Source organism: Lynx canadensis, chromosome X (assembly GCF_007474595.2).
Source record: "Lynx canadensis isolate LIC74 chromosome X, mLynCan4.pri.v2, whole genome shotgun sequence".
NCBI lineage: Eukaryota > Metazoa > Chordata > Mammalia > Carnivora > Felidae > Lynx > Lynx canadensis.
In genome coordinates, this window is record NC_044321.2 from 37,225,665 (window position 1) to 37,514,022 (window position 288,358).

Consider the following 288,358-nt stretch of genomic DNA (forward strand, 5'->3'; position numbering starts at 1 on the left):
ATGCATCTTGAGAAACTGGACCTAGTTGGACCCTGAGACCTTGTATATTTCCTTCCCAAGTCCACTTCTCTTGTAACTCTATTGGCGTCAATATAAACTAGAGGATAGGGAAGTCTGACAGGAAAAAAAAAATGGTAGCCTTAACTGTAATGCTGTATTACAACTTGATCCCTTTTGTAAAATGGACCTAAATCCCATATGGTCAGGCCTTTATGGCCCTACACCAATAAAACACTGATTTGTCCATACTCTTTTAGAGGGCCTGAAAACACCCCTCTCCTCCCCCTCTACTTTTCAATCCACCATCAGTTCAGCTGCTCCAGGCCCTTCTACTTCTGTTAATCTGCCACCTGACCTATGTTCTGTCCTGTTCTGTGTGTGCCACGCCCTTTATCTCTCTTGGAAACAGTCTCTGCCTAGATCACGTACATGCCTGCCTGTGTTTTTCCCGAGTCACTTGTCTCCTCTTTGTTTGCTTCTTCTTTTGTGTGTCAGATCTAGTGTAGATTTGGAGAGGACTGTATGCATGTTGCCTGACTCCTGTTGTATGGGGGGGTTTTCTCCCTCATTCCTTTCCCCAGGTTAATGGCTATGATAATTAGAGCGAATTGTCTGGTTAGTCTACCTCTGGATGGGGACTTTAAGGAATACAGTAAAACCTTGGATTGAGAGTAACTTGTTCTGCGAGTGTTCTGCAAGACGAGCAAACATTTCTAATAAATTTTAACTTGATAAACGAGTGATATCTCGCAATACAAGTAGTACATGATACCAAACGTCACATGATCACAACAGAGCCAATAGTTCTTCTCTCTCTCTCTCTTTCTCTCTCGCTATGGGACTGTGGGTGACCATCTCCCATGCTTGGATGCTCTGTCTCAGGCCGTGGTGTTTGGCAGAAATCAGTGATTTTTCAGAATGTTGGAAGGGGCCCACAATGGGGACTAGTGTAGTTTTTGTCACTTCAAAGCACCTATGGCCAGTCCTTTGCTTTACCATATGAGAGTAAGCTTAGGGATGCTTTCATTCTAGGTTAGGTGGCCTGCAGATATAGATCCTTTCCTCTGCTGCCTTATTGCCAGTTCCACTAAATGCAATCTATGACAAGAGTTTATTAATACTGTACTGTAGTCAACATCCGTGCGATTATATACAATGGCGCCCAGGCAGAAAAAGATTCTGTTGAGCCAATAGATAGCAGTGATTCTGTTAGTGATAGTGAAAGTCGTCCTACACAATAACCCTCCTCTCTCTTGCCACGAAAGGTTTTCACACCAGCCACGAAGGCTTTCAAAGTTTAGTGCAGGGTAATTTGTTTATTTTTCTTTATATTTTGTATTAAATTACAGGATTGTAATCATTTTTATATGAATAGTAGAAAGAATCATCTAAATTTCCATGTTTTTTTATGGGGAAATTCGCTTTGATATACAAGTGCTTTGGATTACAAGCATGTTTCCCGAAGGAATTATGCTCACAAACCAAGGTCTTACTGTATTCTCAAGCAGCTGCTGAAATTCCTTTTGTTTTGGGGATGTTCCCGGTCTTCTCTGGTTCAACAAGGACTGCCTATTTTCACCTTTTGTTTTTGGAAAGAAAACATGGGTCTGTTCATCTGTCCGAGCTGCCGAGCTTTGGGACTGGGAGTCTTCTTTGCCGTCTAGGCTTTCATCTGCCTCCAGCCTTGCGGGGGCACCTCGCCTATTCTGGATCCACCTCCCCATCCTGTTCCTGCACCACCATGGGCGGGGCTTGCATAACTGGCTCCTATACCATCCTCCATGCCTCCAGTGTCATTGCCTCCTGCTCCTCCTACCCTCACTACCAAGGGGGGAAACAAAGCACCCCAAGCGGCTGCGCTACCTCCTTACGAGGTTCAAACTAAAGCATCTCCCAAATCAGCGTGAAGGGGCCTCCGGGTTCCCCCGGACTCAAAACCATCCACTTCAGATTTCCCTGTGGGAGCCCCAAGAAAAAATGGACACTGGGAGCAAATTGACTTCTGGTAGACACAGGTGCAACATATTCTGCATGAAAGCTAATTTAAGTTTGTTGGCTTAATTAAGATAAACAGGTCTTCAGAGTTATTAGCATTAAATAGAAAACTTTTATTCTACCAAGGTTTACTAAATGTCAAATAAACTTGTATTATCTCTGCTGTAACTTGTCAGCAAAAAGATGACTTAATGTGATGGTTAATTTTGTCTGTCTCATAAAGTTTTCATGGGTAATTGTTAAGAACAAGTAGGCTGAATAAATAAAAAGGCTTATAGGTAAAACTTTTAAATAGCTTTCAAAATCTTCAGTAACCTGAAGCTTTGAAGTTGTGCTAAGATAAATGATAAACTGGATTGAATTCACTGGATACCTAAGTCTTTTCCAAATAAGATAAAATACTAAAACATTGATTACTGAATGTAGGTTGTCTGCTTTTGGCCTGTTACAGCAGGGCAACAGCATACTTGGGTCTGTCAGTAAAATGCTTTATGCTTGATTGAAAGATCGTACTATGGAAAAACATAGGTTTTTAGAAATTATGAAATGTGTTCATAGATTTCAGATCAAAAGAATTCTGGTATACCAGACAGTTCACAATTGGTTACTAATTAATTTTTATTGGAGATTAACATTTCTAAGAGTTAAAATCCCACTAAATGTAGTTAAGACTGATAGAGGGGCACCTGGGTGGCTCAGTTGGTTAAGCATCCAACTTCGGCTCAGGTCATGATCTCATGCTTCATGAGTTCGAGCCTCACATCAGGCTCCACACTGACAGCTCAGAGCCTGCTTGGAATTTCTCTCTCTCTCTCTCTCTCTCTCTCTCCCTCCCTCTCTTTGCCCGTCCCTGCCTGTGCTCTCTCTCTCAAGATAAATAAACTAAATTTAAAAAAGACTGATAGAGGGGTGCCTGGGTGGCTCAGTTGGTTGAGTGACCGACTTCGGCTCAGGTCATGATCTCGAGGTCCGTGAGTTTGAGCCCCGTGTCGGGCTCTGTGCTGACAGCTCAGAGCCTGGAGCCTGTTTCCGATTCTGTGTCTCCCTCTCTCTGACCCTCCCCCGTTCATGCTCTGTCTCTCTCTCTGTCTCAAACATAAATAAACGTTAAAAAAAATTAAAAAAAAAAAGACTGATAGAAATAAGGGATGCATTCTGTATGGAAGGAAATTTAGATGTATTAAAAAAAAAGTTATGAGGAATGGGAACACACTCGGAAAAAAAGTGTGTGTAGTCAGGGCTAAGATTGAAATGAATGGATTTTAAAAGTACGCTGGTATATGACTGAAATTCTGCTTTTCTCTCTGTTAAAGAGACAAAGTTTTCTTAGATTGTTCATCTGCTCTTGGTAAGAAATTATAAACAAAGTTGTTTTTTTTTTTCTCATTCTTTATCTGCCCAGAAAACTAAAGCTTCTATGTTTTGTCTTTATCAGGTCTTTGATTTCCTAAGAAAGTTAAAACTTTTCAGTATTATAGAAGTTAAGTTTTGCAAACAACTTATTGTCACTTTGGTTAAATATAAACATTAAAGTTATAATGATCTGTAATCCTATTTAGGCAGTGCTTTAAAACTTTCTGAGGTTTTTTTTTTTAATTTTTTTTAACGTTTATTTATTTTTGAGACAGAGAGAGACAGAGCATGAACGGGGGAGGGTCAGGGAGAGGGAGACACAGAATCTGAAACAGGCTCCAGGCTCCGAGCGGTCGGCACAGAGCCTGACGCGGGGCTTAAACTCATGAACCGCGAGATCATGACCTGAGCCGAAGTCAGATACTTAACTGACTGAGCCACCCAGGCACCCCTAAAACTTTCTGAGGTTTTTAACAAACTTCCTGCGGTTTGAATTATAAATGAAGTCTTTTTGACTAATTACCGCTTGTCTGTTTGGGACTTAAGTTACATGAGAAGCATTGTCAAGCAAATAATGATAAGCCTTCGGTTGTATTGTATGGGTAAATGCTATAACTGTTCCAGAAAATGTATGAAATTCCTAAAGTTTTAATAGGTTCTGGTGTAAGGTTATCACTTGACATTCTAATTATTAAAATGTTACATGTCACAGAAATAACTAGATTTCTTTGTCAACTGCATTATAATGAGTTCTCATCAGATCTTTAACCATGTCTGTTTCTGAGTTTTTTTTTCTCATTTATAGTTATTGTTCTGATGCTCTTGCAAAATGTGTTTCATCTTCAAGGAGATTCACAGAAAGGCCTTTTGACAAATACAGGTTTCTAATGTCTTTAAGATCATAAACAAAGCTGAGTAAGAATTTCCAGAACTAATGGGAAAGTTGCATTCAAATAGAACAAGAATTAATAACACAGGACTAAGTGAATTGAGGAAGATGATTATACTTTTTTGACTCTTGTTTGAAATACTGCTGGTTCTCTGATGTTTGCTCTTCTAGATTTAGAGAAGTCTTCTCTTAAGATATCTATGACTCACAGAAAGACGATAAAATATTCCTTTGTGAACCAACTAAAACATTTATCTTTTCTGCCTACCCGAACCCTCTGAAATTTAGAAATTCTCAGTGAGTGTTCTTTCTTTCATGGCAATATGATTATTTGCATAAGTTCAGTGAGAATCTGTTCTCCTTGTAATAGGACACCACTGGAAACATTGGTTATTTTACCGAGGCTTTGTCTGGAATGTCACATTTGAGCGAAATGCATAGACTTAGATACGACAAGACAGCTTTAGGGAATTAAGGTTGACATTATGGAGCCAATGGAACCTCCTGGAAATGTTGGCCTGGTACCTTTCTTGCAGAGCTCCCAGCTGCCTTACCAGGTGAGTACAGAATGTCACTTCATGGAGGGTGCAGGAACCTCAATATATTTTGGGGACCTCAAGGAGGGGAATTCACCCAAATCTATAGGTATTGCAAGCAAGTCTGATGAAAATTATTTAGCTTGCCTCTGGCCTTGAAAGGCTATTAAAAGTTCAATCTAGAGATCCCTTATGAAAAGTTCCAGTAAAGCAAATTTTAAAAAACTTATACAGCCAATCACTATTCTTGCTGAGCTTATGTAAATAATTCAGCCAAATTTGTTTAAGCTGGACTTGTTTTACAAATTCGTCTTGATTTGGCTATCTTCAATAAAAATGAGGGTGATTATAGAGAGAAAATGTTTCAATAACACATCTTTGTAGATATTAGGTTTTAATACTGCTTTTTATAAACTGAACTAGATGTTAAACTCTTCTTGTTTCCTCAAATATCTGGCTATGGCCCTCCAAATTACGGTTTCTGGTCGTCTTCCACTGTCTTGAATTAAAGTCATTAAAAACTAAAACTTTTTTTGGGTCCCTGGATGGCTCAGTCGGTTGAGCGGCCGACTTCGGCTCAGGTCATGATCTCACAGCTCGTGAGTTTGAGCCTGGCGTCGGGGTCTGTGCTGACAGCTCGGAGACTAGAGCCTGCTTCGGATTCTGTGTCTCCCTCTCTCTCTGCCCCTCCCCCGCTCATGCTCTGTCTTTCTTTCTCTCTCAAAAATAAATAAACATTAAAAAAAAAAAAAAACTAGAACTTTTTCTTGATGCCCTGTGAACTGAAGCTGGACAAATTTAAGGTCAACTTCAGAAAAATTGCCACAAAGCCCAGGTATAGACAATCTTTGTGCCTGTTGTTCTATGGGTCATTCAAAAGGATCACCAGAGACACTGGATTTACAAACCAGAAAAACCCATCTGATTGCCACTGCCTGCTCCCACTCCATCTGAGGATGCTGTGACTCTGACATTTAGAAATCTCAGTGACAGCATTGTGGAATCAGGTATTGGGTTTATAATTTGCTCTGACCATTAGCCTATGTTTTTCTTTTGTTTCCATAGAAGTGCCTCTTATTAATTACCTGATTGCTTACTAAAAAAACAGAGTCTATGTGATGGCTAGCTAACACCACCTGCTACTTATATTAACTCCTCATGGGAAATAAGAATCCATATAGATGAAATCGGGTGGCAAGTCACTTGGCTACAAGAGGCCCTTGACTATATTCTTACAAAAATCAGGGGAGTCTATACGGTGATTAACACATTGTGCTGTGTATGGATCAATTTATCTGGAGAGGTTAAAGAAAGCTTCTAGATCATTGGGCCAGTAACTAAATGCACAGTTCCCCATGAAGCCACCCCTACCTCCTCCTCCCCCAGTGGGACTCCTTGTTTTCCTGGTTTCCAGGCCTTTCATCATTATACCTTCTTGTTGGACCCTTAATAACCCTACTCCTTATTCTAATGTTTGGACCTTGTATCCTAAAGTTACTAACAAAATGTATTTTCTCTCACCTCAACCAGTTAAATCTTCAGATGGTGGTCCACAAACAGCCCTGAAACAAATGAGTATAAAGACCCACTAGGCCGAGTCACAACTTCCTTCTACTCCCCACTGTCCATCCAGGGTTCCTAAAATTTAGGTAATGAGGACTTCTGGAGCCCTCTGGAAGGGTGAACGTCCCACACCAGCATGAAGTAGTTACAGAAGATGGACCATCACCCATTTTCCCTTAAAAGATTTTAAGGGCCCAGAGTCCTTGAAGAAGAAATATAGGTAGTTAGGCTCCAACAGGATACCTGGAGCTCAACACCAAGGAGTCATGGTCAACTATGGAGAAGGTCAGAGGCCTATCCTGGTAGCACTCCACAGGAGCTGGATCAAACCAGACAGGCCCAAGATGGTAGATGCCATGACAGAAAACCTCTGACCAAATAAGGAAGAAAAAGTAATAAATATTCTGCGCCCTGGTTAACCACTGTCAATAAAAGATAGAAACCCAATCCCCAGGCTACACAGATGTCTTCCAAGCATGCTAGTGCTCACTTGCTCTCTCCCCTTTCCTCTCTCTTTCTCTCTGTCCCTCCCCAGCATTTGTATCTCAAGAGTGTACATTTTGCTTTAATAAACTTTCCTATTTGTGTTTCTCATCCACTGTGCTCTGTGTCCATCCTTGAATACGTGCTGTGACAAGACCAAGAACCTTCAAGGACTCCCCAGTTCACCCGGCAACGATTGAAAGAATGTAACATTAGGAAAGTTTGCATTCTGATAAAAACTAGGATTACTAAATTTAAACACACAATAGAGACAGTGAAGAACAGATTGAAAAATGAGAAAGAAAAAAAAATAAACAGTTCTTTTAACAGATGAAGGGGTAAGGAAATAAAGCTTATAAGTAAAATGAATAAAAATATAAAAGTATGTTTCTCTCTTATATTTTCCACAAAACTGCATGATGCAAATTAACTGTAATAGGAACTTCAGGCAAATATCCTGTTTGTCCCTCCAGATCCACTTGCTATCTTTTTGCCCAGCTCTTTCTCCTAGGAGGGGACCTGCAGAGATGGCTTCAAGGGTTCAGGCTATGAGAGGCACTGGCAAGAGATGGGAATGTGGGAGGAGAACAAGGCCCAGGTATCTCTTCTTCCAGCTGGCCACTGCTCAACAGTGGCTACGTTCCTTTACTGAAGGGCACGACCCCTGCATCTAGCCCTCTCCTAGAGATACTGACCCAGGTGCGGTCCACAGTTCTTTCTACATCTTGGAAACCACTCTTTCCCTCTACCCTTTCAGACTCAGGGGTGGTCACTGAACCTCAGCTCTTTTATCCCTCCTGCTTTGCCTTTTGCTTTCCTTTAACCCTTTCTATACCTTTGTAACTCATTAAACTCTACCCAATTACCTTATTTGAGAATTACATCAATATTATGCTAAGATCGTCCCTGATGTTCCAAAAAGCCCTCTTGCTCAACTTTAGACACCAACAGTTAAAGTCAGAAATCGACAAGACTGTCGTAGACTCTAAGTCTAAAGTTCTCTCTTGGCCAGCAAGAGAGTGGGACACAGGATTAAAAGTGAGAGATGGCTAATGTCCCGGAAAAGACAAGAGCCCCGAATAAGGGTCCTTGCCCCATATTTATTAAGATCAAAAGGCTTACAAATGTGATGGGCATGCACAAGGAGACAATGAATCTGCGAACATTAACTCACGGACATGAGGGAAAGGGGGTTTTGAAGATATATGGTGTTTGGGCTTTGGATCAATGTAAAACCAAATCCCGGCACTAGGCCGATGGGCAGATGGTTGTTAACGGCAGACAGGAGGCGCCGTGTCTGTTTATCTTAGCCAGCCTAGGGGATGAGACAGACAGGGGGAATAACCTCAGGGTTAACAAGGTACCTTTTCTTTTGCTAACCATCTCTGCTCTGGGCTGCTTCACCTGCAGCGCAGAGGTCTATAGCTTAACTTACCTGTTTACCTAACTTGGCCCTTTCCTCCTGTGAAAGCAGCTTTCTGCTATAGTACTAAGTTGGGGGGCAATTTTGCCCTGAATACCTAATCTTGCTTACCTCATTTATCTTTGCATTGGGGGCCTTTGCCCCCCACTCTATTCTGGGGACTTTGCCCAGAATTCTGGGGGTCTTATCTTGTTTGCCCAAGCTTGGGTGAGAGCATCCTATGGCTTTGTAATTCTTTATGCCTTGTTAACCCATTGATGTAAGCCCAGGGAATTTCTAAGCTTATTCCCCACACAAGCCTGCTTAACTCATGCTCTAACTAAAACCAATTATGCTTATTTCTGATCCCACTTTCTTGAGGCATTAATGAAGATGTTTTGCAATGATCAGAACTTTGTAACTGCCAGACCGGAAAAGTCCTGAGAACAACGGAATGCCTAGAAGGCCACACCCGACATGTCCCCTTCCCTGCCCATGATCCTGTGCTGAACAGACACCGACCCCCCACGCATGACCACATGCTCTCTGTCTCTTGCACGTTCCCCCTCATAGAACTCTAGGCGTCCATCTTGTGGGTGGAGAGGTCGCTTGTTAAGACTTTAGGCTGCCACCTCCCCGGATCACTAAACCCAAAATAAATGTCTCCCTTTCTCTTTTCCAAACCCCTTTCTCTTGTGTTATTGGCTTTTCTTGCAATGAGTTTATCTGAGGTGTTTTTTTTTTTTTTTTTTTTGCAACAGTGTTGGCAAACCCAGCCAGGAACTGTGTTTTCAATTTCTATAGCTCCCTCCTGCATCAGAATCCCCTGGGACAGAGCAGTTGTCCAGGAAAGCACCAGAGCTCACTGGTTCATTTCCTGAGTTAGCAGCTGTGATAGATCCATCAGTAACATAAGCACTAATCTAAAAAACATAATAATAGCAAGAATAGAGGAAAAACTTCAGGCTTTAGGTCAGAGTGGCCCTCTAGTCAGAGGACATAATGAAAGAGGTTCTTACTTTGAAAGGAAAAAGAAAAAAATCTCTAGGATAGTGCAAAGATTAGAAAGAAAATCATAAAATCATCCAGGCAGGGGGAATAACAAGTTACCTATGATAAAATAATTTTAAAAGATCAGGTTGGAATCAGATCTTTTTCTCTGTAATGCTAATTGTTAGAAGACACTGAAGCATCATCAACAACATTTTGAGAGCCTACTTGAGCTGGAACAGAAAGTCACTTATAGCCATTCAAGAACTTAGAGAGTGTACCATCCACAAATAGCTGTGAGTAATATTTTCTTTTTTTTCTTTTCTTTTCCTATCTTTCTTTCTTTCTTTCTTTCTTTCTTTCTTTCTTTCTTTCAGCACTTGTTAGCATTTAATGAACCGCCTTCCACATGGCTTCAGGCTACCAGGACACAGGACCCCCCCCTTCCCCCCGCAAATACATCTGTAATATTTCCTCAGCTCTTCTACTGAAGAATTTCACCTTCACAATGCCAGGCTGTTTGGGGGGGGGGGCTTTTCCTTTCCCAAAATGTAAAAGAAAATTTTTTTTAATGTTTATTTACTTTTGAGAGAGAGAGACAGAGAGACCATGAGCAGGGCAGGGGCAGAGAGAGAGAGGGAGACACAGAATCCGAAGCAAGCTGCAGGCTCTGAGCTGTCAGCACAGAGCCCAACATGGGGCTCAAACTCACAAACCTCGAGATCATGACCTGAGCTCAAGTGGGACGCTTAACCGACTGAGCCACCCAGGTGCCCCTCTCAAAACTTTGTAGTAGCCCAATCATGCCACATCAATGATAGGCGCAGCTCCAGTTGTGTTTCTGGCAGCCATCCCCCTTGTCAGCTCACTGACCATGGTCGACAGTTTATCAAGGCTGACAGTTGGACAGAAGCTCTGGTTCCTCTTTAAGTGGTAATGCATCACACCAACTTTTCCAAAGTAGCCTGGGTGACACTTGTCGAAGTTCATCCTGTGGTGATGCTGCCAGCATTTCCCTCACCTCCCCAGTTCTTCTGGTGTTTGCCAATGCGGCCATGGCCATGGCTCAAGCGAAGTTTCCAGGTCTTCCTCAGTCTGGATTGCATGTTGGCCGTCCAGACAAAAGAGAGTCTGAATTGTATTTTCAAGGAAAGGATAAGTTCCAACAAACCAAAACGTCATTGCAATAAATAATTTCAATAGAGAGAAAATAAGATTTAAAAACAATTGTACTGACTGCTTGAGATCACTAATATTTATGTTCAGTGTTGAAATAATTGTTAACATGGTTATAAAATGTGATAAACAACTTTTGAAAGAATAGACATACAATTATAAAATACACTAATCTAGGGGTGCCTCAGTCGGTTAAGTGTCCAACTCTTGATTTTGGCTCAGGGCATGATCTCATGGTTCCTGGATTCAAGCCCCACACTGGCCTCCGTGCTGACGGTGTGGAGCCTGCTTGGGATTCTGTTTCCCTCTCTCTCTCCCCTCCCCTGCTTTCTCTCTCTCTCTCTTTCTCTCTCTCTCTCTCAAAATAAATAAATAAACATTAAAAAAATTTAAAAATTAACATCCCAGGTTATTCTAACAAAAACTGCAAAGGAAGGGGGAAAGGATAAAAATAAAATATGCCAAAATTTCTTTATCCTTTCTGTTTCAATGGAAAAAAATGATTTTTCAGTCATTTCAAAGGAAAAAACAATTTTAATGTGTAGAGAATTACAAAATAACTTCAGTAATACTTCTAAATCACAAATGAAATGATCAAGTTAGAGTAAAAAGTCAGAAAGAATATGCAGTAAAATATTAATAACATGTTAGAAAACATAATTCAACCAACTAAGTTTGAAGATCTAATTGGCTTTATTAAGTGATTCAGGATTTGGACAGCATCCCACCTCGCAAATAAAGAGAGACGTGAAGAGTTGAACAAAATGGAAGTTTTTAGGGGCACCTGGGTGGCTCAGTCGGCTCAGGTCATGATCTCACAGTTCGTGAGTTCGAGCCCTGTGAGGGGCTCTGTGCTGACAGCTCAGAGCCTGGAGCCTGCTTCACATTGTGTCTTCCTCTCTCTCTGTCCCTCCCCCTCTCACACTCTGTCTCTCTCTGTCTCTCAAAAATAAATAAAACATTAAAAATAATTCAAAATGGAAGGTTTTATAGGCAGGAGGGTGGGGCAAGGAAGCTATTAGCAAAAGAAAAGATTGTTTCAGGCCAGGATGGGTGTTTTTGGGGGGGAAAGGGAACAGAGGGTTTTTTATCAAGCAGATTACCTCACTATAGAGCTAATAAGGAAAGTTCAGGTTGACTGTGATAGTCACAATTCTGTCAACAATAGTTTACTACATTTCATAACCATGTTAACAATTATTTCAGCACTGAACACTAAATATTACTGACCTCAAGTAGTCTGCACAATTGTTTTTAAATCATATTTCCTCTCTATTGAAATTATTGCGATAACACGTTTTGGTTTGTTGGAATTTATCTTTGAAAATACAACTCAGACTCTCTGAGAGGTTAAATCTAAGTTTGGTTTGCTGTCGTGGGGAGCAAGCAACTCCAGTTTGGGCTTGTTGTTTCTTTTCCAACAAATGCTCACTCCTGAATTGTGAAGTCCTGGAGATTCTTACTTTTCGTTTTTTGCTCATCTATATTTTGCATTTTTCCATAATGCATACATATTTACTAATGCAAAATCAAACACATACGAATTTCCATATCTTGCAAAATGAAATTAAGCTATCATGCTCTTAATTTCTTGAAATTTGCATATCTCCTGGGTTTTTTGTTTTGTTTTGTTTTTTTCAAAAATACTCGAGGCAGTTTAACAGACTTAAAGTGTAAGACACACACTGGGTCTGGATCAAGTTGAGCAAATTTTGTTGTTGGAGATTCCTGGGAACTTAAGAGGAAGGAGGAATCACAAGTAGGAGTAAACATACTGCCAACCTTAATAATAAAATAGCCAGTTATTTGACTAGCAAAATGAGGTTATCCAGGAAGAGCAGAGGAATTGCAATTCAGGTCAAGGAAACTATGGCAAGCCATAGGCAAGTCCAAAGAGACAAAGGCAAGGTCAGCTTTCATTAGGTAGTAGGAGGAAATTGGGGAGGGTTCTTTTGAACAAAAGTTCACTAGAGAAGAACAAGGGTTGGAGGTTGTCGTGGTTTCTCATTGGCTGTAAGCAGTGGTTAGTGCGATGTTGCTGGGGCAGGGAGGGATCTTCCTTTTTTTTTTTTTTTTTTTTTTTCTTAAAAGCAGGAGATGAAATATCTATGTGAAAAATGTCTCCCTGTTGTCGAGATAATTCTTATCTTCCTTCTTACCACAGGTGATGCTGGCTGCAAGGAGTGGTTCATGCATGAGAGTGCCCCCTTCAGGGCTTCCTGACTGTATCTTATTTTTATTTATTTATTTTTTTAAGTCTATTTATTTATTTTGAGAGAAGGAGAGAGAGAGAGAGAGGGAGAGAGAGAATCCCAAGAAGGCTCTGCACTGCTTGCACAGAGACCAATGTGGGTCTTGATTCCACAAACCGTGAGATCATGACCTAAGCTGAAATCAAGAGTTGGATACTCGACCAACTGAGCCACCCAAGCATGCTGCCCCACCCCCCGCTCCATTTCAAATGAGATTTCCTTTATTTGCTTTCATAATACTAATTAAGTAATATAATCATTTCAAAACTGTATGAGAACATGCTAGAAATAATTCAAATCAACAAAATGACTTCCAAAAATCAATAATCCTCAGGGTGCATGGGTGGCTGAGATGGTTAAGCCTCTGACTTCGACTCAGGTCATGATCTTGCAGTTTGTGGGTTCAAGCCCCACGCCAGGCTCTGTGCTGACAGCTCGGAGCCTGGAGCCTGCTTCATATTCTGTCTGTCTGTCTCTGTCTCTGCTCCTCCTGCGTTCTCTCTCTCTCTCTCTCAAAAATAAACATTAAAAAAATTTAAAAACCAATAATCCCCAATGCTATTAACTTCTGAGAGTCCCATAGTGTATATCTTTTGGGTTTTCCCTAACTCCCCCTTTTCTAAGAAATTCCCTCCCCTCACACACATGGTGGCAGTGGGAGTGGCTATATATCATGTTGGTACAGTGTGATTGTGCCTTATCACAGTTCACAGGACCACAGGGGACACCTGAACCAAGCGGGGATGCTAGACATGGGCTGAAGAGCGCCAGGCCATTCTCTCTCTAGATGCTTTACCTGTTACACACATCGTTGGGACTGTTGCTACCATATTCCTCCTCGTGGACTGGGGAGCTGAGAAGCCAAAAAAGGCTGCCTCAATTTTGACCTCAAACTTTTTAGTTGGGTTCTTCTTTCTAGCTTGTCTCTTGGATTCTGTGGATGACCTTGCGGGCAAAGCATCGCCTGATGGGAACCAAAACTACCCCTTCAAGCAACAAGGACTGCCCTGAGCCAGCAAGAGCCCATCCGTGATTGACCTCAAGACAGTGATCGATTTGATCACTGCCCTCACTGCCCACCTGCATGTACCCACCCGCCTTTGCCCCACATTTTCCTTATATAAACCTGCAAATATTTTTGGCATTTGCAGACACTAGTCCGCTGTCTGCCTGGTGTTGGCCTCCCTGAAATAAATTCCTTTCTTGTTTCACCTCCACTCATTTCCTTCTCTGCCTTTGGGTTTTGTCAGTGGTGAGTGGCAGAACCTGGTCTGTTTGGGACCCTGGGAGCCAGATGCTCTTTGCACCGCTGCAGGCAGCCTACAGAGCTGGTTTGCAGACACAGGGAAGAAGGAAGAGAGACACGGCAGGTGTGACAATGACTTGATCATATACTTGCTTCTTGTTCCAGTTTTTTCCTACACTCCAGCTCTGTTCCTGTCGGGATTCCAAAGCCACCTGAGGCAGTACCCTGCAGTAGTTCAGACCACAGGCTGTGACATTAGATTGCCTGGATTTGAATCTTCATTACTAGCTATGAGACCGTTTGCAAGTCCCATTATCATTTTAAGCCTTGGTTTCTTCATCTCTAAGATGGAAAGAATATTAGGCCCTATTTTATATCATTGGGGTGCATACGAAATGATTTGATACATTTTATTTATTTTATTCTTTAAACATTTTTTTAAAGGTTAATTTATTTTGAGAGAGAGAGAAAGAAAGAGCTCTAGCAGGGGAGGGGCAGAGAGACAGAGGGAGAGAGAGAATCCCAAGCAGGCTCCACACTGTCAGCACAGAGCCTGACGTGGGGCTCAAACTCATGACCCATGAGATCACAACCTGAGCCAAAATCGAGACTCGGATGCTTGACTGACTGAGCCACCCAGGCACTCTGAATTGATACATTTTAAATATTTGATATTAATTAAGTGCTAGATATTAACTATTAACTATATTAAAGACTGTATATTAACAAATTATGTTAATACTATATAATATTAAGTTATGATACCTATTAATTAACTACTAATACCCTTATAATACATTAAGATTTCTGCTTAAGTATGTACTTTCAAGAGGCCATGCAGATCTGTGATTCCTTTCTAGAAGTATACCAGGAATGATTCAAAGGCTGGTGTTGGGGGGGAAGGTGGGGTCACAATCAAGGAAGAAGAAAGGGACATAGGCAAATAGTTAAAAGTGTAAGCTTTTCAGTCACTATGCACATTATGTCCTGTTTTTGCCTTTTACTAGTCATGGGGTCTTAAGAAAACTACCAAGCATGAAATTTCTTATTTGTAAAATGTGTGTAATAATAGATCTGACTCATAGAGAAGTTGTAAAATTTCTTCAATGAGAACATATACCAGTTGTCTGTCACCTAGCAATGCTAAATAAATATTTTATTATTTTAATCATTATTACTAACTCCACATTTAGGTGACCAACACATCAAGTGGCCAAGGTGGAGGTAAGGGATCTAGACATAGTTTATACTTCTTTGTCAAGAGACATAAGACTCATCAGCATGCCTTTCTCCTAATTCATAATGTCCCAGCTACAGTTCGCTCTTCTTTCTTATTTTATTTAAAAAAATTTTGTTTAAATCTTTATTCACTTTTGAGAGACAGAGACAGAGCATGAGCAGGGGAGGGGCAGAGAGAGAGGGAGACACAAAATCTGAAGCAGGCTCCAGGCTCTGAGCTGTCAGCACAGAGCCTGACTCAGGGCTCAAACCCACAAACTGTGAGATCGTGACCTGAGCCGAAGTCAGACACTCACCCGACTGAGTCACCCAGGCGCCCCTGCAGTTTGCTCTTCTTATAGATGGATTACTTTAATTTCTTGAGATCTTAGATTGTTATTGTGTGTTAGTAATAAGATTTCTGCTTCAATGTCTTAAATCCAGCAGGGACTACTGAAGTTAATTTAGCCAATTGACAGGTGTTATGTATTTAAAGTAAGGACCTAAGATCCACAAGTAAATAAAAACCTAGAAATCTATCTTCTTGTTGAAAGTCCTTATAAGACAGGAGTTGAAGAGCTACTTGAATGTTTAAAAATAAAAGTTATAGAGGTGCCTGGGTGGCTCAGTCAGTTCAGCGTCCAACTCTTGGTTTCAGTTCAAGTCATGATCTCATGGCTTCTCGGGTTCGAGCCCCACATTGGCTCTGCGCTGGCAGCACAGAGCCTGCTTGGAATTCTCTCTCTCTCTCTCTCTCTCTCTCTCTCTCTCTCTCTCTCTCCCTTTCTCTCTGTCCCTCCCCTACTCACGCTGTCTCTCTCTCGAAATAAATAGACTTAAAATTTTTTTAATAAAAAAATAAAAGTTATGAAGCTTTATTTTGTTTTTCCACAAACAAACTTTTCCAGGCCCCTACTAAACCACTACTTTGCATGTTTGCAGAAATGAATGAATGAACATCTTATCAGAGCCAACCAAATCAATGAACGTGAGGTCAGTGAAGAAACCTCCCCAAGCACGGATTCTTAACTTGGGTGGACTACAGAATCACTCGGGAAGCCTTTTCGAAACATACATTTCCAGGCTCCATAGACAGCTCAACTGAACCAGCACTTCTGGGTAGTGCAACCAGGCAAACTGTATTTCCAAAAAGCCCTCCAAAGGATTCCAAGAAGCACCCAGGGCTGAAAGGCCTCAGAAATGCAAATTACTCCCCTGAGTTTAAGGTGCCCTGAATGGGACTGACTTGCAACTTTTGTTCTACTCTGAATTTATCTTTAAGGCTCTGTGCTCCTACTGGGGGCCTCTTGGAAGAAGGAATCAGAATGGCCCAAAGAAGCAGAGAAGTCTGTGGGAAGAGCTCCTGGTTGAATTCCCTTTCCGCATAAAATTGGAAAGCTGGCATTATTACAAGGTGTGATGTGGCCCCAATTCTATACCCTCTCTGTATATATGCCCCTTGCCCTGTATCTGTGAAATACCCTTCCACTCTGTGTAGGGTGTTTGCCCCTTCCTTGGCTCTGGGCATATGATTTGCTCAGGTTTGGGATTTTAGAAATGTGAACAGGCAGGGGCATGGAAAATGTCTTCATGTTCCTGCTAGCTCTCTCATGCTTAGGCCTTTGCCATGAGAATGCAGCCTTCTGGGGAATAAGGTATGTAGATCAAAGCTAGGTAGATAAATTGTCCTAACTGGGGCAACTGATCATCAGACAACCTCCGGAGCCTAGCCAAAAGATTTGAGCTCCGTAGCCAACATGCAGTTGACTATAGTTGCACAAGTGAGCCCAACTGAGACCAGAAAAACTGTCTCACCCACCCAAGGTTTCATGAGTTAATAAATCCTTATGGTTTTAAGCCTTTGAAGTGTGGTATGCTTTGCCACACACCATTATTAGAACAAGAGATAACTGATATACAAGGAAATCTAGGTATTCATGGTTCCAGGAATCATGATCATAAGAATTATCTGAATTTGAAAATATTCTCAAGTATTTTCTGGAATCCAACTTCTTCTCTGTATCTTAATAGGTATTACAAAAAATTGCCTATTAGTGGTAGGGGCCTGGGGCTCCTGGGTGGCTCATTCGGTTAGGCATCCCACTCTTAGTTTTGGCTCAGGTCATGATCTCATGGTATCGTGGGTCTGAGCCCCACATCAGGCTCTGCGCTGGCAGCAGGGAGACTGCTTGGGATTCTCTCTCTTTCCCACTCTCTCTGTCCCTCCCCTGATCATGCCATTTCTGTCTCTCTCAAAATAAATAAATAAATAAATAAATAAATAAATAAATAAATAAAAATTGGTAGAGGCCTATGAGGGATAGAAGTAGGGACAAGTAAATACAAGCAGTGTAGGGGAGAGAAACATGATTCTTTTTCACTCTGTTCATCTTAAGTTCATTGACTGGGGCCCACAGATCTAACTGATAAAAGACAAATTAACAAGAGAACAAAAAAAAGTCAGTGCCTTCTCCATTGCTAAGACTTGCTATTTATGGTAAGGAGAGGGAGAGATGTCTACAAATGGAAATTTCCTTTTTAAATGGAAATCTTTTTTATAAATGGAAATTTCATTTTCAAAAGGAAAACGTGTGCCCTGCTTTTAGTGCTTTTTCAGAGTCTGCTGGGTATAAATGGCCTCTAGCTCAAAATAATCTGTATGCCAAAGAGTCATGTTTTGGGGTGGCATATTCTTGTATCCTCCATTGGAAAAAAGCTCTAAAGAAAAGAGGAAATTTGTGGTTAGAGAAAGGTGTGGGCTCTAGGGCAAGAAGGAAAAAAGAATGTAGACAGCAGAACAGAGCACAAAAAAGTGGTCCTAAAAAAGCACAGTTAAAGAATCTACAATGGAAACTGATTTTTCACTTTGCTTTTTAATCCTGTACTGATTCTTACTAGAAATGGTGCACTCAATCACTGCTATGATTCCACAGATTCTACCATGATCCCAGACTGAGATCTTTAGCTGAACCTTTGGTTTGAGTCTGCCAAGAAAGACTATGCACTCTTGTTGGAAACAATAGTTGTGTGGGGATATAGATTGTTTCAGTCCATTTGAGCTAAGTCCCAGCACTTTCTTTTAAGGAATAACAGCAAGTTAAAATGAAGAAATGAAGGCATTTAAAAAAATTTTTTTTAATGTTTACTTATTTTTGAGAGAGAGAGAGACAGAATGCAAGTGGGTTGGGGCAGAGAGAGAGGGAGGCACAGAATCTGAAGCAGGCTCCAGGCTCCGAGCCGTCAGCACATAGCCTGACGTGGGGCTCGAACTCACAAGCTGTGAGATCATGACTTGAGCTAAAGTCATACGCTCAACTGACTGAGCCACCCAGGCACCCCAGTCATTTTTTTAAAAGTAGGCTTCATGGCAAGCCCAGAGCCCAACATGGGGCTTGAACTCATGACCAAGAGCTGAGCTGAGATCAAGAGTGAGATGCTCAACTGACTGAGCCACTCAAGTGTCCCAAAAGGCATTTGTTTATTTTATTTTTTTAAATATTTATTTATTCATTTTGAGAGAGAGAGAGAGAGAGAGAGAGAGAGAGAGAGAAGGGGAGGGGCACAGAGAGACAATCCCAAACAGGTTCTATGCTCAGCATGGAGCCCAAACTAGGGCTCCATTTGACTACTGTGAGATCACAACCTGAGCCAAAATTAAGAGTTGGATGCTTAATCAACTGAGTCACCCAGGCGCCCCAAAAGGCATTTGTTTTAAATGACATAAAAAGTGCACTGGGATATACAGCCTTTCCAGAAACCTGCATTCTGATTCCTTACTTCCTTAGGATTCCTTATGATTTTAGTAAATATCATAAAAATAATTAAAAGATAGTATGGGTACATGTAATATTGGTACATTATCCAATGGCAGAATCAATAAGGAAAAATATCAAGAGAGTAATAGATCTAATTAAATAAAAACCGAAAGTGATTGCATTAGAAAAATGAAATAAATCAAAATTAAAAGCAAATAACGAATTAAAAATTTATAATACATATGAGAGATAACGGTTTGATATCTGTAATATAGAAGAAACTCTCTTATAATAATGAGAAATGACAAATCGCTGTAGTAGAAAAATGGGCAAAACATATAAACTGTCATTTCACATAATAAGAAATATTATGGCCAACAAGCATATAAGATATTCAAACTCACTAGTAATAAAGAATGCAAATTAAGACTTTTGCTTCTGGCCAAGATGTGGTAACGGACTAGAATTACCTTTATACCTGAAACAACTAAATAAAAGAGAAACAAATATAAGAAATGACAGTTTTCAAGACACTGGATACCAAGCGATGAAGGACAATGGTACCTATGGGATGAGAAACAAATGAGGTGAATCCTGTCATTACTCAGGCTACTGACAGACTTTCCAGGCTGAGGCGCATGGAGGTGCAACCCAGGCAGAAAACAAAAAACTCCCTGAGTTGAAGAGACAGAGCTAAGAGTTCAGGGAGACCAGGATGTCTAGAGTTCAAAGGATAGGATACTGAAGAGGAGAGAAATTCAGAGAGAGAGAGAACTCCAGAGATCCAGAGATCTGTAGAGGGCCCTCCTTGAGTAGTTGGCGGAGTGCTAATCAGACCCTGGGTGTGATAGGAAACCATGCAAAGGCAGGGAAAGAACCATTTGGAAGGATTAAGGTACTACACACTACTCATGCATGGCTGGGAGCAGCGCCTACTTCTATTACCCAGATTGGAACACTCGGAATTCACGGGACATTGGGAAAACAAGTCAGAAAGATTTTGCCTTGGTACAAGGGAATAATTAAATTTGATGCGGTTCAGGACACATTACTCCAAAATATGGCACGTTGGCATATTGAAATTTCAATCTGAAGGAATTTGAGGAATGGCAAGTATAGGAAAGACTTTCTAATCTCCTGAAGCAGATCATAACACTCTTGTGTGAAAGGTTGTGAAAGCTCCTTTTCCAGAGAAAAGGAGCTTTCTTATCTCCCACTGAGGGACATTCAGAAGAATCTGAAGGAACTGGTCTTGCTGTTTCTCCCACTTTACTACACTTAGCTCATACCCTTGTTGTCCTATCACATTTTCCCATAACTTTTCACTCCTCATCAACCCTAGCATAAAAAATGCTCAGACTTGGGGCGCCTGGGTGGCTCAGTTGGTTAAGCATTGGCTTCAGCTCAGATCATGATCTCAGGGTTCATGAGTTTGAGCCCTGAGTCAGGCTCTGTGCTGACAGCTCAGAGCCTGGAGCCTGCTTTGGATTCTGTGTCTCCATCTCCCTCTGCCCCTCCCCTGCTCATGCTCTCTCTCTCTCTCTGTCTCTCAAAAGTAAATAAAAACATTAAAAAAATTTTTTTTAAATGCTCAGACTTAACTGTTTCTTCAGGCCTTCATTTCTTTAGAAAGCTCCTGTGTCACAGAAAACTTATACTAAATAAATAAGTTGTTTTACTTTTTTTTTTTTTATTCATCTGTCTTTTCTTACAGGGGCCCCGCCAGAACTTTGAAAGGTAGAGGGAAAATTATTTGTTCCTCCTCTGCAGCCCTATCACGCACATTGCTCCAGACCTAACAAATCATAAAATCAAGGAATGAGGGATTAAGTGTTTCCAAATGACATAACCATATAGCAGTAAAAGAAGCTCTAAAACATTTATATAAATGCAAAAAAATCCAGGAATCAAGTTAAAAGTCACAACGTTTGCATTTAAACAAACATTTCCAAGCATGCAAAGAAGCAGAAGAGTCCAATGAGAATTGACCCATATGAGAATAATCAATGGAAGATAACACAAAATTAACACAGCTGTTTAAAATTCACAGGTAAGAACATTAATGGTTATTACAAGTATATTCTGTATGCTCAAAAAGTCAAGGAGCGACATGGAAAATATTAAAAAGTCTCCAACTGAATTTATAGAAATGAAAACTATAATATATGAGATGAAAAATAGACTAACTGGGATTAAGGAAATATTAAGTCATTGCAGAGGAAAAGTGAACATGAAGACACAGCAGTAGAAACAATCCAAAATGAAATACAGAAAAAGAAACAATTTAAAAACCAAATCGTCTAGGGACACTTGGGTGGCACAGTTGGTTAAGCATCCAACTCTCAATCGGCTCAGGTCATGATCTCACAGTTTGTGAGTTCAAACCCTGCATCGGGCTCTGCTCTGATGGTGCAGAGCCTGCTTGGGATTCTGTCTCTCCTTCTCTCTGCCCCTCCCTTGCTTGTGCTGTCTCTCTCTTTCAAAATAAATAGACTTAGGAAAAAAATTTATGCAAAAAAATATATGCAAAAAAGAACATAGACATATACCTCACATTTCACTCAAAAATTAACTCAAAATGGATCGTAGACCTAAATGCAAAACATAAACCTTTAAAAATTCTAGAAGAAAATAAAGCAAGTCTGTGTGATGTTAGGTTTAGTTTTCAGGAGCTTTTAGATACAAGACCAAAAGCATGATCCATACAAAAATTGGTAAGTTAGACTTTAGCAACATTAAAAACTTCACTTTGCAAAAGGCATTGCTAAGAATGAAAAAAAGACAAGCCACAGATCAGAAGAACATATCTGCAAATCAAATATTTGATCTAAAGGACTTATATTCAGAATATCTAAAAAACTCAAGAATAAGAAAAAAAAACCCAATTAAAAATGGGCAAACGATCTGAACAAACACATCAACGAATAGAATAGACACATGACAAATGAGCATATGAAGTGATGCTCAACATCACTGCTATCAGGAAAATGCAAACTGAAACCACAATGATGGGGCGCCTGGGTAGCTCAGCGTCCAACTTCAGCTCAGGTCATGATCTCATGGTTCGTGAGTTTGAGCCCTGAACCAGGCTCTGCACTATCAGTGCAGAGCCTGCTTGGGATTCTCTCTCTCTCTCACTCGCTGCCTCTTCGCACCCTGCTCTCTCTTTCTCTCTCTCAAAGTAAATAAATAAACTTAAAAAAGATAAAAAATAAAACCGCAATGAGATACCACCATGCAAGTACTAGAAAGGCTAAAAGGAAAGTGGTACCTGACCATACCAAATTCTGATGAATATACAGAACAACTGGAGTTCTCATACATACCTGGTGGGAGAAGAAAATGGTACAGTCCCTCGGAAACATGGTTTGCTATTTTCTCATAACGTTAAATGTACACTTAGCATATGACCCAGCAGTCGTACTAACTAGGCAGTTACCTGAGGGAAATAAAATCTCCAAATCAAGTAGAAACCTGTTCGTGGATGTTCTAGCCATAATTTCTAAAAAGTGGAAATAACACAAATGTCCATCAGCAGTTTAAAAGATAACCCAGGGTATAGTCAATAGGACACCAATAGAATGCCACTCAGCTATAAAAAGGAACAAATTGTTGATATGTGCCATTATGTGGATGAATGTCAAGGGCATTATACTGTGTGAAAAAAAGCCAAGCTCAAAAGATTATAGACTGGATGATTCCATTTACATGGCACCTGGCAAAGGCAAAATTATAGGGATAGAGAAGAGATCAGTGGATACCAGGTTGTAACTACACGGGGGGAGGTTTTTTTTGCGGTGATGAAACAGATCTATACCCTGATTATGGCAGTTGTTATACAAATCTATACACGTGGTTAACTTAAACTCACAGAATTGTATACATACACACATACACAACCCAATGAAATACACTACGAATCACTACACATGGGGCGCCTTGGTGGCTCAGTCAGTTGAGCGTCACACTTCGGCTCAGGTCATGATCTCGCGGTTTGTGGGTTCAAGCCCCGTGTCGGGCTCTGTGCTGACAGCTCCGAGCCTGGAGCCTGCTTCCGATTCTGTGTCTCCTTCTCTCTCTGCCCCTCCCCCACTCGTGCTCTTTCTCTCTCAAAAATAAACAAACATAAAAAAAAATGGAAACTTCTCAAATGTCCAGCAACAAAAAAACGATAATAATCTATACTATATACATGTACTGAGATATCATATAGCAAAAAAATTCAGAAACTACCACTACAGGTAACACTATAGATGAAATCTCAGCAACATAATAATATTGAGCCAAACACAAAAAACCGAGACACACACGTATAAATGCCTACCATGTGATTTCTTTTTTAGAATGCTCAAAAAGAGACAGATCTAATGTATTATAGATCAGGATAGTGATTAACTGTGGGGAGGAAGCAGGATTTTTAGAGACTAAGGTGTGGGGACAATGACACAGGATCATCCCTGTGGTGTTGGTAATACTCTCTTTCTTTTTCCATCAGCTGGTGACTGTTAAAATAAAGAGTCACATAGTAGACTGTCAGATCTAAAGGTGCTAATGTTTATTTCTCCATGTTTTGGCCATTTGCTTTTATATTAAAGTCAATAAAATCCAACCATTTTAGTTTACAGGCACCAATAAAATTAAAACATAAATACTGCCTAGGAATAGGAATAATAAATATAGGACATAAGAACTGCTTTCTCCAGAGTAGTGGAACCTCCAGGTTTCAGGAGTCTTCACCCACTGCTGGGTTTCAGACATAGTGGTGGGTGGGCAGGGGGATCTCATGGAAAGAGCCTTCCAGGAATAACTTGCTTGCAGAAGAATTTCAAGCTTGAGCCAATGGGCACGAATAATTTGAAAACCAAGAATAAGGACCTGTGTTGAGAGTTTCTTTCCATTACTGATCCATTTGTGGACTGGTGTCAAGGGAAAAAGTTTCTAAGTAGAAGCCGAGGGAGATATTTTCTTGAGCATTCCCTACGTTTTCTCCACCCAAGTGTCCCGAAGCGTTTGGTTTAATCGTTTGAAGATCTCTATACCTTTGGGGCAGTATTTCAAGCCTTCGTGTGTACATAGTTGCTTCTCCGGTCCCAATGCCTGTCACTGTCCATAGCATGTAATACAAATCTAATCAATCCAAATTTATTCCATGGAAGAAGGAAACTAAGATGGACAGGAGAAAGAAAGGGAGAGACATGTTTCACGGGAAGCCTAGAAGAATGGACAGAATGGCGGCTACTCCGTACTTGAAATGATAACGATTAAGAGTTTACAAAATAGGGGCACCTGGGTGGCTCAGTCAGTTGAGCTTCCAACTCGTGATTTCAGCTCAGGTCATGATCCCAGGGTCATGGGATCGATCCCTGTGTCAGGCTCCACACTGAGCACAGAGCCTGCTTAAGATTCTCTCCCTCCCTCTGCCCCCTAGCCTGCTCTCTCTCTCAAATAAAAAATAAAGTAATTTAAAAAAAATTTTTAAAGTTTCCAAAATTGAAAACAGGCACACATATTCATATCATAAGGCATTCCAAATAGCACACAAGAGGAGTAAAAAGAAATTTCCTACAGGAGCCCCTGGGTGGCTCAGTCGGTGAAGTGTCCGACTCTTGGTTACAGCTTAGGTCATGATCTCATGTTTTGTGAGTTTGAGCCCCACATCAGGCTTTAGGCTGGCAGCATGGAGCCTGCTTGGGATTCTCTCTCTTCCTCTCTCTCTGCACCTACCTCACTCGCGCTGCCTCAGTCTCTCTCAAAATAAATAAATAAACTTAAAAAAAAAACAAATTTCCTAAAAATATCTTAGTGAAACTAGAGAAACCAAGGATAAAAATGAAAATCTTGAAAGCTACAATAGAGAAAAAGAGAAAGAGAAAGAGAAGACGAAAAGGGCACTTCTGGGGCGCCTGGGTGGCGCAGTCGGTTAAGCGTCCGACTTCAGCCAGGTCACGATCTCGCGGTCCGTGAGTTCGAGCCCCGCGTCAGGCTCTGGGCTCTGGGCTCAGAGCCTGGAGCCTGTTTCCGATTCTGTGTCTCCCTCTCTCTCTGCCCCTCCCCCGTTCATGCTCTGTCTCTCTCTGTCCCAAAAATAAATAAACGTTGAAAAAAAAATTAAAAAAAAAAAAAAAGAAAAGGGCACTTCTACTGTAAAAAAGGAATCCACTTGGGTCAAGATGGTATTGTAAGAACATGTTTTTGGTTTTTAATTTTTATTTAAACTCTAGTTAGTTAAAATACAGTGCAATATTGGTTTCAGGATGTGAGAACATGCTTTGACCTTCAAGCACATTGAAGTGATGGATAAAATATTTTTTTATTTTTTTTTAACATTTATTTATTATTGAGAGACAGAGAGACACAGAGCATGAGCAGGGGAGGGGCCGAGAGATGGAGAGACACAGAATCTGAAGCAGGCTCCAGGCTCTGAGTTGTCAGCACAGAGCCCTACGTGGGGCTTGAACTCACAAACCGCGAAATCATGACCTGAGCCAATGTCGGACGCTTAACCGACTGAGCCACTCAGGCGCCCCTGATGGATAAAATATTAAGAAGGGAAAGTAAAAAGATATAACCGGACTTAGAGGCAAGATAAGCATCTCAAAAACTAAACAATGAACGAAGAACTATGAGCAAAGCTAAAGCCACAAGCTAGCTGGAACTTAGGGTTGAAATCAGAGACGACCTGGTGTTTAGGGCAAAAAAAAAAAAAACCAAAAAAAAAAACAAAAAAAAGGAATTAAAGTTTTCATTCAAGTAGGTGGCCAAAATTGAGGCCTCTCCCTGAAACCATCCTTCCTGAAAGGAGGCTGAAAATCTCTCTTCCCCTGGTTTATAACTAGAGCTTCAGCTCATGAAACACAACAGGCCTGGGGCACTGGAAGACAAAGATACAGGTACCGAATCAGCCATATCCCCAACGCCATCACAGGATAAGTACTGCCGATTGTCAAATGTGGCCTAGTTCCAGATGGGGCAATGCGTAGCTTGAGTGGAGGGATAAGAGGAGAGAGACAGCGAGAGAAAAAGGAAAAAAAAAACACAAAAAAAACGAAACAAACAAACGAAAAAACACAGCTTAAATAGGCCCATCGTGCTTGGGTGAGCCATGGCCATCATTGCCATTGCTGCCAATGAGCCAAATTACGTGGCTGCTTCCCCGAACATCAGTCCTGGCCAACAGAGGATAGCCTAATGTTGGTATTCTTCCTAACAGAGCATACCTGATGGCTTTGGTGAAATACTGCATTCTCTGTAGTCCTTCCCATGGAAGGAGTGATTTCATTTTTTTTTTTTTAATATTTATTTAGTTTTGGTGCAAGCAGAGGAGGCGCAGAGAGTGGGCGGACAGAGGATCCGAAGTGGGGTCTGCGCTGATAGGCTGGCAACAGCAAGCCTGATGCGGGGCTCAAACTCACCAACCGCGAGATCATGACCTGAGCCGAAGTCGGATGCTCGACCGACTGGGCCACCCAGGTGCCCCAGGAGTGATTTCACTTTCAATCTTTCTGTAGGAAGCACTAGCGTCAAAAAGTGAGTGTTTTCCTATTTCTTGCATTGTTTGACTTCCTGAGCGAAGAAAATGGCCACGCTAGAGAATGTCTCCTTTACCCCAGACCCGCTGGCTCCTCACATTCCCAGGGTATTAAACTAGGAGCTCCCATTCAGAGTGTAATAAAATTTCTCTTCCTTAGAGTCCTGGAAACATCCCATGCTGAGAGTGAAAAGCCCCCGTGGAAGCTTCCGGATTCTCTTTCATGGACAGGAAGTATGGAGGGCATGTGTTGATAGGACACAATCCCAAGTCAAAGCAGGCTGAAATGCTGAGGTAGTGTGGGGGGCAAAATTTGCCTTGGACGGTCTTCTAACCTACAGTGGACTTTGTGTGAATGAGAGATAAAATTTATGTGCTAAGCCCCTGGGACTTAGGGGTTGTTTATAACCAAAGTCTAAGCCTAATACAACAATGTTATCCACTTTATTGACTTTTTCAAAGAATAAGCTGTTTGATTTATTTGTTAAATACAGAGGTTTTCTAGATCAACAATTTCTGCTTTTGCCTCATTTCCTTTCTGCTTCCCCTAGGTTTAATTTTGCGTTCGTTTCTAACCTACTGAGTTTGAGTAATTTATTTTTATTTCTTCTTGGTTATTCATGTAAGTATTTAGGGCTAAAATTTTTTTTTCTCTGCCTAATGCTTTAATTTTTATCTGATATACAGCATTTATGTAAGCGTACTTGTTTGTTTATTTATTTATTTTTTATGATTTTTTTTCCCTCCTAGCTCAGTTGTTCAGGAAAGAAGTTGCTTTTACTTTAGAGGTGGTAATTTTTTCTTTCTCCTTTTATTTTATTTTATTTTATTTATTTATTTATTTATTTATTATTATTTTTTTTTTAGCTGATGTGACTTTTTATTGATGAAGATACAGCAGAACGAGTGCATTACATTTTGCTTTCCAAAAAATGCCCCAGAATCCTTTTCTATTTGTCTCCTGGGACCAGCACACTGAGGGGACATCCTTGGACAGGGCCACCCTTCCAAGGATTAGGAGTTCTACAAGGAGGAGCGGGGTGGCAGAAGGGGGCCTGAGCAACCCAGCCTATCACAGGGTCCTCTACGCATCCTGGCAGCCGGACTTCACCAGGGATGTCTTGCCCATCCAGGGTACAGTGTATATCTGGAAAGAGCAGAGCGTTTTCCTCATCAGGTGTGGCTGGTCATGAAAGGGACAGGTGTCCAAGTTGGGATGGGGCTTGGTACTTCTGGTTCGTCCAATCTCCACGTCCAGGAAGTAGTTCAACGCAGCCACGGCCTGCTTTCGGGCACGCACCACCCGCATCGCGCGGCTGGGGTACACGTCGTTGCTCCCCTTGCTGTACCCGCTGAGTTCAGCGCCTGCCCTCCTCGTTGACGTCGGCGTCCAAAGGGGCGCCCACCAGTGCAGACTTGTTTCTCCTGCCGGTCCCGGGACTCACAGCCAGGGCCAGAGTCAGGGCCACAGCGGCTAGCAGCCGCAGCGGGGTGCGCAGGGGCCTGGCCACGGTGTGCTCGTGATAGACAGGGCACAGGCTATGGAGGGGAGTGATCCAGCGGAAACGAGCCTCTACTTTTATTGTTAATTTCAACTTTTGTGTTATTGTGATCAGGAATATTTTCTGTTTCTTCTGTACATGCCAAATTGGGACAACTTCATGTGTCCTATTATACAAATCTCCTAGAGCTTTATGGGTTTTTTTTTTCTTTCCTGCTTCTTCTAATTTGACACTTGTAGAATATTGACCCCAACAATTATAGACTGTGCATTCTTCACAAGGGGTCAGAAAACATTTACCAAAATTTAGCGTATGGTGAGCCATAGAACAAATTTCAAAGGAATGAAATCATTCAGAGTATGTGGAAGTAAGCCAGACATCATTAACAAAGAGATAACCAGAAAATCCCCTTTTGTTTGGAAATTTAACAGTGTGAATTTCAGTAGACAATGAGTCAAGGAAGCAATTACAATAGAAATTAGAGAACATCCCAAACTACATAATAATTAAAATACGAGCTAACTTTTGAAATGCATCTAAAGCTATGCATCTAAGGGAATTTATAATCTTAAATGCATATATTTCCTTTATTCCTAAGGATATGTGAGAAGGGGCTCAACCTTATTACTTTTCGAAAAATGCAAATTAAAACCACAATTAGTGGGGCGCCTGGGTGGCGCAGTCGGTTAAGCGTCCGACTTCAGCCAGGTCACGATCTCGCGGTCCGTGAGTTCGAGCCCCGCGTCAGGCTCTGGGCTGATGGCTCGGAGCCTGGAGCCTGCTTCCGATTCTGTGTCTCCTTCTCTCTCTGCCCCTCCCCCCTTCATGCTCTGTCTCTCTCTGTCTCAAAAATAAATAAACGTTAAAAAAAAAATTTTTAAACCACAATTAGATACCACTATATACCTACTGAATGGCTGAAATGAAGAATAAAAAATAGCAAGTATTGTAAGGATGTAGAGCAACTAGAATCCTTATGTATTGCTGGGACTACAATCAGTGTAAACTGATATCACCATTGTCGAAAACTGGAAGTTTTCACTATGTACCACATATCCCATAATCCAGTAAGTCAATTCCTAGATATATACCCAAAGAAATATATGTATCTGTGCATCAAAATTCATGTACAAGGATGTTCATTGCAGTATTATGGGAATAGCCAAATCTAGGAAACAGCTCAGATAGCCATCAGGAGAGTGGATAAATGAACTGAGCATATTTATACAAACCATAGCAATAAAAATTAATGAACTACTGCTATGTGCAATGATACTGATGAATCACTCACATAAATACAATGTTGGCAAAAAAAATCCAGACATGAAAGAGTACATAATGCCTCGTTCAATTTATATAAAATTCAAACACAGGCAAAATTAATCTTTGGGGCTGGATATTCAAACAGAGGTTACCTTTAGGGAGGAGAGTGGGGTTCACATCTGAGAGGGGATACAAAGATCACTTGGGGAGTCCTGAGAATGTTCTAGTTCTTGATCTGGATTGGTAGATATTATTGTGATTATTTCTTGAGCTAAAACCTGTGATTTGGGTTCTTTATTTTATGTATTTCTTATGTATTGTATTTCTTCAAAAGGTTAAACAGCGGAATTGGAAGTTACTGTTTTGTCGTTCACGTAACACAGGAACCGATAAGTACCGATCTGAACCAAATTTGAGCTGCACAGATAGACACAAGAGGACCATTCGGCAGAAAAACAGGAGTGGGTCACGTTTGCTAGCTCCTATTGCCTGTTGGAAACCTGAACCTACGCTCTGAACAAGGAATGACCAATTCCACTTTTCCTCCTGACACCAAATATTACGATGCCTCTTCCAACACCCCTTCTAGAACTCTCGAACACCAACTAGGTGTCCAACAATGGAATTCAATTCTGACACTAACTACCCACAGTTAGGGCAGACCCCCTGCCTTGAGGGCTCAGTCCTGTAAGACTGCCCCCACTTCAGACACCAGTTGCAATTACTGGATCGCCCAGTTACCCACACTTCTGTCTCACTTGGCTACAAAGTGGGAGTTCCCGGGATCCCCCACCTCTGGTTCAGTAATTTGCCAGAACAACTCACAGAACTCAAAGAAAGTGCTTTCTTTACTATTCCCGGTTTATTACAAAGGCTACAAGTGGGGAACAGCCAGACAGAAGAGACACATAGAGCAAGGGGTAGGGGAAGGGGTGCGGAAGGATGAGGAACCAGTCATCTCATTAACATACAAAAGACACTCTTAACGCTCAGGAAATACCAAGGGTTTTTAGGGAATCCTGTGCCAGGAAACAAGGACGAAAACCAAATAATATATTTTATTGTATTGCAGGCCTGTAAATAATAAGTGCCACCTGATTCTTCCCTGAAATAACTCAATGTTATTCACATTAAACATTTACTTTTTTTTAATTTAATGCCCTTCTGTAGTTTTACTTTTCATGATCCTGCTGATTTTTAGAAATGTCTAACTTCCTTAGCTTCTTTGCTTTCTTCTGCATCCCATAACTTGTTTGCTTTAGCCTCAAAGTGTATTTAGGATCAATCAACCATTTCTCATGCTTTGGTCAGTCTGCCTGGTCAAAGTCACCTCATCGTTCCCATGAAGAATTAAAATACATTCCTAACTGGTCTCTCTGCTTCTAACCCCTCTCCAGTGTCCACAAAGAAACGAGATGGATCCCATTAAAGGTAAGTTAGATAAAATTACTCCCTTATTCAAAATATTCAATGGCTTCCCATTCACCGAAAGTCAAATTTGAAACCTTTACCCTAACTTACAAGACCCACCCTGCAAGATCTGACCCTACTCTTACTCCTCTCCCCTACTAACTATTCCAGTCACACTGCTCTCCTATGTACTTCTGTCACATGATTAGCACTGTTCTACCTCAGGACCTTTGCACTTGATGTTACTTCAATCTGGAATTCTCTTTCCACAGATCTGAGACAGGAAAGTGCAAAGTGAGCATAAGAACATCTCACGGTACTAGAAAACTAGAAGATGCTCAAAGACTACTTGGCATCATGTCAAAAAGATGCAAGAGCTGGGGCAATTTTAACATCAAAAAAAATTTAAATAACAATGATTTATTTTAGCAAAATGAGTAACTAAAAATACAAGAGTGCATAATAATATGAAGAAAGAGAAAGAAAGGTGCTTCTTTGAAAAGTACGCCGGCTAGTAAATGGAAAAGGAATGAAAAAATTATAAGACCACCATTTTGCAATCTCCGATGTAATATATAATTCAGGAAGAATCATCAGTGGATATGAAGGCTATTAGATGAAAGTTATTAAGGAACAGAATATTTGCATGGTGCTAATCAATGTGTTAGCCCACAGATTACTTACACATTGCAAAGGGGAAAAATGTACTTTCACGATGGAGAAACTGATAATCCCCTACCATAACTAAGGGATCAAACCTGGCATCCACTAATAGTGGGACAACCCAGAATTAAGAGCTTCTCAATAGCACAAAATATGAAGTACACAGCATCATTAGCCAAGTCTCTAAGGGCACCTGGGTGGCTCGGTCGGTTGAGCAGCTGACTCTTAATTTCGGCTCAGGTCATGATCTCAGGGTCCTGAGATCAAGTCCCATGACAGATTCTCTCTCTCTCTCCCTTTCTAACCCTTTCCCTGTTTGAGTGCTATCTCTCTCTAAAAAAATGTTTAAGCAAGCCTCTAGATCAAATGTCTTATTTATATCACAGACTAGGAGAGGATGAGTTAAATTACACCATGAAGAAACAATCAGACAAGTGAAGCATGTGGGACATTCTGTAGGACAGCTGGCCTAGAATCTTTGTTAGAGGAGGTCATCAAGAGGACATGACTGCAGGTTGACTTGTGAGCTAGACCTGCACAATCAGGGGCTCTCATTCCCTCCCATGTCCTTGGAATATACGTTCTACCCACCATCCCCACACAAGGAGTTACTTCAAGAACAAAGCCTTGAGAGAGTAAGGTGTTACTGAGACCATCTGGAATGTATTTCCGACTAAACCCTGGTAAGGCTTCTATATAAAATTTTAAGATTCCGGCAGGCAGGTACGGGGACCCACTCTTCTTGTAGCTGCCCTGGTAAGTCTCATATGTAAGTTCCCCTGGTTATTAAATTTGCCACCTACCAATCTGGAGTGGGTCGCCTCTTTCTTTAGTCTCTCCCTGCCCTCTTGGTTTGGGGGCCAGTTTGCAAACCAACAATCTTCAATAACCAATGTCATAAAAACAAATGTGAGACGAGGCATAACAGTGAAATGCAATGCATGAATTGTGCTGGGACCCTGGTTTGAAAACAAACAAACAAAAATGACCATAGAAGACATTATTGGGATAGTCGGAACAATCTTTTTTAAGTTTATTTACTTATTTTGAGAGAGACAGAGACAGCACGAGTGGGAAAGGGGCAGAGAGAGTGAGAATCCCAAGCAGGTTCTGTGCAAGAGCTCTGATGTGGGGCTTGAACTCATGAAACCATGAGATCATGACCTGGGTAGAAACCAAGAGTCAGACGCTTAACCGACTGAGCCACCCAGCTGTCCCGGGATATTTGGAACTATCTTAATAGGACCTGGATATCAGATGAGATTATGAAATTATTGTTACTATCTGTGGGAAATTATTTAATCAACACTAATAATCAAAACTCCAAATTTTAAAACTTAGACACAATGTATTCCCTATTTAGTTGGCAGTGATTCAAAAGAATTCTATAAATTCTAAATTCTAAAAAGAAATTTTAATTCTAAATTAAAAAGAATTTTGGTGGTTGGGCAAAATGGAGAGTGCGATGCAATGCACCAGAGCGTGTGTGACTGATATCTGTCCTCTTACACCATTTCCAAGAAATTTATCTTTGAAAGATAGTCATGGACAGAAATACGGAAATAATCTTATGATAACCATTCCGTATTTACAGAATCATACTTAATGTCCACCAACAGGGTACTGGCTAAATAAGGGACTGTTGTGTCGCCACTAAAAATGATTAATAAAGGCATATATTTATTGACAAGGATAAAATTTCATGATCTATCAATGAGGTACGGCAATGAGTTACAAAATAGTGCATAGAGTTTGAGCCCATTTATAAGTCTATGCTCAAGAATGGAGTAATATACAGAGAGTATATATCTGTCCTTAGCAGAACTGCATTTGGCTTATTTTTGCTTATCTGTATCTTTGAAATTTTCTTTTTTTGTTAATTAATTAATTTATTTTGAGAGAGAGCGAGCACACGCAGGCGGGGGAGGGGCAGAGAGAGCGAGCGAGAGCGAGAGCGAGAGAGAGAGAGAGAGAGAGAGAGAGAGAGAAAGAGAATCCCAAGCAGACTCTGCACTGTCAGTATGGAGCCCAAGGAGGGGCTCAAACTCACAAACTGTGAGATCATGACCTGAGCAGAAAGCAAGAGTCAGACGCTCACCAAACCGAGCCACCCAGGCGCCCCTTGAAATTTTCAATGTAGCGAATGTTTTCACATAATGAAATTACTGAAGGCAATTTCTTTTTAAAAGCCATTATTTCGGTTTTTAAGCACATTACAATATTAATTACACTCGACTTCTTGTTCTCTACTAGACACCCATTTAGGTCGTTTTCAGAACTTTCTCCTCCAATATTAAGAATTCTACTGGATTATAAAGACAATGTAGCACTCAGGATATGCGGCAACAACTCTTGAATCCTAGATTCCTCAGAATAAGTTGATATGTGAGATTCCAGTTGCATACGGTGTTTGCCAGTTTTACCTGCTTTCACACTTACAGGCAGGGGCTCAGAACAAGAGATGGGGGGCTAGACTCCCAGAGACCAGCTTGGTCAGGGACGTGATTTGAGTTAAAAACATAGATGAGAATCAGATTCTGGACTCAGACATACTTAAACTGATGTTCTCTCAGGATTTAACATTTGTTTATTAGATGTGAGGGAGAAGTTGCTTTTCTATAGTCGAAATTGTATCCCTTTTTATACTAAAAATAAGGGATTTATTCAAGTTTGCCTTATCTTCAACTGTGTTATTCTATACTGTTCTCACCATAAATGAGTATCATAAGCCAATCTCACGAAGGATGTAACAGGTGCACTCAATAATTGGGGCCTTTGTACTGGTTAACCCCTCCATCTGGTACCCTCTTCTCCCAGATACCTGAATCTAAACTTTCCCACTGCCTTCAAGTCTATGCACAAGTGTCGCCTCCTCGTGATTTATTTTAAAATGTCTTGTTCGATACTTAAATGGTCTATTTGTCTGACTTCCATGTTGAAAAAAATCCCTCTATTTTTCTTTTAGGTTGTCCTCTCTGTTAGTTTTTCTTTTGTGACTTTTTTTTCCTCAACCAGACATCTTCTTGGGAGGATTTAAAATTTAGATAATAAAATAAGTAATTTGTCCCCAGTGAACAAACAAAAACTATTCCCACTGTTATGTGTGCAGAATTTCATTTGATTCTGTCCTAGCATCACCATATGACTCAGCTGACCAGGAACAACTTACAACTTTTTGTCTCAAAACTACTGGTAAAAAAAAAACCCTAAAGATACACTGGCTTTGGCTCTGATAAGTAGTATTTCTGCTTATATCACTTCTCTATTGCTGCACAATGTAGGGGAGGAAAAGCCTTTCATTCCACCCTCTTATGTTCATTACCTGAGACCTGTGAATTAAACTAGCAAAAGACATATTAATAAGAGGGAAGAAAAGTTCATTTACATTTGCAATGCTGCATACCTTCAGGAGTACTCAGTGACGAGTAACTCAGTGACAAGTAAAACTCAAAGGGGTGGTTAGAATTGGGGCTTACATGCCATCTTAATAGATGATGAGAGGGGTAGGAAAGGTACTTACGGTAAAAGGAACAACTTTTGGGGAAGACAAATGGGTCCTTAGGAGAATAGATGGGACACAGGTATGATAGTCTGTTTTTTGTTTTGTTTTGTTTTGTTTTTGCTGTTATTGTTTTGAGAAACAGAGAGTGCAAGTGGGGAAGGGGCAGAGGAAGAAGGAGAGAGAGAATCTTAAGCACACTCCATGACCTGTGTGGAGCCCAACGCGGGGCTCAATCTCACAACTGTGAGATCATGACCTGGGTCAAAATCAAGAGTAGGATGTTCAACCAATTGAGCCACTCAGGTGCCCCAAGATATGATAGTCTTGTGACAAGGTTTGTTTGGGTGTGGTGCTGACTTCTTGTCTCCAGCTCCTGAGGAGGGAATTGTGACAATCAAGTTCTTTGGGGGGGCTCTGCTTTTAGGTAGATAAGTTCTGAAAGGCTTCTTTCTGGATCCGTTGATTCCCAATCGCCTCCAGTTCAAAATAATCCTTATTCCAAAGTAGCATATTTTGGGGTGGCATATTCTCATCCCCTTCAATAGCAAACCACCCCCAAATGTAGCGATTCGAAATAACAACAAAATATTATTTCTCACCATTTTGTGAATTTGCAGAGGAGCCCCTCTGTTGGTTTCACCTGAGCTCACTCATACGCCTGCTGTCAGCTGGGGCACTGGCTGGACGACAAGGATCCCCACTCACATGGCTGGCAGTTGGTTCTGGTTATCGGCCAGGGCACCTTTGTTCTCATCCTCAGGCAGAGTAGATCAGCTTCCTTATGCGATAGCCTCACTGCAGCATTTTGACAGAGTCACCAGGGAAGCCGTAAGGTGCGACTGGCAAAGTGTCACTTCCATTGCATCCTGTTAGTCAAAGCAAGTCACAGGGTCAGTCCTGATTCAAGGGAAAGGGGAAAAGACTCCATCTTTTGATAGGAGAAGTGGAAAATTTACCTTGCAAAAGAGCATAAGAGGACATGTTGTGACCATCTTTGACAAGATATGTGACCACACTGTCTACTTTAGGGGAGACTGGACCATTTTTCATTTTCAGTTTACTGAATTAAATAAGAGTTCTTGGGTGCCTGGGTGGCTCAGTCGGTTAAGCATCTGACTCTTGGTTTCGGCTGAGGTCATGATCTCATGGTTCATGAGTTTGAGACCTGCATCAGGCTCTGTGTTGACAGTGCAAAGCCTATTTGGGATTCTCTCTCTCCATCTCTCTCTGCCCCTCCCCTGCTTACACACACACACACACACACACACACACACACACTCTCTCTCTCTCTCTCTCTCTCTCTCTCCAAATAAATAACTTTAAAAATAAATAAATACGAGTTCTTGAGGGAACCTGAATTCAATGACATTTTCATTCGATTTATTTCAGGTGTGTATTTGTACCCTTTAATACATGGTATAAACTACACCAACAGAGGTGCCTGGGTGGCTCAGCTGGTTGAGCATCTGACTCTTGATTTCAGCTCAGGTCATGATCCCAGCGGTCATGGGATCGAGCCACACGTTGGGCTTCGAACTGAGTGTGGAGTCTGCTTAAGACTTTCTCTCCCTCTGTCCCGCTGTCTCTCTCCCTCAAATTAAATAAATAATTAAATAAATAAGCAACCAAACAAACTGCACTAACAAAGTCTGGTTACATTAAGGAATTTAGGGAAAAGGATATTATAAGCTCTCAGGAACTCTTGCTGAGGCTTGGAAACCCCGGCGTCAAGGATGATGCCCCAAATCATGTTCTGTGGGGGCACAGCACTGGCCACAAGGCTAGATGCCGACAGTACAACCGCCTCTGTACAGAGGAAATGGAGGCCACTGCTACTGTCACCATTTTCTGGGAAGGAGTCACACGACCCATCATTCAGCAAATGGGGCCAAAGAGCTTCTCTGGGCCAGACGTGGAGTGATCTAGGTCCTGGGTCACAGATGGGACAAAAATAAAACTCCCAGTTCCCATGGACCTTGCACTCTAGTGGGAGGAAATAGATTATAAGCCACACACATAATAATACATGAGTAAATTATATGTTATGTTAGAAAAGGATGAATGGTATGGAGAAATATGAAAAATGTAGGTCAATGCAAGAGAGATTAGAAGTGGTGGGGATGGACCGTACACTGAATGACTTTTGAGCCAACACTTGGAGGGGATGAAGAGGTTCTCTATGCAAATATACACAGGAAGAACATGCCAGGAGTAGAGAACAGCCTAAGGTGTGCATGTACCTGACATAGCTGAGGATCACAGAGGAGGCCAGTGTGGCCGGAGCAGAATGAGTACGGGAGGGAAATAGGAGGGGCGCTCAGACAGGTAAGAGGGGAATAGCAATCACAAAGGACCATTGGTTTAATTTTTTTTTGGTAACGTTTATTTATTATTGAGAGACAGAGAGAGACAGAGCATGAACCTGGGAGGGGCAGAGAGAGGCGGAGACAGAATCGGAAGCAGGCTCCAGGCTCCGAGCTTTGAGCACAGAGCCTGACACGGGGCTCAAACCCACAAACCACAAGATCATGACCTGAACCGAAGTAGGTGCTTAACCAACTGTCCCACCCCAGGCGCCCCACAAAGGACCATTGGTTTTATTTTTATTTTTAAAACATTTATTTATTTTTGAGACAGAGAGAGACAGAGCATGAATGGGGGAGGGGCAGAGAGAGAGGGAGACACAGAATCGGAAGCAGGCTCCAGGTTCTGAGCCATCAGCCCAGAGCCTGACACGGGGCTCGAACTCACGGACCGCGAGATCGTGACCTGAGCTGAAGTCGGACGCTCAACCGTCTGAGCCACCCAGGCGCCCCAGGACCATTGGTTTTAAACCACTGATTGGACTTTGGCTCTTACTCTAAAGTGGGGAGCCATTACCAGGTTTTGAACACAGAAATGACATGATCTGACTTACTGTTTCAACAGAATATGCTCTCTTTCTTCAGCACATTAGTTTATGACCAATCTGTGGAGTGACAATGATGTAAGAGTCGAAATAAAACTATCAAGTTAATTAGAAGCAACATAGAAGAATATCTCTGTTGCTTGTGGGAGGGTAGATAGAATAAACAAAACCTCCAAAACACATACCATGAAAGAAAAAACTAATGAATCTGGGGCACCTGGGTGGCTCAGTTGGTTAAATGTCCGAGTCTGGCTCAGGTCGTGATCTCAGGTTCATGAGTTTGAGCCCCGCTCAGACCCTCTGTCCCCTTCTCTCTCTGCCCCTCCCCCACTTGTGCACCTGTGAGCGTTCTCTGTCTCTGTCTCTGTCTCTCTCTCTCTCTCTCTCTCTCTCAAAAATAAATATTTTAAAAAACTAATGAATCTGATTACCTCAAAATTAAGTATTTCTCTTCAGTAAGCCACATCATAGTCGAAACCTTCCAGATTGTTTGCACGTAGAGAAATATGGTGGCAATGTCTAAAACCGAGGAGTGCTTCAGAGTGTACAAGGATCTCCCGCTAAACAACCAGAAAATAAACCTCAGTTTTTTAAATGAACAAATGATATGAGCAGACAATATACAGAACAAAGAAGCCTAAAGCCTTACAAATTAATAGAGAAGTTCACAATCACAGGTAATCAGAGCAACGCCAATTATAACCACCAGGAGATACTACCTATGCCTTGGAAAGTTAAATGATATTGAATCCTGGCAGGGAGGTGGGAATATAGCACACTTCCTGCACCGCTGGTGGGGGTGTGCACTGCATCAGCAGTCTGGAGAGTGACCTGGCTATATGCAGTCAAATTACATACATACTGAACCTTATAACCCAGAAATTCTGTTCCAGGATATATATTCCAAAATTCTCATGTGGTATACAAGTGGGCATAGAAGAAAATGGAGCAGTTTCTTCAACTGAAAGTTAGCCCGAAATCCAAAATGTACTAGTAAACCCCCAGTGCTCTAGCTGAAGAGAAGAGGAGAGGGCTAGGGGCAAAGCCCCACTCGAGTGTCCTCTTGCCCCTCATCCGGCCCATGATAGATAATCATGAATGGGCTCCTTAGAAATACAACCAGAAAACTACGAGCAGCACATGGGCTTTGACAATCCTAAAGGAGGCTCCAAAACATAAGTAAGTAGATGTGACAAATTACATGTTATAAGACTGACATTTATACGAAGGAGGGGGTAAGTGGATGTTAAGATAAGAAGTGAGTCCTTAGAGTTGCGCCTCCACGGTAGCTGGGAGACGTTGCTCGATCCATCCACCTAACCTCTTGCCAAGAGGGAAATGCTCACGATTTGTCCTGCTTCAGTGATTCGCTCAGCCCTATTCTTCCCTCCTCCACTCCACAGCCTGTGCTTGTCAAGCAGTGCCATTTTCTCTTCCATGATGTAGTATCTCTTCCATGATAGAATTTCATTGTCTTCCTACCTCAAACGCTACTGGTCTACCTCTGAGGATTGGCAGAAGGAGACAGGGAGGGGAAATGTCATCAAGCCCCGCAACTCTTCCAAATTTGCAGGGCTTTGTTTTAGGCAACAATGCCAGGCAGAGGGATCTGAATTGCTCGTTTTCGTAGACAGCTTGTTTATTGCTGTGAGAGGCTTTCAAGAGGAAAGTGGACCTTGCTAGACTGTGTGAAAATCCAGTATGCTGAGCTAACCGTGGATGCCCTCACTGGAGTGAAGTGACCTGACATTTACGCTCAACACCATTCCATGTCCTGGTCAGATGTTCCGCCCCTGATGGCCAGGTGTTCTCACTGCTAGCTCTCTTTCATCCTTTCTCCCTCCCTAACCCTCCATTCCTACCTCCCTCCTTCTTTGTTCTTTTCCCTCATCTCACAATCAGTCAACATGGCTTCTCTCAGCGCTTCTACAAGCAAAGGCATTAAGAGCCACTGTTATTAGTATTCACTGCACAGCCTGTGGACTCTAACTGCCATCTAGCTGGGTCCCGGGTAGGAGAGGCACCGGTGAGAGAACTTTGACTCTAGTTTGCAATTTTGAATTACAGAAGTGGTCCAGAGAGAGCAGAAAATTGTTCCAACTCTTGAGATCTCATTTGCTTTTTCGCCTGCCTTTGCTACGAGTGGAGACGCCTCTGGTGTTTTGCCATCAAATAAGATACTGGTTTTAAAACAATTTTTTCAAATTTTTAAAATTTTATTTTGAGAGCGAGCACACAAGCAGCGGAAGGGTGGAGAAAGAGGGACAGAGAGAGAATCCCAAGTGGGCTCTGTGCCGCCAGCTCAGAGCCTGACTCCGGTCTCGATCCCACGAACCGGGAGATCATGACCTGAGCCGAGATCAAGAGCTGGACTCTCAACCGACTGAGCTACCCAAACATCCCATGGTTTTAGAACCAAAGGACGTATACCTTAGTTAAGAGACTAAGATTCTTTGGTTCTCAGATTCTTATTTTACTGAGAGGCTTTAGCATAAATGGTTGTTAGATTTTGTCAATGGCTTTTTCAGCATCTGTGGAGATGACTGGGTGGGGTTGTTTTTGTCAATATATTAATCTGGTGGAGAACACTAATTGGCTCCTTAATATTGACCCACATTCCTAGAATAAATCCCACTCAGTCACGGTATATTATTTTCTTACTGTAATGTTGGATTTTGTTTGCTAGTATTTTATCTATTTGTGTGGGGTTTTTTTTGTATTTGCATTCTTGACTGATATTGGCCTGTAATTTTCATTCTTTTAATGTCTTTATTAGGTTTTGCATCATGAATGGAGTTAGGACATTTCCTTTATTCTCCGTGTTCTGGAACAATACAGAGAGCACTAAAAGTATCATATCTTCAAGGGTTTTATAGAATCTCCCTAGGAAAAACATCTAGGCTTTGCTGTTTATTTGCGGGGTAGTGCCTTAATGATTTTCTCTATTTCTTTAATGGAAATTGGTCTTTCTAACTCAAATGGAGTAAATTTTGGTAATGTATATTTCTCTAGGAAATTATCCATTTGATCTTGATTTTCGAAGTCATTTCTATAGAGGTCTCTGAAGTAGTCTCAGGATTTAAAACTTTTTTTCTTCTGTTTCAATGGTTAGTTGCTACCTGTATCATTTCTTATTTTATATATTTGTGCCTTATCTCTTTGTTTCTTAACAAGTTAGCTAGTCATGTGTCTGTTTTGTTATTTTTCTTTAAACAATGGGATTTTGGTTTATTAATGACATCTATTGCTTTCTATTATGAATCTCTGCTTTTAAGGCCATGTTTCCTATTTGTAACCTCTACCTTCATCTTTACAGTTTCTTATGTTTTCTTTTGGTTTATTTTATTCCTTTGTTGCTTACTTTATTCTTTTCCTACTTTAAAAAAAAATCTATGAATTTTCCTGTGATCGATGCTTTAAATATATCCCATAGATTCTGATGTGTACTGTTTTCATTACCTCTTTTCTTTCTTTCTTTCTTTCTTTCTTTCTTTCTTTCTTTCTTTCTTTTTTAGTGTTTATTTACTTTTGAGAGAGAGACCGAGCATGACCGGAGGAGGGGCAGAGAGGGACGGAGACACAGGATCCGAAGCAGGCTCCAGGCTCCGAGCTGTCAGCACAGAGCCCCACACGGGGCTCGAACTCACGAACCACGAGATCATGACCTGAGCTGAAGTCGGATGCTTAACCGAGTGAGTCACCCAGGCGCCCCTCATTATCTCTTTTCTTCAAGATTCTGTAATTTCAGTCTGTTTCCCCTTCACCCAGGTGTTGTTTAATAGAAGGCCTTTTCGTTTCCAGGTGAAAGAGCCAATTTGTTTTGTTTAGTTGCTTGTTTTGTTATTAATTTCCAGTTTTATTGTATTGTAATCAGATATGCTGTTTGTAATATTTCTACTAAATGGAAATTACTAATGTTTTCTTTGTGACCTAAGACAGGATCAAATTTTATCAATGTCTCATGGATGCTTGAACACAATGTACATCAAGATATGCAGCTCTATATACATTCATAACATCTACCTTATTAATTATGTTGTTCAGTTATTCTGTCTCCTTATATTTTTTTTTCCGTGTGATCTGTCTTGTACTGAGAGTATCATAGTAGTGTCTTTTACTATCAGTGTGTGTCTACATATGTTTTCTTGCATATATGGTGGTTTTTGTTTCCTAAATGTGGTTTCTGTGTAATTTAGTGCACAAATGTTCATTTCTTTGTATCTTCATTTTGTATGATGGCTTTTAGCACACACAAAAAAATGTCCTCAGTCACATCTGATGTTTTGGGGCTTGAGTTAAACTTTGCCTGATATCAGAATCTCTATACTTGCTCTCTTTTTGTTTCCATTTCCTTAGTATACCTTTCTTGTTCCTTCAGTTTGGGGCTTTCTGAATCACGTAGTTATAGGTATGTCTCATGTCCATGGCATATAGTTGGGCTGTGTTTTGTGAGAAATTTTAAAATATTTTCCTTTTGAGGCACCTGGGTGGCTCAGTCGGTTACGCATCTGACTCTTGGTTTCGACTCAGGTCATGCATGATCTTGCTGTTCGTGAATTCAAGCCCCACATCAGGCTCTGCACTGACAGTGCAGAGCTTGCTTGGGATTCTCTTTCTCCCTCGCTCCGTGCCTCCCCGGCTCATACTTTCTCTCTCTCTCAAGAATAAATAAACAGGGGCACCTGGGTGGTTTAGCTGGTTGAGCGTCCAACTTCAGCTCAGGTCATGATCTCGCAGTTGACGAGTTCAAGCCCCGCGTTGGGCTCTGTGCTGACAGCTTGGAGCCTGCTTCTGATTCTGTGTCTCCCTCTCTCTCTCTGCCTCTCCCCTGCTCATGCTCTGTCTCTCTCTGTCTCAAATATAAAGATACACATTAAAAAAATTTTTTTTAAAGAATAAATAAACTTTAAAATATTTTTCTTTTAATACATGAGTGTGTTAGTTACCTGTTGCTCAACAAACAAATAACTTCACAACTCAGGAGCTTAAAACAACCAACACTTATTATGCACAGTTTCTAGAAGTCTGGAATCAGAGGGTTGCTTAGCTGGGATCCTGTGTCTCATGGTTTCTCCCAAGGCTGCAATCAAGTTGCTGGCCAGGACTACAGTCACCTCAAGGTTCCACTGTGGGAAAATTTACTTCCGAGTTCTGGTAGTTGTTGTCAGGCCTCAGCTCCTTGTTGGTTAGAGGTTCCAGTTCCTTACCATGGGAGCCTCATTATAAGGCAGTTCACAGCACAGCGGTTGTCTTCTCTCAGAACAAGGGATAGAGAGTGAGACAGAGGCCACGATCTTTTTGTAAGTCAATCTTGGAAGTGACATCCCTTTATTTTTGTCATATACTATTCATTAGAAGCTGGTTATAAGTTTAGCCTACACTCAAGGGGAGGGAATTACACAGGGGCTTGAATACCAGGAGGAAACAGGGACCTTTGGGAACATCTTAGAGGCTGCCTACCACGGTCTGCTCTCTGGCCCTCTATGATTCATTTCCCTTTCATAGGCAAAATACACTCACCCCCTCTCAAGGTCCTCAAAATTTATGAACCTTTACTGTGTCAGCTCAAGTTTGAGAAGCTCATCATCTAAATCCAGTGCAGATGTAGCTCCTTGGGTGCCGTTCCTCTTGTTCTATAGATTCGTAAATCTAAAAGAGACAGGTGCCTTCCCCCCAACACACCCAATGTATAATTGTGGGACAGGCATAGAATAAACACTGTTCATATTCCTATTTAAAAGGGAGGGATTGGAAACACAAAGGAGTCATATCGGTCTGTAGAATTCTGGAATCCAGCCAGCAAGTGTTTGATGTTTCTTGATTAGGCTTAGGCACTTGACTCCATTTGCCAGCTTTTGGGTTCACCCTCCGAGTCAGCATGTGCAGCTGAATGATTTTCTCAGCCTGCTAGCTTCAAGTAGAATTTTAGGAATCCAAGAGCCTCTTTTCATTTTCTTTTCTCTCTGTCCCTTATAGTCCAAACTGGCAATGTTTTTGCTGATATAGTTTTCTCATTAACTCTATGGGTCTTCTGTAAATTTCAGTGGAATTCACTCCATTAGAGAAAAGCCACACGTACAGATCTGTTTGAGATAAATCCTTTCCTACCTTGTGCTATGGCAGACTGGGCTGTGGGACAGCACCCTTAAGGCTTTGATTTAAAGGATCTGTGAGGTATACCCTTAATCTCTTTAAAGGGTCTTATGTATGATTGAAATAACTCTAAGGATCTAAATGGAACCTTTGATATTTCTTAAGTATTAACAAGGGATTTTACAGCCATACCCTTGGCTTCATTTTTAGACAATGTTTTCCTGTGCTCTGGATTTGATCTTTGCTCAGAAGCCATTTCCTAATTGTAGCATTATTTGCAATTGTAGGGGCTGAGGATTTTCCAAATCCTAAGTCCTGGCTGCTTTTCAAAAGCCGTCTTTCTCTCAATGTACTCCTCCTCTCACATTTTATTATAAACAGCAAGAAGCACCCAGTGGCACCTTCAATATTTTGCATAGGAACAGCCTTAGGTAGATGACCCTGATCATTAGGCACAATTTCTACTTTCCACGGAACTGCAAACAACAGCTACAATCTGACACCAAATCACAAGAATATCCTTTTTTCAAGTTGCCAGTAACATCTGCCTCACTTTCTCTTGAGCCCTCGCCAGCATCTTCCTCAAAGTCCAAAATTTTACAGCGTGTTCAAGGCATCTTAAACATTCACCAGCACCCTCCTTAAAATGTGCTGTCCAGTTTCAATGCCACGTGCATATTTTAGTTATTTGTTATGGCAGTACCAGACATCCAAGTACAAAAATCTGTACTCACTATCTACTGCTATATAGCAAATTACCCCCAAACTTAGTGCCACCTGGGTGCTTCTTGCTGTTTATAATAAAATGTGAGAGGAGGAGTACATTGAGAGAAAGATTTTTTTTAAGCCATAAAAAAATGGCTTAAAACCACAGACTTTTTTTTTTTTTTTTTAATCTGACAGTCTCTGTGAGACAGAAATCCTGGCGTGAACAAGCTAGGTGCCTCTAGCTCAAAATCTCTCACAAGGCTCTAATCTGGCTGTGGATGGGTTTAACTCACTCTGGTAGGTAGCTTCTGATAATATGAAATTATTCTCACTTTTTCTGTCATTCATTTTCCTCACTTTCTCTCTGATCAGTTTTACTTCTTTCTTTATCTCCTGTTCCTCATCTCAGTTGTTTTCTTGTCTTTCTTCACTGCCCCTTATTGTATTTCACTTGAATCTCTTCTTGCTTGGGTATTAATAATCAGCACCTGATTATTTCTGAGATAATTTTGTCTTTTCTTTAATTCTTTCCTGAATTAAGTCAACTCTACTCTCTTTTCTTATCTCCTGATTTTTTGACTATTTCCTTTCTTAGTTTTTAAATTTCTTTTTTTAATTTTTTATGTTTATTTTTTTATTTTTGAGAGAGAGAGAGAGAGAGAGAGACAGAGCATGAGCAGGGGAGGAGCAGAGAGAGAGAGAGAGAGAGAGAGCGAGAGAGAGAGACACAGAATCCAAAGCAGGCTCCAGGCTCTGAGCTGTCAGCAAACAGCCCAATGCGGGGCTTGAACCCACAAACCATGAGATCCTGACCTGAGCTGAAGTCCGACGTTTAACCAACTGAGCTGCCCAGGCACCCCTAGTTTTTACATTTCTTACAAGGTGGTTTTTCACATCCTTAATGTATGCTTGATTATATTTAATTCTTACTGTTCTCTTCTGCTGTATGGTTATTTTTCTTACGGGAACTTAACAAAATGTGTGTGAAATTTTGTTTTCTGATTTTTTAAAACAGCCCTTTGTGGATTTGTTGATTTTCTCTTTGTTCACTTTTTATGGTATTGGAGTATTTCACAAGACTGCCAGCTTAGTGAAATCTTTTCTTCCACCATAACAAAGTCCAGCACTTTAAGCAGATTTGTTTGTTTGTTTGTTTGTTTGTGTAGGGGTGAGACATGTCCTCTGGTTTTATGTTTCTCTTCTATTCTGTAAGACCCTACATATCCCCTTTTAGCTCTTTTCCTTTTCACCACCTAATTGCCAAGTGGAGTTTCTTTTTCCTTTATTGACTTTTTTTTCACTTCTAGAAGCTCTGTGTTTCAAAGACTGCCCCCCTTAAACCATAAGCACTTTTGGATCCCTTTCTTTGTAATCCATGCTCTGAACTATTGCTTTCTTAGAGCATTCTGACTAAAGTGGACTGAATCTTTCCAAGGCTGATGTTAAATCAGTGCCACTGCCTTAGCCTTTTTCTGTCTTTCCCACAGTTTTTCTCCTGCTTTAGTGGCTGCCACATGGGGATTCAGTGACTTATTTATTTAACCTACATTTACTTTGAAGTTTTGGCCTTCTATGTCTTCAAGTTACACTGAAGACTTGGTTTTTGTGTAAGTTTGTATTTCCCCTCTTGTTTAGGGAAGATATCGTGGGAGACTGATAGCTTTGTGGCCACCATTGCCTTCAGCTGCCTAAAAGTTCTTTTATTTTTTTTTTAACACTTCCAATTACTTTTTTGAAGTGTGCCTTCTTTGTTAAATTGGAAGCTTCAAGAAGGCAGGGACCATATCTATCTTGTTCTGTGTCTCCCTTGTGCCTAGTATGCGTACAATTGCTGTAGAGTCTAAAGAGCACTGGACTTGAGTCTAAAGTAATGAATGCTAGACTAAGAAGATTTGTGTTTGAAGACTTAGCCTATGTAGGCCTTGGATTTTTAATCCATAACCAACAATCTCACAGTGTTGTGGAACAAGTTCAAGTATGAAAGTGCCTGGCAATACTCATTATCTTGTCCATGCTTAGCTAACGTCTAACACACACACACACAAACACATGAAACTCTGCATTAATAACCTACCCAACTTTCTTTCTCATCTCATACAATCCTAAGCATTTGGTAATTACACTAAATGTTTTTATGTATAATTTTTTCTACTTAATCTATCATCCTTTCTTATAAATAGAAGTGTCTCGTGTCCATTTTCTAAGATCTAGCTTTAGAAAACTCCATTTGTGTCTTATTCCTTTTATAAAAAATGTAGAACACAAATTAAAGTGGTAGTACATATCTTATTTTTCATACAGGTAGGCAGCCTATGTTCATAGCTTTTGTTAATGTCAAAAAAGCTAGTATACTGAAGACCTACTTTTGTCTTGAACTTTAGAAATTATGATCCTATTAGTGGTAGTCATAATGACAGTAACAACACATACTGAGAGTTTACTATATACCCATGACCATTTTGTTTTTATTTTTATTTAAAAATTTTTTAAGTTTATTTATTTTTGAGAGGGAAAGTGACAGCATGAGCAGGGGAAGGGTAGAGATAGAGGGAGAGAGACAGAATCGCAAGAGGGCTCCACGCTGTCAGCACAGACCCTGACGCGGGGCCTGAACTCACCAAACTGTGAGGTCGTGACCTGAGCCGAAACCAAGAGTCCGACACTTAACCAAATTGAGGCACCCAGACGCCCTGCCCATTACCATTTTAAATACTTTTAAGCCTATCAACTCATTAAAACTCTATGCGGCAGGTATGATTATTATCCTCATGATATAAATAAGCACAGTAAGTTAAGTAACTTGCTGAAGGTCACCCAGCTGGCAAATAGTGTTACCAGCATTTGAACCCAATGAAAAAGATGCCATGAGTTAAGTAAGCAAATGGTAAAATACTACTTGTTTTCACGGGCTCTTCTTCTTGACTTTGGCTCTTCTTCTTCAGGCTAAAAATGTCTAAGAAAAAGTAAATCCCAAGCAGATAAGACTATTTTAAAGCACTCACAAGAGAGGGGCACCTGGGTGGCTCAGTCGGTTAAGTGTCCAACTCTGGATTTTGGCTCAGGTCATGATCTCACAGTTCGTGGGTTTGAGCCCTGCACTGGGTTCTGAGATGACTGCGCTGAGCCTGCTTGGGATTCTCTCTCTGTCCCTCTCTCTCTGTTCCTCCCTGCTTGTGCTCTTTCTTTCTCAGAATAAACAAATACACTTAAAAATAAAATAAAATAAAATACTCAGAAGAGAGGCCTGAAACCTTCAACTCCCAGGAAAAAGTAGGATTCTGAACTGCAAACATGCAATGCCCAAAGGCAGAAGACTGGAGGAGAGAAGAATAGGGTAGACCTGAGCACAGACTGGGGGAACACCAACCTTAGATAATAGTTGAAATTTCATATCCATCTATCCTCCAGAGAGAGCTCAGCCCCAGTCTGTGATGTCTGAAATGCATAGCTTCAAGGCAGTCAATTTCGATCTCGTATTTTTCACAGCCATTCTCTTTGGGATCCTTTGCCTTGGCAAACAAATGAAGCAAAATGAAGTTAATGACTCTTTCAAGTCCTACCATCAAAGACTCCCAAATTATATCCATTGTATCAGCGAAACATACCCCAGTAGAAAAATCCATTGCTCTGGGACACAGTGATGGAAGAAGGAAGGAATAAGAACCTCAGTCAAGTAGAATCCTAAAGATGGTACCAAGTTGCTGGCTGCGGCCACAGAGAATGAAGGGGCTGGTGCTGGGAGGTAATATAACCATTTAAATGCCAACCTCCATCTCACACTGCCCTCCTTAGAGGCCAGATGTGAGCGTGCACAGCAGCAAGCACAACACTGATATTAGGAAATCAGTGTTCCATCCTTATTATTGTATTAAGGAAAAAAAAAAAACTATGAGAGTGTTGGGCATCCATTAGAACCCCAGCCATACCCAACTTTTGTGTTATTGGGTACAGTTAGCAGTCAAATCCTTGGCTTTTCCTCTGTTCTTACCCCAAGAGGTTCGCCTGATGATTTTCTCAAAAATCATCACTTAGGTCCAACATCCCAGACTGAGCTGAGAACAAGGTTACGAAGGAAAAATAAAACTCAAGCAGATTAAGTCACTTCAAAATACACACGAGAGGCTTGAAACCTTTGATTCCGAGGAAGAAAGTAGGATATGCACTGCCTTGGTCAACTAAAGGTTAATCAAGACATGTAAAATGTATCCTTTGACCTCAGCGAAAGGTACTGTCCTGACTGTGAAATGCGTTGGCTATACTAGAATCATCTCAGCCATTGAAAAATCATAAAGATATGTTATTAAGAAGTTAAACTGAGTATCATCAAAATCTTAGAAAAATGAACAGAACATGAAACACGTTTTATGCATTAGAACAAGAACTTGGAAAATAGATGCCTTTTCCTAGGTATGCTGAACACATTTCAGAGGTGGTCAGGGAGAAAAGGGAGGGAAAGAGTTTGTGGAAATTATTCCAGAAGCGGCAAATAGGGGAGACGTGACCATCTTTTGACATGTCTCAGAATGGTGAAAGGGAAGGCAGTTTTTTTTTTCCTTTTGTCATTTCCATTCCATAACATTTTTTTAATGGTTATTTAGTTTTGAGACAGAGAGACTGCGGGGGGCAGAGAGAGAGGATGACACAGAATCTGAAGCAGGCTCCAGGCTCCATGTTGTCAGCATAGAGCCCAACGCGGGGCTTGAACTGATGAACGTGGAGATCACAAACTGAGCCGAAGTCAGATGCTCAACCAACTAAGCCACCCAGGTGCCCCTCCACCCCGTAACATTAATTGAATTCTGTAATTTTGGAGTTAAAGCCTTTCATTAACTACAGATCAGTCACATCTCACTTCCTATGCACGCTTAAAACTACCTGTAAATAACACACCTTCATGATGGCAACAGGGAGCCATAGTAAACACCTCCTACTCCCACTTTATCATCAAAAGTATGGTAATTTGTTAAAGTTTCAGTAGTCATCAGATTTATGAAGGTCTTGCTAACCCAGCATGCCCTCCAGGTGCCCCGAATCTGGAAAAGGCAAGAAGGAAGAAAAGGTTTGAATAGCTCGTAAGATACATCTTTAATCTGGTAAACAAGATTAATTTGATTTAGGGGGTTAAAATCCCCCAAAATGAACAAGAACAAGATTGGAAAACAGTGATCATTTTACAGATTCCATATTGCAGTACCGTTTGGAATGATTCTTTTTCAGGAGTTCTGGGACAACTGGATATCTGACTTACTACTTCTGTCCTTTTGTTCTGATTTTTAGGAGATTTGTTTATAGCCAAACTCAAAAGAACATAACACAGTACAGACACAAGACCCATTTCTGTGCAACATCTCTGCGTGGAAAACTTAAATCCCCCTGTCAGAAAATAAGCATACACCGAGGGATGGATATTGCAAAAAAGAAGTGATGAGAAAGTCCATCCATACTCAGAGTTCAGTGAAGGTCACTCTATGATGATGGGGGGGGGGGGGAAATGAAGCCATGTATTAGGGAACCAAGTTAAAAATTTGTTCATGTTTATTTATTTTTGAGAGACAGAGGAGCCAGAATGTGAGTGGTGGAGGAGCAGGGGGAGGAGACTGAATCCAAAGAAGGCTCCAGGCTCCAAGCTGTCAGCACAGAGCCCAATGTGGAGCACGAACCCACCAACTGCAAGATCATGAAGTCAGCTGCTCAACTGACTGAGCCACCCAGGTGGCCCTATAGGTACATTTTTAACAATTTTTTTAATGTTTATTTATTTTTGAGAGAGAGAGAGAATGAGCAGGGGAAGGGCAGAGATAGAGGGAGACACAGAATCCGAAGCAGGTTCCAGGCTCTGAGCTGTCAGCACAGAGCCTCATCCTGATGCAGGGCTCGAACTCATGAACTGCGAGATCATGACCTGAGCCGAAGTCGGATGCTTAACTGACTGAGCCACCCAGGCGCCCCTACAGGTACATCTTTTAATTCCCCTTAGGGAACCGAATATGTGAATCTGGAAAGCATGCAGGCTGACCACGAGAGGAAGGCATATCTTTCTTTCAACCAAATAATAGTTTATCACTCCCCTCGGAAGGACTGCATCTCCAAGTGCTGACTCCAAGGAAGCCCGCTCCCGGGTGGCTTGTCCCTGACAGGTATAAATGTTACCTTTTATCATCTATTGTCCACTGATGACAAAAGGAAACCAATTAAGCATAATTTCCAGGCTTTCAGAGTTAAGGTCCCCTCAGTGGCCTGAGAATTACTTGCAAGGTTTGGAACGGTGCCAGCTGTATGCCGGATCTGGGCAATGATCCTGCACTCGTATAAATTCTAGAGTTAATGGTGAAATAATAGAGTCACAATGTGTGGGAAGCATATTTTTCTGTCCAGAAGAATGAAGTCCCTGCAGATGCGTAGTGAATGCATCAGTGTTTACTGCTCTTGTAAATTCTCCTAAAGCCTCCTCCTAAATCCGCAAAGTCTCCCAAAGCGTTTCAAGTTGGTGGCATTTTCTATTATTCTTAAATGCGGTCTTTTCATGGCTTATTTACTGAAAGCCTCATTGTACATTTGTGAAGAAATTTCTTGGCATGGTGTTGCAATGATATCACAGCAGCCACATGCAAACATCCCCACTGTCCATCACCCTGAATGGAAAAGCGACTTTGTTTATTTTATTTACAGCATTTCTACGCTTACCATTCTGGAGAGGTCTTCCAGCTAAACAACTAGGATTGGACAATAACTTATTTACTCTCATTTGCTTACTGTATAAAGCACACATTGTTGTTTCGCGGCCTGCGCTGGTGGGGCCTTTACTCTTGATCCCATTGGGTGCCCATGAGCAGTACCTGCTACAGAGCAGATGCCCAGTTCAAATGTACTAGAAGAAATTCATGAATGGATTCATGTCATGTATACACAGCTTGTCTTATTGCTTGGATCTCAGTCTTGTGTCTACATGCAGCGGCAGGGCAATTTCCACAATTGTTCCAACGAATACCTTTGGGAAACTTGTCTTGTTCCAACTTTACCAGGGCATAGATGACTTGCCGATTTAGTCACTGGGCATGCAGACGGAGCTGTAGAAACTAAATCTGGGGGCACCTGGGTGGCTCAGTCGGTTGAGCGTCCGACTTCAGCTCAGGTCACGATCTCGCGGTCCGTGAGTTCGAGCCCCGTGTCAGGCTCTGGGCTGATGGCTCAGAACCTGGAGCCTGCTTCCGATTCTGTGTCTCCCTCTCTCTCTGCCCCTCCCCCATTCATGCTCTGTCTCTCTCTGTCTCAAAAATAAATAAATGTTAAAAAAAAAAAGAAAGAAACTAAATCTGATACTTGCTGTGTGAGCTCACAGCTGAGATGTGACCCCTGAAATTCCGTACTGTACTGATGAACGTAGGCAAGAGCTGTCATCATCGCTTCCCCCAGGACCCTGATACTTTGCCTCATTCCTATACGTAAGGAGACTGTTAAAAAGTGCATATTTGCCGTGCACATGCTAAAGAGCTCACTTTGGCAGTGCATATACTAAAGAGCGTGAATTTGTAGGACACTTTGCTGTAACTGTGTTCCTTTACAGACAGGTAGTTTCTCTAGAACTACTGCATGTGCATAATCCTCTTTATGAATTACAAACAATTACTGGTTTCCATGCTTGAACGGTTTTATCTGCTTTGGCCCAATTAACTTTGGCAGGATAAATATTTGAGAGGGAGAGGTGTGTGGTTTTATAGGTAAATCTGTGAACACTGCTTCTTACTGAGCTTCACTGTGTACAAACTGCTTTTCACATTAACAGCACTCAAAATGCTTCCTTGAACCTTCAGCAAATGGGTTCGATGACACTCCTTGTATCAAGACTTGTAGCATCTTTTTTTGGAAGTTTGCTGCCTGATTGTTTCTAAATAATACGTTTAACACAAGAAGATAACTGTGTTGACTTCCTCAAAGACTATCACATATTTAGATACAGTCAACCAAAAAGCCCCGTATTCAGAAGACTATACTTAGATACTAGATGTTTGTTTTGATTTCTAATTCAGAGTTATTCACTGAATAGCTTTTTGCAACAGGAGATGGAAGAGGATTTTGTTCACTTATATATGATCGGTATACTAGGCTTTCTCGTACTTTGCAATGAGAAAGTTAGATTAATTCCTTTTAATGATGATGAGATTTTTTTTTAACTACACTCAGCTGATTTTACCTTTTTTTCTGCTCATAAAATGAGCATTATTTATCAGGTATTACAAAGGCCTAATATTATATTTGAATATCATGAAATGGGATATTTTTGAAACATTTCCATGTGGTTGCACATTCTACAATGAGGCTCTTGAAATTCCCTGCCATTTGGAGCACTGGACATGCAGTGTTTCGGGGGAAGGGTAGATATACCCACCAGGAAAGGTATCATTTCTCAGGATGGTCAGTTAAAAAAATTTTTTTTTATTCTAGAGAGCACACACATGCAAGCAGGGGAGGGGGGCAAAGGGAAAGGGGGGGAGAGAGAGAGAGAGAGAGAGAGAGAGAGAGAGTCTTAAGCAGGCTCTGTGCTCAGCGTGGATCTGGATGTGGGGCAATTGACCCTGCAATCATGACCTGAACTGAAAGCAAGAGTCGAACACTTAAATGACTGAGCCACCCAGATGTCCCCAAATAAAATTTGTATTTGCATTCCTAGGAAAACAATAAGCTTGAAAATCAGGCTTTGGGGAGAGGAAGACATTTTCATAAATTTCCTTATGATCAAACATGAAAAACCCCTGGTCGATATTTCCAGTGTTCACCAATATCCTACTGAGCTCCTTGAAGTTAGTGAGGCCATGCATTTACAATTGGCAAATGGACCATGAGCAGAAGTAATAAGTTGTCTCATAAAACTCAACACCCAGGGGGAGGGGACAAGATGGAAGAAGATTTTTTTTGTGTCTCTCGTCCCTGAAATGCAGCCAGATCAACACTAAACCATCTTGCACAACTAGAAAACTGATTTGAGGATTAACACGACTATCTGCACAACCTGAACCATAGAACTCGGCAGGTATGTAGTGCGGAGAGGTGAACGGGGGGAGAGAGAAACCGTGGAAGGCAAGGAGCTGTCTTTGCTTATAGAGAGGGGATGGACATGGGGGAGAATACAGGAAAGCACCTGCCCTCCAAAAGCAGCTGGAGAGTAAAGGAAGAGTACACAAGGGACTGAACAAAAAAGAAAGGAAAGAAAAAAGAGAGGGTTTTAATTCCATTGAGACTCTATAAACAGGGGGAGCACAGGGTCTGAAACTCCGCAGATCAATAACTGGTGGTGCTCTGGTGGGAAGGGCAAATCCCTGGGAGCAGAGAGTGAGGTCCGTGGGGTCCTCGAGCCACATGGGGAGAGGCTGTTCCCCTGCCGGGAGGACACTTGGCAAAGGCTGTGCAACCTCCCCACAGGCAAAGGCCCCAGCGGAACCTGGAGAACAACCACATTCGTTGGTACTGGAACAAGGACATTAAGTGGGAAGTCTGGTGCCAGATGTGTATTGTGATTTTCCATAATCCCTAAAACACTGCTGCTACAAGATCGCGTGAACTTTTTCGAAGGCAGTCTGCTGCCTGGCCGCAGTCTCTGGGCATTGGCAGCAGGAAGTCCTGTGAACGTTCCTGGGGGTGGGCTGGCACCCAGCCATTGCTCGGTGAGATGCACCCCCAGAGGGTCAGAACAGGTCAAAGCCGCAGTCCCTCAGAAGTGAGGGGTTGGGGAAACAGCCGCATCTGAGATAAAACTCAGGAGGGAGGTGTTGCCTGGCAGTCTGATGGCTTGATCACGGACAGTGTAAAAGCCGGGAGTGGATGCAAGCTGAGACAAAGGAGGGGTGCTTGATTGCCTGTCGGGGAGAGCACAGAGTTCTGATACTAGAGACTGGGTAGCTGGGTGATGTCATTTTCATCCCTCTCACGCATGTGCATACACTCCTACAAGAGCCACAACAATCCACCCCAGTAAGCTAAGCAGCGCCATCTAATGGAGAACAGAGCCACTACACTAAACCCCGCCCAACTGGGTCAACTGTGCTCTTGACAAACATCAGAAGTCTCTCCACCTGCTTAGTTTATGTACTATAAGGTACTTCATAGTTTGACTTCTAGGGGAAACCAATGTAATTTCAATCGTATTTCAGTCTGTTAACTGGTCCATCTATTCAATTTTTTCTTTTTCTTTTCCTGAATATAGAAAGAAAAAAGTTTTAATTTTCTATTTTTTTTTTATTTTTTTTTCAACGTTTATTTATTTTTGGGACAGAGAGAGACAGAGCATGAACAGGGGAGGGGCAGAGAGAGAGGGAGACACAGAATCGGACGCAGGCTCCAGGCTCTGAGCCATCAGCCCAGAGCCCGATGCGGGGCTCGAACTCACGGACCGCGAGATCGTGACCTGGCTGAAGTCGGACGCCCAACCGACTGCGCCACCCAGGCGCCCCTTAATTTTCTATTTTTATTAAAAATATTTTTCTTTCATTTTTACTACTATATTTTTTAATTTTTTGTAAATTTTTTAAGTTCTATTTTACTTCCATCATTTCATTTTATTATGTTTTATTGTATTCATTTTTTTAAATGTTGAAACTTTTTCCTTTTTTTTTCTTTTCGTATCTTTCCCTTTTTTCTCTAATCTGTCAAGCTCCGTTCAACAATACTCCTAGAATCTAGCATCCTTTATTTGATTTTTTATGTTGTTTTAAATTTAAACATTTTTTTTCCCTATTAATTCCTTTTCTTCCTTCAAAATGATGAAATGAAGGAATTCACGCCAAAAGAAAGAACAGGAAGAAAAGAAAGCTGGGGACTTAATCTACACAGATACAAGTAAGATGTCTGAACCAGAATTTAGAATCATGGTAATAAGAATACAACCTGGGGTTGAAAATAGATTAGAATCCCTTTCTGCAGAGATAAATGAAGTAAAAACTAGTCAGGATGAAAAAAAATGCTATAGCTAAGCTGCAATCTTGAATGGATGGCACGGGGGAAAGGCTGCATAAAGCAGAGCAGCGAATCAACAATACAGAGGACAAACTTATGGGGAACAATGAAGCATAAAAAAAGGGAGACTAAAGCAAAAGAGCACGATTTAAGAATTAGAGAAATCAGTGACTCATTAAAAAGGAATAACATCAGAATCATAAGAGTCCCAGGAGATGAAGAGAGAGAAAAAAGGGGTAGAAGGTTTATGTGAGCAAATCATAGCAGAAAATTTTCCTAACTTGGGGAAAAACACAGACATCAAAATTGAGGAAGCACAGATGACTCCAATTAGATTCAATAAAAACCGACCATCAACAAGGCATATCATAGTCAAATTCACAAAACAGTCAAGCAAGGAAAGAATCATGAAAGAAGCAAGGAAAAAAAAAGTTCTTAACCTACAAGGGTTGACAGATCAGGTTAGCAACACACCTATCCACAGAAAGTTGCAGGCCAGAAAGCAGTGGCAGAATATATTCAAGATGCTGAATTGGAAAAATATGCAGCCAAGAATTCTTTATCTGGCAAGACTGACATTCAAAATAGAAGGAGAGATAAAAATTTTCTCAGACAAAGATTAAAGGAGTTTGAGATCACTAAACCAGGCCTGCAAGAAATTTTAAGGGGGACTCTCTGAGGGAAGAAAAGACAAAAAAAAAAAAAAAAAGACCAAAAGCAACAAAGACTAGAAAGCACCAGAGAGCACCACCAGAAACTCCGACTCTGCAGGCAACATAATGGCAATAAATTCATATCTCTCAGTCCTCACTCTAAACATCAATGGACTAAATGCTCCAATCAAAAGACATAGGGTAACAGAACGGATAAAAAAGATCCATCCATACGCTGTTTACAAGAGACCCATTTTAGACCTAAAGATACCTTCAGATTGAAAGTAAGGGGATGGAGAACCATCTATCATGCTAATGGTCACCAAAAGAAAGCCAGAGTAACCATACTTCTATCAGACAATCTAGACTTTAAAATAAAGACTGTAACAAGAGATGAAGAAGGGCATTATATCATAATTAAGGAGTCTATCCACCAAGAAGACCTAACAATTATAAACATTTATGCTCCAAACTTGAAAACACCCAAATACATAAATGAATTTAGCACAAACATAAAGAAACTCATTGATAATAAGACCATAATAGTAGGGGATTTCAACACCACACTCACAGCAATGGACAGATCATCTAATCAAGAAAATCAATAAGGAAACAATGGCTTTGAATGACGCACTGGACCAGATGGACTTAACAGTTATATTCAGAACATTTCATCCTAAAGCAGCAGAATACACATTCTTCTCCAGTGCACAAGGAACATTCCCCAGAATAGATCACATACTGGGACACAAATCAGCCCTCAACAAGTACAGAAAGATCAAAATCATAATGTGCAAATTGTTAGACCACAACACTATGAAACTCGAAATCAACCATAAGAAAAAACATGGAAAGATAACAAATACTTGGAGACTAAAGCACATCCTAGTAAAGAATGAATGGGCTAACCCAGAAGTTAAGAGGAAATTAAAAAGTCCATGGAAGCCAATGAAAATGATAACAACACAGCCCCAAACCTCTGGGATACAGCAAAGGTGGTCATAAGAGGAAAGTATATAGCAATCCAGGACTTCCAAAAGAAGGAAGAAAGGGCTCAGATATACAACCTAACCTTACACCCTAAAAAGCTGGGAAAAGAACAGCAAATAAAACCCCAAACCAGCAGAAGACAGGAAATAATAGAGATTAGAGCAGAAGTCAATGCTATCAAAACAAAACAAAAAACAGTAGAACAGATCAACGAAACCAGAAGCTGGTTGTTTGAAAGAATTAACAAAATTGATAACCCCCTAGCCAGTTTAATCAGAAAGAAAAAGGAAAGGACCCAAATAAATAAAATCAAAAATTAAAGAGGAGAGATCACCACCAACACAGCAGAAATACAAACAATAATAAGAGAATATTATGAGCAATTATATGTCAATAAAATGGGCAATCTGGAAGAAATGGACAAATTCCTAGAAACATATAAACTACCAAAACTGAAAAATGAAGACATAGGAAATTTGACCCATAACCAGTAAAGAAATCGAATTAGTAATCAAAAATCTCCCAAAAAACAAGAGACCAGGGCCGGACGGCTTTCCAGGGGAATTCTACCAAACATGTAAGGAAGAGTTAACACCTATTTTCTTGAAGCTGCTCCAAAAACTAGAAATGGAAGGAAAACTTCCAAACTCTTTCTATGAAGCCAGAATTACCTTGATTCCAAAACCAGACACAGACCCCACTAAAATGGGAATTATAGACCAATTTCCCTGATGAACATGGTTGCAAACATCCTCAACAAGATATTAGCCAACTGGATCCAACAATACATTAAAAATATTATTCACCATGACCAAGTGGGATTTATACTTGGGATGCAGGGCTGGTTCAATCTCTGGAAAACAATAAATGTGATTCATCACATAAATAAAAGAAAGTACAAGAACCATATGATCCTCTCAATAGATGCAGAGAAAGCCATTTGACAAAATACAGCTTCCTTTCTTGGTAAAACCCACAAGAAAGTAGGGAAAGAAAGCAGGGATAGAAGGATCATACCTCGAGATCATAAAAGCCTTATATGAAAGACCCAACACTAATACCATCCTCCATGGGGAAAAACTGAGAGCTTCCCCTAAGGTCAGGAACAAGACAGGGATGTCCACTCTCACCATTGTTATTCAACATAGCATTGGAAGTCTTAGCCTCAGCAATCAAACAACATAAAGGAATAAAAGACATCCAAATTGGCCAGAAGGAAGTCAAACTTTCACTCTTTGCAGATGACATGATACTCTGTGGAAAACCCAAAAGATTCCACCAAAAAACTGCCAGAACTGATCCATGAATTCAGCAAAGTCGCAGGATATAAAATCAATGCACAGAAATCGGTTGCATTCCTATACACCAACAATGAAGCAACAGAAAGAGAAATCAAGGAATTGATCCCATTTACAATTGCACCAAAAACCATAAAATACCTACGAATAAATCCAACCAAAGAGGTAAAAAATCTATACACTGAAAACTATAGACAGCTTATGAAAGAAATTAAAGACACACAAAAAGGAAAAATATTCCATGCTCTTGGATTAGAAGAACAAATATGGTTAAAATGTCAATACTACCCAAAGCATTTAGATATTCAATGCAATCCCTATCAAAATAACACCAGCATTCTTCACATAGCTAGAAAAAACAATCCTAAAATTTTTATGGAACCAGAAAAGGCCCCAAATAGCCAAAGCAATCCTGAAAAAGAAAGCCAAAGCTGGAGGCATCACAATCCCAGACTTCAAGATGTATTACAAAGCTGTAATCATCAAGACAGTATGGTACTGGCACAAAAACAGACACTCAGATCAATGGAATAGAATACAGAACCCAGAAATGGACAGACACACTTTATTCCAACGGAATAAAGACAGTCTCTTCAAACCCATAACCAGTAAATAAAGTGGTGCTGGGAAAACTGGACAGCAACATGCAGAAAAATGAACCTGGGCCACTTTCTTATACCATACCCAAAAATAAACTCAAAATGGATGAAAGACCTAAATGTAAGACAGGAAGCCATCAAAATCTTCGAGGAGAAAGCAGGCAAATACCTCTTTGACCTTGGCTGCAACAACTTCTTACTCAACACGTCTCTGGAGGCAAGGGAAACCAAAGCAAAAATAAACTATTGGGACCTCATCAAAATAAAAAGCTTCTTCACAGCAAAGGAAACAATCAGTAAAACTAAAAGGCACCCGACAGAATGAGAGAAGATATTGCAAAGGACATATCAGATAAAGAGTTAGTATCCAAAATCTATAAAGAACTTATCAAATGCAACACCCAAAAAACAAATAATCCAGTGAAGAAAAGGGGAAAAGACATGAATAGACACTTCTCCAAAGAAGACATTCAGATGGCCAACCAACATATGAAAAAATGCTCAACATCACTCATCATCAGGGAAATACAAATCAAGACCACGTCAAGATACCACCTCCCACCTGTCAGAATGGCTAACATGAACAACCCAGGCAACAACAGATGTTGGGGAGGATGCAGCGAAAGAGGATCTCTTTTGCACTGCTGGTGCATGTGCATTGGGAATGCAAACTGGTGCAGCCACTCTGGAAAACAGTATGGAGGTTCCCAAAAAAAATTAAAAATAGAACTACCTTATGACCCAGCAATTGCACTGCTAGGTATTTATCCAAGGGATACAGGTGTGCCGTTCCAAAGGGGCACATGCACCCCAATGTTTATAGCAGCGCTATTGACAAAAGCCAAATTATGGAAAGAGCTCACATATCCATCAATGGATGCATGGATAAAGAAGATGTGGTATATATATATATATATATATATATATATATATATATATATAATGGAGTATTACTTGGCAATCAAAAAGAATGAAATCTTGCATTTGCAACTATGTGGATGGAACTAGAGGGTATTATGCTAAGCGAAATTTGTGAGCTAGAGAAATACAAATACCATATGACTTCACTCATATGAGGAATTTAAGATACCAAACAGACAACATAGGGAAGGGAAGCAAAAATAATATAAAAACAGGGAAGGAGACAAAACATAAGAGACTCTTAAATATGGAGAACAAACAGGGTTACTAGAGGGGTTGTGGGAGGGGGGATGGGCTAAATGGGTAAGGGGCATTAAGGAATCTACTCCTGAAATCATTGTTGCCCGATATGCTAACTAACTCGGATGTCAAAAAAAAAAAAAAAAAGATTAGTATAGTAGGATCTGATGTATGATTGGAAAACAAAGGACAGTTAAGGGCAGGCATTGCAAGCTAAAAGACGAAACAAAGTAGAGTACTATTGTTACTTGATAGAACTCATAAATTCTTACAGGAGACATAGAGATGAAAGTCAGCCTGAAATTGTAATACTCCTCTATCAAATATGCATATACACTCCAGCATTTACCTTGGAATAGTCAGATGTAGGAAAAAGACTGAAAGGCCAAACCTAAAGAGAATGAAGCCACACATGTTAAAAAGAAAGAAAATAAATGCAGTTAACACTATGCTGATATCCAAACACTGGGTTGCAAGGAAGAGAAAAATAATTCCCTGTTACATTCAAAAGTAAACCTGGATAAAGCAAAAGATGCAGAGAAATATATACAAGTATGCTTTATCTCTCATCAAATCCTACAAAGGTCATTTTATCTAAACAGAAGGAACCCAAGATGAATAAAATCTTTGATATATTAAAACAAAATAAAACTCAACACCCAAAAAACAATCCAGTTAAAAAATGGGCAGAAGACATGAATAGACAATTTTCCAAAAAAGACATCCAGATGGCCAACAGACACATGAGAAGATGCTCAACATCACTCATCATCACGGACATATAAATCAAAACCATAATGAGAGATGACCTCGCACCTGTCAGAATGGCTAAAATTAACAACACGTGTTGGCAAGGATGCAGAGAAAGGGGAACCCTCTTACACTGCTGGTGGGAATGCAAACTGGTGCAGCCACACTGGAAAACAGTATGGAGATTCCTCAAAAAGTTAAAAATAGAACTATCCTACGACCTAGTAAATGCACTACTAGGTATTTATTCAAAAGATACAAAAGTATTGATTCGAAGAAGCACATGTACCCCAATGTTTGTGAAAGCACTATCAACAACAGCCAAATTATGGAAAGAGTCCAAATATCCATGGACACAAAAATATACACACATATACATACAATGGAATATATACATATGTATACATATATATACAATGGAATATTGGTATGGAGACAGTAAAAAGATCAGCGGGTTGCCTGGGGACAGGAGAGGTTGGGGCAGGCAGGGGGGAGGTGAGGTAGTGAGGTGGATAAATAGAACACAGAATTTTTTTAGGGCAGTGAAACTATTCTGTATGATACCACAATACATACAATGGAATATATACATATGTATACATATATATACAATGGAATATTAGCTATAAAAAAGAATGAAATCTTGCCATTTGCAACAACATGAATGGAGCTAAAGAGTATTATGCTACTGAAAGTAAGTCAGAGAAAGAAAAATACCATATGGTTTCACTCATGTGTGGAATTTAAGAAACAAAACAAACAAATATAGGGGGAAGAAAAAAAGAGGAAACCCAAGAAACAGACTCTTAACTACAGAGAACAAACTGATGGCTATCAGAGGGGAGGTGGGTGAGAAGAGGGGTTAAATAGGTGATGGGGATTAAGGAGTGCCCTTGCAGTGATGAGCACCAGATGTCATATATAAGTGTGGAATCACCATATTATACACCTGAAACTAACATTACACTGTATGTTAACTAACTGGAATTTATTACTTTAATCTTAAGTCTATTTACTTTCAGAGGGGGAGAAGGGGAGAGAGAGAAAGAGAGAGAGAGAAAGAGAGAGAGAGAGAGAGAGAGAGAGAGAATCCCAAGCAGAATCCACACTGTCAGCGCGCAGCCTTATGTGGGGCTTGAACTCACGAACCGTGAGATTACTACCTGAGCCAAAATCAAGAGTCAGACACTTAACTGACTGAGCCACCCAGGTGCCCCTTTAATTTTTATTATTTTAGAGATAGAGAAAGTGTGAGTGTAGAGGAAGAGAGAGATAATCTTGAGCAGGCTCCATGCCCAGTGCAGAGCCTGACTAGGGGCTTGATCCCATGACTGGGATATCATGACCTGAGCTGAAATCAAGAGTCGGATGCTTAAACTGACGGGGCCACTGAGACACCCCTTAACTAACTGGAATGTAAATGGAAACTTGGAGGAAAAAAGAAGTAATAAGTTGTCTCTTCTGGACTGCAGTGAAATACCTCTGTTCAACCTTCCCTTTCAATGATGAGCCTGGAGTGGTACATGGAAATGGCAGAGCTGGAAGATTGAAGCACCCTGCATTGCTGGGTCATCTCATGAAAGACAGTTGCACTGGTGGGTCACCTGACCTACAACAGACTTTATGTGTTGAAGAAATAAACTTCATGTGTTAATCTACTGAAACTCAAGGATTGCTTATTACTGCATCATAACTCAATCCTATTTTTTATTACAACAGGCTAGGATGATTGTATTTTCTTCCACGAGGTTGAGAAAATGCTTCTTGTGCCGCATGAAGGCCAGGCTAGGAGTTTCACTGCTCCAGAACAAAAGGAAGGAAAGGCACTGAGCCATCTCTTCTGAATGGACGGATTATAAGACAAAAAGGGGGACAAAGATCAAGAAATGCAGGCACGGATGAAGGCTTTTGCTTCATCATCTCTTAGTGTCAGTGGTTTCAGAGTAGGAGTATGAATGTTTAGATTCTTCCAAAGCCCTCGTTGTCAATTTCACTTCTTATTTCTCATCATATGTGTAAAATTTGATCATTCATTGATTTGAGTTTACTTCTCCCTGGCTCTGGAGTTTTAACTGTTGCCCTTACAGTCCTGTTTAATCCCCCTTGCAGTCTTTATGGTTGCAAACACTCATTGGTATTCATTTTAGACTCAGGATTCAGTGGCATAGAAACACTGCCTTCCCAAACGGGCTTCAAAAGATGATTTATTTGGATAAAGCACAGTCAGTGTATGTCCAAACTCTCTGATTACTGACATCAGTCATTCTACTTTCTTTGTGAGCTTCAGTGTCTCTGACCAAGAAAACAATTTCTAATTTTCTTGCATCTGAATGCATTTGCAAAATTTTCTACTAACCAGCACATCCCATTGCATTCTTTTTTTTTTCATTTTTATTTATTTCTGAGAGAGCATGAGTGGGGGAGGGGCAGAGAGACAGGGAGACACAGAACCTGAAACAGGCTCCAGGCTCTGAGCTGTCCGCACAGATCTCACCACGGGCTCAAACTCACAAACCATGAGATCATGACCTGAACTGAAGTCGGACACTCAACCGACTGAGCCACCCAGGCGCCCCTTGCATTCTTAATGTTCCCCATGTTTCTTGGACAAGATTTGTTCCTCTGTTATTATGATGCTCTCCCCAAATGTCTTCCATGTGTTATTTTCTAAAAAGCATTTGATTTGGCCTTGACTACTTGGCTAATGCATTTATAAGCACATGCTTACAGGTTGCTCGCTGTTGGTATCTAAGCTAAGTTCTGATTAAGCCTGCTGTTCCCATCTACATCTTACAGATGCCAAGCTTTCCTTCTTCCAATTATAGGTTCAGTTGTTTAACCATTTGTCATACATCTTCTTTACTTATCACCAACCAGGCTTGTACTAAATTTGTTGGTAATTACTGTAGCTTGCATTGCCATAACAAACCCTTTGATCTCATTTAATACCTTTTATTTTAGCTATAAATTACATATGGCTTTAATATAATCTTGTACAAATCAGTGCAGAGAAATATTGTTTTGGATTTGCTTCTCCCTGCTCTCATTCTCAGAAGGTAATTTTATTTCTAATAATTAATGAGATTAAATACCTGTTGACATTAATTAAGATATGGTTGATGTGGACGTGGCTGGGAAGATTTGGAAAAACACTCAAGTCCAGATGACCGGGGCATCTCTTCATGGGGGGCAAGACTGGAGTGTTTTTTGCAACTCAGAAAGTTGAATTCTAACCAACCACACTGTATCCTATCTGAATAGATGGGGGAAAGTGGACCTAGACAGGAGGCATTAAAGAGAGAGAGAGAGAGAAAGAGAAAGAGAGATGTCCAAAGGGAGAGACACTCTGGACTGGAGGGACATGTTTATATTACAGTCAACAAATTGGGGTGCCTGGGTGACTCAGTCCATTGAGCATTTGACTTCAGCTCAGGTCACAATCTCATGGTTCGTGGGTTCATGCCATGCTGACAAATAAGAGCCTCTTTGGATTCTGTCTCCCTCTCTCTCTGTCCCTCCCCTGCTTGCACTCTCCCTCTCTCTCTGTCTCTCTCTCAAAAATAAATAAACATGAAAAAAGTAAAATATATTTATATTATAACCAACAAATAGATTCTGATGCACTATGCATGTCTGCCTGCCTCACTACAATAGATTTATCCATGGCTGGAACTATCTAACCCCCTTGGCTCTAAGTTCATGCTGATCACACAACTTTTAAATTATTATTTTGGTTTCCCAGAGACCTTGACACAAAGTAGGAGATGCACTGGACCACGGAGATGAGTGTTTGAGTTATGGATAAAGTGACCATATGTCCTGTTTTGTCCTGAACAGCCACAGTTTGTCCCAGCCTAATTGTTGAATAGTTCTCCTTTTCGATCTTAAAAGTGTCACAGTTTAGACAATAAGTTATGTGGTCACTCTAGTTTATGGGTAATCCTTTAGCAATGAAGTTATTTGAATTCAATTTATACACCAGCTTCTTATAAGTCTGCTTAGTTGTATTGTAGTCTGTCCCTGAGACCCTGATCAGCACAGAGCAGACTGACAAATTAATTTGCTTAGATCTGTAAATACGAGGAGCAGACTCCAGACTTTGGGATTCTGCCAAGATGGTGCCTCCCTGTGAAATCTTGTACGATCTCTCCTTGGACATCTCTACGTCTCAGTTTCCTGTGTGTGAGATTATGGTGGCCTTGCTTATAGATTCTTCTGCTAGGTTACACTTGACTTTCTGGGCAATTACCAGCTTTTAAATAGTCATAAGAGATGTTAAGATGCAAAAAAGTTCTTAAAATTAATTGCAGCTCTTGTGAAGGGTCTCAAGGATGTTTGGAGTTGCTCGGCCCAGGAGGCCAAGTTAGTGTAGGATGCTTGGGGAATGAAGACCATTGGAATTTCAACTCACAGAAGTGTCACGTAGTGGATGGCAGCAATGAAAATAGAATGTGCAGGTGGCAAAAACTATGTCACAGCCGAGAAAGATGTCAATACCATAAAAATAGCTGTCCCATAATTGTCCCAACTTTGGTTGCCAAAGGTATAGACTGTTGTCCTGACGATACTTAGGAACTATCCTGGTAGAATTCATAATGATTCATGTATCCAGGAATTCCCAAGTGTAAGCAGGACCAAGACCCAAGTGGGAGCTGTGGCCTGATGATCCTGTGGTATATCTATTATCTGTTTCAGCCGATGGTTGTGATAGTCCTTGCCTCGTGGATAGATATGAAGGCCAAACTAATATTTCTGGTTATTAGTGTGTGGATGTCTTCTTGAGGGGCTTGTCACAATCAGTCATAATACTGAATAACATCAGACTACTATAAATCTACTGCTGAAGATCTGTAATATTCAAACCACAAACTCATTGTGGTAGAAGGCATTTTGAAAGTTGTGACTGTCTATTCTCAGGGAATTGAGTAGGGCAAAGGTAACGGAGATAGGATTCTGTATATTAGGAATTATTGTCTCAGATATCTTTCAGTTCACAAAAAGAGTAGGCACTGTCTTTTTCTGTGTGGTTGGAATCTAAAAAAACAAAACACATGAATAAACAAACAACAAAACAGACTCTCAACTACAGAGAACAAATTGGTGGTTAACAGAGGGGAGGCAAGTGGGGGGATGGGCAAAATGGATGAAGGGGATTAAGAGATGCAAATTTCAGTTATAAAATAAGTAAGTCATGGAGATGAAAAGCACAGCAAAGGAAATATAGTTAATAATATTGTAATAAAGTTACACTGGTAATAGATACTATACTTATTGTGATGAGCACTGAGTGATATACAGAAATGCCAAATCTCTATGTTGTACACCTGAAACTAATATAACATTGCATGTCAATTATACTTTAAAAATAAAAAAAAATAATAGCCAACATTTGCTTATAGGTGAGCTTGAGTTATTCTTTTGTTAGCATTTTTTGTTTTGTATGTCTGGTTTCCCCAGATTTACTTAAATAACATAAATATGTATATATTTTATTTTACAGAGAGAAAGCTAGAGAGCCCACGTGAGTGGGGAAGAAGGGCAGAGGGAGGGAGAGAGAGAGAATCTCAAGCAAGCTCCATGGTCAGTGCAGAGCCCAACTTGGGGCTCAATCCCACGACCCTGGGATCATGACCTGAGCCGAAAACAAGAGGTGGATGCCCAACCCACCGAGCCACCCAGGTGCCCCGAGACTATATATTTAAAGTAAACCCATTAAATTCAAAGCTACAAAGGCTTTTCTTCATAATATTCTCAAATATAAACTGAATACTTCTTTCCTTCTTTAATTACAGTGTGAGAAAGCATGATGATCATGATGGCGACCAGTGATTTTAGATAATGGGGGGTGGGGTGGGAAATGGCTTGTTTATGCCAACTGCTCAGTCATTTATGCAGAGATAAAATAAGTCTGAATCTCCTTTTCATTCCTCCAGTAAACCTGCTGACTTGACTCTACTTGATAGTAACAGACTGGACTTCTAACCCCATGCCTACTGTCATACTATTATGACACGCTATTAATCATGAAGAATCAGGCAACGAATGGCGATATAAACTTAGGGTGTTCTCCTGTAGGTGTGATCATTACATCTATTTCATATGACCTAGATTTCATGAATTTGTATCATCTGTTTCCCTTTGTTCTGTTCCTTTTATCTACTTCATTTTTATTTGACCAAAAGCACCATTCCTGAAATCCGGAACACTGACTCTACATAATATAAGCAGAATCAGTACGTTAACTCAATAATGGCACCTGTTGGTGCCAGAGATCCTATTTGGAAGTTCAACTCTTGTGTTAACCCTTGGAGTCATTTTTTTTTCTGAAAAAGCAAATGATTTTTATTTTAAGCATGAATCAACTTTAAAACTAGCTTTCTTGTGAAATACTTTTTATTTCCGACTAAAAAGTAATACAGTCCTATGGTAAAATATTAAAACATGAAAAAAATCTATGATTAAGAAAGTGAAACTACTTATGCAACAACCATATAGCATTGTAGTTGGTTAGTTCCTATACCCAGAAATCTCAAGAGACTAAAATTGCCAAAATGAGGGGCGCCTGGGTGGCACAGTCAGTTAAGCGTCCGACTTCAGTTCAAGTCATGATCTCGAGGTTTGTGAGTTTTAGCCCGGTGTCGGGCTCTGTGTTGACAGCTCAGAGCCTGGAGCCTGCTTCGGATTCTGTGTCTCCCCCTCTCTCTGTCCCTTCCCTGCTCATGTTCTGTCTCTCAATAATAAATAAACGTTAAAATAAATAAATGAAGGAATGAATGAATAAATAAATAAAATTGCCAAAATGAATTTAAAATAATTGGCAAAAGCCTAGATAAAAAATAATCAATACCTTTTACGTGTTGGCAGTAACCATTTTCATATGGAATTAGTTTAGTAATACATTTAATTAGAAAGATATAGAAACTACATGAAGAAATCTATAAAATCATACTAAAGAATGTAAAACAACATAGAGAGGGAAGACAAAATGTATTCATATGATATGAAAATGTAAATAATCTCTTAATGATGAGTATTATTGAAATTCTAATTAGCGTCCTTTTTATGTGAACAGGATAAAAAAATATTTTACGGGGCGCCTGGGTGGCTCAGTCGGTTAAAGTGTCGACTTCAGCTCAGGTCATGATCTCACAGTTCATGGGTTCGAGCCCCGCGTCAGGCTCTGTGCTGACAACTCAGAGCCTGGAGCCTGCTTCGGATTCTGTGTCTTCCTCTCTCTCTGCCCCTCCCCTGCTTGTGCTCTGCCTCTCTGTCTCTCAAAAATAAATAATAGTTTAAAAAAATATTTTACAAGTTATACGGAAGAATAATAGACAAAGATTGCTCAAGCAAATTATGAGAAGTACAAATAGGGGCTGGGGGGATGGTATATGGCTGGTTCAGCTGGTAGAGCATGCGACTCTTGATCTCAGGGTTGTGAGTTTGAACCCCATGTTGGGTGTAGAGACTGTTTAAAAATAAATCTTTAAAAAATAGTGGATAAGGAAGTCACCTTATCAGATATCTATAAAGCTACTATACTCAAAGTCATGTTGAAATGACACAGGAATAAATAAACAGATCAGTGAAATAGAAAAGTTTGGGGATGGAACCAAATGAATATTAAGGCTTTATATGTGTTCAAGGTTTTATTCCAACTTAGTAGAATACGGAGGATTTATTTTAGTGAAGGTGCTTGGACAACTGACTTTCCATCTGGAGTGAAAAGGCTAGATCTTTACCTCACACCATATATAGAAATTAATTCCAGATGAATTCAGAATTTAAATTTAAAGAATAAAAGTGTTAAAATGGGAAGAATATTTGTATAAACTTATAGTGGAAGAGAATTATCATCCTGAGGAAGACAGGACTTTAGAAATCATAATGGAAAAAAACCCCAGGAATTTAAAAACATAAAACAAAAAGCAAAAAGTATGGCAAAAGACACTATAAATGCAACCTAAAAAATGGAAATGAAACCCAAAATTAAATCTAATTTCACTCATCAGAATGCCAAACAACAACGATTTAGGTCTTTAAATATAAAATAGTGTCTTATGGATGTGTGAATTACTACAACAGTTTTGGAAACAATCTGTCAATATCTATTTCAGTTTTTTGTAATGTTCGTATCCCTGACTTAGCAATCCTAAAGTTTTAGAAATTTTTCTATGGAAGTAAAGCAAAAGTTTGCTTTACACACACACACACACACACACACACACACACATTAATACACACACACACATATGTTTATGGTTTCCTGCACTTAACTTGTGGTAGTGAAAAACCTAGGAAGAATTGGAACGTTCATAATATGTGAACAGTTAAATGAATTGTAGTCGTATATCCATGCTGTGATGGTTAATTTTCTGTCAACTTGATTGGGTCATACAGTCCTCAGATATTTGCTCAAATATTCTGGGTAGGTCTGTGAGGATGTTTCTGAATGAGATGAACATTAAAGTCAATAAACTGACTAAAGCAGACTGCCCTTCCTAATGTGGATGAACCTCATCCAATTGTTGAAGGCCTGAATAGAAGAAAAAGGCTGAGGAAGAGGGAACTCTTCCTGCCTGACTGGCTTTGAGCTCGGACATAGATTCTTTCCTGTCTTTGAGCCATCCTGAAACATTGGCTCTTCCTGTGTCTCAAGCCTGCCACCACTCACCACTCAGACTGGAACCTGGAGCTCTCCTGGTGCTCAGGCTTCAGGACATAGACCAGAACCACACTATTGGCTCTCCTGGGTCTCCAGCTTGCCAAACGCAGACCCTGGGACATGTCAGCATCCATAAGTGTTTGAGTCAATTCCTCATAATAAAATGTCTTGACACACACACACACACATACACACACACACACATCCTACTGGGTCTGTTTCTCTGGAGAACCCCGATTAACGCACACACTAGGGGATATCATGTATCTGTCAAAAAAGAATGAGATGGATCCATACTGATCGACTTGAAGGATGTCCATGAGCTAGAATATAATGCACATGGTATGATCCCACCAGTTTTACAACAAATAGTATGATTAAAACTATGTGTTTGTGCATATACATGTACACTTGTGCATGCTTATGTTTGCGCGAACAGGATGAAAAAGTGTGAGTGGACTCACAACAGGCTGTGTGCATTAGTTTCCAGGCTCAAGAATCCAGAGGATGAGGGGCGCCTGGGTGGCTCAGTCGGTTAGGCGTCTGACTTTGGCGCAGGTCACAACCTCACGGTTTGTGAGTTCGAGCCCCACATCAGGCTCTGTGCTGACAGCTCAGAGCCTGGACCCTGCCTTGGATTCTGTGTCTCCCTCTCTCTCTGTCCCTCCCCTGCTCATGCACTCTCGCTCTCTCACTCAAAAATAAACAAACATTAAAAAAATTAAAAAAAAAAAAGAATCTGGAGGATGAGGTGGAGTGGCCAGATTATTAAATTTTTACTTGAATATTTGTAGTATTTCACTGATGTGGTAAGTTATGCTAATTTTGCGATTTTTAAAAATTTTTTTGAGATAAAATTCACTTAACATAAAACTCACCATTTTAACTATTTAAAAATGTACAGTTCAGGGGCACCTGGGTGGCTCAGTTGGTTAAGCGTCTGACTTCAGCTCAGATCATGATGTCAGTTTGTGAGTTTGAGCCCCACATCGGGCTCACTGCTGTCAGCACGGAGCCCACTTCGGATCCTCTGTCCCCCTCTCTCCCTGCCCCTCCCAAGCTCACACTCTCTCTAAAAAAAACTAAACATTAAAAAAAATAATGTATAGGGGCACCTGGGTGGCTCAGTCAGTTGAGCATCCGACTTCAGCTCAGGTCATGATCTCACAGTCCGTGAGTTCGAGCCCCACGTCGGGCTCTGTGCTGACAGCTCAGAGCCTGGAGCCTGTTTCAGATTCTGTGTCTCCCTATCTCTGCCCCTTCCCCGCTCATGCTCTGTCTCTGTCTCTCAAAAATGCATAAACGTTTAAAAAAATGTATAAAAATGTACAATTCGGTGATTTTTAGCATATTCACAATTTTGTGCAACTATCACCAGTATCTAATTCCAAAACATTTATAGCACCACAAAATAAAATAGGATGCCTGCCAATTCCACACCCCCCCCCATCCCCTGGAAACCACTGATCTACTTTCTCTCTCAATGGATTTGCCTATTCCAGACATTTAATGTGAATGGACTACAATATTTGGCCTCTTGTGCCTGGCTTTTTTCACTTAGCCTAATGTTTCAAGGTCTATCCACATCGGAACATGTTTCAGTGCATCATTTTTACTTATGATCAAGTAATATTCCATTGTATGGAGTTATCAGATTTTGTTCATGTAGTCATCAGCTGATGGGCACTTTGGTTGTTTTCTCTTTTTGGCTTAAAACAATTTTCTTAATGTTTATTTTCTTGAGAGAAAGAGAGAGACAGAGTGTGAGTGGGGGAGGGACAAAGAGAGAGAGAGACACAGAATCCGAAGCAGGTTCCAGGCTCTGAGCTGTGAGCACAGAGCCCAACACGGGGCTTGAACCCACAAACCATGAGATTGTGACCTGAGCTGAAGTCGGATGCTTAACCGACTGAGCCATCCAGGCGCCCCTTCTTTTTGGCTTTTATGAATATTACTGCTATGAACATTCTTGTACATGTGTGTTTATATACCTATACACACATGTGTGTATACATATATGACTACATACTCACATATGTGTATATGCATGCACATATATTTTTTCAAGTGTGAAGATAAAGAATGCTTTAGACATTTAAGGAGTTAGAAAGTTTGCAGTTCACAGAAACTTTGTTAAAGAGATATACTCTATCTCTACCTTTTCTTGAGATCAATATGTTCCTTGGCTGAGATTTATTTTTCATTTTGCCAAGCACAGTAGCAAAACTTTTACTCCTGCTTAAATATTTGCTGATGCATTATGTCACAAAATTTAATATTAGTCTAGATTGAAAAGTCCAAAGAATCTCAAATGAATATGAGAAGTGTGTGTGTGTGTGTGTGTGTGTGTGTGTGTGTGTGTGTGTGTTGGAGGGGTATATGGAGTGGAAAAAGTGAAAGCATGCTAAGATTTTTCCATACATAGATAGATGTCATAGTTAATGATTAACTCTGAATTTTTACATTTAACTATACAGTAATATATGTAAAATTAAATTTATATATATTTATGTTCATTAACATTTCACTTGATCTATAGAAACTGGATGCATTGGTGGGGGAACAATGAACAGAGAAGTTAACAATTCAACAAAATGCAGGAAAGACAATCAATTAAAAGCCAAAATATGCTAAATACAAATTAACACAAAAATTGGGAAATGGAGAATATAAACAGATTGCAAAAACACGTGCAAACATATAAATCCTCATACCCAATGTGGACAGACTTATTTCCCCAATAAATGAACAGAGACTCTCTGACTGTGGAAAATGAAAAAGTTTTTTTTATTTTTATGTTTGGCAATTGAGTTCTTGTTTTCTGAATGCTTATTACTTTGTAACACAATTCTACAACTTTATTAACTAAACCACATAATCCTCCACATTTATATATGCCAAGAATAAATTCAATAAACATAGGGGTACATATATCTTTTTGAATTCCTGTTTTCATTTTTTTTTGGGGGGGGGTTAAAATACCCGGTAGCAGAATTACTGGGTCACAGGGTAATTCTATGTTTAACTTTCTGAGGAACCTGCATACTGTTTTCCACAGTGGCTGCGCCAGTTTGCATTACGACCAACAGTGTATGAAGGTTTCTTTTTTTCCACACTATCCTCACCAACACTTGATACTTGTGTTTTTGATTTTGGCCATTCTGACAGGTGTAAAGTGATATCTCATTGTGGTTTTAATTTGCATTTCCCTGATGATTCGTGATGTCGAGCATCATATCATGTGTCTATTGTCCATCTGCATGTCTTCTTTGGAAAAAAGTCTATTCACATTCTCTGCCCATTGTTAATTGGATTATTTGCGTTTTTTGGTGTTGTATAGGTTGTATAGTTGTATAGGTTCTTTCTGTGCCTTGGATATCAACCCCATATTGGATATAACAATTGCAGATATCTTCTGTCATTCAGTAGGTTGCCTTTTTGTTTTGTTGATGATTTCCTTTGCTGTGCAAACGCTTTTTATTTTGGTGTAGCCCTAATAGTTTAATTTAGCTTCTGTTTCCCTTGCCTGAGGAGACATATCTACAAAAATGTTTCTATGGCCAATGTCAGAGAAATTACTGCCTCTGATTTCTTCCAGGAATTTTATAGTTTCAGGTCTCATATTTAGGTCCTCTGTGTTTATTTATTTTTATTTTTATTTTAAAAATTTTTTTTTAGAACTAGAAATGTGTTTTATTTTGGAAATTTCAGATTGGACTGTCTGGGTATTTTTCTGATTTGAAACTTTTATTCTTTGTTTAATTATGTTCATTTAATTTTTTTTAACCTTAACATTTTATTTTTTTAATTAATTATTTTTAAATATGAAATTTATTGTCAAATTGGTTTCCATACAACTCGGTCCTCTGTGTTTAAACTGCAGCATAATTTACAATAGCCAGGATATGGAAGCAACCTCAGTGTCCATCAACTGATGAATGGACAAGGAAGAGGTGGTGTATATATACAATGGAATATTACTCAGCCATTAAAAAGAATGAAATCCTGCCATTTGCAACGACATGGATGGAGGTATAGGGTATTACGCGAAGGGAAGTCAGTCAGAGAAAGACAAATACCATATGAGTTCACTCATATGTGGACTTTAAGAAACAAAACAAATGAACAAAGATAAAAGAAACCAACAAGAAAGCGTGCTCTTAAACACAGAGAACAAACTGGTGGTTGCCAGAGGGGAGATGGGTGGGGGGATGGGTAAAAACATCACGATAGCACTAAGAAATGGACAGAATTGTCAGATCACTGTACGCCTGAAACTAACATAACACTGCATGTTAATTATCCTTAAATTTAAAAAGATTGGAAAACAATAAATTTGAGATGGATAAAGAAAGCTAAACCTAAGAAACCAAGGTCTAAAGGTAAATGTGTATTTCTACAATTTTTAAGTGGGAAAGGTATAGATGTAAAAAACCAAAAGAATACTGTTTTTATCTCAGGAAAATTAAAGTTCCATATTCCCCTCCAAAACAAATACTTGGAAGAAAATAGCTGTTACATATAATGGGTTAATATCAAGAAAAATAAAGATACTGTATAAAATAACATGAAAAGCACAATACGCAAAAGTAAAAGATAAAGAAATAGAAATATTGTACTAGCATACTAGGAATTCCACACACTCAAATGGATAGAAGCTAGAAATATGATTTAGCCATCAGGTAAAAGCTAAGGATGACTCATGTCAAGAGTTAGCACACATTTGGGAAGTCAGACTTTCTCATATACTACTGACAGTTGTGTGGATCGGCGAAACAATCTTGGGGGATAATTCAGCGGTCCATAAACACATTTAGATGCTTCAAAGAAGCATTTAGACAGAGATTAATCGTAGTAGTTTTGGTGAACAATAATTGTGAAAAATTAGAAACAACCTAAATGATCATCAATAAGGGAATGACCAAATAGATTTTGGAATAGTCATGCCATTGTCTACATGTAGCAGTTAAAAAGAATGAAATACATCTGTTTGTATTGGCACAGAGCTTTCACCATGACAGATTGCTTTGGCCAAAACAAGTAGAAATGATTCAGATAGCTAATGTCCCAAATTAAATATCGAAATCTCATGTGTGTGAATTAATGGACTACAAAAATGGAAAAACATCCACCCAACTGTTCTAAGTGGTTATTGTTGAGGAGTAGAGTAGGAATTCAGGAAGGCTTTGCTCTGTTTCCTTCTGCATTGTTTTAATTTTTTTGCAATGATACTTACTAAATACTCGTATATATTAAAAATACAAACTACAATTTAACCTTGAAAAACTATATTCTCAATATACTTTTTTTTTTAATTTTAACGTTTTTATTTTTTTTTTATTTTTGAGACAGAGAGAAATAGCATGAACGGGGGAGGGTCAGAGAGAGAGGGAGACACAGAATCCGAAACAGGCTCCAGGTTCTGAGCTGTCAGCACAGAGCCCGATGTGGGGCTCGAACTCACGGACCGTGATATTGTGACCTGAGCCGAAGTCGGACGCTTAACCGACTGAGCCACCCAGGCGCCCCTATTCTCAATATTCTTTATTGTCTCATTTGTTTGCATCGATAGTGACTTTGCAAGTTAAATCATGTCTATATCAAAGACATATGAGGGCACCCGGGTGGCTCAGTCGGTTGAGCTTCTGGCTTCAGCTCAGGCCATGATCTCACAGTTTGTGAGTTCGAGCCCCGTGGGCTCACTGCTACCAGCGTAGAGCCCACTTCAGATCCTCTGTCGCCCCCTCTCTCTCTGTCCCTCCCCCACTCATGCTCTCTTTCAAAAATAAATAAATGTTAAAGAAGACACATGAAAAGAAATAACAGAAAATAATTCAAAATCTAAATAATTTTTAAATGCAATAAAGTGCATAATTATTCTTAATTTTACTTAAGATTTATGTTTTTTATACATAGCTTGGCACAATTCACATGTTCTGTCCGTAATATTCATTCAAAGTACTAGACTGGCCTAGGAATCAAGAGGCCTGGATTCTAGTCTACATCCACCAGTGTGCTTAACTCTGGCAAGATGTCTACTCACCCGCTCAGATGTCATCATTCTATCATTTAAAGGGGATGGACTAGGTCATCTGAAGGCCTAACAACCTATCATTCTGTAACAATCTGGAAATTGAACAAATGTGGTTGGAGGCATCTGTTATGAGTTTCATGCCCAGAGATTCCACATTTTTAGGAACCTTACAAATTCAAGTGGTTTGCCCCATTTTTTCCCAAGAGAATATGGTCACACTATCCATATTTGGGGGGAAACTATTACCTTGATATGATCATCTTCAACAAAAACAGCTTGAGAAATGGCTTCCCCAGCATAAGATACTGGTAGATACTGCAGGCAGCAAAGTATAGTGGGAAATAGTATAATTTAGGAATCAAGGAGGTGTATATTGTCTGGAACACCTCGAAAAAGCTATACAAGGGGTCTGAGCCTCGTTATCCACATTTATAAAGTGAAGCTAATACTATCTACCATTATATGCCACTATTTATAGTAATAGCCACCATTTGCTAAGCCCACACTATATTTCTGGCAATGTATCAAGCATTTTCCACAATACCTAATTGAATTTTCCCAATAAATCTTAGCTGCTGAGCAAAGCTGAGTTACTCCGGGACTCACTGCTGGAGAATTGCTCATCAACTGCAAAGAAGAACATGTCTCTTATGGATAATGCAAGACTTCACTTTTGTTACCATGCACTTCCCTGTGATGTCTGAATACAGAGTTTATTGAAGCAGATCAGTGCTAGTAGCATAATAATGTTCCCGTAGTGCCAAATAATGTTCCTTCAGGGCTCTAGCTCATTACTCCCATTTTTATTTTGGAAACTCCCAATTAAGGAGTCACTACAAATAGTGGGAAATTTAATGCCACGTCATCTCCTGGCTCTATACTTTTGCTGATATATATGTATTATAATTCCATTCTTCTTGACATTCCCACTGATTTTGAACGCTACAACCACTTGATCCTTGTCATTCCCCCTCACCCCGCCCCCCCCCCCCACAGGTTCTTGCTTTACAGGTAGATTCATCAATCTGCAGGGGAAATGCTTTTACCTAGTACTTCCAAAACTATATGCAATTTCCAATTCTTCCAGCATTAATTTGTAAGTGCAATGCCATTCCTATCAAGATACTTACAGGAATTTAAGAAAACAGAATGAGGCAAGCTAATTCTCAAGTTATCCAGAAGACAAATGCATAAGTTCAGCCAAGCGGTTTTTGGAAAAAGATTGGCGAGGAGAAAAAACAAACAGGAAGTAGCATATGAGTTGTGATTTGGACTGAAATTTCATGAGGGAGCCTTCATGGGTTAGAAGCATACCGGCAACTATGCTCGCTGTAATTATAATTATAGCAGTGTTCACTGGATTAGCTACAATGAGGTCATGGTTGACAACATTTTCCTTTTGCATATGGTAGACGGGGATGGCTTATATTTTCTTCAAATACGGCATTACAATTAAGGCATATGCCAATGGCTGCTCACCCACAAAGCGATTTCACCTTTCTCGCTAAGGAAGCCCTGCTTCAGGTAGCAATATGGCCCACTGCAGAAGAAACAGCAAGCTTGAGGATGAAAGCCACCATCCTGTTAACAACAGAAAGGTGGAAAGAACTTGGGTCCCCAGAACATCCTCCGAATCTACTCACCTCAAGACTTTTAATTAAATAAACAAAACTTTGTAAGTGTTTGAAGCCGTTTTAGTCAAGTTATCTATTATCTGCAGCTAAAAACATTTGGGGGTGGGGATAAAAATAAGCATTCTAAAATACTCTTTACTTATGAGTGAATAAGCAAATATACAACAATCTGTTGGTCCACATGAAGTGAACAATGTCTTTATTGAAAAACCACTGAAATTCCAAATGCACATGTGGAGATAAAATGGAGAGAGCCAAGAGGTTGAGAACAGGAATTAGAAGCAGAAAATTACTCAATGAGGGGCACCTGGGTGGCTCAGTTGTTTAAGTGTCTGACTTGGGCTCAGGTCATGATCTCACGGTTCATGGTTTGAGCCTCGCACCCGGCTCTGTGCTGACAGCTCAGAGCCTGGAGCCTGCTTTGGATTCTGTGTCTCCCTCTCTCTCTCTCTCTGTCCCTCCCCAACTCATGCTCTGCCTCTTTCTGTCTTTCAAAAAAAAATAAATGTCAAAAAAAATTTTTTTAATTATTCAATGATACATTGATTTTCCTGTTTTTTTTCATCAAGGTGGATTTAATGCTGTGAAATGACTGAAAGCTTCTTCTGAATATTTGCATGGTTCTATTCAATCGTTTGTAATATATATATTTAACACACACATTTGCACACACTGCACAGATCTCTGGTGTTTAATGAGTTTTGACGATTGTATATATCCGTATAATTAAAACTCCAAACTAGATACAGAACATTTTTATCACCTGTGAAAGTTCTCCCAATAGACAACCATTAATCTGGTTTATATCACCATAGATTAGTTTTAACTGTTCTAGAACTTCACAGAAGAGGAATAATATAATGTGTACTCTTTGTGGTCTAGATTCTTTTGCTCGCCATATACATAAGATCCATTCATGTTGTTGTGTTTATTAGCAGTTTCTTCATTTTCACTGCTGAGTAGTATTTCATCAGATGAATACACCAGTGTGCTTGTCCATTCTTCTGTTGATGGATTTTGGGTTGCTTCCAATTGCTAGCTACTAATAATATTTTTTCTCAGCTAGTGGTGTAAAACCTGAATCTTGAGGACTAAAAATAAATGTCCCTTTTGTCTTGCTAATAGCATGAGGGCAGCAATAAAGTAAAAACTTTTCCAGTCTTTCCAAACTTTTCTGAAACAGTAATTTTTGAGGTAGGGAACAGTAATGAGTTCCAAGACACACAAGGATTGCCATGAGTTGCTGGAAGTGAAATATATTTAGAAAAGTAATTCAACTTCTCTAAGCCTCAGTTTCTCATCTGTAAAACATCTTTAAGGATCTTTTTAATTTTAACATCCTATTCCATTACTTTTATTTCAAAGAGTAACTGGGATGTTTTGGGACAGGGGTTCGTTACATTGGTATTGGCTTTGGATGTCATAGACCACAGGTGGGTATGGTATGATGTTTCCATTCAAGTTTACTACCTAAGAATAATTACTTATTTTGTTTGTTGTTGTTGTTTGCTCGTTTTACCAGAGGCTCTTTATTTAATTTTTGCAAAGGTGACTGGGATATTATGATTTATAAGGAATATATATTTGGTTATTTCATGACCAAACTATGTCTCTCAGATGTATTTGGTCTTCTTCCATGGTTCTTGGCTTACAGTTCAAGAATATTTACTTTTACTTTAGTTTTATATATTCGAGATGAGGATTCCTTATACAATTTTACTTTTCTGAGCATGTCCATCGAGAATTCTTTGTTAAAAGAACTCTGGAAACTGTTAAACCTAACCATTGTCAAATATTCTAACTTAGCCTTTGATTTTGCCCTGGGGGAGAGCAGTTATATGGAGTTAATGGAGGTTTTCACCTCCACTGGGTCCAGACGCTACTTGTCCCTGGGACTATAAAGGTTGACCCTCAGTCACTAAGGACTTCCCAAGGGAACCCAGTCACTGAAAGTTCCCAATAGCATGTACTTCTGCCTCTACTTCAGTAAGGACAGAAAGTATGACTCCGCTACCACTCCTGAATTGCTTTCTGTGCTTGACATTGGCCCTCAAGGGAAATGTTTGTGACAGAGTACCTATCCAGAAAGAAAGAATGTGGGGGTGGGGGGGGCGCCTGGAGGTTCAGCCGGTTAAGCATCTGACTTCAGCTCAAGTCATGATCTCACTGTTCGTGAGTTCGAGCCCCGCATCGGGCTCTGTGCTGACATCTCAGACCCTGGAGCCTGCTTTGGATTCTGTGTCTCCCTCTCTCTCTGCCCCTCCCCTCCTTGTGCTCTGCCTCTCTCTCAAAAATAAATAAACATTAAAAAATTTTTTTAAAAAGAGACAGAAACAAAGAATGTAATTAGAGTTCTGGAGAAGAAGGTGTAGGATCTGAGGTCCACTTTTTCTTTCTTTTTTACTACATGTAGTAACTCAGCTAAAGATGTTGGGATTCACTGTTACAGTCAGAGGCAGAAAATAAGCAGATTTCAGAAGATGGTACAGAGAACTGAAAATTACTAAAAACTAGTGTGGCAGGACGGTCTATGAGATTTCAATGTCTGCCTTGCTCTTGCTGCAGTGGGAGACAGGAATGATAGTAAAGTACGTTTTAGCTCTATGTCCCCTTATGGGAACAACAGCCAAAACTGTTTGAAGACCCAGGATCTTCCAAGCCCCACCTCTGGGGCAGGAAACAGATAGCCTGTGCTTTAGATGGCCCTGAGAGACACTTTTGGCCAGGCCCGTGTAGGGAATGTTAATTCCTGTGGAGGAATTCAACTTGAGCTTTGCTATAGGGGAGGAGATGTAGAGAGGCTGAAGCTCAGACAGGAAGTGGTAAGTAGTCCCTTACCCACATCTTCTGAAGTTCATAACTAAATCTCTTATCCAAGGTCATACCTGTCAGTGTATGCTAGAGCCTGCACATACTGTTAGGGACCATCGTATACATCTACTCCCCATGCCATGTACAGTGACATCAGGTTGAGAGCTTGAAATAGGCATGGATGGGAACATTTACATTATGTAAATCAGCCAACACTACAGATCAGTCATTTGTTCCCCTGAGAGAGCTAGCTATTAAATATTTACCCACTTCCTAAGACTATGTGGAAAGGCCTGATATTTGACCCAACTTGAGTCAACTCTGTGGGACCATCCTACTGCTAGAGCCCCTCAAGAGAATGGTGGAACCTGCTGTTGGGTTTGCATTGCAAGTAGACCTCTTTTTGCTCATTCCTGCTTCTGTTGCGTTCCTTCTACAGATGTTGATCTCAAGCTCCTCCTAAATAAACATCCTATACCCTAAATTCCATCTCTTTCCAGGGAATCTAATCTTCCAGAGAGGTCAAATAACTTAATCAAGGTCACTTATGTAGTAAGGGACAGAACCAGAACTCAATCATCTGCCTAATCCTAAAGTTCCTGTTCTTAATGATCAGGCAGCCTGTTTCTAGATGTCAATAAGAAATTCCTGGATAGCAATCATTTTCTACTTTCCAACTACTTCTGGTTCTACACAGCAATTTTAAGAACAGGAACCATTCAGGGTGGCTAACTCCAAAAGACTAATCTACTGTGCCCTGCACCCAACAAATTATTAACATTGAGGCAGTAATAAGATATCTGTACAAAGACAGAAAAAGACAAAATACAATTTCCTACCAGGAGTCACTCACATAGGATCAACATGGGAAGTGGGCCTGGAAAAATTAGGGAGGTAAGCAAAATATGCCTTGGTTTTCTCCTCTTTTCTATGCAATGCAATCGACCCAATTTAACACATTTATCATTACCTACAGCGTATAAAACGCTATGATGGGTACTGTGGGGAATACAAGATAAGAAGTGTTTTCTACACGCTCTGTCTTTCTCTCTCTCTCACAAATAAACATTAAAAAAAGTGTTTTCTAAACATTTTCCACATAATAGGCAGGCGAATTACGAAAGGCAGAAATGTAAAACAAAGCAGAGTGGCACATCGGTGCCAATGAAATGCCAAGGGACTGTTAAGACTGACAATACTAATTTTGCTGATGATCTTGGAATAGGTGGAATTGGAACTTGGTCTTGAAGAATGAGACTTTGACAGAAAGTTATTAAGTGTGGGGAGGAAAACTTGGCGGGAGAGAACAGCTGGAGCAATTCTTTTGAGGCAAGCAAGTTCAGAGTGTGAAAGGGAAAAAAAAACCTGGTGTACCTTGAATGCTTATGCCATTTACCTGGAATAACCTGATGTCCTTATTTTATTAAAGTTCTTTATAAATCTTAGTCTTCTAGAAGGATCCAGAAAGAACGAGGTTTGGGATATTCTTTTGACCTTAACTCCGCTCAGGAGGTTGAAGCTTTTTATTTTTCTTTTTTTTAAGTGTTTATTTATTTTTGAGAGAGAGAGAGAGAGCGAGCAAGCAGGGGAGGGGCATAGAGAGAGGGAGACACAGAATCCGAAGCAGGCTCCAGGCTCTGAGCTGACAGAACAGAGCCTGACACAGGACTTGCACTCACAAACAGTGAGATCATGATCTGAGCTGAAGTTGGATGCTCAACCGACTGAGCCACCCAGGCGCCCCTCTAAGAGACTGAAGTTTTAATTTTGCCCTGAGGGTGCACAGTTAGAGTGAAATGTGAAATGCTCTGGTGTTTTCTTATACTTATTTAGGCAGTAATAGTCATCAGTGGTAAGAAATATTTCCGGGGAAATCCTGGTTGGAGATGAAAGACGGGGTGTGGGGTTGGGAGGGGGAGGGTATGGCAGGAAATAGAGCTGGGAAAGTTAGGAATTTAAATTGTGGGGAGGCATTTTAATCCTAGATTTCAGCATTTGAACCATACTAATTTGGCATTGGAGTAAGAGAAAGACATGAGCAGATTTGTTTTTCAAGAAGACAAAGGGAAGACTGTGGAGAGGGGTTAAAATGGAAGGAATGTAAGAGGCTGGGATCCGGAAGCTATAGGAAAAAGCCTGGTGAATGATAAGGATTTTCTGGAGAGTAGGATCAGCAATGGGGAAAATGATACAGTAGAAATACTTATAAGGTAGAATTAATAGAAGGTTGATTATATGGGGAGTAAAATATAGGGTAAAGTTTAAAGTAATCAAAGATTTATTAGGATGGGGGGAACATTGCCAGTTTATAGTTCTACCAAAGAAAGAGGTTTATTCCCAGTTTAGTTTAGTTCTCTCCACACCCCTCAGCAGGGTATTTTCTGTGTTCCCTAGTAGAAAGCATTTTGTTATCACAAAAACCTCTTCTGCTTATTCATTCTCATGTCCAGAGAATGTGTCCCACTCCCAGTGCAGAAAACACCAGCTGGCAAGAATGGATAAGGGCTTCAGATAACCTTACCCATTTTTTCTGTATCTGTCTGCTGACTGGAGTGGCCTAGGAGAAATTCAGGATTAATCCCTATGTTTTTTGTTTCACTTGGTTGTCAGATCACAAAGGCTAGGAATCTAGTACGGTAGCAACATCCACACACGTTTCTAATATTTGTATCTGTATTTTCAATTGAAGCCAGACTTACCAGAGGCAAACAATTATTCAGTTCCCTTTGAAGGACTTGATAGTATCTTAGAAGGATCTGTTAAATTCCTCTTACAGTAATTACTAGAATCACAAATAGCTTCCTGGTGTCCTGAGGCATTTGGCAGTCATTTGTGATAATGATCCGCATCCAGTTTTATTTTAGTTTTTCCCCAAACTAAAGGACCTTTGTCTCTTTATATGGATAACTCCAAAGTTAAACACATCCATAGTCATATAGACATGTTCCTACTTTGAAAAGAAAGGTAAATTACAACCTTCTCTAACCCATTGACCTTCTCTGGAGCGAAGTGTTCAATGTTCTGAAAGAAAGTTCATCAATGAAATGTCATTCACCAATCCTCTAGAGAAAGGTAAGCTCTCCTAGAAAATGAGAAAGAGAAAATCACCAACAAAGGCTATTATTGATTAGCTAGGTCAAGTCAAATGCCCCAACTGCCATAGTCCTAAGAATGTGAAGAAGAAACGCTCTTGACTTCATGTGCGTGCAAGAGTCATCAAAATATGCAAAAATAATCGTGACTCCTTTAACCTAATAGCCTTGGTCAACATCCTTGCTTTATGGTATGGCAAGATATTTCAAGCTTAATCTCACATTTTTTTTGCCCCAGAGCTAAAATTAGACATTTTCCTAAAGAACCCTTATTCCTTTGACTGAGAAATGATATTTAGAGGCCACAATTCCAGTAGCAGAAACACTCACTGCTATTATATTGGACATTCTTTCTGTCCTTTTTGGACAAAGGAGGGGAACCATATGAACCATGTGGTTTTGAACCCTAAGAAAGTGCATTTTCTATAAATCCAAAATGATAGAATATCAGCAGTCTCATGTAGGTCGACCTAACATTTTAAAGATAAAATGGATTTTAAGTTCATCACATTCAAATTGGATTTTATGGGGCTTTTATTTCAGGGAAGGGAAACGGATAGAAATATAGATGAAATAAGGTTGTCCATATATTGATAATTGTTGGAGCCAGGCAATAGGTACATGAAAGGTTACAAGCTTCTTTTTTGAATATGTTGGAAAACTTCCATAATGTGGTTTCTGTGTGTGTGTGTGTGTGTGTGTGTGTGTGTATTTTCTTTCTGTTTTTATTTTATTTTTTTATAATATAATTTATGGTAAGTAGGTTTCCATACAATACCCAGTGCTCCATAATGCAGTTTCAAAGAAGATTTAATGATAAGAAGAGTAATGTTAGTGATGTCGAAGATGCATAGAAAGGGTTTGAATAAAAGTGTCTCATGAAATGGGAGGACAAAATTGTAAAGAAAGCATTATATTTATATATAATGTTAGTTAATATGTGCATATGTGTCAAAATTAATACATTCAGCATTATAGAATTTTGAAAATTACCTCTACATGATAGATGATAGATACAAAGATAGATAGATAGATAGATAGATAGATAGATACATATAATGACCACAAATCTTTTAAGCAGAACCTTTTACTTAAGGCTCCTAAAGTCTTCTATTAGGTAGTCACTGCTTACGGCATTCAGAAGACTATTTGTGACTTTAAGTGAAACAAGATTCAACAGGTATTTATGGAGCAGTTTTGAGGCCCATTGGATGCGATATTAATTCATTGATTTATATTTATTTAAAAGGTTTATAAAATCAAGTAAGATTACATAAGATGGACAGAGGTGAGAAGGAGAAGGGAGAAAAATTGGCAAAAATAATTTTGGAAAATGGATCCAGGACGAGCCTAATGGAAAATTACATATTACAAATTCCTAAGCTGCTGCTCTATGTGGCTTTCAATTAAAAAACAATGACATATCGGACAAAGGGCTAGTATCCAAAATCTATAAAGAGCTCACCAAACTCCACACCCGAGAAACAAATAATCCAGTGAAGAAATGGGCAGAAAACATGAATAGACACTTCTCTAAAGAAGACATTCGGATGGCCAACAGGCACATGAAAAGATGCTCAACGTTGCTCCTCATCAGGGAAATACAAATCAAAACCACACTCAGGTATCACCTCACGCCAGTCAGAGTGGCCAAAATGAACAAATCAGGAGACTATAGATGCTGGAGATGATGTGGAGAAACGGGAACCCTCTTGCACTGTTGGTGGGAATGCAAATTGGTGCAGCCACTCTGGAAAACAGTGTGGAGGTTCCTCAGAAAATTAAAAACAGACCTACCCTATGACCCAGCAATAACACTGCTAGGAATTTACCCAAGGGATACAGGAGAGCTGATGCATAGGGGCACTTGTACCCCAATGTTTATAGCAGCACTCTCAACAATAGCCAAATTATGGAAAGAGCCTAAATGTCCATCAACTGATGAATGGATCAAGAAATTGTGGTTTATATACACAATGGAATACTATGTGGCAATGAGAAAGAATGAAATCTGGCCTTTTGTAGCAACGTGGATGGAACTGGAGAGTGTGATGCTAAGTGAAGTAAGTCATACAAAGAAAGACAGATACCATATGTTTTCATTCTTATGTGGATCCTGAGAAACTTAATAGAAGACCATGGGTGAGGGGGAGAAAAAAAAAGTTAGAAAGGGAGGGAGCCAAACCATAAGAGACTGTTAAAAACTGAGAACAAACTGAGGGTTGATGGGGGGTGGGAGGGAGGGGAAAGTGGCTGATGGGCATTGAGGAGGGCACCTGTTGGGATGAGCACTTGGTGTTGTATGGAAACCAATTTGACAATAAATTTCATATTAAAAAAAACAACTTTTTATTTGAATACAGTCGACCCATAATGTTACATTTGTTTCAGGTGTACAACATAATGACTCAACTTCTCTATGTGGGTTTCAAATTTATTTTTAAGCTTTCTAGTCATGAAAATGAAAAAGTCAAGCTTGATCAGTTTCACAGCTCAAGGTCGACCACAAAATAAAGCTAAGCCAAATTCCATAAAGAAGTACAGCAATTTCTGGCATTAAAAAAAGATTCTGGGGTGCCTCGGTGGCTCAGTTGGCTGAGTGTCTGACTCTTGATTTTGGCTCAGGTCATGATCTCATGGTTCATAGGTTCGAGCTCCACCTCAGGCTCCAAGCTATCAGCACAGAGCCTACTTGGGATTCTCTCTTTCCCCACCCACCCCTACCCTGCCTCTGCCACTCCCCTGCTTGTGCTCTCTCTCTCTCTCTCTCTCAAAATAAACAAATAAACTTAAAAAAAAGATTCTGAAGATACAATTCTTCTTATGCAAAGCTAAAAATTTTCAGGCTTATCAAAGGAGGTCTGCAAAGAGTAAGAAGGTGGTATTTTCATTTGTCGTCATATTCTAGATTAGAAAACCAAGAGGCGAAGGGCACCTTGGTGGCTCAGTCTGCTGAGTGTTGAACTCCCAGTTTCGGTTCTAGTCATGATCCCAGAGTCATGGGATTGAGCCCTCATCGGGCTCTATGCTGAGTGTCGAGCCTGCTTAAGATTCTCTCTTTCTCCCTCTGCCAGTCCCCCACTCACACTCTCTCTAAAATGAAAACAAACAAAAATAAATAAATGAATAAATAAATAAATAAATAAATAAATAAAAAGAAAACCAAGAGGTGATATCTACCTATACTACGTTGCAAGCCTCTTTGGTTGGAAGCAAAAGAAAACAATTTGCTGTTGGTAAAGTTAAACCTGAGGGGATGGAACATTATAACTATATAGAAATACTAAGGAGGGAAAAGACTGCCACATCTCAGGGGAACCGCTGCAAGGAACTGAGAATCTGAGAGAATGACTCTTTTCCCTGTCATTGGGAAACAAGATTGTTTTGTCCCTGAAAAACTGAATTGGTTCTGTCTCTTAGGCCCCCTTGGTGAATCTGCAGTTCTCTCCTTTCTGAAACCAGAAGTTTCTGCTTCAGGTTTCTCCTTCCTGCAGGGCTTTGGCTTTACCTGGGGTTCTAGCAAGCTGGTTCACTCTAGGTGGATCAAATAAGTGGGGGAGGGAGAGGGGCGTGGGAGTGGAGGTGTGGCTTCTAGAGACGCTGGCACGTGCTCCAGAACTTTCCAATGATGCCTCACCATCCCAAAATTATATATGTTTAAAATTCTGACTCCCAGGGATGCGTGGGTGGCTCAGTCGGTTGAGCATCCAACTCTTGATTTCAGCTCAGGTCACAATCTCATGGTTCGTCAGTGCAAACCTACCTGGGATTCTCTCTCTCTCTCTCTCTCTCTCTCTCTCTCTCCCCCCACCTCCTCTGCTTGCACACACTCTCTCTCTTTCTCTAAATAAAATTAAAAAAAAAATCTGACCTCCAACTGAAATCCAACTCCAGAGTTTGTGTGTAATCCAGGGACACCAGAAACTAATTTAGAGGGCCAGAATAAACTGGGGAGTATGAGCAGAGGGAAGAACAATATTTCTTCTGACTTTTGGCTTGCTGGCATAGCAAACACATTTGTTGGTAAAAGACATTTTTCAATAAAATGCCAAAAGTAATAAATGGAAAACTCTTCCCAGTGAATCTATTAAGTAACTTTAGCAGTCAAGGGCAGGCAATTTAAGGAATATTTCTCATGAGACCTAAACCTCAAAAAAACAAAACCCCCTGCTTTATATAAGGTCAGTATATAAAAGCAGACTGAGGCAGCTGGTGGGGGCAGGGGGAAGCCATGTCCTTTAATGAATATGCTGATCGAGTTATAGAAGGAATTTCCTTCTATGAAAGCTTCACCTTTAATTATTCCCCCAACAATTACATTTTATTTGAATTGAGAAATGCTTCCTTGTATAAGACCATGTGAAAGGTGGTGTATGAAATGCTTCCTTGTATAAGACCATGTGAAAGCATTTGTTCCAAAACGGAGGCCAATATGTAGCACTATGGTTATATGATATGGTTAATATCCAGTAACTGGTTAGTTCAGTTAATGACAAGAACAATTTGAGCCCAATCAAAACAATGATCTATTTCACCGATGGCCATTTTCTTCAGCCTGGGACCAAAGCACATGAAATGAATATCTCAACAACCAACAATTGACTTTGGGAAAACAGGAAACATAAAGGTTAGAAGCAGACCTATGCACCTCCTGATGTTATACAATAAAAAGTTTATAGCACACATATGGTGAATTCTTGCAACAAAATATTCAACTTGAAAATAATCAGACCTATAGATCTTATTTCCAGTTTGCATGAAATATAGAGGATAGGAAAACAAATTAATCAAATCACCATGACAAAACAGATACTTCCAGAAGGTGGGACATTCTAACGATAAGTGGCTTGGTATTTTTTTTTTACATTGTCACGGAAAAAAAAGAGTGTGACAGCTGTTGTAGATTAAAAGACTTCAGCGATCTCACAAATAAATAGAATGTGTAATCCTTGTTGAAACAAACCAGCTGTAGGAGACATTTTGGGGACAACTGGAAAAAAAATGTGACCAGAGACCAGGTATTAGTTGATATTAGGAAATAATAGTTAATTTGGTTAAGTGTGATAATGATATTGTGGTTATGGAGGAGTATGTCATCTTTAGAGATGTAAACAAGACTTTTGGAATGAAATATCATGAAGTCTCTAATTTGTTTTTAAATGTTTCAGTCAAAAGGAGGTGAAGAAATATGGCAAAGTATTCATTATTAACTAGATTTTGGATATATGTGTTCATTATACCATTTTCTCGAAGTTGGAAAGTTTTTATAATAAACGACTTTTTAAAAAAACATCCAGAATTTCATCAGCTATTAAATCCTACTGAGAAAATCAGGATCAGATAAACAAGAAAAAATGGAGACTCTCAGGCTGCATTTTGACTCTCTCTGACAACGAACCCATAAGCTTCCACATTGTTGAGCAAGCTCAAAAGAACATAACGTGTAGCTCTGGGATTGTATTCTTTCTTCATCAACTTTTGTTACCTTCTTACTCAAGAGGGAAAACATTCTGTTGGCTTCCATTTCCATTACCTTCAACCTCACAAAAATGGAAGGTGAAACATGACAGATAGCCTAAAATTCTTTGCAAAAGTTAATGTGCTGTAAACATAAAAATGTTATTCTTCTGTTTACCGAAACATCTGAGCATGCCATGGGTGGTTTTACAATCTGGAAACAAGTGAGCATTTTTGAGAGAAGTTCTGGCTGAATTAATGAGGCAAGAAGTTTCCTGACACTTGAGTTCAAGGTTTTTATATCCTGTTATGGTCCTGGATTTCAGGTCAGGGGCTTTGTTCACCTGATGGCAGTTTGACTGAATTGCTCACTTTGTGACATTGGTACCATTTGGTCCATGTAATTTAAAAGGAGGTCATTTGGATACTGTCTTGTGGGATATGACCTTGATTCAACAGCATCCTCCATGTAGGCTCTCCCAGAGGCCACAGAACAGAAGGGCTCATGGACCAAAATCTGAAAGAGCACAATGAGAAGCAAGGGGAAAGAGGTGGGGTAGGGTCACATACTTAGAACAGGGGATCTGTGGCAAAAGGATCACACTGCCTGAATCTTGGGGTAGGCAATGGTCCTGTGCTCTGTCTCTGTCTCTCTCTCTCTACTGTACCTGTGTTCCCCACCGATAGTGTGGTTATGAGCCCAGAGTCGAAGTCCAAGCAAGGAAGACCATAGACAGAAGGGGACAGCCCAGGTTAAAGGCATATACTTATTCTGTCAGAGAGACATGGGGTAAAGTCTGCCTGGCCGCAGCTGTATTTATCCAGTAAGTCTGCTGAAGAGTCATGAGTTTTACCTGCATTTGCTGGATTATCTCCATTTTCTGGCAGGGCCAGAATGGAACTATACTCACTAATGGATGGTTGACTGAGGAAAATGACATAGCTGTCAGCTATTTGTAATGATTATGACTTGGTCTTTCCATCCCTTTCTATCTCACAGTAGACTTTTGTTTTTTTAAGAGAGAGAGCACACCAGCGAGGGAGAAGGGGAGAAGGAGAGAGTGAGAGAATCTTAAGCAGGCTCCATGGTCAGTGCGGAGCCTGACACGGGGCTCAGTCCCACAACCCTGGGATCAGGAGCTGAGCCAAAATCAAGAGGTGGACGCTCAACCGACCGAGCCACCAGGCACCCCATCTCTCAGTAGACTCTTAATGTTTTCCATCATACACTGCATTTATTCTATCTTTAACATATATTACTGGTTACTAAATTACTATATATTTAACACATCTTCAGAATTCTTTCAAGCTATTTACTTTTTCATTATCTGTACGTAACCATAAGCATAGCCATGAGTTTTGCTGCCATCTTGAAGCTGCTAGCTTTATTTGAACAAAGTAATCGTGAGGAAAATGCAAATTAAAACCACAATGAGATATCACTTGACACATGTCAGAATGGCTAAAATCAGAACCACAAGAAACAAGTGTTGGCGAGGACGTGGAGAAAAAGAAACCCTTGTGCACTGTTGGTGGAAATGCACATTGGTGCAGCTACTGCGGAAAATAGTATGGAGGTTCCTCAAAACACTTTTAAAAGAATTACCGTACGACGCAGTAATTCCACTACAGGGTATTTACCAAAGAATACAGAACCACAAACTTGAAAAGACATATGCATCCCTATGTGTATTGCATCATTGTTTAAACAGGCAAGATATGGAAGCAACCCCCGTGTCCATCGATAGATGAGTGGAAAAAGAAGATGTGGTGTATATATACAATGGAATATTACTCAGCCATAAAAAATGAAATCTTGCCATTGCAACAGCACAGATCTATCTAGAGAGTATAAGGCTAAGTGACATAAGTCACTCAGAGAAAGACAAATACCATATTTCACTCATATGCGAAATTTAAGAAACAAAACAAATGAACAAAGAAAAAGGAGACCAAAAATCTGGAGTCTTAAATACAGGGAACAAACTGGTGTTGCCAGAAGGGAGGTGGGTTGGGGGAGGGGTAAGATAGAGAAAGGCTATTAAGAGTACACTTATCTTGATGAGCAGTGAGAAACATGTAGAGTTGTTGAATCATTATATTGTGTGCCTGAAATTAATATAATAATGTATGTTAATTATACTTGAATAACAATAGTTAAAAAAATTCATGCTTGACACTTCTAATCAATTTCAGCTCTCTTATATGTTGTACTGTGGACGCCTAGTGGACGACTGAACCCATCTAGACTTAATTTGACACATCTATAAAACGAAATGGAAGAAGGAGATCCCGGAGACTCAAACTTTTGTCAACTATCCACCTTGTGTGATTCTCAGGAGGTTTAATAGTCTAGAGTGTATAAAAACGAAACAACTTAAAAAGTAAGCGGCTGGAGGCACCTGGCGGCGCAGTCGGTTAACTGTCCAACTCTTCACCTAAGCTCAGGTCATGATCTCACAGTATGAGTTCAAGCCCCGCATCGGGCTCTGCGCGGACAGCGCAGAGCCTGCTTGGGACTGTCTCTCCTTCTCTCTGCTCCTCCCCTGCTTGCTCTCTGTCTCTCTCTCTCTCTCAAAATAAATCAACAAACTTAAAAAAAAGTAAGCTTCTGTTTACCATATTGGTGAACAGGTTGTGTGTGTTGAGGGTGTTACATTTATCGTTTTGTTGGGTAATATTTGTTATCTTACACTGATGACAATGACGGCAATGATATCCTACATTGAACCGAACTGTACTGTTAAGGTGCTTTGAGTTAATTACATCTGCTGATGCTCAAAGTAATCACATAAGGTAAACTGCATAAGTTACTGATGCCATTTTACACAAGGACATAATCAGGGGAAGCGAAATAATATGTGCTCATTTCAGGACCCTGAATGGACCACATCCTTACAAATAATTTTCTTTATTACAAAGGGAGCTAACTCACAGCTGTCTCTGTTTTCCTTTAACACATTCATTTTCTGGCTCCGATTCCACATTTACCAAACAAAGGTCCAATCTAGAACATTATTTTCCGTTCGAGTGCTCAGTGTAGGCAGATCATTACTGCACAGATGCCTGATAAACTATAAGTTCAATGGATACAGGAATCATATCTGTTGGATTGATATTTTATTCTCAGTGCCTCACACATGCTTGGTACATAGTATTAAAAGGGCACTTTGGGGGCGCCTGGGTGGCAAAGTCGGTTAAGCGTCCGACTTCAGCCAGGTCACGATCTCGCGCTCCGCGAGTTCGAGCCCCGCATCAGGCTCTGGGCTGATGGCTCAGAGCCTGGAGCCTGCTTCCGATTCTGTGTTTCCCTCTCTCTCTGCCCCTCCCCCGTTCATGCTCTGTCTCTCTCTGTCCCAAAAATAAATAAACATTGAAAAAAAAAATTTAAAAAAAAAAAATAAAAGGGCACTTTGTTGAATGAATGAATGAATGAATGAATAGATGATCTAATGAGCAAAAAAGATGAAACCTGAGGTGGACGGTTGGATTTCCTACTTTTAAATGTTATCTAGCAAACCAACATAGAAACTAACTTAGAAATTAAGCTATTCCATAGTGAGATGTCTAATATTTTTTTTCTCCTTGTGCTCTGGCTCCCTTTTCACTACCTGCTGGATTGGGGAGCGTCACTTGTAGCTGTCCTGGTACCCAGAGGTGGCTATTTCTGTCCAGGACTGACATGTCCCGCCATGACCCGGTGGGCCAAGGGATGAAGTGATACCTGGTGTCATAAATATAAAGAGGGTCCTGAGACTAAGTGCACCAAAGACCCAAAGTGCTCCATGCCAAAGGAAAGAAAACATCTTGGTCTCTCTTTGGAATCCTAACCTTTCTGCGTAGCTACCAAAGCCATCTGAATATACCCCAATGACATAAAAAATTCAGAGATGATGCTTATTCGCTTTTCCACATTCCCCAGGACACACGCCATGGCTGGATCAGGATACAAACTTGCTTTTTAAAAAATGCCATGCTGTCCTCCAAATCCCTGCACAGACAAAGCTTGTCAGAGATCTGACTCTTCTCTGGAAAAAAATTCTCTCCCAGGAGTCTCCAAATTTTCTCATATAAATGGATTTCAGGCACCTGTTCCTTCAGTTCTTAAGACTACATCTTTTGCAGTGAAGATAGCAAAGGCCTTCGCCTTTTACTCCTTCCTCTCCTCTCTCCCACCCCAAACACCTCACTCAGAACAATGATTTGGCAACTTCGTTCATGCTTTTGATTAGTGATCGATAGCAAAAGACTGCAGGCCCTCCCCTCCACCCCCGCCAAAATGTTGGCAGGACTGTAAATTATTACAACTGCTTTGGAAAACTGTCTGGCAGGTGTCTCTTAAAGAGCAACATTGGTAGGGCACGTGGGTGGCTCAGTCGGTTAAGGGTCCGACTTCAGCTCAGGTCACGATCTCACGGTCCAGTGAGTTCGAGCCCCGCGTCGGGCTCTGGGCTGACAGCTCGGGGCCTGGAGCCTGCTTCCGGTTCTGTGTCTCCCTCTCTCTCTGCCCCTCCCCCGTTCATGCTCTGTCTCTCTCTGTCTCAAAAATAAATAAACGTTAAAAAAAATTAAGAAAAAAAAAAGAGCAACATTGGCATGCTCTATGACCCAGCAACTCCACTCAGAGGTATATGCAGAAAAGAAATGCATATACATTTTTATTAGAAGACATATGTGCGAATATTATAGTGCTGTTTGTAATCTCTCCAAAGAGGAAACTACCCAAATGTCCTTCAACCGTAAAATAGAAAACTAAACTGTGGTATGTTCAAATGACAGAATACCATGTAGCAATGAGAAGGAATAATTTACAACGAGGCACAAAAATAGGGATGATTCTCACAAAATGTTGAGCGACAAAAGCCAGACACAAAAAGGGTACACAGTGTATTATTCCATTTATACAAAAATCAAAAAGAGACAAAACTAATCAATGCGGTTAGAAGTTAGGATAGTGGGTACCCTCGTGGGGGGGGTAGTGACTGATGGCAATACTTGCAGTCCCTTGGAGGCTTTTGGAATTCTGGTAATATTCTATGTCTTCATCTAGGCACTTTTATGCAGGTGTGTTCAGTTTGCACAAATATTCGGATGTACATTACAACTTATGTACTTCTTGTGTATATATAATGTACTTCAAAAAGTTTGAAAAGTTAGAAGGAAGCCAAAACAAAAAGAAAATTTATTCTTAAAAAAAATTTTTTTTGTTTATTTTTTAGACAGAGAGAGACAGAGCGCGAGTGGGGGAGAAACAGAGAGAGACGGAGACACAGAATCGGAAGCAAGCTCCAGGCTCTGAGCTTGTCTCCATGGCACAGAACCTGATGCGGGGCTCGAACTCAAGAAATGCGAGATCATGACCTGAGCCGAAGTCGGACGCTTAACCGACTGAGCCACCCAGGCGCCATAACTTTTTATATTTAAATATGAGGTGCAATATCTTCTACATTGATAAACGACAAAAGACCTCACCCACCCCTCCTTATTCTTTCCCTCCTCTCGATTTATATTGGGTGGGCATTTTGTATCAATCATATGAGAATTTATGTATTTTCATCAACATTGCTCTGAACAAGAGATGCTAATGGTTGGTTTTCAAATACTCACTTATACACATAAAGCACAAAGCAAAGGAAAATAGACAAAATCAAGGTTCTACTGTAACTGCCTGTGTGTTAATTACTAGATTTTTTTTTTTCCGATAGAAAAAGAAATGGCAACTGTCAAGCCTCCTTGAGCATCTATCTGTCCCCTTTCTAGAAGGGAAGAATTGAAATGCTAAATCACTCTATGGATAAGACATCAGTGTTCTCATAAGGGGAGGAAATCCTACATGAAGTGGGATGACATTTTCTTTCTTGCTGTTTACTTTGCTGCTTTGCCTGATTAATTTCCTAATAAGAAGAGGAAGGGGAAGCAAGGGGCACGGCTAACGTAGAAAGGATTAATGAGCCCCAGAATGCTCAAGATTCCAGTGTGTTCAAGCTTAGTATACCATCTTACGAAGGATAAGTCAATTCTGCCAAGATCCCTGCATGGAAGATTAGAATACCCAAGTGTAACCCAAAGAAGTCAAAGATATGGCTGATGCAGCTGAAAGGATTTTCCTAGAGTCTCCCAGTATTGACAAAACTGCAAACACTTAATCTTGAAAGGACCTTAGAAGAAACTGTCCAGTGGCCACATTATACTGTACAAGAAACCGAAGTTTTCTTCAGTGCTGAAATCTGCTTTCAGGAGAAGGGGCCACCTATAAAATACCATGTCAAAATCTTTGTGCAAACTTTACCTATGTGGCATATAGATCCCTGCAAACTTTCCAAAATCAATGATATATTATTACTCTATTTGTCTTAAGCAAATATCAGCACTTACAGCCCACAGACTAAAATAGACTACTTTATTAGCCTGACCCAAACCAAAAATAAAGTCAGCTGCCTAGAGATAAAATGTAGACACAACGAAGCATGGTACAGCGTCCTAACCCCTATCTTGTGGAGGTTTCCAGATGACTGAAGGAAGAAAGATGGTAAATGTACGTTTGCTTCCAGGGAACATGGCCAGCTGCCAGGATTTCGTTGGTCTTATTGAATGGGTTAGCTGAATGACACAGTATTTCTCCTCAAAAGACTTTCCCCCCAAAAAGCATTTCTTTCCTTTTAGAAAAGTTGGGAGATTTCAGTATGCCTCACTGGACAAACCACTCTGGTGGATCTATCGAACACAATTCTTTCCAGCTGGAGCTGTGCCTTTGGCAGTTGACTCTTCCGATGGGCCTCATTTTTAGTCTCAACCTTAAATGTGGGCCACTGTTCTCTGCCTTTGTTGACAGAGGCAGAAGCCACCATCAAAATCAATTACGGGTTTGGCACATCACATACTGACTATTGTTTATTTAGAAGCCAGCCAACTTATCTTTTGTGAGGTGAAACAACATGGGGCAGAATGTGTGGCACTTGAAGTCAGAGGATGGAGTTTGAAGAATGTTAGAACTACCAACAGCAGAAAGAGTGTAAGAATTCAGTTACAACCGTACAGAGAACTTGGTAAATATGAAATAGAAGATACAGATAGAGTGGGGCACCTGGGTGGCTCAGTCAGTTGAGCGTTGGACTTTGGCTTAGGTCATGATCTCGGGGATCGTGAGTTCGAGCCCAGCATCGGGACCACTGCTGTCAGTGCAGAGCCCACTTTGGATCCTCCGTACCCCCTCCCACCTCTCTGCCCCTCCCCCACTCGTGCTGTCTGTCTCTCTCTCTCTCTCAAAAATAAACATTCTTTTTAAAGATATAGATAAAGTGGTTGAGTAGATGCTTTCGTTTCCCTGCCCTATAGATCCCTTCAACTCACACCTCACAGTGCTCCTGAGCACTCAAAAGTCCATCTCAAGCACCTGAGGCTCCCTGCTTCTGTGCCTCAGAGCACCATGGGAGTCTGTGCAGGTAGATATGGATACAACTGGGAGTTGCAGGAAATTAACGATGCTCAGGGCAACCCTCAACCAACCTACTGGTAGTAGGAGTCAGTAGAGAAATGCCCCAGCCTCTGCCTCCCTCTGTGGGAACATTCTAGAGTGTGTTTTGTATGGTTTCCCAGAGGGTTCCAAATAGGATTGAGCCCCAGTTGCCCACTGCGGTAACCTGCTCTTGAACAACCCCTTCTACTGGCCTTTCTCCTGCCTTGTCTCAAGTTTTCCACTTTCTCACTTATGTGACCTTGGATCACCTCCCAGTTAAATACACAAACCAGGCCTTTAGCTCAGGATCTGTTTTTGGTGTGGGATAAGGCAAATTAAGAGAGTGGTGGTGGTTCTTGAGTGTGCCTGAGTGAATTAACTCCTCCATACCCTCGCTCACAACCTCTCCCAGACAAAAGGAATATCGTTTCCAGAGAGCCTCAGGTGCTTGCGATGGACCCATGCTTTTCTCTTATGGGGGTGAAGGGTACGCTGCTGCTCGGGATACTTTGAAGGCTCAAAGGGTATAGTTTGAGGGATCAAGGCCCTGCTTCGGCACAGGAGGTGATGACAGTATCCATCTTTTGGCCACAGCAAGTCTTTTTTTTAATTAATTTAATTTATTTTTTATAAAGTAGTTTTTTTAAGTTCATTTATTTTGAGAGAGAGAGCGAGTGAGCACACAAGCAGGGGAGGGGCAGAGAGAGAAAGGGAGAGGGAGAATCCCAAACTGGCTCCACACAGTCTGCCCAGAGCCTGATGTGGGGCTTCAACTCACAAACGGTGAGATCACGACCCAAGGCTGAAATCAAGAGTCAGATGCTCAACCGACTGAGCCACCCAGGTGTCCCCTGAAACAAGTCTTGAGACCAACTGCAAAAATTCACAACTGAAGAATGAGATTTACTGGTGATCCTTATTCCACGTGTTTTAAATGTGCTTTTTTTTGGGCAGATTATTCATAAATTGTCCTAATTTTATATTTGTGCTAATTAATGACTCATGCATTCAATTCTTATAGAAGGTTGCCTAAGCATCAGACACAACGTCAGGCACTGATGATACACTGATACGCACAGCACACATGGACCACGCTCTCATACTCTCATGGAACGTAGATTCTCTTAGGGCAGATGGACAATAAGCTACCAATCAGATAATCTACTTTGTAACTGTAATCGCGATAAGTGCCATGAAAGAGAATATATACATTTGATTGGGCTTCTGAACTTCTAGACACCAAACACTAAGCAAACCAACAAAATACAGAATTACTGCTACATTCATAGCCTTCTTGAAGTGGTTACCGTGCCCTTTTCCTATATAGTTTTATTTCCCACTTTGTGTCACAGCGGAAGAATACAGCACTGCGTGTTTCTGGTTTGTTACTCTCAACAGCACAATGACTGTCAATGCTATTAACTGGCTCCACAGAAGCTTTTACTGCTGCCTATGGTGGCAGAATGAATTATTGACAGGGTTAATCTTCCCCCAAATAATTTAGCCCTTTTGCAATTTACAGCAGTAAGTTTCACCAGTGTGTATTTACTACAAAAACCTCCCCTTTCAGCTTTCATAAAAGCTGTAGGAGACATCCGTTACCTTGCCCTGTCACCCTATGTAGTGTTAAATATAATAGCAGTGGTTTAATGTCATAAAACACAGTGAGGAAGACTGCTGAGACTTGAATATAATCAATTTACTGCAATTCTAGTTTAGGTGAAAATTTATTGCTAAATCGCCTTTTTAAGAGCGGCTTTGGTTATTTAATATTGATCTCAAAATGATTAAGAAGTGGAACGCTATTGATCTTTAAAAGAAAAAAAAAGTCCTCATAATGAGAGTAAGAACCGGACTGCAAAAATTTTAGGTTATAGAAGTAGATTTTAATGGTCTCCATTAGCTCCCGGAGTTGAATTTGCAAGCTCTATCGTTCTTTTGCTTAGGTTGGAAATTCTAACAAGGTGAAAAGTCCAGTGTGCTAACTGTGCAATGAAAGACATGCATACAGATGGTGATATCTTTAAAAAAGCATGTAATAGGACCACCAACAACCGAGATCGAAAATTACTAACTCATCACTAAATCTTAGAAAACTACTTGGGTGGGGGGAGGGTAGGGGAGGTATAACATACAATGACTCTTCTTAGTTCATGCTTCCTGAATTATTTTCTGGTCCTGTCTGTGCCCTGTTATTCCTTGAGCTAGAGTCATCCATGACTAGTCCTTCTTGATGCTTTAAAGCCATTTCATATTACTTGGGGGGAAATATCAAAGAAGAAGAACTCATGGTGTTTTGTTGATTCATGTCAAAAAAAATAAATTTTCTAGGGGCGCCTGGATGGCTCAGTCAGTTAAGCGTCCTACTCTTGGTTGTGGCTCAAGTCACGATCTCGCAGCTTCTTGGGATAGAGCCCCACGGCAGTGCGGAGCCTGCTTGGGATTGTCTTTTGCCCTCTCTCTCTCTGCCCCCTCCCACATGAGCTCGCTCTCTCTCTCCCTCTCCCTCTCTCAGAAATAAATAAATAAACATTAAAAAAATAAAATTGTTAGATAACTGAAATGTATTCCATTAATAAAGCAGTTAATCTGTTTTAGATGAAAACCTTTCGAAAAATGATTTTGCCTTTCTCTCCCCAAAGTCGTAGGTCTTTCAGGACCATTTCTGGCTCTTCCACTGTTTTTCAAATAAAGGTCCTGTTTATAAAGAGCATGTTAGTACAACATGTACAAACACCTATACTTGTCCATTTCCCCTATAAAAGCCTCTTCATTCCATGACTAAGGATTTTTGAATGGGCTATTGTGTTTTATTTTTATTTTTACCTTGTATAAATGTTGGGTTCACTCTTTGGGAACTAGCATGTGAATTTTCTTTCTTCTTCATTCTTACCCACAATCATCCATTCTTCTAGCTGTCGTTCAGGGTCTTTTTTTTTTTTTTTTTTTTTTTAATATCCCAGTGCTAGCCAAGTACACAAATTCTGATCCTTGACTGGACCTTTAACTCATAACAAATTCCACACTGCCCTGGCAGTGAAAATAAAGAAACTTAACACAAAAACCAGTTGCATCATTTTATAATTCAATTCCCATTCCTTTGTATGATCTCTGTACCACCTGCTGAATTCCAGAAATAATGTTTTGCAAAACAGCCATTGATTTATTTATATTTTAAATGTTTATTTATTTGGGGGGCGGGGAGAAGAGTGCACGCAGGGGAAGGGCAGAGAGAGAAAGAGAGAGGGAGACAGAGAGTTCCAAGCAGGGTCACGCTTTCAGTGCGGAGCCCATGGCGGGGCTCAAATCCATGAACCGTGAGATCATGACCTGTGCGGAAATCAAGAGTCGGATGTTTAACCAACTGAGCCACCCAGGTGCCGCAAAGCAGCCACTGACTTAAAACAATCTGTAATTACAGTTGTTCTATGCCTAGTTTAACAGAAACCCCTGGAAGAAATACTTGCTTATAGGAAAAGTGGGTATAAAAACATTTTCTAAATATTATATAATACCTTTCCATTGGCTATGCATACATTATATTTTTTTATTTTTTTTTAATTTTTTTAATGTTTATTTATTTTTGAGACAGAGAGAGAGAGCATGAACGGGGGAGGGTCAGAGAGAGGGAGATACAGAATCTGAAACAGGCTCCAAGCTCTGAGCTGTCAGCACAGAGCCCGACGCGGGGCTCGAACTCACGGACTGTGAGATCATGACCTCAGCCGAAGTCGGCCGCCCAACCGACTGAGCCACCCAGGCACCCCTACATTATATTTTTTAAAAAGTATCATCTTATGTTGGGGCCCCTGGGTGGCTCAGTCAGTTAAACGTCCGACTTAGCTCAGGTTATGATCTTACAGTTTGTGGGTTTGAGCTCCGTGTTGGGCTCTGTGCTGACAGCTCAGAGCCTGGAGCCTGCTTCGGAGTCTGTGTCTCCCTCTCTTTCTGCCCCTCCCCTGCTCACGCTCTATCTTTCTCTCTCTCAAAAATAAATAAACACTAAAATTTAAAAAAAAAAAAAGTTTAGAGCAGGCAGGGAAGGTTAGTGTACAAGAGACTTTGTTTCCTCTCTGCAGAGGACTTGGTAATAAAATTGGCCATACTCAGTGTTCTAGTTTCAAAGGACATCTGCACTTGCTAATTAACATTTCATCACTAGGTGCTAACATCCTGGCCATCCATCCGTTACCAATTCAAAAGGTGTGTTTTCTAAAGGACTGGATTCTTCAATTAGAAAGCAAAGTACATTTGGCTTTATTCAAAAATATTTGAAGCGTACTTTATTATTTGAGGATGCATACCTTATTGTTATCTCTCTTTCTGTTATTTATACTTATTAGCAAATTCCTGCCACTCTAAATCCCAACCGTATTTATATGCTTAATATAATTTCGTTCACATTATGCTCAAAAAATATCAGTTTAAAATGACAACAACAATAACGATGAAGACAACTGACTGCCAATCTGATGGTAAGCATGTGACGTCTTTAATATTCCCTTCTTCAGATCTCTTTTTTCAGTACCATATGCTACAGTATGGACTCTCTCAAACCTTTCCAAGTTAGCATGGTATTACACATTTTATTAAGTGGATTCTGATTTAAAGGACATCCTGATAAAGATTGCAGATGAGAGGAATCATTCACAAAAACAGGAGATTATTTAAATGAATGTTATGATTAGAAAGTACATTGATAAGGACATCAGAATTTGGGAGAGAAGAGAATTAACAAAATGTACTGAATAAATGTCACCCATTTACAGAGCAGGAAGTTTTGTTTTGATTTTAGTGATTCCTATAGGGTAAGAATCTAAAAGAGTTGGAAGAGAATAAACCTAAGAAATCTTCATCCTACTGCTTCTCAGGGGCAGGAGAAATCAGTGGTAGCTGAGGCCTGGGGCGGGAGGAGGCAACGTTCATCATTCTTGAACCTGCCGTTCCCAAGACCAGTTAACCAGCAGGCCTGCGGGTCAGCCAACCTCTCTGAGGTGGGCATCACTAAAACCCTCACCAGAAGGTTTTGCTCCAGATCACTCTCACTCCTGCTGACGGTGCCCACCTCTTTCCTGTGGAACCATTCTCTTTTGCTTAAATAAAATGGTTTCCTCCACAGGAAGACATACGGCCCAGGACTCATCATCCATGGGAATGGCAGTGATGTCCTTGCCTTGGAAACTCAGGTAGATGGTCTGAATTCCTGAGAATAATATCCCCCCTCTTCGTGTGTGTGTGTGTGTGTGTGTGTGTGTGTGTGCGTGCACGTGTGTGAAACCACAAAGACCTCAGGACAGATGGGAGGTGGGCTGCTAGAATGTGGGAGAGGAGAGGAGAGGAGAGTAGAAGAGTGAGGCAACAAAGCTCCTCAAGTAGATGCTGCTGATGCCCCCACTTATATTTAGTGCTGAATTTCCAACCGTCAGCCCCTGAATTCCTTTGCCTGAGAAAGTTCTCGGGTCTTCATGGCCTGCCTTGTCCACCTTTGGGACAAGCTTGAAGTGCCCTGGAGTACCCCGCCCATCATCATCACATGCTACATGGGATACCTCTGGGCTATCTAGTTTACACTGTCTCCTGGAGTTTCCTAGTGGGCTTATGCTCCAGTTTTATGAAAGTGTTGGTCAATAAGCACAATAAGTTATACCACCAAAATGGGGTGCCTGGGTGGTTCATTCAGTCAAGCACCTGACTTCAGCTAAGGTCATGATCTCACAGTTCGAGACTTCGAGCCCCGCGTTGGGCTCTGTGCTCTCAGCACAGAGCCTTCTTTGGATACCCTGGCCCCCTCTCTGTCTGCTCCTCTCCTGTACTCTCTCTCTCTCTTATGATAAAATAAAAACTTAAAAATAAAAGATATACCACCAAAATAACAGGCAAAACTTTCAGAAAGGAAGGGAAAAACTATTATCTGCAGATACAGGCCTTAGCTAAGAAAGTCAACTGAAAACCTTTTGAATTAAAGAGTTCCAGAAAATGTCAGGATAAAGATAAATACACAGAAATAAATCGCTTGCATATATGCCAAAAAATACTTTTGAAGTTAAAAAATTAAATCAATAACAGTATCAAATATCATAAAATCCAAAAGGCACAGCTCTAAAATGAAAATGCAGAATCTCTATGAATAAGACTGAACAAGAGAAAATATTTGAATAAAAAAGAGCAACACACCATACTGCTGAATGAGAAAACAAAATGCTTTAGAGATTGCGTTTCTTACCAAATTCACTTAAAGGTTTAACTTAGTCTCAATCAAATTTCACATATTTGTAAACTGATACAGTTGTTTTAAATGTTTATTTTTATTTTCATTTTCGACAGAGAGAGAATCCCAAGCAGGCTCTTGGCTGACAACACAAACACGGGGCTCGATCTCACGAACTATGAGATCATGACCCAAGCCAAAATCAAGAGTAGGACGCTTAACTGACTGAGCCACCCAGGCGCCCTGACACAGTTGTTTTTTTTTTTTTTTTTATTTTTTATTTTTTTTTTCAACGTTTATTTATTTTTGGGACAGAGAGAGACAGAGCATGAACGGGGGAGGGGCAGAGAGAGAGGGAGACACAGAATCGGAAACAGGCTCCAGGCTCTGAGCCATCAGCCCAGAGCCCGACGCGGGGCTCGAACTCACGGACCGCGAGATCGTGACCTGGCTGAAGTCGGACGCTTAACCGACTGCGCCACCCAGGCGCCCCTGACACAGTTGTTTTAAAATGTGACCGGAAGAATAAATAGGCAGGAAGAAATGAAAAATATAAGAAAATCTAAAAATTTCAAAACTTACCCTAAAGCTGCCATAATGGAGACGATATGATATTGGCAAAAGGTTAGACACATAGATCAGTGGAATAGAATGGGAAGCCCAGAAGAAGACCACAGAGATATAGTCAACTGATTGTTCGACTGAAAGTTTTATGGAAGTAATTGTAGATCCACGTGCCGTTATAGAAAATAATACAAAGAGATCCCAGTTTCTCCCAATGGGAACATTTTACAAAATTATAACAAAATATCACAAGACTGTTGATATTAATATGATCTATCAATCTTATTCAGATTTCCCCAGTTTTACTTGTATTCATGTGTGTGTGTGTGTGTGTGTGTGTGATGTGTATTTAGTTCTACACAATTTAATCACTTCTGTACGTTCATATATCCTCTATCAGTCAAGATATACAATAGTTCAGGGATGCCTGGCTGGCTCAGTTGGTACAGCATGTGATTCTTGGTCATGAGTTCATGCCCCCATCAGGTGTACAGATACTTAAAAAAAATATATAGTTCAATCACCAAAGAATCCACAAAAGTTGCCCTTCTATAACCACAGCAGCCTCTCTGTTGTTGCCACTCTTTACCTTATTCCTAAATCCTGGCAGCCATCTGTCACCATACAACGTTATTACAGTATTGTTGACTGTATCCCTATGTTGTACTTTTCATCTCTGTGACTTACTTATTTTATAACTGGAAGCTTGTACCTCTTAATCCTCTTCATCTATTTCCCCTATGCCCCATCTGCCTACTGGCAATCAGGAAGCTGGTGCCCTAGCCTGGGTGTGACCATTAGTTATGACTCTTCAGTTGATATACCAGATTGGGTGCATAGAAAAAGTGGCCATTCTAGTGCATGGGAGGGAATGGGAGGGAAGACATATTGCCAAGGATGCCAGATTGCCCTTGAAATACAGTGACTTAGTGAATGCAGTAACAGCATGCTCTGTGTTCTAAACAATGCCCAACGCAACTGCCAAAGTGGTCTGGGGCCATCCACTGGAATTTCCAACCAGTCAGGGATTGGCAAATTATTTATACTTGCCCTCTCCTTCTGCGTGAGGGTTCCCAACATGTCTTGGTTTGTGTGGACACTGCGTGTCTGGCCTAACCCAATTATTTCCCCTATTGCTGCACAAACCAGGCCACCACCATCAGGGGATTAGAGAAGCTGAGTACCATGTACAGATACTCCCACCAAATAGACAGTGACCAAGGGTCATATTTTAAAGGTCATAATATGCAAGACTGGGCAAAAGAACGTGACAATGAGCGGAGATTCCATCTCCCTTATAAGCAGCAAGGTTAATAGAAAGCAGCAGCAGATTAAACTACTAATAAGTAAAATCACTTTGGCCTGGTGGACTAAAGTACTGTCCCAGGCTTTAATAATAACTTTGAATGATCAATAAGTAAAGCCTATTTGTCACATGTGCCAGACTGGGGACCCTGCCAAGATATCCAGTGCTGTAAAGGTATGACAGTCTCAGAAATAGCCATTGCCCAGTCAACATGGATCAATATGCTATGTTGCTAAAAACAGCAAGCCCCACCATGCCTAGGAAAGGCGTTATCTACTGGAATTTGCAATGGATGTCCTGCTGGGATGGCCAGATAGCTGCCAAACAAGCCACTTTTATGCTGGTGAAAGTCCTTGCTGACCACTCAGAACACATGTAGAAGAGGGGAAAATATAAGATTTAAGAGCTGGTCATGAGGGATGGAGTGTTGGAGGTAATTGAGAAGACTTGACTGCCAGTTGACTCTCAAGTTGGACCTGGACAATCAAAGGCTCCTTACCTCCTCCCCTGTCTTTGGAATATATAGTTTGTCTACCATTCCCACCACGGGAGTTATTCCAAGGACACAGCCTTGAGAGAATCAGGTGTTGGGCCGATCACCTGGATGGTGTACATGACCAAGCTCAGTTAAGGCCTCTATAAACTTTAAGATTCTGGACAACAGGTGCAGAGATCCACTTGCTCCCTAAGACAAGCCACATAAGTAAGTTCCCCTGCTCAATAAAATTTCCACCTACCAATCTGAACTGGCTTGCTGCTTCCTTCAGTCTCTTCCTGCCCTAAGTGTACAGGGGGCAGTTTGTGAACCAAAAACAACACAGAGAATGAGCTTCAATGTTGGAAGGCAGGCGGTGATAAATTAATATAACAATACTACAAACATACGGCATAATCTCACTAAAGGGGCTAGGAAAAAAGGAACCGACCTAAATAACTTTGGAAAACAATATTCTGGCTGAAAACTGTAAGGTTAAAGACAAAAGGAACTTTATGGAACCACTGTACTGTCGTTGGTTAATTTGTTTCTCACAAGGGTATGGGTTTACAATTCTCAAAGCACTTCACATGCATATTGGAGTTGAACAAGTAAAGAAATGGACAGTGGATGGTGGGAGTCAAGTTCTTCACTGCTGGTAGGAGAAGTGACTGATAGGCAACAGCAGAAAGCCAGAATAATTCCTAGAGTAGTGGAATAAAGTTGGAGACAGATATGCATTCTTGTTTAGCTTAATACAGATACAGGTGGGTAGAGACAAACATTTATAGTTGTGTGTGTACACATAGGTGAGCACGTATGCATATCTTTTCTAGCTCTGTCTGCTGAGAGGGCCTAGAAGCAATGGTTACCCAGTAGCAACAAGCAAATCAAGAGCCCCTATTTTTGTTTCTAAAGACCATTTTCCAATAAAAGGAACCAGGACTACTTGTAAAAATAGCTGATACTACCAGAGCTATGGAAGGGAAGTACAAAATCAACTTCGAGCATTTTACAGTACCAGAAAGTAAGGAAGCATTCAAAAAGCAGAAGAATGAAAGCATGCCAACGGGATACAGGAATCAATCTGAAAGAGCTTCCAATGGCCACAGCTGGAACAATTAAGCAACAATATCAATAACCTAGTATAACTACAAAATAAATATATGGGTCTGTGCTGATATAAATAAGCAATTGAATAAACACATAAGTGGCAAAACCAAAACAAAACAAAACAACGAATCTTCCTTACAGAAGAACTCCAGATATTATTATGTAGATACTCTCCACTCTCGGAGGTGATTAATGCTTACTACCTCCCTCTCCCCTCACCACTGAGTGTAGCCTGGTCTTACTGACTCGCTTCCAAAAAACAGAGCATGGAAAAGGGAAAAACAGTAATTCTATAGCAACACTACCTTAAACAAGTGAACTAAAGTAACATGATTGGTTATTAGTCATATTGTCATATCAGAGAGCACATAATATTAACATGATGGGAACAGCACTTCATGTCTGAGATTTTTTTTTTCTCCAAACCTAGAACCCCAGTCTAATCAAGGGGCAGCACATGGGGAAAACCCAAATTCAGAGACGGTCTGCAAAATAGCTGACCACTACTCCTTAAAACTCTCAAGGTCATAGGGGCGCCTGGGTGGCTCAGTCGGTTAAGCGTCCGACTTCAGCTCAGGTCATGATCTTACAGCTTGTGAGTTCGAGCCCCGTGTCGGGCTCTTTGCTGATAGCTCAGAGCCCGGAGCCTGCTTCTGACACTGTCTCCCTCTCTCTCTGCTCCTCCCCTGTTCACTCTCTCTCTCTCAAAAATGAATAAACATTAAAAAAAAAATTTTTTTAACTCTCAAGGTCATAACAAATGAGAAAAGACTAAAACCATCATAGATGAGAGGAAACTAAGGAGACATGACAATTATATAAAACATAGTATCCTGGATTGGATTCCATGACAGAGATAGAACATTCATGAAAAAACTGATGAGATCTGAGTAAAATCTAGAAAAAAATCATGAAAGTACTAAGTCATAAAATATGCCCTTTATCAGCAATAAGAACTACCAGTAACTTAGCCTCAGTGGATTTTAATTTAATGTTATGAGCTCTATTATCGAATATTTACCAATGAAAACTTCGTAATTAGTGTTCTTAAAGGACTTCATATATCAAAATTATTAACCCAAAATACTACAATTTATATTGCTTGCACTAAATGGAATATTTCCACTGATTCCAAAGGAAAATATTCACCTTGCTCTCAAATTGGTATCTCAGCTCTATTTCTCATTTTCTCTCTCTCTGGGGGTGTTTCTTATTTTCTTTTCATATACCTCTTGTTTTCTCCTTTTCCTGTTGTGTTTGCTCCCTTGGACACTCTCTTCTGCCTTGTAACCTCATTTTATTTATTATATGGGTGACTGCCTCTAGAATTATATAAACAGCATAATCACCAAAGATTTTTCAGCCTCTCGTTTGTTGCTGTGAATCCAGAATCACATTATTGAGGACTGCTGAGCACAACGGATGTTATTATCTGCAGGGAAAGCAAAGAGAACCTTTGAAATCACACAGTCGTATATATATATATATTTGTTGGTTTTTTTTTTTTTTGCATTCCAGGCACTTACAAGGAATGCAAATGGCTGTCTGAAAAATGGAAAAATAGATTCGCCATATGTTTAAATTTATTTGTTAGCCGCCTGGTCAAGGGAGTAGATGAAACCTTTTCCTACTTGCTTATTGTCTGCTGTGATCATCTCTGTTCTATTTTTTTTTCTTCTGTGAAATAAGCAGTGAGGTGATTTTGACAAAGCACCTCTGTTTCTCATCGACACCTGGTAAGCATGTTTCATACAGTGGTTTCCAGACTCCTGTCTATTGTTCCTTAGACATATTCTTAGGGGGACAGAGAGTAAGAATTGTTTTTCAACCAATTGAAAATTTCAATCCAATTGCAGTCAAAAAATATATAAAGAAAGTTAATCTTGATCATCTGGATGACTACTTCATCACCCAGTATAGCCAAAGAGTTCCAGGAACCAAAATTGTTTATCATTATGTTCACAGGGACAACTATATTAGTACCTGCTGCATGGAGGGCTTTTTACAGGGGTTCAATGGAGAACGGAGTCGTCAAATAGCTCTCAGGGTAGAAGTCGCATCAAACAAAAGAAATAAGAGCCATTGCAGGCAGGATTATTTCACCATGTCAGTGAATTCATTGTGCAATCCTTTCTTTCTTTCTTTCTTTCTTTCTTTCTTTCTTTCTTTCTTTCTTTCTTCTTTCTTTCTTTCTTTCTTTCTTCTTCTTTTTTTAATAGAAGAAAAAGACAAAAATAGTAAGTAGTAAACCTGCAGTAACTGGTTTTAATTTTTCAGTTTTGGATTTTGGAGTGCAGTATTAAATTGATTATACCCTCAAAGTAAAGGATGGGTGATTTAAAATTAGATCAGCGTTAAAACTGAAAAATTGCATTAGTAAAAATAGCAATGAGACACACGATGGTCCATCATTCTCCATATAGAAAGAATCAATTAAACAAAAATAATGAAACATGCAAATATATCTGCCTACTTTTATCAAAACCAACACGATCAATTTAGTTTTAGGGAAACGTCCTTGATCATCCTAAGTTAATATTTTGAGTTTTATTTATTTTACTTTGTGGTTTTGTTTGCGTTGGTAATTCATTATCAATTAACAAGCCAAAGGGTTTCTATGTAGCTTTATGGCTACACAAATTGTAGAAGCATTTCCAGTAATGTGAGGATGAGTATATTTTAGGACCCCAGGGAAATTAAGGAGCAAGATTGGCATGAGCAGTGATTTCAGGTGAGAGAGAGCATTCAAGACTAGATAGAGGAGACTGAATTTTACAGAGTAAGAAATAAGAAACCAGTGACAGAAAATTAATCCATCGTCATTATACAGAGAGGGGTGATTGGAGAGAGCACAGAACCAGGGAAGAACGATGTTACAGAAATTTGGACACAAGGTGATAAACATCTGACCTAGGATAATGACAAAAATAATAGAGAGAAAGACATTTTGAAATAAAACAGAATATAACAGAGTGATTGCACCATGATGCTACCTGGAATATAAACAGAATTACGCTGGATCTTTGGGTTTTTTCTTTTCCGAAGGGTAATGGGTAGTCATCCTGGAGCCAAAGCAAGACCGTAGTAGTAAAAGCCCAGGGATTTGGTGGTGGGTCTGATACCTATTTACAGGCATTCATATACTCTTTGTGATCTCAATTATCTTTTCTTTTAATGTTTACTTATTTTTGAGAGAGAGAAAGAGCGTGAGCAGGGGAGGGGCAGAGAGAGAGACACACACAGAATTGGAAGCAGGCTCCAGGCTCTGAGCTGTCAGCACAGAGCCCGACCCAGGGCTCAAACTCATGAACCGTGAGATCATGACCTGAGCCAAAGTCAGAAACTTAACCGACTGAGCCACCCAGGAGCCCCTCAATTATCTTATCTATAAACAAAATGGATTAGCTGGAAGGGTGGATTTCAAATACCATCCCACTTACCACCCTTCCCCCACCCCCGCTGAAAACTTTTATTCTAAGATACCTGGCATCTTACATAAAACTCAAAAACTTAAGAAAGATAAAAGCAGCCCAGAAGTTCGTAAAAACATCCACATACATCTACCATATGATCCAGCCATTTCACTGTTAGGTATTTGTCCAAGAAAAATGAAAGCAGATGTTAGTACAAAGACTTGTATAAGAATTTTACAGCAGTTTCATTTGTAAGATCCAAAAACTAGAGACAATGAAAATGTCCACCAACAAATGAATAGATTAATAAATTGTGATCTGCCCATACAATGGGATACTACTCAGCAATAAAAAGGAATTTTCTGGGGCACCTGAGTGGCTCAGTCGGTTGAGCGTCTGACTTTGGCTCAGGTCATGATCTCACAGTTCATGAGTTCAAGCCCCACATCAGGCTCACTGTCAGCGTGTCAGTGCAGAGCCCACTTTGGATCCTGTCCCTCTCTCTCTGCCCCTCCCCCGATTATGCTCTCCCCAAAATAAATAAATATTAAAAAGTAAATAAATAAATAAATAGGAATTTTCTATCGATGCACATAACAACATGAGTGAATCACAAAATAACTATTCTTAGTGAACACAAGAGAGTACATATTATATAATTTGGGAAACTGCAGAAAATGCAAAATCTTCCACAGTGACAAAAATTAGAACAGTGGTTGCTTTAGGATGGATGGAGAGATAAGGGAGGGAGAATTATGAAGGGGCACCAAGAAACTTTTGGGGATAATAGATGCACTCAACCTCTTGATTGTGGTGATGGTTTCAAGGATGTATCTATGTCAAAATATATCAAATTTTACACTTTCAATATATGTAGTTTGTCTGTTAATTACATCTCAATAAAGCTGTTCTTTTTTTATGAAAACAATTTTTTTAATGTTTATTTATTTTTGAAAGAGAGAGATAGAGCATGAGCGGGGGTGGGGCAGAGGGAGAGGGAGACACAGAATCCGAAGCAGGCTCCAGGGTCTGAACTGTCAGCACAGAGCCCAACTTGGGGCTCAAACTCATGAACAGTGAGATCATGACCTGAGCCAAACTCGGACGCTTAACCAACTGAGCCACCCAGGTGTCCCTCAATAAAGCTGCTCTAAAAAAATATAGGGAAATCCTGACCGTCGACATCTGGTAGCTGGTTTCATTACTTCCAGTTAAGGCAAGGTATTCTTTTGCTGGAAAAAAACAATATCACAGGATATCGACCTCAGACAAGGACTCCCCACAACTGTGATGGGACAAAATAATTGAAACACCACTTCATACTTCATAATGATGCCTGAACGGACATATTAACAGAGACATTAGGCAATCACAGAATGACCAAACACTACCACACCACCTTCTCGGTCACCATGAGTGACAGCTGCTTCTTTAGTGAATATTCTAGCCCCATTCCTTTCCTCCCACCTCTTAGACAAAAAAGAAGATACCCAATCATCTAATTGCCCCAGATTCTGGACAGCAGTCAATTCAAAAACAGACCCTTGCTTCCTGAACCTTCCCACCAAACCCCCCCCAAACAAAAACAAATAAACAAACAAACAACGTAACACAAACCTCAATGCTGTGGTAAGCAACCCCCTTCCCCTTGCCCATTTCTTCTTTCAGAGAATCTCCAATGTTTCTCCACAGTGTGCAGCACCTCTCCCACCCCAACCTTGCTGCAATGATAACAAACCCACGTTTATTAACTAAATAATAATGGCTGGTGAGCATAACAAAGAAACACTTGACAGTCGAATTCTCTCAACCGTGGGATATGGGAAACCTCTCTCTTATGTCTACCATTCTCCCTGCCTGTAAGGAGCACTTTGGAAGCCCCTGAGGCAGAAAATCCTAAAGGCTACTAAAATCCCTATTTTTGTGGTGTTGATGATGATAATCTCAGTCCCTAGAGATAACGACGGTCTTCACTCAACTTTTTAATTGAGACAGTCTCTTGAGAAGACCTGGAATGTCCGTTTTGGCATCAGTATTGTGTCTGAGGATGGTGACCAGCACAGTTAACACAGAGGCTGTTATTTATATAGAGAAATCATTCTGACGTCTCTTTAAAAGTTTAAACTATGCTTGGTCTGTGGCAGTGGGGAGAGAAATTCCATTTCTGCTGACTTAAAAGAGATTGATCCATGAATGTACTTTCCTTCGTTTCCTGCTGATAAATGCTTTTCCTCTGCTATTTTCCTGAGTTATTTCTGTCCCTGGATTCTCATCTTGAATAAGCAGACAGGGAATTGAGATGAAGAACAGACTTGAATATTTGGGATGTTTTCCAGAATGCACTGGCCAATGATGGAAAACTGTGATAGGGCAAAGAAAATTTGCTTCATGCGAGGTATTTTTAGACCTTTAAATATACCCAAATGCCAAACTTACTTTTTTTCAAAGGCGAGAGTATGTATGTAGAAACTTCTCTTTCTGTTCTACTAAAATCCTAAAAGAAATTTACTATCTGCCGTCTAACCTATGCGGTCACTTTAAAGAGTTCTAGAAGGGGGTGCCTGGGGTGGATCAGTCAGTTAAACATCCGACTTCAACTCAGGTCATGATCTTGTGGTTTGTGAGTTCGAGAGTCGGGTCAGGCTCTGTCCTGACAGCTTGAAGCCTGGAGCCTGCTTCAGATTCTGTGTCTCCCACTTCCTCTGCCCCTCCCCAGCTTGCACTTGCATTCTCTCTCTCTCTCTCTCAAATAAATAAATGTTAAAAAAAATGTTTAACAATAAAAAAAATAAAAAGGTCTAGCAGGGAAATTTTACATCGCTTTTTGTTGTTCAAATATGTATAACAGGTAGCACAGTGATAGATGCCAAAACTGACAGAATATTAAAGCTGAGAAAGTAGCTTTTGATTTGTGGTTACAATTCTTTGCTTTTAGGATAAAGGGGGAGGGAAACACAGAAATGCTGAGAACAAAATAGAAAACCCATCTTCTCACATTATATTCATAGGTCCAAGCATGGCAACTTGATGCCATTTTGGGACTGAGGCTCAGTTGGGGACAGACGCTACATAAGGCTGGAAAAACCATAAAATGCCAATGGAGTTAGAAACCAAGGCCCTGGAGACAGGAAGCTAAGATTCTCATCTTAGCAAAGGCACTTGCCAACTACACCAACTTTGGATAATTTACAAAACCTCTCTAACCCTTAATGTCATTTTCTGAAAAGTGGTACCTGCTTCAAATGGGGCCTATCAGGAGTACACAAAATAATGGATAAAAAGCTCTTAGCATAGACCCTGCCACACTGTAGGCCCTATATAAAGATTAGCTACTACAATTACTACCACTACTATTTGCTAGAAAGAACTGTAATTATATTCTAGCACTTTTTTTTTTAATTTATATCACGGTAATGTGCATATCTGCAAACATAAAATATTACCAAGAGTTTATAATTAAACAGCCCGACCGTTTCTTTCCACATGTGATTCTCCCTCCCTAGATGGAACAACTCAATTCTTCTAGCTGTGATTTTTTTAGATATATTTTCATATTTCAAAACAACATACAACATTGCTATTTGTTAATTTTTCCATTTCAAACACTGTGTATTAATTCTGGTGATAAAACCTTAGAACTTTGTATTCTTACATAACCCCACACCAACTTTCCCTTCTGTGCCTCTTCCTATTCTAACAGAGCAATATCCCATTTTTGACAAATTGAATAATCAGAGTTTATATTATCACAAGTAAATATGTGTGATTCAAAGTTAAACCACTTGTATATGAAAATTACATTTCCTTTCTTTTACACCTTTGTGTTTTCTTGGAAATTAGTGTAATTGCCACATTACTTTGTTTAGCTTCTTTTTTAAAAATTTTTTAGGGGCGCCTGGGTGGCGCAGTCGGTTGGGCGTCCGACTTCAGCCAGGTCACGATCTCGCGGTCCGGGAGTTCGAGCCCCACGTCAGGCTCTGGGCTGATGGCTCAGAGCCTGGAGCCTGTTTCCGATTCTGTGTCTCCCTCTCTCTCTGCCCCTCCCCCGTTCATGCTCTGTCTCTCTCTGTCCCAAAAATAAATAAACGTTAAAAATTTTTTAGTGTTTATTTATTTTTGAGAGAGAGAGGGAGCAGGGGAAGGGCAGAGAGAGAGGAGACACAGAATGCAAAGCAGGCTCCAGGCTGTCAGCACAAAGCCCGACACAGGGCTAGAACCCACGAACTGTGGGATCATGACCTGCGCCGAAGTAGGACACTTAACCAACTGAGCCACCCAGGTGCCCCTGTTTAGCTTTTTTTTTTTCCTCCTCTTACCTTTCTACTTACTCCTCAATAATTCTTGGCACACTCACCAATGAAAACAAAATTCCTCCCAATTCAATGAAGTGAATCAGTTCATTTCTCAGACAAGGTAGTGGAAGGGGCATTACTTGAAGACCTTGACCTTTTCATTTGTGGGGAATAAGCTTAGGAATTCCTCAGGCTTATACCAATGGGTTAACAAGGCATAAAGAAGTACAAAGCCATAGGATGCTCATAGCTGAGTTTGGGTAAACAAGATTTGCACCCCAAGAATAAGGAGGTGCAAAGACACCCAGAATAGAGAGGGAGGGGCAAAGGTCCCAGAATATAGAGGGGAGCAAAGGCACCCAATACAAAAGTATATGAGGTAAGCAAGAGTAGGCGTTCAGGGCAGAAGCACCCCTCAATTTAGTACTATAGCAGACACCTGCTTTCATAGGAGGGAAGGACCAAGTTAGGTAAACAGGTAAATTGAGCTATAGACTGCTGCACTGCAGGTGAAGCAGCCCAGAGTGGAGATGGTTAACAAAAGAAAAGGTGCCTTGTTAACCCTGAGGTTATTCCCCCTATCTGTCTCATCCCCTAGGCTGGCTAAAATAAACAGGCACGGTGCCACCTGTCTGCTGTTAGCAACCATCTGCCCATCTGCTCAGTGCCAGGATTTTGTTTTATATTGACCCAAAGCCCAAACACTGTATATCTTCAAAACCCCCTTTTCCCTACTGTTCCCAAGTTAATGTTACCAGTTTCTTTGTCTCCTTGTGCACACCCATCATGTTTGTAAGCCTTCTGATCTTAATAAATATGGGGCAAGGACCCTTATTCGGGGCTCTTGTCTTTTCCCGGACATTAGCCATCTCTCACTTTTCATCATGCATCCCACTCTTTTGCTGGCCAAGAGCGAACTTCAGACTTAGAGTCTACAACATTCATTAAATCCTCTGTTGTGTGCTGCATTGCTGACATCATTAATACGCCCTCTTTCCATATTCCTGAGAAGTTCTTTTGTCTCTGCTATGCTAACTCCTCTGCTACAGAGACCCCAATTTTTTTCTCTTCTTGCCTTATTTCTTCATTTGGTTTAGGCATACTTTCTAAGAGCTTTCTTAGAAAGAGGCACAGGAACAATCCTGGAGACCTTCGGTGTCCAAAATAGTATGCATTTTATCATTCATTTTGATTGATAATTTGGCTGAAACTCCAAGAACCAAGGACCCAACCTGGAAATCATTGTTTCTCAGAATTTCGAGCAAATTGCTTAATGGCTTTGAGTTTCCATTTTTACCCTCCAGAAATCTAATGCTGTTTGCATCCCAGTCCTTTATGTTAGCATACAACCTATTTTTTCCCCCTCTGGAAGTTTTAAAGGTAGTCTTTGTGTCCATAATGTTGTGATAATTTTATGACAGGTATGACAGGTATTTTTCTACTATAAGCATTTTTTGAGAGAGAGACAGAGAGAGAGAGAGCACAAGCAGAGAAGGGGCAGAAGTAGAGGGAGAAAGAGAATCTTAAGCAGGCTCCAGCCCAGCGTGGAGCCTGACACACAGCTAGATCTCATGACCATGAGATCATGATCTGAGCCTAAATCTACAGTCAGAAGCACTACCGACTGAGCCACCCAGGTGCTCCTCTAATATAAGCATTTAATGGCAAAAATTTCCCTGTAAGCACAGCTTTAGCCATGTCCCATAAATTCTGATACATTGTATTTTCATATTCATTCAAGTCAAAATATTTTTGAATTTCCCTGAGACTTACTCTTGGATTCCTGGATTATTTAGAAGTGTGTTGTTGAATTTCTGTTAACTTTCTATTATTAATTTTTAATTTAATTCCATTGTGGACAAAGATCATACCTGGAAGGATTTCCATTCTTTGATATTTGTTAAGGTTGGTTTTATGCCCAGGACATGATCTAACTTCATGAATATTCCATGGGCAAATGTGTATTATGTTGTCGTCAAGTGGCGGGTTCTCCAAATGCCAGTTAGATCCAGTTTGTGGACTGTATTGTCCAATATCTTTGCTGATTTTCTGTTGACTACCTCCATAGAATACTGAGGAATGTTGACTTTTTCTCTCAGTTCTATAGATTTTCACTTCATGTATTTTTCAGTTTTGTTTTTTAAATAAATACGTGATTAGAATGGTGTCTTCTTTGCAAATCTATGCTTTCATCAATATATAATCTTTATTTATTTCTGGAATCTTCTTTGTGCTAAACTCTGCTTTATTTGATATTCATATAGTCACTCCAGGGTTTTCTTTCGACTAATGTCTGCATGATATATTTTTGTCCAGCCCTTAACTTTTAATCTATTATATTATTATATTTGAACTGACTTTCTTCTGGACAGCATATGGGTCATTTCTTTAAAAATCCATTTCTAAAACCTCTTTTAATGAACATGTTTAGATCTTTTACATTTTACCTCATTATCAATGTTTGGATTTAATGCTACCATTTTATAATATTTTTTTTCTGTTTGTTCCCTCTGTTTCCTCTTTATCTGCTTGCCTTTTTAATGGTTTTAGTTATTTAACCAATTTTTAGTATTCCGTTGCAGTGTATTAATTGTGATTTTGACTACATCTCTCTGTATAGTTTGTTTAGTCACTGCTCTAGGGACTACTATATATATACTTAACTTTTCACAATCTACTTAGAATCAATGTTTTACAACTTTATTTTTTTAATGTTTATTTTTGTTTTTGAGAGAGAGAGAGAGCGCATAAGGGGAGGAGGGCCAGGGAGAGGGGGACAGAGGATCCGAGTGGGCTCTGAGCTGACAGCAGCGAGCCCACTGTGGGGCTCGAGCTCATAAGCCATGAGATCATGACCTGAGCCGAAATTGGATACTCAACAGATTGAGCTACCCAGATGCCTCAATGTTTTACAACTTTAACAGAAATGATAGAGACCTTACTTCCATGTAGGTCTCTTTATCCTTCTCCCCGCATACTACAGTATATATATTACACCTACATACATTGACAACTACATCAGACAATGTTATAGTTTTTGCTTACAACCATTAAACAAGTAAAGACAGTTTACTATATTCACCCAAATATTTACCATTTATGTTGCCCTTCCATCATTCTTGATGTTCCAAGTTTCCTTCAATTCTGTCTGTAGAATTTCCTTTAGAAATGATTTCTGGGTAGATCTGTACACATTCTCTTAATTTTCCTTCATTTGAGAATATTTTCCTTTCACTGTCATTCCTATAGAGTATTGTTACTGGATGTAGAATTTTAGGTTGGCAGAGTGCTTGAAAACGACATTGTACCACTTCTTCCTTCTGTGGTTTCAGATGAGAAATCCACAGATTTTTTTTTTTATTATTACTATTTTTTTTCTCCTATAAGTAACATGTCTTTTACTTCTGGCTGCTTTTTTTTTTTTTTTTTGAAGATTTTCTTAAAGACTTGTCTTTAGCTGTCATCACTTTTATTACACTAATTTTGGACATGGATTTCATTGGGCTTATTCTATTTTAGGTTCTCTCAGCTTCTCGAATGTTCCATCTTTGGAAATTTTCAGTCATCATGTATTTCAAGAATTTTATTTCAGTACCTCATTCTTTTTCTTACGGCAGTGACATAAAGGTTAGATCTTTTGTTATTGTCCCCACGGTCTCTGTGGCTCTGTTAGTTATTTTCTATCTTCTTTGTCTCTACTGTCTAAATTAGGTAATTTCTACTGATCTACCTTCAAGTTCATGAGTCTTCCCTCTGTCATTTCCATTCTACTATTGAGTCTGCCCAGTGAGGTTTTTTTGCTTCAGTTCTATTTTTCCATCTGAAATTTCCATTTTGTTATTTATATCTTCTTTTTCTTGGCTGATACTTCACTTTTTAATTTTTGTTTCAAGAGGATCCATGATTACTCATTCAAACATTTTTAGAATAGATTCTTTCAAGTCTTTGTCAGATCATACCAATGTCTATGTCACCTTGGTATTGGCATCTGTTGACCATATTTTCTCATGTGAGTTGAGATTTTAGTGATTCTTTTTATGTCACATAAGTTTGGAATGTACCCTGGCCATTTTGAATATTAGGTCATGAGCCTCTGGTTTTGTTTATAGTCTATGGAGAATATATATATTTGTTTTAGGAGGCACTTGTCCTGCTTAGATTTAAGCTGCAATTTCTAATCCATCTTCCATCGATTCTGGTTTCAGATCAGTTCAGTTTTCAAAGACTTTGTAGTGCTATTTAGAAGTGTCCTGTATGTGCACCACTCGGTGGTCGGTCTGGGACCCAGGCAGAAGTCTGTCTGTTAGCTCACTTCTCATGTTTTTGGTGTATGAAATGTAATGAGATCTATTCATGCACAGGTGAGTGGTGGATAAGCAAGAAGTTTAGAAACAGTTTTATGGGGTTGATTCAATATCGTGGGAGACAGAAGCTTGATCTGGAAGTTGAGTGACAGAGGGGCTGAGGAAGACACGTTTTACATTTATTAACAAACACATCAATAGAGAAAACAATAATGGGCGAATTACATGAACAGAAAACTTACTGAAGAGTAAAAAAGATGACAAAAATTAAGAGATGCTCAACTTCACGTCATAGAATGTGCATATTAACATCATAATGAGATACCATTCACTCCAGTACGATTGAAAAGAAATTAAAAGTCCGATAATATCAAAGGTTAATATTAATGGAAAACAACAGAGACTGGTGAAAGTGTCATGATACCACCACCTGTGGAAAATAACTTGGTAATAACCAGTAAGGTTGAAAACAAATACACACGATGATGCAACATATACACCCTTAGTTATTTGCCCTGGGAGAGCCTAGTTCATTTATAAAAGGAGAAGTGTACAAAATGTTCTTAGCAGAAATATTTATAATTACTAAAAAGTGGGAAACAACCTAAATGCTGACTGAATAAACAAAATATGTTCTATTTATATAATAGAATATTATACAACAATGGGAATAATGAATTGGATCTACAAATATGAACATGGAAGAATAAAACAAATAAAATACAAATGAGAAAAGGAAATTTCAGAATTATAAATACAACATATAGCCATCCCATGAAATCATTTTCATCAAGTTTAAAAATATGTAAGTAATATCATATATTACTTATATATGTATAAACAATTAATATAGAGCTATAATTACTTATATATGTATATAAAGAAGAAAGAGTTTATATATGTGTACGTGTGTGTGTGTATACACTTCAGTTGTATTAATAATGTATAATTTTTTTTTGAGAGAGAGAGAGAGAGAGAGACTGAGCATGAGCTGGGGAGGGGCAGAGGGAAAGGGAGAGAGAGAAACTTAATCAAGCTCCATGCCCAGCCCCAAGCCTGATGCAGGGTTAGATCTCATGACCATGAGATATGACCTGAGGTGAAACCAAGACTTAGATGCTTAGCCGACTGAGCCACCCAGGCACCCCAATGATGTTTAATTTCTTAGGTTGAATGGTGGGTACACTGTTATTGGTTTCATTACCCTTTATACATTAAAAAAAATGTGGCAAAGGCATAGAGCTTGAAATTTACATGTGTCTTGTCATTTCATTGAATCTGTCTATGATGTAAGGACCAACCAAAGCAGCCCCCAGCCGTCGTTTACTGTGGCCCCCTCCAACCCTTTCTTTCCACCATGTATACTACAGCCATCCACACTGTCATTCTAGGTATTATTCAAATATATCTTAGATTTTACCACATTTCTACCTTTTCTAGGATTTTCCTTCTGTCTAGAATGCCTCTCTCTATACATATACCAGAATATTATCTTTTCTTCAAGATATACCTCAATCCAACTACAAAGCTGTCCCCAACACAGTGGTGTTCTGGAGTTACCTTGTACCAGCTTGCAAAAGCCACCTGTTGTATTTTCAGAAATTTTTGAGCCAACTGACATAATGTTGGTGGCTTGAAATTGGCCATGGTGAAAATACTTATACCACGAAAAGTGGCTAATGGTACAAATCAGGGCTTTTATCCCCAGAAGGTCAGTTGTTAAACATTTACCAGTATACCACTGCCAATGCTTCCTGATAGAATTTATTCTTCCTTCCCTTACACTCTCGTGGCATTCTGGGGGCACTCATTACTGTTTATCTTGCATTTTTGTGTTTAATGAATGCATCTATCTTCCCATGTCATTGTTAGCTACTCTAGGGCAGAGAAGAAACCTCACTCATCCTTCCATCTCCCACAACACCTAGCAGAGTCTCTTCAATATGACAGGTACTCAATAATTTGATGAGTTGAATGTTCAAAAACACCAAGAAATGTACAGTGTTCCCACAGGAGATTTAGCAAGTCATATGGCAATGAGTAGAGTTAGATAATACACTTAACAGGGAAGGGGGAAAAACAATTTTTAAAAATAATACAGCATATAATACTCCCACTACTTACACTTTTTCTTAATCTTAATCATTGAATTTCAATTATCAGGGGAACATTTCTTTATTCTTACAAAATGTACTTTTCTACTTGTACAGATCAAATATAAGACTTAGATACTTTTTAAGGCTTTACAGTTTGAAACAACGGAAATTGCTAACCATTTTTACAAAGTTGCTTGAAAGAAATAAAGCTTTAAAAAAAACTAAAAACAAAATAGTTATAATTGAGGTAGTTTGAGGATGAAAACATGTGAAAATCACTTTCCAACACAGCAGTATAGCAGGTTACATACCTTAAAAAAAAAAAAAAAAAACTATCTCACTAAATATAACTAAAAACCCTGTTTCAAGAAAGATCTAATTATTTTTCATGTATCAACGAGCCTTCAAATTAGTAACCATTGCTCAGAGCTGAAAATTAAATTAAAGCAGAAACTCAGAGAGGTGAAGGAAGCATTAATCTAGCTTTGATCTTGAGAATGTTGGCCAAACCAAGTGAACTTGAGCTTCAGATATCCTGGCCTCATGGGCATGGGGGATAGGATACAAAGCTCTGAGCCTACCCAGAGGGGAAGAGTCTGACAGAAGATCACTCTTTTTTTATTTTAAGTTTTTATTTATGAATTTGAAAGAGACAGAGACAGCGTGAGTGGGGAGGGGAAGACGGAGAATCCCAAGCAGATTCTGCACTGCCAACAAAAAGCCTGATGTGGGGCTTGAACTCACAAACCATGAGATCAGGACCGAGCCGAAATCGAGAGTTGGACCCTTAACCGACTGCACCACCCAGGTGCCCCTGACAGAAGATCACTCTTATGCCTGTATACGTGCATAATGCTGGAACTCAGTAGGCTAACCTTCAAAATAAAAGTGAATTGAATACTTCTTCCTACAAAGACACTAAAAGAATGTGCTTATATTAAAATTTGGTAATGAATGGGGGGGGGGAGGATGAATCTCCCTTGAGAATATATGTAGTAACAGGTTATTTCTCATGTAGATTGCAGCTGCAATTCGCACACTTGGGGTGATCCACTAAAACCTAAGGAGACTTAGTTAAAGCGGTCCTGGGCTAAACATGCCCCATGTACTTGAGAGAATGCAAAATCTCCTTTGAACAAACTTGAGTTTCGACCCTTAGATCAAAGAATTCTCTTAGATCAAGTTCTTAAAAATAAGAATCATGGTCAAAAGGAGTACAACAGCAAACATGGTGAGTACAAAGCAGCAAAAACAATACAGCACAGAATCAGACCCAGAATGATGCAGATATTGAATTATTAGAAACACCACCGGTTTTCTAAATCAGCTCAATATGTTTAAAGATACAAAAGAAGGTGATAAAATATGAATAAAGAACAACACACTCGGCAAACACACAAGCAGATTTTTTAAAAAATTAAAGCATTTCTAAGTGTCAGAAGTCGAAGTGAAAATTTACAACTCAATGAATGGGCCTAACAGCAGATGAGAAATAACTGAGAAGAAAAATATGAACCAGAATATAGATGTGATGAAATTATTAATATCTCATTAACACTAACCCAGGGAGAAATTGAAAAACTAAACAGTCCTATACTCATTTAACACTTTAAAAAATTTTCTTCAATGTTTATTTTTGAGAGAGAGAGTGACAGAGTGCAAGCAGGAGAGAGGCAGAGAGAGAGGGAGACACAGAATCCGAAGCAGGCTCCAGGCTCTGAGCTGTCAGCACAGAGCCCGACGTGGGGCTCGAACTCACGAGCCGTGAGATCATGACCTGAGCTGAAGCTGGACGCTCAACTGACTGAGCCACCCAGGCGCCCCATTAAATACTTTAATTAAGTAGCAAAAAGTTTTATCACAACTTTATGGTCAGGGTTAAATTCTTTACAAGGTCAATTTCAAACATATATGTGATATACCCTTTTTTTTTTAACCATGTACTGATATATAAAGCAAGTCTCAATAAATTCCCAAAGATTTCATAGACTATCTTCTCTGACCACAAAACAATTAAGTTAGAAATCAATGTCATAAAGATAATTTTAAAAATCCAAGTGTTACAGACTTAGGAAATACTAAATATCACACAGGTCAAAGAAGAAATATTAATAGAAATGAGAAAATATTTACCTCGGAATTATAATGACAGACCTTTACATAAAATTATGTGGAATGCAACTACTGCAGAACATACAGGGAGATTTTAAGCTTTAGAAACTGAAATTGATCTACAGACACAATTAAATTGCAATCAAATGCCAAAATGATTTCTTTATAAACTTGACAAACTTATCCTAAAATATACATGGAATTTTATATTGCCAAGAATACCCAAGACTTAAGAAGCTGAAAGCCTTGCCTGACCTGAAATCAAGAGTTATTGTAAGGCTATATTAATAAGACAACAAAGTATTAGCCTAGAGATAGACAAATTGACCACTGGACTAAAATAGAGGTCCCAGAAAGCATTATATATATATATATACACACACACATATATATGTGTGTGTGTGTGTGTGTGTGTGTGTGTGTGTATGTATATCTATATATGTATATATATACACAGACATATATACATGTCTGTGTATATATATACATATATATATACATATATGTATGACAGGTTTTACGGAAAATCTGTGCAGAAGAGAGGAATAGTTCAATAAATGGTGATGTGGCATTTGCCTATCAAAATGGGAAAAAAATTATATAGGGTCTCTGTCTCCTAGAAAGCACAACAATCAATTAAGTGAGACTGAAGACTTTACTTTTGTTTTTTTAATGTTTATTTGTTTTTGAGAGAGAGAGAGAAAGAGAGGGAGGGAGGGAGAGAGAACACAGCAGAGGAGGGACAGAGAGAGAGGGAGACACAGAATCTGAAGCAGGCTTCAGGCTCCGAGCTGTCAGCACAGAGCCCAATGGGGGGCTAGAGCTCACGAACTGTGAGATCATGACCCAATCTGAAGTCGGACACTTAACTGACTGAGCCACTCAAGTGCCCCTACTTTTTTTGTTTTTAAATTTATTTATTGTTTTGAGAGAAAGCCCCAGTGAGGGAAGAGCAGAGACAGAGGGAGAGAATCCCAAGCAGGCTCCCACACTGTCCGCCTTGGGGCTCAAACTCACAAACTATGAGATCATGACCTGAGCTGAAATCAAGAGTCAGATGCTTAACCTGAGCCACCCAGGTGCCCCATAGGACTTAATTTGGAATAATGGCTAATAATACTTTTAGAAGGAAATATAAGAGACTGTATATTTTAGCACTGTTAAGGAATTTCTTAATATAATATATAAATATAAATATAAATATATAAATAATATAAATAATAAAGGTAAATATTGATAAATTTGACTATGTTATGTTTGAGACCTTTTAGAGATAGTTCAAAATAATTAAAGTCACAAATGGGGAGACGAGGCTTGAGACAAATATGAGTGACCTAGAATTCATATCCAGACCATATAAAGAACTCTTACAAATCAATAATGAAAAAACAAATCTCCCAATTTTATTTTATTTTTTTTTAATTTTTTTTAATGTTTTATTTATTTTTGAGACAAGGAGAGACAGAGCATGAACAGGGGAAGGTCAGAGAGAGGGAGACACAGAATCCGAAACAGGGTCCAGGCTCTGAGCTGTCAGCACAGAGCCCGACGCGGGGCTCAAACTCACGGACCGCGAGATCATGACCTGAGCCGAAGTCGGCTGCCTAACCGACTGAGCCACCCAGGCGCCCCCAAATCTCCCAATTTTAAAAAGAGAGACGAGAGAGAAATCCTAAAGACACACTTCATAGAAGAGGACATATAAGGGACAATTAATTACATGAAACAGCAATTAATCTTATTAGTAACCAGGGAAAAACTAATTCAAACTACAAAGAGATGGGTACTATTATATACTGACCACCTGGCAAAAATCAAAAATGTGGACAATATCATGCACTGGCTGGTGCAAAGGCGTGGGGAGGGGAAATGTAATACATTTTTACAATTACTTTAGAAAGAAATTTATCAGTAATTGAAGAAGTAAAATGAGCATACCCCGTGGGCCAGAAATTGATTGCTTTAAGTGTACGTCCTAGAGAAATCAGGCACATACATCTTAGGATGCATTTACAAAAATGCTCATGTTTGTACTGAGCGTGGTTTCTAACATGATAAAACTGGAACCCTCCCACACACGTAGAGATCAGCAGCAGGGTGGAAAAATAACATCGAGGCATACCCGTGCTGCGAAGTAGGGCTCAGCAGAATAAAGGGATGCAATGCAGTTGCACGGAACAGTGTGTGTGAATCTCTGGAACATCATGCTCCTCCCCCACCCCCCAAAAAGCGGAAAAGGACGTGTCCACTTCGTTCAAAGCATAACGTTAAAAAAGGTACGGAAAATGTTACGGTTGTATTTTCAGGACTATAAATATATGTGATGAAAGATTTAAAAAAGAAAAATCAAGGAGATGGGCAAAACGGGTTGAAGGGGAGAGGGAGGTACAGGCTTCCAGTTATGGAATGAATAACTCAAGGGGATGGAAGGGTGCGGCAGAGGGAATACAGTCAATGATACTGTAATAGTGATGTATGGTGACAGATGGTGGCTACACTTGTGGTCAGCATAACGTCATGTATAGACTTGTGAATCGCTACGCTGTACACCTGAAACTAATGTAACGTGTGTGTCAACTATATTTCAGTTAAAAAGAGGGGCGCCTGGGTGGCTCAGTCGGTTAAGCGTCCCACTTCGGCTCAGGTCATGATCTCGCAGTCCTTAAGTTGTAAGCACACAGAAGCACTACCATCCAGATAATGGAATTCCAAGAAAGTAGGAAAAAAAAGAGGGGAGGAGATATTTGAAGAAATAAGAATAAAAGATGAGGGGCGCCTGGGTGGGGTTCTGTGCGGACAGCTCGGAGCCCGGAGCCTGCTTCGGATTCTGTGTCTCCCTCTCTCTCTGCCCCTGCACTGCTCGTGCTCTGTCTCTCTCTCTTTCTACGATAAATAAACATTAAAATTTTAAAAAACTAAAGAAAAATGAAGAAGTTGCCTTCGAAGAGGGAGGCAATGGAGTTGAGATCACGACGTTTGTCACAGAGGGTCTCATAGATATCAATCACCCTTGTTCTGAAACTGGTTGAAGGGGGTACATGGGTATTCCTTGTATTACTGTTCGACCTTATACATATTTTATAAACATTCTTCTACATCCGCTCAATATTTAATAAGAGCGATTTTGCAACACAGAGGGCATGAGCAGGGGTGTGCATTTCTGTTGTTTACCTGAGAAAATGGCTACAGTCAACCTTATAGGTAGAGTGTGGAGTATGATTTGGGTAAATTACAGCAAGTTCTTCTCAGTGGGCTGTGCCAAGATTTGAAACTTAAGAATAATATCTTTACTCAAGCATTACTTTCTCTGTGTTTACTTTAGAAAATGCAAAAGGCCACACTCTTATTCACAAAGTCAAAACGACTCAAAGAAATCAGCATGCATTCAACCCTAATTTTTGTTTCTTGAATCATAGATCAGTGGCCAGTAACTAGAAATTGGTATGTTACTAAGGTTCTACAGCCTTGGAAAAGAAAGTGCTGAAGGTCTAAAAATGGAACAGCATGGTTTGTTTTTGCTTTTTTTTTGGTTGAAAATGTATGAACTATTGAAATGGTTCTCCTCCTCAAACAGCTACTTTTGTCTCATTTCCGTAGTTTATTCTTATTGTTACTGGATTTCTCATTTTTCTTGTAATCTAACACAATATGCTCCTGAAAAAAAATGTTGAGAAAGGAACCAATTTGCCTGAATGTTGACAGTATTAAGCTCAGTAAGAAAAATAGGAATGTATGGATTTGGATTTGAATAATTAGTATTTACAAATCCCCTTCTCTATTTTTGTACTATGTCTTGATATGAAATTCAATTCTTTGCTGCCAAAACTGGATGTAGAGAGGGAAAAAAAATGTTATGTTAAATTCATTCCAAATATTGAGACAGAATAGTACTACTTCTGCCAAATTGAGGTATAATCTGAAGGTTTGGGTTCTTAAATATTAACACATTCTTAAAGTACATATTGAAATATAACATATACTCTATTCAGATTCTGAATCAATATTGACAATTTCAAGTATTTATCAGGTTTATGAATACTCAGGAAAATAAAGAAGAGTTAACGTAAATAAAAACAAAGCTTAGTTGTTATTCTTTTACATGCCAGTTCCACAAGGGATGGAGAGGGGGGTGGGGGGGTGGTGTTTACTGGTAGCAGATAGGGGGAAATGCTCCATCAGAAGAAGAATCCGCTGGAAATTGAGACTCTACAAATTCAATTCTAGATTTAGTTGGGTTGTGCAGCTACGGCGACAGCCCCTTGTCAGAAACAGTCAATGAGTGGCTCTATAGTCACCCACTTTTGCCCGACAGGAAAAGGGAGGAGAGGAAAATAATTAGTTTTTAAGACTCAGGGCAGAATTCAAGACCCCTGAATGAGCCTCAGGGAAATGATAACTAGACTTACCCGTGACTCCAGTGCTGATAGCCCTCCGCGGAGGCTCAATCCCAGGCTGTAGGTGGCTCCAGCTCTGGGGCCTTGCCATTTCCATGTGGCGACTCTGCCCCATGCTGGCTCTGAACTTGACGGCACATGGCTCTGTGCCACTGCGATGAGCCTGCGTGCGTCGTGTCCCATCCACACCACTGGTAAGGACTGGAAGCAAAATAAAAGACACTCGTCACACTTAAAGAAAAAGACTGACTGGGAATTTTGTTCTCCTAATAGCTGTGCTTCCTAGGACTTCCTTAGAAGGTACAAACTAAGAAAATGCAAATGACACTGTTGGGAAAAGACACAGCTGTCGCTCTTCCTGACGTTGGGGTGGCCTTGGTCCCATAGAGCCCCATTAAACATTTGCAGTCATCCTGGGCAGTGGCTGTTATCACCCCCATTTTACAGATGGGGAAACACAGCAGGTTGAGGGACTTGTTCAAGTGTACCCAGCTAGCGCTTAGCTGAGCTGTAACCAGGTGTCGCAAACACTGCTGGGTCATCACCGGATGGGGGCCTGTTAGACTTGGATTATTAACTAACAGTGAAACAGTACTATTTCCTCACAGTAAGATGCTGCTCTTAAGCGGGGACACCTCGTGTAATATAATTAATTGCCCAGTACTTACTATATATTTACTGGGTTTTGTCAAGCCTTGGGCTCAGTGGATTACATACACTATCTCAACCGATCCTTAAAAGAATCCAACAAGGTAGGTGAGCTGTCAATATCATGCAGACGATGAGAAAACAATCGGAGGGTATAAGGCAGCCATTTACTTTGGGACGGAAGTGGGAGTGGTGACAACCTATGTCATGAACCTGCATTTGCTCTGTTAGCACATGTTGTTACTTAGACTGTTGATCACAGATGAATGAAAATATCAAAGTTCCCCAAAGATGCTTCTGTTCATTCATATTTTACAAAAGACCCAGGGAACATACATTTTGCAGTTCCAATATTATTTGCTTTGTGGTGTTACTTTCCGGGATTGCAGGAAAAAAGCTTTCCCTCACTCCTTGGCACTGCTATTGGCTTCAGAACTGGGCTTCAAGGACCAGGCAGTCTGCATGGCTATGCCTTCTGTCCCCCGGCCTGCAAATATCTAGTCTTTCAAATACTATAGCTTAGGGGCACCTGGGTGGCTCAGTGGGTTGAGCAATCCGACTCTTGATTTCGGCTCAGGTCATGATCTCAGGGTCATGGGATCGAGCCCCACATGGGACTGCTTGAGACTCTCTCTCTCTCTCTCTCTCTCTCTCCCTCCCTTTGCCTCTCTCCCCAGCTGGCATGCTCTCTCTCCAAACTAAAAAAAATAAAGACAACAACAACAACAAATCCCAAATACTGTAAGCTTAAAGGACCTGCGATGCACAGAGGAAGTCGAGGAAAACGAGAACTGATTTTCCACAGCATTGCCTTATGTTTCAGTTATCTATAGCTGCAAAATAAGTCACCTATACTTAGTTGCATTCAAAACCAACAGCACTTAGGGGTGCCTGGGTGGCTCAGTCGGTTAAGTGTCCGCCTTCAGCTCAGGTCATGATCTCACCGTTCATGAGTTTGAGCCCCGCATCAGGCTCTGTGCTGACAGCTCAGAGCCTGGAGCCTGCTTCGGATTCTGTGTCTCCCTCTCTCTCTGCCCCTCTCCTGCTCATGCTCTGTCTCTCTGTCTCTAAAAAATAAATAAACACTGAAAAAAAATTTTTAAACCAGTGTTTATTATTATTATCATTCTTATCTTTCCCAGCCCTGGGGATTGACTGGGCTCAACTAGGTGGCTCTCACTTGGGGTATTTCTTGTGGTTACAATCAGATGGCGGCTGGAGCTGGTGTTATCTGTTATAATATATAATATATAATATATATAATATATAATAATATATCTGTTATAATAAGAATAAAATATATATAATAAAATATTATTATATTATATTATTATTATATTATTATTACTCAGCTTTCTGCTTGTTGATTTTTACTGTCAGTCAAGACCTTCAGTTGGGGCTGTCGGCCACATGTGTACATGGCTCAACTCTGTGTGGCCTGAGCTTTCTCAAAGCGAGGCGCTTGGGTTCCAGGAGCAAAGCTCTCAAGAGAAGCAGACAGCCAAGTGAAAGACTTTTATGATTTAGTCTGGGAAGTCCCATACAGCGACACTTTTGTCACATTCTACCCCTTAGCAGCAAGTCACTTCTTAATGGAAACAGTATCAAAAAATTGGCAAGTAAGATTCCAAACCACTACTCTGCTCTCACCCATGAAGACAGGAAATCGTGTGGTGATCTGACCAACAGGGTTCTAAGGGATTAAAGAAAATATATACCAACAAAGAAAATGTAAGTCTGTTGTGCAATGATTGTTTCATTCAACTATGCAAAGGTAGTTCACTGGATAATCAAGATGGTTCTCCTACCCTTTGCGTGAGAACAACTGTTTCTCCTCTGTCCATGACCCCAGCTACCAAAACCATCAGCTGGCCAATGTTGCCATCTTTCCTGGGGGGCACCCTTTATTCAACCCCTGCCTTTCTCCCATTGCCATAAAAGTCCCTTGCTGGTAGACATGTCACACGCAGCTGTGGTCTCTGGCTATCCACTGGAGATGGCGCAAGGCACACTCTCCTACCTTCTCCCTGAGATCTTAGAACTCAACAGGACACAAGGTTTGCATGATTCAAAGTTTAGCCCTTTGATGCATACGCTCATCTAATGGGGCTCAGGGTATCTGATGTTCAGGATATTGTGTTTCCTCTGTGCCTTAACTGCCTCTTGATGCTATTCATAATTGTTACACTTTATTTTATTTTATTTATTTGTTTTAGACATGGACAGACAGAGAGCGAGAGCTGGAGAGTGGGGTGGAGGGAGAGAGTGAGAGAGAGAGAGAGAGAGAAAAAATCCTAAGCAGGCTCTATGCTCCGCGTGGGGCTCAACAGGAAGCTCGATCCCACCACCCTGGGATCATGACCTGAGCCAAAATCAAGAGTCAGATGCTTACCCGACTGAGCCCTCCAGGTGCCCCTAACACACTTATTTTTTTTTTAAATTAATGTTTTATTTTTATTTTTGAGAGAGAGAGAGAGGGAGAACACGAGACAGAGAGACAGAGAGACAGAGAGAGAGACAGAGGATCTGAAGCAGGCTCTGCATAGACAATACAGAGACCGATGCAGAGTTCAAACTCAGAACCATGAGATCACGACCTGAGCTGAAGACAGCCGCTTCACCGACTGAGCCACCCAGGCGCCCCTACACATTTATTTTTAAATGTTGAGCAATGTACTATAAAAGCAGATCGTAAAAATATTCAACAAAATTACCATAAAAATGTCAGTATAGGTCCTCACTTTTCCTGGGGTTTCATGAGCTCCAGAGCAGCCAAATTCTCAAATGTTATAGTGGAAACTACAATTGTTCAGAGTTAGGGTGACTTTCGTGTCATGTGAACCTTACACTATATTGTTCCCAAGGACAGGAACTAGAACAAATCACTGTGACAGAGCCACTGGCCCATGTTCATGTCCTCCTACACACATTAAAACACATTTTACAGCCCCTTGAGAGGTTAGGTAGAGTCCACAGGACTGAGTTCTGAGACCAATGGAACATGTACAGAATGGAGCAGGCTACTTCTGGGCTTGGCCATGAAACTCGCTTTCTATCCCACTCTCCTTCCCTTCGCAGGAAGTCTTGGAGGCCAAATACTGAATATGATGGAAACACAAGGAAGCATTAAAAGATGGAGGAAACCTACATTCATGAATTGTCATGTCAAGAAAACTTGTCCCCTTACTGACTGTATTAGACTATGACACAGAGAGATACGATTTAATTAAGCCTTTGAGATTTTAAAGATTATCTGTGATCGCATCACATTTACTGACTACCATCTCTCCTAGTTATTTTGGTACAATAGAAGTCCAGTAGAATCTGGTGCATGTGGAGTTGAGGTACAGGTATTCTCCCAAAACCCAGGAATAGCCAGCTGGATGAAGTAAAGAGGAGAGAAATAAACACTAACACTTCTAGTGATGATCTTTAAGTAAGAAATATAAAACTGTTTAGGAAAGTGTATTACCATTCTGAAGGTGAAGAAAAGCAAGAGAGGGGCGCCTGGGTGACTGAGTCGGTTAAGCATCCGACTTCGGCTCAGGTCATGATCTTGTGGTTCGGGAGTTCGAGCCCTGAGTCAGACTCTGTGCTGATGCCTCGGAGCCTGGAGCCTGCTTCAGATTCTGTGTCTCCCTACCCCTCCGCCCCCTTCTCTCTCTTGCACTCAAAAATAAACATTTAAAAAAATTTTAAAAAAAGAAAAAAAAAGCAAGAGAGAGAAAAGAAACGCTGTAAGTGTCCTGTTAAGACCCAGAGCAGAGTTTCTATAACTACTCCCCTGCCAGTTTGCTGGGAATAGAGGAGGAAGATGCTCTGTGGATCTGTTGCCAGACCACCACATGTCCAAAGTGGAAGGAGAAAGAGACAGTCCCCTGCAGCCTCCACCTCAGGAAATGTCCTTGACTTCCTTGTCGGTATAGTGAAATGCATGTATATTTCAAAGGTGAAAAATGGAGGAGAAAACTGAGCTCCACGAGAGATCAAAAATTGAAGAAAACTCAGTTTCCTTTGTCCCTTCCCAAATTATACCATGTCAGGGGGCCCCTACTCTGTCATTTTATCATCCTGTGGAAGAGAATACCAAGAGATACCAAGAAACCAAACACAGACCAAGTAGTTCTGTCCATTTGAGTTGTAAACTCCAATCAAATTCTTCATAAAGATTCTGCTCTTCTGAGAACACGCATTTCTTATGTGTTGAACATTTACAGCATTATAATATACATCTTTATAACATACATTATAAAGAGAAATAGAGATAGAGATAGAAAGGAAGAAAGAAAAAGAAAGAAAGAAAGAAAGAAAGAAAGAAAGAAAGAAAAGAAAGAAAGGAGGGGAGGGAAGGGAAGGGAAGGGAAGGGAAGGGAAGGGAAGGGAAAGGAAGGGAAAGGAAGGGAAAGGAAGGGAAAGGAAGGGAAGGAAAGGGAAAGGAAGGGAAGGGAAAGAGGAAGGAAAAAAGGAAGGAAGGAAGGAAGGAAGGAAGGAAGGAAGGAAGGAAGGAAGGAAATAGATACAGATCTTGAACACCTAATCAAAAGCAAGAATGGCTACTCTGTTCAACCTTGGAAAGTGCTAGTGCATCCCTTGCAGAATGTTTCTGCCAGTTTCTAGTAGCAGCACTTTCCCAACAGGATAAAGGGCCTAGTAAGATGGATAAATTCTAAATTAAGTTGCTTTGCAGTTCTTCTCTGGTTTTCAAGTGAAAGAGTACTTCCTACTACTTTCTGATGATCAGGATAGAATTCCAGTACTCAACAAGCACTTAGCTGACAATTTACTCTTAGAGTAATGTAATATGTGATTAATGGACCAGAGTCCATAGTTCAGTCATCTAATTTATTTCCTTATTTCCAATGTTTATTTTATAAATATCTTTTTTTAATATTTTTTTCATGATTCTGAGAGAGAACAGGCACAAGCGGGGTAGGGGCAGAGAGAGAGGGAGACAGAGGATCTGAAGCAGGCTCTGCACTGCCAGCAGTGAGCCTGGTGCGGGTGGGGTTCAAACTCACAAACCATGAGATCATGACCTGAGCCAAAGTCAGATGCTCAACTGACTGAGCCACCCAGTTGCCCCTTCCAATGTTTAATTTAATTTAATTTAAAAATTTTGGGGGTGCCTGGGTGGCTCCGTCAGTTAAGTGTCTGACTTTGGCTCAGGTCATGATCTCGCAGTTCGTGGGTTCGAGCCCTGCATCGGGCTCTGTGCTGACGGCTCAGAGCCTGGAGCCTGCTTGGGATTCTGTGTCTCCCTCTCTCTCTGCCCCTCCCCCACTCACACACACTCTCTCTCTCTCTGTCTCAAAAATAAATAAACATTAAAAAAAATTTTTTTTTAATTTTTAATGTTTATTTATTTTTGAGAGAGAGACAGAGCACGAGCAGGGGAGGGGCAGAGAGAGAGGGAGACACAGAATCGGAAGCAGGCTCCAGGCTCCGAGCTGTCAGCACAGAGCCTGACGCGGGGCTTGAACCCATGAATCATGAGATCATGACCTGAGCCGAAGTCAGATGCTCAACCATCTGAGCCACCCAGGTGCCCCTCCAATGTTTATTTTAATCTTTGGAGAAGAAAAAAATACAAACATTCACAACAAAAGACTGCAATCAGAAAGCACTTAGTATTTATATTTGATGAGGCACAAAATCATACGGGAAGTTTGGCCTGGCAGCAATGTAGTTGCTTATGTCAACTACAAATCACAGACCATCCACTGGCTTATCCTATATAGTCTACCGGTCCCCTTCCCATTACCTGACTCCTGTAACTCAGTAAGCTTAAATTCCATCATTCCTATAAAATTTTTGAACGGTTTGTTCAAATTCTAGACTTGGGGTCATGTGAGACCTGTGCTATATGGTTCCAAGAAGAGGAACTAGAAAGGATCATTGTGACAGAGCTACCCGTCTATGTACATGTCCTTCTACACACAGATAAACTACATTTCCCAGGTCCTTTTGAGGTTAGGTAGAACCCACATGACCAAGTTCTGCGACTGATGAAAAATGTGAAGAGGGCAGCAGGCTCTTTCCAGGCTTTCCAGAGAGAAGCAGTCTTCCCTATCTATTCCACCTGAAGGTTCACAACTCTAGCTGAGATCTGGAGACTGTGTAGTAAAAAATTAAGCTTACTCAAAGGGAGGTCTGGCCTTTGCCTCCAGCTCTTGGGAAGGGATCTCTGAGCTCTTGCAATGTCTTGCCTGATAAAGGCGTCTTCGTTTCCCTGGTGGGCCTTATCATCTAACAATATGACTGGCATCTAACAATTACCGGCAAATTCAGCGTGATCACAGCCTCACAGAAACATCATGAAACTACCTTTCAGAAGAAATAATGGCTCAACGTTTTGTTTCTCAATGGTCTTCACCTTGTAATTCGAGCCGGATTCCTACAAAGAACAATGGCCACGGGATAGAATTAAATTGCCCTTAATGGTGCAGCCAGGGAAAAATGCAGTATGACAGCTATTAGCTAATGGCATAGTATTTGTCCTCCTATGCTTTTTGTCCATTGAAATACTCATAAAGAAACACTATGGAGAGGTATGTAAGGTTGCAACAGCACTGGACATTCAGAACTCCCAGACTCTAGAAGTGATTTTCAGGAAATGAAAGTAGCAGTTTGGGAAATTGAATGCGTTCACCAGGGGTAAGTCAAGAAAAGAGAAACCTCTCAAGGTTTTCCAAAACGAGAGATTTAATCAAGGGAATTGGTCACGGAGTTGATGGAAAGACAGCAAAACAAAATACAAGAGTGAGGCAACTTAGAAGCTGGCAAGAGCAAGAAGCTGCTTCCATTCTTTGGAAAGGACCATCGGGGGAGGGCTAGAATCGGAAAGGGATCCGCCAGGTGAAAACGGACGCAGCCGTCTGTTGAAAGCTGGGACTTTGAAGGGGCTGCGGTGCTGAAGGAGCCACAGACCCTGCCAGAGGCAAGGCCTGAGGCAGAGAGACAGACAGACAGACAGAAAAAGAAATGTGTGGTTTCTCATTTCCTCCCATAATTTCAATCTGCCATTAGTGCGTCTCTTTGGCAAAACCCAGCCAGAAGCCAGCTGACATGTGGGAAACAACCTGTAAGGGTCTGTCCCCTGTAATAAAGAGCAGGACAAGGGAAAATGAGGAACCAGAGCTTAAAGAGAAGGGTCAAATGATGAACATACTACTGGAGGCCCAGGAACACACTGACTTGTGGATCTAAACGCTAAAAATGTAAAGCAGAAAGAAAAAATGTCTGCCAACTGCGACTAAGTATTCCCCATCGTATCTCAGAGACATGGGACCGACCCCAACCAGGAAACAAGGTAGCAGGCAATATGGATATGGATACAGGGTGCCTACTGCTGTATTTCTACCCCTATGTAGTGCCTGTTTAAAAAAAAAATCTTTCTGGGGTACCTGGGTGACTCGGTCAACTAAGCGGCTGACTTCGGCTCAGGTCATGATCTCGCGGTTCATGGGTTCGAGCCCTGCGTCGGGCTCTGTGCAGACAGCTCAGAGCCTGGAGCCTGCTTCGGGTTCTGTGTCTCCTCTCTCTGCCCCTCCCCTGCTTGCGTTCTGTCTCTCTCTCTCTGTCTCAAGAATAAATAAACGTTAAAAAATTTTAAAACAAAAAAAATCTTGCAAAGAGTTTAAGTCTCTAGAAAGGCAACAGAACCATCGCTCAAATCCCAAGATGGTAAATTGTCTTCTGAACTCTTAAGCTGGAAGAGATGCAACATGGTCATGGATGCTAGAATCTATGGGGTTTTACATGATATTTTAGTGAAATAAATAAATAAAGTAAATAAATACGCGCATTTAAAAAAGAACCACAAAATCCTAGAATGCTTCTACTTATCCAGGAATCAATTCGTCTTTATAACGTAAATTCAAAGGAGCAGGAGAAAATCCCTTCTTGGTTAGGAGCTGTGTATATCAATTGTCATTCAGCCAGATATCACGAAGGGGGATGCTTGTAGCACTCCGCTGGACAGGAGAGCAAATAAGAGGAACCTACATCGAGCCTGGATTGAACCTTACCATTTAGTGATGAGTAGAAATTGACCAAACTAAAAAGTAGGTCCTGGGGAGCCTGGATGGTTCAGTGGATCCGATGTCTGACTCCTGACTGCAGCTCAAGTCATGACCTCAAAGCCGTGAGATTGAGCTCCGAGCTGGGTTCCAAACTGAGCATGGAATCTGCTTAAGATTCTCTCTCCCTCTCCCTCTGCTCCTCCCTCACGTGCCCTTGAGTGTGTGTGTGTGTGTGTGTGTGTGTGTGTGTGTGTGTGTGCGGTCTCTCTCAAAAAAATCAAATGTTTAAAAAGTGGGTCTTAACAAAAAATTTTGATTATATCAGGTAAAGGAAATACTAGCTTGAAGGTGCAGGAGATAATCATACCACCTTGGATCTGTGCTTGAACATATTATAAAGACAACTTTTATAAAGAAAGCATTGTTGTTCTCAAGGAAAGTAAAGATTGTAACTACAAGGAAAACGGCGAAACGGAAGCACAATCAGCGGAGATGACAAAAAACTGCAAGAGATACAGGCTCCGATGAAGAGGGACATAGCTGAGCAAGACAAAGACATCAGGAGATATAGAAATGTAATAATAAAATTTAAATTCACAGCCCAATGAGGAAAGAACAGATTTAACACTGCAGGAAAGTAAATCAGCGATGAGGAGAACAGATTTGTGAAGCATTCACTGAAGACAGAAAAAATAGACAAAAGACGGTATCAAAGAAAAGAAGGTAGCTATGAGGACAAGAGTACGGAAACTTACTTTCACAGAGAAAATCGGTGTTCCTGAAGAAGAAACAAAAGACATAGTGCAGTAATTGGTCGTACAACAGAAGAAAACGGTTTTCAATTGCTGACTACAAAGCATGATTAATGAATAGACACACTCAGGTCTGACATATTCCGGCGCACGTTTTGAATGTTGAGGAAAAAGGAAAAGTATGGGTGGATGGACAAAACAAGTTATCTAGAAAAGAATGAGAATCTGACCAGCCTCGTATTTCTTCCTGCACCATGAAATTCCAGAAAGCAAATAATACCATCCATGCAATTTGAGGGGAAAAAAGTTAGGGAATTAAAAATTCTATTTCAAGGGGGGTGAGGATGGGCAAAATGGGTGAAGGGAGTGGGAGGTACAGGCTTCCAGTCATGGAATGAATAAATCGTGGGAATAAAAGGCACAGCAGAGGGAACATAGCCAATGATAATGTAAAAGCATTGTACGGTGACAGATGGTAGCTACACTGGTGGCAAGTATGACATAATGTATAAAGAAGTTGAATCGTTATGTGGTACACCTGCACCTAACGTAACATTGTGTGTCAACTGCACCGAAATAAAAGTTAAAAAAAAAATAGACAGTCTTTGGGGTGCCTGGGTGGCTCAGTCGGGTAAGCATCTGACTCTTGATTTTGGCTCTGGTCATGATCTCATGGTTCGTGGGATTGAGCCCGCAATGGAGTCCACCCTGACGGCATTGAGCCTGCTTGGGATTCTTTCTCTCTCTGCCCCTCCCCAGCTTGTGTATGTGTTCTCTCTCTCTCTCGCTCTCTCTCTCTCTCTCTCAAAAATAAATAAACCTAAAAAAATTGACAGTTTTTGGACTCAGAAATTTTTAAAAATTGTATTTCAGGTGAAGCTGCTATTCGTAGTAGAGGCTGTAAATCCCCTACTCTGGGAAAGAGATACTCATTCTCCGAACTTCTAGAAGTGCTGGCTGCTGAGGGCTCATAGCTGAGTCCCTCTCTACAAACTGTCTTCAGTAGATGGGAACCCAAGATTACACCTGTCCATCAGGAAGACCACATACAATCACTGCTCCATTTGAAGTACAAAGGTCCAGCCCCTTTGTTCCAAAATTTGGGGGCAGCTGTGAAGGAGCATCCCGTCTCCACAGCTTTCCGTGGATTTGGCTGAAACCTTACGTTGCAACTACCTGATAGTTCTTCCCCTGCCCATCCTGCTTCCTTCATTCCCCTACAACTGTTATTCCCAAGATCACACTCCCCAGTCAATTTCCAGCATGTATTTCTCTGTCTCAGGCTCTATTTCTAGGGAACCTGCCCTAAGCCAATATTCATTTAGCAAAATGGAAAGACCTATTAGAGTACCAATTGAAGGATGAAAATAAATAGCTTGGGTTAGAAAAATAGTGATATAATACTCTGAATTTCAGCACTAGTTAATCATACAGTTATTGCTGGAAGTAGGCTTACAAAAGAGAATGAAAATATAAAAGATAATTTTTGAAAGAGAGGAGATATAAGTTAAATATATATTTAGTAACAATCATCTGGCTCTAACATTCCAGATTACATGTTCTAAGATTAGGAAGTACAGAAGGAAAGGCTAGGGAAACAAAAGAGTTCTACATTTCTTTTTTTTTTTTTTTTTTTTTTTTTTTTAGAGAGAGAGACTGTGAGTGGGGGAAAAGAGCAGAAGGAGAGAAAATCCTAAGCAGGCTCCACACTAAGCATAAAGTCTGACATAAGGCTCAATCCCATGACCCTGGGATTACAACCTGATTCAAAATCAAGAGTCAGATGCTCAACCGACTGAGCCACCCAGGCGCCCATACATTTATTATTTCACATAAACACATAAGGTTGAAGGAGTCAGAAGATACTATATATTCAGAAGATACAATATATACTATATATTGCCTGAACTGAATTAGTAGACAACTACAAGACCACTACAAAGTCACATATGATTCAGACATACTTAGAAGCACAAAAGTTACACAAATTAAAATATCTAGCTTTGTTGAAGATGACGAAACATATTTATTATCGTGCACATATTATCAAGAGAAATACATATTGATAGAGACTATTTGGAGATATATACATTTCACTTCCAGTTACGTGGAAATCTGTCTATGTAAATACTTACTCTGGAGTATAAAGACGCATGTAAAATTATTTTATCCAAGTGAAAAATTGGAAATAACATAAAACCTATTAGTATGAAAGTTGTGAACTGAATTATTATTTCTACAATGAGATACTATGAAGCTATTAAAAAAGAATCAGCTCTATTTAAATGCACTATTAAGGGGCACCTAGGCGGCTCAGTCAGTTAAGCGTCCCACTCTGGATTTTGGCTCAGGTCACAATCTCACAGTTCATGGGTTCGAGCCCCGTGTTGGGCGATGTGCTGACAACGTGAAGCCTGCTTGAGATTCTTTACCCCCCCCCCACCCGCTCATGCAAGCTCTCTCTCTCTCTTTCTCTCTCTCAAAATAAATAACCATAAAAATAAATAAATAAAGGCACTACTATAGATGGGTCACCATAAGCAGTGAATAAAAAAAAGTTACGGTACAATATATACTGTATGAATGCATTTATGTATAAACCCCTCATATAACAAAACTATATATTTGACATGTTCATATATGCACCTAAATGCATAGAAACAAATTGGAAGGATAAGCAGTGAACTGATAAAATTTCCTCTGAGGGAAAAAATTGAAATTGACAAGTCATGTGAAACTAAATGGGGCAATCTGTTTTATTTACAGCCTTGGAATTTTTCACAATTCACAATTCATGTATTACTTATATATTTCAAAATGTATAAAATGAACAAAATTCTCCTCATAATCAGAAAAAGCTTGATTATTCAATAAGTAATGTTAATAATATTGGCTAAATACTGTGGAATAATGTACAGAAAATGTAAAATACATTCTTGATGGATTAAAGAGTTAACTCCAAATGTAATCCAACCATGAAAAAATACAAGTTTATTTTACTATTTAAAAAATTTTTTTTAATGTTTTTATTTATTTTTGAGACAGAGAGAGACAGAGCATGAGCAGGGGAGGGGTAGAGAGAGAGGGAGACACAGAATCTGAAGCAGGCTCCAGGCTCCGAGCTGTCAGCACAGAGTCCGAGGCGGGGCTCGAACTCACAGACTGAGATCATGACCTGAGCTGAAGTCGGACGCCCAACCGACTGAGCCATCCAGGCGCCCCCAAAAAATACAATTTTAAAACAAATTACAAAAATATGTGTAACTGTAAAAAAAAAAGAGAGAGAGTAGAATTTAGCAAGAAAAAAATCAGGGAAAAAAAACCCCAGCCTTCAAAATAAATGCCTATCTTAAGAGAAACAAACCTATCTGTCCACTTACAATTACTAAGAACAAGACAACTTTTGTAATTGCATCACAACTTTGGCTTTGGGCACCCTAGCGGCCAAAACAAGCAATGGAAAACAGAGTAACAGCAGCAACAAAAACAACAAAACAATGGAATTGGTTTTAGAGTTCCCATTCCTGATGAGTAAAAAAAAAAAAAAAAAAAGCCAACAGTACCTCAGGAGAAGTGAAACATTTACTCGAAAATATATTTCTGAGATAGGGGTGCCTGGGTGGCAGAGTTGGTTAAGCGACCAACTCTTGATTTTGGCTCAGGTCATGATCTCAGGGTCCTGGGATTGAGCCCTGGCGCTGAGCTTGGAGCCCTCTCAAAATTTCACTTTCTCCCTCTGCCCCTCTCCCCTGCTCATACTCTCTCTCGAAAAAAAAAATTACATTTATATTTATATTTTTATTTATAATTTATATTTATATTTCTGAGACAGGAGACACTGGGAGATCTTTTTTTTTTTTTTAATTTTTTTTTTTTCAACATTTATTTATTTTTGGGACAGAGAGAGACAGAGCATGAACGGGGGAGGGGCAGAGAGAGAGGGAGACACAGAATCGGAAACAGGCGAGACACTGGGAGATCTTGACAGGAAGACGTCTCTCTCAATGAGGAATAGACTCTTATCACATCACTCATTGAAATCTGAGGATGTAACACCAAGACACAACTCAGTGTAGGCAGCTTCACAGCGGAAGGCAAGAAAGTTCGGTACAACTGTGTAGCCCTAATGGTGTAACTTGAGCCAGACAGAAGTTTTAGGCTATTTTAGCAGAAGAGATGGCCTGATTGTCCTCCACAAAGATCAATTCTCTCAACTGGGCTTTTGATAAAATTTGTGAAGTGGCTCTTTATATCATACTCTATTTGGGAACATAAACCATACAGGTAAGTATGGTGTGAGTAGAGCTAATAATCAGAAAAAGTAGTTCAAAGGAGGGAGAAGTCACTTTCCATTGCAGTAACAGGAGTAAACTATATGCAGGAGCTTATGCTTTGAGTTAGACTTTAAATAATTAGGAAGGTTTCCAGGGTTTGAGTTTGGGAAATGGGAGTGATTGATGCATGTCTAAAAGTGGAACAGCTGCATTGAAAAGTACACTACACTTGAAGTTAAGAGATCTGAGTGCTAAACTGACCTTCTATGATAGGCATGAATGGAAATAACTGAGCTGAGAAAGTAGAAGGAAAGTTTGGTGGAACACCAAAGGTGGTTCCCTAAACGGAAACAGAGAATTTGTAAAAGGAGACGACAACACGAGTTGAGAACGGGTTGGTTTAGACCAACAGGTGATAATAATCAATACACTATTTTTCCAGATGCCACTCAAGGTTCCTGAGAAATGGGCGATAATAGCAGATTCTTTGTAAATAAGCTTGAAAGAAGCTTCAAGATCATTTAGTCAACTCCTGGTTTTCATGGAAGAAGAATCTGAGGTCCACAGAAGTAAAGCACATCACTCAAGTTGACGACATTGAAGGCAAAGCCAGAATTAGAATCCAGCAGTCCTAATTATTTCTTAATCGTATGTTCTTGATAAGTCTTGTATATTGAGGATTTTCCTCTTGGAATGTTTCCTTTTTTGAAGCCAGAACTATGCTGCAGAGATGCTAGACTACTGGCTGATGAGAGACATCCTGGATGTTCCGGATCCAGCTAAGCTCTTGAGCAGAAATCATCATAACTTTTGGTCATTAAGTTTGGAGGTTGTTTATTAAATGGAGTGAAGTGCCTAGCACTTTCTCTAGGCTTCTTTTCTAGCAAGAACCTGTTTCCATCCCATCCCTCTCTCTCCGCTTGTCCCAGTAAGATTCCCCCCCCCCCCGAAGAGACTGAGTGTCCCATTTCTGCTTGCTCTCGCAGAGCATTTTCTACATCTCTACCCCACTATCTCCTCTGCACATAACTACCCCCTCCTCACCTAGGCAACACGTTGTGCAAAAATGGAAACATGACAAGTAGATGCTATCTCTCACTAATAAGAGCACAGCAGGAAGAAGATTGGCCCTGCTCCATCTCATTACCACAATCATTAGCTAGCACACAGGTGAGTAATTACAATTTGCTGGATATTCTTCAGGTTTCTCTTCCCAGAACGTAAGGAGAGGATGCTCAGCCATGGGTCACTGGCGGTCTTTGGCAAGTGATCCTTCTGATCTTTCCTCTTCTGCCTCCCTTCTTATCTCTCTCCTCCCATCCGTGGTGGGCTGTGAGGCTAGAGCCTTGATGACACCAAATGCTTCAGGCAGAACTACTGCTCACACTGCCATTCATCACTTCATTAGATCATCACTTCACCCTAGAAGAATCTGTCAAAGGTTCCCTCAGGGTCACATCCCGGGTGGATTTGGAGGAAAGAGGATGGGAAGGCAGAAGAGTTCACACGTCCTTCTACTTCATGAGTGCGAATTCCTCTACAAATAAAATGTCTGAAGACGGCAATCCCACAGTTTGGTTCCCCAAAGCCCCCAAAGAACTGAACAAAGAAAGGCAAATTTTGGAGGGAAATCAGTCTTTCCCAGAGCGCTGCCCACAGTGCCATGCGTCCTGGGGCGACCCACCTTGAACAAGGGTTCAACCTCAACAGAGGGATATCGTCTCGCAGAGATCAGTTTATGACTTACTCTCCTTGACCTGAGATGGCTTTGGATCATAATTTTTCTTTTCTGAAAAGCTGGTTCTATAAGATAGCAACAGGTTAAAATACTATTATCTCACAGACAATATCAACTCAACAAGAGCAGCAGCGTCTCTGGTTATATTCTCGCAAGAATCTGCAAGAAGTTTAGATGTCTACAGCGAAACTTTACTGAGCACTGTTAGGTGGTATTTGACTATCGTTGTTTATTCCTAGGGAACTTAAATCATTCAAAGGTAGAACTTAATGCGAAGAGCATCTGAGATCCTGAGTTAACTTTATAGACAAATCGAAATAACAGACTTAGGAACAAATTGGTTACATCCCATCAGCAACAAAATCCCATTTGTTGTCAATAGAGTGTGTTTAATGTTGACGATCCACAATACCCTGTAACAAGCATTAGCTACCTTCGTTACCACCTTTGTGCTTCATATATGAACGCTGACTTGAGGAAATAGGATTTTGCCTTGGATGGTTTTGGTAAGGTGTTCATATAATTTATCATACAAACTGGGGTAATTTGGGGAGTGAAAGTAGTTTCCTCTAATAATTACTCCAGGATCACAGCATAAAATGAGATCATCCTGGGCAAACCTGGATCCCAGTCTCCTGGAATTTGGGGAATATAAGAAAGGTATCTGTACTAAAAAAACATCCCCACAATCTACTGTCACACAGTTCACGGGAACCCCTTTTAATGTGCAGCATCTTCAAGGAGAACAGCACTTGTTTTTATCAGTCACTCCTTAATGTAAATAAGAATATGAATCTCTTCCTTTGTGACAAGTGAGAAAAATCAAAGCACTGAACAGAGAAGAATTTTTAAAAGGGAAGGAAAAGACGTGGAACAACATCACTGGATCCTACTTTAAGGGGACTTGACCAGTGGGGTACCCTTTTTGGGAAATCACAAGAGGGCTAGGTTTCTGACTCCAATCAGAGAATCTAAAAAGGGATCTGAGAGGTATAGAAAGAAAACTCCATTTAGGGTGCGAACTTTTCTCAAGCTATCCCAGATCATCTTTCCTACATTAAGGCCTATCTGCCCTGTGTCCAGTGCTGACAGACAAAAGAGTCTTGAAATGAAAGACCTAGGGTAAAAGCAACGGAAGTTTATTGGATTTGACAGTTTACTTGCACTGGATAGAACAGACCGAGAAAAGGTGAAACATTAAAAAAAAATGATACAAATGAAAACAATTAAATTCATACGGTCAGAGGTGAAAATCTAGTAAATTAACCTGCAGTGATACCAACTTCTTAAAGGGGTCCTCTCAAGTGGTATTTCTTTGAGTTAATATGGCTGCTCAGTTCTGAAGGCGTCAGGGGAGAAGGTGGGGGGAAAGAGGGGGAAGGAGAAGAGTGTCCTGGAACTTAACTGTAGAAGCTACGTTAACCAGTTCCATTACCACACATATGCCAACCTCAGTTATGGAAAAATGATGCAGATTGGTTTATAATTCAACAAATTGGATTCAGATGGGGTAATTCAATAGATATTTACATATAGGCAAAGATCTGGTGTCCATATTGTGTTTCTACCCTCTTCCTCCAGGGAACTGGGAACTGGTACAGCGTGGTTTGAATTGGCTTTATTCCATTAAATAAACAATTTATTTTGAAATACTTTTAAATGTATAGAAAATTGCAAAAAACAGTGCAGAGGCTTCCTATGTACCCCACATCCTGTTTCCCTTATTATTAACATCTCATATTACTATGGTACATTTGTCACAATTAAAGAACCAATATTTGCACAGTATTTACTAAAGTCCATACTGTATTCAAATTTCCTTTTTTTTTTTTTTTTAACCTAATATCCCTTTTCTGTTCCAAGATCCCATCCAGGGCACCCTGTGACTCCTCTTGGCTGTAACAATCCCTCAGACTTTCCTTATTTCTGATGACCTTGACAGTTTTGAGGGGTACTGGTCAGGTATTTTGTAGAATGTCTCTCAATTGGGATTTGTCTGATGTTTTTCTCCTGATTGGACTGCGGTTATGAGTCTTGGAGAGGAAGACCACAGAGGTGAAGTGCCATTCTTGTCACATTATATGACATCAAGGGCTTATACTACCAACATGACGGATCACTGTTGATGTTGACCTTGATCATCTGGCTGATGTCTGTTTGTCAGGTTTCTCCACTGTAAAGCTACTGTTTTTCCTCCTCCCTTTCCACACTATGGTCTTTGGAAGCAAGGCACTAGATGTATCCTGTACTTAAAAAGTTCAGAGTTATATTCCATCTCCTTCAGGTGAAAGAGCTACATAAATTATTTGGAATTCTTCTGCAGAGGAGATTTGTCTCATTTCCCTCGTTTATTTATTTTTGTGTTCCTTCAGTCATCTATATCAGTATGGACTCATGGATATTTACTTTATATGCTGGGCTATAATGTAACACTTCTTTATTTTGTTGCCTCAATTGTTTCAGCTTTGGCCATTGGGAACTGTTTCAGCTCATTCCTGTGCTCCTCTGACAAACCCCATCACTGTGATTAGTTCTGTTTGTTTGGGTGCTTCCTTATTCTCTGGCACTACAAGATGCTCCCGGTTCATCTTGTATATTTCCGGCCCCAGTCCTAGAAAATATCTTTTCCCTAAGAAGCCCTAGTTCCTTTTATTGGGAAACAGTACTGGAAACCAAGATCTGAATTCCCAAGTTTGTTTTGAACAAAATTTTAAATCATCTTTTCAAGTTGACATGTTACTAGCAGCATCTACATTGCCTGGATGCTTTTATATTTATTAAAGAAATACATTTTTTAGGATGAGTGGGGAAGTTGGAAAATAATTCTCTGGATGCTAAGAAGTAAACTGTTGTTGAACATTTTTAAGTAAAGTCTTAATTTCATTTTAATATATCCAAATAAGAATTTGAGAAGTGGAATAAGTATTGGGGAGAAGAAAGGGGGGGAATGATATTTGAGAAACAGCATGCAGGTGTATTATTGATCGACTGATTGATTTTACTAATGCTTTGTTGGTCTGTGAAGTATTTGAAAGATTGAAACACATTTCTTTTTTATTTTTAAGTAGGCTCCATACCCAGCATGGAGCCCAAGGCGGGGCCCAAACTCACAACGCGGAGATCAAGACCAGAGCTGAGATCAAGAATTGAACAGTTAACTGAATGAACCACCCAAGCGCCCCTGAAATACATTTCTTTAAGATTTTTTTCTCTAGACCCAACGTGGGGCTTGAACTCACAACCCCGAGATGAAGAGTTGCACTTTCCACCTACTAAGCCAGCCAGGTGCCCGGAAACACATTTCTTCAGTTAAAGGTAATCCTGAACCTCCCGTAGGGTAAGGAAGTGATGTTTCAATTCCTAAATTCACATGTTTCAATGGCAGGACAGCATTTTTATAGGTTAGACAGAACAGTCCGAAACTGGATGCAAAAGGGCTAGGAGACATTTCTTTGATTGATAAGACATTCACTTATGTTTATCATATATGTGACCGGGGGACTTATGAGTCAGCTTAGCCCTTTTACTGGTTATATGACCATAGACAGTTACTTGGTCACTCTAGACTCATGTCCTCATCTGCCGAAATGTAGGAACAATAGTATCTACCTCTGTGAGGATTACAAGACAAAATAAAATGCATCAAAATCTTACCAAAACCCATAGCATAAAATAAATGCCAACAGGAGCATTTTGTTATCTTTCAATGAAAGAAGAAAGGCCTTTGGGCCCACTGGCCTCCAAGTATACCAGAGCATCATAGTAACTACTATTGTCCTTGAGCATCATTGGTACATTTCAGCATAGGTGAGATGAACCCCCCCCCCCCGATTTTTATCCATTAATGCAGTTCCTTTTAGATGGCAGGAGAGGGGGGCTAAGGGAAATGCATCTTAGAAAAATCACATTCCATAGTGTGGTCAAAGCATTTATAAAATCAGGAGTCTGACTTAAAGGTTTGAGTATTAACTTAGTGCCCTTTTTTCTTCCCCTTCAGAGGTAGAACAGATTCCCAAGATAAGTTTATTGCTTTCACTTGCCTAATACAATATCCCTAGAGACACATTTTCACAGTCTGGAAGCAGACCCATTTACTGCACTGCAGTGGGGGTGGGGAGGGGTGGAAGGAAGGAAGGAGGTTCTTTGTCACTAACTGCCTGATTGATTCCAAATGACCGTGGTGCACTGCTGTTAGGGTCCGAGGGTGTGTTCATTTAGAAGACGATTATGTTCTTTATGACAAAGGTAATTTTAGTTTGAATTTTACAATAAAGCATTTACACAATCCCATCCCTCCTCAAAACCACCTTAGCTGAGAAGTCTTACTGAGTTAAGAACCACAAGACTGGCAAAGAAACAAGGTCTTTAATATTTAATAATAGGCAGACTGTAGCTTTTAAGCACACGCTGTCATCCTCTCCACACGCAGGCACTATAACCCAGGAGACCAAATAACACATGGCTGTCAGTTTCTCTCCTTTTATTTGTAAAGTATTTCTGTAAAAGTGTCCCCATCATAAGCCTCTTAAGACACTGCCCAGAAACAAGGTGAAGCAGAGGGAACATGGTCTGGGAGTAATAGAGCTAATCTATATTCTGCTGATACCCTAACTTTGCAGTTTGGGTGAATTTACTTCTCTTGAGATGGTTTTCTAATTTCAAAAGGCTATCCTCAGGACTAGAACCCCCGAACGAGTAACCGCTAACTCCCAAGCCACACCTGTGTTCAACATACAACCCTGCCACTATTTTGGAACTATTTAAATTTCTTGCTTCTTCCCCCCAAACGCTGCATTTTCCCCCCTCCGTTAGAGTTCTCGTCATGCACACAAAACAGTAGAGTTATTCACGTGTGACAAGGACCTTCTTTACTTGCCCTGATATTTCTACCATCTTGCACAGTACATTGTAAGTGGGCAATTTTTGCTTCTTGGATTGATGGCCTTTATGCTTTTAACTTGGTTCTCAATTTTTTTCACATTTGTGTTTCCTCTCAGCAAGAATGTAGTAGGCATCGTAGTTCTCTGTACACACTTTCCACGCTTGACTCTCAATCGCTAATCCTCAACCATTTGGGCAACGTAATACTTGAGTAACCTTTGTTTCTCCAGGTCACGGCCTGGGAATTCGGGGAGGACATGTAGTCATGTGCATTAGAATAGCAATTATAATGACAGTACTCACTGGGTTACAGTACTTCCCTAGAAGGGCTGCTTGGATCTCAAGCCATCCTCTCTCCAAACCCCCTCTATTCCCCTGACTGAATCAGGCTAGGCTCATGACTTCTTGTTGGCCTTTATAATTTCCCAGACGTATCTGTTGGTATCATATCTTTCTGGCTTCATTGGGCTTTAACGATCAGATACTGCCCTAGGGTTTCTCATCATCTTCTCTGCTAGTATGGACCCAGTGTTACTGGGCCCTTTGCTGCTCTGTGCCCTCCATCTTAACACACCGAGATACACACACACACACACACACACACACACACACACACACACACCCTGACGGTGTACTCAACTGGGAAGACACTCTACCACCAATATTATGGCTCTTTTCATTAAAAGCTTACTTTCCCAGGGGCGCCTGGGTGGCTCAGTTGGTTAAGCATCTGACTTCGGCTCAGGTCATGATCTCGCAGTTTGTGAGTTTGAGCCCCACGATGGGCTCTGTGCTGACAGCTCGGAGCCTGGAGCCTGTTTCAGATTCTGTGTCTCCCTCTCTCTCTGTCCCTCCCCTGCTGCGTTCTCTCTCTCTCAAAAGTAAATAAACATTAAAAATTAAAAAAAAAAAGAACTTACTTTCCCAACTTTATGCACACTTCAACTTCCTATAAACACATAGGTCAGCTCTCTTAGGACAAGTCAGCAGCTCTGTGGATGCCATCTGAGACTTCACCCAAAACTGGCATCCCTTGCTGGTAACCAAGCATGGAACCTGGGTACATCCGTTTTTCCCTACTTCAAAGTGTGTTAACTGCCTTCCTCAGCACCATCACGTATCCAGAGGATGGAAGCAGTGTTTGCTCCATTCGTGTTTGAGGCTTAAATCCAAGGTCTGAGGATGAGGCCGTCAGTGTTGCAGTTTTTTCCCTGCAGCTCGTCAGGGTCTTACCCAAAAGGACTCCTGTTGCTCTGCCTAAGCACTAGCAAATTCTAAAAATGGTTTTAATGTTGATTTATTTATTTTGAAAGAGAGAAAACGAGAGCGCAAGTGGTGGAGAGGCAGAGGGAGAGGGAGAGAGAGATTCCCAAGCAGGCTCCGGACTGTCAGCACAGAGCCCCATGTGGGGCTTGAACCCACGAACCGTGAGATCATGACGTGAGCCAAAATCAAGACTCGGACACTTAACTGACTGAGCCACCCAGGTGCCCTTAAGCATGAGCAAATTCTAGAGCTAGGGGTACATATTTGTTCCTGAACCCCACACTCTCCAAGACCTTCTCCACGAGTTTTTCACCTTCCCTAAATCACCTAACAAAAGAACCGCACAATATACATTTTCAAAACTCAAGCTCAGATTTGCACAGTTACGTTTTCTTCAGAGAATATTTTAAAAGGTTTAAGCTATTTAGATGCAACCTGAATTGCCAACATTTCTTCCATGCTTTTAAAAAATACTTACAATTTTCATCTCAATTCTAAAATCAGAATCTTTGTGCTGGGTAACGTTAAAGATATACAGGCTATTTCTGCCATTTTCCCTGAAGCAAATCCCTCTCCTCTTTCTATCCTCTAACCGTCAGTCCTTGACCTCAGTCCCTTCATTTTTTTTTTTAATTTATTTGAGAGAGAGAGAGAGAGAGAGAGAGAGAGAAAGGAAGAAGGAAGGAAGGAAGGAAGGAAGGAAGGAAGGAAGGAAGGAAGGAAAGATGGGGCAGGGGCAGAAGGAGATGTAGAGAGAGAATCATAAGGAGGCTCCACACTGAGTGTGGAACCCAACATGGGGATCAATACCATGACCCTGGGGATCATGACTGGAGCCGAAATCAAGATGTCCAACCGACTGAGCCACCCAGGCACCCCTAGTCCCTTCATGTTTCAGCTGGAGATTCAATGACCTTCTTCCAAGTGTCAGAGAAACCACTGAGAAGTCAAAGAAATCTGAATGGGGAACATGTAACATGTCACCACGATTAAGGCTTCCTGCTAATGCTGGAGGAAAACCTCAGTAAGCCCGATATGAAAAACTAGTCAGTTAAGTAGAGGTCCCATTACTGGCCTCACTATGGTCTTACAAGCACACTTTGGGAATGTCTTCTAACTGCATTCTATTCCTCTCCCTCTATTTTCAGTGACACATAAATGCATAGGTCTTGACCCTGACCAATAGCTCTGTACACCAAATACAGCAGTCTCTATTTCTGCCTCACTAGGCATGAAGAAGGGAAGAGACGGCTGATAAAGCAAATGGCTTGTCAAATGGCATGCTGAACCACTTCCCTAGAGGAGGAGGGTGGGAAATTAATATGGGGACTAGACCTTTAACTATACGCAAGTATTTATGACCGTGACAGACATCTCTGGCACCACAGTGCTCCTGGAAAGCAAACCCACTCCTTCCCAAGATGCTGAGTGTAATATTTTCTTTTTTTTCTTTAATTTTCTTTAATGTTTATTTACTTAAAAAAATTTTTTTTAATGTTTACTTATTTTTGAGGGAGAAAGAAAGAATGTGAGCAGTGGAAAGGCAGAGAGAGAGGGAGACACAGAATCTGAAGTAGGCTCCAGGCTCTGAGCCATCAGCACAGAGCCCAATGTGGGGCTCAAACTCGCGAACCATGAGATACGACTGGTGCCGAAGTCGGACACTTAACCGACTGAGCCACTCAAGTGCCCCTAATGTTTATTTATTTTCGAGAGAGAGAGAGAGACAGACAGGCAGAGAGAGGGAGACACAGAATCCAAACCAGGCTCTGAGCTGTCAGCACAGAGCCCTACTTGGCCCTCGAACTCATGAACCATGAGATCATGACCTGAGTCGAAGTCAGATACTTAACTGACTGAGCCAGCCAGGCGCCCCTGGTCACAACATTTTTGTCAACTGATGAATACATAACCCTGTTTTCTGTGTGATTAGTTTAAAGACACCTAATTTCATATATATTGTGGATCCATTAGCATTGAGCTTATGGCCAGCAGCACTATAACTTACAACTCATGTCTAAGCAAAGCTTATCTAACATGCATATCTTCTCTGTAAGATACATCACAGCTTTCTTACACTTAGGAACATGAAACAGCACTGAAGCACTATGCTTGGGGGCCATTTTAAAAAGCAAAACCACCGAGACACTTGGCTGGCTCAGTCAGTAGAGGGTGCAACTCTTGATCTCAGGGTCGTGAGTTTGAGCCCTACTTCACTGAGTGGGTGTAGAGTTTCCAAAAAAAAAAAAAAAAAAAAATATATATATATATATATATATATATATATGAAGAATATGACCCTCAACAAACTGTGAAAAGAAGACTTGTTTACAGTCTGAGAGCTGAAACGAGAAGGCGGAGAGTCACTTTGTTTGGCCTCAGCTGAGAACTTGAGTTTCAGGCAGCTCAGATTGTTCACTGCCATGTACATGTCCACGAATGACCATGAAAGTGTTGCAAGTATCAGTTTGGGGGTTACAAATAAATTTTAGTGAGTAGGCAAATTTGCAAATATGGAATCTGTGAATCAGGAGGATTAACTCTATATGAATTTCATTAAGTGTGAGCTTACAATTTTCCAACCGAGTACATCCAAGGATGCAATATCTTTTGCAATGCTCTTTGAAGCAGAGCGAATGTGAGCAAACAAAAGCCAGCTAGTTCACGAGAACACACTGAGAGTTTTCTTGCTATCAACAGTGAAGGAAGAAAAATCCAGACCTACAGTGGTTAATAATAAAGGTTTGTATTTAAATTCAAGCCTCACACACTGAAAACCTAGCTTATTCATTAATTTTCTCCACTCTGCAAAATATGGGTGAACTAAAGCGACCATTGAAAGACGAGTGGTCTGTAATATATCATAATAATGATAATATTTATCATTTAATGGTTGCTTATTATATGCCAAGAATTATTATGTTAATCACTGTAATCATTTAATTTGTACAATGGCCCTGTGAAGCAAGTATTACCATCCCTATTTTACATTAAAAGGATCTGCTCCTTAGAGACCTACAAAAATTTTATGAGCCCATATCGTTAGTAAAAACTGTCCAGGATTCAAACCGAGGTGTCTCTGGTTCCAAAAACCGTGTTCTCAAAGTCAGCATCATCTGGGAACATGTTAGAAATGCAAATTATAAGGTACAACTCTGAACCTACTGAATTAGAAACTTTGGGGGTGAGGCCCAGAAATCTGTGTTTTTAAAAGCCCACAAGGAGATTCCAATTGGTTTGAGAACCAATATTTTTAACCACTATTTAATTATATATTTAATTATGCTAATTACCTAAATTAACATATGTCGTTAAAATTAAGTTTAGACTATAAAATAAGAATAGGTATAATACATTTTAACAGATCTATTGAAATGTTATTAGCGTATGAGCATATTAGCATGTTTAACGTGCATAATTTGAAAAGTTTTGACATGCATGTAATAGCCATGAAAATACCACCACAGTTGGAGCACCTGGGTGGCTCAGTTGGTTAAGTGTCCAACTCTTGATTTTGGCTCAGGTCATGATCTCAGGGCTCATGAGTTCAAGCCCCACATCCGGCTCCGCACTTACAGTGTGGAGTCCGCTTGGGATTCTCCTCTCTTCCTCCCTCTCTGCCCTTCCCCGGCTCATGCCCTCTTTCAAAATAAATAAATAAACTGGAAAAAATACTACCACAATCCGGACTGAATTTATCTATCATTCACAAAGTTTCCTCATGCTTCTTGGTATTCTCACCTTCCAGGATACTCCACCTCCCTCTTCCCAAGCAACCAATAACCTGCTTTCTGTCCTCAAAGGTTAGTTTGCATTAGTACGCAAATGCAAATGTTTTATTCCTTTTATTGGAAGGTAGTATTTTATTCCACAATTTGTTTCTCTATTCACCTATTGATGAACATCTTGGTCGTCTCCACTTTTTGGCTACTACCAGTAACGCTGCTATAAATATCTGTGTACAAGTCTATGTATGAATGTGTGCTTTCCTTTCCTCTTGGCTGGATCGCATGGTAGGTGTATGGTTAACTTTTCAAGAAACTGCCTAACTGCTTTCAGGAACGGTAGTACTATATCGCATTCTTACCAGCAATTATGAGAATTCCTGTTGCTCTACATTCTTACCAACACTCAATATGGTTCATTTTTGTTTTTTAATTTTAGCCATTCTAGGGGCACCTGGGTGGCTCAGTTGGTTAACCTTCTGACTTGGACTCAATCAGGTCATGGTCTCAAGGTTTGTGAGTTTGAGCCCCACATCGAGCTCTGTGCTGACAGCTCAGAGCCTGCTTCAGATTTTGTGTTTCCCTCTCTCTCTGCCCCTCCCCGGCTCATGCTGTGTCTCTCTCTCTCTCTCTCTCAAATATAAACATTAAAAAAAATTTAGCCATTCTAATATGTTTGTCCCAGTATCTCGTTGTAGTATTATATCACACTTGCGTAATGAATAATGATAATGATCCTTGGATTATTTGCCACTGGTATATTTTCTTTGGTGAAATGTCAGTTCAAAATTGTGCTCATTTTTAGAAAGCTTTTTGTCTTGAAATAAGTTTAGGCAGCGGGGGAGAGGGAAAAATGGGTGCTGGGCCTTGAGGAGGGCACTTGTTGGGGTGAGTACTGAGTGTCATATATAAGTGATGAATCATGGGAATCTACTCCAGAATCCAAGAGCACACTGTATAGGTAAAAATTTTTTTAAAAAAAAGAAAGAAAAAGAAAGAAGTTTAGATTTACAGAAGAGTTGTAAAGATAGTACAGAGAGTCCTTATATAGCTTTCACTCAGCTTTCCCTAATGTTAGCCTCTTATATAACCATAACACATTTATCAAAACTTACATATTTAATATACTATTAACCAAATGGTTGACTTTATTCAGGTTTCACTAGTCCTTCCACTAACGCCCTGTTGCTTTTCCAGAATCCAATCCAAGATACCTCACTGCAGTTAGTTGGCATATATCCTTAGTCTCCTCCAACCAGTGGCTGTTTTCAATCTTACCTGGATTTTCATGACCATGGCACTTTTGAAGAAGATGGGTCAGGTATTTTGTAGAATGTTCCTTGCTTGGGGGTTTTCTGATATTTTTCCTTTTTTTCCGAATTTTTTAAGTGTTTATTTATTTTTGAGAGAAGGAGAGCACAAGTAGGGAAGGGGCAGAGAGAGAGGGAGACACAGATACGGGGCTCGAACCCACGAGCCGTGAGATCATGACCTGAGCTGAAGTCGGAGGCTCAACCGACTGAGCCCCCCAGGTGCCCCTGATATTTTTTCATTATTAGATGAGGGTTACAGGTTTGGTGAAAGAATACTAGAGATATCGAGCATCCTTCTATCATATCACATCAATACACATCACTGGCGTTGGTAACCTAGACCATTTGACTAAGGTGTTGTCTTCAGGCTTCCTCCTCTGTCAAATCACTACTCTTTTTCTTTCCTCTTTCATGCTCTGTTAGAAGCAAGTTACAAGGTCCAGCCCACACTCAAGCTGAGGGGACTTGAGCTCCATCTCATGAAGAGAGGCATACCCAAGAATATGCGCGGCCATATGTTAAAACCACCACAATAATTAACAAATATAATTAATTTTATATAATATATATATGATTAATAAATAATATTTTGGGGGAGATATATGAAGCTACTTGAATATCTTATTTCTCTTCAAAGACTCACCCACTAACTTTAACCTTCATTACGGGTTCTTCTTGCAGCAATTTTTACCAATGGGGATTTTCTATTTGCCTCATTCCTTCTACATTTATTATCTGGAATTCTTCAGTAATGGAGATTTGTCTCATCTCCATTTATTTACTTATTCTATCATTAATTTATATCCATGAAGTAATGTACATTTATTTCATTCTTTGGGTTATAATCCAATACTAAGTTATTTATTTGAGTGATCAAATTGTTTCAGACTTGGCCATTAGAGGATCTCTCAGGTTGGCTCGTGTGTCTCTTTGATATGCTTTTATTTGTTTGTTTGTTTTGTGAGTACTCCCTTACATTCTGACACAAGATTAGCTGCAAACTTATCTCGCATTTTTCCTGCCCCAACCTTGGTGTCATCAATTTCTCCAAGGTGCCCTGGTTTCTTTTAATGAGAGAATGTTACTTAGAAACTAAGATCTGGGCACTGGGTATGCTCATTTTATTACTGAAATGTCATTGCGATTGGGTCTTTTTAGTACACAGAGCTAGAAAATGTACGTACGTATGCCAGCCCATGTATATCTACAGATATAGATGACATAGAAATAGATAGATACACAGATACAGATATAGATATAGATATATAGATACATATATAGACATACACAGTAAAACCTTGAATTGCAAGTAACTTGTTCTGCGAGTGTTCTGCAAGACGAACAAACTTTTCTAAAAAATTTCAACATGATAAACAAGCGATGTCTTGAAATACAAGTAGTACCTGATGCCAAGTGATCACAAGTGAGCCAATGGTTCTTTTCTCTCTCTCTCTCTCTCTCTCTCTCTCTCTCTCTCTCTGGCTATGGGATTGTGGGTGATCGTCCCCCATGCTCGGATGCTCGGTCTCAGACCGTGGTGTTTGGCAGAAATCAGTGATTTTTCAGAACGCTGAAAGGGGCCCACAACGGGCACTAATGTATTTTTTGTCACTTCAGATCACCCATAGACAGTCCTTTGCTTTTCCATAGAAGAGTAAGCTTAGGAATGCTTTGTTTCATTCTACATCAGGCTGCCTGCAGATATAGACCCTTTCCTCTGCTGCCTTATTGCCAGTCCATTAAATGCAGTCTATGACAAGAGTTTATAAATACTGTACTATAGTCAACATCCGTGCAAGTATATACAATGGCCCCCATGCAGAAAAAGATTCCATTGAGCCAACAGATAGCAGTGATTCTGTTAGTGATAGTGAAGGTCGTCCTAGACAATAACCTTCCTCTCTCTTGTCTCCCTCACACCAGCCACAAAGATTTTCAAAGGTAAGCACAGGTTAACTTATTTTTCTTTATATTTTGCATTTTATTTATGATTTTGTATTATATTACAGTATTGTAATCATTTTTACATGAATATTATTGGATTGTGGAAAGAATCATCTAAGTTTCCATTATTTCTAATGGGGAAATCTGGTTTGATGTACAAGTGCTTTGGATTACAAGCATGTTTCCGGAACGAATTATGTTCGCAAACCAATGTTTTATTTTATATATATATATATGTATATATATATATATATATGTACATTTTATATATATGTACATTTTATATGTATATACAGAGAAAGATTATAGAGAGAGACATATATACACACACACATATCTTGATTTCTGTAATATTATGAGTTCATACTATTATCTCCAACTCTAATCTAGAACCACAAGGTTCATTTTTGCTTTCTACTTTTGCCTATTTGAAGTTTCTCTGAAAGTGAGAAATTTAGCTCCCGTCATCTACAATTTATTTACCTATTTGTTTAATCCGACTATAGCTTCAAAGTAGCATACTCCTGTGTGAAGCACATTTACCACTAGAGTACAGTATTCATATATAGTTCTTTTGGTTTTTAGCCTGACAATAACCAATCAGAACAATCCCAGCTGAGATTTTAATCTTCGTGTGCACATTTCTTTGGGACCTGACAAATACAGAGTCACATCAACTACCACAGTACCACAGAGAGCAGTTACATCACCCTAAAAATTCCCTTGCACTTGCTGGTTTTTAATTGCTTTTTGTTTTGTTTTGTTTTCTTATTACCGTGCTTGGAGAATGTATTTTGGATTCAAGTCCCTTAATGATATATGCCTTGAATACATTTTCTCCCAATCTGTCATCTGCCTTTTCATTCGCTTAACAGTGTTTTCTAAAAGTAGAAGATTTTAATTTGGATGAAGTTCAACTTAACAATTATTTCTTTTATAGGTCATGCTTTTGATATCGTATTTAAGAGTTCTTGGCCCAAACCAAGGTCACAAAGATTTTTCTCCCACATTTCTTCTAGAAGTTTTACAGCTTTAGGTTTTATATTTGGGTACACAGTCCATTTGAAACTAATTTTTGAATATGGCATATACTATGAGTGTACACTATGAGCATATCACATTCCTTCAGCACCATTTGTTCAAAGACTACCTTTTCCCCACTGAATTACCTCTGTAGTTTTTTCAAAACTTCATGGTCCAAACAGGTGCGGGTCTATTTATGGATTCAATGCTCTCTTCTACCGATCCAATTGTGTCTCTCAACACCAGTACCACACCATCGTGACTACTGTAGCTTTATAATAAACCTTGAAACGAAGTAGTATTAGTTCTCCCATGTTTTCTCCATTTTAAAAGTGTTTTTGTCTCTTTTAAACCCTTTTGCATTTCCATATAAATTTTAGGATGAGCTTGTAAATGTCTACAAAACAGCCCACGAGGATTTTGACAGGGATCACGCTGAGCCTAAAGATTAATTGGGAGAGGGTTGAAATATTACTATCAAACCTTTCAATAATATATAAACATGCTAGATCTCTTCATTTATTTAGGCTTTAATTTCAGCAACTTTTTGTAGTTTTAGTGTATGCGTCTTGCACAAAGTTGGCAGGTTTATTCCTATGTATTTAAATTTTTCTGCTATTAGAAATGACATTATTTTTGAAATTCCAAATTCCGGTTATGCATCGCTAGTATAGAAATACAATGGATTTGTATATATTGATCTTATAGTCTGCAAACTTGCTAAAATTCACTTATTAGTTCTAGTAGCTCTTTTGTAGATTCCACTGGATTTTCTACATAGATGACTGTCTTCTGTGAATATAGCTCAGCTCTTTTTTTTTTTTCGATATTTTATTTCTGTTTCTTGTCTAATTGAACAGCCTAGGTACTCCAATGTAGTTTAGAGGTGCCTGGGTGGCTCGGTCAGTTAAGTGTCTGACTCTTGATTTCGGCTCAGGTCATGATCTCACAGTGCATGAGGATGAGCCCCACATCAGGCTCTGCATTGACAGCATGGAGGCTGCTTGGGATTTTCTCTCCCTCTCTGCCCCTACCCCCACTCAAAATAAATAAATAAACATTTAAAAAATCAAATAAAATGATGAAAACACTCTGTCTTTGGCCTGATGGTAAGAGAAAAGAATTCAGTACTTCACCAGAGGTATGATGTTAGCCATAGGTATTTCATAGATGTCCTTTATCAGGTCAAAGTCCTTTCTATTCTTAATTTTCTGAGATTTTAACAGGAAGGGACATTAGATTTTGTTAAATGCTTTTACTGTGACTATCTACATGCCTTTTAATTTTTCAGCTCATTAATATATGGACTCTATAGATTAAATATTAAACCACCTTGCATTTTGAGGATACAGCTAACATGGTCAAAATGTCTATCATTTTTATATATTGTTGAACTCTGTTTGCTAATTTTTTTTTTTAAGTAAGCTTCATACCCAGCACGGAGTCCAATGTGAAGCTTGAACTCATGACCCTGAGATCAAGACCTGAGCTGAGATCAAGAGTCCGATGCTTAACCGACCAAGGCACCCAGGTGCCCCTGTTTGTTAAATTTTATTTAGAATTTTACATCTACATTAATGAAGAGTATTGGCCTGTTGTTTTTTGTTGATTTGCTTTTGTTTTTCCTGCAATGTCTGATTGGTTTGGGTATCACAGTAACACCGAAAACATACAATGAATTTGGAAGCATGCTCTCTTCTTAAATATTCTGAAGGAGTTTGTATATGATTGGCTTTATTTCTTCATTATATATTTGATAGATTAAACAGTGAAGCCATCTGGCCCTTAAGTTTTCTTTGTGGTAAGGTTCTGAACCACACATTCAATTTCTTTAATAGATACAGAGCTATTCTGGTCATATTTTTCTTCTTGAATGAGCTTTAGTAATTTGTGTCTTTCAAAGAATTTTTCCACTTCACATCTAAATTATCAAAATTATAGGCACAAAATTGTTCACAATATTCCCTTCTCATTCTTTTCAAATCTGTAGATTATGCAGTGATCTAACCTTTCTCATTTCTGATATCTGTAATTTGTGTTTTCATATTTTTTTTCCTGAATAGGCTGGCTAGAAGTTTACCAATTTTTTTGACCTCAAAAAAATACCTTTTGGTTACATTGATTTTCTCTATTATTTCTCTGCTTTCTAGTTTATTGATTTCTGTTGTAATGTTTCTTTTCTTCCATTTATGTTGAGTTTTCTGCTCTTCTCTAGCATTTTAACGTGAAGAGTGAAGTCAGAGATTTGAAATTATTCTGTTCTTTTCATATGAGCATATAGTACTATAAATTTCAACAAATTCAACAAATTTGTATATGTTTTGTTTTTATTTTAATTCAATTCAATATATTTTTAAATTTATCTTTTGATGTCTTCTTTGAACCATGGGTTCTTTAGAAGTGTGTTATTTTGTTTCCACATACTTAGGGTTATTTCAGAGATCTTTCTGATATGGACTTCTAATTTAATTCCCTTGTGGTCAGAAAGTATGCTTTATATGAATTAAAACTTTTAAAATTCATGGAGACTTGTTTTATGGCCCAGAAAATGGTTTATCTTGATAAATGTTCTTGATGCACTTGAAAAGAATATTGCTTGGAAACAATTTGATCTTTTGGGTCTTGTTTTTGTGATTTATAATGCAACTCCAGAGCAGTAATCAGTCTAAGGCTAATTATTCCCCACTACTGTGTCAAGATCTTCCTGAATACTTTACTTAATGTTCCATGAATTATAAGCTTTCCAGGCTGACTGATGCTAACAGGTACTATTCTTGGCCCCGTGTGAAAACCAGCACCGTTTTCTCTAATTCCTTCAAGGGGTCCTTCCCCAGTCTTGGGTAGTTTCCTCACACACAGTGCTCTTAAAAAAAAAATTTTTTTTCGGGGCGCCTGGGTGGCTCAGTCGGTTGAGCGTCCGACTTCAGCTCAGGTCACGATCTCGCGGTCCATGAGTTCGAGCCCCGCGTCGGGCTGTGGGCTGATGGCTCAGAGCCTGGAGCCTGCTTCTGATTCTGTGTCTCCCTCTCTCTCTGCCCCTCCCCCATTCATGCTCTGTCTCTCTCTGTCTCAAAAATAAATAAACGTTAAAAAAATTAAAAAAAAATTTTTTTTCAATGTCTATTTATTTTTGAAAGAGAGGGGCAGAAACAGAGGGAGACACAGAATCCGAAGCAGGCTTCAGGCTCTGAGCTGTCAGCACAGAGCCCAATGCGGGGCTCAAACTCATGAACCACAAGATCATGACCTGAGCTGAAGCTGGACGGTTAACCAGCTGAGCCACCCAGGCACCTCATGCACATGTGCTCTTAAGTACTCTGCTGAGTGACTGAGGTTGGCCCTCTACAGATCTCTGAAGTTCTCTTTCTGCCAATTTATCTCTCCCTTGGTATTTTGTCTTGTGAGCTTTCTCTGTCTCCATGTCCCTAGAAAGTTGGGTTCATCTCTAAAACTCAGTCCGCCAGGCTCTATCTCAGTTTCCCCTCTCTTTACCATGGCCTGGAAACTGTCTCAAGGCAGTAAACTGAAGGAATCTTAGAGCTTACTTTCCTTGTTTCCCATCTCTCAAGATCACTATGCTTCACTACCTATTGTCTAGTGTCTTCAAAAGCGTTACTTCCTTGGGGCACCTGGGTGGCTCAGTTGGTTAAGCATCAAACTCATGATTTCACCTCAGGTCATGATCTCATGGTCTCAAGACTGAGCCCCAAGCTGGGCTCCATGCTGGGCATGGAGCCTGCCTGAGATTCTCTCTCTCCTTCTACTCCTCTCCTGCTGTGCTCTCTCTCCCTCTCAAAACAAACAAACAAAAAAACCATTGCTTCCTTTATTTTTTTCTGGCTTTTGGGTTGTTTCAGGAAATAGAATAAATATAGTCCTTGTAAGTGCATCTTGACTGAAAGCGCAAGTTCCTCCTTCTCCAGTATAAAACTTTGGTTTTAGGGGAGCCTGGCTGGCTCAGTCAGAAAAGCAGGCGACTCCTGATCTTGGGGTTGTGAGTTCGAGCCCCACACTGGGTGGAGAGATTACTTTAAAAAAAATCCTTAAAAAAGTAAAACCTTGGTTTTGAATCTACCGTTCAGTTTTCTGCACGTCCTACATCAAGAAGGAAATCTAAACAAAATCAAATGATTTAACATACTGCTAATCACCTCTTCTATCATATTGAGAACTTCTTTTATAGTACTTTCCAAGATTCCGTCATCTTCTGTAGATTCAGATTAATAGAATAAGATGACTCATTCAGATGGACCATTTGCCTGAGTTGGATGAGATCATATGTCTATATTTAGCTGAGATTTAGTCTCTGCTGGCAAGCAAGGATAAATCTTCCTGACTAGAGATACTGGCATCTGTCTGCTCTATTCAGCTCCCTGTCGTGGTGTAATTTATAGCCCATACCTTCATAGAAAAAAAAAAAAAAAGATAAAGAGCTCCTTCCCTAGCTCTTTTTTTTTTTTTCCAGAAACATAACCACCGTTCTACAGCCTCTGCTCCCTTCATGGAAACCCAAGAGCTATAGAAAATGTTTTGCTCAAAACCAGCATCTCTATCCATTGTTAGGGGCTGATTGTCAAACCCCAAAATTTACACGTTGAAGCCCGAGCCCCCAGGGTGATGGTATTTGTAGGTAGGGATTTTAGGAGGCAATTAGGTTTAGATTAATTAGGTCATGAGAGTGGTATCCCCGTGATAGGCTTAGTGCCCTTAGAAGAGGAAGAAAAAGACAGCCCTCTCCCTCCACAAGCACATGTTCAGAAAAAGCTAGTTGAGGACACCGCAGCTTGTCTGCAGCACAGGAAGTGGGCTTTCACCAGATACTGACTCAGCCAGCACCTTGATCTTGGACTTCCCGGCCTCCAGAACCGTGAGAAATAAATGGCTACTGTTTAAGCCACCCTACCTATGATATTTTGTTATAACAGCCCAAGCACACTAAGACAGGCACATAATACAAATGCAAGGAATTTTAATTTCAGAGCTGTACAGAATTTTGATGGGCTAATTAAATACTAAGCCTATAACTCAAGTTTTGATCAGCAGTATTAGGACAGCAATATTGGACTCACAGATGTTATACAGAGTAATCTATAAACCACTTGCATAAAGCAGGCTGAAGCAAGAAATTTTGGGTTACTGATATTTTCTAAAAGGTTTTACATAAAACCATGACCCAAGACCCGGGACTTCTTAAGCAATTATTAGTAATTTTGCATTTCTCTTTATTCCTCCACAAGAATGAGCAGAACATTCTATTCACAGAGAGGTCCCTGTCGCCATGTTGACTAAGAGCCAGATAATCTATTATATCCGTGTCAGTGTCCACGTTGAACAAAAATACCACAATTCTTATTTCCCCCCTCAGGAATTTTGGCCAAGTGATCAAGGAAGAAATCCTTAGCAAAAATACTTGGGTTCTACCTTATCAAAATGAAAGACAGAAGAGTCTAGAAGGGAACATCCTACCTCGTTGCTATCAGGGATTCATAGGCCTGGAGCTGGAAATGATAACACATGGATTTTGAAACAGCTATCTTTTTCACAGTCTCTTTTATTTTGCATTTGAGGTTTGAAATGTTCACTGGCCATGCCAAGTGGAGATTTGAGGCAATTGTCAAAATGATTTGAGGGCAAATGCATGCAACCAAAACATATCACAGAAATGCAGCCAAACATTTCATTAAAAATGATGAGCTATGGATTTGCTTTTGCCTGAATTAGATAATTTCCTCATTTTTTTCCTCTTTGATTTTCTAGTAGAGGCACAGCGAGAGAATATCCATATCAACAATGACTCCTGTGTCACACAGAAATATAATTAGTGTGAAAACAATTATCTCCAAAAAGTAAAGACAATAATTCATTTAGGAAGAATTTCTTTTTGACCAAGAGCGTTGGTCAACTTATTTTATGTCATCTCTAAAGTGTAGTCCTAGTTATTTTAGGATTTAAATTCTAAAATTAGGTAAATATAACCTGGCTTCACCTCTTTTCAGTAACTCGTGGCTGTCAGAGATTAAATTTGTTTACATAGCCTTAAAATCATTGATTGGAGAACCATAAAGTATAGAAATATATCAGCTTTCTTTGACTCATGACAATGGAAACAATAGAATAAACGCAACGAGCAGAAGAAATCAAATAATAGACCTAAGAGTAACAATTAGTGAAATGAAAAAAAGAAACAGATAGAATAATCAAAGTAAGCTGTTTTTGGAAAAGATTAGTGAAATAGATATCCTTCTGACTAGGCTGATCTGGGAAAAAAACAGAAAAAAAAAAAAAACCCCATATTACAATATGGGGTCACTATGAAAAATATGAATATAAATGTAAACACTAAAGAAAAAGTGCAAATTTCCTAAATACAGAGAAGTATTCTAAAGCCAAAAAGACAAAAAAGAGAGTAAAACAAATATGCCAAACTAAAAGCAAAAGTTATAGCATAAATTAATAGAGCTCAAAGATGTTGGTCACATCAGTAAATGCACTGAATTTATCTGGTAAAATAACAGATCTTCAAATTGACACACTAAAGCAAACCTAACTCTGTTTTGTATACAAATATCAAAAATGCAGGAATTCCAGAAGCCTAAATACAAAAGGATGAAAAAGAATTTGCCATTGAAATTTATTGCAGAAATGAAAAAAAAAAAAAAAAAAAGGAAAACCGAAAGTTACAATTCTTTTACCAAATTAGAATTCAGGTCCAAAAACAATAAATGAAATTAGTAGGAGATTAAAACACCACTCTCGGTACAAAACAGGTAAAATGGACCATAAATGAATGAATGAATCAATGAATAATCTAAAAGATCTAAACAGAAAACACAATAAGATATACTAAGCATCACACCCTACTAATAGAAAAATATAATTTCTTCTTGAGTAGACATGGAAGTTCTTTTTTTTTAATTTTTTAAAATATTTATTTATTTTTGAGAGACAGAGAGAGAGCGTGAGCAGGGGAGAGGCACAGAGAGAGAGACACACAGAATCCGTAGCAGGCTCCAGGCTCTGAGCTGTCAGCACAGGGCCCAATTCAGGCTCAAACTCACGAACCGCGCGAGATCATGACCTGAGCCGAGGTTGGTCGCTTAACCAACTGAGCCACCCAGGCGCCCCGACACGGAAGTTTATAAAGAATTGATGATATATTAGGACATCTTTCCAAAAGATCAGTTTGTTTCATAAAGTAAAAATATCATCAACAACACTATACGGTCACAGTACAGTAAAACTAGAAATTAAAACACAAGCCACAAACAAACCAAAACAAAATGACCCTTTCACCTGGAAATTTATAGGATTTCTATTAAATCTTGGTGAAAAAGTAAATACATACCAAAAAACCACAGAATCTTTGAAAGCTGATGGTAATTAAAGCAGTACCTATCAGAATCTATGAGGTACATTTAAAGCAATGATCAGAAGAAAATTTATAATACTAAACATTCACATCGATAAAAATTAAAAAATGAAAATACAAGAATTACATCCTCAATTCAAAAAGGTAAGAAAAGAAAACCAAAGTAAAGCAAAAGAAAGCAGAATAAGGAAATATTAAAGGTTAGACTAGAGATTACTGAGGCAGAGAATAAGAAAATAGTAAGTTAAATTAATAAATCTAAATTCTATTTTTTTTGAAAAAAATCTAAAAATCAAATAAATAGCTGGCTAATTTAATCAAAAGGGCAAAAAGCATACAACTAAGAATTAAGAAGGAAATGACTACTGACACAAGAAATATAGCATAAGAATCTATTTTGTACTCATCTTTGCAAATAAATTTGGGGAACAGAGATTAAATTGGTAATTTCATAGGAATATACAGTTTACAAAAACCACTGACCCACTGGAGACAGAGCTTAAACAAACCAATTTCCATAATTGAAATAGAAAAAGTTACCAGGAAACTGCTCCTCATAAAAGCACCTCGCTCAGATGAGTTCATAGAGCAATTTTACCGAACTTTTAGAGACCAGAGAGTCCTAATGAGACACGCATTTAAAGTGAAGGAAAATTTCCAAATTATTTTTATGAAGCAAGTATAACACTGGCCCCATAAAAAATTATTGGGCCAATATCACTTATGAATATTGATGCAAAAAAAAAAACCTCTAAATGAAACATTAGCAAACAGAGTCCAAAATCACACTATATTAAAAAAAAAAATGATACACCATGGCCAACTGGTGTTTATGCCAGGAATGCACTGTACTTTCTCATATTCATTCTGTATTGTGCAATGTGTTCACAAACGCCGTGTCATGGAAGAGAACTAGGGAGCTTGGCTAGCTCTCGGGTGGTCTGCCTGGAGTTATTCTTTTCTTGAAGTTTAGTTACTGGAGCCTACTCAAAGCTTCGAAGTTTCTTGCAAATCTCAGCATGGCTCACAATTAAAATGAAATCATTCCCTGACTATGGCCCTGAGATGCGAGTCTTTAAAATCAGGCAACGGTGATATTTCTCAAAAGGCATCACTTTCAGTAACTCTCAGAAAATTGAGTCCATTCATTTCAGAGCAATTTTCTAAAGAGACCCATGCAGAAGAAAGATTGAGAATAATTGAGTCGCTATGTGGTTATGAGTTTTACCTTATATCATAAATATTGGGCTATTATGGAAAATCTTAGAAGAAAAATATACCTTGATTCAGTATAGTCCTTGGACTGCTTATTTGAAAGAATCATCTAAGTCTTAGGATCTAAAAGAATCAGTCAACCAACAATGTTCTGAATAAACATCAAGTGAATTACCTACCTGAGCGACTGATGATAACTTAGAGACTTTATTGTCCTTCCTTTAGGAGATGTAATAGAAATCGGTATATTGGGGTTTTGTTTTGTTTTGTTTTGTTTTGTTTTGTTTTTTAGAGAGAGAGGGAGAGAGATACAGAGTACAAACAGGGGATGGGCGGAAGGAGAGGGAGACACAGAATCTGAAGCAGGCTCCAAGCTCCTAGATGTCAGCAGAGCCCAACATGGGGCTGGACCTCATGAACCATGATCGTGACCTGAGCCCAAGTTGGATGCATAACCCACTAAGCCACCCAGGTGCCCCTGCCTATTGGTTTTTGAGAGCTGTATCTAAGATATGGCAAATCAGAGCAAATGTGTCCAAATTTCACAATTTGGGGCCCCTCCTGTTGCTGTTTGTTGAGCAATAACTTAGCGAAAAGAGTTAGTGGGAGAGAAGATGATTCCTTCTGGTGGCGTTTAAAAAGATGTAAGATTTGTACACGTAATTAGTTATCACACCTGTCACCAAGCTTTCTACAAATCAAAGCATGCTTCAGAGGACTTTTTCCATCTCTACAGGAACCCATTATGATGCTTGTTGATGACCTGACACTGACACTCCTCCCAGATTCCTGTGATCCTTTTTATCATCCTGGGCAATGTTCCCCGAGCTCAGAGATCCTTTTGCTTTGTCCCACATCGTTTATTGCCTGGGTCGTTACCGCCCTACCCACCTCCCCAGGTGGGGTCCTTGGCCAATAAGTGGCTTGTGAAAAAGTATGAAAGCCCAGACCCCTTGTGCCCGTAGGGACAACCTCTGAGGACAATCTCTCAGAGTTCCCCTTTGTGATACACTACTTACTCTCCCTGGGACTTTGCCTGAAGTCTGCAATTGCGCCCTTACTGCCCTAATCATGTCCCCTGCCCGGCTTCCCCGGTTCCTAACCAGTTCCTTCTGGTAGCGCATCCTTAATCACTTGCAGGTAAATCTTTACCTCCTAATCTGCACGCACCAACCCCTCCACCCCCCACCCCCAGCCACCAAGGAACTCAACCTGAAATACCACCTCCATCCCAAATTTAAGAACTGAAAAATGTACAAAGCCCCGTTAATTTTCTAGAAATGGGCAAAGTTCCTTTAAAATTAATATATATATATATATATATATATATATTGATGTTTTATTTTATTTTTGAGAGAGAAAGACAGAGCATGAGCGGGGGAGCGGCAGAGAGAGGGAGACACAGAATCCGGAGCAGGTTCTAGGCTCTGAGCTGTCAGCACAGAGCCTGACATGGGGCTTGAACTCACGAACCACGTGAAGTTGGAAGCTTAACCGACTAAGTCACCCAGGCGCCCTGTGTTCCTTCAGAGTTTTATCACCTACACATTGTTTTTTTTTCTTAAAAAAGTAGATTTATCCTTCAGTTTTGCCTGTGTTTTGAATTTTATATTAGTAGAATTATATGTATTTTTTTCTTTCTTGATTTTTATGTTCAACGTGAAAATCTGACGATGTCAGGGGCATCTGGGTGGCTCAGGTCACGATCTCACTGTTTGTGAGTTCGAGCCCCGTGTCGAGCTCTGTGCTGACAGCTCAGAGCCTGGAGCCTGCTTCGGATTCTGTGTCTCCCTCTCTGCTCCTCCCCAGCTCGTGCTCTGTCTCTCTCACTCTCAAAAATAAATAAACATTAAAAAAATTTTTTTGACGATGTCCCCCATATTCTTGCAGTTATAGCCAGTCGTGTGTTGGAGCTGGTACCAGCTCATGAGAGCTGATTGTGCATAGATATTATTAGCTATAATAGTTAATTTTTAAGTTTTTATTTATTTTTGAGAGGGACAGAGACAGAGTCCAAGCGGGGGAGGGGCACAAAGAGAGGGAGACACAGAATCTGAAGCAGGCTCCAGATTCCGACCTGTCAGCACAGAGCCAACGCGGTGCTCAAACCCGGGAACCATCAAATCATGACTGGAGCTGAAGTCAGATGCTTAACCAACTAAGCCACTCAGGCACCCCACGGGCAAAGTTTCTTTAAAAACTCATGCAAAAGCAAGCAATTATGATTTCCTCGAATAGCTAATTGTGGGAGATGAAAGGAATCTTTGGGTTGTGATGTCCATCGAGGAAGGATTTGTCTTGATATAGTATCACTCTTTCTGCACATAAATATATGCGGGCGTCAGACAATGGAAAAATATACCAGGTTTTGTTACGGGCAGAAGGAGGAGTGAGAAGAAAGTGAGTATCTACAGAAAGGCCTTTTTAATAGCTCTTTTAAAAAATGCAACAAGAGAAAAATACGAGAAGGAAGCTAAGGATCATAAAATTGTTTTCATTCCCTCCAGACTTTCCATCATTTTTCCCCACTCCATTTTCGGAGAGGCATCTTTTTTTTTTTTTAATTTTTTAAAACATTTTTAGATTTTATTTTGAGGTTCAGAGAGAGACAGAGCATGAGCAGGGGAGGGGCAGAGACAGAGGGAGACACCGAATCCGAAGCAGGCTCCAGACTCCGAGCTGTCAGCACAGAGCCCGATGCGTGGCTTGAACCCAAGAACCGTTGAGATCATGACCTGAGCTGAAGTCGGGCGCTCAACTGACTGAGCCACCCAGGCATCCCAAAGCAGCTTTATTTTTTTCCCCACAGGGTTTATATGGTGTAAATCTGGAGACCAAGGAAGGGAAGTAAACTGGCATTTTATAAAAACTTACAAATGGGGACTTGAGCTCTAACCCTTGGAAATAGTGGACCCAGGCAGCAAAGCCTAACTGCACAAAAGGAAAACAGCCATGGAAAAAGCCAAACACGGACAGTCATTATTCAGAAACACAGAACGTCAGTGGGGTGGATGGGGAGGGCATACTGGCCCGCTTGAATGAAAGCTTTATCAGGGGAAACATGGGTCTGTTCTGCTTACCACGGGAACGCTGCAAACTAGCCACACCTATTTGTTCAGTGGGTGCTCCTTAGGAATTAAATAGATTAAAACCATGATTCTGGTTTTGATTTAGGTTATACACCCTGTGATATGGCACGGAGCAGGTACTCAAAACTATGGGTCGAATCAGTAAACTCCAAATATCAGAAATGGAGCACATGGCCTGCCAAGGATGATTTTCCTCATTGGAATAATGGGAACAAATGTTTTAGGTCATGACTGGTCTGAAAAATTGGAGATGTATGGGTCTGATTGGCCAAATCAAGCAAACACAGAAAACCTCACTTCTCCCAAGCCTTACAGAAAAGAAGTATTCTGGAGGTGACTGACTGGCTGGATCAGTGGGTAGGGCACGCCACTCTTGATCTCAGGGTTGTGAGTTCAAGCCCCACATTGGGCATAGAGCTTGCTTAAAAAAAAAAAAAAAAAAAGAGGTACCGTGTGTTCAATCTTAGGCCTGAAAAATACCTAATACTGACTTTCTAACTTCCTGTTTAGCCTACACAGCAAGGGCAGTTATTGTAACCTAAGTTACATAGACATTGGGAAATTTTAAGGGATTTTTAAAAGATGATAAAGTTGAGGGGCGCCTGGGTGGCTCAGTCAGTTGAGCGTTCAACTTTGGCTCAGGTCATGATCTCACGGCTCAGGAGTTCGAGCCCTGCGTCAGGCTCTGTGCTGACAGCTCAGAGCCTGGAGCCTGCTTCCAATTCTGTGTCTCCCTCTCTCTCTGCCCCTAACCCACTTGCATTCTGTCTCTGTCTCTCTCAAAAATAAATAAACAATAAAAAAAAAGATGATAAAGTTGATACAATTTCGTTGATATCTTTGAGACTACATGGTAAGAAAGAGCCTTTTTATGTATGATATCTAATCTTGTCGATACATAATATCTAACATGAAGAAGAGGCATCCTAAGCAGTAAATAACATTAAGTAACAGCCTTAAGAGTGAAGGTACCTTCTTAAATATTTTAAAGGAACCCTATGCACTAAATGGGTCTATAAGATTTACAGTGTATTTCTTTCTTCTCCTTCCAGGTCCCTATATTCTGTCACCCACTTCCTAATTTCCACGGGCAGGTTCCAGATCCAAGCTCCGGTTCATAATTTTGATGCTTTTTACTAGCTATGTGTACTCCCAATAGCAGGGCACATGTCATCCAAATCCAAAGAGGCTTTGACAGTCAGTGTACTAACTCACTTACGGCATGGTAACATTTTCTTTATTTGCATGATGTGGTATAAGTCTATTGAATAAAATGAAATCTCAATGGATACCTATTCAATCCCAGTAAGAAATATTGTAAAGATAGACTATCTATCTACCTATCCATCTATTATCTAGTTATCTATGTATCTATCCATCTACCTACCCATCCATCCATCCATCCATCCATCCCCATTTTTAAATAAGGAAATTGGGGCAGTTGGGTGGCTCAGTCAGTTAAATGTCCAACTCATGGTTTTGGCTCAGGCCATGATCTCACGGTTTGTGAGTTCGAGCCCCACATCAGGCTCCACACTGACAATGTGGAACCTGCTTTGGATTCTCTCTCCCTGTCTGCCCCTCCGATGCTCGCTCTGTCTCTTTCTCAAAATAAATAAACTTTAAAAAACTTAAAAGAAATAAAATAAGGAAATTGGACCATAATTATATTAAGTAATTTGCTCACAAAGACTGCTTCATACCAATCCTGAAAGGAAGCTCCTGTCTTCACAGTTTAGATGCTAAAGTTGACTCTCAAAGAGGATTGATGACATTTTTGTATTTTCCCAGGGTTTATGATTTGTGCTTCAGCTTCAATATCTTGGCCATGTCAGATGGCATTTTTTAAAGGCTGTAGTGTAAAAAGCATTATTGAAAAACAAAAAACTCTCTTATTAAATTTTTCTTCTCCTGAAATAAGCAACATCGTCCCTACTCGTTTAATAAAAATTGTTACTAGAACTAATGAATTCCTTCTTGAAGAGTTCAGTTAATATGCTTGACTTGTTTTAGAGAATTAGAATTCTCAATGCTGCCTTTCTGCCAGCAAGAGGAAAACAGAAAGGGGAAAAAAATGAGTACAAAGGAAAGAAACAAAAAGAAACAAATGATATACCCAGGGCATACCTAAAGGTGAGCTACACCTTTAAACCAAATTGCCTGTAAGATCAGGTTGGACTTTTTCTCCATAGAAGCAGAACCCATTGGTCCTCTCTAGAGAGGTGGTATTTGCAAGGAGCAAGGAAATTAAGTTAGACACATTTCAGCATCCAGGTATTTTACTTCTTCTCCAACAGGACAAAAACACCCTTGCTCCTAAGAAATGGTCACAGACTGGGGCGCCTGGGTGGCGCAGTCGGTTAAGCGTCCGACTTCAGCCAGGTCACGATCTCGCGGTCCAGGAGTTCGAGCCCCGCGTCAGGCTCTGGGCTGATGGCTCAGAGCCTGGAGCCTGTTTCCGATTCTGTGTCTCCCTCTCTCTCTGCCCCTCCCCCGTTCATGCTCTGTCTCTCTCTGTCCCAAAAATAAATAAACGTTGAAAAAAAAAATTAAAAAAAATAATAATAAAAAGAAATGGTCACAGACTAAAAACAGCTATCATATGTCAATCGGCACAGTATCCCTAAAACCTTGAATGTATTTCCGGAATATAATTAATACTCAACATGTATGTCACTTTTGGCAAAATTTGAGAATCAATTATGCCAAATTTAATTTAAAAATGTATTTAGGGGGTGCCTGGGTGGCTCAGTTGGTTGAGCGTCTGACTTCAGCCCGGGTCATGATCTCACGGTTCATGGGTTCTGGCCTGCATCAGGGTCTGTGCTGACAGTGTGGAGCCTCCTTGGGATTCTCTCTCTCTCTCTCTCTCTCTCTCTCTCTCTCTGCCCATCCCCTGCTTGTGTGTGTTCTCTCTCTCTCTTAAAAATAAACTTTAAAAAATAAATAAAAATCTATTTAGGAAAAGATAAAAAATAAAAACAATAGAAATAAATAACAAAATAAAAACGCATTTAGGAAAGAAAATATTCTAGCTTGTGAGTCAGACTTCGTCAGCTCAACTTAAATTACTTCCTCTTACTCTCAGATTATCTTGTGCCAGTGAGAGAGACAGGAAGGGTATGTGTTATTGTCTTGTTACTGTTGCAAAACAAAACTTTTCTTTTTTTTAAAGTTTATTTATTTTTGAGAAAGAGAGAAAGAGAGGGAGACCGAGGATCTGAAGCAGGCTCTGTGCTGACAACAGAGAGCCCAACATGGGGCTCAAACTCACGAACCCTGAGATCATGACCTGATTTCTTGTTGCTTAACCAACTGAGCCACCCAGGTGCCCCAAGAAAATGTTTCTTTAAAAGAGAAAGGGTCGGAGTGCCTGAGTAGTTCAGTCCGACTCTCGGTTTCGCCTCAGGTCATGATCTCATGGCTTATGAGACTGAGCCCTGCATAGGGCTCTGGGTTGGGCTCTGTGCTGACAGTGTGGAGCCTGCTTGGGATTCTGTCTCTCTCACTCTCGGTCTGCCCCTTCCCCACTCATGCACTCACTTGCTCTCTCTCTCTCAAAATAAATAAATAAACTTTAAAAAAAAAAGATAAAGAATCAAAACGAGAATCTTCCCTCTCCCTGCAAACAAATAAACACAACAAAAAACCAAAAACCCACCCGTGAGAGTAATCATAAAATACTCAATTGGTACAAAATGGTGATCCTTTAACAAGTGCATATACTAAGTCCTGGCATGGCAGCCAGTAACAGTCCTTTTAGATTTCACAGGAGGAGGAAGGAGAGGTTTAGCATAATTAGAGGTTTACACATGGTGCCATCATGTCAGGAACATCAGAGGCAATTCTCAAACTAGCCGATCAATGAATTTCTAACCATGACATCACATTAGCCATTATAGATAAGACTGCTCCTACCACTGAAATGAATTATGCATTGGGACCAATACAGGCCTAAGTCCAAGCATTTGGTCCACAGATTCTTTTTTAATTGTGTAATGTTTACTAATTTTTGAGAGGGAGAGACAGAGCACGAGCAGGGGAGGAGCAGAGAGAGAGGGAGACACAGAATCTGAAGCAGGCTCCGGGCTCTTGAGCTCTCAGCATAGAGCCCGACGAGGGGATTGAACCCACAAACTTCGAGATCATGACCTGAGCTGAAGTCGGACACTTAACCCACTGAGCCAACCAGGCATCCCTGGTCCGTGGATTCTAATGCCCACCTCTCACATTGCTGAGATCATCAATAAGATTTAAGAGAAAACAGGTAAAATAGTCATTAAAGCATAAAGGCACCGGAAACCATTTCATTCCTTTGATATTCAACTTGGTTTTTTTTTTTCTTGCCACTCCCACACACATAGTTGAGTCTGGTAATTCACTTTTGAAAATGTGGTTAATAACCCAAAGCCAGTACACTGTATCAGTGACAGAACACTAACCGATGACCGGAAGGACAGTTCAGTCTTGATAAACCAGGAGCCAACGCTAAGATTTTTTTACATTTTAATGTGACTCTAAGATCCCTTAAAAGCTCCCAGTACATTAGTTTCTGTCTAAGAACATGAAAGTCCAGCATATATCATTTACCTAATGAGCCAGTGATTTTTCATAACATTTGTATTTTAACTGAAAGGCATTTGGGAGAAAAGTAAAGTTGATGATTTCAGTGTGCTCGTTAAGAGGAAAACTAAGTTCTTTTTACAGGATTCACTATTATTTTTTATATTCTCTTTTGCCACTTATTTTGTAATTGTAACAAAGAAGACAGGGAAGAGATTGTTAATGATTATGCCCCCCGCCCCCCGCCAAATGCTAATCTTTCACCTTCTAAATGGTAAATTGCCCCATTTTTAAAGTCCATTATCTCCTTCACTCCATCATAGGCTCTTTTTCTTCCTCCTACTCATATCTTTTCCCCATGAAATAATCAAAGACCTCATTAGATAGGTCCCGAGCCCAGCCATTTGAAGTGCTTTTATACACACAGCCCCCTTGTCAATGGCCATAAGAGACGAGTTTGTTAATTGTCATTAAGAGATTTAGGCAGCAAGGCAGACCTCTTCTTTGTCATCTCCTTTGCATCCTTCAGGCTCCTGCTTTTTTTCAGACATACAGAGCCCAACATCGGTTTCTGCACACCTCATTCTGTATTCCAGCCTAGTCTGGGCTTGGGTGACAGCTGAGAGTGGCTATTACATGACAAAGCACTGGCATATAGAAATATTTCTATTCAGGGGTGCCTGGGTGGCTCAGTCGGTTGAGCATCCGACTTCAGCCGGGGCCATGATCTCACGGTTCATGAGTTCCAGCCCTGGATGGGGGGGGCTCTGTGCTGCCAGCTCAGAGCCTGGAGCCCGCTTCGGATTCTGCGTCTCCCTCTCTCTCTGCCCCTGCCTTGCCCGCGCTTTCTCTCTCAAAAAGCAATAAACGTTAAAAAAAAATTAAAAAGAAAAAGAAATACCTCTATCTGTGTGGACACCTTCTCTGAGTTGAGCTCACTATTGTGCAATCTGAAGGACAAGAACCTAACAAGACAGGCACGATGGCCGTGGAAATTCCGTCATCCTCAACAGGCCAATTTCCGCCTCATTCTCCTCATCCACTTGGGCATCCAGCCAAGTCCACCCCTTGCTGACTTAGTGACTTGGGGCAAGTGCCTGCGCCACTCTACACCTTCTTTTTCTCCCCTGTAAACAAGCCCGGCAACAGAGCTTGCTTCCTCAGATGTCTTTACTTTTATTTATTTTTAGTTTCAGGTTTTTTTAAAAAAAATATATGCTCTAAGTATATCTTTCTCTTAATTTTTAAAAATTTGAATATGGTTGACCCACAATGTTACGTTCTTTCAGGTGCACAACACAGTGATTGGACAAGTTTATATGTTATGCTGTGGTCCCCCCAAGGGTAGCTACCGTGTCTCATCCCACAGCGCCATTATGATATCACTATGTTCCTCATGCTGTACCTTTCACCCCGTGACTTATTCATTTCATGACTGGAAGCCTGTATCTCCCACTCCCCTTTAGCTTTATTAATTAAAAAGGTTTTTTTTTTACGTTTTTATTTAAATTCTAGCTAGTTAGCATACAACATAACATTAGTTTCAGGCAGACAATATAGTGATTCAACACTTCGATACAATACCTGGTGTTCATCACAAGTTCACTCCGTAATCCCCATCACCTATTTAACCCATCTTCCCCACCCACATCCTCTCTGGTAACCATCAGTTTGTTCTGTGTAGTTAATAAGACTGTTCCTTTTTCCTCTTTTCTTTTCTGTAATCTACACCAACTGTGGGGCTTGAAGTCACAACCCCAAGATCAAGAGTCGCATGCTCTTCTGACTGAGCCAGCCAGATGCCCCAAGAGTCTGTTTCTTAGTTTACCTCTCTCTCTCTCTCTCTCTCTCTCTCTCTCTCTCTTCTTTTTCCCCCTCTGCTGGTTTGTTTCTTAAATTCCACACAGGAATGAAATCATAAGGTCTTTGTTTTTGACTGACTTCTTTTGCTTAGCATAATTCTATTTCCATCCATGTTGTTGCTAATGGCAAGATTTCATTCTTTTTTTTTTTGTAATGTTTGTTTATCTTTGAGAGAGAGAAGGTGAGAGAGAGAGAGAGAGCACAAGTAGGGGAGGGGCAGAGAGAGAGGGAGACACGGAATCTGAAGCAGGCTCCTGGTTCCGAGCTGTTGGCACAGAGCCCAACACGGGACTCGAACTCATGAGCCATGAGATCATGACCTGAGCCGAAGTCGGACACTTAACCAGCTGAGCCACCCAGGCGCCCCAAGACTTCATTCTTTTTATGGCTGAGTAGTATTCCACTGTATATGTACACTTCTTCATCCATTCATCTGTTGATGGATACTTGGACTCTTTGCATAATTTGGCTATTGTAGATAATGCTGCCATAAACATCAGGGTGCATGTATCCCTTTGAATTATTTTTAAAATCTATTTTGAAATGGATTTAAAATTAATGAAAAGTCATCAGAACAGTTCAAACAACTCCTGTATCTGCTTTACCGAGGTTTCAAATTAATATGTTACTCCATTTGCTTTTACACTCTCTTTCTCTCCCTCTCTCTTTCTCTCTCTTTCATCGTTAGTCTTGCCTAAACTCTTGGACAGCCAGGAGCATCTGAGTGGCTCAGTGAGTTAAGCATCCAACTCTCGATCTCACCTCAGGTCTTGATCTCAGGGTCGTGAGTTCAAGCCCTGCACTGGGCTCCACGCTAGGCGTGGAGCCTACTAATACAAAAACAAAATCAAAAACTTCTTGGAGAGCCATCTGCCAATGTAGTGTCCCATCACTTCAAAACACTTTGGTTATATTTTCCCCAAACAATGACATTCTCCTACATTACCAGTCTCAATCCCTCAAAATAGGAACTTAACACTGATACGATGCTAACATCCAACCCAGTGACTCCAACTGAAATTAAAGGCTGGGAGCCAATCTCTAATGACTTGATTCCCTGCCCATCACACTGCAACCCACTCCACATTCCCTGAGGTTACAGAGTTAACTGATAAACTACTTGCAGGCTGAGCCCTCCTTCAGGCAGCAGGGTCAGTCCCACACCTAAACAGGTAGATTATGAGAGGCCTGAAAACAGTAACTTGAGAATTTGTCTTGAGTCCAGCTTTCAGCCCAATCCCATTTAAAGTTCTTACACTGTGACCAAGTCCAACCATCTCCCACCCCCCACTTTTAAGACTTATAGCTTTACCATTTTTCCCTTTGCTTAAGGCTCCATCCATCCCCAGGGCTGGAGTCAGGGAGAGTTTTCAATAATCGTGTTTAGTAGTAAAACCTTTCAAATGAAATTACATTGAACCACTACATATACAGAGAGAGAGACTTGGGTTGAAATCTGATTCTTCCATTTTCTAGCTTTCTAAACTGATTTAACCTAGTTGGGTCGCCATTTCTTCATCTGTAAAATGAAACACCAAGTGAGGCAGAGCACTGAGGTCATATGGGAGGAAAGATGAAGAGTAATATTTTGTTAGTGCCTTGATAATCGAACCATTTCAAGAAAACTAACTCTCAGTATGCAATAGAATAAAATCCAATGTATAAGTGAGGATGCAAATTCACTGCATATGATGCAACAGTCAAGAAGACCACATCTAGCTTGGCCAATACATCATATTCTTCATAGGGAACATACGTGGAAAGACAAACGATAATGGTGGATTTCTTAGTTGGCGTGGGGCCAGCCTCATCGCACTAGCCACTTTGATCTCCTTACCATAATGACTGAGATCATTTATCTCCTCTGTAAGACCAGCTTCCAAGTTGCCAGACGCCTGTTGGGGGTGTTCAAGGAAACCTCTTCTCCTGGCTTGACAACATTTTTATCTTATGCGTCTCAGTTTCGAGAATTTATTAAGTTTTTCTTTTCCTTGACAGATTATCATACTGATTTCTTTAACATAAATTATCTTATGGTGTACCTCCCTAGTAACCTTGATGGTGTTAGGAGTCCCTACATCTCTTTCAACATTTTAGGGAAGCCTTGCTGGCAACAGAGAAGTCAAGACACTTGGAAGGATCATCAGATATTTGTTATCATAGTCAAGGTCATGCAACATAATGCAAAACAATTTCTCAGAGCTGAATAAAAACCATGCATACCCAACTGTGGTAAACAGAGTCAAGGGTAATCCCCATGATCCCTGCCTCCTGGTGTGTATGCCTTTGTGTCATCCCATTCTCTTACGTGTTGACCAGGACCTGTGATCTGTTTGTAACCAAGAAGCACGGTAAATGCGATGGGATGTGTGTGATTATGTGCACACAATTATGGTACATAGACTGTAACTCCCACTTGCTGAGACACTCTTTCCTGTGCTGACTTTGAAGCTGCCAGCTGACTTGGTATGAGCTGGCCTAAGGAGAGGGCCACGTGGTAAGCAATTGAGAGTACCCTTTGGCCAATAGCATCAAGAAACGTAAGCCCCCAGTCCAACAAGAAACTGAGTGCTGCCATCAGCCATCAGAGCTTAGAAGTAGATCCTTCCCCACCTGAACCTCAGGTGAAACTGCAACCCTACACGACATCTTCACTGTAGCCTTATGAGACCTCGGAGCAGAGAATAGAGCTAAGCCGTTCCTGGACTCGTCAGCAACAAAAAATGTGAAAAGAATCAATGTGTGCGGTTTTAAGCCACTGAGTTTATGGTAATTTGTTTCACAGCCTTAGAAAACTAATACACCAATAGATGTTTTCCTTTTTAATGTGGTACGAGTTTCCTCAAGTCATGACACGCCCATTAGACCTTATAGATGTTTCCACAGAAAACCTCTTCTACATATGATCAACTGTCCCATATTTCAGTTTATGTAATGGTCCCAACGAGTGCTAGAGAGTGAATTCATGTATGTAAGATTCTAAGAACTAATTCCATGACATACTTCTCTCCCATGCCCCTCTGACCACTATCATTAACTTGTAGACAACGTCATCTCTTGTCATCTTTACTTCTTCCTTCAGTTGGCCATTTTCTCATCTTTCCAGGAATTTACACCTTTGCCCCAACCAGAAGACAAAACAAAGCAAAGAGAATTATATCTATAGCTGATTAACTGTCCCTTCTGAGTTGAGTCTTGATCGTTTCTCTTCCAAAGAGCGATCTTTTTCAAGGGTCTGCCCTCAAAGTGGATGAATAAAAATTCAACCAAGTGGAGGAGGGGAAGGAAAATGTTCAAGGAACAGGTTCAGAGTGCACAATTCCCCATGGTGGGAGAGCACATAATGTGAAATAAGGCAGAAGAGGTACATGATAAAGCTGGGTAGGTAAGATGGAGTCATATCATGCAAAACCTTCACAGCATGTTAAAGATTTAACTTTCCAACCTGAGAACAATGTAAAGCTGCTGAAAGGTTTAAGGAGTGCAGGAGAGGTGGCATTATCAAAGTACCCTTTGGAAGGAGCGCCTGACTGGCTTTGTCAGTAAAGCATGTGACTCTTGATCCTGGGGTCATGAGTTCAATGTCGGGCATACAGCTTACATTAAAAACAAACAAACAAACAAACAAACCCAAAGTACTCTTTGGAAAAGATGAGTCTGGTCAAAGTGAAAGAGAATATAGTGAAAACATGGAGAGCCGTTAGAAGGTGACCAAAGAAACAACCAATGAGAGATTATAATAGCTTGGATCAGTGGGAAAACAATGAAAATGAAGAGCTGGAGGTAACTGGACAGAGGAGCCTAGAATTATCATACACTATTGTGAGAAATTTCATTAGAAATTTCATTTCCCTCATCTTGAAAAGTCTTCTGATTTAATTTCCATTTGCCTGGAGAATTTCCTCAGTCTCTCCAGAAAGGATGCATAGTTAGCATACTTTCTGGGCCCTTGCATGTGTGAAACTGTGTCAATGCTGCCTTCATGAGTAAATGAGGGCATTGGCTGCTATATTTTTCTCTCAAAATTTTATAAATGAGCTACTGTATCCTCTAGATTTATATAGCAGAAAAGAAATCTGTTTCCCTTTGATTATCTTCTTTTTTGCTCATACTTTGTTTTTTGGTTTTTTTTTTTTTTTCTGTCTAAAAGTTTCCAAGATACTTTATCCTAGAATTTCACCAGATATGGCTAGGAGTGTGTATTTAATCCTGTTGGGTGCCCAATGAACACTTTCGATCTGAAAACTTGATTATGTTGGAAGCTCAGATAAGCATTCTTTCTATCATTTCTTGAATTATTGCTTTCTTTCTATCATTTGCCTTATCTCCTGGAAATTCTATTCTTGGCTTGCTCTATAACACGTTTTCTTTTTTCACTCATGATTTCTATTTCTTCATGTTTTGTTTTGCCTTTTGAGATCGTTTCTGTATTTGAACTTCCAAGTCGCTTATTCAGTTTTCAGTAGCATTGATTCCATTTTTTCACTTTTTTGGAACCTTTAAATTTACAAATCCCACTTTTTTTCTTTTTCTTTTTTAAGATTTTTGTTTTGTTTTTAAGTAAGCTCTACACCCAACGTGAGGCTTAAACTCACGACTCTAAGATCAAGAGTCTCATGCTTCACCAACTGAGCCAGCCAGGCTCCCACAGAAATCTGACTTTTTTTTTAAATTTTTTTTACATTACTTATTTTTGAGAGACAGCAAGACAGAGCACAAGTGGGGAGGGGCAGAGAGAGAAGGAGACAGAATCCGAAGCAGGCTCCAGGCTTTGAGCTGTCACCACACAGCCTGACATGGGGCTCGAACTCACAAACTGTGAGATCATGACCTGAGCCAAAGTCGGACGCTTAACCAACTGAGCCACCCAAGCACCCCCAGAAATCCCACTTTTAAAATTTTCCAGGGGTGCCTGGGTGGCTCAGTCAGTTAAGTGTCCGACTCTTGATCTCAGCTCAGTTCTTGATCTCAGGGTTGTGAGTTCAAGCCTGATATTGGGCTCTATGCTGGGCATGAAAACCTACTTAAAAAAATAAATAAATAAAATTTCTAAAACCTTTTGCTTTCTCACAATTTCTTTTCTTTTTTTTTTTTCATTTCCTTTTTTTAATAGGGATTATCATCATAGATTTTTGTAGTTTTCTTCTAATACTATAACTCTTGTCCTTGAAACTATGTCACCTTAATTGATCCGTGAATCACATGTCCAGTCACTGCAGTAAGAACTCCAAGAACATTTGTGTAGGGTTGGTGAAGACGGTCAGGCCATGGTGGCCTTGCAGAACAATGAAGTCAGAAATTTTTCATGTTAAACCACAGGTGAAACAACAGAACTGATTGATGCTGAGGATTCTATTATCTTGGTCTTCTCCAGGTTTGAGCTTTGAGTGGCTGCTGTTTTTGGCCCATTGGAAGGGAAGCAGTTCATAGCACCGGATCCCCCCAGCAATGGCAACATTCATGGAATCAGCAACGTGTCTCAGAAATTCATCGGTGAGCAGGAAAGAAAGGTTTATCTCCACAGGTTTAGTCAATTCCTGCACTGCAAGGCCTTGGAATCAGAGCTCCCGACTCCAGGACAGATCAGAGAGAATGGTCTCCCACCTCCTGGGCAATTGAAATCATGCCACAGAGAAGGTGCCTTCTCCTAACCTGGTTTCTGGGAGGTCATGTGGGAAGACTGAAGATCCTAGAAGTGTAGGATCCCCTCCAGGTTCCTAGAGTGAAACATGGGCATCTCTATACCATATACCCAACCCATGCACCCACACACACACACACACACACACACACAAGCCTTTAACTTATGAGTTGATTCACCACAGCAGAAAGTTGAGGGAAATAGGAGTAAAAATCATGTGCTCAGGTTTGCCCTCTTCCCAGAATCCTTCTGGGTTGTTGGTTTTATGTATCTATATCTATATCTATATATCTACATATATAATTTTTATTTAAATTTGTATATATTTATGGGGCATCTGGGTGGCTCAGTCAGTTGAGTGTCTGACTCTTGATTCCAGCTCAGGTCATGATCTCACAGTTCGTGAGATAGAGCCCTGTGTCAGGCCCCACACTGAGTGTGGAGCCTGCTTGGGATTTTCTCCCTCCCCCTCCTCAAAATAAATAAATAAACTTAAAAAAAGTTGTACATATTTGTATATTATTTATACATTTTTATTTCCTTCCGTGTATACTAAAATCCCCTTGAAGACAGGAATGTCAAGTAGTTTGTGGGTTTTTTCCTTTTTAAAACAAATTGTATAAGGAAAATTGTGTAACCCAGCTTCAGTAGATATTCCTTAAAAGCACTGATGGCATTCTAAACATGATTCATAATTGGTAAGTGTAAGTGAGTGAACCAAGCAAAAACTTGGAACTAGCAACTAAGAAGTACGGTTACATTAGCCACCAGAAATTGATTTTTTTCTCATGCTGGTTGCCAATTTTGTATCGATTAGTTGTTGTCCTTGAAATTCAAAACACTATTGATCTGCATCAAGTACTTAAAGGGTTCTCAAGAAATATTTGTGGATTTTGATGAATGACAAAATCAAATAAGACCATGGTACACTAGTCTATGCAATTGTCATTGTTTACATTTCTTAAGTAACTCTATGCATCTTTCCTTCCTTAGTCACTGATATCAACTAGTTAAGGAAACCTTTCCGATTCCCAAGTCACTTCTAAGGCTTTGCGAAGTGGTTTTTGAACAGCGTCATGATAAACTGTCTTAAGAGATGCTTGACTTGCCTTAAGGTCTTGAGTGTCCTAGTTCCTCAGTTGATCAACAGAAACACTCTTGAAGACGTACTGTTGAAAATATAAAGTACGTAAGCCCGTAATTTTCTTCTGCTGTGAATGTAATTTGCTCCCATTTTAAGCAAAACCACTTGGGAGAATGTAAGAAAATTGAACCCTTCCTCTGTTTGGATACAGAAATAAGGAGTGAGGACACTCGAAATGAAGTCAAAAAGAAGGGGTGGTCAAAATAATGATGAAATTAGGACAAGATGTGTTTTCAAGATTAACTGGTTCACTACTCCTATTGCTAAAAGCATATAGAATATCACCGAATGTTAAGTAAGGACGATTACCAAACCACCTAAAGAAGCAGTCTGTGGAAGTCAATGGCCTATGAAAATGAACAGAAAGAATCTATGTTCCCCTCTTCTGGTTCAAATAAAATGAACATTTTTCTTTTTCTGAGTTTGAATGAGACCAAAGAGGCTCAGGTGGCCCTGAGAGCCTTAGAATAGAGATTATTATGTAGAGATGACAACTAGGGAAGTCTCGACCTGGGGTTCGACTTAATTGGTTTCTGTCTACAGGACCCCATATTATTTATCCCAATATGGTTCCAAAATTCTCTGCTTCCCTGCAAAGTAGATGTTCCCGAAGATTACCTCCTGCCTACCAGACTGAACTTCTATTAGTTGAAATGTTTTGTAATGGTTGTTGCTTCCATTTTAGCACAGCTGGACTCAGGAAAGGAAAGGGGGCGGGCAGCTAGGGTGTATTTAGGGGACACAGGGCCATAGCTCATTGGCATGTGCTTTAAGAAATGTTTTTTGGGTTTTTTGTTTGTTTTTTTGTGGTTTCTCCTTGTCCTGATTATAAATTTCTGCCACCACATTGGACACCAGTACTGTGCTTACAACACAGCAAGAGAGACCCTGACCTGGAACTCTAATTTTAACCATTCTGGCCCTCGTCAGATGGTACCCTACTACACAAGGTGAGGAGTCCATGGGGCCTCGGCGTCTGAGATTTCTCACTTGAACCAGGATTTGCAGATTTTTACGGAAGTATATTTGTCAAGATAGGAGGATGAAACATTTTATTGCACTGTTTGCTAGCTTGATTTATAACGTATTTTTAGATAAATAGTGCACGGACCTCCATTTGTACTCTTGACCTGGTCTCCAGCAAATGGCAGAAATGGGCCTGTTTGGCACTACTCTTTCTGGGCTGCAGAAGACTCTACCTGACCAATTCCTGGGCCACCTTCAGGCCTGTTCCTTCCCCACCTCAGATGAGATTGCAACTAGTGTGTGGTCCGGGCTCTCCCATTAATGAAATATATGTGATTTCCTCTGAGTTTTCCTGTCTGTAAAACAAAGAGGTTGGACAAGATGAGCTAAAGTTTCCTTCTAGCTCTTTGACCTGTAAGAGTGGCAAAGAGGAGATAGCTATTTTTGGCTTTTTGGCATTTATCAGGGTCTTTAAATCACTTTGAACCAAGGCTTCTGTGGGTCCAAGCAGAATGGGTCCTCAGTCATGTTTCTGTCCTAAGCATGCAATGGAGTCTCACTAGGTCTCACCAACTCGTGCATATGAAAATGAACTTGACAGCATTGATAATGTCAGTTCCATGAGTTTCTACCCACATGTTTAGGGCAAGGGCCTCTGCCCTCCTCAAAATTTCACCCAGCTATTTATGGGCAGTTTTAAGGTTTCTTAATCCATTGTAGGGCGCCATGCTAGTGTCTGTTGGAGAAAGCCTTTCTTCTTAACCTTCCACACTGCACGCATATCCCATGCGAGTGACAGACAGCAGCAAGAGTGGTCCTAGGGCACCATCTCCCGATGACTCCAAGACTATAGTCCAGCAAAACAAGCTGTGGCCATGGTGTGCACCACACTGATGGAGAGGGAATGCCCTTCTGCCCTTCTCTCCATTTTATTTCCCACTTTGCCCATGGGACACAAAGCATAGGTGAACAATGAGATACCACCTCACACCTGTCAAATTGGCTAACATTAACAACTCAGGCAACAACAGATGTTGGCGAGGATGCGGAGAAAGGGGAACCCTCTTGCACTGCTGGGGGGAATGCAGACTGGGGCAGCCAGTCTGGGAAACAGCATGGAGGCTCTTCAAAAAGTTAAAAAGAGGGGTGCCTGGGTGGCGCAGTCGGTTAAGTGTCCGACTTCAGCCAGGTCACGATCTCGCGGTCCGTGAGTTCGAGCCCCGCGTCAGGCTCTGGGCTGATGGCTCAGAGCCTGGAGCCTGTTTCCGATTCTGTGTCTCCCTCTCTCTCTGCCCCTCCCCCGTTCATGCTCTGTCTCTCTCTGTCCCAAAAATAAATAAAAACGTTGAAATAAAAAATTTTAAAAAAAAGTTAAAAAGAGAACTACCCTATGACCCAGCAATGGTACTACTAGGTATTTATCCAAAGGATATAGGAGTGCTGATTCAAAGGGCTACATGCACCCCAATGTTTATAGCAGCATTATCAACAATAGCCAAAGCATGGCAAGAGCCCAAATGTCCATCGATGGATGAATGGATAAAGAAGATGTGGTATATAAATACAATGGAGTATTACTTGGTGATCAAAAAGAATGAAATATTGCCATTTGCAATAACGTGGATGAAACTACAGTGTATTATGCTAAGTGAAATAAGTCAGAGAAAGACAAGTATCATGTGATTTCACTCATGTGGAATTTAAGATACGAAACAGCAGAACATAAGGGAAGGGAAGCAAAAATAATATAAAAACAGAGAGGGAGACAAACCATAAGAGACTCTTAAATACAGAGAACAAACTGAGGGTTGCTGGTGGGGTGCTCGGTGGGGAGGTGGGCTGAAGGGGTGATGGGCATTAAGGAGGAAACTTGTGACGAGCACTGGGTGTTGTACGTAAGGGATGAATCACTAAATTCTAGTCCTGAAACCATTATTACACTATATGTTAACTAACTTGAATTTAAAATAAACAAACAAAGCAGAGGTGAGCATGCTCCCCTCTCTCATGCTGTCACGTAAAGCAGAGTTTCCCTTGCAAGGACTCAGACACAGACCCAAGGATCACAGGACAAACCCCCACACTGGCTTTAATATCTCTGTCTCCCCCCAGTGCCAAATGTTTTCTGGCCCCCTCTCCACATGAATATTCATCAGGCATAGATTCGTGCCCATGGATGACTGGCCCACTAACCTTGTAGATATACCAGATATGTGAAAACAACTGGAATCCAATAAATCCGCGAATGAATGAATGAATGAATGACATAACTAAATACCAAAAGAACAATGCAGTACAGCGATGTTGGGCTGACTTCCCAAACATTTCAGAAATCCATTCAGATTCACAGTGTTTATGATTATTAGCTGAATATTTTAGGCCTTAGTGAATGGTTCTTGCATTTTTGGCAATAGAGAAAGCTAATCATTATTATTCAAAGGGTTCTTGTGGTGTGCCAGGAACCGGGATACACATTTATATGCATTGTCTTATTTACTCCTTTAGGTCAGGCGCTGGCAAACTTTTTCTGTAAATGGCCAGATGGTAAATTATTCCCAACTTTGTGACCCGTAATATCTCTGTCATAGTATTCAGCTCTGAAAGCCAAAGTGTAAACAAATGGATTTGGCCACGTTCCAGTAAAACTTTACAAAAATAAGTTGCAGGTTGAATTTGGCCCACAAGCCATAATTTGCTGACCCCTGCTCTATGGAATTCATGAGGTTGGCACTCTTTGCATCTTCACTGAACAGACAAGGAGACTGAAGCATAAAGAGGCTAAGCGAATGGCCCAAGATCTCAGATACTAAGGAAATGGATTTGAACCTAATGGATTTGATTCCAGAGATCACACTCTTTTGCACAACAGGGCCATTTAGGCACTTGGAAGTAAGTTACAGACGACCCTTGGTGGGAGACCGAAGGGCAGGACCTGCCTTTGAACCTGCATTGCGTGTGGGCTCAAGGTCTCCCTCCTCAGCCACCATCCCCAACACAGATCTTGATATAAAGGTTTCCCCGCTGAGAATTGAGCGTTCCTATGAAAACTTTGATAAGCCGAAATGTTGTAAAGTGAAGAAACAATTACTAGTGGCTTATATGAAAAATCTGAGTATCCCCAAACCCCCAAAATCAACTCTCTTAGGCTCTTCTGATACCTTAGGACACATCTTGTTCACACATGCACAAAATAAATCAAGGTAAAGCACAGATGCTCACAGACCCAGTCCAAAGCTCTGGCGGCTTGTTGCTGAGGTGTTGAGCGTAGTTTCCGGGGAAGGAGCTCGATGGGGTCACTCTCACCGTTCGGGGTAAGTGCTGCCTCTATAACGGCTCGCTGCAAAACAAACACTGAACGTTATTTTCGCTTTTTGCCTTTTTTCATAGAAGTGAAAATCCTCTTGGGATTTCTCCCTGTTAGCGAAAACAGGTGTAGGTCCTTCCTAAAAATGAAGTGGACCAACGTGAACTTTTGAAAAGCAGGGTATACTGGCACACTGGTCATCCATTAAAGGGAAAAAAGCCAGTAATAAATGAAAGGTCCCTTTCTCGCTCTGAAATATCAGGAAAGGGTAGTGTAAGCCCCATCTAACAACCCTTAATTAGAGAATTGCAGTATTCATGACTTCTTAATTGCTCTAATGATATGATCTCACTTACTACTCATTAATTTCCTCTCCAACATGGCCCCTCAAGCCAGCAGTACCTTTCATAAGGAAGCATGAGTCAGTTATAATGATAACGATAATGATGATAATTCTATTAACAACACATTTATATAGTACTACTCTAAGCTACTCACTCTTCTTTTAATTGATTGATTTTTTTAGGGTCCCTCAAAGGAATGTCCCCAGATGGCTTCCAAACTCATGGCTTCAACCCTTGCCACTGCTCAGGTCTCAACCCAGGATTCTGTCCCAGCCCAGGATCACCTGGGTTTGCTGCTTCTTTGCACTGGGATCCCTGCCTCCAGCCTCTTGATCATACAACCCTGGAGGTAAGTGGATGGCCTAGATTCAGACGCCAGACCTGCCCCCTTGCCCTGGGGTCATGCTACCTGACCTTGTCTTGGCAGGTTCCTCCTGGACAACATGAGCATGAAAATAACCATTGAAGGGCTTTTGAGAGGATTTAAATGATCTTATATTTAAGGAGCTGAGAACACTGGGTGGCACATAGTCAATTCTCCGTGTGTCATCCGGGATCATTTGCTGCTTAGCCATCACTGTAGGACGCTGTATCATTTATTCGGGAACATGGTTGTCTCGCTCCTGCTAAAGTAAAAGCTTTATGAAGCCACAGGCTTTGTTCTGGTCTCAGCTTATAACTCTGGTGCCTAGAACAGTGCTTGATGAAGTAGGGGGGAAAATGGTCGGCTGCATAAAGAGGAAAGATAGGGGAGCATCTAAGATTTGTTTTACGTTTTTATTATCGTTCCGGTTACTAAACCTACAGTGTTATCAAATTGTCACTCACTTGTCTAAGTCCTTCAAATATATTAATTCATTTAATCTTCACAGCAAAGACCATTTTACAGATGAAGAAACTGAGACCTAAGTGTTAAGCGGCTTGGCCAAAAATGCCAGGAAAGTGACTCAAGCTGCACTTTGAATCCAGGCACCCTGGCTCCAGCATCCACGATCTTACATACTATGCCTGGCAGCCTTTCAAGGAGGATTTTTAAATACAGTAAAAACTAAAATTTGTCATTTTGATAGGTTACCTCTATGTAGACAGAATGTAAATTGCGTTTTGTGATTTATTATGGAATAGTCTGCTACAGTCTTCCCTTTTTAAATTTTGTTAAAGTTTATTTATTTTGAAGGGTGCCTGGGTGGCGCAGTCGGTTGAGAGTCCGACTTCGGCTCAGGTCACGATCTTACAGTTCGTGAGTTTGAGCCCCACATCGGGCTCTGTGCTGACAGCTCAGGGCCTGGAGCCTGCTTCGGACTCTGTATTTCCCTCTCTCTGCCCCTCCCATGCTCACCCTGTCTTTCTCTCTCTTTCTCTCTCAAAAATAAAGAAATATTAAAAACAAATTAAGGTTTATTTTTCAGAGAGTGTGAGCAGGAGAGGGGCACAGAGAGAGAAAGAGAGAGTAAGAGAATCCCAAACAGGTTCCACACTGGCAGCGAAGAGCCCTACACGGGGTTCGAACTCATGAACGGTGAGATCATGACTTGAGCCCAAACCAAGAGTTGTATGCTTAACCGACTGAGCCACCCAGATGCCCCTAGTCTTTCTTATGAAGAAGGTTGTGGGGAGCCTGGGTGGTTCAGTCGGTTAAACATCTGACTTTGGCTCAGATCATGACCTCATGGCTTGTGAGTTTGAGCTCCTCTTCGGGCTCTGTGCCAACAGCTCGGAGCCTGGGCCCTGCTTCAGATTCTGTGTCCCCCTCTCTCTCAGCCCTTCACCAGCTCGTGCTCTATCTCTTTCAGCAATAAATAAAACATTAAAAAATTAAAAAAAAAGAAGGTTGTAACATTCCTTGCATGTAAAGGCATGAGGGAGCCCCCAACAACAGTCTCTTTCCCACTCTTGACCTTGGTAATCTGTGCAGATGCCAGTGGCATCCCCTGAGACAATATAGAGAAGTAATCATTTGAGTGTGGGTGGGTGAGGGTGAGGGTAGGGCACCTCAGGAACCCCCAGGAACATGGATGGGGGCAGATGGACACTTTGAAGCATTTCCTTTCTCACCTTTGTACTTTTCTATCTTGTATTTTGTCTCTTGAAACTTCACTCCGTTCAGAGATGCAGCAGATAGTGTCACTGGGCCACCCACATCTCCTTGGAACTGACCATTATTTTCCTTCTATGCCATCCATTTCCTTACTGCCAGCACCAGTGCAAACTCTCTTTGGCCTCCAAAGCCCTCTCTGTCTACATGCGCAGTAGGGTGAAAGTGTCAGGGAACGAATCCGTGATTGATAAGAATTGGTGTATAAATACCCCGGCACCGTCACCCCTCAGCACATGGGCTACACTAGCTCTTAGAGGTCCCCAGAGGATTAAGATCAGTTGTCCGTGGTGGAAACGGGCTTGGGCTGCCTGAGTGGCTCAGTTGGTTAAGCGTCCCATTTTGGCTCAGGTCGTAATCTCCCCGTTTGTGAGTTTGAGACCCACACTGGGCTCTCTGCTGTCAGCACAGAGCACAGAGCCCGCTTCGGATCCTCTGTCTCCCTCTCCCTCTGCTCCTCCCCTGCTCCCACTCTCTCCCTCTCAAAAATCGATAATCATTAAAATAAAAAAAATGAAGAAATGGGCTTGATAATGGTATCAGTCAGGATTCCACCAAAGAAGAAAAAAACCTATATGAGATATATATGATAGACAGATTGATTGATTGCAAGGAATTGGCCTATGAAATTGTGGGGCCCCACAGTCCAAAATCTATAGGGTAGGCCTTCGGGAAGGGCAGGCTGGAGCTCTCGGGCAGGGGCTGGTGCTATGTGCACTTTAAGAATCTTGTGTTGGGGCATTTGGGTGGCTAGGTCGGTCATGATCCTGTGGTTTGAGGGTTCGAGCACCGAGTCAGGCTCTGCGCTGTCAGTACAGAGCCGGCTTGGGATTCTCTCTCTGCCCCTCCCCTGCTCTGTCTCTCTCAAAATAAATAAATAAACTAAAAAAAAAAAGAAGAGTCCCGGTGTCACACCATCTAAGAAGCCTCTCCTTTAAATGCCGGAATTTTCACAGAGTGTCTAGGATCCCCCGTACAGGGCTTTTGGGTCAACCTTTCCTTCTGGGTATACATTGTTTGGAACAATTTTATAAATGGAAGGAACTTTTCCACACATTGCCAGATTCCCTATCACCCTTCTGGCTGCACTCCCAAGCATACCCAACAAGTTAATTATATTTGTAGACTTGCAAAGTAGCTTTCATGAGTAAGAGTGCCATTCATCTATGAGAGAACCCGGCAGAGTCTGCTGGCGGCAACTTGCCAGGGAAGCAGAGATGCTAAGTGGTTGCTAGTTCATCGAACCGTCCTCTGGAGTTCTCCATTTTAAATAGAAATAATGGGGGCGCCTGGGCGGCTCAGCCAGTTGAGCGTCCGACTTCGGCTCGGGTCATGATCTCAAGGTTCATGGGTTCAAGCTCTGCGCTGACAGCTCGGAGCCTGGAGCCTGCTTCGGATCCTGTGTCTCCCTCTCTCTCTGCCTCCCCCCCCACCCCCCCCCCCCGCTCGTTCTCTCTCTCTCTCTCTCAAAAATAAAATAAACATTAAAAAAAAAGAAATAATAGCTAAAACTGATTTTTTTTTAATTTGTAGACTTTCAGTTGCAACCAGAAACCTTTCAAGGCACTGCCTGCACATGTGTGACCCACCTGTCTCTTTCCTGCTCCCACAAGCGTCCTTTTCCCAGGAGAGAGATCCATTTCAGCCCTCCCTGTAAGCTCACCTGATTCCAGGCTTTGGGACCTAACCCCATGCGTGTTGTTCAAATGGAAGCAGGGGAGATGGGACGGAGATCCACCCTGCCACAAAGTCCAATGAGAGGGGAAACTTGGGCTGTTCTCATTGTGAATGGTGGTTCAGTGTTTATTGTTCCAGCGGAGCTACTAACACGAATAGCCTCAGCTACTCTTCATCAAGCACGATTTGCCAGATACGGCACTGAGATATTTACATACGTGACAGCATCTGACCTTGACAACCAGCCTATGTGGTAGATTCTATGAGGCCCATTTCACAGCTGAGGGAACTGTGGTCACAAACATAAATTTTTACCATAGAAACTTTTGGAAATTCGAGTTCAATTCTTAGAAATGATGATTTAAGTAAGACTTACCATGAGTCTGGTTTTGATCTTTTGCTTTATTTAAAAATTTTTTTTTAATTTTTTAAACTTTATTTATTTTGAGAGAGAGAGAGAGAGACGGAGAGGCCGAGAGAGGGTAAGAGACAGAACCCCAAGCAGGCTCCGTGCTGTCAGTGCAGAGCCCGACTCGGAGCTCGAACTCACAAACTGTGAGATCATGACCTGAGCTGAAACCAAGAGTCGGATGTTTAACTGACTGAGCCACCCAGGTGCCCCTGATCTTTTGCTTTAATTCTAAACTCTGTCTTGATAAAAATTCCCATGAAGATGATGTCTCTAATTTTACTTTACTGAGGCCCTACTACATGCCTTATGCTATGTGTTTAACTAAGTGACTGGGCCAGGATTCAAGCTCAAGGCAATCTGTATCAGAGCCTGGGATCTTCCCACTGCAGAGTGGACCCCTGTCCCTTCAGGGATGAGGCTTAGTCTTGCTTTCTCCAGTCATCCTAGTAATTGTAGCCTTGCCTTGGGACTCGAGCCATGTGGCTGTGGGCTGGCTTCCTTCCCAGCTCCCGCTGCCTCTGTTCCAACCCGTGGTAAGCCAGAGAGATGGGATCAGGCCCTGCTGATGCTCCCCGTCTAGAGGCGGTTAACTAACAGGAAACCAAGAAGAACATAATCACAAACTCGGGGAAATGCAGTGGAAGAAAATACAGATTATGAAGTATGTGCATACTAGGGAGCCTGACCTAGTTTGGGAAGGGTGCTCAGAAAAGAATTTTCTGAGGAAATGATTTTTTCACAATCAACTTTGAGGTATAACTTATATACAGTAAAATGAATCCATATCAAGTATACATTTGATGAGATTGGCAGATGTATGTGCCCCGGAAACCACCACCACAATCAAAGTAGAACATCGACATCACCCCAAAAGCTCCCTCATGCCCCTTTGCGATCAGTAAGCCACCCCACCTGCAGCCCTAGGCAACCACTGACCTGCCATCTGTCACGATAGGTCACACTGGCCTTTCTTAGAGTTTGATATAATTCCATATTATACATGTGCATTTGTGTCTGGCTTTGCTCCAAATAAAGTTTTTGAGATTCATGAAAAAGACTGAATTGCAGGCCACCTTTTTTTTAAATGTTTATTTATTTGGGAGAGAGACAGAGAGAGAGAGAGAGGGACAGCACGGGGGGGTGGGGGGGCAAAAAGAGAGGGGGACAGAGGATCTGAAGTGAGCTCTGTGCTGAAAACAGAGCGCCTGATGTGGGGCTTGAACTCACGAACCACTAGATCGTCACCTGAGCGGAAGTTGGACACTCAACCACCTGAGCCACCCAGGCGCCCCCTGAATCTCAGGCCACCTTTTGTCCCAAATCTTCTGATGCCACTGGCTGTCTGTAGGCTGAGCATCCTGTTCTACCTCCCTGCCCCAACCAACTGGCTTCACTACCTCCTACCACCCAACCTCAGGCTCCCCTGTGTGATGGGTTTCCCTTCTCATGTATACCTGGACTTGTCTATGAGCACCTGACCCACTTCCTATTGGGGGGGCATCTCATTTTTCAAGGCAAAGCCCCAGCTTCTCCAGCCTGGCCCCAGCTTTTGAGGTCTGAGAACGTTTTCTAAAGAACAAGGAGCAGCCTGAATCTCTGAGATCCATGCATTAATGATTGACAAGTCAAGAAATGAAGATTTTCTTCAAGATGTGACCAAAGTATCACATTGGAAGTGGTTGGACTCTCAAAGCGCTTCATGTGTACCTCTCTTGAGACACACAACAGTGTCTGCCATATTTAAACGTGTGTGTGTGTGTGTGTGTGTGTATACATACAGAATCTCTCCATTCAGAGTATATGCTCCATTAGGGCAAGAGTGAGGTTAATTCATATTTGTGACACTCAAGGAAAGAGCAAAGTGGGGGAAAATTAGGTGTCTTGAAACATAATCCCCACAATGACTCAAATCATCTTCCTTCAAGTTACTGAATTCACAGGTTTAGAACGTGTCAAGGAAAAGCACTTTTCTCATACATAAAATATTATTAATAATGAAAATTTTAAAGACACTAAAATTTTAAAGGCACTAAAATTAACTCGTGGAGAAGAAGTGAACTTATGCCCAAGAATGACATGAAGTGGTACATATGTTTTGCTAAGATTTATAAAACCTTTGACTTTATAAACTGAAACCCAGTCAAAACACGAAGTCCAGTCTATTAAAAGCATGTACTCTATATTGAAAAGGTTCACAATTCAGTACCAGCAGTGAATGAATATTGAGATTGGGGTAAAATACGAGTCAAATTCTACTCAGTGTAATTGAGTACACAATAGTCAAGGAGACATTTCACCGTTACGTATTGATCTGTTTTACCTGAGTCACTTATTGGGGATAAAAAGAAATTCTGCTGTTATATCCATGAAGTTAATCAAACACAGTCGCCTGCCACACACTGACAATAATGTCAGTCTGTATTCGATTATGATTAAAAAAAAAAAAACCATCTCCATAAGTGGGCTTATTTTCTCAGCATAATCACCTGAAGTCTTTGTAATTTAAAGGCCTAATTTTCTGCCCTCGTTTCCATAAAGGCTTTTATAGCAGGGACAATACACTCCAGTGGGTTAAGTAATGTATCATACCCTTGGTACATGCAAAGATTACTTCATTAATTACAAAGAAAAACTATAAAAGAGGCCATCTATTTTTCTACAACCTGTTCACAGAAAATGCCATAGGTGGGCATTTCAAAGTATTTGGGTGTACATAAAATTATCTTACACATCTGTATCCAATCTTACACATGCCATGTTTTCAAGATTATCTGTTGGCTTCCTACTATGGAAGAGGAGTACTCAGCCCTCTTAGGTGCTCCTCGACCACATTTTTCAAACACACACCTCCCAATTAATACCTTCCCCTTCCCCTTATCTTTTGGGAAGACCAACATTCTGTTTTGCATTATTATTACAAGCTCAACATAATTCCAGATTGAGTCTCGTAGTCTCCATGCTTGTGTTTCACTTCCCGTAAAACTTTTTTTATCTTCCTGCAATTAAATGTTTTTTGGTTTTTTTTTTAAAGTTTATGTCTTTATTTTCAAAGAGACAGAGGGAGCACGGGAGGGGCAGAGGGAGAGAGGGAGACAGAGAATCCTAAGCAGGCTCCACTCTGTCAGCGCAGAGCCCGGTGCAGGGCTCGAACTCATGAACCTTGAGATCATGACCTGAGCAGAAATCAAAAGTCAGCCACTTAACCGACTGAGCCACCCAGGCGCCCCTATTTTCCTGCAATTTATATTCCCCACTTAGTTTCTCGGTGCCTGTGTTCTCAGAGTTGAACTGAAAGAGGATTAAGGAGAGTTTCTCGTAGTTCAGATGTTCAGATTTTTCTTTTGCCCCCTATCTGCGCTTGTGACCAGTCCTCTACAATGCCTGGGGTCCCTGAGGTCAGAGTTTCTCTGGTTTAAATTCTCTGTAGGGTAAAACCTCTGTTCCTCCACACACACCAGGGAGCGGATGTGAGATTCATTTTAGTGCTGCTTTTATACAAGTCTATCAACCAAGTATGTTCCCATCAGAGACCACTCCTGCTTCCTGAATCTTTCTGGGGTTCTCTGGTTGCACTCATCTGCTTCTGTGCTTCTGGAAGCTTCCACTTGCCCATTTTGCTCTCCAGCTTGCACTTTGTTTGTACTTCTACTTCCTCTCCTATTGTCTTCATCTTTTTTTTTTTTAAAGTTTATTTATTTATTTGGAGAGAGAGACAGCGTGAGAGAGAATCCCAAGGAAGCTCCGAGCTGTCAGCACAGAGCCAATGCGGGGCTCAAACTCATGAACCACATGATCGTGACCTGAACAGAAATCAACGGTCAGACACTTGGGACGCTTGGGTGGCTGAGTTGGTTAAGTGTCTGACTTCAGCTCAGGTCATGATCTCAAGGTTTGTGAGTTCGAGCCCCACATCGGGCTCTGTGCTGAAAGCAGAGCCTGGAGCCTGCTTCAGATTCTGTCTCTGCCTCTCCCGTACTCGCACTCTGTCTCTCTCTCAAAAAAAATGAATAAGACATTTTTTAAAAATTAAAAAATGGGAATGCAAGCTGGTGCAGCCACTCTGGAAAACAGTAGGGAGGTTCCTCAAAAAACTAAAAATAGAACTACCCTACAACCCAGCAATTGCACTACTAGGCATTTATCCAAGGAATACAGGTGTGCTGTTTCGAAGGGACACGTGCACCCCCATGTTTATAGCAGCACCAGCAACAATAGCCAAAATATGGAAAGAGCCCAAATGTCCATTGATGGATGAATGGATAAAGAAAATGTGGTATATATATACAATGGAGTATTACTCGGCAATCCAAAAGAATGAAATCTTGCCATTTGCAACTACATGGATGGAACTGGAGGGTATTATGTTAAGTGAAATTAGTCAGTCAAAGAAAAACAAAAATCATATGACTTCACTCATATGAGGACTTTAAGAGACAAAACAGGGGCGCCTGGGTGGCTCCGTCGGTTGAGCGTCCGACTTCGGCTCAGGTCACGATCTCACGGTCCGTGAGTTCGAGCCCCGCATCGGGCTCTGGGCTGATGGCTCAGAGCCTGGAGCCTGCTTCCCATTCTGTGTCTCCCTCTCTCTCTGACCCTCCCCATTCATGCTCTGTCTCTCTCTGTCTCAAAAATAAATAAACGTTAAAAAAAAAATTAAAAAAAAAAAAGAGACAAAACAGATGAACATAAGGGAAGGGAAACAAAAATAATATAAAAACAGGGAGGGGGACAAAACAAGAGACTCATAAATATGGAGAACAAACTGAGGGTTGCTGGAGGGGTTGTGGGAGGGGGAATGGGCTAAATGGGTAAGGGGCATTAAGGAATCTACTGAAATCATTGCTTCACTATATACTGTAACTAATTTGGATGCAATTTTTCAAAATACAAAATAAAGTTAAATTGAAAAAAAATAAAAAATTTAAAAAAATATAGTCAGATGCTTAAAATGACTGAGCCACCCAGGCGCCCCTACTGTCTTCGTCTTTTATCCCTTTCATGGTCAGTTTAGTGGCTTGGGAGAAAAAATGGCAATCAGCGCATTTGTTAGATTTACCCAGTATCACCAGACTTCCTCATACAAATAATGTTTATTTTTCTTAAACTTATTATAAACGAATTTGTCACCTAAGTTCTCTCTGATTCAGATTTGGGAGTTTTAAATGTAAAGGATAATTGGTACTTCATAGTCACCTGCATAGCTTTGCGGACACAACCCCAAATGGCAAAAGTAACAATAATAATAACAAGCAAACAAACAAACAAACCCATTCCCAGACATATTACAGTGAGAAATACACTGGGGGAGTGGCTTACTAACTGAACTAAATGGAGAGACAAAATGTTTCATCAAGACCATTTCTTTAAACTGGCTTATCATACCCTACCGATAGGAGGTTTCTAGCCAAAATAATACATGTTTTTGTCACGTAAGAAAACAGAAAAGCAGAATCCTCTGGAAAGAGTGGATTCTCCCTTACACTGACTGAAGGACAGTCTTTAATTTCTTTATTTCGTGTCCTCTATTCAACTGCCGCCATCCTGCTAGAACTGCCCCCCAAGGGCCCCAGATGGCTTCTCACCTGCTAATAACAATGGCCTGTTTGGGGGGGCTCTCCAAAACATTGGACTCCACCAGACCTCCTACTTTCCGGAACCCTACGGTTTCGGTTTCCTGTGGCTACTTTCTGTTCTCCCTCTCTCCGTAATTGGTTTTGAAAATCCTACTGCTCATTTTTTCCCCCTTGTTGTTGCTAAGCTTGGACTCCTAATTTCTGAGGATGCTACAGAAAGGCTGGTGAAGGCCAGGGGTGCTGGGTTGGCTCATTCTGTGAAGCGTCTGACTCTTGATTTCGGCTCAGGTCATGATCTCGGGGCTCATGAGTTCGAGCCCTGCATGGGGCTCTCTGCTGTCGGCGCAGAGTCCGATTCAGATCTTCTGTGTCCCTCTCTCTGCCCCTCCCCCAGTAGCGTGCGCACATAAGCTCTCTCTCTCTCTAAAATAAACATTAAAAAAAAAAAGAAAGAAAGAAAGGCTGGTGAAGGCCAATTTTAATTCTCCCTGACTTATCGAAACGCTTTAATCACATTAAACAGTTATATCAGGTACTTTATAAAAAAGGTTGGGGGGGCCAATGCCATGGTGGATATTAGGGGGTGCTCTCTGAATCCCCCAGCTTTCCTCACTCAGGGCTGAGACGCTCATTGCCCCAGCTGCTGCGGGCCTTGGCAGCTGAAGGCTCTCTGGTGAGACGCCTGGCCCAGGGTCAGGCCCCATCTCTAGGGGCCACCTGCATCCAGTGACTTCCTTCACACCCTGCAGGTGTTGACCCCAAAGGTCCTCCCCTGAAAATTCTCCGCAGGCCAATCTCCATCTTAGAGCTTATTTTCAGGAACTGACCAAAACAGATGCTTGCTAATTTAAGTAGTTGGGGCACCATCACAAATCTCCTCCTCCCAGGGTAGAGTATTTTAAGGACTGGGCATTATGGAGCCAGTTTAAAACACTACTAGAATAGGAACGCGTGGGTGGCTCAGTCGGATAAGCATCGGACTCTTGATTTGGGCTCAGGCCCCGGTCTCATGGTGGTGAGTTTGAACCCCGTGTCGGGCTCTGCATTGACAGCACGGAGGCTGTTTGGGATTCTCTCTCTGTCTGCCCCTTCCCTACACGAACATGCACGCACACACTCTCTCTCTCTCTCTCTAAATAAACATTTAAAAATAAATAAAGAAAACACTGCTAAAACAGTTATCTCTGGGATCAGACGGTGCAGGTTTGCAACTTAGATTTGGGGCCCACCCGCTCTGTTCAGTGTAATAATGTCTCCTCACCTCACGTGTGCAAGGGCAATGATAGTATCGCCTGTGGCAACACAGAGCAGGATTTCTCGAACTTTAGCCTGTATCAAAATCGCAGAGGGCTTATTAAAACACAAACAGCGAGTTTCCACCTCCAGTGCGTCTGAGTCAGTAGAGCAGGAGTGGGGCCTGAGAATTCGCATTTCTAAGAGGTTCCCAGGTGATGCTGATGAGGCTGCTACCACACTTCGAGACCCATTCCCCCAGGGTTTGGTGAAGATAAAATGAGAGAATACAGTAGTCCCCACCTTCATCTGTGGGAGATATGTTCCAAGACGCTCAGCGGATGCCTGAAACCACAGATAGGACCAAACCTTATATATACTATGTTCTTTCCTACACCTACCTACCTGTGATAAAGTTTAACTGATAAATTAGGCACAGTTAGAGATTAACAGTAATAACGAATAACAAAATAGAACAATTGTAACAAGATACCAAAATAAAAGTTGTATGAATGTGGTCTCTCTCTCTCTCTCTCTTTCATAATATCTTATGGTACTGTATTCACCCTTCTTGTGATGATGTGAGATGATAAAATGCCTAGTGACGAGGTGAAGTGAGGTGAATGACGTAGGCATCATTCATTATGGTAGGCTCTTACTGACCAGATGATAGGTAACAATAAGGATCAGGGCAACCAGCTGGCTGAGTTGGTTGAATGTCCAACTTCAACTCAGGTCATGATCTCACGGTTCATGAGTTTGAGCCCCACCCTGGGCTTGCTGCTGTCAGCTAGAAGCTCACTTTGGATCCTCCGTCCTCCTCCTCTCTCTGCCCCTCCCCAGATCACGCTCGCACTAGCTCTCTCTCTCTCTCTCTCTCAAAAATGAATAAACATTTATTTTTTTAAAAAAAGAGGGGCGGCTGGGTGGCTCAGTTGGTTAAGAGCCCAACGTTGGCTCAGGTCATGACCTCATGGTTTGCCAGTTCAAGCCCCACATTGGGCTCTGTGCAGACAGCACAGAGCCTGGAGCCTGCTTCAAATTCTGTGTCTCCCTCTCTCTCTGCCCATCCCCCACTCTCTCAAGAATAAATAAAAATTTTAAAAAATTAAAAAAAAAAAAAGAATAAGGATCATCCACTCCCAGCACACAGTTGACCTTGGGTAACTGAAACCATGGAAAGCAGAACCGCAGATCAGGGAGACTCCTTTATTTGCAATGTGCCGAGCTTGGGACACAGTACATGCTCAAAAACCCTAGTTGTCTTTGTTGTTGTTATTGAAAAAAGCTATCTTTTCCCAGTCAAAATCTTTGAACTGAACCTCTGTGCCTAAGACAGTTTTAGGAATCCAAGAAAGTAGAGACGGACAATAATATCCAAGGAGAAGATGGTTGCAAACGAATTCCATGGACCACACTGAAACAGAGCTGGCCAATCATAAAAGTATCACAAGACTGTTGAAACAGGACAAGCTGGGGCACTTCCTTTCTGGATGGCATAAACATAATAACAACTGCATTTCTATCATTTTAAAAATATTTATTTATTTTGGGGAGAGTGTAAGGGGACGAGGGGCAGAGGGAGGGGGTCAGAAGATCCAAAGCAGGGTCCACACGGACAGGCTGACAGCTGAGAGCCTGATGTGGGGCTTGAACTCATGAACCTTGAGATCATGACCTGAGCCAAAGTCAGACGCTCAACTGACTGAGCCACCCAGGCGCCCCACCAATTGCATTTTTGACTAGGCCCCCAGGCTTGTGCAGTGGCATCAAAATACTTCTACCTAAACTCATACTTTTCCTTCTTTAATTTCAAACCTAACAAAGCAAAGCTTATAAAGGGGAGGTGGGCCATTGTCTCATTATGAATAGCTCAACTGTTTTATCCCATTGAGAAAGACAAGCCTCATAAATAGCAATACTCTACCAGGTAAGGTTTTTTTTTTCAGTCATTACAAATACTAGTTTTTATTCAAGACAAGTGAAATAATTTGATACATGCCATTAGCTACATGGCAATTTAAAGATTCCATTCCCTCAAATCCACCTAAAAGGTGATTCCACGAAACCTACGCCCAAGGTTACGGATAATGTCTGTTTACTGGGGCCACATCAGAAAAGAGTAACTCAGAAAAGCAGGAATTCGTTAGCAAGGGTTTTAGGTTATTTTCTACATGTTTCTGCAAGTGATCAAACAAGACTTAGATTCCAATCTAGCCAATTATTTTCTTTCTTCTCTTTCTTTCTTTCTTTTTTTTTTTTTTTTTTGAAAGAAAACACAAGCAGGGGTGGGGCAGAGAGAGAAGGAGAGAGAGAAACCCAAGCAGACTCTATGCTGGCAACACGGAGCCTGACGCGGGGCTCAAACTCAGGAACCGTGAGATCATGACCTGAGCGGAAATCAAGGGTCAGATGCTTAATTGACTGAGCCATGCAGAAGCCCCCAGCCAACATTTTCTGAGCACCTACAAATGTGTCAAGCCTTGTGCTGGATGCTTATCCAAATGTATTTTATCAACCCCCACGACAGTATGCAAATCTAATCTTTATTAAGGCGATAGAGGCTTAATACCATCATAGAATGGAGTAAAGTCGGCAGGAAGCATGAAAACATGAGAATTATCCACCCACCTCTTATTCGTAGTGAGTAATTTGATATTTATTTTAAAGAAAGGTTGGTTTGAATGTCAGAATCCTCACACTGACTTTCATTTTGCTCCATTAGTATAGCTCAGTAGCTTTCAAGCTCTCATGTGCATAACAATTAATATGACGGATTGTACATTCAAAACCAAAGGTACCATACCTTCTAGTTGATTTAAGGGCCTTTCAAGGATATTTTAGACTGTAGGGGATTTTTATCTTAAAGGTTGACTTTCAAAACTCATTCTTACATAGAATAAGACTTTTATGAACATTTTAAGCTAAAAGTTTTTGGCTATCCGAATCCTAAACATGTCAACGTAATGTCTAATTCTCATTCACACAGTATTAAGAGTGAACCTCAATGAGGAATCAAGCCCGGGGGGATGGTCCTGAAGCTCAGGGGATGGTCTTAAAGAAATGGCACCATGGTTGAATCAGACCTGAAGATAGCCTTCAGGATTACATTGGAGGTATTTTCATCAGTTTTTTTCAACAAATATTTATTTGGCATTGAATGCATGGCAAGAACTACTCTAGGTACTAGGGACACAACAGTGAATACTGCACAAATTGCTGCTCTCAGGGAGTTTACATCTTAGAATCAGAAGAGACAGACAACAGATATATATGTGTATGCAATATATCATGGTCAATTTCATAATGTGAAGCTGTTTAAAGGGATAAAAAGTTACAGCAGGGGGTTGTTATTTCATCTACCACCATCAGAGAAGGAGAACAACCATGAGAATGGTGTCCCACCAATAGAGTGAAGAAATTGTAGTATTTTGGGGAAAAAAAAAAAAGTGATCGGCTGTGTGGCACGTGGAAGACAAACCCAATAAGATGAAAACTGAGAAATGATCGTTGGATTTGGCAACATGGAAGTCACCGGCCTTGACACGGTGCTGTGGTGGGCTGATAGAGACAGAAGAAGCCTGACCACAGTGAGTTTGATAAGAGCAGGGAAGATAGTAAGGAAGAAACAGCTACTGGGGAGCACTGCTCAACTGGCAACAGAGAAACGGTAGAGTTGTCAGAAAGAAATGTGCAATAAAGGGAGAGAAACATGAGCACATGTTTTGAATGCGTTTTGGCTCTGGTCACGGTCTCTGGGTTTTGAGAGTTAGAGCCCCCGCATCAGGGTCTGCGCTGACATCACGGAGCCTGCTTGGGATTCTCTCTCCCCCTCTCTGCCCCTCCCCTGCTCATGCTGTCTCTGTCTCTCTCAAAAATAAATAAATAATGCTTCTGTCTTTTCATTGAAATAAGAAACCAGACTATCTACTGAGAATGAGAAAGGGCAGGAGGTGCTAGTGGCTTGTGGAACGAGAAAAGGGCATGAAAAGGATCCACTAAGAGAATGGGAGAATGAATTGGCCCGGAAGAAACAGTGGGATTTCCCAGCGGCTCCAAGGGCTCACCTGAAGGCAGTGAGCATGTGGATTGCATCTGGTGAGCTGGCTGGCTGGGAGGCCGTCTCTAGAACAGCAGGCAGGATGGAGGTCCTAGGATGCTGTACCTCTATCCGAGGGCATGCTGTGTTATCTCTCGCTTCGTGTAAGCATCTTCATAAATTTCTATGACCTTTGCCATTAAAGAAAGTTGACATCCTCTAGCAGGGACTGTTTGCATCTTTGCATCAATCACGAATGCTGTCCATTGTGACAAGCAAGCAAGGAGAGAATAGCCTAGCATTATTCTTCAGGCACCTTGCCAATATTGTGAAGTCAGAGACCCTCCTTATTCATTCTCCAGGAATAAAACAAACAGCTCTGCCTGCTAGAAATAGAAAGCATTTCGCTAGGGCCTCAAAGCCGGTATCTCTAAACCCACGCTGGTTTTCCCCTACCCAAGTCAGGTTCTCCTCCTAATTCATGGCCTGATACCTATTTAATATCCTGAATCTCATTAGACTCATCTACATATGAAAAAAATATCATTATTTTGCTTCTAAACCTTTGATGGCTCCTCATTTCCTAAATGATAAGTTATTTTTTAAAGTTTATTTATTTGGCGAGAGACAGAGACAGCATAAGCGGGGGAGGGGCAGACAGAGAGGGAGAGAGAAAATACCAAGCAGGCTCCATGCCACCAGCGCAAAGCCTGACGCAGGCTTGAACTCACGAAACCGTGAGATCACGACCTGAGCCAAAACCAAGAGTCGGACGCTTACCCGACTGAGCCACTCAGGTGCCCCTCCTAAGTGATAAGTTTTAAATTCATGAGCCCAATCTGGGGAGCCCTTCTAGTACATCCTTCTCACACTATCTATGCCCATCCATCTTATGCCCTGGACCTACCTTACTGTGTTACACACCTACCTCAGGAGGTAATTTAGGCTCCCAAGAGAACAAAAATAGCTGAGATGCTTTTAGTAAGGAAAGTTTTAGCCAATTCCTATCAAGATCCTTGTCTTGGAATAACTAAGAGAAGACTTCCCATCATTTGTGCCAGGAGAGCCTCTCAAACCGATTTTCCACACTGGTAATATGGCTTTCAAGATGTCTCTGTTCTCGAACACAGCCTCAACTAAGAGAACGTCTAAAATTGAGTCTCCATTGCCAACATCTCAACTGTGGATCTGGGGAATTATGGCTCAATTTATTTCAACTAAGATAACATATTTTCTTTAATTCTGTTTTAGCAGTGTATCCAGGAAACAAGCACGCAGATGGAATGAGCTTTATTGCAGGAAATGCCTGCAGCAGATAAAGGGAGGATGGGCAGGAGACGGGAGAGGCAAGGAGAGTCTTCAGACTGCAATGTAGGTCTGACAACTGTGAAAAGGAAGGATAAAGGTAGGAAAATTGGGTGGGAAGAACCTCAGGCTGCAGCCCAGATCTGAGAAACCATGAGCCATGCCAATGGGTTGTGCCAGAACAAAGACTGCCCACCAGAGAAGTCCATGCCAGGAATCCCCAGCTCTATTATTATTATTATTATTATTATTATTATTAGTCATTATTGGGTGGGAACATCCTGAAGGGAGTGTGGACTCAGGAGGAAGGTTGCAGCTGATCCCAAAGGTAGGGCAGCTTGGGGCTGCCACCTCATGGCACTAATTCCAGAAAGTTCTCTCTTCTGGGGCAATCTGTGTGCACACTTTCATGGCTGCCACAATCATCTTCATTATCTCTATTCCTAATCTTAATACTCTCTTTTTGCAATCATTACCAACAGACAAAGTTACCATGGTTGGAATTTCTTTTCTTTTTTTTTCTTTTTTGGTCTGGAGTCAACTATTTTTTTTCTCCTTACCATCTTTGTCATTTTTATTTTGATTTATTTTTATTTTTTTAATGATTTCAGGAATAGAATTTAGTGATTCATCATTTACATATAACACCCAGTTCTCATCCCAACAAGTGCCCTCTTTAATGCCCCTTGCCCATTTAGCCCATCCCCCCACCCAACACCCTGCCAGCAATCCTCAGTTTGTTCTCTGTATCTAAGAGTCTCATATGGTTTGTCTCCCTCTTGGTTTTAATCTTATTTTCGCTTCTCTTCCCTTATGTTCATCTGTTTTGTACCTTAAATTCCACATATGAGTGAAATCACATGATATTTGTCTTTCTCTGACTGACTTATTTCACTTGGCATGATACACTCTAGTTCCATCCATGTTGTTGCCAATGGCAAGATTTCATTCTTTTTGATTGCTGAGTAATACTCCATTGTATGTATATATATATATATATATATATATATATATATATATATATATCACATCTTCTTTATCCATTCATCAGTCGATGGATATTTGGGCTCTTTCCATAATTTGGATATTGTCGAAAGCGCTGCTGTAAACGCTGGGGTGCAGATACCCCATCAAATCAGCACTTCTGTATCCTTTCAATAGGAACCTAGTAGTGCAATTGCTGGGTCATAGGGTAGCTCTATTTTTAATTTTTTGAGGAACTTCCACACTGTTTTCTAGAGTGGCTGCACCACTTTGAATTCCCAACAGTGCAAAAGGATTCTTCTTTCTCCACATCCTCGCCAACATCTGATGTTGCCTGAGGTGTTAATGTTGGCCATTCTGACAGGTGTGAGGTGGTATCTCATTGTGGTTTTGATTTGTATTTCCCTGATGATGAGTGATGTTGAGCATTGGTTCACATCAGTTGGCCATCTGGAGGACTTCTTCGGAAAAGTGTCTGTCTATGTCTTTTGTCCATTTCTTCACTGGATTATTTGACTTTTGGGTGTTGAGTTAACAAGTGCTTTATAGATTTTGGATGCTAACCCTTTATCTGATATGTCTTTTGCAAATATCTTCTCCCATTCCATTGGTTGCCGTTTATTTGTGCTGATTGTTTCCTTTGCTGTGCAGAAGCTTTTTATCTTGATGAGGTCCCAATAGTTCATTTTTGCTTTGGTTTCCCTTGCCTCCAGAGACATGTCAAGTAAGAAGTTGCTGTGGCTGAGGTCAAAGAGGTTGTTGCCTGTTTTCTCCTCTAGGATTTTGATGGCTTCCTGTCTTATGTTTAGGTCTTTCATCCATTTTGAGTTTATTTTTGTGTCTGGTGTAAGAAAGTGGTCCAGGTTCATTTTTCTGCATGTGGTTATCCAGTTTTCCCAACACCATTTGCTGAAAAGATTTTCTTCCATTGGTTATTCTTTCATGCTTTGTCAAAGATTATTTGGCCATATGTTTGCAGGTCCATTTCTGGGTTCTCTATTTTGTTCCATTGATCTGAGTGTCTATTTTTGTGCCAGTACCATACTGTCTTGATGATTACAGCTTTGTAATACAGCTTGAAGTCTGGGATTGTGATGCTTCCAGCTTTGGCTTTCTTTTTCAGGATTGCTTTGGCTATTTGGGGTCTTTTCTGGTTCCATACAAATTTTAGAATTGTTTGTTTTAGCTCTGTGAAGAATGCTGGTGTTATTTTGATAGGGATTGCCTATCTTCAGAATTTCTACAAACTTTTATACATCAGATCCTTACTGACACTGTTCCCTCCCTCTGCCTTTACTTCCCTTCTATGCCTTGTTATCACCTACTCTTTCTTGAATAGCTAGTCAACTAATTCTTACTTTATGATATCTTCCACACCCCAGCTCCCTTTCTGTCCCCCACAGATGTTGGCAATACTTTGGTAAAGCATTTATAATATTTTAGTAAGTTGTTTGCATGCATTTACGATGCTAAACTTGAAAACTCCTTTCGTGAGGGAAGCATTTTTATTCATTTTTCTATCCCTGAGTCCATGATTACCAAATCATATACCGGGGTGCCTCAGACACAGAATCCGAAGCAGGCTCCAGGCCCGAGCTGTCCACACAGAGCCCAATACGGGGCTCGAACTCATGAACTGCAAGATCACGACCCAAGCCGAAGTCAGCTGCTTAACAGACTGAGCCACCCAGGTGCCCCAAGATTTTATCTTTCTTTTTTTAATGCTTTTTATTTGAGAGAGAGAGAGAGTGTGTGTGACTGGGGGAAAAGGACAGAGAGACAGAGAATCTCAAGTAGGTTCCATGCTGAGATTCAATATAGGGCTCGATCTCATGACGCTGGGATCAGGACCTGAGTCGAAATAAAGAGTCAGAGGCTCAACCGTTGGGTCACCCAGCTGTCCCTCTACTAAGTATTTTATAAGCATGATGTCACTTATCCTTCCAATAGCCCTGTGAGGTAATTAACATTGTGGTCTCCATTATAAAGATTGGGAAACTGTGACTGTGACATGGAGTCATGGAGTCACTTTCAAGAGACGGCACGACTAGAAAGTCATGGAGCTGAGATGCCAAAGCCCATTCCCTTAACCACTACACTCTACATACAAACTCCCAAAAGATTTTCAAAATAACAAGTGGGGAACTTGATGGAAAATAATAGAATCACATTCCCTTTATTGCAGTATATATAGAGAGAATGACCTTTTTGAGAGTTAAGTAGATGAATTCGTTATGAGATACTTTTTCAACAACTATTATGAAGTATCTGCTGTGTGCAAAATGCGACAAGGGATACAAAGATGAATAAGAAATTGTTCTGAAACTGACAATTTTGAAACAAAGACAAAGTCCTTTTCACAACAGTTTCATATTTTCAAGATACTTTGCTATTCTGATCTCAGTCTACCAATGAACCTTTTCTCTTATATCTATATTTTTCAGAGAAGCTCCTAGGGATTTAGCTTTGTCCGTTCAATTAGCTTTTCATTGTAAGGTTGAAGTTTTTACTGAACTTGCCCTACCTACATTTGAGCAGCTTTGGACAACTGAGACAGGATCTCCCATTCCCTCTTTCCTCCCCTTTCCAGTTGAAGACGGTATAAGGATCGATGCCCATTGGAAGTTGGTTAAACACACCGGGTGTTGTGTCAAAGTGTGAATCACTGTTTTGGACACCTGAAACTAACATCTAGTTAACTAACTAGAATTTAAATAAAAACGTAACAAAATAATTGGTGAAGCAGCAAGTAGGGGACTAGTGTTCTGCTGCCCTCTGTTGGCAGGGCCAGGGAGGACCAGAAAAACAGGACTCACCAGGCACAGGCGAATCGATTCCTCAGGTTACCAGAACTGGAATCACGCAAGGTCTTTTGAAATGAAGTCTGGGACTCCACTACTCACTGCCAAAATCTGCTTGTTGTGGAATCTGCGCCCCATGTGAGTTTCACACTCCTTACAATTGAACTAGGCTAGATTCAGTATATTTGGACAAAACATTCAGATTGAGCTGTATGTCTTTTTAAATGTTTATTTATTTTTGAGAGACAAAGCACAAGCGGTGAAGAGGCAAAGAGAGACAGACAGAATTTGAAACAGGCTCCAGGCCCTGAGCTATCAGCACAGAGCCTGACCCAGGGCTTGAACTCACGTTGAGCTGAAGTCGGACGCTCAGTCGACTGAGCCACCCAGGCACCCCTGACCTGTATGGGTTTATTTATTTATTTTGAGAGAGACAGAGACAGAGAGAGACAGAGAGAGAGAACACAAGTAGGGGAGAAACAGAGAGGGAGAGAAAGAGAATCCCAAACAAGCTCCACACTGTCAGCACAGAGCCCAGTGCAGGGCTCAAATTCATGAAATGCGAGCTCATGACCTGAGCTGAAATCAAGAGTCAGATGCTTAACTGACTGAGCCACCCGGGCGACCCAGGAGCTGTATGTTTATAGTCCATAATTCGTTAAGGTAAAACTATGGGCTACAAGTCTTATGTTGTTCTGACAGGTGGGAAAGCTGGCATCTAGTTAGGATTCTGATGCTAACCTTTAGTAAGTCACTTAACCAGTCTGAGTCTGAGATTTTATTTGATCTCTTGTTTTACAACCTTGAAGCTCTATGATTGTATTCTACTGAACACGGTCACAAAATAATTTAAGAGACTATTACTGGACCCTTAAAAAGCAGGAAAAAAAAAGTGCTATAAATAATGAATATAAAACCCTAAAAATATAAAAGAAAACTTTAGAAGGCACCATTTCAGCTGTGCACAAGCACATATCCAAAGCCTTCCAGAATTCTGTGTGAATAAATGTAAAATAAGGGATTTGGTCTTATCTTAATGATTATAATACCAGCAAAAGTGGACCAGACTAAGTCAATATCTGGATAAACTGATGAATTTTACATGGTCTATGTGACAGTTGTAATGTTATCAACATCAGTGAAGAAGACATGATAAATCCAAGATGACATAAAATAATTTTATCATCGTGTAATCATGTTGTATTGTTTGGTTAAACTGCAAATACACTTAATTTTTTGATGTAACCATGCAAGTTTAAATTGTGACCACAAATACCAATGCAGTATTGGTGATGAGTTGAGATGATGGCTTTTCATGGCTGACACTCTTTTCCTTAGAACATTCAAACCATCAGGAAAAGTAAAGAACTAGCTATGGAAGGCTAATATAGACTCCTGGCTAAGATTTCCGAGTGGAAACTAAGTTTTCAAACTTCCCTTGTACCTTCATGGTGTTATAAGAGGTTGAGATAGAATCCAAGAAGTTGACCAAAGTAAGCTTCTTCAGAATCTACATTCTTAAAACAGAAGGATTTTTTTTTTTTAAGATATGGCTGTGGACACACATCTCTGAGAGTTGTTTTGATACTCTAAGAGTAGAAAACTTGAGACAAAAATCTCTCATCAATTCAGAAGCAAAAGTTTCTCAGAAATTTACAGGCAAAAATCCTCAACAATATACTAACAAACTGAACCTATCAATATATAAAAAGAATTGTATTTCACAGATAAGTGAGGTTTATTTCAGGAATGCAATGCTATAAGAAACTTAATAAATATAATCTACCATCTCAACAGAGTAAGAAAAGCACAAGATCATTCTCAATCACTGCAGAAAAATATTTGATAAAATACAAAACCCACTCATTATTGAATACTCTTAGTAAATTAAAAATAGACGGGAACTTCTTCAGGTCGATAAAGAAAATCTACCAGAAAGAAAGAAAGAAAGAAAGAAAGAAAGAAAGAAAGAAATCTGTAGCTAATATTGTACTTTCTCCCTAAGATTGAAAAGATGGCAAGGATGTCCATTCTCACCACTCATACCCAATCCAGTACAGAAAGATCTAGCCATTGCAATAGGGCAAGAAAAGGAAACAAAGGAATACAGATTGGAAAAAAAGAAATAGAACTATCCTATTTTCAGATGACATCGCTGTCTATGTAGAAAACACCAAGGAGCCTATCAAAACGCTGCTAGAACTAACAAATTTAGCAAGGACACAAGATATGGGATCAACACCCACAAAATAATTGTATTCTATATATTACCAACAAAAACATGGAAACCAAAATTAGAACACAATACTATTCACAATTCAGTAAAAAAACAAGGAAATCTAACAAAACACAAACAGGATCTGCATACTGAAGATTACAAAACATCAAGAAAAGAAAACAAAGAAGATCTAAATGAATAGACAGACATATCGTATTAATGGACTGGAAGACTCACTATAGCAAAGATGTTAGTTTCTCCTCAACTTGATCTACAGGTTTGATGTAATTCCTATCAAAGGCCCAGCAAGGTTTTTTGCAGATATAGATAAACATATTCTAAAATTTATATGGAAAGGCAAAGGAACTAGAATAGTTACAATTTTTACGAAGAATAAAGTGAGAGGAATCCGAGATTATGACTCATTCAATTTCTAAAGCAAGCAAGACAATGTGCTGTAAGAGAAGGAAGAGACATATAGACCAATGTAACAGAACACAGAATGCAAAAATAGATTAACACAAATACATCCAATTGATTTTTGATAAAGCTACAAAAACAATTCAGTGGAGGAAGGACAGCTGTTTTCAACAAGTTGTGCTAGAACAATTGGGCACCCATAGGCAAAAAAATAATAATAACTTTGATCTAATCCTCACACCCCATACAAAAATTAATTTAAAATGGATCATGAAGGAGCACCTGGGTGGCTCAGCCAGTTAAGTGTAGGACTCTTGATTTTGACTCAGGTCATGATCTCATGGCTGCGAGATTGAGCCCTGTGTTGAGCTCCACACTCAGCATGGAGCTCCTCTCTGTTTCCCTCTGTCCCTCCCCTGCTCTTGCGTGCACATGCACACTCTCTGTCAAAGAAATAAATAAAATGAAAATAAATAAATGACAGATGAATTTAAATATAAATTGAGAAATTATAAAATTTTAGAAGAAAACATAGGAGAAGATCTTTGGGACCTAGTTCTAGGTGATGACCTATTGTTTAAATGTGACCCGAAAAGCATGTCGCTTCTAAAAAGGAATTCATAAATTGGACTTCGTCAAAATTAAAAACTTTTATGCTGCAAATAATACCCTGTTGTGAAGATGAAAAGACAAGCTACAGACTGGGAGAAAATTGCAAACCATATATCTAAAAAAGGCCTTATATCTAGAGTCTGTAAATAACCCTCAAAATGCAACCATTTTCGCTTTCACAAATAACTCCATTATAAAGTGGGTAAAAGACATGAAAAGATACTTCTACAAAGAGAAGATCCAGATGGTGAGCAGCACATGAAAATGTTCAAAATCATTAGCCTTTAGGGAAATGGATACTAAAACCACAATGAGGTACCACCACATACCTTTTGAAAAGCTAAACTAAATATTAGTGATAATGCCAAATCGTGGCAAAGATATGAAGACACTGGAACTCTCATACACTGCTGGTGGGAATGTCAAATGGTCCAACCACGCTAAAAAATAGTTTGTTTCGCACAAAACTAAACGTGCACTTACACGACCCAGCAATCACGCTGTTGGGCATGATGGCAGAGGAATGGAAATGTATGTTCACAAAAACACCTGTATTTGAACACTCACAGTGGCTTTGTTCACAATAGCAAAAATACTAGAAAGAGCCCAAATGGTTTTCAACAGGCGAATCATTGAAAACACTCTGGGACATACATACAATGGAATACTGACCAGCAATAAAAATGAAGGAACTACATAATGATATGTGCAACAACCTGGCTGGATCTCAAGGGCATTGTACGTAATAAAATGTCTCAAAGGTTACAAACGTGTGACTCCATTTATATAGCATCCTTGAAATGACAAAGCTATAGAAATGATGGACAAATTAGTGGTCTCCAGGGGACTGGGACAAGAGTAGGGTAGTGAGTGGCTATAAATTTCGAGGTAGTATGAGGGAGTTCTTTTGTGACAATGGAATCCTTCTGCATCGTGACTGTAGGGATGGTTATTACAATCCATACATAGGAAACAATTATATAGAGATGTACATGTACACACATATGCATAAAAGGTTAAAAATGGAGAAAACTGAAAAAGGTCTGTATTCTTGTTAATAGTACTGTACCAATGTCAATTTTCTGGCCTGATATTGTATTATCTATAAGCTCTATAAAATGCCATCATCGCAGAAAGCTGGGTGAAGGATATGTGAGAACTTTTATAACTTTTTTGCAATTTCCTATGAGTCTATAATTATTTCAACAGAAAATGTTTTGTGTAAATGTAATGAAACGGACTGTTGTTGCACAAATATGCATAACTGGTATGTTTCTGAGGCCCTGGGGTTATTCACTCCCTAGAAAACTTGAAGAGCAGGCTCAGATCCCAGCTGGTATTGGATGATCAAAAGATTCTCCATTATACTAAGCACTTCTGGCTTCTGTGCAAAATCAGCAAGTCAATTTGGCAGAAGAAGATGATGACTTAATATCAGGGCCTTCAGAACCATTTCTCAGTCTATCTTTCCAACCTCATCTCCATCCATCCACACAAAGAACATGACACATAGATGTAGTGGACTACTTGTTTTTATTCCCCTTGGAGAGAATGCATATGATCACAGCTCCAAGTCTTTTTCTGCTTCCTATTTCTGGGAAGACCCCTTCCCTTATTCTCTGCTGGTGAAACTCGCCTGTATCCATCTCAGATGCCCTTCTTTCTTAAAAGAGTCCATTCTTGTCAGGCAAAACGATTTGCTTCCTCTCTACTGAAGAACTTATTACATTGTAATACAGAGTTTTTGATCAGTTTAAACTGTAAGTTACTAGTGGAAAGGAACCCACATTGTACTTATCCCTTAGATAGTGTCCGGCATCATGCCTATCTAAGGGATAAGTAGGCCAGGGATAGTGTCTCAACAGACTTTTGTGATGACGTTAATTTAATGTAATTAAAATGAATAGAGAGGAATCTTCGACTTTACCAGCTAGCACCCGAGTATTCTATGTGAATAAAAAGATTTAGAGATAATAAGTTTGGAAAAATGGATCTCTTCCCTTCATACAGGTAGGCCAAAAGTTAAGAGAAGTCAAGGACCCATTAGTGGCCTGGATTAGACAACACTTGGCACAAAAACAAGAAAGGAAGAAGCCCTTTGTAGAGGGAAAAATGAAGGTTAGTCTCACTCAATTTAAAGGGTTCGTAATGTGTAGATAGAAGGAAAACGGAATCCCAAGACACTAGGACACGTGATATCCTTTTCTCACTTGAAAAAAACCATCAATTCACTGTTGACTGTTGTTCTGTAGCAAACAGACCAGTGATGGGCTTCACTTGGACTCTGAGGCTTCCAATTGGACCAACTGATTACCCAAATCCTCAGGGGTGATTAGTATTACAAAGAATTAGAATACGTGTTGGGGAATCTGGGTGGCTCAAATAGTTAAACATCCAACTCTTGGTTTCGGCTCAGGTCATGATCTCACAGTTGCATGAGTTTGAGCCCCGCATCCAGCTCTGCGCTGATCGCAAGGAGTCAGCTTGGGATTCTCTCCCTCTCCCTTCTCTCTGCCCTTCCCCCATTTGCTCTGTCTCTGTCTCTCTCAAAATAAGTAAATAAACTTAAATAAAAAAGAATAAAAATACATGTTAAGGAAGAATAACGGAAGAGAAAATGGCTAAAACACTTTCAACTTATGCATCCCTGACTTTGAAATATATCCAGAATAAAGCCAGTTCTCACGACCACCACTGCCACTGTCCTGGTCCAACCTGTCATTGACCCTCCCCTGGACCATGGAAATAGCTTTCAACCTGGCATAATTGTGTGCTCTGTTTTCAGCTCAGGGGCCACAGCTCTGAAAATGTAGTCAATTCCTATCACTACTGTGCTCAGACCTTTCAAATGCTTCCCATGTCCCTCAGAGAAGAAGTAAAGACGTCCCCAGAATTTATAAAACTTGACAAGATCTGTCTTATCCTGTTATTACCTGCTAACCTTAGCTCCTACTATTCCCTCTCTTATACACCCTGCTGCAACCATACTGGTCCCTTACTGTGCCTCAAATATTCTAAGCACGCTCATTTCTCTGGGCCTTTGTCCTTTCTTTCCCCCTTTCTGGAATGTCATTCCCCGCCCCCCCCACAACTCTTCCACTAACCCCTAACTTCTTGTGGGTTACTCAACGATAATCTTGACTCTGAAATTCCAACTTGCTACGCTGCCATTTGACGCTGATTTATGTTTTCTCCCTGGCATAAATCATATATTTTATTCATTTACCTTGTTTTCTACTCTAAGATACCACATCATTATGCTCATCAAAATAAGAACTGCGGGGGCTCCTGGGTGGCTCAGTCAGTTAAGCGTCTGACTCTTGATTTCAGCTCAGGTCATGATCTTGTGGTCACGGGATCAAGCTCCGTGTCGGGCTCCATGCTAAGCATGGGATCCTCTCTCTCTCCTTCTCTCACTGCCCCTACCCCACGCTCTCTCTCTGTCTAAATAAATAAATAAACATTAAAAAAAAAAAAAAGAAGAAGAATTGTTATTTACTTGGTCCCAGGCACTGGGGTGAGGCCTGTGTGTGTGTTACTTCATTAAGATTTCCACAACTGCCCCATGAGTAGGGTAATACTACTCCTATTTTTCAAATTAAGAAACAGGCTTAGATCAATGGCTCTCCTAGTGTATTTGAAATCTGCAGTGGATCCTTATTTTTCTACTCCCTTCTACTTAAGACCAAATTGATTTCAGCAGAAGTTATAGAATAATCAATAATAATCATTATTTTCTGGATTCACACTTTAATTGTAAAACAAAAAACAATTGAAAAAGAAGAAATTTCAATGTGAAAAACCAAGTGAAATAATTCAAGTCCTGTGTGTCTGTGTGTCTGTGTGTGTGTGTGTATGCGCACGCCTTTAAGATCACTTTACCATCATTGCTTATTTCAAATCTACTGTTTAAATACAAGAATGTGGCATACCTCAGGGACGGGAGATGTGAACAGCACATCAAATGAGCTCAAGTAATTCTGAACCTTTACTTACTCTTTCTACAGTCTATACAAATGCATGTAGCTGAGTCCGTGTGTGTGTTAGAATAACTAAGGGTTTTCAACTTTTCTTTGCTGTTTATTTATTTTTGAGAGAGTGCGCGCGAGAAACAGAGAGAAAGCATATGTGCAAGTGGAGGAGGGGCAGAGAGAGAGGGAGACACAGAATCCAAAGCAGGCTCCAGGCTCCGAGCTGTCAGCACAGAGCCTGACACGGGGCTCGAACCCACGAACCGTGAGATCATGACCTGAGCCGAAGTCGGACGCTCAACCGACTGAGCCACCCAGGCGCCCCACTAAGGTTTTTCAAATTTGCCACGTTAATATTTGTGGTCGATGTTTGCTAAACGATCAATAAGTAAACTGTGCTTACATATCACTACTTTTCTATTTATCATGTACTAATCCTGCTCTGGGTATATCCTGGGCCACTCCTTGGAAAGTCCCCCAGGGCTACCACCTCCAGGGTTCAAACCAGACGTGACCCTACTGACTACCTCTCTTATCACCTGTACTCCTCCTTCCTTATGCTTCACAACGCAGATCTGGTTTTCTTGATTTTTTTTTCCATGTGGGCACAAGCTTTATTCTGTTTCTGTGATGCATTCTGTGTTAAGAACTAGACATTTACTTTCCATTCTACCCTGTCGTTGGTGTGAAATTGACCTATTTCTTCACTGTCATTATACTCTGCCATTTGAGGGAAAACGAATCTGTACCAAAAACCAAAGCAAACACCACTTGTTTCTAAAATACTATTTGATTTTGAACACATGAATATGTTTTGTGGTCAGTTTTCTCCCCTATCATTTACTCCCCAACACAGTAACAAATAATTTTGTCAGTTAGATACGGGCTTATGATATAACATTTTTAAAGTAGGGGCCATGGCTATTTGGGTTCTGAACTAGGTTACACGTGTGGCACCATTTTCATTTCTACCAGACATCAAAAACAGTGATACTTCTCCAGGGAGCTTTGCCTTATTAGTACATCCCAGCAGCCAGAGAAAGGTGACATTTCAACCAATGGGCAGGAAAAAGCTTTAATTTTTTTATGATTCTAGTGGAAACAGTATCTCTTAGAAAGGTATGCTTGACTTAAAAGAAATTTAAAAAATAAACGTATGCTTGATGTAAACACTTTACTTACGTTGTAATGTGAAAAAATTAAGGGCATGAAACCATCAAGGATATTTTGACACTTCAGTATTAAGTTATTTGAAAAAAAATGCTAAATCACAGAATTTAGATATCTAGTCTCATATCCACAGGACCAATGCATCCGTTAACATTAACATGGTTTCTGCTGTTTTCCAGGATGTTTTTGGGGCTATTTTGTTATGCATTATAAAGTCTTCTGCTATTACTTGGAAATGCTCCAACACATCTCATAGGCAAATATGACTAATAATTAGATTATTTTAAATGGCAAAAGATTGGCAAAAAATAAATGTCTAACAGGATGAGATCAGCACATTATAACATATCTACCAATGCAACTAAACTCTACTCAGATATTAAAAATAAGTAAGTTAGTTGAACTTTCTGTAGCCATGTTCTACTCTTTCATTTATTCAAGAAATATTCACTGATGATCCATCTGATGCCAAAAATCTGTGCTAGGAATCACTGGTAAGCAAAATGTACCCTGTTCCTGTTCGTATGCAACTTCTTCTTAACTGACCAGCAAATCATAAAATCAAAATATATGATAAATCAGTATCATGAAAGGAAAATCCTAAATAATCTAAGAAAAGATGACAGGGGTACCTGATATCAACAGAGACAGAAAAGTGTTTTCTAAAGTAAATTTTAGGTTATAATAATGTTAATGACAACATTTTAAAAATGTCTTCACATTTGTAAATTTCAAAGTACTTCATAGTAGTCATTTTTGCTTTGTTTTGTTTTTCACTACGTTGTCTAAAACGCTCCATGGAAACAAATAATAATACATGAACCAGAAACTAGAGAAGATGGGTTGTTATTTTTTAGCTTAAATATTGCAAAACTGAGCCTTAAGTTTTATGAAATTGATTTTAGGGTCTATCAAAAATATGGCTAAAGATGTACAGAACTTCTTGTGAACATTACAGCCCAATAAAAGCGAGGAGGCTTGAAGTATACCTTTAATGTTCAAAACTAGCACTTTTAACATGAAACATCAACTCTCACTGCCAAAAGTGCTCGATCGAGATTAATCTGGACAATTTCTTCAGAAGATCATGTTATTTGTCAGAAGTATGTCTAATTCAGTGTATTACACAATCTGCAAAACAGTAGCGATTTAATGTAGAGGAAGGGCATCAGCACAAGTTGAGAGCATTTAGAAGACATGCTAATTTGCAACCCTTGCACTTAACAGCAACTTGCTAAACATGAAAACTACAAAACTACCTTTCTTTTTAATTAAAAGGAAACCTAGAGAAGTTAATTGACCATTCACTCAGTGAGTATTTATGGAGTGGGTATAGAAGACACTGTACTAAGTCATCAATCATCAACCCACATTGCAGCTTTTTGGAAGAACGACACTGTCTACATTAGGAGGCTATTACTGGGAAGCCATTAGGACATAGTCTGTCCTTCACATGCAGTGGCCCACTTTAAAGCCCTGTATTGTCACAGGCAGCGGTAAATACAGGCATCTGGGACTCTCAGGGGAGGGGGTGGGGACTTTCAGGTGAAGTGGGAAGTCATTACTCTGAAACACTGTGAATTTAGAAGGAGCCACTGACAAACTATTTTGCTACCGTGTGTGCTTGTAAGACGAGGTATCATTAGGAAAAGCCACATAAAGCCGTCGCAGCTGTGTTATATAAAAAGTGGGGATGATTTAATAGAAAATGTCATCCTTTGCAGAATGCTGATTGCCTATTTTTTTTCCATAAAGCCCTCTCATCAGAGGGACTCCAGCAGCTGCGAGAAGGCATCCTGTCACTGATGTTCCCAGACATCCCGGCGCACAAAACTCTCCATGTGCTGTTTGGCATCTAAACCATTCTTCTTTCTTTTCCTTCCCCCCCCCCCCCACCGCTTCGTACTCCACTATGGAATTTGGAATATTGTCTTCTTGTGAGGATGGAGCAAGGGTTGGCTTTTTGACACTGGAATTTCAGCGTAAACAAGAAAAACATCTGCCGGAGCCCACAAGTCGCTATTTTTCTGGATTCTGGATCAAGAAACCTTAAAGCTGTAACAATTCGATAATTCTATAATGTTAAGGATTTCTCCTTAACAGATGGCAGTCATTACAAGTTACTGTAGACCATAACTCTTTGGAGGCTAAGATAAAAATCTGCGCCACACAAAAGAGAAAAGAGATTTGACAGAGAAGAGGCAGGGTCAAGTGCTTGTTTAATCACGTTAGAATTCTCCAACTTGAAAGTTCTATTTTCTCATAATTAGTTTTAGAAAGGTGACTTGGTCGTAAATTTTACATCATACAATCACGTCTTCACTGAGTTCAAAATAATCCCGTAATTCTTGGCGAATGTTTTACTTTCAATAATTTAGAGTTTATTGTCACTAAGAGGGTAATGGTGTATGCTATCTGGGTGTACAAAATGCTACAAAGGAAATATGCCATGCTCTACCATGGCCCCAAATAATGGTCACTGCCATGCATATAGTGGGGATTCACTTGTTCATCAATTCATTCCTCCCACAAATAAGTAATGAGCCTCTCCTTTCTTGGGTACTGACCTAGGTGTTGAAGGTGCAACTATGGACATGAGAAACAAAAGTTTCTTTTCTCCTTGTGCTTATCACCACTTGAAACACACACACACACACACACACACACACACCCCAATGTTAAATTAAGGACTGATGTACCTTAGGGGTTGTACACTTTGATAGTAAGACTCTACTGTGCCTCCCAGGATCCCTGCCTCCTGGTATCTACACCAGGGGATGGCGGAATATGCCACCCCCCAAATACCCTTCTTTGCCACCAGGATTATTTTGAGAAACGGGAGACACAGGAGAAGGTCTGAAAGCAGAGTAAAAGTCACCCTTTTGTAAGGGACGTTTACAGGTATAAAGGAAATCTCCATTTCTAAAGGTGTCTCCTTCACTCTACCAGGAAGAGAAGGATGACTGTAAATCATAGGAGACTCTCATCCATGGAGAAGGCACAGAATTAAATCTGCATAATAAACCTTATTTAATTTACCTTACTTCTCTAGGTCACCGCTGAGCCTCTGATGGGAACCCAGTCCTGACCAACAACCTTGACTGCAGTTTTGCCTCGACTTGTGACCCACAAGGGACTGGGGGACAATAGACATTGTAGAATTTTTTATACGACAGAGAAAACTGACACAGAATTGCGATCTCGCTTTTAGATCACAGACCTAACTACGACTCATCAAAATAAAAGACCGCAAAGTCTTTTTTGGATAATTACGTTAGATCTTCTGTGAAGGCATAGTTTCAAAAGTATTGCATCGTTGGGTCAAATAATTGTTTTGTGTCAGTACTCGTCACACAGGTCCTAGTGGCCTACACTAATCACATGGAATGAGCCAACCACAGAGGACCGGCCTTGTCTTTACTGAATGAACTCATTTATAAACAAACCCGTGAAGGTCCCAATTCTGCTCCTCACTCAATGAGCCAAGACCATGGGCCCATCTAAATGGCTTAATTGCACTTCATGAGTACAGACCAATTTATCAAGAGCTTTTACTAACTTCATCTCTCATAGTCCTAAGTCAGTGAGAGAAGAGTGTCCCCCAGGTTTACAACAAGGGATGTGAGGCTGAGAGAAGGGACAAACTAAAATCATATCATTAGTAAGCTGCAGAAGTGGGACTCAAGCCACCACATGTCATCAGAAAGATAATGCACTGCTTGTCTCCCTCTGCCACAGTGAACTGTATAGAAAATTGTTCTGTCCCTTCAGTGGGCCCTGAGCCAACAGAGCCTTTCAAAGCAGATTCCGAGCTGAGGCAGCTCCCCCCCAACCCCCATTCCCCCCCCCCACAGACACACACATCCTCCTTTGCAGGAAGCTTAAGCCAGAATCAATGCTCTGCTTTCAATTAGAAATAGCTACAAGCAACATGCGAACCAACGGGAATGAACAAAAGGGAGTTATCTCCTCCTTCAAGTAACTGATTTAGTCACAACCAGGCAGGCGCTATGTTTTAAGCACTATGCTGGGTACTGGGAATAGAAAAATGAGTAAGAACCATTTCCCCCACGCCACAGCCCCCTACACGCTACTACTACCGCCCCCGGGGGGTGTTTAGTCTGGGAGACAAGGACTTACAGTATTTCAGTTGGATGTATTGAGTCTTAAGAGAGGATACCAACTGCAAGGGTACCCTAAGACCACAGTGGACCAAGTAACTGACCCATGGCTTTCAGGGAAGTCTTCTAACAGGAGAAGGAACTTTAGCAGAGGTCTACAGAGGCAAGTAAAATTCCAACGAAGTGTTCCAGGCAAAGGAAGTCAGTTGGCAAATTATGGAAGCAGGAAGCAACTTGAAGTATACAGGAACACTCAGCAGTTAAGTGTTAATAATAAATGAAGCATAAGACATGAAGTTGTCAGAGTCAGCTATAAAAATCATAGCTTAAATTGCATATGTGCCTGCCATATGCCATACTTACCAACAGCAATTGAATTCTAACAACAGCTGAGGTAAGCACCAATATTATCTCCATTTTCTCAGATGAGAACACCGAGGCTCGGAGAGGTTGGGTAACTCATCCAAGTTGCCACAGCTAATAACTGACAGAGTGGACATTTGAACCTATGTGAGTCCAAACTCTTAAGTCAAATCTCACACTGCTTTGCTAGGTAGGAGACAGGTCTGAAGAACACTGGACTTCATCTTTGTCCATAGCAAAGATCAAAAAACTGTGGGTTTTTTTAAGTCTATTTATTTATTTCAAGAGAGACAGAGACGGCATGAGTGGGTAAGGGACAGAGAGAAAGGGAGAGTGAATCCAAAGCAGGCTCCACACTGCCAGTGCAGAGCTCAATGCAGGGCTCGAACCCACTAAACTATGAGATCATGACCTGAGCAGAAACCAAGAATTGGGACGCTCAACCGACTGAGCCATCCAGGTGCCCACAAAACTGTTTTTAATAAAGGGTTATATCATAAATATTTTAGGCTTTGTGAGCCATATGGTCTCTGTTGCAACTACTCAGCTCTGCTGTTGTGGCAGGAAAGCAGCCGTACACAATACACAAATAAATGAGTGTGGCACTGTTCCAATAAAACTTTATTTAAAAAGAAAAAAAAACAGGCATTGGAATGCATTCGGCAGATGGGTTGTAGTTTGCCAAGTCCTGATAAGTAGGAAACCATTAAAGAGTTTTAAGCAAGAAAAGGACATAATCAGTGTTGGACAGCATGACTCTAAGTCTCTGGTTCATGCCAGAAACATCTTTAGCCTGTTCCCATCTAGATGAAATGGCTGCTTCTCCAAAGTATCAGCAACTGAGACTCAGTCTGCTCATGCTCATACTGATACTGATCCTGCTCAAACTGCTCATAGTGATTCAAGCATTATTCAAGCATGAGGGATATAGGAACAAATAAAAATAAATTTGCTCCTCACCATGCATACATTCTAGCTGGAGGAAGACATACGCGAGTGTGCACACGCACACACACACACACACACACACACACACACGTACCATATATTAGGCTATGATAAGTGCTCCGGAGAAAAGCGTATCAGGGACATCCAGCACTGGGCAGGTGAATTTTATATAAAGTAGTTCAGAAAAATCACTCTGATAACGGGACATTTGAACAGAGACTTGAAGGAAACAAGAGAATGAGTCATACAGACACATGTAGGGAAGAAGAAATTTAAAACCCAGTAGTGGGAATATACCTAGACCATTTGAGAAACAGCAAGTGCACTGACATGGCTGGCACTGAATGAAGATGAGTGGAACATAGTACAAGATGAGGTCAGACAGCTACCAAGGGTCAGAGTAGATTAAGGAGGGCAAAAGAGGGATATGTCAAGCTTGGGATCTAGTTTAAAGTATGACTGCCAGTGGCGGCCTATTTGGGCAAAGCGTTTAACGTAATATCTTAGTATTTATTGGTAGATACATGGTCTTGGAGCAAGCCTTGGCAAGTCCACTGTTGTTTGGTAGATGAATTGCTTCCCAAGAGAGCAATCTCTTATCTCAGGTGAACTGACTTATGGGAATTTCCTGAAGCAAAGAGTGAAACTACTTATCGTTTTATAGACTTATCGTTCCTGGGTGAGATTCTCCTCGAACAAATAATAAGTCACGTTGACCCAGGCCATCTCAATTCTTAGTCCCTTTGCCACGTCATGCTGACGTAGGTGGGCACATGTCTCACATGTTTAAAAACATACTGCACAGGGCGCCTGGGAGGCTCAGTCAATTAAGCGTCTGACTTCGGCTCATGTCATGATCTCCCAGTTTGTGGGTTTAAGCCCCACATTGGGCTCTGTGCTGACAGCTCAGAGCCTGAAGCCTGCTTGGGATTCTGTGTCTCCCTCTCTCTCTGCACCTCCCCTGCTCACGGTCTCTCAAAAATAAATAAGACATTTAATAATAAATAAATAAATAAACAAACAAACAAATAAAGTAGAAGGGAGGAAAAATAGTTCCCCCTACCCTTCTAAGTTCTCCACTCAGACTCCAATAACAGAAGACAAGGGAAAAACATACACATTTACTTAATATAAATTTTACGTGATTCAGGAGCTTTCCTAAGGAAATCAAGAAGCAGTTAAACTTGAGTTAGGTTTGATGAAGAGTGAACAGTCATGGAAAGAAATGATAGAAGAAAGGATATGAGGCAAGCGTACTAAACGGGGAAACTTGGCAAGACCTGTTCATTTGGATTCTTCTCTGTGTCCCCCCATCTTTGGAGATAAGGAGGCTCTTTTCCCCCGGGTAAAGGGAGGGGACCTTTCACATGTCGGTTTGATCACCTGCTTCAGGAGAAGGTCGGAAAGTCCTTCTTATAGCTGCTATTTCTCAAATCCCTCCAGCTTGAAATATTCAACATGCCAAGGTGTGCTATTTTGGGGTAGCATGACCCAAACACCATCAAAAGAGAATACACCTCGATGTACAGACATCGAGGGAGAAAATAGTCTCTCTTTAAATTTTTTTGATGTTTATTTATTTTTGAGAGAGAGACAGACTGTTAGTAGGGGAGGGGCAAAGAGAGAGGGAGACACAGAATCTGAAACAGGCTCCAGGCTCCGAGTTGTCAGCACAGAGCCCAATGTGGGGCTCGAACTCGTGGACTGCGAGATCATGACCTGAGCCAAAGTCGGACGCTTAACCAACTGGGCCACCCAGGCACCCCAATAGTCTCTCTTATTTGTTTCTCTAAATAACAGACAGAAGGGTGGGGCCTGGCAGCGGGAAAAAAAAAACCCACAGGCTATTTAGTTTTCTCTGGAGCTTGGGCAAAGGAAGGAGAAGACAATCAGAATGCAGTATCAGATAACAGTAATAAAAAAAAAAAATCCAGGGGTGCAGGGGTAGCTCAGTTGGTAAAGCTTCTGACTTCGGCTCAGGTCATGATCTTCCAGTTCGTGGGTTCAAGCCCCACGTCGGGCTCTGTGCTGACAGCTGGGAGCCTGGAATCTGCTTCGGATTCTGTGTCTCCCTCTCTCTCTGCCTCTCCTCTGCTAATGCTCTGTCTCCGTCTCTCATCTCTCTCCCAAAAATAAACATTTAACAAATTAAAAACAAAACAAAACAATAGCAATATATATAAGAGTAGCAATAATAAAATAATGCAACGCAAATGATAATCCACTGTATCCTTGCAGTGTACTGAAATAAATAAATAATATCTCATGTAACCCTTGCTTTCATCCAGTGAGGGAGGAATTATTGTTGTCCCCACTTCCCAGAAGAAGAAGTTGAGGAACTGAGCTTTTAGGCACCCCATCTTGGGTACACAGCTACCAAAAACCTCAAATGGAGACCTGTCTAGGCTCAATGCTGGGACTTCAAACCATTACGCCTGGCGTGCTGGGATTCTACACGTGAGATCTGGATAAAGTCATCCGAAATGGAGGCTTCTATCACCGGCCGTCAGTAAGTTCAAACACAGCTGCATTGCTACATTTTAACCTCCAAAAGCATCCATTACCCCAGGGACCTCAGAAGCAGTCTGCACCCTGTTGGAAGGTGACTTGCCAAGGGTTTTGAAACCTGAATCAAGTAAGAAAAAGACGCTGGGATGAGCCACAGAATTTCATTTAGAAAAAGGGCCCCAAGAGGAAGCCTCTGCATTCCTGTGGAGTTTCGTGTCTGGAAGTAGGGACGGAGATCTGGAAGGGAGCTCTGTGTGCAGTGGAAATGACCCCAGCTCAATGCTTAGGAAGGTATTCTAATGGGATACACTTCCCCCGACAGGGCCAGAGAGGCTAAGAATAGCAAGCATTAATTGAGTGCTTATGGCATGCCAAGCACCTTTGGGGCTCTCGGCATACATCATCTGCTTTGGTCCACACAACACCTCGATGAGGCACAAGTGAAGAACTCAATCCTACTTTAGAGAATCAGTGGAGAAACACAATATAATTTAAAGGGAAGTTCACAGGGGCGCCTGGGTGGCTCAGTCGGTTGAGCATCCAACTTTGGCTCAGGTCATGGTCTCACAGTTGGTGAGTTCAAGCCCCGCATCGGGCTCTGTGCTGACAGCTTGGAGCCTAGAGCCTGCTTTGGATTCTGTGTGTGTGTGTCTCTCTCTCTCTGCCCCTCCCCTGTTCGTGCTCTGTCTCTTTCCCTCTCAAAAAGAAATAAACATTAAAAAAAAAAAATTAAAGGGAAGTTCACATATAGTATGACTGCTGTATTTACACAAAATAAAATTAATAAAATAAAAATAAATGTTTGGTGCCTATAGATTTCTATAGCCGTGTCATTGCTGGGGAAAGGGATTTTGAAATTTACCCAAACTGAACCGTACCTGTTATTTTCCAGTTATTTATTTAAAGGCAATTGTATTGGGGCACCTGGGTGGCTCAGTCGGTTGAGCGTCCAACTTCGGCTCATGTCATGGCCTCACAGTTCGTGAGTTTGAGCCCCACGTTAGGCTTTGTGCTCATGACGCAGAGCCTGCTTTGGATCCTCTGTCTCTCTCTCAAGAAAAAATAAACATTAAAAAAAAAAAATTAAAGGCAACTGTATCACATCCTCCACCCATCAAATTGGATAACATTTCTATCAGATAAAGGGTTAGGGATTTTTAAGATTAAAAAAAACAAAACACAAGTGAAAACAACAACAATAATACGCTTCACAGTCTCTGAATTATGTCTGGGTAGATAAGTGTTCTTTACAATATCCAAGTAAATAGCAAATAAAATTGAAGCACAGAGAAAGAGAATACATATCTTCTTATTATAACTATAGAAATGATCAGAGATAAATTACATATGTGTAGAATGATCTCTTTATCTTACATTGAAAAACTGTGAAGAGATATTTCTAACCCCATCATCACCCAAAGAAAATGTAAAATGAAAGAAAATTCTATTTCAAATGAAATCAAGAAATAGCCATAAATAACAAACCTCAACCTAAAAGACTATCAGCCAAATGCAGTGTAATTCGAACCAGGATAGACCTAAAATTTTGCAGATACTGAGGAGTAATTGATTATAATTACCAAGGATGTACTATATGCCAATAAATGTTCTAAGTATTAACTAATTTAATCCTAATGACCCTGTGAGGCAGGCACTATTACTATCCCCACTTACAAACAATGAAACAGAGGCACAGAGAAAGTAATTAGGTCCAAGATCACGGTTGGGGGGCAAGAACTTCTGTCCCCTTCAAGGTCTTTCTAGCCAGACTAAGAATCAAATTGATATGAGGCAGATTAGTAGAAGAAAATCAAATTTAATAGTGTACATATGGGGAGTCCACACAGACACGGAAGCTCCAAAGACAGGCAACATGAGGTATATGAGTCATCCTGAAGTAAGGAGAGGGGTTAGGGGTTTGAAACTTCAAAAAAAAGAAGTAGAATTCTCAGGAAGAATGAAGAGCCTATGTTTGGTCAACAAATATTTGCTGGGCCACTCAAACAATGGACACAGAGAGAACTTTGAATGCTTATTTATTTTGAGAAAGAGAGAGAGAGAGAGAAAGAGAGAGAGAGAGAGAGAGAGCATGAACTGGGGGGAGGGCAGAGAGAAAAGGAAACAGAGGATCCGAAGCAGGCTCTTCGCTGACAGCAGAGACCCTGAAGCAGGGCTTGAACTCATGAACCATGAGATCATGACCTGAGCTAAAGTCAGACACTTAACTGACTGAGCCACCCAGGGGCCCAAAGTTTATTTATTGGGGGGGGGGGGCAGAGGAGAGGCAGAGAGGGAGGGAGAGAGAGAATCCCAAGCAGGCTCTGAGCTGCCAGCGCAGAACCTGATGCAGGGCTCAACCCCATGAACCATGAGATTGATGGGGTTTTGGGGTGATGGTAGGGTTCAGAGCTGACGGCCAAGAAAGAATTCTTGAAGATGCCTTTGGTGCAAAAAAGGTGATTTTATTAAACTGCAGAGAGGACCCGTGGGCAGAAAGAGCTGCACTGGGGTTGTGATGGGTAACTGATGATATACCTTCAGGTTAGGAGGGGTTTAGGGATAGAGTAAGTCTCCAAGATATTTTGGAAGGACCTTGAGGGGGCTAGGTGGTGTTAGGAAAATGCCATTTGTTACCGTTTACTAAAACCTCAGTCATGAGACCCTTCAGATGCATATCAGGGGGCCATAAGCTTGGGGTATGATTCCCAGCATATATCTTGGGGGAGTTGAGATACAGGAAGTTTCCAAAGGAAGTTTTATATGTGAAAGTAGACTTACAGGACCCTGGGGAGTCAAAATAATGTTAAGGCAAAATTCCCTTTTGCCTCTAGCAAAGTATCATCGTGCAGGCAGCTGAGCTCCTAGAGGGAAAACACTTCCTGTCTCAAGGACTTGTCAAAGGGCTACAGGCAGTAAGGGAATTTAATTTTTCATTTGCCTTAGTTTCCCACATCACCATGACAAGCACTTAAACCCCTTTCCTTTGTCCTTGGTTAGCCAGGAGTGTCCAAGGAATATTACACATATTCCACCTGGGCAGGGCCGAGGTGGTGGTGGAGGGGGTCTGTTAGCCTCTACTTTGCCCTCAGCTTGCCCCAGGCTCCCTCATCAAGATCATGACCTGAGCCAAAATCAGACAGACACTTAATGGACTGAGCCACCCAGGCACCCCCGAGAGGACTTTGATCAAACAGGGCTTGCTAGGTTCCTCCGTGTTCACCGTACCTAGTCTATAGCATAATGCAGTTATCTATGGTTGATATGAGAAACAAAGGCAGAAGGAAATGGCAGATAAAATTAAACTTCCTTATAACCTGCAGCCCATTGGCAGATACTTGAGGCAGGCGGAGTAAAACGTTTCTCCAGGAACTCCAACTGTCTTAACGTTACTGCTTTGCTAGAGGGAAAAACAACCTTAGCTTGATAATATAGGCCCCCAGTACCCTGTGAGTGGTCTTTAGCATATGAAAATCTCACTGGAAATTTCCCCTTGACTTTACCTCCCCCACCTCCCAAGTATATAACCAATCTCTCCTCATGGTCCCAGGGCAGCTCTTACCGCCCACAGGTCCTGTCCCCGTGCTTTAATAAAATTACCTTTTTTGCACCACAGATGTCTTCAAGAATTCTTTCTTGGCCGTCAGCTCCGAAACCCCCATCACCCGAAAACCTCATCATGGTGGCGGCTCTCTTCCTGAGGCAGGCCCTCCACCTAAATTCTTACCCACAGTTGTGGGGGAGGAAAAGGGCTGAAAGGAAGAAAAAAATCTTCTCTATCCTCAAGGTCTTCCAACTGGTCTAAGGATTCAGTTTCCATAAAACAGATTAACAAGAGGAAACAAGCAAAGGTTCATTACACGTGCACGGACGCCCAATTATAGAATGGAAACCTGAAGAAATGACCAAGGCAGGAGTTTTTATACTTTTTAGACAAAGAGATCATCAATCTGTCAGGAACTGACAGGACAAAACACCTGAACTTGGGAAGCTTCAATTAGTGATGAATTCTAAACAGAATTTAGATTGGGGTAGTAAATTAGTAAAATGTCACAAGGGCTGTTTATACAACCTTCTTGGCTCTAAATTTCCTATCTCCGGTGATAAGGACTTTTCTTTACATTCAGGTACAAGAAGTGTACCTTTCACCTGGGAGATTTATTTCTTGCTTTCAGAGAGACAGAGGGGAGTCTGAGTGTCCTTGCTGCATAGGCTGTCTCTCGAGTAACTTTTATTTAAAATAATCAATATGCCAAAGGGGCACATTTTGAGGCAGCCTGCCCTTGGCCCCTACAGAGCTTTTCCTGGATCTGCTGGGTTGTGACTGCTTTTTAACTCAAAATAATCTTCAGGCCAAAGTGGCCCATCTTGGGGCAGCTTGCCCTTGGCCCCTAATTATCACACAGCTACTAATTATCAGAATCAGAGTTTGAACTCTGGAATCTGAGGAGAGCACAAAGCTTTCTAAAAATAAGTGGCACAAAAAACCCTTGCTTAACAGAGCAAGTTCTAGTGCAGGGCTGGGCTGAAGTAGGGGACACTCTGTAAGTGAGGGAGATTACTCACTTTCAGAAAAACTAACTACAAGCTGCGCTGTCCAGTTAACGGCTACGTTTACAACCTACTGGAAATATGTGCAGACCACCCCCTCCCCCACAATGGAGTCCCAGACTCTTAGACATTTCACTTCCTGGTTCTTTTTCTTCCCCTCTGGGTTTCTCGGGCTTATTTTTGAATGCGCCATAGAACAAAGGGAGGAGGGACTGAAAGTCTCTGTGTCACCTCAGGGAATGCACATTTGATCCAATCAGGCTACTTTTTGTCTTATGTGGGCATAGGCGACTTCCGGGTAAGGCTGTAACTTCTGTAGTACTCAGCCAATGAGGAATCAGGAGGGACTTACACACTTGGGAGATAAATTGTCTGCTGTGATTGTCCCGGGTGTGCCTGTCCATCAGACACCTGCTCTTGCAAGAACATTGATTAAAGCCTCACTTCGCTGTGCTCTGAGACTCCTCGTCCCTTCTTTGATTGGGTCCGTGAGCTTATTTCTCACAACTCCTTACAGCTAGTCTCTGACACACAGTGTGTTAAGGCAGGCAGCCCCCACCGAACTATCTTCCAGAAACAGGCAGCCGGTGTGGCAGCAAGAGGGTGGGGGAGAGTGTAGGAGTGGAAAAGTTTTTTCCCCTCTTCCTTTCAAGGTTCTTTGGCTGCTCTAATAATTAAATTGATATATGACAGATATACGGGAGAGAAACAAACAGATGTTTAATAACATGTATGCCACTGGTATATATGGGAGAGACGCAGGAAAATGGAGTAACTCCCTGAAATGGCCCGAGCCACCACGCTAAATACCATCTTCAGCAAAAGACAGATGTTGGGGGTGAGGCGTCCCTTATGAGAGGTTACCAGGCAAAGCACATGGTGGTCAGGCAGATTTACGTCTTAGCCTTCCTTCTCCTTCCTCCTTCCTTTGACTCTCAAGACACTCATCCTTCTCTTGCTAGTAGGGCAAGGGAGATGTACTTACAAATGGAGAGGTCTCTTACACATACAAATGTTTCTTACAAAAGAGTCATTTCTCAGTTTTCAGAGTTTCACCTGTGTCTGCTATTTCTTAAAAATAACGAGCTTAAAAAAATCAATATGCCAAAGAGGCATATTTCAGGATGGTATATTTTCCTCTCCTTCAGGAGGCCAGTCAACTTGTAGCTAATCTTTAGCGGAAGGATCAAATGCCTAATCATCACTCAAGAAGCCCATGCCACAGTGGGGGGCTTTACTGCAAGACCGCCAGGCCAATCTTGTCAGCCTGAGCTGCACAATCCACGTAAACCCGTTAGGAGATTCTGGATTTAAATCCAAGCAGGCCGAAGTTGTGTGTCCTTCACACACAGTTCGTCGCCAGTCTGTAACACATATCCTGCGGCACATTTTTAAGATAATTTTGTATCACTGGGCCCAAGGCAGATTCTTCATAGCACATGGTGTTGGGTCACTGGGAAATAAGCTGAGGGAGGCATTGGAAGGAGCCCTCCTTCATTCCATTAGCCAAAATAAACTCCAAAGACTTGAAATGTTGACACATAACAAAATGAAACATTTAACACCCAAGAAGAGGGGCGCCTGGCTGGCTCACTTGGAAAAGCATGTGACTCTTGATCTCAGGGTAGTAAGTTTGAGCCCCAAGTTGGGCATAGAGATTACTTAAATAAGTAAAGTTTAAAATATATATAAAAATAAAAAAAACCCAAAAAGTAAGGCTGAGAGATTTTAAATAGTAAATTTAGGGTGTTGACCAAAAAAGTTTGAAGAGCACTGCTATGTCAGTTAAAAAGAAAAAGTGCATAATCCCTGCTAATATCTCTGTATCTTTAGTGTTCATATTATACATTATATATTTAAAATATTACATACATGAAACATGGACGTATGCTTACTATTGGAGATAGGGCTTCAACACACCATAAAATGTATTTCTTTTTTTTTAATTTTTATTTATTTTTGAGAGAGAGAGAGACAGAGCACAAGCAAGGGAGAGACAGAGAGAGAGTAGACAAAAATCCAAAGCAGGTTCAAGGCTCCCAGCTGTCCCCACAGAGCCCAATATGGGGCTCAAACCCGTGACCCGGGAGATCATGACCTGAGCCGAAGTCAGATGCTTAACTGACTGAGCCACCCAGGTGCCTCCAAATGTATTTCTGTATACATCTATGTACAGATATAAATTTAATCCTTGCAACAACTCCATGAGGCACATGTTCAGAAATCAGCCCTATCTTTAGAAAGTCAATGTGTAATAATAGTGGTAAACTATAAACAGTGGTTCCCTTCACGTTATATAAATGAACATGAACTTTGTTACCGTTAATATATACATGCATTCTGACAAAGATTCTGTCCTTGACCAAACTCTAATCTGGATCCTCTGAACTGTCTTTTCAACTAGGTCTTGTCTTTTTGGGTTTCCATGTTCATCTCTGCCCTGTCCACTTTTAGCAAGAATCCTGCTAAGCCAGTGTAGCCAGAATCACCAGCCCTTGATATCTAATCACTTTCATTATCTAACCACATTCTTCATCCTCCACCATCTCTTACGTGATGTCCAATCACCCTGGCCTGCCTTGAGGAAGAATTGTTAGGTCACTTTAGCCAGAATTCCCCCCTTACCTTGGATATTTCCTTTCAGTAATTTTCCAGCAACGGACCCAACTCTGCTCCTTGGCCAAAAATTCTCATTTTTCATTTCTGTATTTGGAGTCAAGCCCTATCTCTCTTCCCCACTTCGAAACCCCATTGCAGTGGTTCCTGCACCAACCGGGATGGTTCTGAATAAAGCCGGCCTGCCCATTCTTTCACAATTGTTGTGACTCGCTTTTTCTTTAATGATCTTAAGGTGAGGTAAACCCCTATTGACAACTGTAGGCATAAATCCATGTTTTGAATCAGTGGAAGCCACTGATGTTAGATACTTGCTAACATGGTCTCAGCAATTGACAGGATACCCTAAATCTCCCTGTCTTGCTGAGTTGCCCTCTCCAGTCTTAAAGTCCTACGTGCAGGTGCACAACCCCATGATGGAATCTGGGTTACAGGTCCATGCCTGGATCCCCTGGGGCAGAAACAGAAAGAATTTCATATTCCCTGATGGCAGGCAGAGCTCTGTGTGAAATGTGGGATTCCCAGTGAAGGGGAAACAGAATATAGCACCCCAAAATATGCCTCTTTGGCATAAAGATTATCTTGAACTAGTTGTTTTAAGGAAGAAGAGACACAGGGGAAGCTCTAAAAACTGAGTAGAGGGGTGCCTGCGTGGCTCAGTTGGTTAAGCATCCGACTCATGGTTTTGGCTCAGGTCATGATCTCATAGTTTATGAGTTCGAGCCCTGCATTGGGTTCTGCACTGACAGCATGGAGCCTGCTTGGGATTATCTTTCTCTCTCTCAAAATAAATAAATAAACTTTAAAAATATTTTTAAAATAAAATAAAAATTGAGAAGGTACCCTTTTGTAAAGGGAACTCCCTTTGTAAGGGTGTCTTTTTCTTTGTACTAAGAACTAAGAGAAGACTCTAAATCTCTAGAAACTCTTATCAGTGGAAAAGGCAACAATTTAAATCTGCATAACAATCTTACCCTTGTTTAAATTGCTTTGCCTGATAACCTTCCATAACGGACCCCAACACACACACACACACACACACACACACACACACACATCTTTTTCTTTAGCCAAAGATAGTATAGAAGGTGGTGGCTTGAGCCATTTCAGGGAGTTATGAAGTTCTGGGTCTCTCCCATGTATACAGGAAGTATACATGCTATTTTTTTTTTCAACGTTTATTTATTTTTGGGACAGAGAGAGACAGAGCATGAACGGGGGAGGGGCAGAGAGAGAGGGAGACACAGAATCGGAAACAGGCTCCAGCCTCTGAGCCATCAGCCCAGAGCCTGACGCGGGGCTCGAACTCACGGACCGCGAGATCGTGACCTGGCTGAAGTCGGACGCTTAACCGACTGCGCCACCCAGGTGCCCCAGTATACATGCTATTAAACTTCTCTTTGTGTTTCTCCTGTTAATTACAAAATAAATTCTTTCATATTTATTTTGAGAGAAAGAGATACAGAGCACAAGCAGGGCAGGAGCAGAGAGAGGGGGAGAGAAAGAATCTAAAGCAGGCTCCGCGCTGTCAGCACAGAGCCCAAGGCAGGGCTCGATCTCATGACTGTGAGATCATGACCTGAGCTGAAATCAAGAGCCAGACACTTAACTGACTGAACCACCCAGGTGCCCCACTGTCCTGTTAATTTTTTATTGGCAGGGATAGAGTCTCGGCCAAGAACCCAGAGGAATAGAAGAAAAATTCTCTCTCTTTCCCTTATACCAACAACAGGAAGAGGTTGAATTCTGGACAGCTGTGACAATGAAAACTATCCACAGGAGCATGTCTTAGTAATCTATAGTGGCTGAGAACATGGGCATTAGAGTCAACGAACTGAGATCCAATACTGGACCCAACATTTGCCAGCCCTGTGACCTGACTTCTCTCTCATTTTGTTTCAGATGTACAACATAATGATGGACATTTGTCTATATCGCAAAATGACCATCACAATATGACTCTTTTTTAATGGGGTTCCACCAGAGAATTAAGCCCTAATGCTCCAAACCAACCATTGGATACAACACATGAATTTCTCTCCTGTGTACCCAGGATGTACACAGGATGGTGCGAGCGATGCGTGCTCTTTGGAAGAAATGAAGAAACACTTATTCAAATCTTTTTCTCTAGGGCTTAATTCTCATACCAAACCCCTTTGGAGCATGGCTGCAAGCTAAATAAAATCACTTCCCCTTTCTATGCCTGTTTTTTTCATTTTAACTTCCAAAGTGTGGGTACAAATTGTACCTTGTTCATATTTTTTAACGAGAATTTAATGAGCTAAGACATGTAAAGCACTTAAAACAGTGCCAGGCACAATAATATATGTCACTGTTATCAATATCACATTCATATTTGTATTTTCCGCTTCTTCTTGAAATATGGGTGCTCAGTAAATAGTTGAGAAATGAACAGGTGTGTGCGTGCGTAAAGATAAACAGTAGTACTGTGCAGAATAAATTAGGACAGATGGGAGGCAGAAAGACTGGTTGAAACCTGCTGGAATAATAACAAAATATATATATATGCTTTTTGAATATATTTTTGAAACAGGAGAACAGTAGTGAAAATGGAGAGGATGTAGGTTTCTGAAATGTTGCAGAGATGGTTCCACAGGACTTGGAATCTGACACAATGTGGGCAGTAGAGGTAATTCATAGCTGTTAGCTTGGGTAACTGAATGAATGAATAGTAGTGTCATCCATAGACAGGAAGTAAATTCCAGGGAGAAATGATGAGCTGAGTTTGGGACATTTGGGTAATTAATCTTACAAGAAATCTTCCAATCAATCTTATAAGAGTGTATATTTATTCAAAAAGACATCCCATTAAACCCCAAATCCAATCAGGATTGCATCCAAAGTATTTCAAGAAGAGTGACATATTTGGTGGCTTAGTGGTGTGGTTACAAGTCACAGAAATGATCGTAACTATCTTAGGAAGAAGCAGCAGAAGGGTGCAGGAATTTATTGCTGCAATATAGGAGAATACTATGGGATTAATTGGGAAGAACAGAGCAGAGCCTCAGAAAGAGATTATAGTTGGGAAGGAGAGCCATCGGGTACACACAAAGGGTCTTCTTTCTTGGGTTGGCTTCCTTATTCTCTCTCTGAAGACCAGCGTTTTCTACTACTTAGGTCATAGGCTGGGAAGTGGCCATGCCACCTGTAGCTGATGATGTCGGTGGCCCACCCAGACCTCCACCAATCCCTTTTTCTCCTGTTTGTGGATCCCTTGGCTCTGATATACTTTCCCTTCCAGCAGTTAGCATCTGTGACCCGTTTAGAGGACAACTGAGAGGGTCCTGGAGTCATTTGCTTGATGTAGCAGAAACAGAAATGTTTGGGAATTCACATTCCCCCACCCCTAGGGTAACCCTTAGACAATGATAATATCTGAAGGCATGTGAATGCCCTGCTTCCTTGACTCTAATCAGGAAAACTCCAAGGTATATTTTCCATTCACAAGTTCTGCTGTGGAATATGGTTAAGTTCCCCTACCCTCTGAGGGATTTGGCTTTTTACTTTTCCTACCCTGTTTCCATCGGTCCCTGGCTGATTTTTGCCGTGAACATCATCTCAGGGTCGGCTTCAGGGGAACCCAACTATTACGCATTAAATTGTGTCCCTCTAAAAAGGTATGTTGGAAATATGGTCACTGCAGACGTAATTAGTTAAGATGAGGTCATAAGGGTGGACCCTAATCCGATATGACCAGTGTCCATAGAAAAAGGGGACATTTGTTTTTTTTTTTTAATTTTTTTTTCAACGTTTATTTATTTTTGGGACAGAGAGAGACAGAGCATGAACGGGGGAGGGGCAGAGAGAGAGGGAGACACAGAATCGGAAACAGGCTCCAGGCTCTGAGCCATCAGCCCAGAGCCTGACGCGGGGCTCGAACTCACGGACCGCGAGATCGTGACCTGGCTGAAGTCGGACGCTTAACCGACTGCGCCACCCAGGCGCCCCAAAAAGGGGACATTTGGACACAGACAGACATGCACAGAGCGAAGACACACAGGGAGAAGATGGCCATGTGACTTGCGTGACACACACACCAGCCAAAAAACGCTAAGGATTGCAGCAAACACAAGAAGCTAGAAGAGGCAAAGAAGAATTGTCCCCTGGAGCCACAAAAAAGAGCATGGCCTTGATTTCAGACTTCTGGCTCCAGAATGCAAGCCAATAAATTTATGTTGTTTCAAGCTACTCAGTTTGAGATATTTTGTTATGGTGGCCCTAGGAAACTACACACTAATCAGTAGCAATTCTGATCTGAAGTTTGACATCTCTTCTAAGAGATCAGCATAGATTGGGGGCATCTGGGTGGCTCAGTCGGTTGAGCAGACGATTCTTGGTTTCAGCTCAGGTCATGATCTCACAGTTTGTGAGTTTGAGCCCTGAGTCAGGCTCTGTGCTGACAGAGAGGAGCCAGCTTGGGACTCTCTCTCTCTCCCTCTTTCTCTGCCCCTTCACCACTCATGCTGTGTCTCTCTCAAAATAAATAAATAAACTTTAACAGATCAGCATAGATGGACACTAGATTCTCTTAGCTCCTATTCCAAGTACAGATTCTGAATGGATAACAAAATGACTTCAACTCTATCTAGGGGGTAGAGTAGCATTGTATAAACATTATGAGGAAACGGTTCGCAAAGTAAAGACACTCTTTAGCCCACGGATGGAGAAATAAGCCCAAAACAGCCACTAGAAAGAGATTTCTCAGAATGGAATTTTCTGGTCCTTTGGATGGTCCTAATGCCAAACTGGCGTGCATCGAATAAAAACTGATGAAGGACTTGGGTTACTTTTTCAAATTCAGAAGATGTTCCCAATTTATAAGGATTCCAAAACATGAGATTTGAAAAAGCCTCAAAGTTGATCAGTGTTCCATTTTGATTCCCTGATTTGGCTTCCGAAGGGCAACAATGCATGCTACAGAGGAACGTGAATCCAGAAATGAACAACACATCCGGCTGTACATTGGAACACGAAGTCAATTTATGTCAAATGTTGTTTCACAGAATTTGAAACATAATAAACAGAAACGGTACCAGTAAATCTACCAATTTATTTAGCAGCACAGTATTTTGGATTTTAAGCCAACTCTACAAGGGATAAGAAAAGAAATAAAGTTAGGTAAAGTTTGTTGCTTTTTTTTTCCTTATGACTCAAACTGGAAGCAGAATGTTTTGCACACTGGCTCAGACGTTGAATTTCATTTCCACCATCTCAGCAGCAGCCAATTTGAACCTGATTCAAAGTTGATTGTTTTCAAGCAGTTACTAGCATACGTGTATTTATTAATGGACAGGCACCGAGTCTCATTTTTCCTTTATTTCCTCCTAATCTAGTTATGAAATGTGATTTTCAGTAACTCTGAACATATGTGCAATGAAACGAAATATAATTTACTTATTTCAATATCCACCCAACTTTTCTTTTTAAATAACATTTATTTTCTCCTTTAGGGCAGAGGAATTTCAGAGAAGCGAACCTGGCTCCTTGAAGTTCCTTCTTGAGTAGAGGTAGTGGCTTTCTACATTTTTTTAAATGTTTATTTATTTTTGAGAGAGAGACAGACAGAGCATGAGCAAGGAAGGGGCAGAGAGAGAGAGAGGGAGACACAGAATCCGAAGCAGGCTCCAGGCTCTGAGCTGTCAGCACAGAGCCCAACGCAGGGCATGAACTCACGAACTGGGAGATCATGACCCGAGCCGAAGTCGGACAGTTAACCTAACGAGCCACCCAGGCGCCCCAGTAGTGGCTTTCTAATACAACGGCTAAGCCATTGATTATCACCATCAATTACCCAAAAGCACACCCTGCAATAAAGATTCTGATACAAGTGTTTTATGATGGATGGGTTCCTAGGGGTCCTGGTGAAGGAGGAAGGAACAGGGCAGAGGAAGAAAGTAAGCAAACATGCGACTCAGGCCAGGTCTTGACCTCAACCCAATCCTGAGTAAGTTACACCTCAGACGTTGTGCTGTTTCTAGGACAAGAGCCGGGCTTTCTTACCCCTGCACCCGTCAGTCATTGCATAAAGGTCACCCAGAGCTCCGAATGTGTCCCCCAAACATTCCTATGTTGAAAACCTAATCTCCAAGGTGGTGGTATCAGGAAGTGGGTCTTTGAATGGTGATTAAGTCATGATGCTAGGGCCCTCGTGAATGGGATTAGTGCCCTGATTAAACAGACCCCACAGAGCTACCTTGCTCCTTTCAGCATGTAAAAACCCAAGAAGTCTACAACCCAGAAGAGAGCCATCACCCTGGTCTTCTAGCCTCTAGAGCGGTGACAAATAAATTGCTGTTGTTTATTAGCCACCCAGTCGGTGGTATTTTGGTATTTTGTTATAGCAGACCGAAGAGACAAAGATGAGGTTGGGACCGGAGGGGAGGGCATGGGAAATCCCTGGCAATTCTAACTCTCTGCTGTTGTGACAAAACAGACCCAGTAGCCCAAGGGCAGCCCTCCAAAGATAGGACCAGGTGTGTGCTCTTGGAAGCAAAAACACATAGGAACTGGAAGAACAGTGCTTAGAAACTGCAAAAGGAAAACACACACACACACACACACACACACACACACACACACACAAAATTTGGAGGCGATGGGTATGTTTACAATCATGATGGTGGTGATGTTATCACAGGTGTATGCTTATGCACAAACTCACCAAAATGTATACGTTAAATATGTGAATGCTTTATGTATCAATTATGCATCAATACAGCTGAAAAAAGAACAGTTAACAGAAAAGGATCAGTAGTATACTCGATGATCTCATTTAAATTGATCGCATTAAGATAGGAAGCATAGCTTTTCGTTCAGCTTCTCCCCCAAGCTTAGGTGGGCGATTTTGGCCTTCTATTTGATCCTCATGCCTAACCCGGACTCCAGGGTCACAATATGTCAGCTTGGATGTCAGTGTCCTAAGTCTCCACTAATCTAAGATGGGTCCAACACAGACCCATTGTTTTGCCTTCTCTCTTTTTTTTTTTTTTTCTTTCTCCAAATTTTTATTTCAGTTCCAGCTAGTTAACATAGTGTCATATCAGTTTCAGGTATAGAATTTAGTGATTCATCACTTATGTACAACACCCAGTGCTCATCATAGTAAGTGCCCTCCTTAATCCCCGCCACCTACTTAACCCATCCTACCGCCCACCTCCCCTCCACCAACCCTCAGGTTGTTCTCTGGAGTTAAGACTCTGTTTTGTGGTTAGCCTCTCTCTTTTTCCTCCCATGTTCTTCTGTTTTCTTTCTTGATTCCACATATGAATGGAATCATATGGCATTAATTTTTCTCCGACTTATTTCACTTAGCATAATACACTCTAGCTCCATCCACGTCATTGCAAATGGCAATATTTCATTGTTTTTTATGGCTGAGTAATATTCCATTGTATATATGAACTATTTCTTCTTTATCCATTCATCAGTTGATGGACATTTGGGCTCTTTCTATAATTTGGCTATTGCTCAGTGCTGCTATAAACATCAGGGTGCATATATCCCTTTGGATCCACAGTTTTATATCCTTTGGGTAAATACCTAGTAGTGCAATTGCTGGGTCGGAGGGTAGTTCTATTTTTAACTATTTGAGGAACCTCCAAACTATTCTCCAGAGTGGCTGCACCAGTTTGCATTCCCACCAACAGTGTTAAGAATGTTCCCCTTTTTCCGCACCCTAGCCAACACCTATTGTTGCCTTCTCTAATTTGGAATCTGGTTGGCTTGTGCCATAGGCTTCATTGAAGGCAAAACCTTATCTTTCATAAGACTGGAAAATTAAAGTTGCTGAAATCATTATTTGAGACAATATCATATTTTAAACAACAGGATAAATATTAAGTCTATTTATTAAGGCTTTCATCATATATTCAGAAATTCCAGTTCATAATACCAGATTTATATATGTCTCCCTGCCATGACCATTATGGCAAAATCCGAAGAAGAAAGAGGATTCTTCTTCCACAGCAGCCTTCCAATGGGCTGCTACAATTGGGAAGAATAAGCCAGAAGGGCTACAAATGCTGTAACTGATCACTGCAGTGTTCAGGTAAAAGTGCTATAACTTGGCAACATGAGCCCAAGCTATGCCTTCAGCTTCTCCTTTCTTTGGAGGATTTAGATATGCTTCATTTTCATTTCTGAATTGAATTTATGTAGGGGCACCTGGGTGGCTCACTCGGTTAAGCGTCCGACTTCGGCTCAGGTCATGATCTCATGGTTTGTGAGTTCGAGCCCCGCGTCGGGCTCTGTGCTGAGAGCTCAGAGCCTGGAGCCTGCTTGAGATTCTGTGTGTTCCTCTCTCTCTGTCCCTCCCCCACCCACTCGTGCTCTGTCTCTCTTTCAGAAATAAACATTAAAAAATGAATAGAATTTATGTAAACATATTTAATGTGTGTGAGAGAGAAACTCTTAATCTAGCTGTTAACATGGTAGATTACAGAAATTAATTTTCTAAAGTTTTACCATCCTTGCACTCCTGGGATACTGTTAATATAGCAGGATGTATCGTCCTTTTAAAATATTGCTGCAATGGGTTTAACACCTTGTTGAGCAAATTTGTATCTATACTCATGAATGAAATTTATCTTTAATTATCCTTTCTTGTATTGTCTTTGAATGACTTTGAATATTGTAGGGGAGGAAAAAATAATTCTCTCTCTATCATTCTAACTCCTCAACTGGGAACCCTGTAACACAAGACAGATACACAAGAGAAAAACCACCGAGAGTTTACTAACATGTATACCTCAGGTATACATGGGAGACACCCAGGGAGAAATGAGTAACTCTCAGGGATGCCTTGCAACCCAGACTTAAATACCATTTTCACTTAGGGACCAAAGAGGTATCTGTTTCTTGTGATTTAGTCATCCTCTTCCTGGCACAGAGGGAGTCACCCTTACATATGGAAATTTCTCTTATTAATGTAAGTTTCCTTTACAAAAGAGTAAATCCTCCTCTCTTTTCAACGCTTCTCCTGGGTCTTCTGTTTCCCAAAATAATCCACTCAAAGCAATCCTTATGCCAAGAGGAATATTTTGGGGTGTCATACTGCCCCACCCATTAATATCAAGGCTATGCCAGCCTCATAAAATGATGTGGATTATGTTTCCTCATTTGATTGGGAAGAGTTTATCTATGATGAAAATTATTTCTTTGTTAACTATTTGCCACAACTACACATGAAAGGCACCTGGACCTGGATTTTTTTCAAGTTTACACTCATTTTGGTAGTTTACAGATTCACAGTGTTCTAAATGCGTATTTCTTTTTATATATTATATTCGGAATTTACTTATCTTTTTTATTTTGTAGATTATTGACTTTAAATCATTCTGGAAAATTAACAGCATTAGCTCTTCAAACATAAACTCTACCTAATTCATTATCTCTCCTGTACTATTTGAACTTTGATTAGAAATCCTTTATCTTCCCTTTTATGTCACTAATCTCACTCTTTACTCTCTATTTCTTTTGTCTTTGCACTTCATTCTGAAATATATCCTTTGACTTCTCCACCATTTCACTAATTCTGTGGTTACCTGCGTTTCATTAGCCAAAAAATCCATCCATTTAGGTTTAAATTTCAATTATTATATTTTTATTAAATATACTTATCCACTTTGTATAGACTTCTGTACCCTGAGAATTATTTCAAGGTTGTCTTTTATTAAACATTTTCTATATAGTGTTTTTTTTGTAATTTGCTTTTCATAATTCCAATATCCGACGTACTGGTTGGCAGGCAGGGGATGTAAGTTCCTGTGGTCAATTTTTTTCTACTGATACTTAGTCACTGTAATTTGGTTCTTTGTGCGCTTGGCTATTATCTATCTGTGTACTTATTACAAGCTGCACACTTTTTGGAAAACTGTTTACATGAGCTCTTTGTATTTTTCTATTTTAATGAACTATTAGGACCTCATCAAGATAAAAATCTTCTGCACGGTAATGGAAACAATCAGCAAAACTAAAACGCAACTGACGGAATGGAAGAAGACACCAGCGAATGACATATTACGTAAAGGGTTAGTATCCAAAATCTATAAAGAACTTATCAAGCTCAACACCCAAAAAACAATCTAGTAAAGAAATAAGCAAAAGACATGCATAGACAGTTTTTCAAAGAAGACATCCAGATGGCTAACAGACACACGACAAAATACTCAACATCACTCATCATCAGGGAAATACAAATCAAAACCACGATAAGAGACCACCTCACACCTGTCAGAATGGCTAACATGAACAACTCACGCAACAACAGATGTTGGCGAGGATGCAGAGAAAGAGGATCTCTTTTGCATTGTTGGTGGGAATGCAAACTGGTGCAGCCACTCTGGAAAACAGTGTGGAAGTTCCTCAAAAAATTAAAAATAAAACTACCCTACAACCCAGCAATTGCACTACTAAGTATTTATCCAAGGGATACAGGTGTGCTGTTTCCAAGGGGCACATGCATCCCCATGTTTATGGCAGCACTATCAACAATAGCCAAAGTATGGAAAGAGCTCAAATGTCCATCGATGGATGAATGGATAAAGAAGATATGGTGTATACACACACACACACACACACACACACACACACACACAATGGAGTATTACTTGGCAATCAAAAGGAATGAAATCTCGGGGCGCCTGGGTGGCGCAGTCGGTTAAGCGTCCGACTTCAGCCAGGTCACAATCTCGCGGTCTGTGAGTTCGAGCCCCGCGTCAGGCTCTGGGCTGATGGCTCGGAGCCTGGAGCCTGTTTCCGATTCTGTGTCTCCCTCTCTCTGCCCCTCCCCCGTTCATGCTCTGTCTCTCTCTCTCTGTCCCAAAAATAAATAAATGTTGAAAAAAAAAATTAAAAAAAAAAAAAAGGAATGAAATCTTGCCATTTGCAACAACATGGATGGAACTAGAGTGTATTATGCTAAGCAAGATTAGTCAGTCAGAGAAAGACAAATATATAACTTCACTCATGTGGAATTTAAGATACAAAACAGATGAACATAAGGGAAGGGAAGCAAAAATAATATAAAAACAAGGAGGGGGACAAAACAGAAGAGACTCTTAAATACAGAGAACAAACTGAGGGTTGCTGGAGGGGCTGTGGGTGGGGGTATGGGCTAAATAAGCAAGGGGCATGAAGGAGGACACTTGTTGGGATGCGCACCGGTTATTATACATAGGGGACGCATCACTGGTTTCTACTCCTAAAATCATTATTGCACCATATGCTAACTAGGACGTAGATTTTAAAAAATAAAAAAATAAAAAATAAATAAAAAAGCTTATTTATTTATTTTGAGACAGAGAACCCTAAACATGCTCTGGGCTGATAGCGCAGAGTCCAACGTGGTGCTTGATCTCACAAATCATGAGATCATGACCCGAGCCAAAATCAAGAGTCTGATGTTTAATCAACTGAGCCATCCAGGCACCGCTACATGAGCTCTTTGATGTCCAGCATGAGTATGATTCATACAAAAAGGATTTGCATCAACTTTGGCTCAATACGTGGTGACATTATCACTCCTCAACTACGTTACTCTAAATGCTTGGCTTGAAGCTTTTTTGACAACCTAGATGATGTAGGTTGTAAAGCACGATAAACCTGACCTGTGTTTACAACTTTTTGGAAATGTTCTACATACTTCTTTATTCAGTACCAGTATTCTAGAGCCAAGGGACTGGGACAAATATTCCCGTTCAGCTTTTATTAAACATGTGATGGTACAGCTTTTAAGGTTACTAGTTTAAGGAAGAGGTCTCTTATACTTTTACACTTGGGCAGATTATTGGATTTATTTTCTTTCCCCAAGCCCCACAAAAATATATAGTGACCTCAAAGCAATGGAAAGTTCAGTGGTCTCCTACCCCTCTGATTTTGTCTCACTTAGATTTGGTTTCACAATATCTTTTTTTTTCCTTTTTATATGTTTTTAAAGTTTATTCATTTATTCTGAGAGAGACAGAAAGAGAAAGTGCGAGTCGGGGAGAGGCAAAGAGAGAGGGAGAAAGGGAGAGTCCCAAGCAGGCTCTGAATTGTCAGCATGGGGCCTGACGCTGGACTCAGACCCATGAACCACAAGACCATGACCTGAGCCGAAGCTGGACGTTTAACCGAGCCACCCAGGCGCCCCTGGCTTTACAACTTCTTCCATGTCAGTTCTTTATTACTTTTAAGGACTTTTAACTTTATTTAGATTTTGAAATTGTTTTTAATGACAGAGTGAGTCTGAATTCCTGACCTGCTGTACTACCTGACCACCTATTTATACTAAGGATGGTTTGGCTTGGGAATGCTGAGTTTTATTACGATGATTACTTCTGGCAATATTTCTACATAAAGTATAATTTTGAAGCTTTTTACCTCTTCTTACTATTTGGGGGGGGGAGTTGGTATTCGGCTAATGATATGTTTGTTAATGATAATGATATATTTATACAACCTTTGGCCCAAATAGAATTCTCTTGACTGTACTCATGCTGATAAAATTTATTGATAGGAAGTATTTCATATTAGTATATGTACTTTTCAATTTAAGATTGGGGAAATGGGCGATGAGATTCACAGCGTGCTACTTCAGAATATAGCACCTTGGCATACTGAATATTTTAAGTTGAAGGAGTCTGAGAAAACAGCAGAAGCAGGAATGAACTCCTTCCAGCCTTATAGGTCTTCCCTGAAACAGGCCATAAAATCCTCATGTGAGAGGTGCCCTCCTCATACCTAGAGGAAAGAAGCATCCTCATCACTGAAGACAAAAGGATGTCAAGAAAAATCCTAACAAACAGGACTTGCTAAGTTTCCTGCTCATTCTTGCTACAATTACCTCATACTCCTTGACGTATTCCTCCATAATTGTCCACTCTTCATCAAAACTAGCATAAAAATACGCGTTTCTTTGGGTCTCCATTACCTTATGGAAGATTTGTCTGTCACATAAAAGTTATATGAAGTAAACCTGTATGCTATTCTTTTTTCAATCTTTGTCAGTTTAGTTTTCAGACATAGGGTCCCCACAGATGCTTGAGGAAAACTTACTCCTCCCTACAGGTCATAAATCTTTTAAGGGCAGAGACTACGTTTCTTTTGTGACTTGATTCCCCATAGCAGCTACCACAGGGTAGTAATCAACAGATCTTTATTTATTGAATGAATAAATTAATAAACTTGGTAAAGAATTCCATTATGCATTTGCTGCTACTGGCTACCATTAAGGTTTTTCACCCCCACCCCCACCCCAAAAAAAACAATCTGTCTAAAAAATTCTACAGTCTTCTGATATAATCTAAGAGTTACTGGTTGGGGGTGGGATGGGGTAGAGCATGACCATAACAATTAAAACACCTCAGGAGAAAAGAGCAAAGAGTAGAAGCATTGTAGGTGTTCTCTGAAATTCTGATTAGCCAGGGAACTCCTGCAAGGAGATTTGGCTTCTGAAAGCAGGGTTCCAGGTCTCCACCTCCCATTGAATAGGTAAACATATGTGAAAAGCATATATTAAGAAGGGGAAGCATTATAGTAGGAAATGTTTTATTTTAATGTTCCTTCTGTGATGAGCCATACAGACATATACTATCTCTACTATTTATGCAAAAGGCATTTATTCAGCAAATGAACAGCATTTTGCCACTCTGCAGATATGTCCAAGAATTAATTTGCCTTCTGGGGGGGGGGGGGGGGGGGCTCACATACTCACAGGAGGGATGATTTCTGTACATGAAAAAAAATCAAAGTAGAGAAGTTTAGAGAAGACAAAAATTTTGTACCTGGGGGTGAGTTCATGGGGGAAAGGGAGAGGTGACATATATGGCCATGTTGATATATTGGGTTTTGTATTCTTTTGCATATATTTTCTCTTCCTTGACTGCTTTTTCACATATCTCCACTGTTTGGAAAATTAGGTAGTTTATAAGCATGTATAAAAGTTATATATTTTGCTTTCTGCAAGTTTCTAAGGAAACAGATTCAAAGATTTCTCTCTACCTATGGATACTTGTAAGGGAACAAGGAGGAACTAGGTAATCTCTGTTCAACAGGATATAACATAAGATTAAGCAAATAAATAAGACAGAACCTCTGGTTATTATCTTTACCATCCTGACTGATGGTCTGATGTAGAAAGGTAAAGAAGTCACAAATCTATAATTAGAGAGCAGTGATTGTATAGAGTTTTTTCAGTCTTTGTCCTTGCAGTCAATTTGTTATCTCCCAAGCTTTTACATCACCACCTTTGTTCTCCATTCCCATCAGTGTGATAATGTCATTCTTGGAAATGTGGCTATTTTCATTTGTCATGGTCTGCATTTCAACCCGGGATTCTGTAGCATCTTGTGTTTGTTTCTTTTTTTTAATTGCACACATGAAAAATCACACCTTGTGGTGTAGACTTCTATATGTTTTGGCAAATGCATAGAGATGCATCCACCAGCATGGTACCATGGAGAACAGTGTCATTACCTAAAAATATCTCTCTTCCGTTCTGTTAATAGTCAGACCCTTTCTCACCCTCCATTCTATGGAAGCTATTAATCAGCAACTTTATGATCAACCACTCCCCAAATCCCCCAAACCCTGACAAATACTGATCTGTTTTGTTTCTCTATAGTTCTGCCTTTTCCAGAAGGTCATAAATGGAATCACACACATAGACTTTGGGATTAAATTCTTTGTAGCCTAATTATTTAGGATTGTTATGCCCTCATGAAGAGCTGAACCCTTTATCATTATAATATGATATCTCTGTTACAGTTAATATTATTTGCTGTGAAATCTGCTTTATCTGATATTAATACAGGTTCATTGGCTTTTTTTTTGACTAGTGTTGCCTTTTTTTTTTCTATGTTCTTACTTTACACTTACTTATACACAGCATGTACTTGGGTCTTATATTTTTATTTATTCTGGCAATTTCTCATAGGCAGCATATACCTAGATCTTGCATTTTTATACATTTTGGCAATCTCTGCCTTTTAATTAAGATATTTAGATTATTAACATTTAATGTGATTAGTGACATGTAGGTTTAAATCTAATATCTGGTTATTTCATTTCTATTGGCCCCATCTGGTCTCTCTTCCTTTTCCAACTATCTTTTGATTTAATTGATTTTGGGAGGGGTCACATTTTTTAATTCATTCTGCCAGTCTCTTTTAATTGGTGTATTAGACCTTAACATTTAATGTAATTACGGATAAATTAAGGCTTGAATTTGACATTTTATTATTTTAATTTTTGTTTGCTCTGCCCTTCTTCTCTGCCTGTTTTGTTTTCCTGGCTTTGTGTGGGTTACTTGAACATTTTTTAAAATTCATTTTGATTCATCTACAATATTTTTTAGTGTATCTCTTTGTATAGCTTAGTGGTTGCTGTAGATTATCACATTATATATATTCAAGTGATGTGTTATTCACCCACATTTTTACTCTTTCTGAGTTATTTCTTCCTTGGTAAGATTCCAAGATTTTTTCCTTTATCATTTCCTTTCTGTTTAGAAAAAATTCTTTATCCATTTTTTGGGGGTAGGTCCATTGTTGACAAATTTTCCTAATTTTCCTTCATCTGAGAATGTCTTAATTTCCTCTTAATTCTGAAGGCTATTTTCAATAGATACAGGATTCTGGGCTGACAACTGTTTTATTTCAACACTAGAAAAGTGTTGCTCCACTTCTTCTGGCTTCCGTGGTCTTTGATGAAAAATCTGCTTTCATTTGAACTGGGAAGGTATTGTTTCTGTCACAGATCCCAAGAGGTCTTTCTTTGTCTTCAGTTTTCAAAAGTTTGACTATTATGTGTCTTTATGCAGATTTCTCAGGGTTTCATTCAGCTTCTTGAATCCATATGTTTACATCTTTTGCATCAAGGAATTATCATCAGCCACTATTCCTTTGAATATCTTTTCAATCTCACTCCATTTCTCCTTTATTGCTGGGATTCCAGAAACATGAATGTTAGATCATTTTCTACAGTGCCACCTGTTTCTTAGGATTTCTTTATATTTTTTATTCAACTTTCTCTCTGTTGTTCAGATTTTGTAATTTCATTGTTTTATCTTGAAGTTTGCTGCTTCTTTCTTATGGGGAATTCCTATGTCCTCTCCATTCTGCTGTTGAGGGCATCCATTGAGTTTTATATTTTGGTTATTGTACATTTTAGTTCCAAAATTTCTCTTGGGTTCCTCTTTATATCTTTTATTTCATTATGAAGATTTCCTATTTTGGGGGAAGGTCTTCTATTTTTCATCTGTTTGGAGTGTGTGATTGCTCATTCAAATACTTTAATGATGGCTGCTTAAATATTCTTGTCAGATAATTCTATGATCTATGTCATCTCAATGTTAGTATATGTTGATTATCTTTTCTTGTTCGGTTTGGTATCTTGGTTGTTTGCTTGACAAGTGATTTTCAGTTGAAGCCTAGATATTTGGGTATTATATGATTCTGGATCTCTTTAAAATCTTGTGTTTTACCAGGCTTCTTGTGACACTGCTTAGGTGAGTGAGGTAAGTACCATCTTGGTACGCCAGATTCTCTATTCAGACTCTGCTCACACCTGGGGAAGAGGGCTCTTTTTACTACTGGGCAGAGATAGGAATTCAGGCTTCCCATCTTGGCTTCACTGTTACCACCATGGCTAGTAAGGGGAGGCGCACCTAATTACTGTTCACCACTTTTCCTTCACTGACACCATGAGAGATTTACCTTGTTACCACTAAGTGGTGGTAAAAATCACAACTCTCCACTAGGCCTCCTCTGGCACCATGCCAGTAGGAGGGGTAGAAGATGTTTAGTTACTTCCAGGTGGAGAGAGATGCAGGCTTTTCACATGGCCTTTTCACATGGCCTACAATGACACCACAGAGGGTGGTGAGATTTCTGATTCTCCCTCATACCATTCCAAGAACAAGGGAGTAGGGTGGTTCGTTACCACAAGGTGGAAGTAGAAATCTAAGTTCTCTATGTGGTTTCTACTCATGTCATGTGGTGGACGAAGGATGTATTGAGGAACCTCATTATTACCCTGTGGAGATGAGAGTACTGACTCTCAATTTAGTCTTTTCTGATACCGCCCAGCAGGGATGCTCAGATTCTTCATCATAGTCTGGCAACTGCAGTTCCACTATATTTGGTCCATTTTTCGGTTGTTTCTTACAGGAGGATGAATCTGGCCCTTAATACTCCAATTTGGCTAGAAGAAGAACACCTTATTTTCATAATTTTTTTCAGGTCGGTTTACACAGTGTGCCAATCACTCTATGATTAAAAATATTATCAGGCGGGTCCAGTTCAGTAGGCATTTAATCCCAAATATTAAATTACAGGTTAAACTAGGGTTTCAACAATGAAAGCCTGTTAAACTGAAATTTAGAGATAGAGGGGGGGAAAAAGGCAGAAAAGAATTTCATTATATACCTAATAAATTATTAGGTACAATAATTATTAAAAACAATACCACAATGTTCCAAGAAAATAATCACTATTAGATTTTTGTCAAAGGTTTTACTCAATTCTACATAATTAAATCTTGTTCCAATGATATTGTTCAACAGTCTAGTTTCATAGAGTTATCTACTTCTAGAAAAAAAACAGTCCTGGAAATTATGCATCTTAAGTTCCCCATAGGCTGAGTCTCCCCAGTGTCAGACTACAGTGGTAACATCAGCACACATCCATAAGCTCGTTCTCTCAAACCCAACTACATTAAAATAGTCCAGAGTCTCTGCTAAAGGCTGTTTTCCCAAATATCTTAGGTTATCTTTAATAGCTCCCTCAGAGACATTTGCCAATCTGTAACTTATGGCTTTGCTATTAGATAAATGTAACATGAGAACAGAAATCTCTGATTGAGGAGAAGTCTATCCCTTTATTCCAGCAACACTCCATCACATCAGAGTGAAAAAGAATGAAATCTCTCATTGAGATACGGTTCCGAAGCATGTACACCTCCCGATAACATTTTGTCCCAGCTTAATTGATTATTATAAGGGTTAAAATATACCACGATCAGCAGAGGAATTGGTGAATCGAAAGCACCTTAGGGTCTCTCCTATAAAATGTATGTCATGATCAGTAATATCTCATAAGACATTTTTATACCGGACATAGAAGTTTTTGAGAAATCAGCCCATTGATAATGTGTCATCCCGTGCATAGAAATAAAAGTAGGAATCTACACATATTATGAAGATTAACCACTATTACAAATATCTTTGTACTGTAGCACTGGTCCTTCACAAGACTAACCTGGGGGAGATTAAGTTTCTTCTTTAATTTGACAATTGCCTTCAGAATTTTTACCCTAATAAAGAACAACCTTACCATTCTGTTGAGCCAATTAAGAAGATAATGAGCATACCAAGCAAAGCTAATTATTTCTAACATTCTTTCTTGCTCAAGAGTGCCAATTTATCAGTTAGAAGATGAGGAAAAATCCTTTGGTGCTATGTAGCAGCTGTCTTGGGAGCAATGAATATGGTTAGGGTGCCAATAAATCCTTTTCATTTGTATTACTCTGATTTTGAGGTTTGAGCTCAGAGGAAAGCAACATCATAAGAGTTTTCCAACAAGAATACAACTGTTTGAGAACAAGAAAGATCCAGACAGGAGCAATACCACATAACAACTATAACAGAATGATTCTATAATAAACATTAAAAATTCAGTTCTTTATGTCAGTGTTTTATAGCTGTCTATAGTTATGGAATTCCCCAAAGCATAAAATAGCATAAAAATTAACAGACTTTCTTGAGAATGCACAGTCAGGATGTATGAGGCAAAAATCATCTGTCATCTAGGTAGAATATACTGGAAAAACAAAGAATAACTTTTTATTGTCTCACATTCAAAGCAGACAATACTCTGAAGACATTTTGTCTTCTGAGCTACCAGTATTTTCTCCCACTTAAACATAAAATTTCTTGGGGCGCCTAGGTGGCTCAGGTGGTTAAGCGTCCGACTTTAGATCAGGTCATGATCAGGTCATGATCTTCTCATAGTCCGGGGGTTTGAGGCCCGCGTTGGGTTCTGTACTGACAACTCAGCCTGGAGTCTGCTAAGGATATTGTGTCTCCCTCTCTCTCTGCCCCTCTCCCCACTCATGCTCTGTCTCTCTCTGTCTCAAAAATAAAAACATTTAAATAAATTCAAAAAAGCATAAAATTTCTTAATAAATAAATAAATAAAATAAACATATACATGTATGACCACACTAAAAAAAATGAAAGATTACAACATTATTTGAAAATTTAAACTTCAGCTTTTAACATATAAGTACTTATATGTACTTTTAACTTATAAGTACCTTATAAACATATAAGTACTTTTTCTACATCGACAGATATGTTCACATATAGCTAAGAATATACAAATTAAAGCTATTATCTAGTGATCAACTACTTTTGCTTTTCTCCTTCTCTATTCACTTTGATCTCTTTAAAAATTTTCCAGGTAACCTAAGAGTATTAATCAATTACACTTATATCTTATAGAACATAAATTATAATTGAAAGATTCTGAATAAGTTGTAAATTAATTAAGTAACAATGCAATCACGGTGGATATTAAAAGCGTAAGTTCTCAAAAAATTATAACATAGTGAGATTTTACTCACATGGTATAAGTGGAGTAACTAGTATTTATGAATTTTGAAATATTCGTTGGCTTTCACACAGACAAAAAATTCAGAAAGGTATTAGTTATTATAGATCAATTTAGTTGAGCATCTATGTTTAAATTTACATTTTCCTAAAATTTGTGTGTCAGGAATCATCACTTTCCTGACACATAAGACAGGTATTAGAGAGACTCAATTACTTAGATTATTTTGTAAGAAAATAAAATCAAGTACTGTATATACTTTATACAGGACGAATGCATCTATCTTTTCCTAATTAATTAATTATTTTACATTAGGGCGTTTTTTAGAGCAGTTTAAGGTTCACAGCAAAATGGAGGGGTAAATATTGAGATATCCCTGCCCCCACAAATGTATAGCACCCCCCATCATCAACACTCCCACCAAATTGGTATATTAATTACAACTAGTGAACCTAAATTGGCACATCATAATCACACAAAGTCCATAATTTACATTCTAGTTCAATCTTGTTGTACATTCTATGGGTTTGGACAAACGTGTGATGTATATCCATCATTATCGTATCCCCAAGAGTATTTCCATTGCCCTACAAGTCCTCCGTGCTTTGCCTATTTATCCTCTTTGCAACCTCTGGCAACCACAGATCCTTTTATTCTGTCCATAGTTTTGCCTATTCCAAAATGTCATACAGTTGGAATCATACAATATGTAGCTTTTAAGACCATCTTCCTCGACTTGGTAATACCCATTTATGTAATCTCCGTGTCTTTTCATGGCTTGATAGCTCATTCCTTTCTAGTGCAAAATAAGATTCCATCCTCTGGCTGAGCCACAGTTTATCCCTTCACCTACTGAAGAGCATTTTGGCTGCTTCCTAGTTTTGACAATTATGAATAAAGTTGCGATAAACATCCATGCACAAGTTTTGTGTGGACATAAGTTTTTTATTCCTGTGGGTAAATACCAAGGAGCACAACTGTAGGATCCTATGTTAGAGTATGTTTAGCTTTTTAGGAAACCTCCAACCTGTCTTCCAGTGTGGCTGTACCATTTCGATCCCCACCAGCAATAAACGAGAATTCCTATTGCTCCCCTGGCATTCAGTGTTCTCAGTGTCCAGGAATTGGCCTTTCTAACGGGTGGGTAGTGCTATGCCATCATTGTTCTAATTGGCATTTCTGTGATGACACATGATGCAGAGCATAGTTTCGTATGGTTATTTGCCATCTATATAGCTTTGATGAAGTGTCTGTGCAGATCTTTGGCCCATTGTTTAATGAGGTTGTTTGTTTCCTTATTGTTGAGTTTTAACAATTCTGTGTGTGTGTCTAGTTTATATATAGTTAAAATTTTACTCAATTTATTTAATTTTTTTTAAAAAGTTTAGCAACTCCTCTTTCCTCCACCCCCTGCCTCTTGCAACCACCAATCTGCTCTCTGCATCTGTGAGCATGTTTCTGTTGCTGTTAAGGTTCCACGTATAAGAGATCATACAATATTTTCCTCTCTCTGTCTGACTTATTTCACTTAGAATAATGCTCTCAAGGTTCATCCATGCTGTTGAAAACAGCAAGATTTCATTCTTTTTAATGGCTGAATAGCATTCCAGTGTGTGTGTGTGCGCGCACACGTGCATGTGTGTGTGTTGTGTACCATATCTTCTTTCCCCATTCATCCACTGATGGACACTTAGGCTGTTTCCATGTGTTGGCTATTATAAATAATGTTGCAATGAACAAGGGGGTGCATGTATCTTTTCAAATTAATGTTTAGGTTTCCTTCAGATAAATACCCAGAAGTGGAATTGCTAAATCACAAGGTAGTTCTATTTATAATTTTTTTGAAGTATGTCCATACTGTTCTCCATAGTGGTTGAACCAATTTACATTTCCATCAACAGTGCACAAGGGTTTCCTTTTCTCTACATCCTTGCCAACACTTATTTCTTGCTTTTTTTTAATGAAGCCATTCTAACAGATGTGAGGTGATATCTCATTGTGGTTTTGATTTGCATTTCCCTAATGATTAATAATGTTGTTTTGGATAACAGTCCTTTATCAGATGTGTCTTTTGCAAATACTTTCTCCCAGTCTCTCGTATGTCTTCTCATTCTCTTGACATTGTCTTTAAAAAAGCAGAAGATTTTAATCTGAATAAAGTATAGCATATTAATTATTTCTTTCATGCACTGTGCCTTTGGTGTTGTATCTAAAAAGTCACTGCCATACCCAAGGTAATCTAGAATTTCTAAGTTATCTTCTATGAATTTTATAGTTTTGTGTTTTACATTTGGGTCTGTGATGCATTTTGAGTTAATTTTTGTGAAGGGTGCAAGGTGTATATCAAATTTCATTTCTTTGCATGCAGATGTCCAGTTGTTCCAGCACCATCTATAGACAAACTATCTTTACTCCATTGTATTGCCTTTGCTTCTTATGTCAAAGATGGGTTGACTATATTTATATGGGTCTATTTATGAGTTCTCTGTTCTATTCCATTGATCTATTTGTCATTCACCAATACCACAATGTCTTGATTCCTGTAGCTTTATAGTAAGTCTTGAAGTGAGGTGGTGTCAGTTCTCCAACATTGTTCTTCAATATTATGTTGGCTATTTTGGGTCTTTTGCCTCTCTATATAAACATTAGAATCAGTTTGTCAATATCCACAAAATAAATTGCTGAGATTTTGATTGAGATTACATTGAATCTATACATCAAGTTGGGAAGAGCTGACAGCTTAAAAACATTGAGTCTTCCTATCCATGAACATGGAATATCTCTCCATTTATTTAGTTTTTTTATTTATTCACCAGAGTTTTGTAATTTTCCTCATATAGATCTTGTGCATATATTGTAAGATTTGTACTTAAGTATTTCATTTTGGTAATTGCCAATCTAAATGGTATTGTGTTTTTCATTTCAAATTCCACTTGTTTATTGCTGGTATACAGAAAAATGATTGAATTTTGTATAATGACTTTGTCTCCTGAAACCTTGCCAAAGTCACTTATTAGTTCCAGGAGTTTTGTCTGTGAATTCTTCTGAATTTTCTACAGAGAAAATCATATCATATACAAAGACAGCTTTATTTCTTACTTCCCAAACTGCATATATTTTATTTCCTTTTCTTGTTTGAGTGCATTGGCTAGAACTTTCACTATGATTTGGAAAAAGAGTAGTGACAGGGAACATGATCTTAGTTGGAAAAATTCAAGTGTCTCACCATTAAGTATGATGTTAGTTGCAGTTATTTTTGTAGATAGTCTCTAGAAAATTTAGGATGCTATCACTATCTTTAAAAAAAATTTAACAAAATAGTTTAATTTGTATATGATTTACGATAACTAAGAGTAATAACGTTTATAATTCTCCAATATTTATTTGTTACACAATATTTTTTATAATGTTTGTTTATTTTTGAGAGAGAGGGAGAGAGAGAGAGAGAGAGAGTGTGTGTGTGTGTGTGTGTGCACGCACAAGTTGGAAGGGGCAGAGAGAGAGACACAGAATATGAAGTAGGCTCCAGGTTCTGAGCAGTCAGTGCAGAGCCTGATGCAGGGCTCAAACCCATGAACTATGAGATCATGACTTGAGCCGAAGCTGGACACTTAACCTACTGAGCCACCCAGGAGCCCCTATTTGTTATGTAATATTAAAACTATTCTAATTTTGCTCAAGTCTTCATTTAGAACATTTTCTTAAAATTAGCTTTGACAACAATGCTCATTCCTTTGTTTCTTAGTTACCTAAAGGTCAGCCATTACCTAAAATTTAATTGTTCCCTTTTGAGCACATTTTTTTCTTTTTACTTCTCTTTTTGGGTGTATGAGTTCTTGAGACCATTTATTCTAAATGTACATAAGCTAAGTCCCTAGACTAATTAAATATGTGCTCCATTAAATATGATAAATTTGACAAGCTTGCTAATTTCCCTCTAGATTAGGTAATTTGGTTTCAAAAAACTACATGACTAAGGAGGTGGACCCCTTTATGCTCCACCGGGATCCCTTCTGATTGAAAGACATGCCCCAGCTGCTAGGAGTGATGTAAACAGAAAGCCTTCAGTTGTCACTGCTACCTTGGCTGCAGGGAGCCACAAAGTTAGCACTATCCTGATCCAAGTGGTGATTTAATGTGTGGCCATCTTGACCTAACAGGAAACAACTCGGAAGGGTAATTTTAACTCCAGAGTGCCCCCACGGGGTTGCCAGGGCATCTGTAGGGCCGGCATCAGTTTGGACTTCTCCTTCTGCACATATGTGTTGATCTCCTCATACCTCCCTGCTAAACTCTACCTCTGGATCTACTTCCAGGAGAACCCAACTTGCAACAGTAAGTAGGTAGGTAGATACTTTGCATTTAATAATACTACTTATATTTACAGAGAAAGTTCCAGCTCTTAGTCCATTCCAGCCAATCCCTCAAGTCACTATGCCCAACACAAGAAACTGTCTTCTTCTTTAACATCAGAGAATAAGATAGTATATTTTTGTGATATTAGCTGAAAGGATTTTCTGTTCCATCTCCAGCTCAAGATGAATCTCTCTGTTTGGACTAGATGTTCTCATGGTGCATACAAACGACCACTTCCTTTAATCAATTACCTATAATTTTTCAAAGGTATTTTAAAGAAACAGGCAGCTCTCTATCTAGAATCTCTCTGATCACGAACACAAAGAATTATAAATGACTATTTAAAGACATATACAAACATGTAAAAAGTTGCCAGGCTAATTATACAACTTAAGCTAAAAGAAAAATGAAAATAAGTCATGAAGCCCTTGCCAGTGAAATACAAAATAACTTTCTGCAACTAATTTAATAAATGAGTACTTTCACACCCTATCTTTGCTAGAGGATTTTGTCATCCCTTAGTAGCATAACGTAATACTCAACTCACCTTTCCTCCAGTCCTATGACTTCTTTCTGGCACCAAATGACTTTTCCAGGAACGTACAGGAGGAACGAGGATGGTGACATTCACTGTAATTGCCCAAACCACGGAGACATCCAACACTCTGGCTCCAAACTCCCTCTCCAAGTTTTCAATATCATTCTTAGTGAGGTATTACTCAACTCAGGGCTGTTCTCCCTTCATTCTGGTAGGTTTTCATGAGTTGAGTCATCTTGGCAGGACCTCCAAAGTCTTAAGAAAAACAAATTTGACAAATTCATTATGTCAAAGTTTTATTTAAGTTTCATTCAAGAGACTAAGCCTCTATATCTGCCAAGGAAAAGATTTTACTCTTGGTAAAGACACAGGAAAAAGACTGATTAGGAAATCATTGTTGGACCAGATACAAGATAAAAGACTGTTTAAAGATATTTAGACTACTATGTGATAGGTAGATGGATAGGAGGTTAGTAAATAACACCTCCAGTCTAAGAAATTTCATTTAGGTCTATCAGAACAGTCCCCCAGCATGTTACCATATATCAGTAATAATCATCAGTTGTCTAAAAGAGTCTGGGAATTACATCACACCAGGTTTGAGTCAGTTGTTCTCCCTAACTCCTCTCTAATCCCGATTCTCCCATCCATCAAGAACCAACTCAACAGTTCCTCCGGAGAAGAAAATGGGATTCCAGGGTGTAGATGTGGGATAAGAATGTAAAGATGTGATTGAGACAGTGGATATGCAAAGATGTTGAAGAAGGGACCAGTGTGGTAACACAGAAGTCAGGATGAGATCTATCTAAATCAGGTGGGCATCGCTTAGTAGGGACACATGAGAACAGGATTCCAAAAACACAAAGTCAGATGGAGCCTCCACATTTTCTCAAATGGGAGAATTAACCAATGCTCTTTTCTCTCCCGTTCATATTGACTTGGTTATTGACTGTGCAGGAGCCCTTTGTTCATGTACCTTCTAGGCCAGGGTAACCCAGGAAGCATACAACCTGGTGGTTTTCTGGTCTTATGTTTTTGTCCCAGAAAGAGGCAGCTGTTAGGGGAACTGTGGGACTCTTGTATACTTGTGATTACAGTAAAGATTTTTTGATATGCCAAAATTGATGCACTAAAACTCCACTGAAGTGGAGAGTAAGCGGAGCTCTTTTAACTTTTATGTTTCAGCACAGTGCACCTTTTGCCTCAGCTCTTGCTCCAATGGGAGAAGTAAATGGCAGAGTACTTACACAGGTCCCAATCGATTATAGAAAAAAATATGAAGGGCAACAGACAAAAATCCAGACTAACAAACGCGCTACTGAACATTATCTATCTTCTAGCTACACATTGGTACACTTTAGAGAACAGTATGGCATCCCCTAGCCATGTGTGGCTACTTGAATTTAAATTTTAACTAGTTAAAGTTGAAAAAACAACAATTTGATTGCTCAGCGACACTAGCCACATTTCAAGTGCATGATAGACACATATGGCTAGTATGTACCATACTGGACAGCACAGACTTCCAGACCATTTGTATCATTGCAGCAAGTGCCATTGGAAAGTGCTGCTCTAAACAGTAAGAGGTATCTCCAAAAAATCCATACTAATGCGTCCACCACTAAATGTCTTATGTTTATATAGAAATATACACATACAGAAGATATACATGCATGTACATACATACACAAAGTCCGTAGAACAGTATACATTTCAATGAAAAACCAATGGCCCTGGGGACCTTGGGTGGCTCAGTCGGTTAAGCGTCTGACTTTGGCTCAGGTCATGATCTCACAGCTCTTGAGTTCAAGCCCCACATCAGGCTCTGTGCTGATGGCTCGGAGCCTGGAGCCTGCTTCGGATTCTGTCTCCCTCTCTAACCCTCCCCTACTCAGGGTCTGTCTCTCTCTCGCTCTCAAAAGTAAATAAAAACATTAAACGAGTTAAAATAAAAAATCAATGGCCCACTCCAATTTATAATTCAATGTTTTAATATATTGCCTTCAACTTGCATATGTAATTATACGCTCTCATATTTTTATATGCCACTTTGTGTTCTTCTGGTTTTACATAACATCATATCAGACATCTTGTTTATGTTTCTCCATAATCTTAATTATCATTTTAATGTCTGCATAATATTCCATCATTTCGATGTGCTATAATTTGTTTAACCACCTCTCTAATGGTAGACGTTCTTCTAGCGCTTACTCCTTTCTTTATCCTGATTAAGGTTACAAGGCGTTTTCTGTGCATAAATGTTTCTGCTGTTCTCTTGTACTTCATAACTCCTTTATTCGCACATGCTTTACAAGAGATATCCCATGTAGAGCCTCTGGAGGGCCCAGAATATAAAACTGTCTTGGACCAATTTAATCCAACACTCAAAACAAATAGTTTATGGAAAGCAGTGAATTTAATAGTTATTTAGAATGTGTGCCTTTGGCAGATGACCTTGATTTAATTGTCCAATTTTCATTATGCTGTAGCTTTTGCTCTCTTATATTCTGTAATGTTTTTGGCCCCAGAGGTAGTCTCTAGAAGCACAGAAGTCATGTGAACCGGAAGAAATAACTGTCAAGACCCATTTTAATTTTACCTGCTGTCTCAATTACCTTCACCCTCCAACCAGAGTTATATTCTTGATAGAGGTAGGGAAACTGGGATCTGATGGCCCAGGAGTGTCTATTCTATGCCTATGGGGCTCCTGAGTTTCCCTCCATTTACACTTAGAACTGAGATCCGGCATCCCAGACATCTTTACGACCTCTTATCCAGGCCTTGAGTCTGCCTTAAAACCCAACAAAGATTGGGGTCCCTACTGCTTTCCCATTTTCTTTTCAATCTGTGGTCTCTAGAACATGTGTTTGCTTTACCCTTTAAGGTAAATTTTAGGAAGAGCTCAAGGTCTCAGCCTTGAATCTAGGGTTTGTGGGTGTAACGATCATACAGGATCAAAAAGTTGAAAGGACTTACAACCTTTCACACATAAGGCTTTAATCGAGGGAAGTACAGCAAAAGAAAAAAAGCAATCAATCATGGAGGGTTTTGACATATCCAGGAGTCCCTGTCATCGTGCTTTTTCCACTGCAGAGGGTGTGCTCTATAGTCAGATTATGGGCTACTAAGATATGTTCAAGGCACCTCGGTTTCAAAGAACCGGAGACACAAGTTTGCCGAGGGGCCTTTAATACTCCACTGGTCACAACTAAAACCAGACTGTCAACTGTGAAACCAGGTGCAAATCATCATCTATAGACCCCTAACCAATGTAGAAAAGTCAGGATATGATGCCTCTGAGGGAATTTTGAGCTTTAAATAGCATATTATAAACCATTAACTAGCACCTTTCACCCTTATCTTAGCCAAGGGTCAGTACCAGACTTTTCAGGCATCCCTGGAGAGGAGCATAGAGCTAGCCCAATCCAGGTGCAAGTTAAATCTATCCTCACGCAGAGAAAGAAGCTAAATACAGGTCCTCAGTGCATAGGTTTCTTCCTTCTATCACTATTCTTTAAGGCAACAAATATTCTTGTGTCATGCAAGGTTTCCTGAAGGACACATGTCAAGTCTCACAAAAGTTGCCTGAGCTTTATTGCCTTTCTTTGCGTTCAGGGTCTTCAAGTTGAGAAACTCTTTGAACTTTAACTGATCAATTTATTGAATAGGTAGAAGAGGTCAGAATAAAAGAAAAGACCGGGGAGCCATAAATCAAAGGGATTCTCAGTTGCCATTGGAAAAGAGCTGCAGGGTATCCGGCTGCAGATGGGTAAGTAGTTATTCAGTAGTTATTCAGTTCACAGTCTCATCCAACTCTGAAAGGGAAAAATTATAGAGAAACCTTTCCAGCAGCTTCTCTGTGGTTTTTTTTTTTGTTTTTTGTTTTTTTTTTTTGCTTCCTCACGTGACCGACCACAGGAAAACAAAATGTGCTGAACTACACTCCCATAAAGGCAATTTGGCTGGAAACCTCTTGTGGTGACTTTTGTTCTTTTTGGCACCGGATTAACTTGCCAGGGCAGCTGGAACAAAGAGCCATAAGTTACGTGGCTTCTACCACAGGAATGTATTGTCTCACAGATCTGGAAGCTCAAAGTACCAAATCAAGGTGTTGGCCAGAGTTGGTTCTTTCTGAGGGCTGTGAGGCAGAATCTGTCCCAGGCTCCTCTCTTGGCTTGTAAGATGGCCGTCTTCTCCCTGGGCCTTCACACCACATCCCTTCTATGTGTGTCTGTCTCTGTCCAAATCTCTTTTTTTTGATAAGCACACTAGTTATCATTGATTGGGGCCCACACTAATGACATCCTTTTAAATTGATTAGCTCTGTAAAGACTCTATTGCCAAGTGAAGTCACATTCTGAGGTACTGGGGGTTAAGACTTCAACATTTGAATTTGGAGGAGACACATTTCAACCCATAAAAGGTACATATTGAAAATCAGGCTGCTTCTCAAGGCCTCTACAGTATCTCTTTCTTTGTATTCCTCTTCCTCTTGACAGTAGCTGTCTTCAGGATAGGCTGTGGCTGATGCTGCCTTCTGTCATTAAAGAATTCATCTCTTTTTTTTTTTTAATTTTTATTTATTTTGGAGAAACAGAGAGTGCGAGCCAGGGAGGGGCACAGAGAGAGGGGGACAGAGGATCCAAAGCAGGCTCTACACTGACAGCACAGAGCCAGATGCGGGGCTTGAACTCAGGAACTGTGAGATCATGACCTGAGCCAAAGTCAGACGCTCAACTGACTGAGCCACCCAGGCCCCCTGAAAGAATTCACTTCTGATGGGCAAAATAACAAGACACATATATAAGGAGGGAGACGTAACAGATAGCCTTCTGGATAGGAAACAACTGTGATGTAATTAGAGACCCATGTGTGTTTTTAAAACCTAGAAACCAAGATAGCTTGAATGCTGTGAGTCACCATTCAATGCCAAAATGGCAATGAAGTCTTGTCACTCCTAAAACAAACAAGAAGGGTGCTTAACTGTACTTAGATGAAAGCCACTAAACAATGTTTTGCTGCAATTTGCTAAAAATTGTTTAGTAACAATTATTTATAAATTGCTTACTAACAATTTACTAAAAATTGTTTCACAATTTATTGGCATAATTGTCAATAATAACATAATAACAATAATTACTCTGGCAAATATACAATTTTGTGAAACATATTGGAGCCCATAAAAATGTTTTAAGTATCCTCTTTAATTATACAACAAAAATATAGTATATAAAATTGAGTTCCTTTCAGAAAAGGATATTTAAGAATGGTAGAATAGCGGAGAGCCTGGGTGGCTCAGTCAGTTAAGCATTCAACTCTTGGTTTCTGCTCAGGTCACGATCTCACAGTTCATGAGTTCGAGCCCTGCGTTGGGCTCCACGCTAAGTGTGGAGCCTGCTTGGGATTCTCTCTCTCCCTCTTCTTCCCCCTGTTCCTACTCACTCTTTCTCTGTCTCTCAAAATAAATACACTTAAAAATAAAAAGGTAGAATAGTGATGTTTACAACCATATTCTTTCCACTTTACGGCTTTAAACAGTATTTGTACCCAGGTGATAAGTGATATGCTATGGTCCGGGGTCCTGGTTAGAAGCATAGGCTACAGGCATGTTATGTAGAGAGATCCTGGACCTCACTATCTTGCCCCTATCATTTAACTAGAAATGTTCTAGTCTTTGGTTTCTAAGCAGTTCTTCGAAGTAGCCAAATGAATATAAATATCATTAGCGTTGGAAAATGTTTTAAAATAAATTTTATTAGTATACATCTAGAGTATGATCTGGTTACTTTCTCACATATTGTTAACTATCTCCTTTTCTTTAATAATTCATGTGGAAAAAGTACAGATGAATATTCCCTAAGATAGACCAGATGGTGGGTCCTAAAACAAACCTTAACAAGCTCAAAAGAATTGATATATTCAAAGAATATAATGGAATTAAGGTGACAATCAGTAAGGAAAAGATAATAGTAAAGTCTTTAAACACCTACAAATTAGGGTGCCTGGGTGGCTCAGTCAGTTAAGCATCTGACTTAGGTTCAGGTCATGATCTCAAGGTTCATGAGTTCGAGCCCCACATCAGGTTTTGTGCAGACAGCTGGAACCTGGAGCTTGCTTTGGATTCTGTGTCTCCCTCTCTCTCTGCTCCTCCCCCATCCGCATTCTGTCTCTCTCTCTCTCTCAAAAATAAATAAACATTAAACACCTACAAATTAAGCAAAACACTTCAAAATAATTCATGGGTCAAAGAGAAAGGTCAAAAAATATTTTCAACTGAATGATAATACAGCATATAGAAATTTGTGGAATACAGCTAGAGAAAGTTTAGAAATTTTATAGTAATGGGGTGCCTGGGTGGCTCAGTCGGTTAAGCGTCCGACTTCAGCTCAGGTCATGATCTCGTGGTCTGTGAGTTCAAGCCCCGCATCGGGCTCTGTGCTGACGGCTCAGAGCCTGGAGCCTGTTTCGGATTCTGTGTCTCCCTCTCTCTCTGACCCTCCCCCGTTCATGCTCTGTCTCTCTCTGGCTCAAAAATAAATAAATGTTAAAAAAAAATTTTTAAAAAAGAAATTTTATAGTAATATGTGCTTACATTAGAATTAAGTAAAGTCTGAAATCAATAATCCAAGTTCCTAGTTCAAGAAACTAGGGGAAAAAAAAGCAAAATAAACCTAAAGTAAGAAGAAGGAAAGGAATAATAAAGAGAAGTCAAAGAAATAGAAATTGAAACAGAAGAAAAAGTAGGGGAAAACAATGAACCACAGAGTTGGTTCTTGAAAAGATTTATTACAAATTGATAAACTTCTAGTAAAACTTAAGAGAAAAAAAGACAGAAAATACAAATTGCCAATATCAAGAATGAAAGAAGATATATAGCTAAAGATAATACAGGTATTAAAAGGATAATAGGGAATACTTCAATCAACTCTATTCATATCATTTTGAAAATTTAAATTAAATAGATCAATTTCTTGAAAACCACAGATTACTAAAACTCACTCAAGACTGACTATATCCTGAACTGTTATGTAACTATTAAAGAGATTTAATCACTAGGTGAAATCTCCCAAACATGAAAACTCCAGGTCTATGTGGTTTCATTGGTGCATTCTGCCAAAACTTAAAAAAAAAAAAAAAAGTAACACCAATTCAACAAAACATATTTCAAGAAACAGGAACAAAGGAAACATCTCATAATAAATTTTATGATAGCTGCATTACTCTGAAACCAAAACCAGGTAAGGATAGTAAAAAGAAAACTATACTCCAATGTACCTAATGAACATAGGTATAAAAATCCTCAGAAAATTGGCAAATTTGAGTTCAGCAATATATACAAAGTATAATATACTATGATCAAGTGAAATCCATCCTCAAAATGCATGCCTAGTTCAATATTCAAAAATAAAACACTTTCTCTCCAAAAACTTTAAAAAATAAAGAATTAGGGGTGCCTGGGTGGCTCAATTGTTAGGTGGCTCAGTCGGTTAAGCATCTGACTCTTGATTTTGGCTCTGGTCGGGATCTCATGGTCATTAGATTGAGTCCCCTGTCAGGCTCCATGTTGAGCATGGAGCCTGCTTAATATTCTCTCGCTCCTTCTCTCCCTTTCTCCCTCCCCCACTCATGCTCTCTTTTTCTTTCTCAAAAATAAATAAATAAATGAATAAAATCCACCATGTGTACGGTTTAAAGTTGAAAATCACACAATCAGGGGTGCCTGGGTGGCTCAGTCGGCTAAGCGTCCGACTGGCTCAGGTCATGATCTCATAGTTTGTAGGTTCGAGCCCCACCTTGGGCTCTGTGCTGGCAGCTCGGAGCCTGGAGCCTGTTTCAGATTCTGTGTCTCCCTCTCTGTCTGCCCCTACCCTGCTCACGCTCTTTCTCTCTCTGTCTCAAACATAAATAAACATTAAAAAAAATTAAAAAAAAAAAAAGAAAATCACACAATCATATCAGCTGATACAGAAGAGCACTGGGAAAAAGTGTAAAACCCATTCATGACAAAAAATCTCAACAAACTGGTAACAGAATGGAACTTCTGCAACGTGATTAAGGGTATGTACAAAAAACATACAGATAATACCGTACTTACTCATGAAAGTACTTTCACTTAAGATCAGAACAAGGCAGTGATGGCCCTCTAACTGTTACTATTCAAAATCACACCTGAGTTGTTAGCCAGTGTACAAAAGTAAAAAGATAGCAAAGGCCCCCAAATTGGGTAGTTAGAAATAAAACTGCCCTTACTCACAAACAACATGATTGTCTACCTATATAACCTAAGAATCTACAAAAATATGCCACTAGAACTAATAAGTTATTTACCAGATTGCAAGATACAAGGTTAACACAAAAACATCAATCACATTTACATATAGTAGCAATGTACAATTGGAAATAGAAAAGTTTTCAACAACACAACTTTTTATAATTGCAAAAAATGAAATAATTAGGTATAAATCTAAAAAGTCTGCCATCTATATGTTGAAAACTACCAAATACCAATGAAAGACATTCAAGGAGACCTACATAAAAGGAATGATAGTCTATATTCATGGGTTGGAAGACTCAACATAGTAAAGGTATCAATTCTCCCTGAACTGTTCTACTAATTTAATGCAATTCCAATCAAAATCCCAAAATGTTTTTATAGATACACACGTTAGCGCTAAAATTCATATGGAAGGGCAAAGAAAGAAAAAAACAACTAGAATAAGAAACAATTTGGAAAAAGATGAATAATATGAGATGAATTACACCACCTGATTTTTAAAAAAAAAAAATTAACATTTATTTATTTTTGAGAGACAGAGAATGAGCAGGGGAGGGGCAGAGAGAGAGGGAGACACAGAATCCGAAGCAGGCTCCAAGCTCTGAGCTGTCAGCACAGAGCCCGATGCAGGACTCGAACTCAGGAACTGTGAGATCATGACCTGTTGCTTAACTGACTGAACCACCCAGGTGCCCCTACACCACCTGATTTTAAGGCTTATTACACAGTTATAGTAATTAAGAAGGTGTAGCATTGTCATACAGACAGACACATAGAGCAATGTTACAGAATAGAGTTCAAAATTAGACGCACGTGGGGGAACATGGAGTTGACATGCTTTTTCCTATTCTTCCCACAAAGTACACCTAAAAACCCCGGATATTATGTATGTCACAAACATAAGATTCTGAAAGGTGGAGAGAAAAATGGAGATCAGCTAAAAACCTTAGGATCCAAAGAGAGACACAGTGATAATTTACCCGAGTGTCGTTTTTGCCCAATATGTCTCAGACTGGGTGCTGGAGAAGCAACCTGGAAATGCCAATGGGCACAGTTAAAATAGAAAGCAAGGGGTGCCTGAGTGGCTCTTGGTTTCAACTCAGGTCATGATCTCACGTTTTCCGAGTTCAAGTTCCACATCAGGCTCTGTGCTAACTATGTGGAGCCTGCTTCGGATTCTCTCTCTCCCTCCTCTGTCCCTCCCCTGCTCACGCTTTCTCTGTCTCTCTCAAAATAAATAAATAAACTTTAAAACCAAAAAAAGAGAAAACAATAAAGCATACCCTCTCTAGCCTAAGGGTTAGGGAAGAGGCAGCCTAGCAAGAGATGAAACTTTTAGAAAATAACTTTTGTAATACAGCCACACATCACTGGGAAAAACCTGTGGCCTGACCTCCTGTGGCCTGACCTCTACCCATACCAGGAATGGCTAAGTAGGAAGCCTGGACTCTCAACTTCATCAGGTTCTGAGGCACTCCAACCTGCGTGCAAGTGTTGTATCAGAGAAGGTTCAAGAAAGAAGGTGGCACTTTCATTCACGCCAAGCAGTACAAAGTGCCACGCCCCCACCCCAAATCATAGAGTCGGTAGAAAACATGCAGGGGGCCTGGACTTCCTCCATCACCCGGTAGTAATGAAACACCCCTCGTTCTCATGCACTGAGGAGGTACCCAGGGGCCCAAGTGGAGAGTTGAGATTTACAATACTGCCCAATGGTAAGGAAGATGCCTACACCATGGTGCCACTGGAGATCATGTTGGGAGTACTCATGAGGCACTCCTACCAATGACAGCCAGGGAGATATCAGTGGAGGTGTAGTGGGAAGGCAAAACTCCCACCCTTGCCCAGGAGTAATAATGAGTTCCCTCCATTTCAGTGTCAAGGGAAACTAAGTGGAGAAATCAGACTGCTGTTTGCAACTAGCAGTAATGAGGCAGCGTCACCCTTTCCACTCTGCAGTGTCAGAGGAAACTCATTAAAACAAAAGGTCTATATACAGTCCAGAGTCTCAGGCAATATGCAAAACGTCCAGGTTAGGATAGAAAAAAAAAAGTCACTTCTACCAAGAACCAAGGAGATCTCAAACTGAATGAAAAAACATATGCAATACGATTCCCTAGAAAAATGGCAGATGTGTTAGAATTATCTGCCAAAGATTTTACAGCAGGCATCATAAAATTGCTTGAATAAGAAATTATAAATACACTTGAAACACACTCATGAACACACTTGAAATCAACACTACTAAAGCCTCAGCAAAGGAACTGAAAATCATAGCAAAGAAATAGAAGCTATAAAGAAAAACCAGAGGCATCTGGGTGGCATCCAACTCTTGATTTCGGCTCAGGTCATGATCTTGTGGTTTCTTGAGTTTCAGCTCTGCCCTGGCGTTTGGAGCCTATGTGGGATTCTCTCTCTCTCTCTCTCTCTGCACCTCCCCCACTTGCACTGTCTCTGTTTCTCTCAAAATAAATAAAATAAAATAAAAAACCAAGAACCAAATGTAAATTCTAGAAGTTATAAATGCAAAAAATCAAAGGATGGGATCGAGAGCGAAATGGAAGGCAAGTAGAGAAGAATTACTGAATTTGACAAGAGAACGAAAGAAGTTGTATACAGTCTTTAGACTCAACGAGAACAGACTGAAACACGATGAACAGATTCTCAGAGGAAAAAAAGGTCTAACATTTATGTCATGGAAGTCTCAGAAAGAGAGGAGAAATAGGGTGAGGCTAAAAAACTACTTGATGAGGTAACTGCTGAATACTTCCCAAATTTGGCAAAAGGTATAAACCTTCCGATTCAGGACACCGAGTGAACCACAAAGAAATCCACATAAAGGCACAAGACAAACTTCTGAAAACCAAAGACAAAGAAACAATCTTGAAATCACTGATAGAGAAACCACTACCCAACAGTGAGAGAATAATTCCAATGACAAAGGATTTCTCACCAAAAAATATGTTGGCCAGAACAAAGTTGTACAACATTTCTTTGGGGCTAAAAGAAAACTGTAAACCCACAATCCTACATCCAGTGAAAATATCCTTCAGGATTAAAAGGGAAATAATGACATTCTCAGGCGAAGGACAACTAAGAATTTGTCACTAGCACACCTACCCTAAAAAAAAATGGCTAAAGGAAGTTTTATTAAGAGAAAGGAAATGATTAAAGAAGGAATCTTGGGTCACCACGAAGGAAGAAAGAACACAGGATCAGAAAATATACGTAAATGCATTTACTACTTCTCTTGAGCATTCTAGATTATGTTTGATGACTGAAAGAAAAATGATAACAATGCCTGATGTGACTCTAAATGTCTGTGTAGGAAACATGTAAGATAATCATATTTAAAAGGGTTAAGGAAGGTAAGCTTTCTTCACTTCTGTCAAACCAGTAAAATGTCAATGTCAGTAGACTGTGATAAGTTATGTATTTATAATATGATACACAGAGCAAAAATTAACAATGCTGTGCAAAAAAAGGCATTCAAAACCACTATAGACAAATCAAAATGGATAGGTTCAAGTAATCCACAAGAAGGCAGGAGAATGAACACAGAAATAAAAGACAAAGAGAACAAACAGAAAAAACTAAAACAGCAGACTTGAAGCTTAATATCTCAATAATTGCATTAAATGTAAATACTCTAAAAGTAATACTTAAAGAAAAAAAATGAGCAGAAAAGATTTTAAAACATGACCTACCTAGATGCTCTCTACAAAACACTCTTCAAATATGATATAAACAGATTGATATATCATGGTAACATACACCAAAAGAAAGTGGAATTGGCTACATTAATTTCAGATAAAGCGCACTTCAAAGCAAGGAAACTTACCAGAAACAGAAAGCTGAAGACAAAAATTGATAGAACTGAAAGCAGTATAGACACAATTAAGGTTGGAGACTTCAACATCCTTCTCTCAACAACCATTAGAGCAATTAGACAGAAAATCAGCAAGGGTATTGAAAAACTCAAAAGCACCATCAACTAAAAGATCTAATTAATATTGAAAACTCCACCCAACAAGAGCAGAATCCGCATACTTTTCAAGTACCAGAGGCACATAAAACAAGATAGGGCACTGTTCAAATTTTAAAATCTTCAAATCATACAGTCTGTTCTCTGACCACAAAGAAATAACTGCAAATCAACAACAGAAAGATAACAGAAAAATTCCAAACACTGCGAAATTAAAAACCGCACTCCTAAATGATTTATTGCTCAATGATAAGCATCAAGGGAAATTTTAAAAATACATTGTACTGCAGCACCTGGGTGGTTCACTCAGTTGGGTGTCTGATTTCGGCTCAGGTCATGATCTCTCGGCTCCCGAGTCTGAGCCCCGAATTGGGCTCTGTGCTGACAGCTCGGAGCCTGGAACCTGCTTTGGATTCTGTGTCTCCCTCTCTCTCTGCCCCTCCCCCACTCACACTCTGTGTCTCTCTCTCTCTCTCTCTCTCTCAAATAAATTAAACAGTAAAGAAAAAAATTAAAAATGCTTCGTACTGAATAAAACTGAAAATACAACATATTAAAATTTGTAGGACATAGCAAAAGCAGTGCTAGGAGGTAAATTTAAATTTAAATGTGTACATCAGAAAAGAGGAAAAGTCTCCAATCAATAATCTAACATCCTACCTCGAGAACCTAAGAAAAGTAGAGAAAAATAAAGCCAAAATGAACACAAGGAAGGAACTAAGAAAGATCACAGCAAAAATCAATGAAATTGAAAACAGAATAACAATAAAGAAAAATTAATGAATCACAGAGCTGGTACTTTTAAAAGATCAATACAATTGACAACCCACAAGCAAGACCTGGCAAAGCAAAAATAAGAGAAGACATAAATAACCTGATTAGGAGTGAAAGAGGGAATATCACTACAGACCCTGCAGACAACAAAATGATAATAATGACATACTTGAAACAACTCTACACACATGAATTTGACAACTTACATGAAATGGACCAGTTCTTAGAAAAGTGCAAACTATCTGAGCTCATCTAATATTAAACACTTAATTTGAATTGCCTTATAACTATTAAAGGAAATTGAATTTGGAATTTTTGAAACTCTCAAAATAAAATATCTAGATCCAGATGGTTTCACTGGAAAATTCTCCCCTATGTCTAAAAAGAATTAACACCAATTTTATACAATCTGTTACAGAAAATAGAAGAGGTGGGAACACTTCCCAATTCATTATATGAAGCTATTAGGACTTTAATATCAAAACTAGACAAAGAATGTAGGAAAAAAATAAAACGATGGATCAATAGCTCTCATGAGCTTTGATTCAAAAACCCTCAACAAAATACTAAAAATTAAATCTAACAATGTATAAAAAGAATGACAGACATGACCAACAGAAGACAATTCCAGGGATGCAAATTTGGTTCGATAGTTAAAAAAAAACAAAAACCCAACATTGTTCAGCCATATTAAGTCTAAAGAAAAAAAAAATCACATGATCTTACCAGTTGATGCAGAAAAAGTATTTGATGAATTTCAAAACCTATTTATTATAAAACTCACAGGAAACTAGAAACAGAACAACTTCGTTAACTTGATAAACACCATCTACAAAAATTTGATGGTTACTATTATCCTTAATGATGGAAGAATGAATATTTTTTTTCATGTGATCAGAAATAAAACAAGGATGTCTGCCTTACTGATATTACCCAATACAGTGATGGAAGTTTTAGCCAATTCAATAAGGCAAGATAAAGAAATAAAAAGCATGTAGGTCTAAGAAGAAAGAAAAAAAACAAGAAAAGAAAAAACCTCCTAGAACTAATAAGTGAGTTCTTTAAAGTCACAGGATAATAAGATGAACACACAAAATTAAATTATATATCTATATAGTAACAGGAATGTGCAGAAACCAAATGTTAAAATGGCATATTACTAAAATAGCAAAAATTTTAGTAATTTACTGGCTCAGCTGGTTAAGCATCTGACTCTTTGATTTCAGCTCTCACAGTTCATGAGATCATGACAGCAGGAGGTTGCTTGGGATTCTCTCTCCTCCTCTTTCTGCCCCTCTCCTGCTCTAGTGTGTGTGCATGCTCTCCCTCTCTCTCTCTCTTTCTCAAAATAAATAAGCATCTTCAAAAAATAATAAAATTGCTAAAGAGCAATGAAAGAGTTAAGTATACCTTTAACAAAACATGTATTCGATCTATATGTTGAAAATTTTTAAACACTGATGAAAGTAATTAAAGAAGACCTGATACATAGAAAGACATACCATGTTTTTGAAGGCTCATGAATTTGAAGGCTTAAAATTGTAAAACGTTAATTCTCTCTTAATTGATATACTGGGATAAGAAAATTCCTACCAGAATCTGTGGAAGTGTTTTTTTATAGAAATAGACAAGGTTATTCTAAAATTCATAGGGAAAAGCACAGTCAAGAATAGTCGAAATAATCTTGATAAAAAAGAATAAAGTGGGAAGATTCACTCTAGCAAATATTAAGGCTTACTCTATAGTTCCAGTCATCAAGATAGTCTGGTATTGGTGGAGAGGTAGCTACTTAGATCAGTGGGTCATAATAGAGAACACAGACACAGCTCCAACACAAGTACAACCAACTCATTTTTGACAAAGATACAGATGCAGTTTAATAGAGGAAGAAGAGTCTTTTCAGGAAATGGGGGAGCAGGCACCTGGCTGGATAAGTGGGTAGAAAGCATGCAATTCTTTTAAGTTTATTTATTTTGAGGGCGGGGGGGGGGGGGGCGGAAAGCAGGTCAGTGGCATAGCCGGGGCTTGAACTCACGAACAGGGAGATCATTAGCTGAGCTGAAACCAAGAGTCAGACGCTTAACCATCGGAGCCACCCAGGCACCTGGGCTTAGACTTTACTTTTTAAAAAATGAGAAATAAGTGAATAAATAAAAAAAATAAAAAACAAATGTGGGAGCAATTAGCCCTCCATAAACAACAATGAACCTTATCCTAGACCTCACACTTCATGCACTATTTACTTAAAGTAGATAATGGACTTAAATGTGAAACTATAAAACGTTTAGGGGATAAACAAAAAGGAGAAAAGGATCTCTCTACATTATTTCTTACACCGGCATGTGAATTGGGGCGCCTGGGGGGCTCAGTCAGTTAAGGGTCCAACTTCGGCTCAGCTCATGATCTCGCAGTTCATGAGTTCAAACCCCGAGTTGGGCTCTGTGCTGACGACTCAGAGCCTGGAGCCTGCTTTGGGTCTCCTGTCTCTCTCTCTCTGCCTCTCCTGTGCTCATGCTCTGTCTCTCTCTCTCAAACACAAACATTAAAAAATTTTTTACACAACCAGCTGCATGTGAACTAACACAACCAGCTGCATGTGAATTATTTCAATAAAAATTCCGAAAACATTTTGCAAAGTACTGGAACGTACACTTCACCAAAGAGCAAGTAAGATGTCAAATATGTGGAAGGATGCATAACATTTTTAACCATTAGGGAAATGCTAACTAAATCCCTGAGGAGATATCATTACATTAAAAAATATCGACGATATCAGTTGCTGGCAAAGGTGTGGAGCAACAGGAACTCTCATACATTGTTAGTAGGGACACAAAATTGTACAGCCACTCTGGAAGATGGTTTGGCAGTTTCATTTAAAGTTCAACATACACTTCTCAAGTAATCCAGCTCTCTTACTCCTCAATATTTACCCTAGAGAAATGAAAACTTGTTTATACCAAAGCCGGTATATGAGTGCATGTGGCAGCTCTATTTGTAAACAACGCATGTGTTCTTCAAATGGTGAATGGAGGGGCTCCTGGGTGGCTCGGTCAGTTAAGCGTTGGACTCTTGATTTCAGCTTAGGTCGTGATCTCTCACTTCGTGGGATCAAGCCCTGCATCGAGCCCCATGCTGTCAGTGCAGAGCCTGCTTGGGATTTTCTCTGCCCCTGCCCACCCTCAAAAGACATAGACAAAGAAATATTAAAACAACAACAACAACAAATGGTGAATGCATAAACAAAACTAGTACACCTATACAACGGAATACTACTCGGCCATGAAAAGGAACAACTATTGATAAACGCAAGATTAATCAGTCTCAAAGGCATTATGCCAACTGAATAAAGCAAGTCTGTAAAGGTTACTACTGCATCGATTCCAAGTTTAAAACATTCTGGAATCAGGGTGCCTGGGAGGCTCAGTTGGTTAAGTGTCCAACTTCGGCTCAGGTCACAATCTCACAGTTTGTGACTTTGACCCTACATCGGGCTCTGCGCTGACAGCTCAGAACCTGGAGCCTGCTTTGGATTCTGTCTGTCTCTCTCTCTCTCTCTCTCTGCCCCTCCCCAACTTGTGCTCACTCTCTCTTTCTCTCTCTCAAAAATAAACAATAAAAAAAAAAAAGACTTTCTGGAAAGACAAAAAAGATCAGTAGATGTCAGAGGTTGGGAGGGGGAGGAGAGTATGACTATAAAAGGATAACACAGGGGCACCTGGCTGGCTCAGCTGGTTAAGCATTTGACTTTGGCTCAGATCTTGATCTCACCGTCCGTGAGTTCGAGCCCCGCTTTGGGCTCTGTGCTGATAGCTCAGAGCCTGGGGCCTGCTTCAGATTCTGTGTCTCCCTCTCTCTCTGCCCTACCCCACTCGTGCTCTGTCTCTCTCAAAAATAATTAAACATTAAAAAAAAATTTTAAGGATAACATGAGGTCATTTTGGTGGGCTCACAGAACTGTTCTATATCCTGATTGGGGTGGTAGATACACGAATCTATGACAAATGTATGCCAAAAGGGTAGAGGGGAGCAAAAAGGAACTGATAGGAAACTTCTGATAATCAATAGCCCTTTCCAGCAACTTTACGCAATCCTTCAGATGACTCAGGTTGTGGTTCCTTTCTTTACACATGATATGCAAACAAAATTATATGATAGTCCTTTTACACAACACAAGCCCCATTTTTCATGACTTTTTCTTCTTATCTGAAAATTATACGTTTCCATTGACTGCTTCTTAGTTTCCCTCTCACGTAAGCAGTTTGCCTTCTTTAAATGAAATTTCATGTCTCTCGAATTTCACAGAAGGTTTGTAACTAGAGAAGCTTTACTATTAGAAAAATCTTATTGTCACAAGTAGCGACTTAAAGTCATATTTTAAGGCAGCTAGAAAAAAAAAAAAAACCAACCCACACATCTCATTTTCCTAAAGAGTTTGAATCCATAAACAAAATGAGACCTTTTTTTTACCTGCAATTTAAGTTAATTTCATTAAAACAGCAGTGTCATTGTTTCCTCCTTATTTCCAAGCCATTTGCTTGTTATAGGTGGTTGGATGTTATGTATTCATTTTGAAATAAATCTGCACAGCAGGAATAGTCAAGGATTTGGGAGTATTACCAGGAGCAGAACAATTTGTTCAAAACAACATCAGAATTAAAGATTCTCCTTCTTCTCAGTCTTCTACCCACTTCAACCTTGAAAGAGGAGTATCTCTGGAATAATTTGCTCCATTTCTTGCATACCTGCCATGCAGTGGACCCTAAGGAACACTTTATTGAGCATCCAACTGACTCTTGATTTTTTTTTTCTGACTCTTGGCAGACTCTTGACTCTTGGCAGTCAAGACTTCTGACTCTTGACTCTTGGCAGGACGCAGGGTCCTGAGATCAAGCCCCACATTGGGCTCCACACTGAGTGTGCAGCCTGCTTAAGATTCTCTCCCTCCTCTTCTGTCTGCCCCTCCCTCCCTCTTCTTTTATTGTAAAGTGCCATTTTACCTCGTCCTATCAGCGCCATATGTCATTACAGTTTTTAAAACCCCAAATACAAGGGGCACCTGAGTGGCTCAGTAGGATCAGCGTCCCACTTCGGCTCAGGTCACGATCTCACGGTTCGTGAGTTCAAATCCCCGTGTTGGACTCTGTGCGAAAAGCTCAGGGCGTGGAGCCTGCAGCCTGCTTCAGATTCTGCATCTCCTTCTCTCTCTGCCCCTCCCCTACCTGCACTCTGTTTCTCTCTCTCTCTCAAAAATAAGTAAAAATTAATAATTTTTAAAAAACAAAATAAAACCCCAATTACTTAAGAAAACCCTCACGGATTAATTGCCTGAGTGAACAAGTTTCCCATTATCACGTTCAACATAAAATATACCTCGACTCTCCACTCACAAGTTCCCACCTAAATTCAGAAACTCTTTTACTTCTACATATTGCAAACACCTGAACGTTATGCTTATTCATTCAGATGTTTATTGTTCAATTATCTGTGTGTCATAAATATATTTGGTCCATCATGGTGGTGCATTGAAGGAAATTAACCATATTCCAGAGAAAGTTACGATCTGCCTATGCCTGCCAAGCGTGGCTCCATTCATAAATCAATACTTAATAAATTCTTTCGATGGACGATAAGGATGACTTTATATAACCGAAGAGGTAAAAACATTTTATCCCCCTTTTATGGCCGTGACAAAAGATTCAGAGCAAATAAGAAATTCTACCTCTAATAAGACAGTGAACCATTATCAGATCTGAATCTAATAACAATATCCAAATTTCTAGTCTTGAAGACATTTAAGATTCTGATAGAATAAAGCAACAGTAGCTTCAGGACAGTAGTTGGATTTAGGGAAGGGCGAGCCCCAGAAAATGATAACGGTCTTTGAAATAAGGTTTGCATGATTCCTGAATGCAATCTTCCCTTCCCAGAAAGAAATCTCAAAACAGCTCTGAGAAACCAATTGCAATAGATCTTGATCAAACTTGGCATTTACTTCAAAACACATATTCTGTCCACAAACAGCAATACCTGGCTCGTGTGTTGAATAGAGCAGATTGGAAAGCATTCGATGTGAAAGACATTCTGAAAACGAAAAGCAACTTAGGGGATGCAAACGAATCGGTCAGAATTTAAAACGTTATACCCATATGTGAAACGAAGTATTTCTGACCCTTGGAGATAAACTCCTCGTTTAGAAACAAGTATCAGGCTCTGCATATGCTAGACTTGCAGAACAAGGGTCAGAGAGCTTTCATAATTTCATCACATCGACTACAAAACATTTGCAAATGTGGGCCATTATTTTTTCATTTGATTTTCTTCTCTGAACCTCCCTTACCTCAGTAAACACAGATTTTATAATAACGGTGTCTATTTTTCTCAGAAGTTTCCCCAGATTAGGAGAGTGGCCATGCGCCCACACAGTACTCGAGATCGCATAACCAAAAACAGCAAATTTCTCTTTATTCTCCGGAACTTATTTCAGGCTTAGAGCAGAGAAAACCCTCTGGGCTGCTACTGTGTCTGAAAAGACAACTAAGGCAGGCAATCACCTGGTAGGCATGTTTAAATAAATCATTTTGCATTGCTTTTTGCTTTTGCAAGATTATCACATCTTCGACAGGAAGATACATTGAAGGAAATGATGGAAACAGACTCTTTATTCATTCAATAGAAGGGTCTCCAAAGGGTTCAGTCTTGAACTTGGATTTGAGAAATGTTAACAGGGAAAACTGATCCTTCATGGTCAGGTTATAACAGTAGTCACTAGAAAAGGGATTTTTGTGTGTTCTTTACTGTTCTGGATATTGATTGATAAGCTTTTAAAGAAATCTTTAAAAAATATTTCTCAACCCTTAGAGGGCTCATAGTTTCTGCCTACAAACTTGACCGAAGTTCTTTTACCTTATTCTAACTTATTTCAAATGAGAATGCAGAAATCCACGTATGTCGTAAATATGCTTGGCCTTACGTTGGCCCCCTTGAAAAGCAGACTCTGAGATGAGGATGTGGATGCAAATGCTTCATCTCGGAGGTGAGCGCGGGGAACAGACGTGAAGAAGTAATAAAGGAGAGGAAAGCTAATACAGTGTGTGTTCACAAGCAGGTTACCACTGCGGGCAACTGGACCTTAAACTTGCTGGGATCCTCTGAAAACCCACATGGAATGGACTAGGGTTGGAGAGAGGAGAGAAGACGGAGTATTTCTTCACAGGTCGCCTCCCCCATTGGTTAAGTTTGTCTCAGGGGGCATGAACACCCCCCCCCCACCCATACTTCCATGCAACGCCTGTGTGTGGCACAAGGCTTCCAGGCCAGAGAAAGGCCTCAGCCAGGAAAGAAGACAGATACAGGTGCTTATATTGGAAAGCTAAGAGGCACTGAGAACGGTCTTTATTTGCAGCTGCAGGTGAACTCTGGCAAGCCAAAGAAATATGGGACAGGACGTCAACAGTGTCGGCTCGGTACTCGGTTCTCCATCTGAAGAGCGCTTAGTAGAAGTTATGTGGCAAGGAGAGGGAGGAACATGAACATGGATTTCAAATCATTAAACCTGACCGGCAAGAAGATCGTGGTTACTAAGTGAGCTCTGGTCTTATTACAAAGCATTAATGTTTAAAGAAGCTGCTAGAGGTTATCTGACCAGTGGTTTATCCTTACCAATGATGACTGTCCTTCCTTTCTTTCTCCTTTCCCTGGTGGCCAATGATGCGATTTAGAAATAGGAAGGTATTAAATAGAGGAACTGTGGTCCTTGCAGGACTAAAAAGTTTGCATGGAACCTTCCCACTATTGCATTTAATGTATGTGTGAGGGGCGCCTGGGTGCCTTAGTCGGATAAGCATCCGACTTGGGCTCCGGTCATGATCTCACGGTTTGTGGGTTCGAACCCCGTGTGGGGCTCTGTGCTGACAACTCAGAGCCTGGAACCTGCTTTGGATTCTGTGTCTCCCTCTCTCCCTGCCCCTTCCCCACTCGCGCTCTGTCTCTCTCTCCCAAAAATAAATAATTTAAAAAACATTAAAAAATTAAATATATATATAGATGTGATCTGCAGAAAATTGTCACCTATGTTGCTCAATACTCCTACTTACACACACATGTGAAAAAGTTATCCATGCCTGAAGTTTGCTTTTCTTGACACCAAATATGCAAATGTCTTTTCCAACACCATTTCTCCGATTCTCTTAAAACCCGCTGGATAGCCAACAACTCAACCTAATTCTGATAGAAACTCCCCAGAGTTAGCACAGACCCTGTAGGTTAAGGGCTCAGTCCCACAAGATTGCCCCGAATTCAGTCGCCAATCTCAAGTTCCAGATTGCCACCCACACCTCTCACTGGCTGGCTACAAATCTGATAGCCAAATTCAGGTTCAAGAATATGCTAGAATGACCCAAAACTCGGGAACGTACTTTACTTACTATTACTGGTTTGTTATAAAGGATACTCAGAATGGCCAAATGGATACGGCAAGGTATTGGGGGGCATGGGGGGTGCAGCTTCCATACACTCTCTGGGTGAGCCACCTCCAGGACTCATCAATGTGCTCACCAACCTGGGAACTCCATGGACCCTGTTGTTTACAGTTTTTCTGGAGGTTTCATTATGTAGACATGATTGACCGAATCATTGGCCATCAGTGATTGAATTCAATCTCCTAGCCCTCTCCCTTACCTGGAGGTGGGAAGTGAGGAGGCTGAACGTTCCAACCCTCTCATCATGGCTTGGTCTTTCTGGTGACCAGGCCTCTGAAGCAGTCTAGGGGGCCCCCAGCCACCCCCTTAGCACGAATAAGATCCTCTTATCACTCAGACGAATCCAAGGAGCTCTGTGCCAGGAAACAGGGACAAAGACCACATATTTATTTTGTATTATGCCACAATACCTTCATATCAGGTAAAATGTTGAGGTGCCAGGGTAGCTGAAATTTCTCCCCTTCTGTCAACAAGGAAATTTCAGCAACTGAGGATGTTGCCATTTTGAGCCTTGGCCATTAAGAATCTTAGAGTCAAAAATGAACAACTCAGGCAACAATAGATGTTGGTGAGGATGCAGAGAAAGGCGGACCCTTTTGCACTGCTGGTGGCAATGCAAACTGGTGCAGCCACTCTGGGAAACAGTATGGAGGCCCCTCAAAAAATTAAATATAGAACTACCCTAGGACCCAGCAATGGCACTGCTACTAGGAATTTATCCAAAGGATACAAAAATGCTGATTCGAAGGGGCACATGCACCCCCATGTTTATAGCAGCACTATCAACAATAGCCAAAGTATGGAAAGTGCCCAAATGTTCATCGACTGATGAATGGATAAAGAAAATGTGGTGTAGGTATATATGTACAGGCGCACGCACACACACACACACACACACACACACACACACACACAATGGAGTGGAATATTACTCGGTAATAAAAAAGAATGAAATCTTGCCATTGCAACAACATGGAAGGAACTGAAGGGTACTATGCTAAGTGAAATAAGTCAGTCAAAGACAAATATCATATGACTTCACTCATAAGTGAAATTTCAGAAATTCAACAGACGAACATAGGGGAAGGGAAGGAAACATTAAGATACAAACAAAAAGGGAGGCAAACCAGAAGAGACTCTTAAATATAGAGAGGAAACTGAGGGCTGCTCAGTTTGTTGGAGGGGCACTTGGGGGATGGGTTAAACTGGTGATGGGCATCGAGGAGGGCACTGTTCAGGATGAGCACTGGGTGTCATATGTAAGACATATATCACTGGGTTCTACTCTTGAAACCAAGACTACATTATATGTTAACTAACCTGAAAAGAAATTAAAAAAAAAAAAAGAACCTTAGAGCCGAATGTGTAGATCATATGGACTACTTTTTTATTATTATTTATTTATTTATTTTTGAGAAAGAAAGTGACAGAGCACAAGTAGGGTAGGGACAGAGAGAGTAGAGACACAGAATCGGAAGGAGGCTCCAGGCTCTGAGCTGTCAGCACAGAGCCCAACACGGGGCTCAAACTCACAAACCGTGAGATCATGACCTGAGCTGAAGTCGGACGCTTAACCGACTGAGCCACCCAGGCTCCCCTGGACTACATATTATATTCTAAATCTTTATCCTCCCCATCAATTTAATGTTTTAGAAATTCACTAGCCAAACACAAGATGGTCTTATGATGATAACTTCATACAGCAAGACTTGTACAGAATTAAATATGAATGGGGGCGCCTGGGTGGCTCAGTCGGTTGAGCGTCCGACTTCGGCTCAGGTCATGATCTCGCAGTTCGTGAGTTCAAGTCCCGCGTCAGGCTCCGTGCTGACCGTTCAGAGCCTGCAGCCTGTTTCAGATTCTGTGTCTCCTTCTCTCTCTGACCCTCCCCCATTCATGCTCTGTCTCTCTCTGTCTCAAAAATAAATAAACGTTAAAAAAAATTTTTTTTAATCTTTAAGAAAAAACAAAGAATTAAATATGAATGTTCCATTTACTGTGCCTCTAACACGCGACATAGTCTCTCCCACCTAAAAGTAATCAAACTTAACATGTGCATGTATATCTGTTCAGTCTTTTTTCTATGTGTTTACATAGAATTAGAAGCATATATTTATGAGTATGAATAGCAGAATGCTATTCATGTTCAAAAAACACGTGTGTGCAGATAGGTACACATATTTCCATATCTTGAACTTGTTTACATAACGTCTTAAACCTTACAAGATACTATTCCTTGACAACACACACAGAACTTTCTCAATCCTTTTATTTTTAAATTGCATCCGAAAATTAAGACTTTTTTTTTTTAAAGAGAGAGTGCATGCATGCAAGCTGGAGAGAAGGGCAGAGGGAGAGAGAAAGAGAGAGAGAGACAATCTTAAGCAGGCTCCAAGCTCGGCATGGAGCCCAACATGGGTCTCCATCCCACAACCCTGGGATCATGACCGAACCCGAAATCAAGGGTTGGACACAACCAACTGAGTACCCCGGGAGCCCCCGAAGTAAGAATGTTTAATAATTTAATTAAGCATCTCTCTAAGGATGGGTATTTAGGTTGCTTCTAATGATTTACAAATATAAACGACTCTGGAATTCTGCACGAAGCAGGCATGAAGCAGAACATTTGAAGTTACTATTTGACAGGGTGGCCCAGAACTTTTCGAACACCTTTGACACGTCTGGAGAGTTCGGATCTCATCTCCCTAAGGTAGAACCCAGGCGACGCCCCTCCACAGGTTCCTTTCAGCTAGGGCACAATCATGCAACTTCGATATACCCGTGCTGAAGCTTGATTTGGTAGTGAGCAGCTTCCACGTTTAATCCACTTTCCAGGGTAAGGTGGCCGCAGAAGCATCTGGGTGTCAAGGGAGAAAGTAGCAGGAGAGCTGAGCTCCTGCTGCAGAAGTATCCTTGGTGCTGTGAGCAGTATCTACTCCAGTCAAGACTCCCACACAGTAGCTATTCAGGCTGCAGCATCTAGGGTTAGGCAGCAGCAGAAACAGCAATCTCTTGGGGCGCCTGGGTGGCTCAGTTGGTTGAGCGTCCCACGTCAGCTCGCCTCAACATCTCGCAATGCGTGAATTCGAGCCCTGCATCAGGCTCTGTGCTGACAGCTTGGAGCCTGGAGCCTGCTTCGGATTCTCTGTCTCCCTCTTTCTCTGCCCCTGCCCTGATCACGCTTTGTCTTTCTCTCTCTCTCCCTTTCTCAGAAATAAAAATAAAACATTGAAAAGAAGCAGCAGTCTCATGGCTAAAAACTCCTTCTATCCCAATGTTTACTTCCTCCTTGTCAATTTTTATCTTGCATATTTGTGATTTTTCCTTTTGTTCTTAATTGGGTTGGGTAGTGGTTTGTCTATTTTTGTTGACTTTTTCAGGGTGACATTTTATTTATTATTCCTTCTGTTTTTCTGGGGTTTTTTTTTTTGCCTCGTGCATACCACTTATTATGTCTATTGATTCTGTGTCTGATTTCTTCTGAATTATGATGCTGTCGGCTTCAGAGATTTGAGTTCATTTATATGCACTTGTATTTTTATTGCTCAGATTTAAGACAATATATTCTTTGAACCGATCACTATTTTGTTGCTCATATATTCTAATATGTGTTTTTATTATTATTACATTAAAGAAATTCTGCAGTTTTGATTTATATTTCTTATTTTACAATAGAGTGATGTACAGTTTTAAAATTCTCAAGTGAAAGGGTCTCTTTGTTATCTGATTTTGTTATTGCACTGTGAAAATTTTGTGATATTCTTTCTACTTTATGAAGCCTATTGAAGGATTTTGTGACATAATATATGGCTTATTTTTATGAATTTTTATGTGTGCTTGAAAAATGCACATTCTCTAACATTTGAGCAAAAAATTCAAAGTAAGTCCACATGACCTAACTTAATGATATTTTATGGACATTCCAAATCTTTAACAATTTGCTTGTCCATGTGAGTTGTCTTGAGCTGCAATTGGTGTGTTAAATTTATCTATTATTGGGGCGCCTGGGTGGCGCAGCCGGTTAAGCGTCCGACTTCAGCCAGGTCACGATCTCGCGGTCCGGGAGTTCGAGCCCTGCGTCAGGCTCTGGGCTGATGGCTCAGAGCCTGGAGCCTGTTTCCGATTCTGTGTCTCCCTCTCTCTCTGCCCCTCCCCCGTTCATGCTCTGTCTCTCTCTGTCCCAAAAATAAATAAACGTTGAAAAAAAAAATAAAAAAAAATTTATCTATTATTATTGTGTTTCTATTTTTTCTTGCATACTGTGTCTACTATGAGATTTGAAACACCTGTTTTTCTGTTTTGTTTGTACACATTTGCTATACCTTTATGTGTTTGACTCTTTATGAATCACTTTATTACATGTATGTAGCACAAGCAAAATAATTTTTATTATTTTAATGTTTATTAATTTTTGAAAGAGAGAGACACAGTATGAGCAGGAGAGGGGCGAAGAGAGAGGAAGACACAGAATCCGAAGCAGGCTCCAGGCTCTGAGCTGTCAGCACACAGCCCAACATGCGGCTCCAACTCGTGAACCACGAGATCGTGACATGAGCCAAAGTCAGAAGCTTAACCGACTGAGCCACCCAGGTGCCCCAAGCAAAATAATTTTCGAGAATCAACTGGAAAATTCCTTTCTTTTAAAAGGTGACATAAGCTCATTTACATTTATTGACAAGACTAATATAGGTGATCTCAACTCTGTAATTTTATTTTTCTGGTGGTATTATCCTATATTTACCATGTTTCTCTGCATGGTCTGTTTCCTTGTATTATTTTTAAAATTATTTTGATATATATGGAATTTGTATTTTTTGGTTCCATTGGTTTTCATTCTACTATTTCCGTTGATATTGCTGTTAGTCCCCATTTACTTTACATAGGCTTCTAGGATTTATTTTATCAGGTTTGAATGATATCTATTGACTAATGTTTATTACATATATGTAGTCAGTGTTCATATCCTACATACTATTTCTTTCTTCCTCAATTTTTTTAAATACAATGTATTCTCAAATTGGTTTCTATACAACACCCAGTGCTCATCCCAACAGGTGCCCTCATCAATGCCCATCAGCCACGTTCCCCTCTCCCCCAGCCCCCATCAACCCTCAGTTTGATCTCAGTACCTAAAAGTCTCTTATGGTTTGCCTCCCTCCCTCTCTGTAACTTTTTTTTTCCCATTTCCTTCCCTCATGGTCTTCTGTTAAGTTTCTCAAGATCCACATATGAGTGAAAACATATGATATCTGTTTTTCTCTGACTGACTTATTTCACTTAGCAGAATACCCTCCACTTCCATCCACGTTGCTGCAAATGGCCAGATTTCATTCTTCCTCATTGTCAAGTAGTATTCCATTGTATATATAAACCACATCTTCTTTATCCATTCATCAGTTGATGGACATTTGGGCTCTTTCCATAATTTGGCTATTGTTGAAAGCTCTGCTATAAACATTGGGGTACAAGTGCCCCTATGCATCAGCACTCCTGTATCCCTTGGGTAAATTCCTAGCAGTGCTATTGCTGGGTCATAGGGTAGGTCTATTTTTAATTTTTTGAGGAACCTCCACACTGCTTTCCAGAGCGGCTGCATCTTGCTTCTTTACTCATTTATTATTTTTGTCTATTTGTTGTTGTTGTTGTTCGTTGTTTGATCTTTTGTTTAACTTCCAGTTAGTTAACATACAGTGTAATATTAGTTTCATGTGTACAATTTAGTCATTGAACACTTACATACAACACCTGGTGCTCATCACAAGTGCACTCCTTAATCCCTATCACCTATTCACCCATTCCCCCCACCTACCTCCCTTCTGGTAACCATCAGTTTGTTCTCTATAATTGGTATTTTGCTAAAAAATGGGGTGGGCAGGGGTGCCTGAGTGGCTCAGTCGGTTAAGTGTCTGACTCTTAATTTCGGCTCAGGTCATGATCTCATGGTTTGTGAGTCTGAGCCCTGCTTCGGGCTCTCCACCGACAATGCAGAATCTGCTTGGGATTCTCTCCCTCCCTGTCTCTCCTGCCCCTCCCTGTTCTCTCTCTCTCTCTCCTCAAAATAAATAAATAAAATACACTTGAAAAAAACGAGGTGGGAAAATTTGGACTTGCAAAGGGAGATAAGAGTCTAGATCATAAACTACTGCCCAGATGCCCCGACCAAAATGTTCAAACTTAAAAGGACTAGCAATACCGAACTTGGTGAGAATACAGAGTGATGAGAAATCTCATACATTGGGGCGCCTGGGTGGCTCAGTCGGTTAAGCGTCCGACTTCGGCTCAGGTCATGATCTCTCAGCCTGTGAGTTCGAGCCCCGCGTCGGGCTCTGTGCTGACTGCTCAGAGCCTGGAGCCTGTTTCAGATTCTGTGTCTCCCTCTCTCTGACCCTCCCCTGTTCATGCTCTGTCTCTCTCTGTCTCAAAAATAAATAAAGGTTAAAAAAAAAATTTAAAAAAAAAAAAGAAATCTCATACATTGATGATGGGAGTGTAAATTTGTACAACCACTTTGAAAGCTGTTTGGTAGTTTCTCGTAAAGCTAAAAACATCCTATACCTTTTACATGAACAGTTCTCTACAACTGACTATATCCCCAAGAGAAATGAGTGTCTATGTTCACCAAAAGACATGCTTAAGAACGTTCAATGCAGGGTTATTTGTAAGACGTAAACATAAATAGGAAAAAACTCAGATGTCAGTCGAGTAGAACTGAGAACTAAATTGATATGTATACATAAACTCACTACTCAACAACAATGAAAATGCTCAAAACCTCGGCCAACAGCACCTACACAGATGTCTCGGTCGAATTATCAAACAACAGAAGTTAGTCGCAAAATAGTACATGCTGCATAATTCCACTTATGAGAACTTCAAAAGCCGGCAAGATAGTCAACAATAACAATACCAGAAGTCAAAATAATGGTCACCTTTGCAGGATAATAGTTGGGAAAGGACATGACAGAGCTCTCCGGGAAGTTGGAAATGTTCTACACGTGCACACACATGTAAGATTTCATTGAGCCGCACATTTAAGATTTATGCACATTACTCTATGCAGTTACTTTTCTTAAGACTGTATTTTTCAGGGGCACCTGAGTGGCTCAGTCGGTTAAGTGTCCGATATCAGCTCAGGTCATGATCTCGTGGTTCCTGAGTTTGAGCCCTTCATCAGGCTCTGTGCTGACAGCTCAGAGCCTGGAGCCTGCTTTGGAGTCTGTGTCTCCCTCTTTCTCTGCCCCCTCCCCTGCTCATGCTCTCTCTCTCTCTCAAAAATAAACAAATATGAAAAAAAGATTGTACTTTTAAGTAACCTCTCCACCCTACGTTGGGCTTGAGCTCACAACCCCAAGATCAAGAGTAGCACACTCCACCGACTGAGCCAAGCAGTTGCTCCACTATGTTTTAATACACACACAGACACACACACACACACCTTCCCTAGCAGGAAATCACAATAGGGAGTGGAAATACATGGAAGCAGTTCCTGACGGGAAAGAAAGGCAGAAGAGATGGGATGGCATCTGGGAGGGCAGAGCAGACCACTAGTAGTTGGTTTTGTCCACTCTTGTCCAACTAGTCTCCACTTGCGCCGAACCTCACTCCGGGAAATACACATAATCCCAGGTATTATCTGGCTTTGTCCACTGTGACTGTCAAAGTAATGATAGGAAGCATGTCGTTTTGTTTCCCTCAGTCACTCGAGGCTGTCACGGGAGCGTGGATTAACCGTCTGATGCTACCCTTTGAGCTGTCACTACCGACAACACCTGTTAGGAAGCCCCCACATTCCACCTTTAACCAGATAAGGCTCTAAGTTGACTGACCACCAGGGCGAATTGATACGGTTTTTGTGGTCACGCTGTGTCCCCTCTCTTTATCACTGTCACCTTTACACGCACCAGGAAGCACTGTGCATTACCGTGTGCTCTTCAAGCTTGTTGAAATTCACTACCATTCCTCTGCTGGCCTTCTTACTTACGTATCTCAGGATTTGGGGTTTGCTAGATGAGCCAAGGAGAAGGAGGTCACATAATCAATAAAATAAGCACATTCTGCTTCTTAGTTTAGGGGAAGGTAGGTGAAAGAGCCCCAAAACATTAATGGTTGAGGTTTGGCTGGTGATACAAGTTTATATTCATCCCTTGAAGCTCTGCCACACTGGGAGCTCAAATAAATACGCACTGTCTTAAGTCCTGTGCCGAACTTCTCAGAAAGAAGACTGGAAGGTTTCTGGATGCCTGGGTAACTCAGTCCGTTGGCCGTCTGACTTTGGCTCGGGCCATGATCTTGTGGTCTGCAGGTTCGAGCCCTGCATCGGGCTCTGTGCTGACAGCTCAGAGCCTGGAGTCTGCTTCGGATAGTGTGTCTCCCTCTCTCTGCCCCTCCCCCGCTCATATTCTGTCTGTCTCTGTCTCTCTCTCAAAAGTAAATAAATGTTAAAAAAAAATTTTTAAAGGAAGCCTGGAAGCTTTCTTCCCTCTTCTGGGTTTGTGCCTCCTTTTACGATACTCCATTATCTTTCCTTTCCATCACTCAGCTCACCACCAACACAGCTGCCCAACCTGTCCTGACATTCACCACTACCCTTTGCCATCATGCATCTATTAATTTGACAAATATTTGTTGATATTCTGGGATATGTGAACAGCAGTAGATCTAAGAAGATGTGGAAAGCAAGGTACTTACTGCAAGCTGTGGTCCCCAAAACGGAGGCTCTGAGATGAGGACTGTCATCAGTAACTTTAATAGACTAATTTGAGGATCAGCCCCTGTGAAAGATAAGAAGGAAGCAAGGTCGGGCAACAGACAATGTTGGTCTGACCCAGGGGTGGGTCTGAAAGTTGTGACCCTCTAATCACATGGCTAGTTCCTCTGGCAACCAGCTCCCATCTTGAAGCTCTCTAGAAGCCTGCCAAGAGTAACCTCATTAGCATAAACTCAAGTATGGTTAAGAGAGGCTTTAAGGAGTAACAGAAGACATGTCAATCACACCTCGGGAAATTCCCAAGATTGTAGAGCTCTGTGTCAGGAACTGGAAACAAAAACCAAATATACGTTGATTATGCCACACCTACCTCCCAGCCTTGAAACCTACCTCCTTCAAATTTTACACTCTCAACACACTGGCTTTCTTTCTTTCCCTGTAACAAGCCAAGGTCTTTCCTCACTCAGAGCCTCTTAGTTACTTTCCTGTTTATCTGTTGTTGTGACATTCTGTGACATTTTCAGAGCTGTCTCGATCTCATCATTCACTTTGAATAATGAGAAGGTGATCAAATGTCACCTTCTCAACAAGGTCCTCCCTAACCATCCACCTCTCTGCTCTGCTAACACCTCCTGGGAACTATGTGCCAAGCACTCTCAAACCACCAAAACAACCTAAATTAATTAATTTAGTCCTTACGACAACTTTGTAAATTAGTTACTGTTACTCTGATTTTATAGATGAGGAAACTCTATGAAATGAGTCACAAAGGTCTTTTTTTAATGTTTATTTATTTGTGAGAGAGAGAGAGAGAGAGAGAGAGAGAGAGAGAGAGAGAGAGTCTGTCTCCTGGAAAATCCACACAATCGTCTCAAAACCATCTATATATTAAAATCATCTAGGGGTGCCTGGGTGGCTCAGTCAATTCAGCGTGTGACTTCAGCTCAGCTCAGGTCATGATCTCACAGTTTGGGAGTTCGAGCCCCGTATCGGGCTCTTTGTGGACAGCTCAGAGCCTGGAGCCTGCTTCTGTGTCTCCTACTCTCTCTGCCCCTCCCCCGCTAGTGCGCGCGCACGCTCTCTCTCTCTCTCTCTCTCTCAAAAATAAATAAAAACAGTTAAAAAAAAAAGTTAAAAAAAAATAAATAAATAAAATCCTCTAAATGGACACAGTCAAAATGCTTGGGTCCGTGACACCCACCAGACCAATTAAACCAGGATATCTGAGGGCACGGCCTAGGCATGTAAAATTTTAAAACTTACAAGATGATTCCAACAGTCAGTCAGGATGGACAATAAGGGTCACCATTTGACCAACTCAAAATAAATAGAATACAATTATTCAGAACACAGTAAGAGGGATGGGGGACTGAGGTCCTACTATAGAAGCCTCTCACTGTAAGTTTGCATGCTGTGCATGAGAGGCTGTCATGTTGATATGGTGACCACGTGACTTCCAATCTCAGCCTCATCAAGGCCAGAACATCCACCGCTAATTTAACTCTAGCCGATTACGCAGAACCTGGCTTTTCCAAGACCAGTTTCTAACTGGAAGAAAAGGCTGTTCTTCAGCAGACGATCTTTCCATTTTCCTCTCTCCTGGGCTTTTGGGGGCACCAAGGGAGCTATACATATACAAAGAACACACTTGTGAGGAGGTAATATATTAGGAATGATGCCAAGCTGATCTTCACTGGGCAAGCAAATTCTGTGCTTGAATTAGAGGGGCGTGTTACTTTACTCTGCGAGGGGCAATAGAAGCGTGAAGGGCCACCCAGACAGTGCGACTTCATTTGAGTAGTTAGCATTTCATGTGAAAGCCAACTCTCCTCGGTCGTGTCTGTCTGTCTGTCTCACAGGGGGAGGATATGCATACGGCTAGAAACACAACCACACGCATATCAGAGAGAAGCGGCTACCTTATGCCATGGTAATAGCCCTCAAATCTCAATGGCTTCAAACAACAAACACCAAAGGCTCTTCTTCACAAGGGGATGTTCAGTGTAGAACAGCATCGGCTTCTGATCTCTGTTGTTCTCCGTAACCCAGGCTGAGGGGGACGCCAGCTCTGTACCTACACAGTTGCTGAGGCAAACCAAAGGGCAGTGGATCACGCGCTGTCTCTCAAAGCTTCTACCCGGAAGCGACAGGCATTCCTTCCGCTAACATTTCACTGGGCAGGGCAGATCGTACGTCTCCCCCTAACTCCAAAGGGTCAGGGAAATTTGATTCTACAATATGCCCAGAACTGGAAGTATTTGGTAACAGGGCGAGTGGTGATCAGAACTTGGACTGCACTGGTAAACACAGAGAGTTAATACCAACAGTACTGGCTAGTAATTGGGAAGTACGGTTTCTGTTTTGGGCTTTCCTATTCACAACTGGCTTGACAAAATCTCTGTGTTTTCCCTCTTTAAATAGAAGTTAGGCTTTTTATTTTTTCATTATTATTACAGGTCATTATTTTTGCAAGTCAATGTCTCTCAAGTGTCTAAACGCTGGACCATGATAAGGCATTTATCAGGATCCAGAGAAATGAAAAATCAAATTAAAAGGGAATTGGAATGATTCCACCATTATTGTTAGATCTCATTTTATGTGCGTCAGACTTCATTTTATTTGGAACAGAGTGTTGGTGATAACCGCCATGTATTATTACCTTAAGCTTTTAATAATAGTTACAGTCAAATGGATACAGGGCTTTCTAGGTGCCAATCACTGGTCTAAATACATTATAAAATGAATCCATTTAATCCTTACAACAATCTTATCAAGTAGGTACTATTATTATCCCTATCTTATGGATGAAGCTGAGGTAAATTAAATCATTTCTCAAGGTCATACTGCTACTAAAGAGTGGGATCTGAATTCAAATCCAGGCAATGTAGCTCCAGAATCTTCTCTCATCACGCTATCACACTTGGAAAAATAAAGTTCAGAAACAACTACTGTTAACCCAAACCTGGGTTTTAATTTTTTTAATTCAAATCTCTTTTACAGTCTACTCTAAAACATTAAGAAAAATACTGAGAAATCAGTGTGTCCCAAAGAATCACTAGGTTATAGTACTTATTAAGATACAATTGCAGATCCTGAGAAATCATACACTCACATTTTGAAGCTTCTTCCACATTATGGAAATCAATTCTACCCCATATTTCCATAATATTCTGTTTATTGAAACAGTAAGAGAAACAAGCAGAACTAAATATAATTTTCCACTTATCTGGGAGGATAAAATTCCAATGAAGTCAGGAAATGTTTGGACCAATTCTCCTTAAAATTATACTGAAATTATCTGCACTTGTCCTTTTCCTGTATCATAGCATTTAATTCTACTTCTTGATAGGATGGTGTATATCTTTCCTAATAGCTTCTTGGACAGAAAAATTGTTTCATATTGTTGGCTGTGGCTCTACATAAACCTTGCACAACGCTCTACCCACCCTAGGCACTTAATTCAAATTTGCTTGACTAAATGAGCAACTACATTTCCGTTTCTTTTGATGTGACTCTAGCACATATCAGGGAGAACAGAAGGGGATAAAGGCAGTCTTCTTTGCAAGTAAAATGGTTTCACTCTTAGGGATGGTGGTGAATAACCCAATGGGGCACCTACATTGCCTAGATTTCAAGGAACTAGACCAGGTTCCTACCTGTCAAGTACCACCCCTGGAGCATGCATATTAGGCAAGGAACTCTACAGAGTTGGCAGAAGACGGCACAGGGCCCACATGGAGCATGAAATGGAGACCAGGATGAATAGATAAAGCCAGGACTTAGCACCTGAACGCACCAGTAGTGATCCAGCCAGCAGAAAGAGCATCTGCAGAGGAGGGCTGGAAGAATAGCACTTCTTAGTACATACAACTGCTGTCAGTTGAAGGTGGGACTTCTATTCCGCGTTCTATCTGAGGCCAGAAATACAGCTGACTCTTGAACGAGGTGAGAGTTAGGAGGGATGATCCATACACAGTTGAAAATACCTGATGAGGGGGCAATTGGCGGGCTCGGTCGGGAGAGCATGTGACTCTTGATCTCAGAGTCGTGAGTTTGAGCCCCACATGGAGTATAGAGATTATTACTAAAACAAAAATAGACCTATAAGAAGATCCCTGTTTAACTTTTGACTCCCCCAAAATTTAACTATTAATATTAACTAGCTTACTGTGGACTGAAAGCCTTACCGATAACATAGTCAACTAACACATATTCTGTAAGCCAAAGAAAAGAAAATTTTATTAAGAAAATCATAAGAAGGAGAAAATACAGACACCATACTGTATTGCGTATAAGTGGACCCATGCAGTTCAAGCCCATGTTGTTCAGGAGGCAACTGTACCTTCATGTCAATGCCTTTCAGACAAACACCCACCAGGAACACATCTGTGGTTGAACAAGTTGGATTTATTACTCCTTGTGGTGAAAGAGAATATACATCATGGGGAATCATAGGCTATCTCAGTAAGACGGTGATAGAACTTATTACACAATTGGGGTTTCCCCTGAGTTACTTGAGGGAGGGACTGAAGAAGCAAGGATTCGCTTTTTTTTTTTTTATCTTTGAAAGACTGAGAGAGAGAGAGCACAAGCGTGGGCAGGACAGAGAGAGACAGAGAGAGAGAGAGAGAGAGAGGGAGAGAGGGAGAGAGAGAATCCCAAGCAAGCTCTGTGCTGTCAGTG

General features: G+C 40.4%; 1 protein-coding gene and 1 long non-coding RNA gene across 2 annotated transcripts; both read right to left on the reverse strand.

Moving 5' to 3' along the window:
- Positions 1-27,241: 27,241 nt before the first annotated feature.
- LOC115506753 (cystatin-C-like) lies at positions 27,242-28,212 on the reverse strand. The gene is given in 2 exon segments (XM_032592052.1): positions 27,242-27,753; positions 27,755-28,212. Coding segments are annotated over 2 exon segments (741 nt in total). The 3' UTR covers positions 27,242-27,470.
- Positions 28,213-47,817: 19,605 nt separating this feature from the next.
- Positions 47,818-185,013, reverse strand: LOC115507536. The gene is made up of 3 exons (XR_004343250.1): positions 184,915-185,013; positions 126,269-126,457; positions 47,818-47,944 (listed from the first exon to the last, which is right to left on the reverse strand). It is a non-coding gene; the product is annotated as an uncharacterized LOC115507536 (long non-coding RNA).
- Between the last annotated feature and the right edge of the window lie 103,345 nt (positions 185,014-288,358).